This window comes from Sciurus carolinensis, chromosome 6 (genome assembly GCF_902686445.1).
Source record: "Sciurus carolinensis chromosome 6, mSciCar1.2, whole genome shotgun sequence".
NCBI classification, from domain to species: Eukaryota; Metazoa; Chordata; class Mammalia; order Rodentia; family Sciuridae; genus Sciurus; species Sciurus carolinensis.
This window is the reverse complement of record NC_062218.1, coordinates 111,159,239-111,447,596: the sequence shown is the minus strand read 5'-3', so window position 1 is coordinate 111,447,596 and position 288,358 is coordinate 111,159,239. Positions and strand designations below refer to the sequence as shown.

The following is a 288,358-nucleotide window of genomic DNA, read 5'->3' as shown; positions in this document are numbered from 1 at the left end:
TTTCACTCCAAAAGAGGGAAACCTGATTCCTTCCTCCTCTGCCCTTCCTTTCTCCCTCCCTCTTTCCTTCTTGCGCCCCCTCTAAGTTTGCATAACTCTAGTTCTGACTTAGTTCATTCCCTCTGTCTTCTGTTTGACATTTCTAAAGTTTCACGTTTTAGGGAGTCGGGTGGGTGTTTTGAAGACAAGTGCGTGACTTGAAAATAATTTCAGTTACAGAAAATATTTCTTCCTTATTTTGATTTCAGTTTTATTGTGTGTAACTCGCAGAGCAAGGACTCGAAGACACGGCCTTGAAGCGCTATTGGGGGCCGGGGGCGGGGGACGCGGATGTCGCCGGCACCTGAAGCGACTCAGCAGGGCAGGTGTGCTCCGCCGACCCCTCGGCGGCGATCGTGTTCGCCCTGCCAGGAGCGCCCCCTTGTGGCTCAAGTGGACATTAACTCCGTGCTCCGTGTCTCAATGGAAGAAGGCCAGGGGCAACCCCTCAGGATCAGGGATTTTTTTCTTTAGCGCATTTGTGTTTTCCTCAGAGTAGAAAAAGTTTCTATTTGTTCCCAGGCCGACGTGGATCCTGGCAGAAGAATTTAGTGACGCCCAGTTTCCAGGAACCATACTGCGAACTGGAAGACAGTTTTCAGTAGAATTATTGCAGTATGCAGCAGGCTATTCTTGCCGTACAAATGAGGGGTGGAGGGGAAGATATGCTACATATGTTAGATAATCTTACATTCTGCTCCAATATAAGGAGGATTTGCCATCCCCTTTTTACAGAACAGGAGACAGATTTTCAGAAGCCCAAGGTCTCAAAAGGATGTCCCCAGAGTTCAAACTGCTGTCTGACTGACTCCAGAGCTCATAAGTTTGGCACAAGAGAAATCACCCTCTGGGGGAGGGGAGCATCTCCAACTTAGTTTCCCTCTCTCCCTAGAGAGGTCACACTGCAGAGAGAGTTGTCAAGTGTCAGGTCCAGGAACCTCCTGCCTGGTGAGTTGTATCAATGTGGCACGCTCATGTCTGCCTGGTGAAGTATACTGCATTTTACCACTTAATTTAAAGAACCCACCGATTATTATTTTCACAGATAATTCATAAAATAGGATGAGGGACATGAAGTTGCATGCTTAAAATTATAACAACTAACAAAGGAATCTTTCCCAGGTCTAGTGATGTAATATCCATTTTCATTCTTACATCACATTGTCTTAATTCTATCTTTATAAACCGGTTTTTAAAGTCTGTCAAGTAAAGGAACAGGTGATCCCAATGTCCTCTTCTTGCAGCTGAGTTCTGTCAGTTCTGGTCCTGAAGTGTTTTCACAGCCCTGTCTCCCCCTTGTCTTCCCAGTGCTTGGTCAGGAGGCGCCAGGGTCACATAAAGGTTTGAAGACTGACTCTTGATCACACAGGCACCTCCGCCCCACCCAAGCCTGGGGTTCAATTTCACTGTGGGTTCAGTATTTCCTGTTATGCCTCACCCTGTTCCTTTTCTTGATGAGATTCTTAATTTCCCTTTGGAACAAAGTTGTTCCTCTCAGGTTAGGGTAGGGCTGACCTACCCCAAGCTTTGCAAGTGGTTACATGACTCACCTGACTAGTCAAAGTGATTGGTCCAAAATAAGATCATGGTCTAAACTGAGCCAATGACAGGGCTATAGGTTTTGCAGTCCCTTTGGGAGAGAAATGTGCTTTCAACTGCATTTTCTAGGGTTTCTGTGGACTGAATATTTGTGACCCTCTCCATCGTATTTTGAAGCCCCAGTCTCCCAGGCAATTATATTTGGAGATGGGGGCCTGCTGTGGTTTGGATAATTTGAGTGCCTTCCAAGGCTTCATGTGTTGGAGTGCAATCTCCATTGTGAGGTATTAAGAAGGTAAAAATCATACTAATATTTTAGTGGTAGGACTTTTAGGAAGTGATTAGGATTAGATAACATCATTAGGTTAAAGCCCCTATGATTGAATCCTGGTAGTATTATAAGTGAGATAGAGACCAGACAGATACACAGACACATATGTGTTCCCTGTCTCTTGCCATGTGATCCCCTGCCTCACCTCAGGACTTGCCAGGTGAGGTATCTAGACCTTTTACTTATAGAACCATAGCCAAAATAAACCTCTTTTCTTTATAAAGTAGCCTGCCTCGGTATTTCATCATAGGAATGAGAAATGAAGTAATACAGGACTTTTACAGAATTAAGATTCAATAAGTTCATAAGGATAGGACCTAGATCCCATAGGATTAGTGTCCTTAAAGAGAAGACAAATCAGAGATCTCTCTTTCCCTCCATTTGAATGCATTGAGGGAAGACCATGTGGTGACACAGGTGGCTATCTGCAACTAAGGAAGAGGATCCTCACCAGGAACCAAACACTGTTAGAGCCTTGATCTCGGATATTTTAGACTCTGGAACTTTGAGGAATCAATTTCTGTGGCTTAAGCCACCCAGTCTATGGTGTTTTGTTATAGCAACCTGAACTGACTAATAAGTTGTAAAAGGTCAACTGTGAGCTACAAGTCACCATCTCTGCTACCAAGTGAGAAAGTCAACAGAGGGAGGGAGAACTGGATCCCAGTATTTTTAAAAACAGCTTTATTATGATGTGATCCATTCAAGTCCTATGTATAATTCGATGGAGTTTAGTATATTCACAGATTCTGTCCAAATGTCACCAGGGTCAATCTTAGAATATTCTTATCACTTCAGAAAGAAGCCACCCACATCTTAGAATCTTTAACAGTCATATGGTTTTAAAGCTACTCAAGATAAAATGTAACCAGGATGGGGAAGAAATACAAAACATGTTTTTATGTGCTTTCTCTAAAAAGAAATCAGATATAAGGTGAATACAGCAAAAAGAGATCATTGAACATGAAGATTATAAGAACTTTTAGGCAAAAGGTTTAAACTTTTTAATCTAGTTAAAGGTCAAAGATTTTTTGATTCTAGAAGTCTTAATGTTCCGTTTATCTCTAAAATTCTAAAAAGCATAAATTGTTTAAATCCTTAAAATTGAGGAAGAAATAATTATACATTGTTATAATTTAAAATAATATAGCCCATTGACTTTTAAATTTTTTATTAGTTCATTATAGATAGACATAATATTGGGGTTCATTTTGTCATAATTATACAAGTATGGAATGTAATTTGCTCCAATTCAACCCCCAGTACTGCCCCAGCACATCATATACAAATGGAATATAATTTCTCATTCTTCTGGTTGTACATGATGTAGAATCACACCTGTCTTGCAGTCATCTATGCACATAGGGTAATAACGCCTGATTCATTCTGCTATCCTTCCTACTCTTAATACCCTTCCTCTCCCTTCACTCTCCTTTGCCTAATTCAAAGTAACTCCATTCTTCCCAATGCCCCCGCCCCCTTTTGTGAATTAGCATCTGCATGTCAGAGAAAAGTTTTGGCCTTTGGTTTTTTGGAATTGATTTATTTCACTTAGCATGATATTCTTCAGCTCCATTCATTTACCTGCAAATGCCGTAATTCCATTCTTCTTTAAAGCTGAATAATATTCCATTGTGTATATATACCACATTTTTTTATCCATTCATCTGTTGAAGGGCACCTAGGTTGGTTCCATAGTTTAACTCTTGTGAGTTGAGCTGTTATAATCATTGATGTGGCTGTGTCACTGTAGTAAGCTGATTTTAAGTCCTTTGGGTATAAACTGACAAGTGGGATAACTGGAGTCAAATGGTGGTTCCGTTCTAAGTTTTCTTAGGAATCTCTATACCACTTTCCATAATGGTCCTAGCACATTGACTTTTAAAGGAGAAATATGCATAAAACATGGAATATAATATCATACCCTTTGCTCCAAATGCCCTAGTACAGTGATTTCTACCAAGTTACTTTAAGCCCCTCTTTTTAAATAATGAATGGATCTCTTTTTTTTTTTCAAATAGGGCATTACACTGTACCCCTTAAATACATGCAATTATTGTGATTAATTAAAAATAATATAAAATTTCTGGGTGTGGTGATATGTGCCTGTAATCCCATTTACTCTGGAGGATCACAAGTTCAAGGCCAGCCTCAGCAATTTGGTGAGAGCCTATCTCAAAAAATAAAAAAGAATGGTAATATACCTCAGGGGTAAAGCAACCCAGTGTTCAATTCCCAGTACCAAAAATAATTAATAAATAGTAAAAAATAAAAAGATGGTGGGCACTGTGGCACATGATTTTAATCGTAGTTACTCAGAAGGCTGAAGCAGGAGGATCCCAAATTCAAGGCCAGCCTGGCCAACTTAGACCCTGTCTCACAATTTAATAGCGGGGAGGGGGTGACAGGCTAGGGATATAGATCAATGGTTGAGCATCATTGGGTTTAATCCCTATACCAGAAAAGAAAATAAAGAAACCCCATCCCTTCTACTTATTACTCCCTTAACAACATGAATATACTTGTCTTTATAAATTTTCCTATTCTGGATATTTCGTATAAATGAAATCATATCATTCTTGGTCTCTTGTGTCTATCTACTTCACTTAACATGTTTTCAAGGTTTATTCGTGCCATGGCCTCTATCAGCACTTCATTCCTTTCTCTGGTTAAAAAATATTCCATTGCAGGGATATATCCTGGTTTATTAGCCATTCTCCAGTTGATGGGCATTTGAGTTATTTCCATCTTTTGCCTATTATGAATAATGCTGCTATAAATATTTGTGCTCAAGTTTTGGTGTAGGCATGTTTTTATTTCTCTTGAATATGTTCCTAGGAATAGACTTGCTGGGTCATATGATAACTTTGTTTAATTGTTGGAGAAACAGTCCGGTTGTTTTCCAAGTGGCTGTACCATTTTACATTCTCACCAGCAGTGTATGACAGGTTCTGATTTTGCCACATCTTTTTTACTCTCACCATCCTAGTTGGTGTGGTGGTATGCCACTGTGGTTTTGATTTGCATTTCCTCCATGAATAATGATGTTAAGCATCTTCTCATGAATTGATTGACTGTTGAATATCTTCCTTGGAGAAATATATATTCAGATCTCTGCCTGTTTAAAAATTTGGATTGTCTTTTTATCATTGCATTGTAAGAGTGCTTTATATAGTAGATATAAGTCCTTTATTGGATATATGATTTCAAATATTCTTCCCCCCATTCTTTGGCTTCTTTTCACTTTCTTCATAGTGTTCTTTGATATACAGAATTTTTAATTTTGATAAGTCCAATTTATCTTTTGTTGTTGTTTTCATTGCTTCTACTTTTAATGTCAAATCTAAGAGTCTATTGCCAAATCTGAGGTCATGAAGATTTATCCCTGTTTTCTTTGAATAATTTTATAGTTTTAGATTTTATATTTAGGTTTTATATTTGACTATTTTGAGTTACTTTTTGAACATAGTGTAAGACAAGAATCAATATTCATTCATTTGCATGTGTCTTTCCCGTTCTCACCATTTATTGAAAATACAATCCTTTCCGCATATGACATTGTGAAATACTTATTTGATCTTCTTCCTTCCAGGCAGAAATTCTTGGAATCTCTGAACTGATAAGTATCTTTTTGTATGCTAATGGGTTAATTCATAGTTGTCTTTCAGGTCTGGTCACCAGAAAGACAAAAGCAGGACAAGAGGGCGAGGACTTTCAGCCCCACCTTCCACCCACTGGAGAGGGTAGAGTTACTGAAGGCTAATCAAACCTGCCTTCACAATGAATTCTCCACAAAAACCCCAAAAGACAGAGTTCAGAGAGCTTTTGGATAGCTAAACACTTGGAGATTCCTGGGAGGTGATGCACCCAGGCAAATCATGGAAGCTCCTCATCCTTTCTTTCATATCTTACCTGATGCATCTCTTCATCTGTGTCCTGTGTAATATCCTGTGCAACACATTGGTAAATATATTGAGTTCTGTGAGTCACCTTAATGAATTAATCAAAACCAAGGAGGGAAGGGGTTTGTGAACCCTAATTTATAGTCTGTCAGTCATAGCACCAGTAAAATAAACTGGGATTTGCTATTGGCATGCAAAATGGGGGCAGGTAGTCTTGGGAACTGAACCCTCAACCTGTGGGATTTGGTGCTATCTGCCAAATGTGTCCAAATGAATTAAATTAGAGAATGACTACCTAGCACCTGCTGCAGAATTGATTGCTTGCTCACAGGTACCTTTTGAGGTTACAGAAGTCTTTGTGTGTGTGTGTGTGTGTGTGTGTGTGTTGTGTGGGAGTTGAGGAAAGACTGTTTTTTCCACCTATCATTGAATAGTCTTGGCACCCTTGTTGTAAAGGAAAACGAGTTGACCATAAACACATGGGTTTATTTCTGGACTCTCAATCTATTCCACTGATCTGTATATTTATCATTGTGTCAGTATCATAATGTTTTGATTACCGTTGCTCTGTATAAGTTTTGAAATCAGTGTGAGTGTTCCTTGTTAGGTCGGAATTTGGGCAACTATACGGGGGCAGAGCTGAGCAGCTGAGACAAAGACCAGCCTGCCAAATGGTGACCGATCAAGTGGGCTGGAAAATTCCACTGACCCTTAACATCCACCTGTCACTCAGCAGGACCCCCTCCCATTCCGGCCTATAAAGACCCTGGATGAGTCTCGTGCAATTTTCTCCTGGTCCCTACTTGATCTGTACCCCAGGGGTCTGGGAATTTAGCCAGAGAGCCAAATTCCAATAAAGCTTGCTTCTCGCTTTCTGTCCGATTTTATGTGGCTGCTAACTGTGCCCCCGAGCTTACATTCCTACTCTGTTCTTTTCCAGAATCATTTTGGCCATTCCAAGTGATTTGCAATTTCATGAGTCATGGAATTGAGAAAGGGGTAAAGGACAAGTAGTGTAGATAATAAGTGATTGGGTTGAAAAGATGAGGGCTGATTATCAAAGAAAAGGAAATGGGTAGCTAACACCTGGTGGGCGGGAAGGGAGAGTGTGTGTGGGGGAATCACACTTCCTGCTCCATGGGTTGCTATCACCTCCAGGCACTGACACACACACACACACACACACACACACACACACACACACACACACGGGATTACCCTCTGTGCTTCTTTCTGCCCTTAGGCACATACATGGAGAAGAAAGGGAGGCAGGGATGAAAAGGGGGATTCTTCTGAGATCTGTAAAATACCACCCCTTCCCACAGACACACAGCTCTGGTTCCCCTTCTCTTTGGAGAAGTTGGCTATCTCTGTCCTCCATCTCTTTTTAAATAAAACTTGCTTTCTATGCTTGCCTACATGTTTCTCGTCTGTTTAGTCTTCAACACTGGGGGAACAAGAACCCAGTCCTGATCTCTAAGACCAGTATCAGAATCACTCTGTCAATTTCTACAAAGAAGTCCTCTAGGATTCTGATTGTGTTTATCTATAGACCAGTTTGGGGAGTATTGCCATCTTAATCATATTAATTTTTTCTCATCCATGGACATGGTTTGCCTTTCCATTTATACAGCTCCTTTTTTAATTTTTTAAATAGTGTGTTCTGATTTTCAGATATGTTTGGCATTTTTTGTTGTTGTTAAACTTTTTCCTAAGTATTTGTTCATGTTGAATGAAATTGTTTTCTTAATTTCATTTCTGGTAGCTCACTACCAGTGAATAGAAATAAAATTTTTGTATATTGACTCAATATAATTTTGCTCATATGAATTCTGCTTGAATTGTATTTTTTGTATTAGGAATCAAAAGAATGCTAACTAATGCTAGACTATGCCACAACTGGCTCCCTCAAGGGTTGGGTTGTCAAATAGCGTAAACCAAGAGTTTTCATGTGATCTTATGTGACACTTTTTATTTGAAAGTGGTATATTCATTGAAAAGTGGTATTTTTGCCAGCATTTTGAAGATAAGGAAACTGGGACTTAGGAAACTAAATGGCTAACTCAGGCCTTAACAAGTGGTTCTTCGTAAGCTGGAACAAGATCTTCTGACCCCTAGTCCTAAGCTTTTTATATGGTCTTTTCCCGCAGGGCCTGCCAGGCATGGCAGAGGTACTGTTCTGATGTGCCCACCAGGGAGCAAGTGCAGGGCAGGAAAATGTCACCCCAAATAATGATAAAGAATCGAGGTCTCAGGGAATGAGTTATGACATAGGAGAAACCCTACAGGTTAAATTCTAAGGTCCTTCCTAAAGAAAAATGAATATTTATCAACTGGAGAAACTTTTTTAAAAAAAATCCTTATTCTAAATAGTATGAAAATTGAGACCTCATTCACCTCAGCCCCAAAAGCAGTATTTATAGTGGATAATTTATGCTATCTTAGGAACTTTATAAACTCTATATAGAGCAAAGCTAACAGCTAGGAGCCCAATTTGGCACTGCATTTTTTAATAAACTTAATTATAATGAAAACTGAGTCAAAGGAAATTCAGTACAATATGTGCTGTACTTGGCATAGTTCTAAACACAGGAGTTAAAGCCAGGGAGGGAGGTCCATTACTTGGCTTGAGTGTTGAAATACGTCTTTGTAATTACTCTCTGCTGTAGGTCATCATTTTTTAAAAATTTAAAACTGTTTCAGCCATGTTTTCACACTTCAGTAGGGCCACAACAAATGTAATTGTATGTATTAATAGTGTCTGTTAACTTAAAAGGAAGAATGGTTATAAAATTCTCCATCTTGTGCTTAATGGAAGAAAATTCAAATAGTCAGCCCCACTTCAAAGTGGAAAATAAATGCATTTTCTTTTTAGTTATTTGCTAGTGGGTGACCAGGGATGGAAAGCAAGTAGGCAGAATCAATAGAACTGGTCTTTTGTTGTCAGGTCTCCTGTGAAGGGCAGGGTTTACCACTGGAACTCCCAGTCTCCTGTGGTTCACCCAAAGGAAGAGAGGTACTGAGGAAGGTGGGGGGTTGTCTGCTGTTTATAGTGACTTGTACTAAGCAGGGTGTAGGGAATTCTTCACTCATTTTGTTAGAGGCCTCTCATAACTACAACTACAATTAACAACACTTTATAATGATTCGGTGTTTATTTGAGTACTAGAAATCCTGTTCATAGTTATGGATTGTTGCACATAAAGATGAAAAAGAAGAAAGTTGTTTTTTTTTTTTTTGAGCGAAGTTTTTTTGTATAGTTAGGAACATGAACCTATACATTCACCTCTTTGTGGTGACTTTCCATTTAAATGTCTGCATCTGTTTTTCTTTCTGAAGATGAGGAAAAACTTTTTTGTCTGCTCATGCTGAAGCTCTCAATTCTCATTAGGAGTTTATTTGGCTATGGGAAATGTTCATTGCAAGTAAGAATGATTCTTTTCTTGAAAAATTACCAAAGGCTGAGTCAATTTAGAGATCCCTTTAAAAATTTATATGCAAGTTTATATAAATAAGCAAATACAAATATATTTATCCTAGAAAAAAGTGTATCCCCTGCACAAATTCAAAGAAATGCAAATTAAAACAAATTTAAAGTGCTATTTACAACCAAACTTGGAAATAACATGAAAATGATATATGCTAATGTGTTTGTAGTGAACATGGTTTGTTTTTACAGGTGTCTTGGGAGGAAACATTACAATACTAATCATTATCTACCGAAAGAGTCTTAGTGGGAACAATCCCACAATGTAAATATTGATTCTCTGAATGACAGTGTTATTGTTTTATAATTTTTGTTTCTGAGATTTTTTTCCTGAAGGACAGAATGCAAAATAAGTTAAAAAATGTTCATGAAGGTGTTTAGGAGTTCTATTGCTGGTGATATTACAGACTTGCTTATCTGAAAACCTTCCTACTATGAACAGATAAAATATAATAAACAAAAATGACTATAAATAAATTAAAGTCAGAGGTGTCAACAGTACTAAATTTTTAAAAATATATAATATTAACAAAAAGTCATACATATGATCAGATGACATCTAGGAAACAATGCTAGCTAATAGTGCATTATTATTTATTGATGCAGACATCTATATAAAAAGTATAAAGTCAACTCAACTGCAGCTTTGGTTTCTAGAGCAACAAAGAGAACATGGGACAGCAGACACAGACCATGGCACACTCGGGGTGAGTCTGCACAAGACCTTCTTAGAAAATTCTGAGACCTCAGAGGGATACACTTCAGTTAAGAGCAATGCAGAAGTTAACCTGTCCACACTAACAACTCCTAGGGGATGAAATGAAGGAAATCAATAAATAAAACAACTAACTATCAAGAAATCCATCTTCATAAGAATTTCCAGCTCAAATTTGCATTATCTATGTGGTGCAAAAAAATCTTATCTATGAGTGCTGGAGTTGTGACATAGTGGTTGAACGCTTGCCTAGCATGCATGAGGCACTGGGTTCGACCTCAGCACCACATAAAAATAAATAAATAAAATAAAAAGATCCATTGACAACTAAAAAAATATTTTAAAAAAACTATGAACTTAATTTGCAGTTATCACAGAACAGTGACACCTGGGTGATAGAGGAAGAAATACTGATCGCCTGATCTTTGGAGGTATGTGCCTTCTCCTATGCCTTACTGAATTCTCACAAGTGACTTGCCCAAGAAAACTAAGAAACACCTAAATTCACCATAAGCAAGAACTTGGTAGAAACCAAAGACAGGATCAGAGAGGCTAACTTCCCACTTGTTTTCACCCACAGAATATGAACAACTTTGCTTATGTTATTGAAAAAAGAAAAGATAAGCTAGGAAATATCTTCAGGGAACATAAGACTATAGGAAATAAACTTAGGTGAGAAAAGAACTAAACCAGGCTTCTTGAATTAAAAATACCCTCAAAATTTTAGAAAATTGGATAGACAAAACAGATTCAACAGAACTGAAGAGAGGATTGGTAAACTGGAGGGCAGTTGAAAACAACATTCAGAATAGATAGCAGAGGTGAAGGTATGGAAAGAATTAAAGAAATTACATAAGATATGGAGGATACAGTGAGCAAATACATTTGCTAGGTGTTCTGAAAAAGAAACAGAAAGGTAATAACTGAGAATACAGCACAGATTCTAATGTTTAAAAATGAAGAACCAAATAAATAAAAAGAAATTCAATCCTACGTACTTCATAGTGAAACTCTAGAAAATCAAAGACAAAGAGGATTTTCAACACAGCAAGGAAGAGAAGGAGGAAGAAGAAGAGAAGAGATTACATGGAAAGGAATGATAGCTTGAGAGCCAGCTTCTCAACAGCAGCATTAAAAGTCAAAAGATAATGGAATATATTAAATGTATTAAGAGAAATATAAGTGCTGATCTAGTATTTTACACATAAACATTCTTTAAGGATGAGCATGAAATAAAAATATTTGCAGATAAACAAAGACTGAGTTCTCCATCATCAATCTCACAAAAGAAATTCTAAAGATCGTTTTCAAGATAGAAATAAAATGAATCCAAAAAGAATGATTCAGATATAAGGAAAATCAAAGAGGAAAGAAAATGCTCAATATAGGGTTAAAGCTTAACAAGCATTGACCCTATAAAACAATGATATTTTGCATGTTTTTTTTAAAAAAGGAATACAGAATTTAAATAAACAACAAAAATAAAAATATGATGACTTCCAATTTGAAAGAACAGACAAAATAAATGAGAAAAATGCTCAAGCAATCTCCACAGAGTCAAGAAGGAAGACAAACACACAAATAGTAGAAACAAGAAAGTTGTCATTACAGTAGACCTAAATGGGTAGAATCCTTCAGTTAAAAGAAAGAAATATGCTTGCCAGGATAACAAAAACTCAGTCACATGTTGTTTAGCAAGATAAAAACTTAAGTCATGAAGATAAAAAAAAAGTTGAAGGTAAAGAACGAAAGAGAATACCTGTTTTCATCTAAGGAAAGGGAAACCAGTTGCACTAACATTAGATGGAAGAAATATTCAGACATTAAACATTACTAAAAAATAAGTAATTGGCTCTTGAATACTAGATGGCTCAATTTATGAAATGGATTCAAAAATGTAAGTGTATATTTACATATATCCCCAAAGGGGAACCAAATCAGCTTAACAAGAGAGGTGTCTGCACCCCATCTTCAATGCAGCATCATGCACGATAACCACAGAAACAATCTATGTGTCCACTGGTGGTGAAACAGTAGCATTTACAACAGAATATTATTCAGTCACAAAAAGAAGGAAGTCCTGGGCTGGGTTGTAGCTCAGTGGTAGAGCACTTGCCTAGCATGTGTGAGGCAGTGGGTTCCATCCCTCAGTGCCACATAAAAATAGATAAATGAAATAAAGGCATTGTGTCCATCTACAACTAAAAAAATTAAAAAGAAAAGGAAGTCTTGCCATTTGTGACAACATGGATGAAACGAGAGCATTATGCTAAGTAAAATAAAATAGAGGAAGACAAATTATGTATGATCTCTCTTATATGTGGAGTATAAAAACAAGTCAAACTCAGAAACCAAGTAGAATGGAGGCTTCAAGAAGCTGGGGAGGGGGGAATACATGTTCAGCAAAAGGTACAAATCTTTGTTTACACAATAATAAATGCTGGCAATCTACTGTATACAGTGCAGACTACAGTTAAAGAACTGTATTATAATGCTTGACATTTGCTATGAGAGTGAATCTTGAATGTTCTCACCACATGCACACACAACAATGACCGAGAGGTAAGGTGACAGAAATGTTAGCTAACTCGATTGTGGTAATCATTTCCAATAGGTACATATATTCCATTCATCACATTGTGCACCTTAAATTACATGGTTTCCTCCATTATACCTCATTAAACCTGGAAAATAAATAATTCACCTCCCAATAAATTAGGAAGTAAATAGAATTTACATGCATTTAATAACATAGCCTTAGAATAAAGTACAAGTTTACAGACCTAAAACTAGGAGAAAGCAACAGATCCAAAATCATAGTAGTAGATCTTAACAGACCTCTTTGTTATTGGTAGGAAGAGCAGAAAATTACTAAGAAACATGCAAAGAAGAAAATACTGGTGGGGCTCTGTTTGAATTTAATTCTTAAATTGTTTCCCCAAATTTAAATGCATAATTACAGCTGAATAAGAAGCAGGACTGAGTCGAGGCTTCTGTGGCTTTGTGTCTAGGGGGACTCTGCAAATGGAAGCTGCCTATCTGTTCCCACACACCCTGGCGTCTGTGAGTGATTATGACCAGCAAAGAAGGGGAAAAAATGTGTGTATCAGGTGTTAACAGCATTTTTTCCAAACATTCTCCTTCCTGCTTTTCCTAATAACTTTGGTTTTGGAAAGTCCCTTGTGCTGGTCTAAAATAAACTAAGCCGTGTCTCCGGAGAAATGTACCCAAGCCTGGTCCTGGTCTCTATCCACTTTGATCCTGATTCCAGGAGGGAAATGACCCCAAAAGGAGCTGGAATCTAAGGACTGGCATCCGGTCCTGTGGTGGAGACAAGCACACTTTTAAAGATGTGAAAAATCCCACTTGTTCTAAGTCACTTTGCTCCCTACCTGGGACATGAAAAAGGGGCCTTGTTCTTTTTGTGGGGTGCTGCATTTTTTTCTGGTATGAGGTAAAGGCACTTTATATTATTTTATTCTCTGTGCAGAATGAACTGTCACCTCCCAGATGATTACACAGGAGTCACAGCTTTGCTTTGCATCTGAGGAACACACCCAGGGGCCAGAACAGTCCACCAGAGACCAAGCTAACACTGAAGTGTGGAAGGAAGCCATACAGAGATGAAAGATGTTTTCCTGTGCCGAGTGAGGTGATGGAAAAATAAAACGCCAGACAAGCATGTACACACAAATGAAGTAGAAAGGGTGCCTCTTCTCCAACTCGGTGCACTGCTTGGGGCTTGCTTTTCCAAAGTGCCTTTCATACAAACTGCTTCCAAAACCACTTTACAGTTAATAAAAAGCTCAGTATTCGCCATTGTTAGCATGCAGTAATAAATCACCATAAGGGTGGAGGAAAACATTAAATTCAGGAGAAGATACTGATGTCAACTATATGTGGCAGGGGGTTGTGGGTTTCAGATCTGGTGCTGGCCTCCAGTGGAGCTGATCCAACCAAGTGACTCCATTCTCCTAGGTTTCCATGTGCTTGTGTCAAGCAAAGGTGATCACTTTTTGAACATCAACAGCAAATCTTGGTTTCTCAAAATTTCTCCTCCCCCGACCTCTATGATCCCCTGTCTTATTTGCAGGGTGGAGAGACCAAACCTCACAGAAATTGCCACTCATTAGGTCCTTTTTAGGTATAACTAAGTTGAGGCTAAAAACTTGATGTCAGATACTGATATAGAAAGTTTGGGAGAAGAAAATTGACTTAACGTAGCCAGGGCCCACACTCAGTCTGGAGCCAACTTAGGACCCCAACAAAAGTTTTCACACAGTGAATCTTCACAAAACAAGGATAATTCTGGAAGCTGAAACAGAAATTGAGTTAATAGTTTTATAAAGTAAAACAGAAGTTTCCCGAGTTTCTTTACTTGGTTGAGAGCCGTTTTCTCTGTTGATTGTGAAATGGCAACAGTAGATGGCGATGTTGATCCTGTCTTTGGGAAAACAGCTGTCAGCAGCTGGAGCATTGAGGCAAGCACACTCAGCATTTGGATTAAAATGTTGATTGAGTTGTGTTGGAAACGTAGGCATTGTATCCCAGCAGAAGCAGAAGCGTTTCCCTCAACTTTCCATGAGCTTTTTGTTCTTCCTAACTTTCTAGAGTGTTGAGCTGTTTGTTGTGCTCGATTTGGGCAAGGAATTTCTGCTTACCTAAGGCCATTTACTTGGCCTCCTCTTAAACTGATCAGAGGAGGAAGGCAGGAACGGGCAGAAATCTATCAAGTTATTGATTTTGAAAAAAATGCTCCAGGTATTTTTATTTGAAAGAAATGTTACATCAATTGCAGAGTTGATATATTCCTGAAATAGCAAATTTGGGAACGAATAATAATAAAAAAGCAATAGTAATAATACCACAGCTACATCTACCACTTAGGAGTGCTTGTTGTGAGCCAGGCACTGTGCCCAGTATTTTACATTCATGTGAGGAAGATATCTTCACCCCATTTTACAGATGAGATCATTGATTTTCTGAAAGTTTTAGTACTTATCTTGAGATATTTATTAGTCATTGGTTTGGCCAAAATTCAACTTCGAGCCTGCTTGCTTAACTTTCTACTGTCTCCGTCAAACAATAAAAAGAAATTATCTTACTTTCCTGAAGTCAGTCAGGATAAAGGCAAGTTCACTGTTTAGAGAATGAACTTCAAAATCTAGGTATGAGGTACACAAATCTCAGACATGAGGAAGAAGAAGGCCTTCTAGAATCAGAGGAAATAGTAGGTTTTTTGGTTTGTTTAGAGTGAGCTTCCTATACTTATTATGTAGGATCAAATCTGTATGTATCAGAATGTGTGTATATAATTTAAAACACAAAAATTGTGAAGGTCTGTCTGCCTATCTTTTAATGAATTTATTACACATTCAAAGGAGTTTTGTAGCAGGAAAACTAGTTTCATAAACTTCTTTCTTATAAATCAATGGAATTTTTCTTAACCATTCTACTTTTAAATGTAAATTTGTGTCACAGAAATACTTTTCCCATAGTGATTCTTAGCAAATCTTTTTTCTTATTTGCAAATTGTTATTTATGGTGAGTCTATAATAATGGATGGCATTAGAAACTACCAGGTTTCCCTTCGACAGGGAAAGGAAGGATCAAAATAGGTTAACTCACAGCTCATACAAGCAAACTCACCCAGAGTCTGTGGTACAGAAACTGGAAATTTCTTTGAAAGGTAAAGGAAAACTCAGGAAGCCAATTCAATCCTTCCAAATTGTCAGCAGGCTAAGAGTTCCTTAAGTATGTACTTGTACTTGTGAACTCAGTTCACTTCAGATAAGCACACTGATCAAAGCATAAAGAAGGCCTTTAAAAGTCGCTTTTGGAATATCTTGACTTTGAGAATGCAGGTTTGATGAATTAGAGATACAGAAAAAGTTCACAAACATCTTGATTTTGAGAACTTAAGTTTGATAAATAGAGGCAGAAAAAAAATCTGCAAGTTTAATTTTCAGTTAAGGTTTGCTTATGCCTTTTAATCTCAAGTCCAAACCAACCAAACCACTCTACATCTCCTTTAATTTATTTCAGGATGTTTCATAAGTCTTTATGGGAAAAGGGAGGACAAATCTAGGTGAATTAAACCCAAACCTGATTCTTGACTCCAGGCCCACCCTGTCATATTTATAGAGTCTGGGACAAGAATTACAAATGGAGTCCCTGTACTATATTTCCTCATTTTAAAATTATAAATCAAGCTAAAAACTGTTGAATGAAATATACTCTATCCTCCTAGGTTGATAAATATGCATTCCGAATGGCCTGGAAGGAATCTGAATTCTCAGAGCCTCAAGGTTCACCCCAGAACACAGGCACACAGAAAAAACAGTCCTGGCTGCTCAGGAGGTCTTATGTGCATGTGCTTGGACGCCCAGGTTCACATGCCCATGTCTGTCCAACACCTCACAAACATCTGCCCTTTACTTCACCCCCGGGCTTTGGGGTGCATACACCAGCCCTGCAAGCTGTCCCTGAAGGACCTGATGAAGAAGTCAGTGCTGGCCCTAGAAGTTGGTCTGCGGCCACTGGTGTGAGGAATAGCAGGGTCATGTTTGAGGTATGTGTAGGGGAGGTGAGGGTTCTGGGTGGAAACATTCTTTTGACCCAAAGACTTTCTACTGAAATGGAGAGGGATACAGTAGAGAAAGGCCAGGGCGGAGCACACAAAACAGGACCTGGTTAGGGTCCTCTTTGCAGGATCAAAATGTCTATAGAATTACAAAAGTGTCTATAAATGTTTAGCTTCTCTGAGGAAAAGGAGATCACATCAGTGGGTAGATAGAACGGGAAAGGAAGGCAGAGGGAGGGGTTAAGAGAGCATTTTTGAGCAGAAGTGTGATGGGGGTGGGGGACATAAAGGCCCAAGCAGCCTGGATAGTGTCACCCTCTGAACTGTGGCCCTAGCACTTTAGAAGTTAGAAAAGTGTGTGTTTTCTTATTTTTCAGTAAGATTATCATTAACATAAAGTCCAGTGCTATGAGAGTTAACATATTGGGTTACTGGAAGCACTGATTACAATCCTGCTGTTGTTGAAGTTGTGAGGGGTGGGGACATTCTGTGCTGGTGGTGGGATCTCTCAGTTATGTGTGGCAGGAAGAAAGTCGGGAACCACCTAGGAACCACACAGGGAGGCCTCCTGGTCTCAGCCAGTCAGCTGGACCCAAGACACCTGCAGTCTTTCCTCTACTCCTAATCAGATGCCTATTGCCTCTTCACTCTCAGGACTCAGCCTCTTTCTTCCACCGTGTTCTACTTCCACTGCCAATGTCACTCAAAGCAAATCTTTCTGAACAAGGATCTAGTGGAACTGTCATTATCTAATATGAAACCCATTATTGGGACACATAATCTTGTCAGGCCCCTCCCAGCCACCTGCTTCAGAGATGGCTATGAGTGGCACTTCAAAGCCACTGCGGCTGGGATGACTGGCCACTTCATGCATGCCTGACCTGATCCATGGTGCGGCTCCTTTTCTGAGGTCGGCTGCACAAGGGAATATCTAGACCTGGGACCAGTGGGTCATGAAGGCCAGTGCTGTACTGATTTTCTAAGCGAAGACAAATCTTGCCCATGGTATCTTTACAGCTGATTAAACACACAAAGGGATGATCGAACACAGGGGTGGCATCCCCGTGGCTGATGGTTTGACAGTGCCATGCTTTGGTTTCCTGCCCTGTGAAATGGGGGGGTTTGGATTAGATGGCTCTCAGGTCCTTCTGGGGATTGCATTTCCATGGCGTGACTTCACGCCGCTGGCTGTGGAGTTGTCTTATGAGGTGAAGGCTCAGTGTTTGCAGATGGCAACCTAGGTCCATTCCCAGGAGTAACAGCCTGCCCCGTTTTCATAACCCCCTTGCAGAGAGGCGTCAGCTTCCCATCCTCTCTCCTCTAAGAACCCAGCTCTGTGCCAGACCTCAGGAGGTCATTTTCAAAACCCACATCTCGGAAAAACACAGGCCCTTGGTGACCACAGCGTTGAGGGAACCAGGAAAGGGCTTTGCCAGGAGCCACGCTGTTGATCCTGGCAGGGTTTCTGCCCTGATGTGGACAAGGCATGGGGAGATCAGCCTCCTCTTGCTCTCACTCCCTGTTCCTGCTCCCCTGCTGTGCAGGAAGGCCTGGGTTTCTGAGACTCCCCGTGGGGAGCCAAGCAGCTTGCCTCAGGCCAGGGGTTTGTGGCCTGTGCCCATTGCCTCCTGAGCCAGTTTTAATGTGCTCAGATGAGTTTGTGCCCACAAATCCATGACTGGAAGATGATTCAGGGCCAGACGTAATCAGACTGTGGGCCAGTCAAGTTTTAATGGAAACTGGAATATTGCAGGTCACACCTAGAGTGTACATCATATAAAGCTAATGTGGCAGGAGGACATGCGAAATATTAACTGGGATTTCCCACCTCTCTCCACTGCCATGTCCTTGCCAGTTGGGCTGAGACCAGAGTCTGGCATTTTTCCTCAGAAGAGGGAGGGGTGTCAAGAAGGAGTGGAGGAGCAAAGACAGGGAAGTCTGAGTTTAAATATCAAAGCCTTATGATCTTTCAAATATAGTTAGGTATTTTAAGAGATTGGGGCAATCAGCTCTAACTAGTATACTCTCCACCTCGAACTCCTGTCAGATAAAGGTGCTCCATGCTGAGGTTGAGGAATGGGTGGAGAAAGGAAGGAGAGAAAAGAAATGAGTTAGAATTGAGTGTGCATAATCGAAAGTACATTGAGATTCCATCTCACCCCAGTCAAAATGACTATCATAACAAATACAAATAACAAATGCTGCAAGGATGTGGAGAAAAAGGAACTCCTATATACTGATGATACGAATGAAAATTAGTACGGCTAATTTTCCATATCAAGGAAATCAGTATGGAGGTTCCTCAAAAAACTGAAAATGAATCTACCACATGATCCAAATATTCCATTCCATGGTATATGCCCAAAAGAATTAAAGTTAGCATAGTACAGGGATACTTGTGTACCCATGTTTATTGGTGACACAATCACAATAACCAAGTTCTGGAATCAGCCTAGGTACCTAACAGCAGATGAATGAATATATACCACACTTTTGTGGTATTTACACAATGGAGTATTATTAAATTATGAAGAAGAATGGAATCATACCATTTGCGGGAAATGGATGGAACTGGAGATCATGTGACCTGAAGTAAGGCAGACTCAGAAAGACAAGTATCACATGTTTTCCCTCACGTGTGGAATCTAGCAGGGAAAAGACACCATGAAAATAGTAGGGAGAATAATAGAGAAGAGAAAGGGGAGTGGGGGAGAAGAGAGGGGAACATAAAGGAAAGTAATGGAGGGCTGCATATGATCAAAGTATGTTACATGCTATATGATATGCCACAAGGAAACCCATTATTTGGTATAACTAAAATACACTAATAAAAAATGAGGGCTGTATGCATGTGATTGGTGGTGTTTTGAAGGGAAAGGAGGACTCTAAGCCCTGAGCCTGTCCTTGTATTTTCTGGGCCAGATCTAAGGAGGGAATAGTAATGTTCCCAATGGGTTTGGTGGTCCAAGAGCAAAGTAACCCTATGACTTATTTCCTGAGTGCAGCCTTGGGAAGAAAATGAATGTGCACTCTGCGAGGTGAATAGGCCTAGGGAAGTTCTTGGATGCTCCAGCAGACCCAGCCCCATCCCCCAAGGTGCTGTGAGAAAACAAAGTTTTGGCAGGCCCTTTGATTAGGGCATAGAAAGTATCAGAAAGGGAGCGCCTACAACTCCCTGGGGCTTGGTTGGCAGATAGGGAGGACACACCCATGTAACACGGAGATGCTCACGTGGCCCTGTGGGGGAAGGATGGCAGCCATGGGTAAGGGTAGGAGGATTGAAGGTGTTTGTGGAAACCAGCCAACGGCTCAAAGTAGAGAAGTGGGGCTCTTTTCCATCCTGCCATAACCATGGGCACGCTCCTGAGCACTTCTCTCTCAGACAGGGGTGCTGGTGGCAAGTTTGTGTGTGTAATCTTGTATTTGATCACAATTATTTATTTATTTATTTATGTACTAAAATTTTAACCCAGGGGTGCTATACCACTGAGCTACATCGCCAGCCTTGTGTGTTTGTGTGTGTGAGAGAGAAAGAGAGAGAGAGAGAAACAGGGTCTCATTAAGTTGCTTAGGGTCTTGTTAAGTTGCTGAGGCTGATCTTGAACTTGCAATCCTCCTGTCTTAATGTCTTAGCCTCCTGACTCACTGGGATTACAGGTTTGCAACATCATGCCCAGTTATTTGATCAAATTTAAACCTGAAATTTAAAAAGTCATAAAAGTGATTGACTATTCCTGGAAGTACTAGATGGAGTTTTTTTTTAAATTTTTTTTTTGAACATCTCACAGAACAATATTTCTAGAAGGAAATCAAATTTGAAGAAAAATAAATATTTTTTTTGCCTACCTGAGTATATTTTAGCTATACTCTCAACCATAGAAAATACCCCTCTCTTGTTTCTCTTAAACTGGTTTGTTTTTCTTCTCCTCCTTGTCAGAAAAATTATCTGAAACTTTGAAACAGGAAAAAAACATGAAAGGATATTCTTTCAGTGTAATCCTGGGTTTGCAACTTTGATTTTCCACTGATGAGTAACACACAGATTTTTGTCTGGTATAGATGCAAATAGTTATTGTCTGGTGGAAAAAGTAATGAGAAAGTTCTCGGTTTGAGGAGCTGTAGTGCTGAATAGTTTTGTGTTGAAAGAATTGTCTTACCCTGATGTTCCTTTTCTAAGTTACCTGTAAATATCTATGTTCTCATGTGCACTTTGAACCATTGGTAATGTCTTACTGGTTCTCTCATTAATTACTGAGTTGAATAAGGTCTTTGACACATGTTTATTTTATAACGTTTATTTCATAAATTTTTGAAAATTATACTTTAGCATCATTATAATCCCTCTCCCATGCCGAATAACTCATTTGGCCTGCATGTATGCAGACCCACATAAATAAATAATTTGGATTGAGTAACTATTTTTATTAGAATGTGTGTGTTCTTGTCACCCTTTGTCCTTGGTTGAAATCCCATGAGAGGAAAAGTACAACTTAATAACCTGTTTTAAGTAGCTGTTATTATTACTATTTTGCCAACCAAAAAAACTGACGGATAGAAAAGAAAAAAGTACCTTGCCCAACATACAGCTGACGCGTAGCAGAGGTAGAATCCACACTCCCGGCCTTTGAGTTTCTGGAGCCGTTGCTTTTCCATTGCACCACAGAAACTTTAGTTCTAGTTTGAGTATTTGAAAAAATATCCTATCATAAAGTGAACTTTCCCCAAGCAAACCTAGATACTACATCAATAAAACCCAATGACAGCACAGCAGAAGAAATGTCAGAAAGGGAGTTCAGAATGTACATAATTAAAACGATCAGGGAAGCTAATGAGGAGATGAAAGAGCAAATGCAGGCATTGAAGGAGGAGATGAAAGAGCAAATGCAGGCATTAAATGATCGCACCAATCAACAGTTAAAAGAGCAAATACGGGAAGCAAGAGATCATTTCAATAAAGAGTTAGAGATACTGAAAAAAAAACAAACTGAAATACTTGAAATGAAGGAAACAATAAACCAAGTTAAAAACTCCATAGAAAGCATAACCAATAGGATAGAACACCTGGAAGACAGAACCTCAGACATTGAAGACAAATTATTTAACCTTGAAAGTAAAGTTGGCCAAACAGAAAAGATGGTAAGAAATCATGAACAGAACCTACAAGAATTATGGGATATCATGAAAAGGCCAAATTTAAGAATTATTGGGATTGAGGAAGGCTTAGAGAAACAAACCAAAGGAATGAACAATCTATTCAATGAAATAATAACAGAAAATTTCCAAAATCTGAAGAATGAAATGGAAAACCAAGTACAAGAGGCTTATAGAACTCCAAACATACAAAATTACAACAGACTCACACCAAGGCACATTATTATGAAAATACCTAACATACAAAATAAAGACAGAATTTTAAAGGCTGCGAGAGAAAAGAATCAAATTACATTCAGAGGGAAACCAATAAGAATATCAGCAGATTTTTCAATCCAGACCCTAAAAGCTAGAAGGGCCTGGAACAACATATACCAAGCCCTGAAAGAAAATGGATGCCAACCAAGAATCTTATACCCAGCAAAACTTACCTTCAAATTTGACGATAAAATAAGATCCTTCCATGATAAACAAAAGCTAAAGAAATTTACAAAAAGAAAGCCAGCATTACAGAACATTCTCAGCAAAATATTCCATGAGGAAGAGATGAAAACAACGATGCAAATCAGCAACAGGAGGCGCTAGCCTAAAGGAATAGCCAAATAAAGGAGAAACCAAATCATGTCAAAAACAAATATGAGTCAATTGACTGGGAATACAAATCATATCACAATAATAACCCTGAATGTCAATGGCCTGAATTCATCAATCAAAAGACACAGACTGGCAGATTGGATTAAAAAGAAAAATCCAACAATATGCTGCCTGCAAGAGACTCATCTCATAGAAAGAGACACCCATAGACTAAAGGTGAAAGAATGGGGAAAAACATACCATGCACATGGACACAGCAAAAAAGCTGGAGTATCCATCCTCATTTCAGATAATGTGGACTTCAAACCAAAACTAGTCAGAAGGGATAAAGAAGGACATTACATGCTGCTTAAGGGAAGCATAAATCAGCAAGACTTAACAATCATAAATATCTATGCCCCGAACATTGGCTCATCCACGTACGTCAAACAAATCCTTCTCAATTCCAGAAATCAAATAGACCACAACACAATAATACTAGGCGATTTTAACACACCTCTCTCACCACTGGATAGATCGTCCAAACAAAAACTGAATAAAGAAACTATAGATCTCAACAACACAAGCAACAATTTAGACTTAACGGACATATATAGAATATACCATCCAACAAAGAACGAATACACTTTCTTCTCAGCAGCACATGGATCCTTCTCTAAAATAGACCATATTTTATGCCACAAAGCTACTGTTAGCAAATACAAGAAGATAGAGATACTACTTTGTACTCTATCAGATCATAATGGATTGAAATTAGAAATAAATGACAGAATAAAAAACAGAAACTTCTCCAATACCTGGAGATTAAATAATACACTATTAAATGATGAATGGATAACAGAAGACATCAGGAGGGAAATAAAAAAATTCTTAGAAGTAAACGAGAACAAAGACACATCATATCAAAATCTCTGGGACACTATGAAAGCAGTACTTAGAGGAAGATTTATTTCATGGGGTGCATTCAAAAAAAGAAGTAGAAATCAACAAATAAACGACTTAACACTTCAGCTCAAAGCACTAGAAAAAGAAGAGCAGACCAATACCAAAAGTAGTAGAAGACAGGAAATAGTTAAAATCAGAGCCGAAATCAACGAAATCGAAACAAAAGAAACAATTGGAAAAATTAACAAAATAAATAGTTGGTTCTTTGAAAAAATAAACAAAATTGATAAACCCTTAGCCACACTAACAAAGAGAAAGAGGGAGAAAACTCAAATTACTAAAATTCGGAATGAACAAGGAAACATCACAACAGACACGAGTGAAATACAAAACATAATTAGAAGCTATTTCGAAAATCTATACTCCAACAAAACAGAAAACCTCGAAGACATCAACAAATTTCTAGAGACATATGAATTACCTAAACTGAACGAGGAGGACATACACAACTTAAATAAACCAATTTCAAGCAATGAAATAGAAGAGGTCATCAAAAGCCTACCAACAAAGATCAGATGGGTTCTCAGCCGAGTTCTACAAAACCTTTAAAGAAGAGCTCATTCCAATACTCCTCAAACTATTCCATGAAATAGAAGAGGAGGGAACCCTACCAAACTCGTTCTATGAAGCCAATATCACCCTGATACCTAAACCAGACAGAGACACATCGAGAAAAGAAAATTTCAGACCAATATCCTTAATGAACATCGACGCAAAAATTCTGAACAAAATTTTAGCAAATCGCATACAAATATATATTAAAAAGATAGTGCACGATCAAGTGGGTTTTATCCCAGGGATGCAAGGTTGGTTCAACATTCGGAAATCAATAAATGTCATTCACCATATCAACAGACTTAAAGTTAAGAATCACATGATTATTTCAATAGATGCAGAAAAAAGCATTCGATAAAATACAGCATCCCTTCATGCTCAAAACACTAGAAAAAATTGGGGTAGTGGGAACATTCCTTAACATTATAAAGGCAATCTACGCTAAGCCCATGGCTAATATCATTCTAAATGGTGAAAAACTGAAAGCGTTCCCCCTAAAAACTGGAACAAGGCAGGGATGCCCTCTTTCACCGCTTCTATTCAACATCGTCCTTGAGACTCTAGCCAGAGCAATCAGACAAACCAAAGAAATTAAAGGGATACGAATAGGAAAAGAAGAACTCAAACTATCCCTGTTCGCTGATGACATGATTATATATTTAGAGGAACCTGGAAATTCCACCAGAAAACTTTTAGAACTCATAAGTGAATTCAGTAAAGTAGCAGGTTACAAGATCAATGCTCATAAATCCAATGTATTTTATACATAAGTGATGAATCTTCAGAAAGAGAAATTAGGAAAACTACCCCATTCACAATAGCATCAAAAAAAATAAAATACTTGGGAATCAATCTCACAAAAGAGGTGAAAGACCTCTACAATGAGAACTACAGAACACTAAAGAAAGAAATTCAAGAAAACCTTAGAAAATGGAGAGATCTCCCATGTTCCTGGATAGGCAGAATTAATATTGTCAAAATGGCTATACTACCTAAAGTGCTATACAGATTCAATGCAATTCCAATTAAAATCCCAATGATGTACCTTGCAGAAATAGAGCAAGCAATTATGAAATTCATCTGGAAGAATAAAAAACCTAGAATAGCTAAAGCAATCCTCAGTAGCAAGAGCGAAGCAGGGAGTATTGCAATACCAGATCTTCAACTCTACTACAAAGCAATAGTAACAAAAATGGCATGGTATTGGTACCAAAATAGACAGGTAGATCAGTGGTACAGAATAGAGGACATGGACACAAACCCAAATAAATACAATTTTCTCATACTGGACAAAGGTTCCAAAAATATGCAATGGAGGAAAGATAGCCTCTTCAACAAATGGTGCTGGGAAAACTGGAAATCCATATGCAATAGAATGAAATTAAACCCCTATCTCTCACCCTACACAAAACTCAACTCAAAATGGATCAAGGACCTCGGAATCAGACCAATGACCCTGCATCTTATAGAAGAAAAAGTAGGTCCAAATCTTCAACTTGTTGGCTTAGGATCAGATTTCCTTAACAGGACTCCCATAGCACAAGAAATAAAAGCAAGAATCAACAACTGGGATAGATTCAAACTAAAAGCTTTCTCTCAGCAAAGGAAACTATCAGAAATGTGAAGAGAGAGCCTACGGAGTGGGAGAATATCTTTGCCAACCATACCTCAGATAGAGCGCTAATTTCCAGAATCTATAAAGAACTCAAAAAACTCTACACGAAGAATACAAATAATCCAATCAACAAATGGTCTAAGGAAATGAACAGACACTTCACAGAAGAAGATGTACAAGTAATCAACAGATATATGAAGAAATGTTCAACATCCCTAGTAATAAGGGAAATGCAAATCAAAACTACCCTAAGATTTCACCTCACCCCAATTAGAATGGCGATTATCAAGAATACAAGCAACAATAGGTGTTGACGAGGATGTGGTGAAAAAGGAACACTCATACATTGCTGGTGGGGTTGCAAATTAGTGCAGCCACTCTGGAAAGCAGTGTGGAGATTCCTCAGAAAGCTTGGAATGGAAACACCATTTGACCCAGCTATCCCACTCCTTGGCCTATACCCAAAGGACTTAAAATCAGCATACTACAGAGATACAGCCACATCAATGTTCATTGCTGCTCAATTCACCATAGCCAGATTGTGGAACCAACCTAGATGCCCATCAGTTGATGAATGGATAAAGAAACTGTGGCACATTTATACAATGGAATATTACTCCGCAATAAAGAATGATAAAATTATGGCATTTGTAGGCAAATGGACGAAATTGGAGAATATCATGCTAAGTGAGATAAGCCAATCTCAAAAAACTAAAGGACGAATGATCTCGCTGATAAGCGGATGAGGACATATAATGGGGGGTGGGAGGGGTTAGCATTAGGTTTAAGGTTAGGTTTAGGTTTAGGGATAAGGAGAGCGGTAAGAATGAAGGAAAGAAGGACTGTATAGAGGGAAAAGAGGGGTGGGAGGGGGGGGGGGGAAGGGAAAAAAAATAAACATCATTGCCCTATGTAAACATATGATTACACAAATGGTATGCCTTGACTCTATGTACAAATAGAGAAACAACATGTATCCCATTTGTATACAATTAAAAAAAATAAATATATATAAAAAAAAATAAAATAAAGTGAACTTTCAGCACACACACACACACACACAAACAAGAAAGAACAGAATGGAAAAAAAAAAAAACTCCCACCAATTACAAACAAAACAAAACTCAAAACCTATAAAATCACAAATACTTTTTTCCATGTTTTATCACTGATGCCCAATTACAACATGTCCCACACTTAGCATGTTTTCTCCCCAACCCCACTCTGCTCTTTCCCCTGTTCCTGAACTGGCTTGGTGGTCACACCACCCAATGTCCCCCAAATTAGAAACTACAGAGTCACCTTTTTTTTTTTTTTTTCTTACTTTCTAACCCTATTCTCTTCTAGTGCCCAACTATTAACCTTAGGGCTGGAACTACTGCTCAATAAATCCTTGTCTTTTTATCTGTTTCTTCTGGTGGTCTTCAGATTTTTATTTTTTGCTTAAATATCCCCTAAAATACTTATGAAAAATATTGTAACCCTCACCCACACATTACCAAACTTTCCTCTAAAGTGTTCCATCATAATTCAAGAGTTTGCAAAGGATACAATTTTCAGGGTGTTATGAAAACTGACATTTAAAAAGAAGAGCATTTTAATACTCATTATGCTCTAAAATTAATCCAATGAAATTAAAATACTAGTGTTGGTATTCATCACTGTTGATTTAAAAGAAAATAAAAGTTAAAATTTAAAAAAAATCCGTGTTTCTACTGATGATGTTGGTACAAATTGGACGTCCTTGAGAAAACATTTGAAACTCAACCCCTAGCATTTTTTCACACAAGAATCAACTCAAAAGTATAACAGACCTCAATTTAAAATGTGAACCATAAAATTTGTAGGACAATCTTTGTAATCTTGGGTTAGGTCAAGACGATTTAAAGTTGACACTAAAAATATAATTCATTTGAGAAAAAAGTTGATATATTAAACTGTATCAAAATTAAGAATTCTGCCTTCTGAAAGAAATGGGTAAAAGGATAAAAAGGCAAGACATTGCCTTAGAGAAAATATTTGTAAATTTTTTTTCTGACCAGGGACTTACATCTTCCAGAACTCATAATAAGAAAACAAACAGCCCTACAGGATTTTGATCAAATATTTGAATGCTTCGCCAAAACGAAAATAAAAAACTTCCCAAAATGATAACAAATAAGCACACAAAAAGATGTTCAATGCAAGTTAAAACCATAATGAGAGACAATCTTACAGCTACAAGAATGGCTAAAATTAAAAACAAAACCGAAAAAAATCTGACAATACTCAGTGCCAGTGAGGATGTGAAACAACTGGAACTTTCATGTATAGCTGGTAGGATCAAAAACCATATGGCCCATGAAATGGTTCAATCAAGAGTTTGGCAGATTCTTTTACAGTTAAACACGTACTTGTCCAGTAACTCAGCGATCCTGTTCCTGGGCATTTACCTAAGTGAAATGAAAATGTCTTTTCCCACAAAGAGCTATATGCAAATCTTTTTAGCAGCTTTATTCATAATGGCCCCAAAATGGAGATAACTCAATTGTCCTTCAACTGTTGAATGAATAAACAAACTGATAACATTCATATAAGGGAGTGCTATTCGCCAAGAAAAAATAATGAATTATCGACAAGCACAATAACAAGGTCGAAACCTGACCCCAAAATTGTCTCATTTCATTTCAATGACATTTTGGAAAAAAGTTGGAAAAACACAAGGATTTAGAACATACCTGTGGTTTTCGGTGGATGGGGCTAGAGGAAGTTGGACTCCACAGGGGCAGCAGGTGGGAATTTGGGGGCAGGATGGAACACCTCTGCATCTTGATGGTGAGGTGGATACATTTTCTAAATGCCATAAAACTGGAAGCCATAATGAGGAAAATTTACTGTATGCAAATTAAAAATATATATACAATATGTAAAAATATATATTGTATATACACATCATCTCCTTTAATACCTGAAGATACTAACATCATTCCTTTTACTCTTTAAGTTTACACTTCCATTTTACTCCATCCCAGATTTTTAATCTTAATATATTTTATACTTGAATTCATCTATTGACCCATTTTATTTCTCTTTCACAAAGTAATATGTATATTGAAATTTAAACACTTTAAAAATTTTCATAAGTCTATATGTAATTTTAACACAGGATAGTTTTGTTTTTCTTTTTCTTTCTTGCATCTTCCTCTCCCCAGGTATTTTTCACTTGGCGGAGGCATCACAGGAAGACTTGGGGGACTATGCCTTTCTCTTGCAAAGTGGGGGGAGGGTGCTTGTGTAAGGAGAGTGAGCCAGCAGTTGACCAGTTTGAGGAAGGAGAACCTATAGAGGCTGAAGACTGCAAGGATCAGACTCCTGCTGTCTTGGAGTCCAACCTTACCCATCCCAACCTGGGCCATTCCAACATCTTCCACTCATGGGCTCCTTGCTTCTCCTTTTAGCCCCTCAAGTCCATCTTCTCCCTAACCATCAAGCCTCTCTCTCTGAATATCAAACTGGCCCATTTTCCTCCTTGGCTTCCAAAGACCACTGCCCCAATCCTCCCCTCCCCTGTCATCCCCATCCGGAAACACCTTTATTTATAGCATCAAAACTCTTGCTTCTCCCTTTCTGTATGATGCATGGACATCCCACCTCGGCCCTCGTTCCTCATCTCTCCTTCTGGTCTGAGCATTTTCAGAGTTCGTTTCATAGATTTCTCAGTCCCGTATTCCTGGCCCTAGCAGAGTACCTGTCATGAAACAGGATTTTGAGTTGAGTGTCAGAGACACAGAAAGAAGAATAGTGTTATTTCTTTCCATATTTCCATTAAAAGTCTTTTGAAGTAGAGTAGAAAGAGACAGAGAGAGTTTACACCTATCAAACACTAAGGTTTATAGGACCCTAAAATGATTGGTCCGTGCCTGTGTGGCATTTTTATGGTCCTATGGAAAAGATATGCCAGATGTGGACCTTGCCTTTTTGGGCTGTGACGTCCAGTTGGGAAGGGGCCTCGTGTGTGTTCTCTCCATTTCTTCACACAGGGTGGGCTCTAAATATATATGAAAGGACAGTGAGTTGCCAGAGGGTTAGGCTGGTTTGTTAGTCTTGGCACTTGGGTTAACCATGGTGATGTTAATAATGAAATTCCCTTTTTGAACACAGCCCCCTTTCATGAACATTATGACATAATGTGGCTTCAAAGCCTCATTTTATGAAAGAGAGAACAAAAACAATGTTAGTGTTATAAAGTTCTAAGACCGCGTTCCACCTGAATGCATCTTTTAATTGTGTGTTCATTAGAAAAACGCTCCATTGCAGCAGATAAGAACCTCTGTGGCTCTGTCCAAGAATGAAAAGGAACTACAGGAACAGTCGCCAAGTGACTCACACTGTGTGGGTTTGTACAACAGCTTCGGTCTGCCTGGGAAGCTTCATGTTGTACCCTGAACTCAGAATCAAGTTCATGCCACCAGAAGGGCTCTGTGAGTCTCCAAGGGAGGGAAATGTCATGAAGTCGAGTGACAGCATCTGTTACCAGCCCCACTTCAGGGTAAAGGCCAAACTCCTGCAAGTGTTTGGACTGATGGCTCTGGTCCCTCTGAGAAGCTGATTGGCATCCTTACAAGATTTTATTTTGGGTTTTTGTAAAAATCCACAAGTCTTATTCAGTTTTGGCGTCTTCATGGACTTTCCAGATACTATGTCATAAAGACATCTGAGACTCTTGAAAATTTGGGGCTCCCTGGCAAGGGGAGTAAAGGAAGTCCTGGGAAGAGGCAGCCCCAGGCCTGGGCATTAGTTACCATCCATTGTCAGCCTGGCCTTTCCTCTAACCCCAGGTTCAAAACTGCTTTGACAGTGCTCTAAAACTACTGAGATTCTCAACAACTTTAAAGAACTCTGTATAGCAAAACAGTATGAATTGTGTAGATGGGGTGAGTCTGGAAATTCAGATAGGAAAACATGTTGACTTTTTTTTTTTTTTTTTTAGTATTAGAGATTGAACCCAGGGGTATTCTATCACTGAACGACATCCCCAGCTCTTTTTAGTATTATTACTACTACTATTAGTATTTATTCTTTCCTATTTTGAGACAGAGTTTCACTCAGTTGCTTGGGGTCTCACAAAGTTGCTGAGGCTGGCCTCCAGTTTGAGATTTCCTGCCTCAGCCTCACGAGTCGCTGGGATTACAGGCACATGCCCTCGTTCATGGCTGGTTTTTTTTTTTTTTTTTTTTTTTTTTGCAGTACTGGGGATCTCATGGCTGGTTTTTAAACCGAAAGAAGACAATGTCACGGATGGTGGAATCCAGAGGAGGCAGCAGGAAGGTCACAAAGAGAAGTTGGATGTTCAACCATGAGAAGGAAAAGAAAGACTTTGCTTTTCTCTCTTCAGTAGCCCTTTGGGTATCATACTAGCCCCTATTATTAAAAGTCCTCAGAGGAAAGAGAAGGGAACAGAGACATCCTAGTGTCCTGCTCTGGCCTGTTGGTAGGAAGAGGTAGTTTGGAGAGTGGAGCTGGGCCAGGCAAGGGGACAGGTTCTAAGCAGGTGGTGGTGCCCGATGTCATAGCCTTTCAGGAAGCAGGGAAGACACTGGTTTTAGAAAAATGGTGAATGCACTAGAAGGGGCAGGCAGGCTTACTGAAAGGAAGGAGAGAAGTAGTCTAGGGAGCTGGACCAAGACTGAATGGTTGCCCGGAGCCTGCCTGTGCCTACTCTGTGATTTCTACCTCCAGGCAAGTGTTCCTGGAGAAGAGTTGCAGCCCCTTCAAGAATCGTACCCCACGCACATTTCTTCAGCCTTTCTCCTGTGCTCACTCTGAATGTCAGAGTTTATATCCACCTGTGTGAAGGGAGGTCTAAGAGGTTGTCAGTTTCTCAGTTAAGGAGTTTAAGGTTAAAAGATGAGTTGGACAAGAAGTAGACTTAAGCTCAGCTCACGTTAGAAGGGATCACAGGAATGATCTGCATATAGGCTTTTATTTTACATTCGAGGAAACAAAACATCAACAGTTTCATGCCTGGGTCACACCGTCAGACTAGTAGAAAAACAACAAGAATCCATCCTTAGCAATTGCTCATGCTTAGCGGTTGCCAATTCTGTTCAATTCTGCTTTCATTAGCTGTTTTAGCACTGGGGCCATACAACTGTGTGAGAGTGCACTGTGTGTGTGCCAGAGGTGGTATTCTTGGGCCCACGCTCACCCACATACATATTTCTGGGCTGACCTACACTAATTGTTAGCATGACATATTTGGTGCACTTGGTGACTTCACAATATACACATACCCTTAGCCTGGCTGTGGTGATGGACAAGCACCTATGCCTACGCTCTCAGTTGCTTGGGGCAGCTGACTCACTGATTCCTAAGCTGTTGGCTAGCCCAGGGGATGGTTCACTTCCACTGGCTTCTTGGTTGTTAATAGGAGGGACCCAGTCTTGTCCTGACTTTGAGCCTGTGTGATACATAGTCTTGAGGGTGGGCAGCAATGCAAATCCCTGCTCTGAGTAGGGCTGTATCTTTCTGAAACCCTCTAGTCCATCCATGTCCAGACAGCACGGGGAAAGACGTGGGATTAGCTTCCTAGTTAACACCAATTACCTATACTCTTTACATAATTTTAAAAAATCTCCTATGAACATTTATTAGGGCTATTAATGCCAACGCTGGGACAATTAATATGTGCAGGACCTCTCTGTGCTGTCTTAATTATGCTTTGTTTCCACCAAGGAATTGGCATTTGATTCTTTCCAAATTGTGCTATTGGCTGACCCTACCAGGATTAGGTCATTGAACACCACTAATTCTTACCCAGATTCTCCGCAGACACTACACATTCAAGCCATCATTTGTTTGACTGTCCCTCTTTGATAAAGCATCTGTTATAGATGGCATTGCTCCAATCCCTCTTAATCAACAAATTAAACTTTCCCAGGAACAAATAATAGTCCCTAAAATTTTTCGAACTGTCTTGGCTTCCTCTGGGCCTGCTTTCAAATGCAGCCTGGTAAAAGTTGAAGGATGACTAATGCTACCAAAAATGGGTATTCTTAGTCTTGCATGGTGGTCTCCCAGCGTACACCGAGGGCAGCAACCTACATACCACAAAGAATGTGATGGGGACACAAGCATCTCATAGCCGGGGCCAACTTGTGGGTACTTGTAGATAATGCACAAAATGCTTAGAAATTCTAACTATTTAAATCTCATGTTATCCCACAGTTTATTGCTAGAAACCCACACTAAATACTTTCTGTACTCCCCAAAGAGTACATTATCATAGTTCTCAATATTGATGATTGAGCCACATTATCTTTTAAAGATGTACTTGTAAAAGTTAATCTCACTTAAGCAAAGTATTTCCCTACTCTTTTTATTTTGTTCTCAACCAAGGAGGTTTTCTGACTTTAGTTCATGTGTACATACCAAGATTCTTTTTACTGGCTGGCTTCATCCAAATATGCCCCACACTCCAAGCCAATTATGCTGCTCAGGTATTATACTTTGGTTTCATATTGCATATTCATTTTTTTCTATACCAAGAATTTCAAGAGAAAAAAATAGTTCATATTTTTGAAGAGTTACCCAGAAGACAGTCTAAACCCACTCTTGATCAGAGCAGAGCCTTCCAGTTTCACAGACTCACACTTTGGTTGTCTTCAAGGTATAATTTGGGTGAATCCCTAAAAGTTTTTCTTCTGGAGGGCTCATGAAGGGTTCACTGGTACGACTCAAGAAGGGAGCTGACATTTCTGGGTTGATGAGATTAAGTGCTATTTGGCAGTCACCTGATAACTGAGATGTGGGAAAAAAATCAGCCAAATCATTGAATAAATTCATCCTGACATATAACACTGAAGACGGCTGAAGGTCACACCTAAAGAATCTGTTCTGCATCCCCTAGCCTAGACTTACTCCATGTGGAGAGAAGTGAGGGAGACAACCAGTCATTCGAATGCCCTGAGCATGGGCGAAGGTGCAGGAAACCAGAGGTGAGCGAGCAGGGAATGGAGGTGAACATATGCCCAGCACCTTCTCTATGCCTGATTCTGTGCCAGGAGTTCTGAATGCCTTACTTCATTTAAGCCCACAGCAGTTTGGGGGAGGTATATAGTGTGTGTATATAGTGCGATCCCTACTTTGCCACTGAAATGAAATAATTCACTAAAGTCACAGAGACTGTACATGTTAGAGCTAGACCTCCACCTTCATTTAATTCTGAATCCTACTTTCTTACACTGTCCTTTTTTACCTCTGAGATTTCTTACACCACTAGGCTAACTCTGACGTGGAATAGGAAAGGTTTCTTCATGTGCAGGGCAGAGACATTTCTTTACTTAGTGTGTTAACCAGCTTTTAATTGCTGTGACTGACAAGAACAACTAAGAAGAGGAAAGATTTATTTTGATTCATGATTTTAGAGGATTCAGCCCATGGTCAGCTTGCTCTACTACTTTGGGCCAGAGGTGAAGCAGAGTGTCATGGCGGAGGGTGTGGAGGAGGAAAGCTGCTCAGTCCTTGGCAGTTGGCAAGGGCAAGAGGGAAAAGAGAGAGAGAGAGAACTTGAGAGAAGATAAACCCTTCCAGGTCAAGCCCCAGTGTCATACTTTTCCCCATTGGGTCCTGTCTCCCAGTAGTCCATTCAACCATCAGAGGTCAGAACCCTCACTGATCCAATCATAGCCTAAATGCCCCAACTCTATATAATGAGACTTTTGGGAACATTCTGGATGAAAGATAAAAACCATAGCACTAAGTGATAAAGGCCATCTGGAACTCAGTTTCTTTTTCTTTTACTTTTTTTTTTTTTTTTTTTAGAATGCCTGGAATTTACCCACACGAAACCCACACATCCAAATCATTTTTCCCCAGAATTTAAATAGACTATTTCATAAACAGTTTTCACCCTTAGAAATGATGAGAAAAAAATCTCCCTCTTCCCAAACCACAAAAAATAAATTTTATCTTCCTCTGCCAACCAGAAGAGAACACTCCATTAGATCTTGTGATGGGCCACAGGGCAGTTACATTTAGGTCTTAACAGTGACTTCTTGAAGCTGGTAAGGAGTTAACCTCTTTGTGCACCAGTTTTAAAATTTGAGAGAAGAAAGAAGACCATAAAACCATTCAGAGGTTCTGTGGCAGGTGTCCACTATTTCATTTAAGAACTATAATTGCCAAAGCGTTGTTGTTGGCAAAGGGCCTCCCTCTGGCCCTTCCCCAAAGTGCCTTCCCATACTTTTGGAGAATCTATCATTGATGAGCTCCTAATGATGTCAGATGGTCTGATTCTTCTATAACATATAAGCCAGTGTTTCTCTCAGTTTCATAAATGATTTCTGTCTTCTTTTGCAGAGGCAGAACATAGAGGGAAGTGTCCAGAAACCCCCCATGTAAAAATCTTTTCAGATCACAAAAACTCAAAACCTAAAAAAAAAAACAGGAAAAAAGGAAAAAGGGCAACACTGCAACGGAAAATACCTTTGTCATCTGTTTCTGGTTATTTTCTTATCTGTTTCTCATCCTTCATGTTGATAGGTACAGTTTTATTTTTAGAGTCTGGTCTTTATGACTGCAGGGTTCTTGCTGTGGTTTTCCATACGTTTTCACCCACGTTCGCATCAGTGTGTTTTGAATGGGGGTTGTTTGCGTTATTAACCCTACTGCTGGCGTTTAAGTGTTGCTTGGCATGGTGCTGGGTCTGGGCTTGGAGCACGAGTCCGGAGGGTGTTAGATTTTCCAGCAGAGATTCCGAGATGCATTTGTTCCACTCAGCATTTCGGCTGGGAGAGTTTTTGAATAGCTTTGTTTTTCTGAACCATCCTTGTGTGATAGTTCATGAGTATCAAAAAAGGAGCAGATTTCTTACCACCTATTTTTGGAAGAAATGCCTCTTTGGTTGGGAGCAAGTTGGAGGAGGGCTCCATTTGCTACTGGTTTAAGAGCTAAGATTGGGGACAGTGATATACAGTGGGAACTATACGGTATTGAGATGGTGCTAATTGCTGAATTATTAACTTGCTTCCCAATGCACATCTTTTGCTTCTTCCTTAAGTCCTCTAGCTTATTTTGCATATTGCCATATCTTCCTATTTGCTTTTTTTCCCTTTTCTTTGTGAAGGGACAAACACATGATGTTGATGTTTAACTGACCACATTTCTTAAATATTCTTTTTTCTCCTTGTATATATTCACAGGATATGAGGTGAGATCTGGCACTTTGTTTCCAAGAGCCTAATTTATGTTCTGTATGTGCAGTGGGCATGTGGAGCAGAGACAGATTCTGAGAGCACAGGGTTAGGATAAATTTTTTTTTTTTTTTTTGCTTGATATAACATATCACATAACTTCTAAATATTACAAATTGTCATTGGGGATGGAAGTTTGGAGAAAATATTTTTATCCTATCCAGTTATCAGATAATTTTATTGCTACCCTATGCTGTGCTGTAGTGGAACCCTTGGTGGGCAAATATATGCTAATGCAATTCATAGCAATCTGAGAAAGGGGCACTTTAGGTTTCCAGCTTGGAATAAATGCACAGAGGTTCAGAACTTTCATTCCAAGACTCTTTACCATTTGTGGAGCTCATAGCAGGGCAACAAAAAGGGGACACTCTGAAATTCACAATGTCATTCATTACATGACAGCAAGGGCTCTCCCCACAGGGAAAGTCAGTCCTGCTCCTGGCAGAGGATGACTGTGGTAGTCTTTGGCAGGCTCAGTCACCATTCAGGAAAGCTCATTATCCCAATATCCTACGTTACTCCTTCATGTTTCCTTTTACATCCAGACCTATTCATCAATAAAATAGGTGGGCTGTCCCTCAGATACACCTAGAGGCAACTCCTTCCCCCACCTCCACCCTGTCTCTCCTGGATTGCTGAGGTGACTTCCTCCTGGTTCTCAAACTTGCCCTTGACTCTCCATGGGCACTTCTCACAGAGCCAGCAGGAGGGCTCCTTAGATAACTAGATCAGATCATTCCATTTCCTGCTTCTGGCCCTGTAATGGCTTCCCTTTTTACTCAAAATAAGAGTTAACTCTAATAAAATTCCATCTCTTTATCAAAGTCCCTTCATGGACTTTGGTCCTTGCTCTGCTATTCCTGGTACTCCAGCCCCCTGCTTTCTCCCTATATTAACCTTTTGTTCCCACGAGCATTCCAAATTCAGTCTTACTTTGAGTCCTTTGCTCTTGTCCTTTGCCCAGATTTTTGCAAGGCTGACATTTTGTCATTCAGGTCTCATCTGGAATGTGAACTTGGGTATTTGCAAGTTAGCCCTGCCCCAAAGGATCCTCTAGGACCATCACTGCATTTCCTGTCTGTGTATTTCTTGTCACTAGCAGATATTTTCTCATTTACTCTTGTTATTTTCTTCCTCCCTTCTGGTATGTACATTATTCAACATTGGGACCTTGATTTTTCTTTTTTACTACTGGACACTAAGGATTTACATTATGACTGCCACTTATAGATCCTTAATACAGTAAATTATTATTATTATTATTATTATTTTGGTACTGGGAATTGAACCCAGGGCACTTAACCACTGAGCCACATCCACATCCCTTTTTTGTATTTCACTTAGAGACAGGGTCTCCTTAAGTTGCTTAGGGCCTTGCTAAGTTGCTGAGGCTGAATTTGATCTTGCAATCCTACAGCCTCAGTCTCCCGAGCTGCTGGGATTACAGGTGTGTGCCACTGCACCTAGCTCTTAATAGAGTAAATGAAGTAAGTTTTTGAGTTCAATGAAGAAAGTGAGAAAGAGCTCATATTTAACAGCACATACTGAAAGTGACAAACTGAAGAGGAAAGTCTTACTGCCTAGTCATGCTGCATTTCATCTTCAATCTTCATGAATATATCCATTTAAGAAATATTTAGGGGCTTATTGTGTGCTAGACAATGTTCTAGGTGATATTAGTAGAGCACAAATCAAGAAGGCCTCTGTCCTCAAGGACATTTTCACAGTGAGGATTCAGATAAGAAATGTCAGATGGTTATAGGTTCTACGAAAAGGAAGAAAATAGGAAGTATGAGGTCAGGTTGAGGATTTTCTATTTTAAAATAAAGGACCATCAGGAAAAGCTTCTCACAAGACAACATTTTTTCCACATTATTTTATTGGCTCAGTATAGTTGTACATAATGGTGGGATTTGTTGTTATGTATGCATACATGCACACATGCAAGGTAATCTTTGAATGGAATAAGACCCGGGGCTTTCATGGGAAGACGGTGCCAGGCAGGGCATATCCATTGGCCCTAGGGGCAGAAGTCAGCCTGGTATATTCTGGAAACAGCAAGAAGAACAGCAAGAGCAGTAGTGGAGTAAAGAGTAGAGTAACAGAAGGGAAGTTAGAGAACTGGGCATGTGGGTGGATCATGTCCTAAGGGCCATCATAAGGACTTTAGTTCTCACTCTGTAACCTGGGAAGCTGCTGGAAGGTTTGGAGCAGAGGAGTGATAATACGTTTTAAATGGATCATTTTGGTGACTGCAAGATGAACAGCATGGGGTGGTGTGGCAAGGGTAGAAACAGGAAAACCAATTGTAAGGCTATTGTAATAGTTTGAGTGGCAGTGGTCTGAGTCACAACACTGGCAGTGGAAGGGGTGGGAAGTGGCTCCATGCGCAGGTATAATGAAGGCAGTGTCCACAGGATTTGATGTAGAGTATGAGAAGAGAGGAGTCCGGATGAGCCCTTGAGTTTTAGACTGGATGGTTTTAGAGGCTTCCATCTAGCATGAAGTTTTCATTTGTATATGGTATGCAATAGAACTAAGTAGCAGACTGTTGTTCTATATTTGAGATGTAGACATAGCAAAGACTCATGAAAAATGAAGTAGGCACCAGAATTGGTAAGCAAGTTTACTCATCTGGACCACAGGCTTGAGAAACCCAAGATGTCACACCCACTGTGGTTCTCTCCAACAATTGCTTTTGAGTTGTGTGAATGACTGGAATTTCTTTTTTGTGTTGGTTGCTGAACAGTCTAATGCTATATTTAGTTAGTCTTTGCTATATGATAATCCTCCTAAAACTTACTGTCTTAAACAACAAACATTTTAATAACAATTTACTGGGTTGGCAATTTGTACTTGGCTCAGTCAAGTGGTTTTTCTTGTCTGGTTTACTTACGTGGCCACAGTCATCTGGTGGCTCAGTTGGCAATGGTAACAACCTCACCCGAGATTCATGACATGAAGGTTGAGATTCAGTTGAGAGCGAGAAGAAACTGCAAGATATCTTGAGGTCTACCTTCAGAAATTGCACAGTCACACTTGTGATTTTGTGTTGTTCAAAATCAATCTTAAGTTAGTCCATTAAGCTTGCTTTGATAGGAAGAACTACAAAAAATTTGTGACCGTTTTTTATCTGCTGTTGGCCAAATTTGTGGTCCAGAGAAAGTATCTAGAGATTGATGACAAATTCTGTATTAGCTTCAGTCCTGGCCTCTTCAGCCCCCCCCCATGCTTGTTTGTATTGTCCCTTCTACACATCACAAAACTATCTTTAATATTGTTTGTTTATCTATTACACTATAATGTAATTTTCAATAGTTTTTTTTTTTGTTTGTTTGTTTTTTACTCTACTATCAGGGATTCCTTTCTTGAAAGCTTTGGGTGAATTTCTGTAGGGTCTGATATCTTCATATGAACTCAAAGTTAGTTATCAGATGTTTGAAGGAGGTAATTAATATTCCCCATTTATACCAGGCAAGACCTCTCTCCAGAAACTTCCTTTATTTTCATTCAATGTGAAGAAGACTCTCTAGCATGTTAAGAGTGAAAAGCTAAAAGAATGGCCCCAGGGTACATACTCTTTTGTACCTTCATCTCTGTGAGTTGGTGAACTTGAGACCAATCCACTGGGGAGAAATGAAAACCCCACAGCTAGAGGATTTTGGAAGAAATTGTATCTTTTCTTGTGGTTTGTTTCTTCTCCCAAGTAACTGGAGATTGAAACAGATCCAATTCTAAAAATGAGCATTGATGTCCTCCCTAGTTACAAGATGATCTATCAAGACTGGGTGTCTCCAAGGGCTTCTTAGTATCTTTCCTTATGTCCAGCTATCAAGTTAAATCCAAGGAGAGCTGTTGTGTTACTGAAGACCACTTGCCCAGTATTCAATGACTTCTCTGGACATGGGAACTCTGAATAGAGCTCTTCCTCTAAATACTTAGAGAAAATTGATTTTTAGTTTTTAAAATCTACTATATTAAAAATGACAGAATTTGAAGTTAGGAAACCAGTCCAGGTACCCAGCAACAGACAGATAGATAAAATAATGTGGTATATATGCACAATGGAATTTTATTCAGTCATAGGGGAGAATAAAATTATGTCATTTGCTGGTAAGTGGATGGAACTGGAGAACATCATGTTAAGTGAAATAAGTCAGGGGTTCAGTGATGTCTTTCATATGCAGAAGCAAAGAGAGAGAGAGAGAGAGACAGAGAGAGAGAGAGAGAGAGAGAGAGAGAGAGAGAGAGAGAGAGAGAGAGAAGGAATAAAAAATGGGATCTCACAAAAATAGAGGCGAGACCAGACCAAGGGGAGGGAGGAGACAGTGTCATGGAGAAGTACCAGGGGACAAAAATCTATCAAAATATGCTATATTCATATATGAATACCCTGCAATGAATTCTGCATATATATATGTGCATATATATTTATATAAAACTACAATGCACTAAATTATAATGATAATAATAGGAGGGAGATCAGTAGAGTAGAGCAAGCAGATCAGGGGAAGGGAGGAGGAAAGGGAAAGAGACATGGAGGAGTGAGATTGATTAAATTATGTTATGCACATGACATAAGATTCTCACTATGATGTATAATTATAATGCGCCAATAAATAAATAACAGAATATGGAAAAGAGCAGAGTAAGTCAAGTCATGGGCACAAAAAAGGAGTTTGGAGATTGAGGATAAAACTATGTCCCTTGCCTCCCACTGACCCCAGAGAGGACCTTTCTTTGGAGTAGCTCACAGAGAGCTCCTGGAAAGTTGAGAAGGGTTATTTGGTTTGAAAACTCAAGGGCACAAGGTAAATGATGGTGAACTCAATTTGAGTGAGAAGTGGCGGTGGCTTTATCCAAGGCCCTGGCAATGGAAGGGACGGGAAGGGCTCATATGCTCACATAGAATGAAGGCAGTGCCTGTAGGACTTTATGTAGACTGGAGTATGAGAGGAGTTCAGTGACTCCATTAATCCTTATAAGTAGGAGCCATGATTTGGGAGGTGTCTGTCTGTCTACAAGGCTAATGATGGTGCTTAGTGGCCACATAATGCATAACACATTGCTACTAAGAACAAAAATGCTACATTCACTTTATGAGCTATGTTATAGGAAAAAATAAAGGATATAAATCAAAATAGTGATTATGGATTTATCCGCATGACTGGCATTATGGGGGTGTCTCTCAAAATTTTATAATGAAAAATTTTAAACATATAGAAAATTTAAAATAATTTTACAGTAAGCAACTCTATAACCAATACTTGCTTTATCACATATCTATCAATCTATTCATCACTATATTTACCCATTGAACCAGCTTATGTCAAAAAACACTTCAGTGAAAGTATATAAAATAATTTACAGTTACTAGAAAGAAGGTTAGGTCTGGAAGATAATCAGGAAGAAAGGATAGCCAGAAAACAAGAATTTTAGGCCAAATCATGCCGCAGAATAACTGTAGAGGAGCCCCATCATCCTTGATCAAGACATTATAGTTTGCACAAGAGGCTCTGTAGCTCTGGGAACCAGGACATGTAGTCACTCCCAGAATGAGTTCTCCACCGAGTGGTGGGTACATCTGCTTGACTGAGCTTATTGTGGGTGAACATCAACCCTTTTCAGTAGAAGGTGATACTCTTTGCCTCCTGCTAGGACACATATCTGGGGGGAATGGTCAACCAAGAAAAGCATTCAGATATTCAGATGCTGAGTAACTAAAACCACCCTTCAAATAAATAACCACTAAAAATGAAGGAAGGAAGGAAAGAAGGAAGGAATGACCGAGGGAGGGATGGAGTAGCTTAGGCTTAGAGATGCTCTGTGACTGGTCCAAATCCACATAGCTGAGAAGTAGCAGAGCTCCCCAGACTCTGTTCTTTTCTCTGCCCTACATTGATGCCCTTTGGATCCCTAGTGTTTGGTTTTCATTCTCTACATTGTCTTTGGAGATACTATCGTTGCTCAGGTATATTATAAGATGTGGTATTAAAATATACCTAAAATTCCTATGATGCTCCTATCAAAAGATCTAGTTTGTCTCCTCCTCTTGAGCCTGGGTACAACTTTGTGACAGCCACCGTAAATAGAATGCAGTTTGAGTGATGCTACAAAATTTTCAAAGTTAGGTTAGAAAAGAACTTAGGACATTTTTGAAGCATCTCAAGGTATATTGCAGTCTTCATTACATTCCCTCCTAAATACTTAAAAATGTATTTACAGTTTTAATGTAAAGTTGACATAAAATGACATGCCTAAAGCTTAAGTGTACATTTACTGAATTTTGTCAAATTTACATACCTGTTTAAACTCTATCAAGACATTGAACTTTGGTATTAAAAAGAGTCAAAAGACCCTTCTGAGTCCACCCTATACTAACTCCAAAATAACCAGTGTTCTGATTTCTTTCCTCACTGTAGATAAGTTTTGTTTATTCTAGAAATGGAATCATACCATTTTCCATAAGTTTCTTTCATTGAGCATATTACTTTTGAGATTTTTTCATGTTGTTTTGTTTATCAATTGTTCTTTTTTTAATTGCTGAGTAATATTTCATTGTATGACTATATACCAGTTTATTCATTTATTCTCGTATAGGTGAACATATTGGATTTTTCCAATTTGGAGCTATTATGAATAAAGCTGCAATAAACATTCTTGTAAAAGTTTTTTTTTTATATGCACATTCGTTTTTCTTGGGTCAATGCCTATAAGTAAAATTACTTTACTGTCAGATACACGTTTTGTGGATATTTTCTTCCAGGTTGTGGAGTACCTATTTACTTTCCTAATGGTATCTCTTTTTCCTCCACCTTTGTCTTTTGTATTTATTTGTTCATTATAGTCTAATCATATATTTTGGTGAACAAAAAGTTATAAACTTTGGCAAGGTCTAATTTATTCTGAATTTTTCTTTACTAATCTTGTTTTATTAATGTAGCTTTTACATTTAGACCTATGATTCTAGGATTGATTATATGATTAACTATGATTATAGTTAATTTTTGTGTATATTACGAATAGGAGTAAAATTTCTGTTATATTTTTTAAAAAATTTTTGCTTATTTACTCACAGGTATAAAGCAGGAAGCACTGTTGTATATCTTTATTTATTTATTTGCAGTGCTACGGATGGAACCCAGAGCTTCATGCCTGCCGGGCAGACATTTTACCACTGAGCCACATCCCCAGTCCCAAGTTTATATTTTAATATGGATAGCCAGTTTTCACAGTGCTATCTGCTAAAGACATTGTCTTTATCTCATAAAGATTACTTACAAAAATTTTATGAGTACTTATGTATTGCTTTTCTATTGCTGCTATAACAAATCATGACAAACCTAGAGGAGTAAACAATGGAAATTATTATCTTTAAGTTCTGTAGGTCAGAAGTCTGCCATGACCTCCAGTAGCAAAATCAAGGTGTTGCCAGGGCTGTATTCTTTTCTGAAGGTTGTTTTTCAGCTTTTGGGGACCTCCTATGTTCCTTAGTTCATGTTCCCTTTTGTGGTTTGAATTGTGTTCTCCCAAAAGATGTTTCAAACTCCTAAATCCTAATGCCTGTGAACATGACCTTATTGAAAATAAAATCTTGGCGAAGGTAATTAAGGTGTAAGTTGAAATGAAGTTGTGCTGGACTGGAGTGGATTCTTCATGCAATGTGACTGGTGTCCTTATAAAAAGATAAGAGGTACAGACATAAACTCATGAAGAAAGGACAACATGTGACCATGGAGTCAGAGACTGCAGTGCTGAACTGCAAGCCCAGGAATGCCAAGGACAGCAGGAGGGCAGGGTGGGGATTCTCCCCTATGGCCACCACCTTGATTTTGGACTATGGACGGGTGAGACAGTGAACTTCTGTTATTTTATGCCACCCCATTTGAGAGACTTTGTTACAGCTGCTCTGGGAAACTACTATAGCTTCCTTTCTCCATCTTCATAAAAAGCAATGGTAGGTTGAGTCCTTTTCCCATCGCAATTCTGCATCTCTCTGATCCTCCTGTACTTGCATTTCTCTCTGACCACAAGCAGGAAATGTTTTCTTTTTAAAGGACTCCTGTGACTCCATTGGGCCCACCTAGATAATTCAAGATAATAAACCCCTTTTTAGGTCCTTAACCTAAATCACAGCTGCAAAGTTCCTTTTGCCTTGCAAAGTAACATACACGCAGGTTCTAAGGATTGTGGTGTGGACATCTATCTCAACTTACATTTTCCAAAGTTTATGATAAATATTTTTATCATTTTATATTTAGAAATTAATAATACATGCTATTTTTTAAAAATAAAAGATTCACAGATTGAGTTCAAAAGGAAATTCCAAAAAACTGTCTTCCCATAACTTATAATACAGGAAAATAGCAGAAAGATCAGTAAAGTAGAGGAAATGGAACAGGGGGAGGGAGGAGGAGGGGAAGGGGATGTACTGGGGACTGAATTATATAGCAAATTATATTCCATGCTTTTATCATCTTGTGAAAATAAATTCTGTTGTTATGTGTAACTAAAAAGAACCAAATAAAAAATAAAGAGAAAAAAATAATACAGGTCTATCCATGAAACTGTTGTTTTTTTGCTGACTTGTTGGTATATATGAACATTAAGCTTAATTGCTGTTCTTGAGTTTACTTGTTAATGCATATAAATACTAAGTTTATGATACTTAATTGTATTTAACTGAGCATGTACTGCAGGTTGTGACTTTATGTGTTGATTTTATAAAGTTCTGTCTTTTATGAGATGCTAAAGTATAACAAGCTTTATCCTGAAGTGACTTCAATCAGTTTAACTTTGGATTTTTATAAAAGTCAACTTGATAGATCTGTTTTTTATTGCAAAGCAAGTAAATTTACCAGAGTTAGGAATTATTCCCACAGTAGGATACAAAAATTCCAAGCCTCAGATAGTCTTTCAAAGAAGCATTTTGGTGATCATCTTAGAAAGTAATATCTTGAGTAGTTTCTTTGTGAAGATTTTGAATACAAATCTAGAAGATGAATGAAAATAATTAACCATCTTAATGCCATGCTAATGAGCTCTTTTGTCTTTGGGGAAAATTTTGCAGTCTGGCTTCACTTGAAAAGTGTTATATCCACTGGGCATAGTGGTGAAGGCCTGTAATCCCAGTCACTCAGGAGTTTGAGGCAGGAGGATGGCAAATTTGAGGCCAGCCTTGGCAACTAAGTGAGACTGTGTCTCAAAAACAAAAAAGTAAAAAGGGCTGAGGATGGAGGTCAGTGGTAGAACATTCCTGCATTCATTCCCCAGTACCACCAAATTAGGTCACAGTAGAGAAGCATGTTTAGAAATCTGTGTTAAATGATTTAAAAAGTGCAGAACATATAGAAGTCTGAGATGCATGCAAAGAATTTAAACATAGTTGGTTTATTAAATAAGTGTGAAAAAATAAATGAAAACCAGTATTTTAGAGATGATATCATTTTGAAATAGGTGTGTAACTACATTAGTCAGGTGAATGTTATTATTTAATACAGTTTCTAAAATTTGTAGTTTCCATTTGACTCTCTTCCTTTCAGTCTCTGCTGGATAACGAGAGCTTCTCTTGGGCTTGGGGATGTCTCCTATTCAGGCAGATAGGAGACGAAGAGGCATGATTTGTTTGAGGACTTGTGAGGCAGCAGCTATAGGATGGAGTCAGGACCAGGGAGTAGAAAACACAACTCCTCATCCTCACTCTCTCCCATTCCAGTGCAGTTTCCATTTCCTCTTTTCAAAGGGTGAGTGGGTAACTAGATTCCTCACAGTCTCTGTGGTCCACAGATAGACTGTATAGAAACCGCAGCTGTGGAAGGACCCTGGAGGGACACCTACATGTCGCCCACTAACCCTTCATCAGCTCTCAAAAGAGACTTGAAGAAAGTGTGGGAAGTAGATGTTTGTAGTTTTTGGACAAGATCTATGCCATAAAACAGGATCACTTTTATTATCAACAACAAAAAGGAACTTAAGTAAACTTTTAGGGACAGGGTTGATATCGCTCCTCTGTTTTGTTTTTGTTGTAAAACAAATTTTAGAGGAGGATAAAGTTAGACACATAATGTAGATAAAACCGAATTTAAAACAGACTCCAGAAAGCATTTGCCTTTTTCCTACTCTGAAACCATTTGTGTGTAGTGTGACCAAGGAAACAAGGGGGAAGAATTAAACTGCCAGTTTGCTGGATAAACAGTTAACTGACAAAACTGGCATTTAGAGGAGCTGCCTCTTTAAGATGTGAATTGGTTTTGTTGGGCCAAATGCGTTCATTCTTTCAAAAATGTCTTGTGTAATTATTTATCCTATACGAAGCTCCACAGGCATATACTCCATCAGCCCATGGAACAGTTAGTTTACCAGACTATTACGGGAAAAGCAAAGGATGACAGCATGGAAAGAAAATTAATTAAAGCATTAACATATGGGCACAGCTTTTGGTTTTTTCTCTCCTACCTCGTTGGATTATTTCAGCCTTCATGGGGTTGTTGGGCATATCTATCAGGGCTTGCGAAATGTTCCTGTCTTGGTCCTTTGTGAAATGCAAAGGACCTGCTCCGGTTGGAGCAGACTTCTCTGCTCCAGAAACAGAGAGGCCTGGCTGAGGTTTACCTGTCCTGGGACTGAGCCTTGTGCAGTCCTGCCCAACTCTATCCTGCCCAACTAGAAATGGGAAGGAGGCAAGAAATAGGGAATTGAAGTAGCAAAACTCTTGCGGATGTGGTCCTATCTCAGTTTAGTTATTCGTGGTAACAGAGGGCACAGGAAACGAGACTGGGGACAACTTGGTTTGTTCTCCTTGACATTATTGAAGCAGTTTTTGGTCAAATGCCATTTAGTCTAGGCGCTGTGCTTAGAGCATTTCACACCTCTAACCCTAGTAACAGTCTTCAAGTGGGAAAGATATTGGTTATAGTTCTTTGGGTGTAAGCAACAACATATTCTGACAATAACAGTTGATTAGTAGGATGTGGGGTAGCTCAGAGAGTTTTTGGACAATGGAAGGGCCAGTTTAGAAAGAAGAGAGGATGGGATAGGTCCTGAGATCTAGATTGCAGGAGCTGACTCTGTTTGAGTGGGGTGCTACTTGGATGAAGGCAAGAGTTGTTATCTATTCTTGGATTATTCTGCTGAAAATTCAAATTCCCAGGAGAGAGAATCCAACGTGGTTAAGTAGAAATCCTTGAAGTCCTGTAATGACTATATGTAATGGTGGTTGGTAGTTACCCAAAGTAAAAACAAAATTGGCTTGTTACAAAAAAGAACTGGGGGAAAGGAAAGGATACGCAAATACTGAAAAACAAAAATGACAACCCCAAATCCAAAAACAAAATGCAAAACAAAACAAACAGATGTGCCCCAAAGAGACACTTAGAAAGTATACCATTACTTGAGAAACTTCACATAGCATATGAATGCTGACAGTCAGGATTCAAACACATCCCTTTTTATAATGTCTCAAAGGTCCTTTTCCTACTCTGCCATGCTATCTCTCAGCTCTCAGATTTATGGGTCAGGATCACACAAACTATTCTCTCACTGCTTGCAATAAAGTGACTAAAATCCAGAAAGAGATGAAAATTAGAAGGTGTGGGAATAGATACAGTTGGGAAAGGAGATTTGATGTTACTAGCAAAAAAAAAAATCTCATGATAGTTTTCTCGAATACCTTTCTAACTAGGCATCCTTCCCCTTCTTTCAATTGTTCTGGTTTTACTACTTCTCCACATACTCTTCCTCTCACATACTCTTACAGATCCTCCCTTTCTCTTTCTAGATGTGGGAACATCCCAGGATTTGATCCTTCTTTTCTTCATCAACTTTCAACTATATACCAATGATCAACACAGGGTGAAGTCCAGATGGCTCAGTATGACCTTCAGGACTCCTTATACTTGGGTTCCACCCCCTAATAATTTTGCCTTTTAAAAAGGTTATTTATATGTGAGTACTGTAAGTCTTTTAAAATTTAAAACCTTTTTAATTGACATGTAATAATTTACATATTTACCAAAGTCAGTGTGACATTTTGATACACATACATAATGTATAATTATCAATTTTGAAAAATTAACATGTTCATCACCTCAAACACTTATTTCTTTGTGGTGAGCAAAGAACTTCTCTTTTGTTTTTCATGGCACCATATGCAGGTCCTCTTTGGCTTATCTCTTCTTTGTGTTCCAATATGCCATCCACATGTTTCTAGAGGCATTCCATGGAATGTTCCAGGATGTTCCATTCTACTCTCCACCATGTATCAACATCTGCCAGTTTCTCCAAGATCCAGTTTAATTTCCATAATTTCCAGGAGGCCTTGTCCAGTAGCTGTACACTTCACTGACCACTCCCTTTTCCAAGAGTCTAGGCCATTTGTTAGAGAATCTACTGTGGCCCTTAAGTATGAATCACTTTACAACCTTATGTGATTATCTTGTTTCTCTAAATTTTGTAGATTTTTGGAGGGGAAATTTCTTTAGGTCTAGATAAAATATATCCAGCAAATATTTATATAATCTATTTGTTTAAAAAATAATAAACATGTAATGTCTCTGTTGAGAAAGAGATTATTGTCTCTTCCTGTGGTTTGGCTCAGGAGTACCCTCATGGAACAAATTCAAATTGCAGCCAGCCTACCCCAGTTGCCTCTTCAATCAATTTTCATTCTTGGTGAGACACAAGGAGTCCCTAGGAAGACACAGAAAAGCAGCAAAAATCAAGAAAGTTCTCCTAAAAAAGGGAAGATACCTACAGGGTGATCTCTAGAAATCTGTTTAGAGGGTGTCCAGTAAAATACTCACAATGAAACTACCCACTTCTTGGATGAGGTTCAACTCCCCACAGTGGGCCATGTGTCTTGTTCTGTGCAGTGAGAATCTTCTCCCTCCCTTCATTCACTCACTCCCTGAGCATTTTCCTGTGCTGGCTCTGTGAAGTTTACTAGAATGACTAATACAGGTTCACTGTAGGTTGAGCTCCCAGGTGCTAGTACTGGTCCTGAGGACCCTGCCCTGGGCCTGATGTTCACAGACACACAGGCCTGAGACTCAAATCCAGTTCTAAAGGAGCAAATTCCTTCAGGGCAGGGACTGGGGTCAGGTACAGCAGGAAGCAGGAAGAAGCCTTATCAGGGGAACCTGGGCAGCGTACAAAGGCCAAGAGCCTGCTTTTTGGACACAATTTTAAGAATTGGCTTTTCACAGCTTCTACTGTTATTTCATTAATGGAACTCACACATGAAGCGATAGTTGTCTGGGGAAGGCGATTAATGTTAACTTTCCCTATAGTTAGCTCTAAAAGTCATGTGAAATGTTTTCCTGTTTTCCTTTGGAAAATGTCTACACTACATCCTGACATTTAATCTGCAACCATAATGGGAGTGACTAATATGAGCTGTAGGTTCTTGGCTATTTCGAAAGAAAGCCGACTTAATCTAGTAATATCTTTTTTAGACTCACAGGAAAAGGGGGGAAAAAGACAATTAAGCAACACAAGCAACTAGTGTATTTTCCTACAGCATTCTTAGTAAAACAAGTGTGTGTGTGTGTGTGTGTGTGTGTGTGTGTGTGTGTGTGTGTTTAAAGTTTTGAAGGTCTGGTTTAAATAAAAGTTTAACCCTTTAAAGGCAGGACTCTAGTGTGTAGTTAAAAGAGTGCAGGATTTGGGTGGGGTCTACTCTAGCAGCCAATATCTTGGCATTTTAGTTCATACACAGATCTCTGGTTTATGAGAGGTTGGGAGCAGTTACACAGAGGGTGGGGTAGACAAAACAAAAAGCAGTGCTTAAATTGTGCTTGGAAAATGTTTTTGGATTCAGTAGAAGCCAAAACCATGGGAACTGGCCTATATCCTTAGGGCTTAAAAGAGATCCAAATAGGCTTACCATGTACTGGAAGTATGAATAGCTCCAGACTGCAACCAGACAATCTGGGTTCTGGTCTCACTTGCATAGAAACTAGCACTGCATTCAACTTTTATAAATATGGGACTCAGTTTTCTCACTTGCAATTATGAGTAGATTTCTAAAGGCCTTTCTAACTCTGACTTCCCTTCATACTAAATCATCTTGAAAGGGATTAGTAGACATTCACTTTTTCCTTTTTGTTCTGTTTACTGGAGGCTCTGTAGATGTGAGTGCTCTGACTGGGTTTGTGGCTTGAACTTCCAGGGTGTTAGCCTGCAATTTTAGTTAAATGAGGAGCATGGTGGAGATTGTCAACACTGGTAATAACAGTAGGTCTTCTAGGGCTGGGGTTATGGCTTAGTGGTAAAGCACTTGCCTAGCACAGGTGAGGCACTGGCTTCAATTCTCAGTACCACATAAAAAATAAGTAAATAAAATAAAGGTATTGTGTTCATCTACAACTAAAAATTAAATAAATAAAGAGTAGCAAGACTTCTAAAGGTCTCCTAGAGGTACAAACTACTTAGGAGACTCCTCCTGATGCTGTTTATCTGGGTGTGATCCTACAATTCAGGGAGAGGGCAGGGGCTTCAGAGTCATGCTTAGGAAGGAGCCTTGTGTAATATGTGGCCTCACACTCCTAGAGGTGTTTAAACTACTTGTGGGAGGAGGAGGAAGAAAAGCAGCTGACTGTTACTGAGTGTTCCCCATCTGCAAGCTGGGCCCTCTGCTAGCAGCGCTGCCTGTCCTCTCAGTCAGTACTTTCGGCCACACTGTAAGGGGAGATCATCTAGGAAAGAAATCAAGGCCTAGAGAGATTATGTAGCTTGTTCAAGCAGATGGAATTGAAGTTCTGGTTGCCTGATTTGACAGTCTGTTTTTTTTGACCACGAGATCAAACTGCCTCAGTGGTTGACTTGCTGAACATAATGAACTCTACCTTGTGTTTCAGGACTCCATTGCTCTGTATACTGAAAGAATTTTCAAGGAAGACTAGGGGCATAAATATACTTCTTATTAAGCAAAGAAACCATAGATTTATCATTGAGAAAGCAAGTATACTCTAAAAAGGAATCAGTAGTCAGATATCAAATGTAGGATGGGCTGAGATGGCAAACATGGCTAACATCCTCACTTCCTGTGGCTTGACCCTGAATCACCATCTTTCCCTCTGTCTCCTTAAAGTAAAGGTTCCTGAACTTCTTTTTACTTTTTTTTTTAAGTGCTATATCCTAATCCCCCCCCACTCTTGTGGATTTGTCTTTAAACAGTTTCTAATAATCTATCAAGGTCCCAAAGATGTATGATTTAGATTCTTTCCAATGACACTGGAGCATGAAAGAAGGTGGTTATTTGAGCTGGTGTGATGGCACATGCCTGTAATCTCAGTGGATGGGGAAACTGAGGCAGGAGGATCGCAAGTTCAAAGCCAGTCTCAGCAATTTAGTGAGGCCCTAAGCAACTTGGCAAGAACCTGTCTCAAAATAAAAAATAAAAAAGGGATGGGGATGTGGTTCAGTGGTTATATGTCCCTGGGTTCAATCCCTGGTGCCAAAATAAATAAACAAGTAAAAATAAAAAGTGTTTACTTGAATAAATTATGTAATTTTCTTGTGGACAATTAGGAGTACAAATGAGCCATCAGCAGCTTGGAAAGGAATGAATGTAACTTATAGTCTTTTGAAGAGAAGGGGGATTTTTAGATTTTTAGCCTTTCATTGAGGAACATGAATATTGCTGAACTGTTAAGTTAAACCATATGAAATTGTCATTTTTTTTAGATTATACTTAGTCAAATATTGACATATTCACCAATATACCAAATACCAATATACCAGATTAACTTGTTCCCTAAAGTTCTGAAGGACTAAATAGACCAATGCTCTATACTTTTCAGTGGTATTCTTTACTCTCAGGCCCAAGCAGTTATTCTGAGAACTAAGAAGACAATTAATGCAAAGTAAAACCTTAGTTTGAAGGGAAAGACTATGAATAATCCTGTTTGATATTCCTAGATAATGAAAGAGGCAGATGTTAAATTCAGTACACTTTTCGTGTATGTTATCCTAAATGATTTCCAATGTTCATATAAAAACATGACTAATGTTTATCTACAAGCAAAATTAAAAGATATTAAGTAGGATTAAAGTTTTAAAAGCTCGATATCTAAATGTGAGTGGAAAGAGGATTCTTGTCATCTGAAGACCATTATTATTAATGCATATAGTCAATGGATTTGGTTTGTGTATCTGGGCTTACATTACACTTTAATTTTCTGTAAGATTGTCCATAACTTAACTAAGGTAATTTCTGAGACACGTGAAGTTAATGGAAAAGACAAAGTGGTACAGAAAATATTGTTAGCAGTTAGTTACCAGAGAGGTGCACATTGTGACTGTCGGTGTTCACAATGAGAGAATCATAGTAAAGCTACCAGAAGTGCCTCCAAAGGGTACTCCTGGAAAGTTTTTTTTTTTTTTTTTCCTTTAAAAATTTGTTCTTTTTAGATATATGTGACAATAGTGTATAATTTGACCTATTATACATACATGGAGTATATCTTATTCTAATTAGGACTCCATTCTTTTGGTTTGGAAAAAACTTCTTGAAGTGGCATGTTCTTCTGTGGAATACCCCTAAGGGTTTTTTTTTTTTTTTTTTTTATCTTCTGTGTAAAGCACCTAATGGTGTGGATTCTCAAACTTCCTCATGGGCAGGTCAAAGCTAAACTAAGAATGTTGTTGCTCAATATTCAAAGCTAGAGTCAAATGTGGTTCCAGGTAATTTCACATTACAATGCTCATGCTGTACCAATAATAGATGCCAGATGAAACTGAATATGCACGTTAAGTTTTAAAGGATGCCCCGAGGCAAATACTTTTCTTATTCCATGCAGCTAATTTCTGATTGGCAAAGAACATTAAGATCAGTCATAATATTTCCTTGTTTTCTCATTCCTTGGATGAAAAATTTAAGCACACAAATTTTTAAACCATGTATTGAATTAACTTGTCAGACTTTTGTGCTCATTTCAGCAATGAATCAAAAGAGAACTCACATTAAAAAACAAAAAACAAAAACTTGTTACATCTACTTGCTTCTCCATGGAGTAAAATGTAGAGTATTACAAGAGATAAACAGCTTTGGATGATTTCTAGTGAAGATGCCCTTTGGCCTGAGCTATGCCTGCTGTTGCTTTTGCTTAAAAATTGGGGTTCAGGAAAATTTCTACCTTAAAGAACACTACACTTCCTCATGGATGCCTGCAGAGGAAGTGAAAGATTTTTTGAGGTGGCTAGGAAAATGGGTTCCAGGAAGCTTAGAACAACTCACTGCCTTGATCGTGTCCTTCAGTTTGAACGTAAGTTTAAATTCCAATCTTCAGTTGATGACAATCCTTTGCCTTCCTGTTGGTGTGACTGCTTCTCCATCTGGAACTTTATAAGGTCCTCACAAGCAAAGCCCTGGCCCCTCCCACAAGTGCAACAAGGGTGGTAGTTCCATAAAACTCTCAGCCAGAAAACTACCCCAAAATAAGCTTTATTGCAAGAAAAGTGTCATATTTGATACATAGACCTACAAAAACAAACAAAACCCAAAACCATAAGTTTTTCCTCACAAACACTTGATTACAAATTTACAGTTTCTCTTTTTTTTTTAGTTATTAAAAACAAAACAAAACAAAAACCCCCAAACACTGGATATAACTGCTTACTAATCTTTGGTCAACACAGGTGTGAGAGGAACAGCTGGAAGTCTGCATGTGCTTTGGCCATTTCACATATGAGGTTTGGTCACTGGTCCAGGGACAGGTTCTTGGGTAGAGAATACGGAGACGTACTCTTATTAGCACCTCCTGGTACAAAATCTTTTTAAATGACTAAAGCAAACTAAACATCAATTCATTGTACAAACATCTTTCATACACAATAAGCTATGATAAAACGAGGCATATGGTGTATAACTACAGTATTAATGAAAAATCTAAAAAAAAATGGACTTAGAAAAAAAACAACAACATATATTCCTTGGCTGCACTGCATGATTTGTTTGCACATATGGCAATCCTGAAACAACTTGAACATAATAAATGCACCATTAATCTAAGACAGCACCAAACACTACAGAACGCCAGGTGTTCCTATTCAAAGGAACAGCGGTTCTTCAGCTGCCTACGGGACCACAAGTACGCAGCGCACCCTGGGTAGGAATGAGGTGTTGTGGGTAGCACGTGTGGTTCCTTGAGGTTATGAGAAGGAAATACAGTACGGTTTGGCCTGCAACGCTAACGGTCTCACAAGCAGTCAAGGTATTTTGCTACAGTGGTTGCGCTTCAACTTCCATTGCCTGGTCTATCTGTTGATGTGAAATATTGTCACAATGAGCTGCTCTGGTTTTGATCTCCTTTATAAAGAATCAAATGACATTCACGTCTTCTAAATTATTGAATGCACTGCCCATTGAGCTCTCTGAGGCTTTCTTTAAAATAATCAGGTGTGTACCAGTTGGATGACTGGCAGAAAACCAAAGGAAACATCTCTTGAATCTATTGAATTTTTTAAAAGCACCTCTAAAAGAAATAGCTCAAATTTATAAATCTAAAGAAAAACAAGCGAGTTTCCCTTTTTGTTTACATAGTTTGTTCATTTCTCCATATATTACTGCATTAAAAATAAATAAACATCTATATTTTTTTAATTAGCAACTATAGCAAAATACCCAAAGTGTTACAGACTGCTAACAGGAAAAAAAAAAAAGCTCACATTATTTTTGTGCATTTAGTGCCATATGCTGATCTCTTGAACATTTAGCTTTTTTTAATATATTTTAAAATGAAGTTATATAAAAAATACAGTAACCACGGTTGCCTTTGTACTCAAATCTTTGGCCACACCAGAGTCTAAATGATCCCTTCCTGTAGAGGGTCAACATTCCAAAAGTCTGAGACAGGGAGGAAAGAAACAAAAGTCATTTTTTTTTTCCTCTTTAAAATTAGTCATTGACTTTTCAAATGTTTCTGAAGGCTGGCTGTGCTGGGATTTGAGCCTGGAACCAAGTCTGTGAAGTGTTAATAGAGTTGAATCTGCAGCCTCATTCTGAGAGCCTCCCCAAGCTCCCCTAGGAGGTAGTCATCCTCATTGCTCTCTTCCAGTTTCTTAAGCTCCTTCTTCCTGTAGAGAGGGATGCTAGTGATTTCCAGTGTGTATGTGCCGGGAGTGAGCTTCTTCTTGGCTGTGTGCAAGTAGCTGAGCCCATTCCTTTGGTGGATGCGGAAGATGCCATCATCATTCCCTTGGGAGATGACATAGCGGATATGGTTGTTGAGGGGCTCGATGGCGGGCATGAGTTCCAGGATGTGCTCCTTAGAGCCAAAGCCAGAGAGGTTGAACTTCATGTTGATGGGGCTGTCAATGTCGACACTCTCCAGGCTGATGTGTTCAACCTGGGGAAAGAGCAGAAAACCATTTGGGACAAGTTTCAACCACACTAGCAGCAGTCTCAAAAGGGATCTGTGGCCTCAGGGGCTACAGCCACAGTGACAGGTTGTGGCTTCTCACTCTCCCTTTCTGCACTAATAGTGGCTATGAAAGAGGCTATTGTAAATTCCTGACAGCTGGGAGGAAAGGTCTATTCCACAGAGGATGCTCTGTAAATCTTTACGACTTCTCACTCAGCCTTAACGAGGCCATTAAAGTTACAGAACTGAGACTACAAAGAACATTCACATTTCAAGGTTTTTGATGAGTTTATGGAATATCATGCTTATTAATAATTTTTTAAAAAGGCAATTTAGGAAATGAGTATAATTTTTTTTCTTCAGGAGTCAAAATGAGAAGTGCTGCTATTTGTTCATTAGCAGGGCTTGTACCCAGAGAAATCCTCATGCTGAAGGCTCAAGGCTCAGCTCTGATTTGTACGAGATGAATGATGAGTAAGTTTACTGGGAGCCATCTGTACCATGCAGAGTGAATGATCTGCAGCATCCCCAGGGCTACAGCTTTAGTAAAATCCAGAAGGGCAGGGCATGACTTGGTCAGAGGGATGTAAGGTGCAAGAATGCTGCTTTTGATTTGGTATGCATTAAGCAAGCAGGTTACTATGGTAGCTCAGAAGTGTGCATCAGTAATCAGGCAGAAAGATGTTCCAAGTCTCACAATGGGAAGGTCTTAATAAATGGAACATCTGCATTTATAATTTTTGGAACTTGATGAATAACTCACTTGTCATATTTGAACATCAACTGAATACCTTAGTTTACTTAAGGTAAATGTAACATTGGCTTATTTTTATAAAATACAAAGCTAGGGCTTTTTGGCTAAAGAAATCTCATCATATAAGTAAGAAAAGTTCCTTAGGCCCTAAAAACCGACACAAGTTACCAGTTCACACTGCCATTTAGTTGTTGACTAGGATTTTTGGTTGAGTAATTTCTCTGTAATAATAACTGAAAAGAGTGGTAAGTAGTGACCTCATATTTTCTCTGATCTTTAGGGAAATCATCAAAATCCCTAGATATGGGATATTAATTACTGTCAAGGATAAAACATGTGTGACGTTATGTGCTAGGCACTGTTCCAGGCACTTCATGTGTTTAAACTCAACTAACCCTACATCAACCTTCAAAGGTTGTGTATTTTAATTTTTATTTTACAGGTGAAAAAACTGAAGTAGACAGTTTAAATAAATATGGTAAATGTAACACAGGTAATCACTGGGGAGGGCCAAGGAATATATTAAAAACCAGGCTGTCTGTGGCCCCTTAACCATGCTCCTAATGTGCCGTTAATGGAGAAGACACACCAGAGGCAGAAAATTCAGATCCTGTTATAAAAAACCAAAAAATTTTTATGGCAGGAACAACTGTCTTATCAATAAATCACAGAATATGAGATCTAGTTGGCTGACCTACTGAAAATTAAAATCAGCCTAGAATGTTATACGAGTGTTACATATGTACAAAATGGAATTGGAAAAATTCATAATAACTTCATTTTTGGGAATCAGTTCAAAGCAATTTTGTTCCTAAATGTAAATCTTACATTGTCTGGCACAAATCAAAAACTAAAACAAAAGAAAATAATCTGAAGTTATGAAACTTAAGATCTTTTCTCCAAATCTTTGTGTTTTGAGGTATGAATTCAACTTATTTTAATTTACTTGTCTTTATTATAGTGGATCTATTAATTTATCCATTGTTTCCAGATAGGTTTAACTACACTGAGGCTAAACTCCATAAATGCATTATATGCAAGATTCTGTGTGGATGAAATTCTGTGGGAAAACAGGAAGATTCACTCACAGTGCTGGGCATGGGGTCCTGGATACTCCTCTTTTGCCTGCCATCTTTCTTGGAGTAGCCATTGATTTTGCACTCATAGCATGTTTCTGGGGACAGAGCATTTTCTTCATCCACCTCTGTGTCCAGAGTCAGGTACTGCCCTTTGTTGAATCCCATTCCTGAGACACAGTGGCTATTTACAAGAGATAAAGCATTGTTAGAATTTACTGTTTACTTGGACAACGGTTTTCCAAGGGAAGAGCAGACTTTTCAAGAACAGGAAACCAACAAAGCAAACTCTAAGCTCCAACAAAAATGTCCCCCAAATTCTTCCGAGTTCTTTTCTTCACACTCAACACCATGAGATTTCCCCTTGTTTTTAAACAGCAAATTCCTCTGAGGGTGGGCCTTAGGCTTCTTCAATTCCCATTTCTAATTAGACTGAAGCACGTGGAGGGTAGTTTACTCAAGGAGGTAGAAGCAGGTGTGAATTCCCAAAGAGAATGCCAAGAGAAGTTCCCTTGTTTCATAAACCTGAAGCCTGTGTCTGCTGCTCAAAGAAAGTTCCCTGCAGAATCTCACAGAAATCTGTGAGATTTCTGAATTTTTATTTTGTTTAATAAAAGAACCAATGAAATGACCCTCGTCTAGACCAAGTCTTCTGTTTTAAGTACTATCACATACCAGTGTTAGACACACTGGTCCACACCCGCTCAGGGCCTGCTTCACTCACCCCTCCCTCCCAGGAAGATGACCCTGACTGACTTCTAAATTCCCAGCTTGTGTGCTAATGAGCACTGCTGTCTTGAGGGAAGGATGCACCGGGCCAATCAATCAATCTAATCAGCTACAGATGACAAGTCTTGAGCAAGTGCAATTAGCCAAAGGGAAGCCAGCCTGGTGGAGATGGTGTTTGCCAAGCAGAGCCACATCCAGTAGGATCCAGCCTCTCTCCGTGCAATAGGAAAGCCAGATGAGCAAATAAAGACTCCTTCCTCAGGGATTACCAGACTAGCACCTGCCAAAGTTTGTAGAAGAATTGGAGTCAAGGTCATTTCCACATTTATCTCTTAGCCCATCTCCTTCTCTCTGGACTTGGGGTCTGACTGAACCAATTCAGGCCATTATAAGGAGCAAAAAGTGATAACTACATTAAAGTTCAAGTCTTCAGCTCACCCCAAAGTGAGCAATCCTGTGCCACAAACAGTTTGGGTGCCTTCTTGGTGCTTGTTGCTCTGCCTGAGGAGCCTGAGCAACGTTTCTACCTCTTGGGCTTTTCAAAGCTGTACCCTTCCCTGAAGTGGTAGGCAGCCAGGTGGCCTGCACTCAATGAGGGGAGGCGCAGAAGCTCTGCCAGGCCACTCTGCTGTTTGGGGAGGTTGATGGGCGTCTTACCCCTGTCCCACTCTGTAGTAGCCAGGTGGGCAGCCACAGAGGTAGCCCCCTTCCGTGTTGGAGCAGCCGTAATTGCAGGGGTTCTTGGAGGATGAGCACTCATTCACATCATGGCAGGCACTGGAGAACTGGTCAAAGGAGAACCCTGAGGGGCAGGCGCACTTGTAGCTCCCCAGAGTATTGTAGCAGGAAGCAGAGCCACAGGCATTGGGGTTGGAGCATTCATTCTCATCTGTGAAAACAAAGTAAGAAACTCTCACACATACACAGAAGGGGACAATTAACATGGAGACGAGCAGGAGTCTCAAAGTACCTATGACTATGGGAGAGATAACTCTAGAACTGTATTACTTTTTTTTTTTTAACTCTGATAGTTGATTTGCAAAGCATATGAAATGAAAAAAATGCCCCTTAAATTATGTCTTTTTAAAAAAACTTTGCTTTGCTCTTTTATTTTCTGTTTGCACTGTTTCTGAATACATTAGCAGTCCTTGGGGGACAGATATTCACAGTTTGCTTAAATAATCAAAAGGCGATATGTCAGACAAATCCAGAGAGAGTAGATTAGTAGTTGCCAGAGACTGGAGAATGACTACTCTTAAGTATGGGCTTTCTTTTTGGGGGCAGTGAGAATGTTCTTGAATTAGTAGTACTGATGGTTTGCATACTTTGTGAGAGCTACACTAAAAACCATTTAACTATATACTTTAAAAGGGTAAGTATTATGGTATGTGAATTATATCTCAATTTTTAAAAAGGCTATCTATGTGCATTTATACTATTCCCCCGGCAATTCCCCAAATCTCCTTTGTATATGGGAGTAAAGTATGAAAAAATTTAAATGGAAACACACTATTTAGATCTGCTGAACAAACAACCTTTGGAGTGCCTGAGAACCCACATGGTGCAGACGGTGCCTCCGGAGGTAGGTTTGCATCCTGCCCCCAAACGAGGGGCAGCGTTTAATGACTAGCATTGTACTATACATGCCTGACAGGATAATTATAGGTTATACTTTTCAGTTGCTATTATCACAAATTCAAAGCCTGATTGTGCTTTTAACTTTGGAGATTGTAATTTTGCTCTTAACTGTCTGGTTGATATACAGCATGTGGTTTGACTCCTTAGGCTTTATTATAATCCAAATTTCACCCTGGGCACAAATCACATCTGCTCTGTGGAATTCTTTCAATTCTTGTGACTACATATGGAACACAGAGTGTCTGTTTACCTAATATATGACAAGTGTATATTTCGGTCCATGTGGGGAAACAGGCCCATTGCAAGTAGGTGTGCCCGGGAGCTCCACAGCTAGGAGGGAGGAGCAGATCTGCAGCAGCTCAGTGAGGTTATGACCATGCAGATGGGGGCTCAGTGCAGAGGTCTCTCAGACAGGAAGTTAGGCTTCATTAAGGACAGGATAGAGGTTATTGACAATGTAAAAGTTACTAGGTACATTTTCGTATCATGAGTATAGTTTCGGAATTAACTAAGACCACTAAATGTAGAACTCTCAGTCACTGAGTATAAAATATGCTTGATTACCTAATATGTGAAAATTCTTAACTTTTATTACGTAGGGAGAAAGTCTATAAATTCTCAATAACTTGGCTACATGTGACACTAATATAATGGCTATTTTATTTCTATATATGAAAGACCTGGAATTTTGCCACAAAGGCTTATCTACTTTTATAAAAAGGTCTGACATTCACATGTAGTATTTCTCTCCTAACAGGGATTCTAAATTAGACTATAATTTAATGATATGATCTCAACATTAATACTTTCAGACACAGGTAGAAAAAGAACCAGGAAAAACCAATTAAACTGAATAAATTGCATTTAAACATACCATTCACAAGAATATTTTAAAATACATTAATATTTTTGGAAACACCATGATATACCTCATATTTATATGCCATAAATGTATAGCATGGTAAAATTTTATAGTCTCACAAAAATATGATCTTGTTTGAAACATACTTTGAATTTACTTAAACCTTGCTAAGCTATGCTTGAATTATTTTGGAAAGGCTATGAAAGCAATTGGAAATTACTGGCACGAAATAATGAAGGCTTCACATACTAATATAATATTTTTTCATGTGCAATTATTATTAATATTTGCACATCTTCAATTTTGAATAATCATAGTACTTATAAGTAGTTGAGAATGTTACCTACATCAGTATAATCTAGATCCTGGAATGTTTTAAATTCTGTATGGTAACTGCTTAGAAACATTAAAGTGTTAGTTTTAATTGAAAGCTTTTTTTTAATATTAACACTTTCAAAGAATTTGATTTTCTTGAATTGGTGGTGGTATTAATAACATCATACATTTAAAATTTTATCCATTTAGAATGTCTGGTGCATTGACTGACAGTTTTGACCATTTAAGAGACCCAGATAAATCTGTCTGAGATACTTCTTTTCTATATTCTCCCATCAATCATACAAATGACTGAAGACATTCATACTACAGTCACAGATAAACAATGTGTGTGGCCTTTCAATTTGCATTTTGTCACAATTTTTGTTCTGCTAACTTATTGCTTTTATTAGTTTTCTGATAGGTGATTTCATTCTATTTCTGCCATATATTTGAATTAAAATTCCAACTATGTTGTGTGGATTTAAGGAAAGAAAGGCAGCGTTTTCTTAAGACTTTTTAAGAGACCAGCTGGATTCCTTAATCCTGCATGGAAGAACTAGACCCTTCTGAAATAAAATCCTTGCTGTGTGTTAGAGACAGAGGGGCCTGTTGATTACACATGGCCATTTTAGAATAGTGAGCTCACAAATTAATATTTCCAACTGGGGATATCTGCTCATGTACTTTTAGTTTCAGTCTCATCTTTGAAACCACTATTCCTCTGACCACAGGGTCTCTTCTGATTAGAAGGCACACAGGCTTCTGGCTGAACTCGTGTAAGCTGTTCTGGGTTGACTGCCTTGTAGAAGTGCCCACTCTGAGGATCTCATAAGGGGAAATTGGGATATACCACACCACCCTGATTTTAAGTCAGGTCATTTCTAACAGTGTTTCTAAATTCATAAAAACTTGTGCAGGTATTTTTGCTCTAAATATTTACAGACAGGGACTTAAAAAAACAATGAGATTGAATGAGATTGAAATGATACTTCATTCATGATCTTCTCAATTCACTAAATTGTCATTAGAAATTTCTTTGGAGAAGATCAGAAAGGGTAAAATGAGATTAATTTCTTTAGTGGATCACTACAGTGCTATATTTGAATAGTGCACTGAGTAATTTAAATCATTACAAACAGGAAGCATCCTGCCGTTCTCTGCAGGACCACTGTTTCTCTTCAGTTCAGCAACATCAGCTTCTAACGTCAAAACTTGTTGGATGGTGTGTCTATGAAGTGCACTCAAATGGAGCCAAGAAATAAGGCACATGCTAAGTCAGTCAACTGGTTATCCAAATAGAATAATGTTCTCCTTGATCACTTGCTCCTTAAACAAAGAATTTCTGTGATTATCAATGCAAGGAACACTTTTGTCTGGAATTGTCAAGAGTATTTGCTGTAACCAGTTATTTTTTCTACTTTTAAGTACTTTGCATCCTTCATTAAATTTCTGTGACAGTACAGTACAGATGGATTTCCCTCATTAAACTGATTTGAATTCTTTTAGATTTAAAGAGGGGAATGGATGGGTAATCTTTTAAGTCCAAAATCTAAAGCTATCAAATTCCTGATAAAAAGCAGCTAACTAAGGCAAATGATGATGATGATTCTCGACGCTATCTTCACAAACTTAAAATTACTTCTAGTGGCAATTTAAAATAAGGTCACTCTTGAGTTACCATTAGGTACTTAAAAACATGATTATCAAGAATATTTTCAAAACATACACAGGTATAGACATGGATAGAATGAATGAATTCCCATACACTGATCTTAAGTACTGGTTTATAAGTTCTTGGATTCAAAGGCTATATTGAGACTTTAACCTTTATTATTTATTCATTTTATGTAGATACAATAAAGCAAGAAAAACAGGTGCTATGTAATAAACGAGTGCTCACCGACACACTGGTTCCACTGGTAATGCTGAATATATCCTTGAGGGCAGCCACACCTGTAGCCTCCCAGGATGTTCTGGCAGCCATGTTGGCACCTGTGGTTTCCATCACATTCATCAACATCTGCAAAAACAATCCCAGCAAAATTGTTATGTCCCTCTTTCCTCTACTATTCTTAAATGCATTCCAAACACAAGCTTCAGGGGAACAAATAAACAAGACATGGTGCCTAGAGAGGCTGTGATTTCTTTCCAAGTCACATGGTTATTAGTCAGTGGTGGCACAAAGAACAGTTCAGAGATAAGAAACCACCTCAGTTTTATGCGCTCCACCAGACCATGGCACATCAGTACTCTGAATAACAGCTTAATTTCAGCAAATCAACCATAGCAACCACAAATGTTGTGCATTTTGGATTGATTAACTACATATGGTATGATTTATTTGGCAAATTATATGTATCTATATATAGATAGAGATATACACATTACATGTTCTAGTAGATCCCAATGTGATTCACATGTAATTCTCATTTTGTGGTAGAGGCACTACAGAGATACCTAAAAAGTATAATGGTTTTGGAAGCAAACATTTTTATTACCACTCAAGATTAATTAGATGCAAATCCCTTTTAAGTATTTGACTGTTATTTTTAGACAAGATGTAATATTATTATACATATGGAATAATTTCTTTGTTCATATATGCATACTCTTCTGGAATGACAACTTAGGCTTTGAAATCTACCCAGAAAGAGTGAAATAAAATCGGCATGTCTGATGTATGTGTAACAAATTTACATGGATAATTAATAAGTGGTGTCTTATGTGCCTGGTCATGCACTGGACTCACACATGGCAAGCAGCTGTAACTTCAGAACACTTTCAATGTGTCAGTGACTTCAAATATAAAATTGAAAAACAAATTTTTTTTGGTACAAGGGATTGAACCCAGGAGTGCTTAACCACTGAGCCACATCTCTAACCCTTTTTATATTTTATTTTGAGATAGGTTCTCACTAAGTTGCTTAGCACCTTGCTGAGGCTGGCTTTGACCTTGTGACCTTCTAGTCTCAGCTTCCTGAGATTATAGGTGTGTGCCACCATGCTTGGCTAAAATTGAAAAATTTTTAAATAATTTTTTGACTGAGATGCACATAAAAGTTCTATAATTCTTATAAAGAGCACCTTAAATACTTTGAACATATTTATAGAGTTCAAAATCATATATCTAGGAAAAATTTTAAAAGAATAATTAAATCAATAAAAATATAAATTATAAGGCTACATAAGAATGTAGAAGGGAATGTATGCAGTCTCATAATCTTGGTCATGGATATTCTATAAAAGAGACCAATCCTAATACATTTGTCCTATCACATACTAGCACTTGCAATATAAATATTGAAGACCTGGATGGTATTTTATTGATTGCAGGTAGATTTGCATTTTGTCACCATTGAAATGTTCCTTTGGGCTTTATTAGGGGAAATACCTATTGCTGGGGAAGCTTTATAGGGAAAGCTCACTGTAGAAAATGAGAATGGGGTAGGAGTCTCAGTCCACGTAAGATAGAAGAAATAGTCATCAGTTTTCCCCAGTGCTTTCAATACATTTCTCTAAAATTCTGTGTGGTAACAGGTTCTCTTTTTACATTTAACTTTTTGCACATTTAACTATCATGGAACAGAAGTCCAATTATTATTATTTTAAGGTATACTTGTATATCATTGTAAAACGTTAAGCACAGATTTTTTCTTCAAATCAATTATTTCTCAGATCAGTGATTAGGTAAGCAGGTTATTTTTTTAATTTGTTAGTTATACATGACAGTATAATGTATTTTGACATACATACATGGAGTATAACTTCTTATTCTTGTGGTTGTACGTGATATGGAGTTACACTGGTGGTGTATTCATATATGAGCACAGGAAAATAACGTCTGATTCATTCTACTGTCTTTCCTATTTCCATCCCCACTCCCTTCTCTTCATTCCCCTTTGTCTAATTCAATGAACTTCTATTCTCCCCTCAACCACTGTGTGTTAGCAACCACATATCAGAGAGAACATTTGACCTTTAAACAGCTTATTTTTAAAAGTTAATTTGTAATCCCAGAATTTTTGTTTTATCACATTCAAGTTGATACATGAAAACTTATGAACAAAACTCAATTGCCAGATTCTATTTTATTAAATAACCATTTTATTTTTTGAGGTGATTGTGATTTATCATTTAATGGTTTAGAGGTTGAGCCAAGTATGTATTTGCTGTTACAAGACACAGGATTTTTGAGCAAATAAACTCACCTTCGCAGTTCAGTCCAGTGGCATCAAGAGAGAATCCTCTCTGGCATTCACAGTTGAAACTTCCAGGGGTGTTCTGACAGATTCCCTTTGCCCCACAGAGTGAAGGCTGAGACCCACACTCATTGTTATCTAGCAAAGCACCAAGAAGGAGGTGTCAGGCATCCCAGTTATTCACACGACTTAAATTTTACTACATGAAGTAAATACGATGGATAAAAGCTTAAGTTTTCACTATGTAAAATGTTTTAGAGAAATCTAAGCCAGCATTCATGGTCATATTAAAGGCAAACATGGTAAGAAAAATTGTATTTCTAAGAGGTTTGAACCTAGAATGTATTTTAGGGCCATGGCAGAATGATTTTAGATGATACAGACTGAACATCTCCTAGCAAGGGCTTTCTAAAATAAAATGTACAAAAAATGCTATGTGTTCCTCAGCATGCTCTAAATTACCATGAGCCTTTAATCACATTTTTATCTGGATACTATAGCTATATTTAGATTGTGATATAGAGGCATTGCCTGGGATATGCCTACTGTGCATGTGCTTGGGCTGTTTAGGCTTTTTTTTCTTTGGCTATTGTTCTTGTTAAAAAACGTCCATATCATTAGCAACTTATTTAGACCACTAATTACAAGGTACTCATTTTAAATATAAGCATGAAGCCATGATTTAGTTATCATTTTAAATACAACTTTCATGCACCAACCAAAAGTGTATAAAAATTTCCAACTGTAATTTTGCCTTACCAATGCAAGCAGTGTGGTGCTGGGTAAAACCAGGTGGACATTTACAGGTAAAACCCCCCAGGGTGTTGACACAGAGGAACTGGCAGTTGTGCTGTTTGGTCTGACATTCATCGAGGTCTGAAATTAAAGAGAGTCCCATGGAAATCAGAGCAGTGATCTGGCTGTGCCTCCTTTCTCATGAAACCACAAGGAAGTATGCATGTTTCATTGAGAGTATTTTGTGCAAGTTTTTTTTTTTTTTTTTGCTGGAATCTTTGTGGGCTTCCATATGCATATGACAAACAGTTTCTTTCCCTGTACTTAACAAGCATAAAATATTATGTGCTACTCTGATAGGATAGCAAAAGTGATGCTAACACAATTTTTAAAAATAAACTAAATGGTCAGATCACAGTAGGTTCCATGAACTATTCTCAAAACTAATATTCAAAGTTATAATTCTTGCATTTAATGCACTTTAGTACTTTCAGATTGTTCCTATTAAAGAAGGGATTAAATAAAAATAAAACAGAATCCAGAAATTGATGAAGGTCCTAACACAAACATCAAGCTGGATTCTCCAGATCAAATGAAAACACCATCAACACCAGAAAGCAAAAACAGCTTCTGTAATTTTAGTCACAAATAGTATTCATAGCTGGGTGTAGGGGTGCCCATCCATAATCCCAGTGGCTTCAGAGGCTAAGGTAGGAGGATCGCAAGTTCAAAGCCAGCCTTGACGATTTAGTGAGGCTCAAAGCAACTTAGGGAGATCATGCCTCTAAATAAAATATAAAAAGGGCTTGGGATGTGGCTAAGTGGTTAAGTATTCCTGGGTTCAATCCCTACACCCCTCCAAAAAATGATATTAATATTTGGACTCATCTAAAAGAAAACTCATAATTTGTTAGTGGTTAGTCTGAAAAATCAGAAAAATATATTTAAAATACATTCACAGGGCTGGGGAGATAGCTCAGTCCATAGAGTGCTTGCCTTGCAAGCACAAGGCCCTGGGTTCGATCCCCAGCACCGCAAAAAAAAAAAAAAAAAAAAAAAAAATACATTCACTACATAATATAAGATGTAGACAACTGATTCATTATTTTATGGTTTAAAAACATTTAAGTTGCACTCATAAACACTACAAAATTAAATTCGTCCATACTGGCTCTTCAAATATATTCAAGATAATATTAGTTCTTGCTATTAGTTTGTTTTTTTGATCTGCCTTGGAAATAAATCTCATTTTACTGAGGATAATCTATATTTAAAATTTTTCTCAGTCCATTTATTCCATACTGGTGAAGTTTCCTATAAAATCAAGTGTGAGTATAATACTGAAGCTATTTTAATGATTTAATTTAGCTTGAAAAATAATTACTTTTAATACTACTTCAGCAAACATTTAAATTTACTCATTAATTTCACCTTTCTGTGACAGATGTGTAATAAAGATAGCTTAGAGAAATGAAACCTTAGTAAGTAACAATAGAAAATCTTATTTAGTGATTTGTTTCAACTCGTCCCTCACCAACATTTCATTTTGCTTCTTTTAGTTTTTAAAAAAATGTATGTGGTTTGCTCTTAGGAGCAAATTATTGTGACTTGGAATTTAAAACATTTTCTCTGTCTCCTACAATGGCCCTTCAATAGAGTTTTCTATGACTAGTAAAATAGCCGCTGGAAGATGCATTTTTATGAAGATGATGTACATGGTATAATTCTTGCTTACCTAATATCAGAATCTGAAAGGAGAGAGAGAAATAAGGTCCAAAATTTCCGGAGACTCTTTGCTCACCTTTGCACGTCTTCCCATCCTCTTGCAGGACGTAACCCCGTGGGCAGGAGCACTGATAACTCCCTTCAGCATTCTTGCAGATGAAGTTGCATGGTTTCGGGGACTGGGAACATTCATCAAGGTCTAAGTAATGTGAAAATTAAAGTCCTGGTTAAAAGAAGCAACCAGCTTCTCTCCTCCCTCCATATTCTCATGTCACTCTTTTTGCTTTTCCTCTGGAGCTTAAAATGGAATACAGCCAGAGAGAAATGTTACACAGGACCATCTTCTCTAAAGTAACATACTGGTTTACTTTGTGATCAGTTTACAGAAAAATATTATGATGTCTAGACAACTATCTGAATTAAAAAAAAAAATCCATGAAGTTCCTCAGATTAATGTAGTTTGGTATACAAACCAAATCATAAATTTGGAAATCATGAACTTAAAAGAGTTTCTCTCTTTTTTTGACACAAGCATGTGGTAGAAGTTCTTTTAATCTCTCCTAGCTAAAGCTCCAGATCCCGCCCTCCCCTGGTCCACCCTGCCCTCAGGCCTGGGAAGCTGACATCTGTGGACTTCATTGGTGGTTCTCTTGCCCTCTGTCTTCTGGTTGGTCCTTATTTAAACTACCTTCCTGAAGGATGGGGCTTTGGCTGGCTGAGCCAATGGGTCAGAGGTCATGCTCCTTTCAACGCAACTCTAAGGACAATTTTCTCCCTCCAGGTTCCCATAACCTCTCTTTTCTTTTGTCTCAGCTTTAGTCCAGTCACCATGCACAGCACTATCCCTTGTGGCCACTACACACTCTGCCCACATGTTTATTTACTGTCCCTTTGTTAGGTCTTTGAACTGTACTCACAAAAATGCTACCTCTTCCTACTGGTACTCTAACATCAGTTTCTCCATCTCCTCCATAGAACAAGCTGGGTTGATGTCCAAAGCATGCTGCAAGCTCATGATTCATAGCCTACTGCCTATTATTCTCATGACCTACTATTTTTACCAAGTGTATCATACACTTATGAAGAGTCAGTGTGGTTTTTCTAAACCTTTTTATGCGGATATACTTGTCACTGAAATGGATGATTTTTTGGGATATCACATAAGCTGATAAAATTTGCAGGAAATTTTTTTCTTTAGTGAAAATGAAATTGACTATTTTGTAAAGACTAAATAAAGGGTGGTCCCTCCCCTCCAAATGTCACTGAATGATGTGGGTGAGACAATAAAAAAAACAAGAAAAAAACAATAAAACAGTCAAAAGATTCTCTACTAAGACTGCTTTGCAAGTAGAAATTTTAGACAATGCTTAATTTTATGCAAAAAATAGTAAAAAAGGCATTTTTTAACATACATACACATGCAAACTCACAATAAAAGCATTTTCCTCTAGTCCGCCATCTTGAAACCCCAAAAGCATTTTCCTTTCATCAAAAGAATGACAAATGGGCATTTGTAAATTAAAATGTAAAATATTGAAAGTTTCATAATTTTTATGTTTCCCTGATTGAATAGACATTTTTTTTGATGAATTGAACAATTCTGCATCCCACATGGTTAAACAAAGGGTTGGAATGGTGCTGTTAGGAAGCACATTATTGAAAGGAGTAGCATCATTTTCATAAAATATGTATTCTGAAGTTCCTTGACAAATTTACTTACTGACAGTAAGAAATTTGTAGGACACAGTAGTAGACAAGCCCCAGAAACAAAGGCGCCCAGCCTCACCTACACAAGATGTCCCACTGATGTCAGTGGTATAGCCAACCTTGCAGAAGCATCGGAAGGAGCCCATGGTGTTGATGCACTGGCCATTGGTGCAGAGGTTTGGCATTACCTTACATTCATCAATATCTGTGGGTCATGAAAGCCAAAAGTAAATAGAGGTCAGTATGTATGAAAAGTGAAAATTATTAAAGTGAAGAGAAACTAAGGAACTGAAATGAGAAAACTGACAGCAAATACCCATAGTGCTTTAGGAGAATCTTTCATAATTCAAAGAATGGAAACATGGAAGGAAAAGAAAGGCTTTTCTTTTCTTCTGAAGTGATACAAAGACATAAACAAAAGAGGACTATGTTGAAATTCCTTTCTAGGAATACTAATTTTGTGATCTAGTATCAATTTTTTTCCCCCCATCTCTGGAGAGCTACCTCTTTGAAGTCCAACTAATTTGAAAGTTGAGATAATCTCCCATAGTGTTGGCCTCAAATTCACATTTGTGTTAAGACTCGAAGTAAATAGCTTTTGGTATCAAAGTAGTCATGCAAAGGATTGGGAATCTGAATAAAGAGGTCAATGGCCATTTTCAGAACATTGGTATCTTAATTGGTTGTACAAAAAAATGGAAACCACTAATCAATCAGGAGACTTTGCTAGTTTGTGACTATGCTACAAATAGAAGAAATTCCTGCATACAAATAAACAATATTTGTTTAAATAAGGCAAGTGGAGTTTGGAGGTTACAAGCATGCTCTTTGGGGCCAGAGACATTTGTTACCTTCCTGGGATCACTATCCCTTAAAACAGCATGATCTTGGAAACATTATTTATTGTTATCTTAGCTTTGTGTTTCAGTTTCTCATTTGTTAAAATTGGAATAATAAATTCTACCTCCTAGATTTGATATGAAGAAAAATAGTTTAAAATTTCTCAAACATTAGACAAGAACATCCTATTTATATACACAAACACAAAGAAATACAAATATTTAAGCTACTATTATTACATCAATTTTCACTCTTCCTTCAAATTAATCCAAATTAGTGATATTTACTATATTGATAAAACACGCGATGTTTTTCAACTCCTCACCTCTTCCGTCTGTAGTGTATCCTGGGCCATGAGGACAAATCTTTTTGTACTGGGCAGTTCCAGGAAGTGGGCAAAGCTCACACTGGTGGCCCCAGCCTCGCCCACCATCACAGCAGCATTCTGACTTTGTGACAAGATTGCGGCTGCTGGATGCCATCTGACACATTGTCTGCAATACCTCTGCAAAGCAGAGTCCCTGTCGATTGTCTGAAATGGCAGAGTAATAAGAGTCAAGGCAAATGAACTCACACTTCATTATCTTGGGTTTCAAATTAAATAGGACAATCAATGCTTTCCTTCTTAGAAAAAATTTTTTTAAAAGATAAGTGTTCTTTTATGTGAACAATCTACACTGCATAAGACAGCTTAATTGTAAAGTTTTGTTGATGGTTAAGTTCACAAGGTTTTCTTCAATACAGACAACTCATTAAATTTGACAAAAAGTGATACTTATACAAATAGATTTATTTTTTTTCATTCAATCCATGAGCAACTGAATGATAGTGAATAACTATTCCTGTAGAATCCAAATGAAAGGAAAATTAAATTTTTCTCTTTCAATAAACAAAGGAGCACCAGGATTTTATTTTTGAAAAGCAAATTCTAGACTATGTTATGAGCTTGGGACATATGCAATTGAACCTCTGGTGTTCTCTTCATCTAAAAGACTGCTCAACAAATTTTTTTTTTTAGTATAAATAAAGGGATCTCTTTGAGGGAAATCTCTATGGTTTTATAAACCATCCTTATAAAACTGTTTGTAATATGAGCAGAAAATTACAAATTTCTTGTAGGTTATCTTTTCTATTTCCTAAAAGATTGATTTTAAAGGTCTAGACTAGAGACAGTAATAGACAAAAAATTTTCCCGACTTAAAAATATCCTGGGATTTGAAGTAGGTGAACTCAATCTGAAAAGAACTGCACATAGTTGAAACATGGTTTTTTTATACCACATCAAATGATAAGTCCATTTACTGATCTATGTTTGCCTTAAATCTTAATATACTGTACTTTTACAGTTGCCATAATTAGCTGTGATGGTTATAAAATATGCACTTTTTTGCATTAAGATACAACACAATGTCACAGGAAAATATTTTGTAAAACATTTTCTGTACCACTAATATAAAAATTAACCTTCATTGCATTTTTGAAATGTGGAATTTACTTCGCATTAATATCAGCAGAGCTTACCTCACATTGCAAATATTTTCTTTTGGAATTAAATCATCTCCTGATGTAAGTTTTACTAAGGTCACATTTTCCATAGAGCTTAATTAATCTTAATTTTGGAAAGTCTATTTAAGATTGCTATTTACATTACACATAGATGTGCACCACAAGACACACGTGTACAAACAGGTCATTTTAATAGATGTGTATTTTGAGGAAGAGGTTTGTGGATTACTCAGATTGGAAGACTGGTTTAGCAGACAAGAATATATATATATATGCAGAGCTCTTCTGTGATGACATCATAAAACAGATGTTTTATTTACTAAGTAAAACATAATTCCGATGTCAACTTACCAAGACATTCAGTGCCTGAGGAACTTGACTGAAATCCTTCATTACACTCACACCTATAGCTTCCAATTATGTTAACACAACGCCCATTTTCACAGATTCCTGGTTTGGTCCTGCATTCATTTTCGTCTTTAGAAAAATAATATGAAAAATGAGCAGCTTGTAACATTATAATTTACTCGTCTTCTAGTGAGTTAGATCTTTTTTTTTTTTTTTTGAACTTTTCTTTTACCAAAATACTAAGATGGGATTAAACAGTAATGTGTGAATATTAATTACTCTTTGTCTCATTCTTCCAGGTGGTTTGTTCTTAAGGGAGCATTCCCCCACCACCTCCCCGGGGGGAGATGGATGGGCTTCTATTCAGAATGGGAAAACTGGCCTCTGACTGGGACAGACTTGCCCCAAGACACCCGAAGGGGAAGAACTCTGGATGAGAGGATGTCAGTTTATGTAACTGGAGAAAAAGGCTCACGGCAGCAGGGTGGGAGGAGGGAAAGGCCTCCCAGGCAGGCCAGGAAGGCTTTGGGGAACACCACAGAAGCTGTGGTCTGTGAGGACAGTCAGCAGAAGAGGGAGTTGGGGGAGTGCTGCCCTTTTGACTGTTGATAAATAAACAAATCTATTGGAACAAGATTATTCTATCAAAGTTTCCCATATCTGTACTTACTGTATTTATTTAATATTTCTTAAATTTTATTTATTTATTTATTTATTTTTAAAGCTACAGTGTTAGAAGTATAAGTAATACTCATGGTAATTTTGTATTTTTGATAAGTTGCTCCTTTATCTTTACACATTTTAATTTTTAGTCTTCAATTTGCAGGTTGTTCCCCTCCCCAGTGTGTTTCTCTTTCTCTTGCCTTGAATATCTTGCTCCATTGCTTTTTTTCCCACCTATCTCACATTTGATGAAGGTACATTTCTTGCAAAAAGTGCCTGGCTGCATTTAAAACAATTTTTAAAACTTACATTTATCTTTAAACCAGCAATTGAACCTACGTCTATCGTGACTGCTGCCGTGTCTCGATTCTCACCTGCCATTTGATGTGTTTTACCTGTGTTGCGTGCGCTATTGCCCCTTTTCCGCAGCTGTTTGGTCAGTCTAATTTGCTACACCTTCCTCTTGCCCCCAACTCATATTTAGGAATAACAATGTACTTTTTATTTCTCTAGTGCTAACTATTAAACAATCTCAACAAATGCTTTAAAATTACCCATGATGTTTTAGCAATAATTGAGCAGTCCAAATTAAAACTTTGTTGCTCAATTTATAGGTGTCCTATATATGGAACATTGGAACATAATGGGTTTTAATGCATATATTTTCTACCAGGGACAAGAAGTATCTGTTTCAAAAGTTTCTGTAACAAGCACCTTTGTGAGTATTTACTTCTTTTTGCTCTCTGCCAGTGCCAATCGCCATGCTAATGTGATCTAGAAAATTTGACTTGTTACATTTGCAATGTACTACCATCAGCATCTACTTAAATAATGAAATTTACTGGCTTACTGACTCACCATCGCTTCACATATACAATTACCTCCTTTTAGGTTAATTAAAAAAAATATATTAGAGCATACAGTTTGGGAATTATTTCAGAGAGGGTATGTGAGTGGTAAATAAATTCCATAACAGATTTCTGACAAGGTCTTATTTTGATTGTTGCTATACTTGATTTTAGAATTTTAGTTCAAAATTATTTTATTTTATACAGCATTACTATTCACTTGTAGAAACTCTAGCTTTTCTTTCTGGAAGCTCTAAGGAGTTTTACTTTGTTCTTAGTGTTTTGAAATTCATGTTGTGTCTTGATGTAAATATCTTTTCCCTTTTAGGAAAAAAATTATGGATATTTAAAAGTATATAAAGTAATGCGCTAATCTATGAATTTTAAAAATTGTCTATTGTTTCTAGAATCTGAGGGTGCAGGGTCGGCCACCTTGATCTAACCGTTTCCCTAATGCCATCCCACCTTTGTTCTGATTAATATTTTAGTTGTCTGAATTGTGTTTTTCAAAAAGGGTTCTTGCTGGATATACTGCCTGAGCTCAGATGTATAATATAGCATTTATGCTTGAAAAAATAACAATGTTTCTCAAATTATTACATTACTTTTGCTTTACTGCCACTGGCCTTGAGAATTACCCAAAAAGAAGCTGTCGCTGTTGTTGACATTTGTAACTTTAGAAGGTAAATTTTGGTTTGATGTGCCACTTAAGAAATTTTCATCTCCAGCATCTACTTTATATCCTTTGCCAATTTCTGTACCACATCTGGATTGCTAGTATTGACATTTTCATTATCCATCATTACTGTCCATTCTCACCTGCCTAATCCAGTGCAGCACAACAGGCTTGAGGAAAATGGTCCCAGACATGCCTCATTTTAATTCATATTCAAGTTGCAAATGGCTATTTAGTTCTCCTAATGAATGATCCTTCTGTTTCTCAGTATGATCATGCTCCCATTTTCTAAAATGACTACCTCAACATTGAAATGTGTAAGGCCTCACCCCACCATGAGCTACCTGGATGGGGCCTTATCCTTTGCCTACTACTGAAGTGTCTTTGGTTTTCCTAAGGCCAGTCCTGCATTGGCACTCTGGGATTGCCCTCCAACATTTCAAGGACTGAGCCCCTCAGCATGCATTCTCTAGAAATTATATCCTAACAAACACTCTCTCAATCACATTTTACCTCTCAAGTTTGCTGCCACATTTCTTTATTTCCCTTCAAGATAAAACCTCCTGAAAGAAGAGTGATCCTGTCTATTCCTCATATGATTCTTTCCTTAACTCACATGCTCTATCTGTCCACTGAAGTTTCCAAAACAGGTCACCAGAGCTTCTTACTCTTCCTCTTAGTAGTGTTATATGAAGGTTACTATTCCCTAACACTTGTATTTTAGTTCCTCAGACACCACACCAACCTGGAGAACCTCCTATCTTGCTGGCTAGTCATTAGTCTCCCACAGATTTTTAGTTACTTCAAATATCACAGTGCCCAGAGTTCCATCAAGTTTCTTCTACTTTCTATATTCCTCTCTTGGTGTTTTTATCACTCCCACATTTTTTTAAGCACTATGTATTTGCCAGCAATTTATATCTCTGGTTCATAAATACCTCTGCCCATTTCATAGTACACAAAACTTTTATTCTTTTGTGTTCTCGCAAATCCTGGTTCTTTGTCTTTTCCATACCTATTAATGGTAGCATCATCCAAACAGTTATTCAAGTAAAAACCCCAGGACTCATCTTTTATGCCTCTTTTCCTTTGTCCACCATATCCAACCAATCCATCAGCAAAACCATCTGTTGCTGAACTCCAGTGTATGTTACGAATCTGTCCACTTCACTCCCTTTTCAGATTCTTATGGTCCTAATCTTTATCCTTTCACCTGGATGGTTTTTAAAACCACATAAATGAAATAACCCCTCTGCTCTTACCTCCTTAAAATGCATTGCCTAACACAGCCAGAAATCTCTAAAAATGCAAATTAGACAATAACAGCAACAAACAATTTAATTGAAATTTTGCTATTTGCCAAGCACTGTTCTAAGGGTTCTATAATTCTTTAATCAAGTCAACAGTCCTCTGAGGTAAGTGCTCTCACTATTCCCATTTGTTTTTACAGGAGGAATTTGAGGCACACAGGTAAGCCAAGTTGCCCAAGGTCCCTGAGCTGGTAGAAATGAAACCGTATTTCTCAATTTCACCATCTATCCCCAGGGCCCACAAACCACTCCCCCCACCCCCATGCTCTTTGCATAAAGCCAAGCTCTTCATGGTGGCCACAGTGCTCTTACAGTCTCCTACACAAACTCAGCTCTGCTGGGCTTCACTTCCACCACAGGTGCTTTGCTCTTGATATTTCTTCATTTTTCCTTTCTTGGCTGCAGCTTCATCAGAGAAACTGTCCTCCAAATGACTCTACAGGAGCTCTGATTCTGTCATGGAATATTTTCTTAAAAAGATCACTCTAGGGAATGGTAATGTTGATGTCTTTATTTATTCCATGCTTGTCTCTCCTATATCATGATGCACATAAACTCCTGGAGAGTAGGGGAACTGTCCTTTAGTTCCTTACTGTATCCTCAGCACCACAAACATCCTAAGTGTTCAATAAATACACCAGAAGCAATGAACAACTGCTCTGCACCAGTTTTTCATGAGGCAGTATCCTTTTTGATGTACAAGAATCTCTCCCCCAAATACTCAAACATATTTGAATATTTTTTCCTGTTTCATTGGTTGTTTTCTTTTTTCAAGGACTTCTATGATACATGTATTATGGATTGATTTGTCTTTCACCTGTTTCATTCTTCTATTGATCCCTTGTAAATCCACATTCCTGACTGCATTTTCAAACTTTTTGTGTTTTATAACTTCTAATGTGACTTTAATTTCTGTGGCAGGTTTATTTCTTCCTATGGCTTTACTAGATCCTCATTTCTTAATGCTGTCTTATCTTCTTTTTCCCAATCTTTTACCTATTTGAATTTTTATTTAATAATATCTCTTACAGAGCATTAGAGTGTTTTTTCTAACTTCTTCTGTTTTCCTGAGGTTCTTGAGTCTGTTTATTTTCCTTTCTTCTCTTTTTTTTTCCCCAATATGTAAGCATTAGTTGTAGATTTGTGCAGTTAATTCATCCTTGAACCATTTTCTCCCGTTGAGCTACTTGCTCAAACAATAGCAGAGCAGGTCACAACCAGGCATACTCCACCATGTCAATTTGCAGTTTTTGTAGGAACATTTCCTCACCAATCTATCGTGCTTTCTATCCTGGCATTACACTCAGGCTTTCAGATAATTTAGGAGGTCAATGTGCTTGTGAGTACAGTTCTTTTAAGTCTTAAGAGTCTTAAGTGACTGCTGCTTTTCCTCTTTTTCCTGCCTTACCTCTAGAAGCCTCCACGTCTAGATGAGTTTGTGGATAATTAAACAGCATGCCACCAGCTTCTCCTTCATTTCGACTTCTCTTGATACTGTGGTGTAGAGCTGGGTCTCTACAAAAACACCTCCACTGCTCTCTTCTACCTTTGTCCCTAACCTTCTAATCACATTGCTGGATGAACTTTTTAAAAAATTGGGGCAGTCCACCAACGTCTAAAGAAGATTATGCCATAAGCCAATCCCAGAAAACCAAAGGCTGAATGTTTTCTCTGATTAAGTGGATGACGATATATAAGGTGGTTAGAGGGTGCGGGGGGGTGAGAGAAGAATGGAGGAACTTTAGATTACATAGAGGGAAATGAGGGGGGGTATTAAAAATGGTGGAATGAGACAGACATCATTACTCTATGTACATGTATGATTACACAAATGGTATGAATCTACATCATGCACAACCATAGAAATGAAAAGTTGTACCCCATTTGTGTACAATGAATAAAAATGCAGTCTGTAAAAAAATAATAAAAAAGATTATGCCACTGAACATCTTCCTTTTTGTTTGAAATTTTACATTGTTAGAAGATCTTGGAAGCCTGCCGTGGTGACTTTCTCTGTTGAATCAAGATAGTCCTGTATTCTTCCTCGCTTGTCGTGTTTCTAATATCTTCCAGGTTTGAAAGTGAGATAAAAAAAAAAAAAAAGCCCTCTATTCTATCAACTTTAAAATAAAACCTTCCTTCCCCTAGATTACATTTTGAAATGTTAAAGAATTCAGAAGGTATTCTGTTGTCATTTTCATTAAAATTTAATGATCTTGGTACATTTTTTCTATTTATATGAGTTCTCTATTCATTTATTTGTTTAAGAAATAATTACTGGGTTATAATACATTGCATAGTCAAGTTTCTATCTCTGATTAAGTTCATAGTTTTCTTTACAAAGGTTTTAGGTTTCCTGTATAATTTCCCTAGCTTGCAATATTTTAAGTTGTTATTGTAGTTGACCTTTCTGAGTAATTTTGTTGGATTTCAATTTCATGTACTTAATATTTTTGAAAATTGTTGTAGGGACTCTATCTTTCATCCTGAGTTTTGTAAGCACTTATAATATTTTGGCTATTTTTATGAAATTTCTAGTCACAAAAACGTATTATCTGCATAAAATGAAAAATTTCCCCATGGTCAAAAATAAGACATTTGTGGACATTTCAGTTATCAGTGTGGTATAATGAAGAGCTTGAGGATCAGAAAAGTTCCAGAACCTACATATTTTGTATTGTCATTTAACAAGGAAAAATACACATGTAAAATGTGGCCCTGGATCTTTTCTTTGAAAAAGAAAGTTCATATAATTATGGAATATTAGGGGCAGAGTAAACACCCCTCTACTCCACCCCTTCCACCAATTCTATACACAGTGAGGAAACTGAGAATTCAATCACTCTGAAGGCACACAGTTTATTTAGGGCAGTTCCAGGACCAGATACCTGGGTTCTTAACCTGATCACGAGGCAGGCACTCTTTTCCAGAAATATACATATAAATGTAATGATATTGTAATGAAAAAATTCAGGTGGTTACAGAAATCAGAAATTTTCCATGTATAAAAAGCAAAACACATTTCTAAGTATTTGAACAAGTAAAATGAGAAGACATTCACTCAAATAAAATTAAGAAGGAAGAGAAATAAATGAAAATGGGTCTTACGTGCAAAAAGAGGACAGGATGTAAAGTTAACAATGTCTATTTCCTCCCTTCCATACAGGTTAGCATTTTTCCCAGTGCTAGATTTTAAGGAACATATATTATGACATAGGAGTGTAGGTTAATCTTCTGAGTTTACACATCTTAGAAAACTAGTGTTTTTGAAAAACAACTAAACCACTGACTTCATTAAGTAATGCATTGAAATGAAGTATCTAATAAGTTAGAAGAAATTATATGCTATGGTTTGAATGTTGAAATGTCCCCCAAGGCCCATATGCTAAAGACTTGATTCCTAGGGTAGTGCTACTGAGGGGAGGTAGAACCTTTAAGGAGGAGAAGCCTAGAAAGATGTCCTTAAGTGTCATGGCTTGGCTCTGGAGTGTTACCCAAGGATCATGAGTTGAAAGCTTGGTCCCCAAAGCAGCAATGATCATAGGTAGAGCTTTTGGGAAGTGACTTCATCATGAAGACTCTGATTGCATCAGTTGGTTAATCCATTGATTGGTTCATAACTGAATGGATGACTACGAGGTGGCGTAAAAGTAGGAGGTGGGACCATGATGAATGACAGAGGTCTTGTCCCCAGTCCTGTCTCTCTCTTTCTGCTTTCAGGCCTCCATGAGGTACGCAGCTCTGATCCACTGCATGCTCTCAGTCATGATGCTCTGCCTCACCACAGGCCCACAGCAAGGAAGCCCACGGACCATGGACTGAACCTCTGAAACTTGGGCCAAAATAAATCTCTCCTCCTGTAAGTTGTTTTCCTCAGGTATTTTTTTCACAGAGATAGAAAACTAACAAATAAATGAGGTCACCAGGAGCATGTCCCAAAGGGGATTACAGAGCCCCAGCCCTTCCTCTCATCCTTTTGCTTCCTTACTGAGGAGGTGAGCAGTTTTGCCATGCCATGTGTTCTTGCCAGGATGTACTGCCTCACCACAGAACCAAAACCATGGGACCACCAACCATGGACTGGAACCTCCAAAACTATGAACCAAAATAAGCCTTTTCTAAGTTAATTATCTCAGGTGTTTCACTATAATGACTGGAAGCAAAGACACTATGAAATCCACTCATAATCTGATGGGTTGTTTCATACATTTAAAAATTAATTTTATATTACACATGTCATTCAAGAATTAACTCTTTTGTAAAAGATTAAAACTGACAGAGTTAAGATCACTCTAGAATAGTAATCTCTAATCTCACTGTCTTCCCTGGAGGTTAATTCATCCTATGAATTGGTGTTTTCCTTTTCAAATCTTTTACTATGTATTTCCTTACTTGCATATGTACCTACAGAAATCATACAGTATCTACAATTTTCTTCAAAATATGACACATTGCTTTACACTGATCTATAACCATGTGCTCAGAGTTCTCTATTAGTACAAACACATATTCATCTTACTCCTTGTAACTGCTCTGTATTTCCTAGCATGAATATGCCACAGTTCATTTACCTATTCCTCTCTAGTGGACAATTATGTGGTTTCTTTCTTTTCTTTTTTGTTTTGTTGCTAGAAACAGCGTTGTAGTGTACTTTCTTGTATTTCTTTTCTGTGGTAGATTCATTTGTTAAAATGAGGTATAATATGCATGCCATAAGATCTGGATATTTGATGTGCACAATTCAATGATTTTCAATAAATTACATGTATGTACAACCATTGCCATGGCGCAGTTTCAGAACATTTCCAAAGGGATCCTCATGTCTACTTACAGTGACTCTCTAGTCTGACTCCTAGCCCTAGGCAATCACTCAGAGATTCGTTTTGGTATTTTTTCAAAAATAGGGAATTCCTAATGAACTTCAGATGTCCCTTTAAAAATACCTACATTTTTCTAGGTATGGGAAATTAGGAAAGGAATAGCAGGTTGTCAATTAAAGGAGGGGGGGGCATTACATGAGGAGGAGGAAGGCAGTGCAGTGGGCTGCAGTGGCCCAGGTGACAACACTCTTGGAAAGCAGTGCTGAGGCAATGCACATGGTGACCCAGGCCAGCTTACAGGGTACTGGACCTGGCATGCATCATAAAATAATAGCCCTACCTCCTCCCTTTATTCTTGAATTAACTGAGGACCAAATATGTTGAAAAGTATGGTAAAAATTATATCAGTGTCTGTAACAGAAGTCTGTAATAGACTACCTGCCTCTTTAAATACTCTCCTTACTCACGTGAGAACAGAAAAATGAGGCACTTAATGTTTCTATTTTGTAATATGAACAGAGTCATTTCAAGAAGTTTTCCAACACTTCTAAATCTAGTGTTTCAGAGTTTCAGGACACATAGGATCATGAAAAGCCAAAGGGCACATGTTCTCAAGCCACATGTTCACCACTGCATCATCCCTCAAAACTTACCTACACAGCCTTCTCCGTCAGGCCTGCGGGCCATTCCAGGGGGGCAGATGCACATGAAGGTGCCAATCAGATTCTTGCACATCATGCCTCTGGATTCACAGTCATGCAGCCCTTCTGCACACTCATCCAGATCTGTACAGCATTTTTAACAGGAAAAAACAAAAATAGGAAATGGTCTGCAGCAGGCTATACTTCAATAATTTTAAGTCACATTTTTGGTCTTTGGCTCTTAACATGTTACTTTATGGTGTGAAAGAGAAAGGTGGATCCTGGTCTCTTCAATTGTAAGCTATATTCCAGATTTGCAACCATTTTAGAATTTAGTCTTAACAACAAGTTCAGGGAAGGGCAATATTTGCTTTAATAAGAATCCAAGATTGTGACATGGTGGCTACTTAACCCCTCCTACCTTCTTGAACTTAATTGCACAAACCATCAGATGTCTCACTATGTAGGTATGAAAATCTATCAGTAATATGCTGTCATATTTATTTTTGTAAAGCTCTAGAAGAAGTCAGCTGAGAACTATAAAATTATTAAAATATACTCCAGCAAGGCAAATAAAGTTCCAATGACTCCCTTGTCTGCAGCTTTACCTTTACACATCTTTTGGTCCTCCCTGAGGGCATAGCCAACTGGGCACGTGCATTCATAGGATCCAAAGGTGTTCATGCAGCGGAAAGCACAAAGCAGTGGGTTCTGGGCACATTCATTGATATCTGACCAAAGAAACAGACAGTCATGTGCTTAGCCTTGAGCTCTAATTGTTTGTTTTTAAAAAATAAATGCATTTACTTGAAGGTTATATAAAAAGCAATATGATAATAAGATTTCCACTTCTGGTATGAAGAAATTAGTACAGGGTAAACTCATCCTCCAATAAATAACTGCTATAAACTTTGGAAAAACAATATAAAAACTACCCGAAATTCTTAGTGGCGAGTAAGAGCAAATAATCAGCAAGAAGTAATTTCCACATTCTTCCCTCTGAAATTACCCTGCAGATGACCACTGTCCTGGTAGTGGCTGTACTTGGTAGCTCAATCTCCAATAAAAACTTTTTGAGATTCTGTCCAGAAGAACCAGGAGAGGAAACCTGGGGTTAACTAATGCTGCTAAAGGGTAAGGGAAGCTCTGGAGAGAAACAAAACTGTTTTCCACATGCTTAGACTAAGTTGCTGACTGTACCATGCACGTGTGGGGCAAAAGCAAGGAAGCTGGCCAGGAAGGCTTACAGAGCAGAACTGAAATCTGAGCCTTCACCCTCCCCAGGCCTGCCAGACAATAGCAGACTAGAGCGTTCACCCACATTAACTGCCTGAGACAAAAGCATCAACATCCTTCAGAGCAAGAGAACTTATTTCAGAATATACCATTCACAACATCTCGAGTATAAATTCAAATTTAACAATATACGAAAGAGCCAGGGAAATGTGACCCAATCTCAAGAGAAAAGAAAATCAGCAGAGGCCAACCCCAGATGATCTAGATGCTAGAATTATAAGGGTTTAGAGCAGCTCTTGAAAGAGTGCTCACTGAGGTAAAGGAAAATATACTTGTAATGAATATGAACTTCAGCAGAGGAGCATAACAATATGAAGATTAAAATATTAAAATACACTTTATATATCAAGATGAACAGACAAGGATCACTTGCCTTCACAATTCATCATGGGTCCTGGCTCAAAGCCTTCATTGCAATTGCATTCAAAACTCCCAATAACATTGGTACATGTACCGTTTCCACATGGGTTGCCGATTGAACACTCATCAGTATCTGAAAGAAAAGAGCAAGAAAGTGCTACAAGGCTTGGAGAACTTTTTAGTTTAAAGAAGCTTGCCCATGAAGACCCCACTGGCCCTCACACATTTCCTGGATCTCTGAAGTGCATAATGACCCTCACACCCCCTGGTCTAAGCTAGCTGGTCTTTATGCCAATACTTATGAAGTAATGTTGTATAAGGCTCTGACCCCTAGATTGCAATGCTTTCTCTAAAGATTACAAATCCAGAAAAGAGATGTGGTCCTCAGTTTTAAGAGTAGGTGTGAAAAGACAAAGTAAGTGGAATTCTTTCCCATTTAGAAGTTTTGGCAACTCTAAATCTCTGGAGAGATCAGAGTTTATATACTTGATTGAAGATGGGAGGTTAGGAAACTTTCTCCATCTTCACGTAAACCAAATCAGACTGGAAAAGATAGGGTAGGTGAAGAAAGAACTGTTACTGGTTACTTATCCTGGCTTTGTAAATCCCACCACCACGTAGGGTACCTGAGATACCCTTTGTTGAATTTGAGAAATAAAACAGAAACTTCAAATTGTGTGGAGCCAACACTCACCCACACAGCGCACTCCAGTGTAATCAAGATTGTAGCCCATTGGACATTCACAGCGAAAAGATCCGTCAGTGTTGATACACTGACCATTTGAACAAATGCCTGGGCTCTCAAGACACTCATTGACATCTGAAACATACAACTGCCCATGAACTTCCTCATACAGAAACAACATGCCATTATTGTTTATATCTATCCAACACAGATTAAAATTAATAAAACATGATATTTCTTTTGTCAGAGAAACACGTATTTCATATATCATGGTAAGCTCATGTACAATGCATATGATACAAAATATTATATATGTGCATTAAATAAAATATACTAAGTGTTACATAGTACAATTAGCATGGTTTATAAAGTAAATGAAAGATAATATATTTGTATAAAATGTGAATATAGGAATAAAATATATATGAAAGCACACCTTCACGTGTGTCATGAAGACTGGGGACAGTTCCATGGCCATATGGACACAAGTCCTGGAATGCAACTATGGAGAAATACACAAATTTTCCATCATTCCAGAGCATCAACCATCAGAGAACTTAACCAATGAACAATATACATGAAATTGTACTTATTTGTTTTATACTCAGATGTCCTTAACAAGAGTCTTCTATTTTCACAATTTATTTCAAAAGCAACACTGAGTGTATTTACAGAAGGCCACCTGAACTTGACCTACCAGGGTGCCACCCACCTAGGTCTCCTTGTTCTTTCTGTTTCTGGTTCACTTAACAATGAGCCACAAAAAAGAACTCCCTGCCCTTTACTCACAGAAGCCACCTCTAACCTGAAGACCAGGCCTTTTTGATCCTGTCAGGAATTATTCTACAATTCACTGATGCTCACAAAACGTAGGAGGTTGCTTGTTTCTTTATGTGAATAGCTATTGCATGATTCGCCTCTCAGAATTTACATAATGTTCTGAGAACCACAGCTTGTGATGATGCCCACGTGGGACTTTTTGTGTGTGTGAGGTGCTGGGGAGGGGACCCAAGGCCTTCTATGTGCTACACACAGACTCCCACACCAGACTACTGCAACCATCTGGAATAAAATTTCCATTCTCTTCTTACATCTCCTTCCCTGAATCTCTCAAATTCATTCTTCTGAAAGCAAGTAATACCAACTAGGGGAGGAAAAATGAGATACATGGGCAAGTCTCCCTGCACTTACACATGTTGTATACAAATGTTGAAAGAAGTTTCCCAGAGGAGGATGCTCACTGAACCATCAAAATCCATCTATGAGGGGATCATATCACCCTCAAAAAATTCATAAATTACATGTCACACTGATTCAACAGACATTAAAACCCTGGTGCAAATGTGTTTATGCTGTCACTCTTACCTTCATCATCTTTGGGGCACAGCTCACAGGGGTCACCCCAGCCCTCTCCGGGCATCTTACTGCAGCAGCATTTTGCTTTGGTGGTGTTGAAAGCTTTGGGTACTGAACACTTCCCATTCTCAAAATTTGTGAAGCAGAAACTCTGGCGAGTATCTTAATCAAAAAATCAAACATAACAGAGCTCGTTACTGGTCATTTAAACAGATGGAATAATTTGTATATAATTCTTTTTGTCAGAATATTTCTGATGGGCAGAACACATAGGGCCTCAAAAATTGTCTGTTGCATATACTTTTAAGACTTACATTTTTAAATTACATATATTTTTACCACACATGTACTTTGTTAGGAGAAAACACTAGCCATGATGGTTTGCCATCTAGCTCTGAAGTTTCTAAGGGTGAATTATGACTGAAAATTCATTCCGAAGCTTACCAAAGCATCTCCGTCCATTATCAGACAGTACAAAGCCAGGGGGGCAGATGCACTGGAAGCTCCCTGGGGTGTTGGTACAGGAACCAAAAAGACAGATGTTGGGATCTTCGTCACACTCATTTATATCTGCAGAGCAGAGGGAGAATTTGTTAGTTTATTCAAACCAATACACTGTTCAATATCTGAAAAATATGTATTTGTCCACACGACAATAGTATACTACCAGCCAATAGAGAATAAGTATGAAATAAGAGATTAAATTATGTATGTGCTTAAATTTGTTCTTTTAGAATAAACTATTATATGCTTCAAGAGTTAAATAGCACATCCAATTCCAACCAACCATATGTGGGAAGTCCTAAGTCATCACTAGCTCCTTGCATTTGATCTTCAAGGTGTGTATTCTTCCACATGCCTACTTAGGTGACAAAATCAACATCTCATGCATCACAGACTCAACGTGGCTACTGGCTGATCCACTTCCTGATGCTTCTCTCAATAATCCTAATGGGGAGCATGGAGCCAACCTTATTTATCCCTCTGATCTTTTAACCCCCATGTGCAAACAGCACATGGGCTTCAACTCTACCTCCTCAGTATTCTTCAACCCATCTTTAGTTGTCACCTGTATCACTGTAAGCCTCAGACTTCTGCATCTTTCCTCTCTTCTCTCACTGCCACCAAGGCTGGGTGCTTTTCTAAAGCATCCATCTGATCACTTTGAAAACTTGTGCCTATGGAAGTAGGAGGACTCAGCTACATTGAGAATGTTGTCATTTCCCCCTGACCCCAGAATGGTTCCTTAAAATAAATAAGGATATCCCACCAATGGTGTTTGTACATTTTTTCATGGAAAGTGCGTGTTTTATGGGTTACTTTAACTGAGTGAAACAATATCACATAACTTCAGACACATCAGAACACAAGTTCCATGAGGACGTGCCATGTCACTTTAGCTTACATTGCATCCCCAACCCCTAGGGTGTGGTGTCTGGTTCATACTAAGATCTCAATTCGTATCTGCAGAATTTTAGTGAACAAGTCATATCACAGCCCTTCCAAAAAACAAAAAAACCAAACATCCTTGCAATGCCTCCACACTGCCTGGAAGATTAAGTTCAATCTTCTGAGCTGGCCCCATGATATTCTTGACCATGCTTGTATTGCCTATTTTCAAATAGCTTCTTCTGTTCTCTTTTCTTCTTTCATTAGCAAATTCCCAACCAACCAGAGTGTTATGGGTCCTTTGTGAAGGTTTCCTTGATGCTCCAACCTCTCACCACTACCAAGATTATTCACAAGCTCATGCTGTGCTCCCACACCCAGACATGCCTCCAGAGCAGTGTTTGTTGTGATGACTACACAAAATAGGGTTACTCACAAAACACATCTCTCCCATTAGGCAGCAAGTTCCCTGAAGGCAATTTTTGTGTATTTTTGTTTTTAACCACCTAGAACATGGATTTATATGTGTGTACACACAGTTATGCACATGTGTATAAGCATGTGTGCTCATGTTAGGAAGAATGAAAAACTGGCAGAAGAGACCCTAGACTAAAGGAAATGTTAATATAGTGAAGAAAGATTAAAAGCCAAATTTTCAGAGATGAAAAACAGTGGTATAACTAAGAATGTTTATGAAAAGGAAAATAGTTCTGAAGTTCAATAAACTGTTAACTAAGTCATAGATACCTATATTTTCACTAAGAGAAAAGGCAGCCAAAATTAACTATAAAAGGCAGCCAAGATTATCTGAAATAAAGAAGCCTATGAATATGTATGTATATGGTGGCTATAGCTGCTATTATTGTTCTATGAAAAGATGGATCATGGACACGTGAAGAATCAAGATTAAATATGAGAAGCTGGGGTTGTGGCTCAGTGGTAGAGCACTCGCCTAGCATGCGTGAGGCCCTGGGTTCAATCCTCACCACAACATAAAAATAAAATAAAGGTATCATGTCCACCTACAACTAAATACATACATATATATATATATATATGTATATATATATATATATATTAAAAAAAGAGATTCCAACTGACTTATTAAAAAAGATTAAGTGTGAAAAAATAAAAGAAGCTTCTTATTAAAATGATTCCAGTATAACTATCTATTATTTTAGCTGGACAATCTTATAAGATTTTTTTTATAAACTATAAAAATCAGAAAATCAGCACAAGTAGGGATACTCATATTGTCTAATTAAATGGTCTGAAACATAATTAAATTCTATGCAGTAAATAAATGGCTTCTTTCAGCTTCACAACCCTCTTACTGTAAATAGTAGTGCTACATATCTTTAGATGGAATCTTGCCAAAAGCGATAGAATTTGAAAAGTAGCATAACTCAAAGGCAGTAGAAATCTTTAGCAATTTTTTCACGTTAGAAAAACCACACTAAGATGCTGGTGCTTCTGAATTTCAACAAGGCTGTAAAAAATAATTTGTATAAAAGTGAAATAAAGTGAACTGTATAAAGGTCAACCTTCATCATGTCCACTAGGCAATCCTGGGACCCACTTTTGATGTGGTTATGCTGTTCTCGTGTGCTGGAGGAGTTTCCACAGAAAAACATCTGTTATGACAAGTGGATTAATATTTTCTGTTTTGACATGAGGCCTTCCCAAGAAAAAAAAGTCTCAGCAGAACTGTCAAGATTTTCTACTTCATATTTCTAGGACCCTAGACACCTTTAATAACTTTTTTAAAGTTGGGTGCCAAAGATTACAATTTTTGTAGACACTCTTTAAATTCAGTAGAAAGTCTCTGTTGACATTTGGAAAAAAGATTAGAGTATGATGAAAATTCCTTGACTAGCATAAGATTTCTGTTAATGAAAAATCCCACATCCCTAAGTTTTTTATTCCTAGTATCAAATTATTTCTGATGGTTTAATAAAACAGATGTAGGCAGCTCTATATTTAATTCCATACGTTCGCATGCTTGTGGTGACTGAGATTCGATCTATTTCTGCCAGCTCTGTACCAAGTCTTATTAATACTTCACAAATTGTCAACTTCAGAATGAATTCTAATCTTACCAATGCAGTTCTCGCTTTTTACTTCATACCCTGGGGGACAGATGCATCTGAAGGATCCCTCCAAATTCTGACAGGTCCCAGGAGAACAAGAGCCAGGAAGGGCAACACACTCATTAGTATCTTTAGAGAGAAAGAAAAGAAAAAAAATAATTAAAACATTAGATGACTGTTACATAAATTGATCCATCTGCTGAATGATATTAACATGAATTCAGGGCTGGGAATGTAGCTCAGTGATAGGGCACCTGCCTACCTGGGACACCACAGACAGATATGCTTGTGATACTTTTCTGACATGCTAGGTAGTTCTGTTTTGTTAAGTTAATTTTCTTGATTTATTTCCTTTGCTCACTTTTATTGAGCCATTGACAGCCTCCAGCTCTGTTCCCAATGAAAACAATGTCTAGGACACATTCCCAACTGTTGGCTAACATCTTAGACCAAAACTTCCCTATCATAGCTTATCTCGTTCATGTGATCTAATGATCAAATGAAATGTGAATGAGATTCCCTAAGTATGTGTGTGTGTGGTGGCTGGGGCGGGGCAGGGGGATTCACATTATTGCACAAAATCAAATGCCATCAAATACCATGAAGGTCATATGCTGTTTAGATACTTACCTATACAGTTTTTGCCATCTGGAGTAAGTTCATAACCTTCATTACATAAACACTTGAAGGAGCCAATTTCATTGAAACACCGTCCATTCCTGCACACTTGACCGAAAAAGGAACTGCACTCATCTATGTCTATAAGCAAACAGGAGTTAGCTTTTCAGAGACAGCTCCTGCATGCATGGGATTTCACTAGCAGAATCTTAAAAACACATTCATTGTTCTACATCTGCAAAAACCCTACATTACAATTCCCAATCAGCACAGAAAAAAATGGCACACGAGAATCATGTAACTAATAAAGTCACATATACTCCTATTGTATTTCAGCCACAAAGGTGCATTTTTGGTACTAATACAACTCATGAATTTATAACCAGATAAAAGTCGAAGGTTTAAGGTGAAGCCTTCTATTTTTGTCCAACTGAAAAGTATTTCTTTTTCTGGATGCAAGGGGTTATACGGGATTTAACTTAATAGTTTAATTTGTAGATCCATTACCTGGAGATTAAGTATGTTAACCACAAAATATACATAAATAATTGAGCATGCTAAATACAGAAAAACCGGTTAATATAAAAACACCTCAAAATTGCAGACATAATACAGAATTTAAAAAACAAAAAGGACATTAAAAGGTAGGCGTTTAGTGAAATTTCGAGGTGATTACACGTGAGTGATTTCCTGGGTTGCTGGAAGACTGTGCCTTTGTCAGAGTCATGCCTGGGTCTTCTAGTTTTCCCTGCCTATATAGTGCTTAAGAAACTACAGAGAGGTAGAAGTTGAAAAAAAGTCCAATTGGCTGTAAAACTTTATCACAATTGCAGAATTTTGAAAAATAAAGCCAACAGGAACGTGAGTCTGGTTAGCTGAGGAAGTGGGTGGGGTTAAGTTGTGAAGGTCTCATGCTCTAGAAATCCTAAGTTATTTCCACACACCTTGCAGGGTCATGTAATTTAAACATATTAGGCTGCAAAGTACTGACACAGAGCCTGGCACATGGGATACGCATGTGTTGTCATTTTTCTTATTGCTTCCTCTACTCACTTCAGAAACCTCTCCCACTCATTGTTAATTCCCAGGTCCCATTTGTTATGTAAGTATGCACAGGCTACACACCTATACTATGCATGGGAGAAGTTTCTGGAAACCTAGTCACCATGCACTATTTTTGTAGGGAAAGGCGTTTAGTCTTCAAAAGCTGAGGGAAAATAAAATTTTAAGATACTACATGTTTATAAGGACATTTGAATTGCAAATCAAGAATAGACTTGTATGAAATACTTATAGTAACATTGAAATAAAAAAATGTCCACTTTCAATCTCATCTAAGAGGTGAAAGCAATCTAAAACATAAATCAGTTCCAAAATGTTTACTATCATCTGAATGGCCTTTTCTCCTAAATTGATTAGTCAATTGACAAAAGGGTTAAAAGTAGTGTATTGTCTTGTGATTATTTAGGTCAAAAAATGATTTTAGTTAACTAGAAATTGGTCAATGATACTGCATATCTTTTGACATATTTTCCATTTTAATAATAGGAGCTATTTTTGGTCTCTGGTTTTATGATTTGTTTCAGAATAGTCCGTGGAAAAGAAACAGAAGCAATAAAGGACTGACCAATGGACTTACCTAGGCAGTCATTATTGTGAGTGAGTTCAAAGCCTGGGTAGCACAGACAATTATAGGATCCAACAGTGTTTTTGCAAGTTCCGTTTCCACATGGGTGCCGCTCACACTCATCAACATCTGCAAAGAAACAAAAGCTTAAAGGAATTCAACTTTTTTTTTTTTTGCAGTACTGGGGATCAAACTCAGGGCCTTGTGCTTGCAAGGCAAGCACTCTACCAGCTGAGCTATCTCCCCAGTCCAGAATTCAACTTTTAATTAGAGAAAAAATGGTATTCACTTTTTGTATATTTTTCTCAGTATAGTACTAGGGGCCCATATTTATTTGAGAAAAATAAGTATGAGGTAGAAAAAAGTCAAAATCACAAAATTATAAAAAACATACAGTTTAATGACATATTAGGCACATACAGCACTAAGATCTCACCTAATCAAGCATTTCCTCAGCAGAAATTTTTTAAATAAATAGGTCTGCTTGTCAATTGTAAGGAAATGGATCTTTCGAAATATTAAAATAATTTGTTCTATTAAATACCATAAACACTTGCCCAGAAGTTTATAGACCTTAATTTGAGAAAACAAAGATAAACTTTAGTTTCTTTCATTTTAAACTTTAATTTAAACTCCAAATTAGGGTTTATTTAGAACTCACTATCATTAGCCTTCCAAAAGACTAAAGTCAAAATACTTAGGCCATCCATCATAAGAGAGTGTACTCCTGGGACTGTGAATTCCAGGCTGCTGAAAGTCTACCATGCAAAAATGGGGCGCTCCTCCTTAGGAAGGAAGCTCTGACTGAGGGGACTGATGAACTTTAATCATGGAAGAACTGCTAAGAGTCGGAGCAGATGTCCCCCATGTGAATTTCTGAACCGTAAATCTCACATATTTTTTGGCAAATCATACTCTCTGGGCGTACAGGAGAAGTACAAAAAGTCCATGCAAATAGGACCAGAGCCTCTTTTCCTTTGTACGAGCAACAGTTAAAAGAATTTTTCCTGTCACAGCAGCAGAGGTTGGGAAGCGGAGGCCTTAGGAGGTCACAGATGAGTGGGGAAGTTCTCCAGGTGTTCCTTGTTGCATAGATATGCCATGAAGGAAATGAATTCAGGAATTCCAAAACCTGATTTTAATACTCACCTAGACAGTATCTGGAATACCAAAAGAGTAGATGCATAACCCTTGCTTTTTCCACACTGAGAACATGCTAATTATAAATAGCCAAGTTTTTAATTTCATTTTCCTCTTTCAAGGGCAAAGCATAGAGAGAAAGTTCAGGCAGAGGCAGAGCCAATCGCTGACATCAGATTTAAGGAGTTATGCTCAGTCCCAGCCTCAAGGCAACAAGCCCATCTGCCTTTGAAAGCTTATTAATCATCAGCTCAGCAAGTGCTTAACTGAACACTATTATCACTTAACTAATCGTTATATTAGCTACTGGGAATTTTTAAAGAGCTTGGCTGTATTTGCTTCTACAACTATTTTAAGTGATAAAATACACAAGATGCAGATAAATCCTGAATTATTCAATAATTTGTGTAAAAAGAGTGTGCACGCTGTGCTCTATAACCAGTTAATACTGTCACTCTTACTACTCCCTTGCATTCTGAAAGGCTCTTTTGAGGGGGAAGCCAGTGGGGTAAAGAGGAGCTGGTATTGTGAACTTTATACAACCCTCAGTGTCTCAGAGTGCGTGTCAAGCACATGAGTGTCTTCAGAGGAGAAAAGTTGAGAATCACTGAACCGAGGAACACTGTTTTATGTCCCTGCCTGCAAACTGCGCTCTGCATAAAAGGCTTAAACAGTTTAACATGGCAGCAACATGGCAGTTACTGATGGCACGTGACAACCGTAATCTATCTTGGAGTCTCAGCCCCATTTCACTCCTTGGAACTAAATGTTCTTACCCATGCACATGGTCTGGTCTTGAGAAGCCTTAAAGCCATTGTGGCAGATGCACTGGTAACTTCCTTGCAAATCAACACACAGGCCATGACTGCAAACATTAGGAATTTCTAAACATTCATTGCGATCTATAATAAACAAAAAAAAAAAAAAAACCCACATGTTTCACATATCTGATTTTTATTAAGATTCCTTCATTTTTCACAGATGCATTTTTTTCTAACCTGCTATTAATTATTACAGACAGGCTGAAAATGAACCATAACAATAGCTGAATCAAAATAAGCAGGGCTTTCAAAGTATCCAAGTCTCTTTTTTAATCATGAATTTTTTTAGGTTGATTGGTATCAAGGATACTATTTTATTCCAGGGAAATCTATTAAAGGAACCTCTCTTCTTAACAAAATAATCTAAAATATATGGTGAAACAGGTTCATTGTAAATAAACAGACTGAATTAGAAAATCTTTTCAAAATTATCCTTGAAGTTATAGTTTGGTAGAAAAATTTGGACTCTCCTCCCCCCACCTTTTTTTTTTTTCAGTACTGGGAATTGAACTGAGGGGTGCTCTATCACTGAACTACATCCAAAAATTGCCCAGTTGGCCTTGAATTTCAGATCCTTCTGTCTCAGCCTCCCAAGCCACTGGGATTCCAAGAGTGCACCACTGAGCCCGGGTACACCCTCTTTTAGTGTAGAAAACTCAAAGGCTCTTGTGTGTGGTGCCTGTCACCCTCTTTCTTACCTACACAGGCCCCATTGGGTGAGAGTTTGAAGCCTGCAGCACATTCGCAGCGGTAGCTGCCGGGACTGTTGATGCAGTCTGCATTTCGCTGGCAGAGATTGTCACCATTACTGCACTCATCAATGTCTGAAAGAGCAACAGTTCCAAGATAAAGAGGGATTCATCATTGCCTTAGGGTTACAGGCACGCCACCACTTTGATGATCAAGTCTTAAAGGACTTCAGAAGAAATAATGAAAGTCAGACTATAGCTTAAACACCATTTATGTACACCAAAACTCTTTTTGGTGAAGGACATATATTATTCAGAATTACCTTCACAGACCAAGAGCAGGTCATTGTAACTGAATCCTGTAGGGCATTCACAGCGGAAACTGCCAATCTGGTTAATGCACACACCATTTGCACAAATTCCTGGAATCTCTTTACATTCATCAATGTCTGAAATTGAAGAGATTTGGTAAAGTGTATGTGGTTCTGCTTAATGTATTTGCCATATAACCTCAAATAATGCTATGCATACCTGCAATGAGAATGTACATTCAGTGTCACAAACATCAAAGGTATATAATAGCAGGAATGATTTTGTGGCTTATGAAAACACAGAAACCATAAAATAGATGAATTCCTCTAAACAGCAATGGAAAAATTTAAGTGACTGATAAAATATACAACATGATTTTAGGGTTGATTGGGAAAATGAACTTCTTGGGGAATGAAGCCCCCTCTTCAAGTTGTGAATCAGGTCACCCTAATAGTCACTACTGTATAACTATTAAATAACTAACATAACTCAGTCACCAGACTTGGTTGATGGAATAATACAACTACTAACACTTGGTTAGAATCAGTAAGCATGTTTTTTCCTCTCTGAAATTCAGATTATTATATTTTTTAGTACCCTTAAAAAAAATCCTGAGCATATTTTAATAGATTATGTATATATATATGTGTATGTGTGTGTGTGTGTGTGTACACACATAATATGCATAAACATGATCTGCAAAAACTTACCAACAGCTTTTCCTGTGTGAATGTCAAAGGTGAATCCAGGAATATTTCCACATATGGTTTTAAAGTCAGCTTTAAAATATAAATAAAACAATGTACCCTTAACATGCTCAAGTTCATTCATTCAAAATAACATTTTAATAGTATTACTTTTATAAATACATTTTATCTTATTCACAACCAGACATTTTAATTTCAATTATATTTATTTGATAAACAATGGCAGCTTCTGTAAATAGTAGATCTAGGCATTCTCTAACATTATTGCTATTTCTCTCATTAACTTTCTACTACTCTGAAATTAGATGATAAGTATATCATTATGAAATTTAAAACATCTTTTTAGGACATTCAAACTTTTTTCTTATGATATACAGAGCTTTAAAAATTATCCAATATACATAAATTAAAAAAAAGATTATGGCATGACTTTAAGAAGGGATTATGATCACACAAGGACAGACAGGAAAAATGGTTTTGTAGGTTAACAACCAATAATGAGAGATGTGAATTTTATCTTTTAAACCAAAGGCAACTATTGGTTGGAATGTGAAAATTGAGGAGTAAAAAATGATTATGAAATTGAACAGAGACTGTGAGAGTTTTTTCCTAAATGTAATTCACCAAAGCAAAGGAAATTTAAGAGTATTAATTTTTATGAAGCAAAATGCTTCTGATGACCACTGTTGCATGTCAGTAAAATTCCTGAAAAGAGTACTAGGTAAAACTTGTAATTCACACTTTTACTCCAAGCACTATGAGGGCAAGGGTTTTATAGATTTCATCCACCAATATACACCGAGCATCCCGATGTTCAGTTTAATGGTTTTCAATTGCCTGGCTGGCAAATATGCAAATTAGAATTTATATTCATCACCTAATTAATCATTATTACAACCATATGAATTACTCCTTGTCACTATTTATTAGTTATCTCTATTTTATATATGAGGAATTGGTTCCAGAAAGGATAAATTCTCTCCAAGGTCACACAGTAAGTGGCAGCTCCTGGATATTTTCGGAACTGAGCTTCTCTGGTTGTAGTACATGCTAATTTTTACTACAGTGTTATGCATATGTGTGTACACGTAACATATCATAACTCCAGTGCAAGTGTGGGCTGCGTGCTTACCTGTTCCTGGTGTTGGGCAAGGTTCGCACGGTTTGTTCCAGGCTTTGCCAACATTGTATGTGCAGCAGCACATCCTCTTTGTCACATTAAAAGGCAACTCATTTTCACAAGTGGTTCCATTGTAGCTTCGGTAGCAAAAGCTTTTTCTCATGTCTACACAGAAAAGAATAAACTAGCTATTCATATCAGCTAGCACTTAAGGAAGTCCCCACACCCGTAACATCATCCTTTATTGATTAACAGAACTCTAAAAATTTTTTTCTCTATCATTTTAGGTACCTTAAAATAATCTTAAATTATAAATCATTTCTATATTAACAGCTCCCATTTTTAGATAAGGGATTTCATTTACAAGTTTCTTGGGATACAATGTTAATATATGTTTATTTCTCCACTCAAAAACATGTACTTAATTTAAAAAGAATTAAGTATTAAATTTTACATATTCTTTTATTGTACAATACTATTGTTTATATAAATGGAGAATTAAATTTATTTTAGGATACACAGCAGCAACATTCAATAAACACTTTTACTTCAGATTTTTAAAAATGTAACTATATAGCTAAAAGACAAAAACTTGATGCAGAGTCAATAATTTATAAGACTCTTAAATATTTCAATATTTATGAAAATTTAATATCCAAACTTTCTGAACAATAATTCTGAGACAGATGTGCCTTACATGTGCAGTCAACAACTATGGCCTACTTAATTAATCTCAGCAGCCTGTACTTACCCATGCAATTGTGGCCTCCATTGACCTGCATGTACTCAGGTGGGCAAATGCAGGTGTAATTTCCCAGGGTGTTGTAGCAGGTCCCAGGCCCACACACACCAGGATGTGCAAAACACTCATCAATATCTTAAACAGTCAAAATATCCACAAATTAATAAAGACACACACATATATATATAATTATACATAAAATTATTTTTTCCTTACTGAGGATTGAACCGAGGTGCTTTATACTACTGAGTCATAACCATAGTTCTTTTATTTTATTTTTTTTAATGTTGAGACAGGATATTAGTAAGTCACTGAGGGTCTTACTAAGCTGCTGAGATTGGCCTCAAATTTTCAGTTCTCCTGCTTTAGCTTCCCAAGTTGCTGGGATTATGGGTGTGCATCATAGCACTTGACTAATAAATATACTTTTGATGAGTTTATATTATTTAGATTACTGAACAGATGCATAGATGATTCTCTAATTGTATATTTATACAAAATTCAGAAAGAAAGAAAATACCCAAGATATGCATTTAGATGACACAGGTATAGCTTTCTTCAAAAGAAAAAAATACTACCCAGTACTAAAACAAATACAAATCTTATAAAGAAATTATTCTAAGGTGGCAAAAATAAATTTACTTGGCACCTAAATATTTTTAATTGAAATTCATTTTTCAAATAGGATTTCTTTAAAGCCTACTTTTTACTTCAACTTTCAACTGAATACAGGTTATGAGAAACTTTGTCTTTTTAGCTCCTTTTAAATTAATACCTGTTCAGAGATTCTAGAAGCAGAATAGCTGCATATTGTTTTTCATATTAAATCACATTTAATATGTGATTTAATATGAAATTATATGCATTAATATGATTTTATATGCATTTACCTAACTGTTTCAAAAGAAAGACTATGACCAAAAGAATTATGTTACAGTTTAATGTTCATTCTTAGAAGCATTCATTCATTCAACAAATAAATATTGAGAGTCTACTGTAAGCTAGAACTTGTAGCGAAAAGATGAATAAGGCGTGGACCTCTGTTAAAGAAACCCCCAGTCTAGTGACAAGAAAGGTACCTAAAAAGTTATTATAATAATACCATGTGATAAGTGAGGGGACAAAAGTCAGGAAGGGACAGAAGCAAGAAGGGATCCACACAACCTCTGAACTTCTTTGCACCATATCCAATGTTTAAAAATGACTGAATAGCCAGGTTCACAGAACTGGGAGGCTGAGGTAGGAAGACGAGAAGTTCCACGCCTCACTAACTTAGCAAGACCTGGTCTCAAAATGAAAAATAAAAAGGACTGGGGGTGTGGCTCAGCACTAGAATGCCCCTGAGTTCAATCCCTGGTGAAACAAACAAATGAACAAACAACCAAAAAAAAAAGAACAAAACTGAACAGTATTAGCTTAATAGTCACATTACATTTAAGCTTACCTATTTTCCCTACGTAAAATATAACAATTATCAATATTTTCATTAATAATGCCCTTAATATTATACGTTTCACACTCTATTTTCCCCATTTATATTTAAATAGTCCTCTTACTCAGAAAAAAATAGTATAATTATAGCAAATGAGTGGTAGACTAAACTTATCTATCCTCATACAATTTAACAGCATTGATCTGAAAAGAAAAACACTATGAATCAGTCTCAACAGATCCTCTGGTTGGACTTGGGCTCGGCCCTTCCCTGGTCCTGAGTGGTGAGTTTTGTTGTGAACAGGTACCCTCTCTCACCTTCACAGATGCGGGTTTCCTCGCTCAGGTAGTAGCCTTGTGGACACTCGCACTGAAAGCTCCCAAAAGTGTTGATGCAGTTTCCACCCTGGCAAAGACCTGGCAACTCTTGGCATTCGTCAATGTCTACAAAAGGAGCAACAGTTCACTAGCAACGAGCCGCATGGTGAAAGATCAGTGTTAACGTCAAGGCTTTCCATGTGTCATTTTGGAAGACCCACAGACTTGCATGCATCTGAGCACTTGGGTGGGGGTTTTATTCTGGCCATGGACTTTCTTGGCCTTGGGGCAGAGCTTTCCCATTCTGTGAAGAATGATACAACCGAGTGGGTAATGGTTCAAGTCGGGGGATAATGGTAATTTCTATGCAGAACAATCAGGCATCAGATCCCTGCAATGGATTGTTACTTATTGACAGAAGTACTTTTTTATATTCTTGTAACTGAATGCCCATCTGTAATTTTGCTAAATAATCTTGTTGTGTTTGTTCCTCACAAACTCCTGTATTGGCTTTTCTCTAAACTCTGCAGCTTATTTGAATCTAGGTGACAACTATCCATGAACTCACCTTCCAAGATGATTGTGATGGGGTTAGGTCTAAAGCCTTCACCTCCAGGACACAGGGTATAATATTCAGCTACAAAAAAAAAAGGAAAACAGGAGATTTGATACCTGTGTCCAAGTGGCTGAGATGATGAGCAAGAAAAGCATTCAGCAACTGCCAGGGGGTGGGTGTTCCACATTTTTCTTAGTGGTCTATCAAATACATTTAAAGTTATATTTTACATGAAAAAAGATCACTACTTCATAAATGCTATACACAGTGGAATAACAAAAAAACATTTGCTTTTGAAGCAAAAAATTCCTTTGCTGACAATTTATATCACAACTTTTTTGGCTGGTAGGTAAAACTAGATTCTATAGGACAAAAGTTTGAGTTCAATTTGCCCATCAGAACACATGTTTCAATTTAAGGTATTCTATGACTGACTTCAAGAATACAAAAACCCTCCTATGAACCTGAACTAATCACCTCTGAGAAGAACCAGGAATGGCCTTCATCTGTGATACCATGGAGAACTGATATTATCATTCATATTGGATTGTGGTTAAAAACTGTTGTTTTTATTTTTTTAAACATATCATGAAAAAAAAGCAGGAAGAGAGGAATTAAAATTCCTTTTATATAAAACACTCGTTGCTGGTTTCAGCATTATCAAAGTAGTACAAATCCTTTCTTTTTTAAAACATCTTTTCTGATTTTTATTGTAAATAATATATATTTTACAATAAAATATGTAATATGTATTATTGTAAATAATATATATTTTACAATAAAATATGTAATATGTATTATTGTAAATAATATATATTTTACAATAAAATATGTAATATGTATTGTAAATAATATGTACTTTTAAATTTATTGGTACTAAATTATACTGGATATTTGAGGTTACAGTAATGTACTGAGATTTGATTTAGTAGTTTTTTTTTTTTTTTTTTTGTTAAGCTCTAAGCAATTTATCAAGACCCTGTCCTTTTTTTTTTTTTTTTAATAAAGTGGGACCAGAGTTTGGTCCCTTCTTCTCCAGTCCTGTACTTACTGCTATTGACAGGCGGGCACGTCTCACAGGGGTTTCCCCAGGCCTTTCCCAGAGAGCAGCAGCAGGAGGAGCGGCTGACGCCCACTCCAATCTCTGTGTTGCAGGACAGACTCCCGTCTCCTCGAGGACCAAACTTCAGGTAGCAATTGCCCACACGGTTGTCTGCAGATTAACAAAAGAGCTTAAAATTGCCCTTGCTAGGATGAGGACTCCTTAGCAAAAAGACACTCAAAGGATGAAAATCAATTTTTTTACATTAATAATGCAAGGTTTGTTTTAATCTTTGGCACAAAACAATCTCTTCCCTTAAACCTTTTCAAGATTGAATCATACATAGCAAATTATGACACAGTCTCCAATGTTTATAAACTCATGTGGATCACATTTACAGAGACTTATGGAATTAAAAAAGATAGGCATTTCTCATTTGAGACATTCTGGACATTTCAATAATGTGAATGCAAGAAAATTCTGGCAAAATCAATCTCTATCAGGTTTTTATGAATAATGGAAAACAACAGGATAAGTTAATTTAAAGTTATGTATCAAATCAAGGAAATTCTGAAAATCTCATCTTGTTCTCCTCCTCCTCCTCATCTGCATCGCTCACAGATTAGTATCAATCTGCATAGCAAACCTTGCAGATATTGAGAAGGGCAGTCTGTTACAAATTTAGACCTCTTAATGTAAAGGATCAATGAATCTCAGATGTGTCTCAATTTATTACCATTTTGATTCTATGGCTCTAAATACTACTTTTGTGCTGGGAATTCTCAAATTTAGAGTTCTTTCTCATCTCTCCCCTGACCCTTCTATGCAAAATGCTGTATTTCTCCTCTTAGATGTCTAATGGTTATTTCATAGTTAACATTTCTAAAAATAAGACTCTTGATATTCATACTCCACGTAGAAAATATGCTCCAGTCTTACACATTTTCAGTAACCATGGTGTCACCTTTGACTTCCTCTCTCAATCCTTATTCAGTCTGGTATTAAGGCCTTTGAAATATATCTGGAATCGGAATAATCATACTGTCTGTACCACTGAAGTCCAGCCTCTTCCTTGGATTACTGCAATGGTTTCCTAACTCATCTGCCAATTTCCATCCTTAACTCAACCACAGTCTATTTTTTCCCTCTGTAGCTAGGCTGAACTCTCAGAAACACTACTGTAAGTCACCTCTAATAGCTTCTCTTCTCAACCAAAGTGAAACACAAAGTTCTTACCAGTCTAAAGTAATTTTCATGTCTGGCTGCACTTTGGAATCATCTGGGCCATTTCTTATTGTTTAATTTATTTCTCCCTTTCTCATTTTGCTTTTGGTGCTGAGTCTTAAATACACAGAGACAAGTTAACTCATGGTCCCTCTCCTATTAAGTTTGAAATTATTCATTCTTTCTTCTCTCCCTTCCTTTCTCTTTTATCCCTATTCTCCATTTCTACATCTCATCTCTTACTCAATCATCCATATGCATTTAATGTTGGTAGTTTTTTACATGTATTTTTACAAGATAAAAATAGTTTTAAATATGGTCACTTACAATTTATAGTTTTTTATCACATATTTCATTTAATTTTTTAACTTTTAATGGGACATCATAATTACACATAATAGTGGCATTCACTATGACATATTAATATATTTATATATTCATATTCATATTCATATATTTATATTACAAAATTTGGTCCATTTCATTTGCCAGTACCTCCCTTTCTTTCCCCCCTTCCTCCCTCTGGATCACTTTTTCTACTGGTCTCCTTTCTATTTTCATCTCATTTGAATAAATTTTTCCCAACATGCTTGCTTTATGAACATTTAGTCTGTGAACTTCATGGCATACAATTGCCTGTTTGTTTGTTTGTTTTAATCTATGTACTTGCCCAAACCAGTACCTAAATTTCTATCTCTGCAAATAATACTGCACTGAATGTCTTATGCATGTCTGTGTATAGTTTCAGAGTTAATATCTTTTTTTAGATTTTTTTTTTTAGTTGTTGTAGGACACAATATCTTTATTTATTTTTATGTGGTGTTGAGGATCGAACCCAGTGCCTCAGGCATGAGGCAAGCACTCTACCACTGAGCTATAGTCCCAACTGAGAGTTAATATCTTTGACATATAAAACCAAGAAAGGAACTGCTGGCTCATAGTTTTCATATACTTAGTCTTTCAGTAAAAATACTCATCATCATTTACTATATGCATTCAATGGACCCTTTAAAAATGTTTTAAAGGAATTTAAAAAATAATTTACAGAATGAATAAGAAATAGTGACACAACTTTATCAGTATTTTGAATAAGAATTTAACCATATCTAACTCAAATTTCTATTGCACATAGTCTTGGTTTTGAAGATATTGTGCCCAAAATTATCATCTAAATGTAACTAATTGCTAATAAACTGTCATTCAAAAACCTGGAATAAACTTTTTTAAGGGGAGGGATTACTCTGTTTTTAAAATAATTGTAGCAAACATGCATCACAATTCCTTGCCAAGAGAACTTAGATGTTCTCCTCTATATGATCTACTTGCTCATTTCATTTCTATAACTTTTACTTACCAACACAACCCACACCAGTGGGATTTAGTTGAAAATCTGGCGGACAGTTACACTCATAGCGACCGGGTGTGTTAACACACAGGCCATTGACACAATTTATGGGATCTGCACACTCATCAATATCTAGAAACATTAAAAATGCCCATGTTAATTAACATCCTTACTTTCTCCATGTATATTGTTATTCCTAAGAATCTGGTGGAATTTTATTTATTTTTTTTTTTTTTGGCAAATAAGTAGATTAAAGATCATTAGGAAGGATTCAGCACAATGAAATAAAGATCTTAAATAACTGGATATACCTAAAATGGGTTCTATAGATGAAGCCCTTGGTATTTATGAGGATACCATTTAATATCCTTGAGAGTTAAATTGAGTTAAGAATTGTAGTTCTGAGGAAGAAAAAATTATGCCTCTATTTGCTCAACTAAAATTGTATGTATGTATATATTTATGTACAAACACATTCATATACATCTATACAGAGATATTTTACTAGCTTCATGTTACATATTTATGCTGTTTCTATAAAAATAACTAACCATAGTTAAAAATATAATTTTCTTTTTCAGAAAACTGCATAACACAATGCACAAATTAGCTTAGCAGAAATTTGAAAAAACTTTTCTATGTAGCACAGAATATTTATTCCAACTAACTGGAACACAAAGGAGCCCTTAACTGGCCATACCTGTGCAGTTCCCTCCGGTTCTGTCCAGTTCATAGCCATCATCACAGATGCAGTGGAACATTCCAGGCAAATTATTACATGTTCCAAAGACACAAATATTTTGGAAGGAGCATTCATCAATATCTGAAGATTAAAAAATATCTCTTATTTACAAACACATTTAAAATTTTGACTTAAAGTATAACATTAATGCGTTTTTCTAATTCTACAGATGTTTGGATGCAGTAAAAATATTTCCTTTTTCTTTGTCTAGATAGTTTGTGTAAATGGCAAGCAACTAAATTTTATCTATAGAAGTAAGATATAAAAGAAACATTGTTTTCTCAGGGAAAAATGTATCAAATATTTTTATTGTCTTGGACTGTGAAATACCTAAACCAGGAGACGTTGGCTTGAGGCATAAACAAAGAACACAGAAATGAGATGTAAACATGTCAAAAGGAATAAAATTGTAAAACATCAAAAATAAAAACAAATTCAAAGAGTCTAATAATTAGTGCAAATAGATGTTTTATAACTGGTAAATTAGAATAAAAACAATTTAAAATATTAAAGAAAATGAAATTTATCTTTTAAATTGTACTTCTTTTTTATTCTGTAATCTGATGTTATCAAAAAACCAGTTATAAACAGGGAGTTTTTTGTTCTTAATAACATGTAAGAAGATGATCCACTGCCCACACACTCTTGCAAATTTCATTAAAATATCTATGAAAATCAGAAATTCAATTTATAAAACTCTTCCATGAAGGTTTAACCCAAGGTCAATCAATGTGTCATTATTGCTTGCTATTCATGAAAATGATGGCATCCAGGTGTACGTAATGGCTACAGGAATAATCTATACATCTACTCATAAAAAAGATAGACATTTTAATACATAAATTGCCTGATATTCCAAGAATGCAGACCACACATGTCATTTTAGGCTAGACTTGACAAGTCATTCTCCACTGCTGTCTTGAAATAATATATCTTAAGTCTAAAATGGTCTTCTGTTCATTCATAATAGTTAAAAATTGTTTCAACTATCTTAAAGTAAGATTCAAATACTGTTTAAAAGTTCAACTGATGTGCAAAGGTGTTTTTTATTTGGGGGGGTATAAGTTATTCTCTAAAGAGAATAAACAAAGATTCATTTAGCAGATTACAACCAAATTGTATTAATCTATTAGTGAAAATGAATAGTATTATGACTGCAAGTATGCATTTTACTTTTAAATGATCTTGATTACAATTACCTTTATTCAAATAATGTAATAGTTGTATAAAACAGGCATTTTAAAAGACTACTGTATTGCTTTTATAAAATTGATACTCAAAAATTCAAATGATACAGGAAAGTATTGATAACAAAACAGAAAAGAGAGCAAACAATACAGAAAATAAAACAGCAAAACTAAAAATCACTCAAAAAATTTCCACTCATAAACACTGATGAACATCATTCCAGAAATTTCTATATGCATATTCATAGTAAAGCTGAAACAGTTTCTATGCATCAGATCAATTTTTCATCATCTCAATAGTTTTTAGAATACTTTTCTAAATTCAAGGATGAAAAATACTAAAAACTTATAATGTTTTAGTTTGATGCCAAAGTTCAAATGCAACTTTTAGCACCAGATTCTATGTAATGAATAATAAGAAAATTATCACTCATCTGTCCTTTCAACTCTTTATTTTTGTTATTTATATTATTTTCACTTTTTCAATGCTTATGGCCTTTTTTCCATTATTTGACCGTGTTCAGTGTTAATTATTTACTTTCAGGGATCAACAGCCATTTTACTTCACCTTCTATTTGTTTCCTTTTTTCTGATCATGATAATCAGCATTTTATTTTTCTCTAAATTTTTTTTTTTTAAATTAGAGCTTTATGTTTACACACAGTTGTTGGGTTCCCCCTGACAAACTCACACATTTATTTCTTGATAGACCATGACCATGTTTTACTGTGGGTTGGTTTTTCACCTTTTTTTTTTTTTTTTTTGTATATTCTTTTGTTTCCATAGGATGCCTGCAAATTCCTATTGTTTATTTTTAGCTTCTTTACACACTACTTAGTCCACTCGTTGAAGAGTTTTTATCCACTTTGATGCAGTTCTTGACATTTGTCCTTCTTGTCAGGGCTAAATGGTGTGTCTAATGAGTCCTACCTAGCTTGTTCCATGGTGATTCCTCTGGGTTTTGTATTCCCTCATTTTGGTGGAGAATACTAAGAAATGGTCAATTCCAGTAATTTGGGGAGCTCCCCAGAAATTCTGAGTATTTGCGGTGAGATGTAGATGTTGAGTGGAAATTTTTGATCAGAAGGTCAATTCAGAGAGGCATATATTTATAATAAGATGGGAAATCATTTTATTACTAAGAAACAAAATTAGTAAATTCAGCAGAAACTGTCCAGGTGACCACACCTTGTGGAAGAGAGAAGACAAAAGCAAAGAAAAATAGGAAGAGCCATGGGATTATATTTTCGAGACTGGAAAGGCTGGTGTTTGGCCAAATGGTGCAGAGGGTCTAAGTGAGGGTGAACTACACCTGTGCCACCCTCAGTTGCCTTGTTAATTTGGGATTTCTCACCATGGTAGTGACATATGGGGAAACTCAAGTGAAGGAAGTAAACTGTTAACTAGTTAGCCCCACCTTGGGGGAGGGTCTGGGGAGAAGCTGTGGAAGGGCTTATGCCACAGATAGAGGAACAAATTTATGGAGGGGAAATTCCGTCTAGGTATAAAGAATTCATGTTGGCAGCAGTGTTTGGCTACTGCTGACTCGCTCCTTTTCCAGCTCCTCGTCAAACTGAGGCTAATGATAAATCATGTAATTCCCTACCCACATAGACTCACATTTTCTACTAATTGGCTTCAGTGCTAAGAAGAAACCAGGACTGGGGCAAAAAAATGAAGCTCACTCTAGTTCAGCAGGAAGGCTTTCAGTGCCCTGTGCCCTCCTCCATAGAGGTTACTATTCATGCACTCATTAAGAGGCAACCCATATTGGTGGATGTTCACAGAAACCTCATGATCTTTTAGGCACTTGTTTTCTTTAGGTGCCACTATCAGTGATGGAGCAGACTCAGGATCCACACTGAACTTCCCCAGAATGTACCATTTCTGCTTGGCTGACACTGCTGTGTGTGTGTGCCCATGCTGCACACAGTGGGGAGGAGCGTGGGGGTTGGGAAGACCCTGGTACTTAACATTTCTATTCATTTGATGAGACAATAGATAAGGGGGCTGTACTCAGTTTTCATTTTATCATCTTTCCCTAGCATTTGGCATGAGTTTCCTTTTTTTAAGGTTTTCTGTGAATCGCAAATTTTTTGAAGCCCTATGGTACGTGAATCATTTTCAATCCCTTTTCTCAATTCATTTTTTTTGCACTCCCTATAACATACTGACAACCTAAACTATGTGTAATGTGAATTAAGTCTCTAATTTAAAAGAAAATACAAATTCTTTTCTTGGAAAGCTATCATATTAGACATAAAGTCCCATTTCTATGAAAGGGGGATGACGTTGTAACTTTGAGGAAGGAGGCATTACTATTAAGGAAAAAAAAAAAGTCCCTAATGAATCCCTGAAGCAGGCTTCTAGTCCCAGACATGCAGATGGCAGATTCAAACAGGAAGGTCAATGTCAAAAATGAGTCCTTTAGGTTTTGATAAACACAAGAAGTAGTGGTGACTTAGGTAGGTAATAGATTGTATTTTAAAAGTTGGATAGTTTTGCCACATGTCATTCATTTAGTGATTGAAAAAAAAAAAAGAAAAAAGACAAAAAAAAGTGGTTAAAAAAAGAGTGAGCCAAACTTCCAACTATTGGCCCTTGGCCAGGAAAACTTCATAAGAGATGAAAGCTGCCCTCATCATTATTCATTCTGCAAAATAATCCACGCTTAAACGAATGACTTTTATATGTGCAGCATGTGCTATGTATTTTGCTTCCAGGTGGAGCCTGTTCCAGCCCTTTTTGTGGTTTCATTTGCTGTAGTTGATCCAACTTAAAAATGAGTTGGAATCCTGGTGACCCACCTTGGCAGGATCTGCTGTCTGAGGCTGGAGTGAAGCCCATCTCACACTCGCAGCGATACGCGCCCGGGACGTTGAGGCACTGTCCATTTTCACAGAGATTTATGTTTTCTGCACACTCATCGACATCTGTGGAAGAAGTAAATTACAACATCTCTATTAAGCTTCCAAATTTCTTGACACGTTTTTCCTTGCTCTATAACTAAATCAATTTTCCTGGTTTGACTTGGTGTTCATTAACATGAAACAGCAATTAATCACATTCACACAAATAAGGGTGTACAACTTGACAGCAGAGCTATTTAACCTACCCATGATATCCAATGTGATTAACACAGATGCCTTTAGCACATATTTGTCTTACATTTCTTTAATGCCAATCTGATGTATAAGTGTTTTAATAACATTATTAGATATGACCAAAAATGTTGGAAGCAATCTTAAAAAGATGTTCACTCATTTGAAAACATTACAGTATTATTAGAATAAGCAATGGTACCTTCTCTGGTCCAAGTACTTTATAGCCAATTAGAGACATTATGGGAATGGGGAAAGTTTCTTTCATGTCATTACCATCTTATAAAACACTCTCATCTTAATTATGTAAACAGGCATGCATTACTCATTGATCTTAAAGATGATTTATTTAATTCTATGAAGCAGAAAAGAGGAGAAGGGCAGAAACAAATATTTAGTGAGGGTCAAGTAGTGTTCCAGGGCCTGATGTGCGTTTTTCGTTGAGTTTAGCAGTCCTGTGAGGTGAGGAGGAGGAAGAAGCCAAGGTTCGGAGCAGTGAGGGAGCTGTGAGAATGGCACTGAGCCAGTGTGTTGACTGAGCCCGGCTCTGACTGCAGATATCAAACACCAAAGCCAGTATGCTCTTCCTTTGATACCACCGTGCAAAAAATCCCCCGAACCAAAAATCAGCCCAAACCCAAAAACAACAACAAAAAACTAGGAAAGCTGTACTAGCCAAGGTTTAAAAACAAGAAAGCTTTAAGACTGAATAAATGTTTTCTTAAAGAGTCCTTCGACGGTGATGAGTCTGCATTTTTACTATCAATGATGAGAAAAAAATGAGAATCTTTTAATTATGAGTTTAAAGTGTGCACTGAATACCACGTGAGAAACACCTACCTTACAATGAAAATTGTTTGTTTATTTGGTATGAGAGATTGAACCCAGAGGTGTTTCACTGAGCCACATCCGTAGCCCTTTTTATTTTTTGAGAGGGGACCTCACTAAGTTGCTGAGGCTGGCTTTCAACTTGCAATCTTTCTGCCTCAGCCTCCTGAGCTGCTGAGATTACAGATGTGTGCCACAGTGCCTGGCAAACTTTATTTATTCGACTTTTGTCCAGCAAGATGATCTAGTCTTATATATGCATGTGAGACAATGTTTTATTCTCAAGGAGTGTGAAATAAATAAAAGTTAAATGGCATAGAAATTAAAATGTCAGTTTGGAAACCTTTTATTGGGCTCTTAAGAAGCTGCTTCTCTAAGTTCCCTACATGTATTATTCCACTTAGTACACATGTGAAAAGCAATTGAGACTTTGATAAAGACATTAAATAGTAGTGACTGGGCAGGACAAATATCTTATCTTTAAAAAAAAGCTGAACAGTAATTCTGTATCATTCATTTAGTGATAAAAAAAAAAAAAGAAAAAAGGAAAAGGAATTATTATTACTATGCCATTTTAAAACAGGAAAACCAAGGCCAGACAGGTTAAGTGATGACTGAGGGTTATACTGGTAGTAAGAGGCACAGCAAAGATTTCAATCCAGGTGGTGAATCTAGACAGAGTCTGTACTTCCTCACCACTGTATTAGAAATAAGAGAGAATGACCATCATTGATAGTACATTGTAGTCATAAATGTCACTATTTCAACACTTTCACCAATATGCTGGAAGATCATTTGGGCTTTTGTGTTTAATGAAGAGAAATAAACATATCCATTTGTAGGTCAAGTATAAAAACAGAGGTAGCTATTTTAGCCCTCTTTAACTGTAGTTTTCTTCATAGGAGGAAAGCATTTATAGTATTCCATGATAGCCTCATCCAAGCATTCTGAGGCCTGTCACTCACCTGAGCAGGTAAAGCCATCTCCAGTGAACCCTTCGGAGCAGGCACATCGGTATGAGCCTGGGGTGTTTACACACTGAGCATTTATGCTGCACTGGTGGGTTCCATTAGAACATTCGTCTAGATCTGTATGCCAAGAGAAGGTAACAAACAAAACCTTTAGCAACAAAGATCAGAAATGAAAACAGAACATTTAAATTCCTAGAAGGGTTCTAATTTAAATAGGAACAGGCCAAATGGTGTTTTAGTGTATCCGTGGGGTCACAGCTCCAATTCTCTAAAATCTTCACACCTATAACACAAAACACCCATACCACAAGTGTAGGCCAAAACTACCTATTCAAGGATTTTGTGAGATAGTTAATCAACTAACAGTTAAAAGGAAACCAGTTTCAGACTTCATTCTGACTTCAACTGAGAGTGGACTTTATTGCTATTTCCTTTATTACTTAAAAAAAAAAAAAAAAAAAAAGGACTATTTTGAAGATACTACTGAGCAGGAAAACTTGCATTGAGTTTTCAAGTTGATTTTATAGATGAGGAAACAAAACTATGATTCTTGACCCTATGGAGTACACAGTCAGTGCAAACCACAGATGTTAAGCATAGAAAAACTTAAATATTTTTTCATGCATCATAAAGAGCCTTAAAAGGTGCAATAAGAAAATAAAAAGGGCATCTAATTTGGACTGCAGGAACAATGAAGGTCCCACTGAGGAAGTAACTTTTAATTAACTTCAGCTCTAAAGGATAAGGAAAAGTTAGCCCACTGAATAGAAGGAGTAGTATTTTTTGCAGAGAATAGCACATACAAAGAAATTAGAGAGTAAGTGTTTGGTGTGTCCAAGAAATTCAAGGAGGTCAGAGTGGCACAACACAGTGCAGGGGACAGAGGGCAGGGAAATATTAAGCTACAGACAGTGGAGGCATGCTACAGGGTCTTATAAGCCATGGGAAGGAAGCTACGGTTTATCCTAAGTTCAGTGGGTTGAAATGATGATTGTGAAAAGATCAGATCTGAGGTTTAATTTTCTGCTGCTGTTGTGTGAAGAATAGATTTCAGGAGGACCAGAGAGAGAATAAGCACACATATTGGCGGTGAGGGGTGGGAGGCAAGAAAGACACAGATGGAGACAGAGAGACTCAGATTAGATGTTGGAATGAACATGGAAAGGAGGTGTCTAGATGACATTTGGGCACACAGGTGGCGGGACACTCGAATCTCTTGTATTGGAGGCAGACTGACTTATGATAGTTGGCCAGACTGATAGACAAGAAGCACATAAATGGGAGGCTAAAAGACAGAAAGCCATGAGACACATGGGACCAGAAAAATGGGATGAGGATATGGCTGAAAAGTTGTGAGAGATGGCTAGACTAGAAGTAGGTTGCTTGTAAACTTAATGAAGCTATCATAGGATGTTATGCAGCAAAGTTATCTGGAAACTATGATAATTTACCTTCTATAGTTGGCTCATAAACATTTGACACATATAAAACATTTGGATGGATAGAAAGCATACTCAAATCAACTTCTATTATTGGTGAGAGATGTTAGGGCTATTCTTTAATTCTTACTGCAGGCCTATACGCTTTTAATGAGAAATCGTCATGGGGAGGTCAGTTCAGCTTACTTTCTTTTCTATTTTAAATTGACCTGGATAATTCTTACCAGCTGGAAAAATGCTTTATTGTTAAGGCATGTAAAACACTGAGCATATTAAAACAGCACTGTGAATGACACCAAGGGTATAATCCAGTCCCTTGCCTCACAGCTATAAAAGACTTATTATTAGATTCCAGCTCAGGAGCTATAAAACTTGGGAAAACGGCCTTCCCCATTCTCCTTTCTTTGATTCAGTCCTTTTGGAATCCAACAAAACACTTAGATTTGCCTGGAAGAAGAATTCTATTTTCTAGTAAGGAGCTGGTATTGACTACTTACTACGGACTTAAGGTTCTCTAAAAAGCCCTTTTCATTTCCTCCATTTATTTCACTGGGTTTTAAATCTTGCTGATTACTCTATGAAAGGATGGGAAAAACATATTAGTTGTTTTTCATCATACAGCTATTTGGATCACCGGCTGCACATCAAGTAATTTTTGCTGAACAACATGCGTGAAAAAGCAGATGCCAAGGCATCCTGTTGTAATTTGACCATTTATGTTAAGGCTGAAGGAAACTCTTAGGCAGGAATTATCCCTGCAACAAAAGACAGACTTTGATTTACAAGAGAATAAATTAAAAGTGAAGAACATGTTCCTATTCAAGTATGTGGGTTAACAACTGTACAAAGGACTTTAAAAACATTGAGATTTAGCAAAGATATTTACATTTGTAAACTCACCAATACATTTGATGCCATTCCCCACCCAGCCTTCTCTGCAGCTGCATTTGAAGCTTCCTGGGACATTCAGACAGGAGGCATGCATGTCACAGTTGTGGGCACCAATTTCACACTCGTCCACATCTGAGAAACCATAATTAGTAAGAAAAAAAATATAAAGCTAAGCATTTCTACTTCCAAGTGTGTTTCTGCATAGGTACAATTTTAAAGTAAAGATACAACTAAACAAAGAAAACATTATATCACTTTAAGTTGTTTAAGACTCCAATAAGATTTGAGGTTCCTGGTACAAATGAAACAAGCCTGTCCCTAGAAGAAACTGCCAACTTCCTAGCAGGAGTGACATGCAGCAGCGGCTTCCCCGGTGGGCATGAGGGTCATCTCCCACAGCCTGCAAAGGCCCAGACAACACTTTGTGGAGGACAGATTACATCAGATTACAATGTCAGCACAAACCATATTTCCCAAAAAACACTCTGCCATTCTTTTCTATGTATATTTATACATATTTTTCATGAAGAACAAGACTGACATTTTTCTAAAGGAACAATCAATTCTTTTTTTAAAAAGTCCATAATAACTTGTTATTTACTGATTTGAGGTTTTGAAAACTATCATTTGGTATATATTTTTATTTCTTGTATTTATTTGAGAATACAGAAAAATGTTCCCTGGAAATGCTATCTGGAAAGTGACCAGATGCTTTTATCAGTGTGTGTTTGTGTGCATGTGTGTGTATGTGTATGTACATATGTCACATATATACATACATGTACACAGACATATATCAGTCATGTGCCACATAACAACAGAAATATCTATGAAAATGGTTCCATAAGATTATGCTGCCTAGTGAGATAGTTATCTTAGTTTGTGTAATTATACTCTATGATGTTCTCATAATGATGAAATTGCAAACAAATAAATAAATAAATAAAACACATAAATAAATAAAACACACGTGTCTGTGTATATACATACACACGTGTGTGATGTGTATATGTGTGTATATATGTGTGTATGAACTACATAGATTTGGTTTCCTAAAGCTTTCTAGAATAAAAGAAATGGTTGGTTCTATCCAGTTCACTGATTACATATTGCAACTGCTGAAATCACATATGCATGTGTGCATACACAAGCACACACACACACTGTTGGCTTGTATCAACTCAGCTAGTGGAGAGCATGTACAGTACTCTTGCTTTCATTTTGTGTCCCTTCCTGGAGTGGTCAGCCTAAGGGCTTGGTTGCAGCCTAAGCCCTTCACCACCTGCCTTGAGCAAAATACCATACAGGGCCTTAAATCAAGTACTGAGAGACATGTGGTCCAAAATCTTGACCTTGGCACTTCCCAGTCTGACCTCTATGCAAAGGTCTAACACTAATTAATGAAGAAAACAAACAGAAGATAAAATGAATAGGGAGAATAAAGAAGATGTACAGAGAAAAAAAGAAGCAATTTCAGCAAAGAGAGAAGACAAAATGAATGTTAAGAAAAGAGAAATGAAAGGAAGAAAATGTGAGGTAAGAGAGAAAGGGAAACTGTTTAAACAGAACTCAATTTTTAAGTAGTTCAGAACTGTAAAAACAATGAAAACTGGGATCCCTGCAGGTCTTTTTGTGCCCCTTCTTATGTGTCTTCCACCAGGGAGCAGTCATGCCAAGAAAGCAAATGCTACCCTGAGGGTCACCGGAAGCATGGCAGACTCTGACTCCCTCTGCTCTCCCACCCTGTGTCAGGACACACAGACAGCTCCCAGGGGCATGGCTCGGGCAGTGTACTGCCAGACATGAGCCCATGCCCCCACGTGCCCGGGCTTGGCCACACATCACACATGCAGTCGCAGTCTGACTACGGGAAACCGGTCTAAGAATGTGGGGTAACAACAGTGTTGAAGGTTGGCCTTTGAAACCCAGGAAGTTTGGGACCCACCTGTGCATCCTGTGGTTCCCTTCTTCACTGAATAACCCAGCTGACAGTGGCAAATAAAGGATCCCTTGGTGTTCTCACACTCCCCAAACATGCAGATGTTCGAATTTAAGTCACATTCATTCACATCTGGAAAATGTGTTTTTCAATACCTTGGTTAGCATAATTATTCATCAGCATAATTTAAAAGCTATGTTTTAAACTGAACAGCATAATAGTAAAACACAGACAAAATTTAAAGAGTAACCCTTTAATACTGCAAGACACAGTATTGCAGACATATGCTCTGTCTTTGAAGGATTTTTCTTCTGAGTAATTTTTCCTTTTCAGACCCTATAGTTCTAAAAACATAGTTTGATTTTTTAAAGTAACAATCAAAGAACCCTTCCTCTTCTTGTGTGTACAGGTGCATATACATGTGTGCTTATGTGTCCATAAACCCTTGTCCTTTGCTGACGACACCCACCAATGCAGGTTTTCATGTCCATGGAAGCCATGAAGCCATCATAGCAGAGACAGCGATACTCTCCAGGAATGTTGGTACACTGACCGCCGTCACAGATGTCAGGGTTGTTTTCGCATTCATCAATATCTGAAGACACAAAGGAAACGTCAAATGAAACCAAGGATGGCTGGCATCAATCTGAGTCTTTCATTGTGGTCCTTCGACAATATCTGGAGCCACATTCTCTACCTGCACAGGATCTCCCGTCTGGCATCAGGGCATAGCCCTCGCTGCAGCTGCACTCATAGCTTCCTTCTGAATTAGTGCACTGGGTGTCGCAGCCCCCGTTCATTATCATGCACTCGTCAATGTCTGTGAAATAACATGGAACCACATTACTTGTGAGCTCTGCTTCCTTGAATAAAAAAAGACAGGTTTTTCTCCTTTATAAACAGAAAAATGATGAAACAGCTTTGGATCCCCTCACCCCGCCCCACGTTTGTGTTGATCTAGCACTATGCCATCGGTCTTTCTCAGTTCTTTTACTTCCTTTTAGATGGCGCTCCACTCAATTTCAGTGTGTGAAGAATAAAGAACTCAGAAACACAGAATCCATGGAGTTTTGAGCATTTTCTATAAGATCAGCATGACCTCTGCAATGCTGCCTTTGGAAGCCGCCCCAGACTCACTTTTAGGACCAAGGACTCCCACAGGCTTCAATATATAATCACTGCCAAAAGTTTTCCTAGGAAATAGGAGTTTCAGGCCTGCGTGGTCTTGCCTTACCTGTACAGCCCTGGCGGTCTGGGGTGGCCTGATATCCAGGATTGCAAGAGCACTGATAGGTTCCAATCATGTTCACACATTTTCCATTTCTGCAGAGATTGTCACTCAAGGAGCACTCATTGATATCTACAAAAGATGAACAGAATTAATGTTTTGTGTAAAAGCCAAATCACTTAAAATATCAATGTGCATGATTGAAGCTGTGGTCTCAGAGGGGGTGTGTACTTCAGAAAGAAGTGATATGATCTGGGCTGTTTCCAGAAAATACTAGAATCTCTACTTCTATGTATTCCTAACTACAATAGTAGTTAGTCTTTGCACAATGATGGATGATGCCCTGGCTATGCTGTATGATACATAGCTGAATATGCTGCTGAGCACTTGAAATGTGGATAGTATGACTAAAGAATATTTAATGTTATTTAATTTTAATTAAAATTACATAGACACATAGATTACCACATTAGACCAAACAGATTTAGCACATGCCAGAAATGAAGCTTACTACTATTTATGAATCTACATTGGCATATTCATCTGGTCCTCATTAGCTAATCAAGTATTGCCTACATAACTACTATCCTAAGTCACTAGTTCCACAAAACACAAGCATGACACTAAGCCCTCATGTGTTTCTTTACATCACATTATTGATAGATTTATAAGATTATATTGTCTATTTTAAAATAAACTAACCCATATAAGATAGGCAAGTGCCTAAAACTAACTCATACAAAGGTCTGTGGAATAAAGTAGTACTAATTCTGTATTCACAAGAGAATAGCAAGAAAACTTCCTTATCCAAGATTTGTCAGGCACAATGTTCATTAAAAACAGTGAAAAGGTATGGTAATCAGATGTAACAAAAAATGCATCCCAAGTTCTGAAATGTGACATGAATTTAGGCTTATGATCATTAAGTGTATATTTTATATTTTAAAGAAATACATATTTTATACAGTGCACTATGATTTTAAGAGGTATATTTTTAAGCTATGAGATTCATGAAAACTAAGTAATAAAATAAACTGAACTTAGATTCTGAATCTCTATATCACAAGATGTTCAGTCATGAATAAATATCTTATAATTGCCAGTGAAAAAAATCTTTTTGTACTTTTATTTAAATCAAAATATTTAAAACTTTTAAATTCACCCTTTAAAAATAGTTTGTTTAGTCCATGACTTAAGAGTCATCCTGTTTATTAGCATAGCAATTTAGATGGCTTACAAATAAATAAATGTACTTGGAGGAGATGTACACAAATTATTTTTAAAATGTGATATGTAAACTGCTCTATTTTAATCTTTTATTTGCTTACAGTTTCAAAAAAGAGTTCCTGACAAGAAAATACTTCCTGGTTAAGTCCAAGTATGAAAGCCAGTACATAAGATCACAGTAAGGCCAGAGGCCATGCTGTTTATGAAAACAACAGTTGGAATATTCCAAGACGATTGATTAGTGTTCTCTATCCCCTCTGTCCTCCCTGCTGATCTCTGGGCTGTGAAGAGACCAAGGTGTTCCTGTAGTGGAGTAAATGAAACTCACATGGACATACATTAGTGACCCCTGAGTAGACACAGGGATGCTGAGTGACTCTTGGTTTCAAGATGTGGGGTAGAGGGTACACAGTGCAGGTGTGTGTGCACGGGTGAACAATCAGGGAGCATCCCAGGCCATTACCCATTCCATCCTGCATGGAGGATGGGCCTTGCACAGGGTCTCTCATACCAGCCCATTGAGTTTGTATGAAAAAGAGGAAAACCAGAACAATGCCAGCCTACTGAGCATATCACTGAAGCATCCTATAAAGACACAGCCTGAATCCAGAGGTAAGGAATCTGGTTTTCAACTTGTAATACACTAGATGTCATGTGCCCTAGAACAAGTTTGTCAGAAGTGGTTCCTGCTCATTGCCCTTTGTGCTGGATGTGTTTATGAGCTGAGGGAACACACTTACCTACACAGTCCTCGCGTGATGGTGACAGCTCGTGTCCCAGGGGACAGTCACACTGAAAGCTGCCCTCAGTGTTCACACAGGTGCCACCCCTACAAAGGAGAGGGTTACGTTCACATTCGTCAATGTCTGAAAGGTAAAAACGTGAGATCCATTAAAGAACTCTGAGGAAAAAATGTTCACGAATTAAGCACGGGAGGAAGGATATTATCTGAGGTAAGCGTTGGCTCCAATGTACAAGTCATGCTTAAATGGAAGCAGGAAACTCTTCTTGCTTTTTCTGCCATCAGTATAAAAGCTGAAAATTCTGTTCTTAAAGACAGTAAGTTATCAAGAAATTTACTTGTATGAAATGAGATTTCTAAGAGTTAAAAATAAACAATATTTGATTCACATCACCACAGATTCAGATATCATCTGATGTCAGTTTTTTCCTGGTGTACGTGCTTTTCATCAAAGTGAAAAGAAAAATCTAAAATTTGTAACTGACCGTATCTTCTAAGTCCTGTATGTCACTGAAAATGAAATTGTGGCTTCAAAAGGCTGGGAATTCCACGTGGGTTTACAGCATTGCACACAAAAGGGAAATAGGATGGGATCAGCATGACAGAATACAACTTTTGGGGTTATCACTCATCCATTTCATTTTATTATTTTGAAACCACAGAGGAACTTTAATGAAATCTGCCAACGTTTTATTTTATTTTATTTGTTATAGGTACATTACTATTCTACACAACAGTGGGATTCATTGTGCTGTATCTGCACATGCACACAATTGGATCAGTCTCCTCCTCCCTCTCTAAATATGCTTGCTCTACTCTACAGATTCCCTTCTATTATGATTACTTTAATCAGTGACGGTGACATCCATTTTAAAGGAATCTCTCCTGAGCAATCATTCCCCGTGCTGATTCTATGAACAAACAGAATCCGGTCGGTCTCAACATCTCACTGCCCTGAAGGTGCCAAAGGTTGGGGCTCCCAAGAGCTACACAGGGCAGATTTTCTGCCTGACACTGAAATCTCCTCTCTCCCCCATCAGAGCTCCTTGTCAAGCATGCTGCCTGCAGCTCTGAGATAAGCCGGAGTACAGCAAGTGAGCTGTGCTAGACTGCTTTCCAGACTGGCCAGGAGGAGAGGCCATGCTTACCCATGCAGTTCTTCATCATCATGAAGCCGCTTTCGTAGCCTTCGAAGCACTCGCACTCAAAGCTGCCCGGCGTATTGACGCAGATCCCACTGCCACAGAGGTCAGGAGAGATCCTGCACTCGTCGATGTCTAATCCACATGGTTTAAAACAAATAAAAAACCAGAATGAGATGAGATGGTGTTAAAGGCCAACGAATGGGAATTGCCTTTCCACAGGAAGGTACCGCACACTGGACATGCTGGGGAAATCAATGGCCAAGAGGAGGAAATGTTTCCAGGAGATCAGAGGTAGACAGGGCCTGAGGCACATTCCTTTTCCCAACTGCCAAAACTGTCACAGCCAACGGGCAAGTGGTGGTGGTGCCTTTTTGCCTTTAAGAGTTCTGGAGTCACGGGTTTCTCTTTGTGGCTTAGACATAGTAATAGAAGAGTGAGCCAAGCAACTGTGCTAAGGGTCAAAGGAGGCATGTGGTAAATGAGGAGAGACACATCACACGTGCAAGGAAGCCCCATGTGTGACTTGAAGGCACTGCTGGTTCCACTGCATTAGCCCACAAGGACCATGTAAAGACAGAGCCACTGCCTCTGAGCAGGGGTGGCCATGGAACAGACAGGCAGCGACGAGAGAAGAGATGAAGCATGCTAACCTCAAGTCAGACTGCACATGCACAGATACAGCATGGCCTTGGAGTATGGCCCACTTTGACTTTGTGTTTTTCTGTGTCACATTCAGATGTGAACAGCTTACCAATCCAGTTTTCAAAAAATTCAGAAAAATGATATTTGTGCATTTGCCACTTTTTACATATTGTACAGTAAATAAGAAATCTTTAATAGCCACAACTGTACTTTAAAAAAATAAAATGAAAAATCTCCCAGATCCATAACTAAAATTTTTCCAAGAGAAGTTAGGTCTCTATAAAATATGGTAAGAAAATGTGACATGTTTTTTAAAAAATTTGTCACAATAGGAAAAAATGCTTTTGCTACTATTGATTTGAGCAAATTTAATTTTGAAGTTTTTCTGTCATAGGATTTAAGGATTAAGTTAGTGGATAACTTGTAACTTGTGTCCGTCCTTTGGGGGGCTGTCTCAGCCTCTCCTTTCTTCCAGGTTTTATTTAAATCTCCAATCATATTGAAAAAATATAAGTACTTTCTTTTAAACAAAAGTTGCACTGATAAGATGAAGCAGCTAACAGTATGCCAATTAATTCTCCTACTTTTATCTCCTACAGTATCCAGTGACTGGTGCTGAGCCATAACAGAGGCATACAATACATCCTTTGGTGGAGAAGAGGCATTTTTTGACTAATGTGCTGTGGTGGGAGCTTCACCGTATGCTATTTTGTCTGAGGCCTTGAGAAAACCATTTCACTTCTCCAGGCCTCAATTTGTTTTATCTGTAGCAGAACCCACCTGCAGATTCATATTTGTTAAGCGCTAAGAGCACTGCATTTCTCACAGGCAGTGCTGCACAAGTGCAACCTACTCTCTGCTCACAGTTGGCATTTTGGAGGTGACCTTTGAACTGGTCCTTGAAGATGTATAGAAATCCTAACTTTAAAGATGTGGAATAAGAGGCGAGATAAAGTGCACCTGTAAATGACATTAATGCACCTTGGGGAACAGGAAGTCACAGAGTAGCTGTCTACATGGGTGACCGTGAGTGTGAGTACAGGAAGCACAGGTGGCATCACTCAGGATGCCAAACACAGGGAGGGAGATAACCATCCTTACATGCTGTGAAGAATGGGACAGTAATTTTCTATGTAATTTTACATTATATCCAAAAACAATGCAGTGTTATTAGCAAAAATCTCTGTCTTCTACTGAAGAAGGAAAATGTTTGAGACATTCATTCACTTGGGTAATGTCCCAGAAAAAACAAGAGGTGAGGATCAGAACGGGAAGAACTTGAAGCTTCTTTACCCAGGGTCCAAGATTGCCTGAGTCAATGGAAGTTGTTTGGCCAGAAGTTATGCAATCTAAGCCCTGTTTGAGGATGATACACACAGTAGTTGTGAAAATGAAGGTTTCAACTACGGAAACTCAATGGGTAGAACTTGGAGGGAGTGTGCACTGTAGTAGATAATGTGATTTGTCACCCAGTTCTCCCTTCTAGAAAGAAGGACCTACTTCCCCTCCCTTTCAGTTGTGGGGAATGTGTTGGTAGAAGGCTCTCCCCTAGGACAGGTAATGCCTCAGCTAAGACTTGTTCCCCAGTCACACCTTCTCTGGGCAGCTCCAACTAGAGGCCAAGGAGAATATGCACCAAGGGAAAGCTTTTTTAAAAAATTACTACAAAGACATTTTGCAAGATATGTATGTGGTTCTAAATGAGGGAGAGCAGAAGTCAAAACTGCAAAAGGAATGGCTTGATAAAAGAGGAGTGAGAGGTAAAAGTAGGAAAGCAGGTTGACACCAGGAGGGAAAAGAAAGGCTAAAGAAAAGTTAAGCAAAAGGGACCAGCGAAGAGGAGATGCAAGAGCCAGAGGAGTGGAACCTGGAGCAGGAGCAGGCAGGAGAGTGAGGGTGGAAGAGCATCTCATTCTCTGAAACTGGAGGAGGAAAGGTGAAAGGAAAAGGAAGTTTTATCAGGAGGCTGAATGAGTACAGAACTGGCAATCAGTCTTGAAGGGCTATGAGAGGCACGTAGGTCAGGTGACGTTTTAGAAGTGCTGAGAGATACAGGAAGCAGCCTTAGGAGGTGTACGGCCATGCTGCTAAGCGCCTATGAGGACTTGGGTGAAGGCGAACACAGGAATCTCAGGCAGCTCTCCTCACATTCTCCCATCAAAGCTCAGCAGCCCAGAGTGAACAAACCCACAGTGAGGGGATTAAGGGCTGGGGTTGAAGCATGGGAGGTAGAGCAGCAAGACAAGCAGCAGAACTTGAGAGGACCTGATGGTCAGCTGTGAAAGACTCAGGAATCACCTAGCCTGAGTGGGTACAGGAAGAAGCCAAGGGAGAAATGGACATCAGGAGGGAAGGTGGGAGAGAAGGGAAAATTCCAGAGATTATGAATGAAGAGACTTCTGAAAATAAGTAATCTTGGGGATAAAGGAACAATGTGTTATATTATCTAATATAAAAATTTAGAACTTCATATCTTTCAAACTGAAGGAAATGGGAGTGGATGATTATGAATAGTGACTGAAGACTGGTTACTAAGAGTACTGTTCACAGATGAGTAAAGTAAGTCATAATTTCTCCATCATCAACTTTAAAATTTTTAATAGTATGCCAATCGAGATTATATAATTATTGTGGATTTCATGGCTATATTCTTTAGTCTTCATGTATTTTGAAAATTGTTTTCCTGCCTATAATACAACAGCATTTTGGTGCTGGTTTGCAGATGTCTCACAAGTTTATTTGGAGAATTGGCTTAAGTGTAGAGAAAAGAAAAATAAAAAGTTACAAGTTCTCAGTGAGGGAATGGGCTTTTGAAGGCAGTATTTTCAAACATGGCAAAGGAAAGAATGCCAGGGGTTGCCAGAGAACACAATAGAACAGTCTCACCTGTGCAGTTCCTTTCCTCCATGTCCAGAGCGAAGCCACTATTGCAACGGCACTTGAAACTTCCAATTGTATTTCTGCACTTTCCATAGGTGCACATCCCAGGAAAGGCTTTACATTCATTGATATCTAAAAGCAGAAGAAGGCCAAATTTGGAGCTGGTTGATATACATGAGGAGGTCCACCATTTAAGTTTAAAAATTCAGCATGATGGAAAATAAGAATGTACCTCAGTAAAAACGAGGGCCATCAAGCTTTGAAATGATCACACTGATAACCACATGAAAAGTTTCCAATAGGAAAACAATCTATTCTTAATAGAATTCTGATCCCTTTACCTCTGTTTGTTTTATGTAGTAACGGGGGATACAGATCTTTCTGCTACTGAAGTAGCTGTCAGAAACACCTCCCCCCAGCTCATGTGAAGGAAGGCAGAGGGACAGCAGAAGGAATGAGAAGAGTGTGATTACAAGTCTATTCTAGTTATTCTTCAGGGCCATCTTACACAGGTAATTGACACTCGTGGGCCATTGGGTGCTCAGAAGTCATGTGTTTAAAGCAAAACCAATTCTCAGGGGATATAGAGGGTGCTCTGCTAGTACAGAGGGACCAGGTGCCGCTGGCAGTTACCTTTGTAAAATGGCCTCCCGGTGAGAACATCCCCTCTGTTAGCAAAGCCAGGCCCCCGGGGGCACAGGGCCTCATACTCCTTGGTGCCAGGTTTGGGGCACTCTTCACACTCAGTGCCCCAAGCTGCCCCCACAGCACAGCAGCAGGCGTCCATGCGGAACTTTCCAGGAACTGGGTGGATGCATTCATCTTCATCCCACTTCAGGTAGCACTGCTCCATACGGATATCTACACAGAGAGACCAGAGCCTGAGAGTGCTGACACACTCCCCAAACACACACTCCGAGAGTCTCCTGAGCACCAGGCATGAGCTGGGCCCTTGGTGGGCGAGACCTGCAGTCCTTGACCTCTTGCAAAGGACTCTGTAATGGGCGCCATTTAGGAGAGCAAAAATGGGTTCCCCTCCAGCTTTCTCACAAGAAACCTTGCAGCAGAAAGGTCTCCTAGTGAGTGATATGACTCTTTCTGTTGTCTCCTATAAACCCTTTTTGTCTTGCTCACAGCAGAAAGAGTAATTTTAACGCTAGATTCCTCTTGTTTAGGGAATTGCTCAAAGTGGTTTTTGAGCAGTCCTGGCTGATCCTAGTCATAAACAGAAAATGATCAGCTGTAATCTATTTGCTAACTTCATACAACTATTAAAACTGCTTTACAAAAGAAAAAATATTATTAATTTACAGTTTTTTTTTTTTTTTAACCTGCCAAATTTACTTTGTGCAGCATGGTTTTTGCCCTAGATTATGTAAATCTTCTGTACTAAGGGACCAAATAATTTGCTTCAATGTCACATTTTCCCATCAATTTCAAAATACACCAATGTTTCAGTGTTTAGTCTGTGCTAGCCAGGAGAGAGGACTTCAGTAAATAGTTATAAAACAGGGCCAGTATGGTCTGTTGACAGTTTATCTGTTAGCCAACAGAATTGGTGGTAAAGCTACAAACAAACATTCAGCTGTTTAATTACAAACACAGATAATGAGTTCAGAAAAGGTCCTCTTAATTAAATAGCACTATAAGAGTATTTCTAGATATTAAATCCTTTTCTGAACCTGAAAATTATTTAGCAGAGGAAAAGAGGTTCCTCTTGGAAGTGTAAACAAACAATTGTTTACTATTTTACTTAATGTCAATAATTCTTTTAAGTTCTCAACCAAAGGTAATTTCACTTGAGCAACTGTCTTTGACCTAGAGTTATATACATTTTTAAGAATTGTAAATATAAAGTCCCATTTTAAAGAGAAGACTGTGATAAATTTTCATTTTGGTTCTGTAGACTAGATATAAGCATTCACAGCAGGTAATTCTGACTTACATATCTACATTAAACTAACCAAGAGTCACATTCTCTGCCAGTGTTAAGAGTGACAGTAACCCAGTAAATCATATCCCACAAGGCTCCCAGGGCTGGTCTCAGTTACAGCTAGCTCTATCCAACACTGTCACTAGGGAAGTTAGGATCTTCACAAGATGAGAAAGTGTTATATAAGTACAGGTATCCTGAGAACTCCACCCTGAGACTTACTGTTTCTAAGGTCATGAAAGTAATCTTCTCAAGAAGCCATTCTGGAATAAATTGGGGAGGGATAGATATTTGAATTAAGTATCAAAAAAGTTATGAGAGCCTGGAAGAGCAATCCTGTGTCTTTACTACAAAAATTCATATCGATATTTACATCAGGAATCAAAATAGCCAGAACATGGGCCACATAAGCTCTGGCTTGTACAAAAATTAAAACGTCAGCTTGGAAACCTTTGGATGGTACATATGCAGTACAACCTGCTTCAGTCTCCACTGTTCCTTTAAATTAGCACTTCAGTCATTTCTGTTGCCTGCCTGGCTGCCCTAAGCATCTGAGTTTGGGATCACTGATTTTAAAAGATGCTCAATCAGAGTATTTTATCACTAACTTTTGCACTTAGAATATATGACATTTTCATATGCCAATATCTTTTTGAAACTTCCTCACATCTACAGACAGAATGAATAAATGTAGCTTAATTCTAGTAGTGACAAGAAGTTAAGCACAAGGATAAAGAATCCTATATATTGATTTAAAATATTACAAAGGCTTTGATTTTGAGTGATGTCATTGGAATTGATTTTGCTGAGTGATAGTTTACAATCAAAATATCTTCATAAACTCTAATCCTGGGTTCCTAAATGCAATTTGATTTCATTAGTCATTTTATCACGCTGATACATGGTATTGTTATTTTCAAAAGATACTTTTTTTTTCTAAACATGGAATCTAATTTAAAATGTCTAAAAATTAAAAAAAAAATTATTCTTATACTTTGGAAACTATGCTTTCTAAATAATTCCACATGAATTCATACCATGTTTTCTACCCAAATTTAAATATGCTGTCAAAAATTATCTAAAAGTAAAATGTGTGCTAATTATGGTAACCAGATGGTATGGTACTAAAAACTTGCTTTTCTTACTACTGATTAAAAAAATCACTGATATGAAATTGTTGAATGTAACACTACCACTGCTCATACTCTGCCTATGCTCTTAAATGTCAAATATAAACCCATGTAAAGATGTTTTTGAAACTGAACATTTATTATTCCACAGCTCATGGGAAAAAAATCTCCTGAAATAAAAAATTGTTGCTTACATACAATATGAAATTAATAGGTTTCTTCTTCCCTCATGAAGTTCAAGTTTAGTAATGACACTGATAAAGAATAAAGCCAAACTGCCATCCTTATAGAGTTGAAGAAAGATTCCTCAGTTTAGATCTATAGAATATAAAGCATTAAGAAAACTCTGAAGGTGGGAAAGGAAGGATCAGGATCTGTCATTGTTTTCAAACAGAAACATAACAAATTTCCCCATTGTCCAAAGGGTGGAGCTGCCGTGAGCTGGTAAATGCTCTTTTCAGTGCTTGCCTTCATTTATTCTTCTGTGTTCCAAACATACATAGTTTTCTTATTCTATTAACTCAGCGTGAAAGACTGAACTTGCCTGAAGTATCTGATTATGGAAACAAACTTACAAGATAAAATTTTAAGTAGTATCAACTTTAGATATTAAGCAGAAAATATTTAAATACATTTATTTAAAAAATATCCTGGGGTGATTTTTTCCCCCCAATATCTTATTCGAAGTAACTTTCACCATGTATAGACTCCATGTTTTTGGATGGGCTTCTAACCAAAGAACAAGAAAATTCATGGCTGGTTTCATGCATAAAATACATGAGGGCATGAGTCTTACCCAAACACACACGACCAGTTCCATCCAACGTAAGGCCTTCAGGGCACTCACAGTGAAAAGACCCTTTGCTATTGACACAGCGTCCATTTGGACAAACGCCAGGAAACACCTCACACTCATTAACGTCTGCAGGGAAATGGAGTGAGCAGAGGGGTAAAGACGTTACAAATAGGAAAAACAGGTGTAGTCGCACTTCCTGTATAACATATCCAATCTGCAATACAATGTGGATTATTACTTGAGTTAAGCAAAAATATTCCACAACCCAGCCACCAGCTCTTCTAGGCACCAGCTGTGAAAACGACCACAGCCTTGCCCGTCCATAAAACAGCCCAGACATGCTCCTCTGCCAGCTGTGCCTTGGAGGCTGGCGATGTCCTCAGAAAACTTACCAACTGCATAAAGAGGAGAAATGGGAAACCCCAAGCTACTTCCCCCTGAGTATTATGTTTAAGCATTTGTTGATTACACTGGATCTTTGAACTGAATTTTTAAGGTTTCTGAAAATGAAAAATTCCAAAGCATGAGAGTGAATATCAATTTTATGTTATTGCTCTGAAGATTTGCATCATCTAAGAATACACTCACCTTCACAAGTGACACCTTTAATCCTGGCAAAGCCTCTTGCACAAGCTGCATCTGTAAGAATAATAGAATAGGTTTCACTTCATTATAAAAGAAAAAACAACAGTTTTAAGCTAAAAAAACAATAAGACAGAATTATAAATTGAAGATGGGGCTTTAAAGACTGAGGACTCCAGCTCTCTCTTTCTTCGATTCAGTGGCACATGACGAGTGGTAACTCCACCGGCATCCACTTATATCAAGATGTTCCCTACAATTCCTTTTTTCTCATACTGACAACTAAATTACAAGTAAATAAAAGACTCAGGGGATCCAGAGTCGTCATATCCTACTGGGATACCTGCAGAAAGGATGGTGGAGGATTCAGGCAGCTACTTAGCACCTGGTTTGAAGCCAATTCCCTTCCTTGTCTAAAACAATCAGAAAATCTGCTTCTACTATGAGGAAAAACCAATTGCACGTTTCAGGAGGTGAATATATTTAGCCAGGAAAGACAACAATTTAGCGGGCCGATAATCTCTTGGTCTGCCCCAGTAAGAAGTGCACACTTACAAAGGTGGCCTCCTCAAGGGAGAAGCTTTGCAGTCAGAAGCCCGGAAGCCCCTGGTCTGCCACCTACCTAGTTCACAGCGCTCGCAGGGGCTCCCCCAGGCAGCTCCCAGGGTAGCACAGCATTCGGATTTCAGAGTGGCTCCGTTAATATTCACTTCGCAGCGGTTGTCCTGGATGTTGAGCCAACACGTCCCTTTCAGGCTGTCTGAAAAGGAGTAGGAAAGGTCAGAGAGCTCATACCTCTGAAGGAAACAGAATTCTACCATATACACCAAAGGCATTCGTTACAGTGTTAAAAGACACAAGAAAATTAATTTTTAAACCTTGATTAACATGTCCCTTAACACGCTTACATGAACAAGTATTTAAATATGGCATTTCGGGTTGGGGTTGTGGCTCAGTGGGAGAGCGCTTGCCTTGCAAGTGTGAGGCACTGGGTTTGATCCTTAGCACCACATATAAATAAATAAAGTCCATTGACAACTTGAAAACAAAGGCATTTTACATACATGTAAATGACTATATGCCAGACATCTCTAATACAGCAACAATACAATTGTGTCTTCTGACAGCCTATGGAGGAGTCACTGCCACCCAAGATCTTATGCTGGTGTTTAGAAACACAGTGCATCACCATGAAAACACCTTCGCTTGAGTGAAAAATATTCATAAGACTTATCCTTTGTGATAAAGGCTTTGATATTTAAGATTTTATTAAATAAAATCCCTCAAATAATCTCCTCTCCTAATTTCTCACCAAATTAACTACAAATTATGTTTTGTAATAGAGAAGCAAGTATTTCTCCAACTGAAGGTAAATACTTGAAAGTAAAAAACCCTAAGAAATAAAAGAAGGAAATAAGTAAACATCACCTATAAATGTACCACTAAGACATCCTCAGGACTAATACCTGATGTATTTTCTTTTAGGCATTTTCCTATGCATATGTGTATATAGCCTTTAGTTCAAAAAGTAATACATGGCTGAGTGTGGTGGCACATGCCTGTAATGCCAGCAGCTTGGGAGGCTGAGGCAGGAGGATCGTGAGGTCAAAGCCAGCCTCAGCCACAGCGAGGTGCTAAGCGACTCTGTGAGACCCTGTCTCTAAATAAAATACAAAATAGGGCCAGGGATGTGGCTCAGTGGTTGAGTGCCCCTGAGTTCAATTCCTGGTACAAAGAGAAAACAAACAAACGAACAAAAGTAATACTTTGTAAATCTTTTGAGGAAAGAGAAGCATAAAGAAGATAAAAAACAAAAATCACCTGCCATCCAACCATTCTAGACATAACCTCCCCTAACTTAGGGGTGTCTTCATATGAAGTGTAAGTTTGTGCTTTTGAATAGTACAATATCTAGTAAAATACTACGTACTTTGAAATTTACTCCATGTGAATTATAAGGAATAATGAGCACTTAGTAAACTTTCAGGTGTCGTAATAGTCTTTCAAACAAATATTAAAATACTGTTAAATAACTGATTTTGAAGCAATGATAAAGTAACCCAATCAAAGCTGACATGGCAAAATACCAACTGGATACACAAACATGAAGCTTTCTTTGTAGAATTGTGGTTCTCCATTAAGTGTGCATATCACCAAGGCTCTTGTTAAAATACAGATCTATATGTCTCCAGGTGTGTAGCCCAGACACCTGCATTTTGACAAGCTTCTCAGGTGATTCTTATGCAGGTGATGCAGAAAACAATTTCAGGTTTTGACGTTAATAGCATACTGTGGCACACAGACTAGGAACACAACAAGGTGTATATTTCTGTAGCATTCATTCTAAAACTCATTTAATAATAGGTGCAGATAAAGTTTTACTTCCACATTCAATAACAAAAACAAACAACAATAACCCTCGCAAACCCAGAAGGGGAGTTGTGATGAAAGTGGCGGGTCTTGCTGAGAGGAGAGGGGTGACCCACAGGAGGAAGTTGCCGTAGCTCAAACTCTCTGGAGCAGAGGTTGAAATGGAACAACTCTTGACTGGATACAAGAAGTTATGGCGCAAGGCAGGTGCAAAGAGTTGGACAGTCACTTTTCATTTGTTCTCTCTGGCTGAAACATTCACTTTGGGGTAAAACTGTACACAAGTGAAAAAGGTTTGCTTGCCAATGCTTGTATCAAGTCACAGGGACAGGCTCTTTATAGGCTCACACCTGTATATTCTGTAGCACACAGGAAGCAGAAACTTGTGGAAGACTACTGTGAATTTAAAAGATCTTTCATTGATCCAAACTAGTTATTGAATTATCACCTTGGTTGTGGTCATTTTAAGTAAGATACTCGGCAATAGGAACTGTTAATACTGGCTGAGGAAGGGACAGGCACTATTCTAAAGGCTTATCCATCTATTTGCTTACTAAAGCAGCCATATGAAGTATGTGCAATTTGCAGATGAGGAAACAGAGGCACAGAGAAGTCAACTCATTTACTCAAGGTCACTGAGCTAGTATAGGATCAGAATCAAGATTCTAACCTGCAAACTCTGTTCCAGTCCTTCATCCTGTAGCACCATACTTGTTGGAACAGCACCAACACTTAAAAGTTACAATCCACTGGCAGTCCCTCTCCCATTTCTCTCTCTCTCTCTCTCTCTCTCTCTCTCTCTCTCTCTCTCTCTCCCCATATCTCTATCTGCCTCCTTCTCTTTTACACACATACACAGGATAGTCACAGATGTCTGCTCAGGAGTTGGTTAAAAACTCTGAAAAAAAGAGCTGGGCACAGTGGCACAGGCACACCTGTAATCACAGTGGCTTCAGAGGCAGAGGCAGGAGGATCGGGAGTTCAAAGCCAGCTTCAGCAAAAGCGAGGTGCTAATAAGCTACTCAGTGAGACCCTGACTCTAAATAAAATAAAAAATAGGGCTGGGGATGTGGCCCAGTGGTCGAGTCCCCCTAAGTTCAAACCCCGGAACCAAAATAAACACAAAACAAAACAAAAACTGAAAAAAATAAACCAGGGTGAGTAGTTGGAGAGAGACTTACTTTAACTGAAATGGTCAGAGAAGTCCCAACTTACAATGTGACATAGGAATAGAAACATAAAAGAGAACAAAGCCGTGGCAACTAGCCACAGAGATCAACACAGAGATGGGCTCATGCTGGACTGGTATGAGCAAGAAGCAGGCTGGGTGGCTCAGGTGGAGGGGTTGGGGGAGAGCAGAGGGAGACAGAGACAGCAGAGTGAGATCACAAGGGTAACACAGACTTTGGCAAGAACCCGAGCTTTTGCTTCAAGTGAGTGGAGAAGCCAAGGTTTTTATAGTCAGGGTTTCCAGACAAGGAATGACATGTGCTGACTTATGTTTTAAAAGGATTACCCAGTGGCTATTTGGAAAATAGACTCTAGGGTAGCAAGTATGGGCGGGGGAAGAGGGGTATAATACAGAGATTACAGTAATAATCAAGAGAAGAGAAATAATGGTGACTTGGATTGGGGTTGCTGGTGGCAAGTAGTTGGAATATTGATCAACTTCAAGTATAATCAATAGGTTTTGCTGACCAAGTTTATGTGCAGTTGGAGAAGAAAGAATTAAGGATGATGCCAAGGATTTGGGGTGTGGAAGCTGGAAGAATGGAGTTGCTGTTTGCCAACATAGAACTGTTTCTAGGAAACAGGTTCAAGCCAAAAGATAGGAATTTGGGTTTGGATGTTATGTTTGAGATGTCTAAGCAGTTGTCTCCACTTAGATGTCTCACACAGTTGGAATGAGTGGAGAGGTTGAATATGGGGTGATAAATTTGAGAGTCAAGGTAGAGGCCATCTAAGGATGAGTATACACAAAGAAGCAAAGATCACAAACTGACCAGTGGAACATGTCAGGTTGGAGGGCAGGCTCACCAAAGGAAATGCAAAAAATGAGCCAGAAGAGTGAAAGGATAAGAAGAAGGCTGTGCTTGGGAGGCCAAAAATGAAGCACTTCCTGAGAAAGAGCAAATGCTGGATGGCCAAGCATGGCTAATAGTCTAACATGGAGAACAAGAATAAACAGCAGGGAGGTCTGTCCATACAAGGTGAGGACAGAGTGCAGGCCCCAAAGATGAGGGAGTGTGGATTACACAGAGCCATCAAACCAGAGCAGTGTAATGTATGAAGGATTAGTCAAGTTTATTGTTCTGTATTTAATGATAACAACTGTAATACAATAGTCTTTAAAGTACTTCACAGAATAGGATTAATTTTTAATTGGGAAGTTTGAAGAATAGATTCTAAATCCTTACATGTTTCTCATATTCAAGTACCTCATGTATGACCTAATTTAACTCTAGTTTAGTAACCATATCATGGGATTTTTGTTACTTTTAAAGTTTAGAGACCTGAACCCTTTGAAAGAGAAAGTTCTAGGTTAATGGTCAACTGAAGTCACTGATGGGTCTATAAAAAACACATACATAACTTTCCTGCATATATTTGACTATTTACTATTTCAGTTTTTCCTACTAGAATGAGCTTTGTAAAAATAAAGTTGATAAATTATGCCTAAAATTTAAAAATGCTAGGTAGATTTCTCTCTGAATAGCTCTAGACTGGATATTAAAATTTGACCATAATGAATGAAAGAATGGCTGGGAAGAAAATATGGTGATGTTTAGTTGTTGGCAAGGGGAGAATGACATAATGACTTGGGAATTAAAAGTCTTTGTTTCATTAACAACTCTAAGGCCAAAAGGCCAAACAGACAGAAGTCTACAGATGAAGCAAAAACCAAGATAGCTTTGACGCTCAAGTGGCATACAGATTTAGATTTCTGACACACTAATCTATTAATGCTGAGTTCATTTCCTTTGCATAATAAAGTGACTCTGACTCAGTTGGAAATTGTGCCTTAGCTAAAATATTTCTGCCTTACCAAGCCAACCTGTGCCCCACCCCCCACCAGGAATTCTATAACAAAATAGTGCCTCAGGCACTAATAATATGGAGACCTGAGCTAGGCTCAGATTTCAGCAGCTGTACCTCATGGGGAGATGTAGAAATAGGCACTTCCAAAGAGAAGGTTTCACAGATAATTTTGGATTTGGTCATTTCTAGTCATGTAACAAACAGGTACTCTGGCATCCAACGAGAGATGATCAACATCAGACATAATGCTGAAATGCCATTGTCTTTAGCAATTACTAAATTGAAAATTCATTTTGGCTAAAGCAAAACAGAATATTATCAAATCATTGGGCACTATGTAAAACTAAAATAGCTTCCTATTTGGAATATATATTTAGTTCACTTTAAAGGTGGATGGTAGCCAATAATATGAATTGTGGCATGACTAGTGAATGGAGACACTGCTCCTAGTAGCAGGGAAAAATCACAGACAGTCATTTCCTTTAAACATGCTGTATTTTTTCATAAAGTAATATATCAGACTATCTTGTTCTACAAACATCTCATGTTCTTATCCAGAAATGACTTTAAATGCTTTGAGACATATTGAAAGATGCTAGTTTAGGAGTTTGGAAATCTTTCTCCTTATAGATTTCCAAAAGTAAAAAACACTTATCTTTTCTTCATTGGAATTCACAGATTTATGATTGATGAAAAAAAGGAAAAAATAATAAATTCCCTGTCTATGTTTCAAGTTTAAAATCTTCAAATTCTTGTCCTGTTAACAAAATCCAAATTCCACCACATTTTTGTTCATGATAGAAGGTTGTTTACAGAAAGTATGCAGTAGGGATTTGATTGTACTGATGCCTAAGGCAGTTTTAGGGTAATGAATATACACATGTCTGTGGTATGGAAATGCTTAAAACTTATAGCATATCTACTTATATGAAAGGAATACTTTGTAAAATCTAACAAAATTTTAAAGGCTGCCCACTTTATACTATTATGTTGTGTTCTTGCCAGAGGTGTGTGATTATCTTTGCAGTGAAACTAAACCATCAGTACCATGTATGAATCTTACCAATACAGATCAAGCCTGTGGAGCTAAGTTTGCTGCCAGGTGAACATTCACAATTGAAAGATCCAAGGTTGTTCCTGCAGGCCCCATTGACACATGGGTTGCTTTCACATTCATTTATATCTGCAATCCAGAAGGAAAAGATTCTGTTAGAACTGCCATGTGTTTCTGGAAAATATTATTCCAACAAGTCATGCTATGCCAGAATGTCTGCTAAACTTGGCTCTTGTAATTTTAATATGGATCTACAAGGCACAAAGTGAATGGGGAATGGAGACATGCATTTTAGAGTGTAAATACACATCTACATGACTGGGGACTCAGTAGGACCACAGGGAACAGCCTATTTGGAAAGGGTTCAGTATGTGCTCTTTCAACACATTACTCCAACTATATAAATTAGATTAGTTTCCCCTGTAAGAGAATGTAATTCCAGGTGCAACATGCTATGCACAAACAAAGGTTGATCATTTCTGTCATTTAGGGTTCTGTGAGGCTTTGAAGACAAAATGTAACAATGGTGGCTTTGATTTCAAACCCCTGGATATGAAGCAGGAAATAAGGGCCGAAACTTTCATACAGCGTACAGAATGCTCCTTTAATTCCTATCCACCTTTCTCTTCTTTGATCTTTCACACTTACAAGTTTAATCTGGTGAGTTTTTCAAACAATTAATTTTGGCAAAATAAAAATTAGAAAAACTACAGCTGGGGATGGGTGGTGCACACCTGAAATCCCAGCAGCTTGGGAGGCTGAGGCAGGAGGATTGTAGATTCGAAGCCAGCTTCAGCAACTTTGTGAGGCCCTTAGCAACTTAGTGAGATCCACTCAGGACAAAAAAATAAAAAGGGCTGAGAGTATGGATGAGTGGTTAAGCACCATTGGGTTCAATCCCCAGTTACCCGCCTTCTCTCAACCAAAAAAAAAAAAAAAGAAGGAAAAAAGAAAAACTATGACTGGGGGTATAGTGCTTAGCATGTGCAAGGCCAAGTTCAAACCCCAGGAACAAAAAATACAAAATAGAGAAGCATAAAAATTTGATAAAGTATAAGTAATTGTATTCAATAGGACTCTATAATCTGATTTAAGCTCTAAATCAAATAATATATCCCTATCTAATTCCTATTGATGATTCAAAGCAATGACAGTACGCCTGTATTCTCAAGAGGTGACTAAAGAAAATTTCAAGCCTGTAAAGTAAAATAGTTTAACACGAGTCATTAACTCGTTAATTGTTAATGACAAATAAATACAAGCTTCAGTTCAATACTAGGGACAATATCAAAGACACTTCCAGCATAAATTCAGTCATTCACATTTGAAGAAGTGGCTCAGAGATTTCTTTCTTTACTTGGTGAATTATCTGAAACAGGTTGAAGTACCTCAAGCCATTTTATGGTGAATAGTAGGGTTTCTGAGTTCACCAGAATACTTTTTTCCCCCCAATCATTACTTTGACTTTAATACAAAGCACTTTCCTATACTGAAGAAAATGTAAACAAATAACTGGAAGAGGCAAATGCTTATTATTCTTGAATGTCTAGAGTCGAATATAAACTAATAAGGCATGGCTCTTAGTTGATTTTCAAGTCAGTGAACTTGAAATGCAAATATTAAAAATTGATGTAGAAAACAAGTAGTGTTACTTCAAAATTACCAAAGAAGTACCCAGATACAAATTTAATTACTAAAATATAAATTGAGGAAATGCAAAATACAAATTTTGCTTTCAGATTGTAGTCAAAACACCACTTAATACAAAATATAAGAGCAGGTTTTATTATTATAGAACAGATTTGAAGTGAAAACATATTCAAGAGTACTGAAATTCTTTTATACAAATACAACCTATAAAAGGTAACAAAAATGGAAGAAGATAACTAATCTGAGGATATATCATACATAATTTTATTAATTTCACTTGTGAGAAGTCCCCTCCTCAAAGAAATAGATAAATGTCACAGTTTTTAAAAATTTCTATTTTAAATTCAGCAATGATGAACTCAGAAACTACAAACACATGCAATGACAACTACAAATATCAACCATTTAGTTTTCCTTTAAATACAATGTTTTTATGTTATAAATGTCATGGAACCAGGAATTGAAACAGTTCACTGTACATTCCTGGAAATAAACTTCAAAGCACATCTGGTTTACATTTAACTAGTTATGTCACTGGAAACACAATCTTAACCACAGTACTTGCTGTAAAAATTTTAACTTTCACAGACTCTCAAAGCTCAAACAAAAAAGGAAAATAAAGATTTTGTAACTTTAGTCTGAAATATAGAGGACCTTTCCTCTCTTTCTTATTACTGCTATTTATATTTAAAATAGCCTGTTGAAAACATGAATGACAAAGTTCATGAAGAAAGCAAATATATACAGAAAAAGCTAGAATCTACAAGGAATCTACAAGGAATAATTCCCCGTCTAGTCCTTGGAAATTAGTTAAAGAGGAGTAGAATGAAGAAAACTGCTTCAGGCAGACAAATTCACTGTTTGCATGCAATAGTGGAAATCAGGAGACCCCAGGGAAAAAGAGATTAGTGGCTCGAAGGTCTATTTTATTTTTTTGCAAAACACTTAATACAATGAAAATGCAAATAACTTAGTGGGTAAAAAGTATAGAAATAAGTGATTCGGATAGGTTCCCATGATAAATCATTTTTATTGCCACCAATGTCAGAAGGCTGCAGCAAAATATTTCTCTGTCATTTCTTCTTTATTTATGTAACATGACAGATAAAATTATTTTTATATTAAATAAAAGGCTCAGATTATCAAGAGCAAGTATGTTTTGAACAGAATAAGCACAGGTTACTCTTCCTAACCCTCCCTGTTACCTTGTTTGCTCCTGAAGGGTTAACAATAATGTAAATGCCCAATATTACACTATTAAACACCACTGGCTCCTACTCTTCTTAATGGTTCATGTAAGCAGACAAGTCTCTGACTTTTACTTCTTTGGTATTCAGCTCTCATCATACTTGTTATAGTGTAAGGAATATATTACGTGTGATCCTTGACAGTTCAGTGTGAACACCAATCAGAATCAGACATGGTCCATTTAGTACTCCCCTGTGTCTCTCTCCCAAGTGTACCAGAAGGCAAAGTCACTACGGATCCAGTGGTAATAATCAACAGCCTCCTAGTTGAGATGCTATCCTCAGGTGCTCTTATTCTTAAAATTTCCTGAGATTTAACAGAAGCTTACCCTCGAGCAGACAATGGATAAAACAAATTAAGGGCAGTGGGCAGGATGGGTAAGAAGTCAGGAAAAACAAGAACTTTAGAGGTCTCTTCTCTCACCCCTTCATAAAAATGTGTAGAGGTGATATGTCTTCACAAAGTCCCTTTCTCAGAGCAATTCTGAAGGATAACCGATATTAGAAGAGGAAGAGAGCCTGTAGTTAAATATATTTAAGAAGCCCACGCTGGTTTAAAAAGAGACCCTAGTAACCTTCAGATACTTCCAACTCTCAAGGAGACCCCTGCTCATCTAGAATAGAGACCAGGGAAGTTCAAGTCCTTCAACTGGGAACAGATGACTGGTCCTCTTTGAGCAGTTTTCACAAAGCTGTCAGAAAGTGGGGAAACAATTACCATTGCTAAGTTTAGAGATATGAGACTTTATGCCGAGTTTCGTCTTTTTTTTTTTTTTTCTTTCTTCCGGCTAATTACTGTTTTTCAGTGGCCCTTCCAATTCAATCCAAACATAGAATTGCACTTTGTAATTGCATTTTGTTGACTTGAGCGGAGTCATTTGGTTTTGGCATCTCACTCCATAGTCCTAATCTGCTTCTGTTCACAAGAATGCTTTGAAGTTAAACGGGAAGAAGAAGAGAGAATGCTAGCATCTTTTTTGCATAGTATGGCTATTGCAGTTTTCTTGGCTGTGGTGTCAGTAAAAAACACATGGTTTAACAGATAAGAAGAGGGCTATTCCACAATAATTAAAGATGAAATCTTTAAAAACAAGTAACTGTTCTGAAGCAGTAATTGGATAGGAGAAGAAGCCTTCTGTAGGCCCACGCATTGAGACTTAAATAAGGACGATGACTAGCAGTCATGCCACAGGGGACTCTGAAATATACAGAATTTTGATCAAGACACAAAAACATAAATGAATGCACTCATCACTTAGCCAGTGTTTCAGTGAAAATGAGGACTTCCCTAAATGTCGAACTTCCATGGCAGAAATGTGGTTCAAAGGAAAGGGGTTTTTAAACATTGGTTTATGATCTATAAGCTCAAGTGGTATCTTTTTAATTATTAATTGGAAATGACAATTTTCTTAGACTATAAATTTCATTACACTGATCAATTTTCCTCAGGCCTCAAATATTCTCTGCAATCTCTTGGGTAAATCTCCTATTTCACAAATAAAATGTGCAAGAACAAACTTGACCATTGCAATCCAGTTTAACATATGACAGTGTTTTTTAAAAAAGGGAAAACAAAATAAACAAACAAAAATCTGACTTTTTATTTCAGCAAGTTAAACAATACAGTTCCTTCCACTCTTTTTTTTTCCCACTTCAAAATGTTTGTTCCAAGTGTTGTTGATATTTTATATGAAAGGAATAAAACTGACAGTTATAACCTGGGTTAGATGCATGCTATTTCTGAAACTACCAGATTAGCTGAAAGAGATTATTATTTTTAAAAATTCATACAAGGCTCTTTTGAGTACACTGCTTCATCACCATCAGTGTGATTGACATGTGTCCAACTCTAGTCACAGCTATGGCAAGGAGATAGCTCATACCTTCACAGGTCTCTGTCTCTGTCCGGAACACATAGCCAGGGGGGCACGTGCAGCTGTAACTTCCTGGCGTGTTTCGGCATAGTCCATTATCACAAAGCAGCCTGTTCACCAAGCACTCATCAATGTCTGAAAGCAACCATTGGAAGACATAAATGTGTATCACAGTGACAACAATGTTTTATATTTGTTTTTTCCTTCATTCCTTTCTCTCAGTCTCCTTGTACCATAGCACATGCTTTAATTATACACAAAATATAGTTTTAGTTTTATTCAAGTGGGACATTCTGATCCTAGAGGAAACTTTAGGTATACTGGATGCCCTGAAAAATATATGGTAGTTGAAAAGGGTTAGTTGAAAAGTGTTCATCAATATTGCTTTCTTCTCCATTTGCTTTTTGTACTGCAACAGGATTATAATAGATTTATTTATTTATTTCACTTATTAATATTATTCTTACATTTATTTTATAGTTCTGGGGATTGAACCCAGGAGTACTCTACCACTGAGCTACATTCCTAGTCCTTTTTTACTTTTTATTTTGAGACAGGGTCTCACTGAGTTCCCCAGTTTGGCTTCAAACTTGTGATCCTCCTGCCTCAGCCTCTGGGTAGCTATGATTGCAATGTATGTGCCACCGTGCTGGGCTTCTTTAGATATTTTAAAGCACTAATGAAATATACAGAAAGGTTAACTCATTTTCCTATATGCTTATAGATATATAATTAAAATGACAGAAGGCATTTTTTCTAATTAAAATTCTAAAAAGAGTGCATTTAACAGCAGTTTTTGAAAGATATTCATTAACTTCCCACTGTTTTTACCTCAGAAACAACTGGTTATTAATGAAATATTAATGATGTATTTTATAGTTTCCTTCAATATTCTATAACAGCCTAGCAAAGATTATCTAAATTAAAGAAACTCATATTAACCTTTATCTTTATAACCTTGCTCTCATTTTTTGCAAGTGTAATTAATGGTAGAAATAAAAACTGTGCTTGGGGTAAAGACTTCCTTTTACTTAAAGTTATATTTTTCGTCTTGCAAATAATAGTTGTCTTCTTACAAACCATATGCTGACACTGTGAAGATATGGAAAACAGATCAGAAAAGGGTCTCCTATAATTCCATCACCACGGTAAATTTCGGTTTTATATTTTATTAGATCTGTTTCTTTTTGAACACTATGTTTTTACTTCACTTCTGAATCTTGATTTGAACTTTAAAAATTAACTTTTTATTTTAAAGATTTCTATAAGTTTTCCCATTGTTGTATGATGATTTATCAAGCGACTGCATCACGATTTTTTACGCATTTCTCCACACTCCGGGACTGAACTGAGTCCCTCACAGAGCCACGTTGAAATCCTAACACCCAGCATCTCAGACTGTGACCTCATTTGGAATTAGGAATTTTATAGATGTAATCAAGTTAAAACGAATTAGGGTAGGTTGCAATCCGTCATGACGGAGTCCTTATAACAAAGGGGAAGTGTGGACGGAGAGAGCAACACAGAGGGAAGACGAGGGAAGGGCACAGGGAGAGGACCGCCATGACTGACGTGATGCATCTACAAACCAAGAAACTCCAAGGATTGCTGGCAAACAGCAGAAGCTAGAGGAGGCGAGCAAGGATCCCGCCTATGGCTGTCAGGGAGCATGACCCTACTAACACCTTTATTTCATTTTGGACTTCTAGCCTCTCACACCATTAGGAATACATTTTTAAAAGCAACCTTGTTTTGGGTAGTTTGGTACTGTAATCCTAGCAAACTAAAACACTCGATTGCTGGGTTTTGGCTTCATTTTATTTTCAAATCCTAATTTTCCATTTTTCCAAAATTTTATATATACCAACTTTAAAGAGTTTAGTATGTTTAGTATGTGAATCTCACTGAACTTCCTGTGTTTAGCAGTATGCCCATGTTCTCAACTGCACTTGGAAGTTGACCAGGGAGTGACTTTGCTTCTGGTTTATAAAAGCTAGCTTGGTTTACACACTTTTAGCAAAACTCAATAATTTTTGGTTGACACTCTTCCCTGAATATATCAGGTACAGTTTTATAAACCCATCTGTATGTATGTCTTCAACTCAAAATCAAGTGGATATGTTCAATAATAAAAATGATTATCAGAAACAGAAAAAACATATTTCTTTTTAATACATAACTTGGCTGTATCGAGGACTAGTTATAAAAATTATCATTCATAATGATGGATCAAGTAACATTCATTTGCAAAAATGGATTTAAGTGCTATATGGGAAAATATAGAATCTTTGCAAATTCTTGAATATCTGAACTAAAAGAAAACAATGAAATATCTTCAACCTCCTTTCCCATTCCTTTGTCAAACAGAAATTACAAACTTCAGCTTTTTCAACTGTTCTCTTCAAATTAAAAAGGGAAACATCTTTATGTCAGCTATCATGTCTAGCTATGTTGTTGGAACTGGTTATTTCTTTATAAAGTTCTCTTAGTCTGTGATACTTTATTTTCTTATCATTACCCATATTGCCTATTAATTTTTGAAGTACTTACCTTAGTGAAAATTTATGGGATTAAGACACATGCAGAAAAACAACAGGCCAATACTTATGCATTTATTCATTCATTAATTTGGGAAAAGAATATTTTAAATACTATGTACCACTAAAATGTTCATTACTAGGTAACAAAACTTGTTCGATTCTGATATTTTTACATCAATTTATACCATATTGGAAACAAGAGAAACTGTAATATGTCTAGTTTTAAACACCTGTTACTCATATTTTCATTTCTCCTCTCATCCATGGGATCAAACTATATGAAAGGCTCATGTACATATATAATAAAACCTTACCAATGCAGTTTCTTCCGGAGGCATCTGGTTCATAGCCACTGTTGCAATTACAACGGTAACTACCACGTAAGTTTTCACAAATTCCATTGGCACATATATCAGGATCCAAGGCACACTCATTGATATCTGCATTAAATGTAGAAAGTATAATATTTATAGACATTTTATTATTGGTTGATGAATGCAGGTCTAATGATGGCCCTTCAACAGATAAAGTGTTTAACTGCAAACCCACAAATTACCTGACTTTCAGAAAGGAAAAGGAAATAAAATAACAGGTAAGAAAATAAATTTCAGGGAGACAGGGCACTTTATTAGTAAATCAGAAGAAAAATGAAAGGAACTGGCAGAAATTCAAAGACTTAAACCATGTAATGTGCCCATATTTATGATAAAATTAATAAAGGAAATTCATAGGTTGTTGGCTCAAAATCCAAAGGAAAACTCAGATTGATAACCATCCAATTAAAAGATAGAGATTTATTAGGGTGGCCTTTATCATTTAATGATCTCCAAAGACAGGATATTTTTGTTTTATTATCTTTTTTTGCAGTTTACTAAGTGACATGATACTTAATAAATTTTTCTCACTTTTGATAAACTGAAACCAATGGACACTTTAAACATAGGTGCTTTAGAATATGATGCTTTATAATAAGCCAAGACCGTGACCACTGCTCAAATAATTCCCAACAGGAAGATGGCTCTGTTGGTGAGGTCATACTGATAGGGAATTAAAAAATAAACAAACAAACAAGCAAAACCAAAAGGATATACCCCAAATCAAATTTTGTTCATTGTGCTTAAATTTTGGTGATTATTGTTTCCAAGAACCTGGAAGACCTTCTTATATACCCTTTTCTTTTTATATTTGGAAAAATATCCTCATGAAAATTTGCTTCTTTACTCTGGTTTTGGATATTCATTTAAAGATTCAACATTACTGTCAATTGATCTATGTTTTATCTAAAGTTTTTTCAAATGAAAGAAGAATATTTATGTAAAGTGAATATAAACAGAACTCTAGTTTTACTTAAAATCCAAATGAATCTATATGTATCTAAAATGTAAAAAAAACTTTAAAGTCATAAACATATATATACTTAAATACTCAAGATTTCATACTGGAATTCTGTTAGCTATAATATTAAATTTAAAATAAGAAAACATCAATAAATTTTATTTGTTTTTGAATAAACATTTTAGTATTCTTAGGTGTAAACAGTCTTAAATTGTTTTGACTGTATATCCTAAACTTGATTCATAGCAAATACTTCTTAACTGTATCTGTGTCATTACTTAAGATTTCTCTTGGAGTTGACTCACTATAGCTCCCTCCTAAGTGATTATATCCATAAAATTATGAGTGTGGTTTATTAGTAACATTGCTAACAAAGTTTATTTAATAGGTAAATACTTATCCAAGATGAAAGGTAGTCAAGTGAAAAATACCACTTAATTACATTAACCATTTCTCTAGAAGATAATTTACCTTATTATTTTATTTTAGTTTTTGTTTTATTTGGCCCAAGGTATTGAACCCAGGAATGCTTTACTACTGAGCTATATCCTCAGCCCTTTTTATTTTTTAGTTTGAGACAGGGTCTCCTTAAGTTGTTTGTGTTAGGGGCAGTTGTGGCTCCTCGATAACTCCCAGAAAAACGATCCGCAGACACGAGGTCTCACACAAGGGACTTTATTTTATGTGGACGATTCACGTCCGCTTGGGGGAAAAGGAAAGAAAAAAAGAGCAAGATGGCGCGGGGCCTCTCCCAGATATTGGAATCTCGCGGGCTCCGAGGAACCAATAGCATGTTAGGACATAACGTGGGAGGCAGGAAGATTACGACAGCGTAAGCCGGAAATTCCTGTAACATAGGAGGTGGGAAGAATCAGACTGACAGGTGATGGGGAGGCCAGAAATTCCTGTAATGGGAGAGGTGGGGGGAACGCAGATTGACAGGTGGTTGGGAGGCCGGATTCCTTACAGTTTGGCTGATCTTAAACTTTCAACCTTCTTGTCTTGGGTTTCTGAGTCACTGGAATTATTTTTATTTAGAGATAGAGTCTTACTGGGTGTGCCACTATACCAGTTCCTTACCTTATTATTCTAAGATAGTGTATTTTCATAGTAAATACAATCATATTCATACTATAATTAAAATATATATGTAATTACATTAATAACAAGATTGAAAATGAGTATTGAAATGAGAATTACCTCTTCCATCCACAGTGATTCCTACTCCGCTACTACAAAGGCCATGGAATTCAGCTATATGATAAAAACAAATAGAAAAATTAAAAACTCTAAATGATAACTGTTACATGTACAAGTCATTTACCATTTGGAAGAATTATGTGGATCATGTTTTAAAATGAAATAAATCTGACCATTTTTTTAGCACATCATTATTGTAAGAATCCTCAAATCATAGGTAAGTATAAAAAAGCAAATAAAAATCACTTGTAATCATCCTGAGTAAATCATTAATATATTGATAAATGTTACCAATAAGTTCTACATATGGAATTTTTTTAAAAAATGTAAAACAATATAAAGTATAGAGATTGCTTTGTTTTCTTCTCACAATAAAATAATAAATCAAAACTTATGCAATAATATTTACCAAGTACATGATATTTTTCTAACGTTTCACATCTAAAATTTAGCGAATCTTCCCAATACTACAAACTAGATGTTATTGTTTTCTCTGTCTTACAATGGCGAGAACTGGGATGCAGACACAAGCAGTAACTTGCCCAGGGTCATAGAGGTTCTGCGTGGGCCAGCAGGCTTGGCTCCTGGCATCCTATCACAGAGAGGTCATATCAATGTCCCATTGAAAAACCCATTTAATATTTTATTCTCAGATTTGTGGTGGTGCCAATCTCCTTCAATCTCTTCCTGAGGAAATTAGGTTTCTCCAGCCTTGAGAAAGTATAGTAAATAATAGGAAGTTCAATAACACTAGGATAATCCCTTGAAAATAAAACTCGGAGTCTGGGCCTCTTTTGAGGATTTCAACAGCTCTTGCTTCCATCCTCAGACTACTTTTCCCTCAGTGGTATGAGAGAGTATCCCTTTCTGGACACCTTTCCTATCAGAGAATACACCAATTAATTATAACGTCACTACTCTGGTTAAAAACAAAAAAAAAGAAAGAAATGCACTTTGTCTTATCTATTTATTTGTTTATTTTAGAGAGAGTGGGCATCTTTTTATATAGAAATCTACCATTTGTATTTGTGTTTTGGGAAATCCTGTTTGCATATCTTGTACTTTTTATCACAGAGGACTTCAATATTCCTTATTGTTTAGTATAAATTCCTTAAAGATTAAGAAATGATACATGAAAATATTTTTCCAGTTTGCATATATATTTTAGTCTTTGGTCTCTGTTTTGAAAGAACCCCACAATTACAAAATAATAAAAAAATCAAATATTCCATATGAAAATTATTTTTTAAAGTTTATTGTAGGGAATTAATTTCTTATTTTATTCAAATGTTTTCAACAATATTCATCCTTAGCTCATTTTCCCCTCACTGATCTAAAATGCTTTCTTTATTATATCCCATTTTACCAATTATATCCAGGTCTGTGTCTAGATTTATTTTATTAGTTCACTTATTTTTTTATCCAGTCTTATACCAATACATTTTCTTGTATCATAATATGCATTGTTCAGTTTAGTTTATTTTACAGTAACATCCTCTTCATTACCTTTCTTTTTATTAAAAAAATCATATTAACTAATTCTTCTAGATGCATCAAATAATTTTTTTGAGGTTTGAACAAAGAGTTGGGACTTTTAATGGAATTACAAACCATCCATGTTGTGGGAATGCTTTTCTCCCATCCTCCACTTTTATTTATTTTTCAAGACCAAACTAAGTCCCCTCTGTGAAGCCTTTCCCAGTTGCCTCAGGCATCCAATTGCTCCTTCCTTTGTGCTCTTCCAGTTCTTTGTTTATATCCCTTTAGGGCGCTAATCGTACTAAATTGTAATTCATATGTTTGCCTGCCTATATTCTCAACAGTCCTTTACTTTAAGGAAAAACAGAGATGAAGTCTGTTTTTGAACCCCCATTGAGCATACAGATATTCAACAGAGGTTTAGTGAAAGTATGCATGAACAAGAGTCAACCTTATCTACTTGGGAGGCTGGAAAAAACTAATAAATGATGGTCTGAGACCTATGGTGTCAAGATTTAAAAAAATAAAATTGAATTTTATGCATTAATAACCTTGAAAGAGGTAAGTAAACTGTATGCTATTGATCTTCATAATATTATCATGGATCAAAGAAACAGAAGTTAACATACTCAAAAAAGAATCTATGTAATAATCACAACATCAGCAAATAGATCTTTCTATCACCATGCTCTCTGCCTAAAAATCATATGTAAACACAAGACAAATCTCCTTATGATATGCCTCACATATCAGAAAAGAATTGGATTTCTCTTCTTCAATTCAAAATGATGACAAAATACTTCAAAATTAATGTACTCTTCTGTACTCTTCAGTCAAATGTCTAATGTTGCATTTCTTGATTCTTTTGCGGTGTAAAATGGGTACATGTAACCACCTGAATTTTTGGCAGGGCATGGCTGGCAGGGCTCTCCAAAACCATAGTCAGGATTGGCACAGCAGCATTCAGACTTGGTCACGGCTCCGGGGAAAGGACGCACACACACTCCCTTCTTGATTCCACCATAGCAGGTACTGCGCATGTGAGTATCTAGAAGAGATAAAAGGAGGACAGTAGCTTGAGAGAGTGAGAGACTTCTTTAGGCTAAGAGGTCCCTAGGCTAGGAAATTTCTAGAGGGCATCCACCATTTTCTCCTCCCTTGCATCTTTAGCATTTAATCATGTTAGAAAACTAACAAATGTTTGTTGAGTAAGAGACTGAATGCATATCAACTACTTTTTTTCTCAACAGTTCTCTGTGCTACACAAGTAGTCATTATCCCATTTATGATCACAGGCCTGTCATTGAATCAAGGTTATGTTATAAACAACACTGCGCTCTAATCACTGGCTACCCTATACTCAAGTTGGCATTACTGTTCTTTCCATTTGAGAAGCTCTCCAGAATAATGAAGTGCAGTGAAGTTCAACTACCTTGAGGTGATATTCCTTGGCCATGAGAGTTTTTGCTTCAACTTTCTGAGTTTTCAACCCTGATATTGCTTGTAACTATATTTTAACATATGACACTCAATAAATTCAGTTATAAAAATAACTACTACTCTGTGTCCTTGGCATTGTGATGGCTACTTTTGCAGATATAACCTCACGGAATGACCAGGTCATCAACTATAAGATAGGGGTTACTGCCCACATTCTATAGATGAGGAAGATGAGGTTCTGAGGAATTATGTAAGTAACTTGATGACTTAGAATATCCAGGCTGGGATTCAGACTAGGCTGTATAGCTTCTAGAGTGCTTCCTCTTTCCAGTAGGTCATGCTACATCCCAAAGAAGCACTCACTCTCAATTATTATAAAATATGCCAGAACAATATGAAGCAACAAATGGTAAACTATTAAAAAAAATCATCACAAATGCCAGAGAAGCAGCATAGTTTCTAACAGTATATTGACACGGTAATTTCATCAAAGAGATAACCCCTGTTATTTACATTTATTTACAACTTGTTGAAATAATTATATTTACTTGTTATGAAAAATGAGTTGTCTAATGATTTCTTATAATCGGAGGTGCTTCTTATGAAAAGAATGAGATTTATGGCTGTGTTAAACAATGAGATATGTGTAAGTTCAAACGGAAGAGGGTTGTGAGATCTATCACCACCAACTTGAAGCAGTCAACTCTTAGAGCTTTTCTGTTTCTGCTGTGACTGAGTTGGGAGAGTCTTCTCCAAGTTACACACAAATGCACAGCCCAACAAAAAGAAAAATCAACACAGTACAACACAATTGATGATTTCCAATATGGTCTTTGTGAATGCTTTGGCCCTTACCAATTATCTTGGAAGGCATCGAGGGATGATTAGGTTATTTCTGTTTCTATTTAAGAAAATGTGTCATGCTATTTTTAAGTCTTTTGGGTATAAACCAAGGAGCTGGATAACTGGGATAACTGGTTCCATTCCAAGTTTTTGAGGAATTTCCATACTGCTTTACAGAGTGCTTACATCAATTTTGCAGCCCCACCAGCAATGTATGAGTGTATCCTTTCCCCTATACTCTCGCCAACATTTTTTTTTTTTTTTTTTTTTTTTTTTGTGGTGCTGGGGATTGAACCCAGGGCCTTGTGCTTGCAAGGCAGGCACTCTACCAACTGAGCTATATCCCCAGCCCCTCACCAACATTTATTGTTACTTGTATTCTTGATTGTTGCCATTCTGACTGGAGTGAGATGAAGTCTCAGTGTACATTATGCTAAGAAAAATAAACCAATCCCAATTAAACCAAAGGTCAAACGTTTTCTCTGATATGTGAATAATAACACGCAACAAGGGGTGGGAGGAGAAGAACAGAAGTTCAATAGATTTGACAAAGGGGAATGAAGGGAAGGGAGGGGGGACAGGAGTAGGAAAGAGGACTGAATCTGACATGACTTTCCTATGTACACGTATGAATACACCACAGTGAATCTCAGCATAGTGTACAACCACAAGACTGGGATCCTAATTAGAATAAGATGTGCTCCATGTTTGTATAAATAAGTCAAATTATACTCTTCTGTCATGTATAACTAAAAAGAATGAAAAAAAATGCCATGCACAAGATTTAGAAGCAAGAAGATAAGAAGCCTATGGAGCTTATTGGAGGAGTAAGTCCTTCACATACTGGTTTGTGTTATGGTCAACTAAGCTGTTTAGAGAACCCAACACCAGTTTCCACAAAAGAGAAAGTAAGTATAATTCGTGTGAAGGATTGAGGATGTAAATTGTCCTAAGTTCTGATCTCCATGGGATGATCTTACATAAATTACTAGACACTGTCCTTACCCATTAAATAAAGATATAGTTCATATAATAAATGAGAGTATATTTCTTAAGCATCAATGCCTGGAACACACACACACAAAAATGGTAGCTACCTTATTTCCATTCTTTATCTTTAATGAGAACTGTTGTTCTTTCCCTGTTCAAGGACTCTGGAATGGAAAACTTGGTTCCTATTATACTATCAAATGTAATGAGGCCACTGTCTACAGGTGGATAGGATAAGACCATAGCACCACCAGAATGTATTCATAGGAGCACTTTGATGAGAGGTTGAACTGAAGTGCTAAGCTATATCTTTTATATATATTATCAAATTTCTGCATGGTTTTTCTTTTTTAAAAAAATGAGGATTTTTTTTTGAGAAATTTTGCAGGTGATTAGCAAATTCTATATATCATTAATAAAATATGGGCAGATGTAAATGTTGATTTTTATTTTTTTTTCTGTAGTACCAACTTTTCTCTATTACTGAAAGCAGTACTCTTAAGACTACGTCCTATACAGAATGTCACTATTTTAATATAAGACAATAATAGTAGTAACAGTTACTTACTGGGCATTTGCTATATGTACAATACCATTCAAAGATTTACACAGATAAAGTATTTAATATTAACATATTTAATCCTCAAAGCAACTAATGAAGGAAGCACAGAAAAGTAATGTTTCTTACCCAAGGTCACACAGTAAGTAGCAATAAAGAAAAATTAACCTTTTAGTTGGCAATAAATGCCAGTGTTCATAAAAATGTTGAAATGTTCTTGTTAATAAAGTAGTATGTTAAAAAAGAGAACTTAAACTAAAAGCCTATGACACTAAATATCAGATAACAAGGAGAATGCTGACACTCCATCCTAAAGGAAATAGATGTCAGAAAGGCAGTTACCTGATCTTTAAACTCCCCCAACATTGGGTGAACAAACGGCTCGAGGGTGGTGATTAAGAGAGGATTTTTTGGGGGGGTGTGGGACATGAGGGTGAAGCTGGGTTATGAATTGCTTCCTTCTTAAAAAGCCCCACAGGAACACCTGAAGAGCTTCACATGGGCTCCTGCCTGGGAGGCTTAACAAGCAAGCCAACAACTATTCCCACTGCAGGGACAAGGCAGAGGTGGCAGGTGACATTGGCTTCAATTTGAAGTTCTCAAGCAAGGGGTGGGTGTGTCCTACGGATTGGGTTGGAATTGGAATTGGGGAGCAATAAGAGGAGGTCCCCTACGGAGGGTGCTGAGACAGCATCTGAGAAGGTCTGAGCAAGTGGCCCGCTGCAGGAGTGGATGCTGGGTGGGGACTGGCCACCGGGAGGAAAATGTGCCTCCACTGCAGGACACCAGCCGAACGCCTCTGAAGAACCCACAGCATCCACACAAGGAAGAAGCCGGTTTTAACTATCTGTCAAGATGGGACATCTCCAAGCTGTCCCGGGGCAGTGTCAATAACATAAACCTTTCCCTATCCCACTGAAAACCTCTCCTCCCCACCCCTGCCCTTCAGAGAGTCACCAACATTCTCCCTGAAGATCTGAGAGAGGAACTGGAATTGTAACTTACAGCCCAGTTTAGAGTACTAATTATTATATGGTAGTGGGCATTCTAATATCCAAACTCAGATTATCTTTATTATCTAAGGTCATCAAAGAATTTTCTTGTTATCTAAAAATATTCACTAAGTTATGAAGTGACCTTTTTCCTTCTTACTCATTGGACCAACTGCCCCCCTGAATTATTTTTCAAATAAAATTTAAAAGGATGGGAGACATAAAAATACAGTTGTCTTTTGTTTATACTTGGCTTGTGCACCATACTTCTTTAACGTACTAGTTAGAATCACAGCTTGATTTTCTGAAAAAAAAGTACAAACAAATGAACAAACAAAAAAAATCTAAAACTTACAAACTAATCCTAAAAATTCATAAGTAATTCATTTCTAACTTAATCAGTGGGTCTCAAAAATGATGCCAAAGGCAAAAAACATGAAAAACATCACATCTAGCATGTTATAGGAATAGCAATATAAAATTTTACATATGTAACAAATAGCAGCTTTATGTAAAAAAGTTTAAGTAACCACTATGACAGAAAACTGGAAAGAGCTTTCCAAGAGTTTCAGAGGTGTTTCCTGTATGTGGACAAGAGAATGAATTTTTGTGTTTAAACACTGAATTCCTAAGCTACTCACAATTTGGTTTCTTGAGCCAAATTACTTTCTCCCTCCCAAATTGACTTTGTATGCACTGTAGATTTCAAGAGAATCATTTGGATGAAGGAAAAAGCAACCAAGTATATTAAAGCAATTGAAAGGCTTAAGCTCTCCAAGTAGGAAGGGTCTATAGTCCTCTAGCTGCTGCATTTGAAATGTCCTAAAAACTTTGTAGGCTGAACTAAAATACTGTAGGAGAGAGAGTGGGTGAATCTGAGTGAATGAAATAGTTCCATCTATTGATTCTTCCTTGTCCTCCACCATCTTTGGGATCCAAATGTCTTGATGCACATAGGTAAAAGTCAAGTATTAACAACTATGGCTAAAAATTCCCTTTCTCTCTAACATACTCTCAAATCAATAAGTATTTCTAGGTTTTACTATACAACCTGAGAAACAGTGAGCACAATGACTAATTCATGCTTTAAGTGTCCTGAAACACTTCAGAGAGCAAACTTTATTAACGTATTTTTTTTACGACTCACTCTGCTATCATTACAACATATTGTTTGGGTTTTGAAATGCCAATGACACTTCCGTTTTATGCCTGCTTCTTCACAGTTGATGTCTGATAATTCTGATTCATTTTTATGGAATCCATTTATCAAACACTTCCAATGGAGTCCCAAATGACTTAGATCCCTTAATCTCTTCCTTTGGTTCTATAATAGTTGCAAAGGGGTGAGGAATAACTGAAAACATTTTAGCTTTTGATATAAATCCAAGTTCTGTGGCATTTACATTTCAAATTTTTTTGAGTAAATGTTATGGTTTGGATCTGGAATTTCCCCTCCAAAGTTCATGTATTAAAAATATGGTCCCCAATGCAACAAGGTACGAAGGTAGGGATTTTAGGAAACAATTGGATCATGAGGGCTGTAACCTCATCTGTGGATTAATCCTTGATGGTTTAATAATTTGAATGAACTACTGGATGGTAACCGTGGGCAGGAAGGGTGTTGCTAGAGGAGGTAGATCACTGGGAGTGTGGCCTTGGGGACTGACTATATCTGTCTCTAGCTCCTTTCTATCTCTGCCTCTGTCTCTCTGCTCCAGCTGCCATGTGCTAAGCAGGTTTCCTCTGCCATACCCTTCCACCATGATGCTTTTTTCATAGAGCCATCTAAGCATGGACTGAATTCTCTGAAATCATGAATCAGAATAAATCTCATTTCTTCTTCCTCTTACTTATTCATGTCAGGTATTTTGGTCATGGAGACAAAAAAGTAGACCAACACAATAAAACTAAGAATTTACTTAAATAATCTGTTTTATGTTTTGTTATTAATTATAAAACTAAAATCCATTGTATTTAGAGTTTGGTTATTTAATATTATCAGAGATACTGACATAAGGACAGATTTTTTTTTTCTTCTCCAGTATTCTTGACTTGCATCTCACCAGAACCTTTTGAAGGAGGCTATCAAGAAATGGCAGAAAGTGTCCATTAAAAAAAGAAAAGAAAAAAGAAAAAAATTATTGACATTAGCTTGTTCTGGTCATTTCACACAAATGGAATCATACACTATACAGTCTTTTGTGACTGACCTTTTCTCACTTGGCATAATGTTTTCAGGGATTTTCCATATTTCTTTATATAGCTGAATATTATTTCACTGTGTAGTTTGGATCTAACTGTGTCCATGTTTTCAAAGATCGTTTTGGGCAGGGGCCATCATGAAAGGTTTAACTTACCGACACATACACGTCCATCCACACCCACAGCCAGGCCTGGGGGACAGTCACAGCGAAAGGATCCTTCGTTGTTGATGCAGTGCCCATTCATGCAGATTCCTGGGGTCTGGCATTCATCAACGTCTGCCCAGGGGGTGACAGAAGCCCAGCCATTACTGAGTACCAGAGTTTACATGTTGCCATTGCTCTGTCACATCAACCTTTAAACTTTATAACTTGTGGAAGAACACATTAACATGACAACAGATCCTATACATAAATACAACACTTTCAAGCACATTTTTAGAAAGACTGATACAGTAAAAGTTGCTTTACTTCAGCCATTTAGAAAAACAAGAGGGCTGAGGAGAAGGGGAGGGAAAGAAGAAATACTGGGAGTTGAAATGGAACAAGTTCTACTCTACGCATGTACGATTATGTCAAAGTGACCCCCGTTGTTATGTGTAACTATAAAGCACTAATAAAACATTTAAAAAAGAAAAAAAACCCTCCTTTTTATTATTTATTTGACAACCCTATTTCAAGGTTAAATAACATTTAATTCAAATTAGGTAAGTGAAATAAATTCTTTAAAAAACTAAGATAAACTTCAAAAAATTTTTCACACCAAATTCTTTAGAGGTACAAGTTGTTTTGATAGTTACTTGATCATTTCATAATAAAATATGTGAGTTATCTTTTGTAATTTTTCAATTCACTTGACTCTTTCAAATGTAACCCAATATTAAATGGCTTCCCCAAAAGATGAACACAACACAGAGATACCAAATCATTAACATTTACAGACTGCAACGTTTATAATAAGAAAATTAATAAAATTTCCAGAAGGTAGAAACTGGTGAGATCTAAGTCTAAGTGAGAGCTTTGTATATGCATTTAGGTATCTTGAGAAATGTTGGAATGAAGTTCCTTACTGTCACATAATGTTACACACTAAAGCATAATGCCAAGCTCACATCTGTGTTAAGTCCAAGGCAGCTAACCTTGAGATGACATTCATTCCAAAGCTCCAGTATTTTCATTTAGTCTTATACTATCCTTTCCTGAATTCAGAAACATAAGAATCAGTCTCAATTTTCTCTCTACTGTCCCTGAAATTTCATTAAAATTACAGGGATTGGTTATATGTCTTTTTTTGTATTCAGATAAGTTTGTTCAAGGTACGGTAGAAAGTGTTCACTGAGTGAATTTTTTTTCTGAAAGGAGCAAACTGAAAGAAAAAGTAGGAACTACAAAATGTATTCAATCTTACTGAGGTTCAACTGGTGTATAAATATAATATAGTCTTATTTATTTCCAAGAGGTGTATCTCTTGCTTATAAAGGTTATCATTGTTTACAAAATGACTTTGTAAACAAAACAACAATTAAAATATTCAAATTATGTCTTCACTAAATCAATGTGGAATTTTCAAGACAATGATATGATTGCAAATGATCTGTAGATCACCTTTATGAAAAAGATGCAATGGTATACCAATAATGATTGATAGTGGAAAATCTTGTTCTAAGAACACATAAAAATGAAAACCTTGCAAGATTTTTTCTTCTTTTTAATTCAGCCAAGGAGTAGGGAGAAATTATTTCTACAATGTCTCTTCCAGACTTGCTAAAACCAACCAGTCATGCCTGTAATTGTTCCTATGCCATTATTATTTTTGTAAAGATGTTACTGTTTTCTAGACCACAGCATGTTTTTCTGGGAAGATTTAGGCACCTGCCTTACTGAATTAGCAAGAGATGTGAATGATATGAAATGCACATAGAGAAATTAAAGTAATTCTTGCATGTTTCATTCATATAAAAAGGTGGTTTCAATCATGCTTTCTTTCTTATCTCAAAGCCATACATACCAGTACAGTAACGTCCGTTTGGAGCTAAGACAAATCCTGGTTTGCAGATGCACTTGAAGCTGCCATCTTCATTGATGCACATCCCATTCAAACACATGTTGGTAGTTGTACATTCATCGTGATCTGCAGAAGAAGAGAGAGTAACTTCAACTACTGGCCTTAAGGGAACTAATTTCCTCTTCTTCCATAATCTCTAGTCAAATTCCACTGCAAAATGAGCCATATGCTCATGAAGTTTATTTTAAGGAAGAATGTCAACTGAGCAAATAGTATGGAAAATGGGAAGGGTCTTTAGCATAAGGAACAAAGGAAAAAAAATAAATCTTGTGCTTAGCTGCTGTTAAAACCACACACACCATAACCATGAGCAGTATTTTTTGTTGCGTCCCCAAAAGGTAACATGATTCCAGTGGGTATTTCTTTTATAAGAAAGCATAAAGCAATGGTAAACCTTACTGTAAATAAAATGATCTGGGCTTTCATTAGTGAATGAAGCATAACATATTTCTTTGAGAACAGAGTATTTCTGTGGATTGGCATCTACTGACCTGCTGATCAGCATGGACACAAATTTAGAGATTTGATTACCACATATGCCGTATGTTTCTACATTCTCCCAGACTGGGGAAGAGGGGAAAATCTCTGTCTTAAAATCCCAACATCTAAAATACAGTAGGTGATAATGATTATTTGTATTAAAGAGGAATAGCTGCTACTTATAATTAAATGTGTTCTGTGCCAGAAATTTTCAGAAGCAGCAAACTATTCATGATTATAACATCACCTTAAAAACCTGCCACTTTCCTTTAATAGTCATGTTAAACGCATTTATATTTTGCCTATCTATGCGAAGAATTCAAATATGAGGCATGGAAGCTTTCATAAAACAGTATATATGATTCTAAGTAAAATGTATATCCTTTAAAAATCTTTTTCAAGGGAGCAAATATTTCCATACCAACACAGTTTTTTCCATCTGTAGTTAATTCAAAGCCGGCATTGCAAATGCACTGGAAACTTCCATCTGTGTTCACACATCGACCGTTTTTACAAAGAACCCCATTCTGGATGCACTCATCAATATCTGGCAAGAATAAGGATGGTCAAACATTATTCTTTTACAATACTCACAGATGAAAACAGTAAGACAGTCAATATTATTCTAAATATCTGACTTTTCTATACATGTACCATCCAGATCATATTGCTTCTTCAGCAACACTTCCATCTCTCACCAGCTTTTTCTTCTTGGATAGGTAGACATAAGCAATTTTACAGCCAATATAGTGGCTGAAGAGGGAAAAAAGAGAAAAGGAAATGGGGTGTGTGCTGAGCCTGAAAGAGGGTGGGCAGTGCAGCTGGAATTACGGTCACAGCTGTTTTTGACATAGTGGTTGGAGATCTTAAAAGTAAGAATGAGATGTTGGGTAAGTGAAAAGTAACTGTAGAATTTCTGGATTAAAAGCAATATGATGAAAACTGCTGGGAAAAGTTGATTCAAGCAACTTCTCATGGATGAATAGGAAATGAAAAAGAAGACCAGCAGAGTCATCTGGTAAAAGAATTCTGGGATGAATCAGCAGTGAGGTAGAGAGCTTGGACGGTAGTTGTGGGTGTAGCAATGAGACTGAATACAGACCAGGCATGATTTGGTGTGGGACTATGTGTGGGGTTCAAAGAAAACAGTAGTTGAAAATGGTTATAAATCTTAAGCTCAGTTCATCAGAGAAGAGTAATGCTGACCTTACTCAGAGAAAGGAAGCTGTGATGCAGGGAAGGAGGAAAAAGGCAAGTTTTTTGAAGCCAGATGCCACGCTGCCTGGATTATACAGGCGTACAGTATTTATGTTTAAAGGGAGCACCTCTGTGGATAGGTAAGAATAAATCTATAATAATGCAATAGTGCTCATCCTATGTCTTATTTTAATAAATATGCTTTTCACCTCAGCAGTCTCGGTCACGATATTTCATGGAACGTTTTCACATGTGACGGCAGGCTTCCTTACCAATACATGCTTGCTTCGTAGGAGTCCTCTGGAATCCAGCGTGACATTTACAGTAATAGGATCCAGGTGTGTTAACACAATCTCCATTAGTGCAGGGATTTGATGTGCATTCATCAACATCTGTGAGCAGCAAAAGAAACCATTATAGACTTCACTCCATCTGTAGAAATGTTTGTTTAAAGTACATTTAGCTCTCCCAAATTTGAGAGAAGGCCAGTCAGTGGTAACAGTCTAAATAGCCAAGTATTTATAAATGAATGAAAATTCCTTTCTTCAAATACATACAGAGGCCAGTCTGAAGGTTTACAAAAATATTGCCTATTGGAGAACACCAGGGAATTTGCTTTAATCAAGAAGTAATGATTTTTCAATTGGAATAATGCCCAGTGATTAAAAACACGGGCTCTGAGAAGAGAAAAGCTTGAGTTCCAATAAGCTGTGACATTTATGTCTACAGCAATCTGGGCAAGGGAAAGTCTCTCTAGGGCTTAGCACAGTGTCAGAAGAACAATGAAATGATGAAAGGTTTTTAAAATACATATTTACATTGCATGGTACACGTTGTCATTGTGATGTTCTTGGTTTTAAAGAAAGGGATTGATGGATTACGGAACTTCCTTGTTTTTGCTTTTTGTGGACTCATCCATATATACAACTTTGCATTCACTGAGGTTTTATTTTGTAGTCAAACACATGGGGGGCAGAAAATGAAAATTAAAATGAAGCCAGTTTTTTCATTAGTTTTGTTTTTTTTTTTAGGGTCTTAAAATTGACTTAGGGAACCTTTTAAACATAAAATGAAGCTTTATGCGTGGTTCTGATGTGAAAAGCAAGAAAGTCTTTTCACTCAAGGTCTCCGAAGGCTGGATGAAATGCAAACCGATTATAGAATCCAGGGGCCACAAAACCCAATGGCAGACAAAGCCCAGAGAAAACACTAGTGCCAATATAAGTTTAATTTGTTTTCTTTCAGCAATGCCCACTAAATATTATTTTTGAATACTGGAAAATTAAAAACCTGGTCAGCTAGTGAGAGCAATAATCTGCCATTTCATATACATGTAGAAGTCATTAACAGATACAATTTGAGCTAAACTGAAGAGCACAATAAAATCAACTCACAGGTTTACCACTTTAATAAACAGATTACTCCTTTCACAGATGTTCTTAAAAGAGGAACTGTGCTCTATCAAACTCACCAACCTCATTTATATAAACACTCACACTGAGTGCAATTAAGCTCTCTCTGGTAAAGGGGAAGAAAAAAAGAAAACAAAACCTCATGGCAAATAAAATAAAAACAACAAAGAATAATAGGATTAAATGCTTTTTCAATTCATCCAAAGACCCTTTCAACCCATTTAGACTCACTTACATTTAAACTTTTTGTTGATAACATCAATTCTATGGAGCCAAAGGAATGAGGCAAAATGAGAAGAGAGAGAGAGAGAGAGAGAGAGAGTTTAGAGCAAGCACATTGGCACCACATAATGTATAATTAATGGGACTTTTCAATAGGAAGAGCACCTTCAGTTTGCATGGCTAAAGATCACTTAAATTTTCTGTGTATACTTAATTGAAAAGCAATAATTACAAATGTGCTATAGGTGTTCCTGATGGGCATCCACTGCAGAGCTCTGTTCTGGTGAAGAACATGAGAGGCCATGTGTCCAACCCACTCTTTTCAGGGGAACCATCCAGGAAACTGTGTCATTCTGCAGAACCGTTTTCTCCCCCTGAGAACTGCTCCCCAGGCTCCTTGTTGCCACGACAGCTCTGCTCCTCATTTTGCCATTACAGCTACGATTCATTTCTGTCTCTGTAGCCCCTTAGGGACCCAATCAAGGGTCCAGTCCTCATAGAAGATGGTGAGAGTTCACTTACTTATTTCTACACTGTTAGTGACTTACAATGCCAGACGATGTTAAAACCAATTATTATTGTTTTTTCCCTCCCAGGACTAAGCTTTAGACTAATCACAAACGGCCACGGCCACCTTCTGAAACAGACATTTCATGCCTTCTCTTCTGTTGAGTGTACATTCCAGTTCCCAAGCAATCCTGTTTGTTTTCCCTTATTTACAGGAACAGAAGTACATACCTACTATGATCAGAACACTTTGACTTCTGTGTTCTCATCAGGGACTAAGTATTTTTAAACAAAATTCATAGTATTTTAAACTTCTGAAGAAATGAAGGAATTATGTAAAATAGTTAAATTGCCAAATATCTTGGGGTAAAGGAATATTTGCCCTTGGAAAACATACTGAGTTAGAAGACGTTTCGTGATTTGCAAGGGCTCTAAGAATACCTGTAGCCTAAGAGAAACAGACAAGCTTTCCCACTATTCCAAAATAAAATGATTTGAATTGAGTTAAAACCCTTGTTAAGAACAGATTAACCTATATAGACACTAAAAAAGGCAGAGAATTTCATTTTGGAAGTAGAATTCACAGGAACAGGAGAGAAAAATGTGATGAGTAAATCTAATTGTTTTCAGGCTTTAGGAGTAATTCTCGTAATAGCAAAATGTACCTAAGCCCATCTTCCTGGTTGTTGGTGGTTTTACACAGTCATTGTCTTTCAAATGATACTGTCTCAACAGGTGTCTAACAACGTTTCCAAACAGGAGTGGAAGTTTATTAAGCCTGGGAACCTGGCACAAATGAATAGTTAGGATCCTTATCCTGTGCTACTATAATGTAAAACACTCACTACCCTCGTGTCTTTTTCTGATATCTTAATTTGTTCCTTATAAACTCAAATGATTAAAAGTTGACAAGAGAATGGAAGTAAAAAAATTAAGAACTCATGTTCTAAAAATGGGCTCCAATACTGTTCGAATTACAGAAGTTAGAAAGGCATCACTGAGCTTTAACTCTCCTCCGAGAATGCTCGAACGACCGGGGTCCATCTAGAACGGGAGCATCTGTGACAATGTCGGGGTCGAGCAGAAGTTTGAGATTTATGTTGACATATCAGTTGTGCAGACACACAATCCCAATATGACATCAGACAGGGCTGATAAACACAGTGGCAGCAGCTGTACCCCAATGGTTTCTGAGGAAAATCAGGTCCTGGAACCTTAAGACATCCACTAAGTGTAACCGATTCCCCTCCTCTAGACTCGCTGTGCATCCCCTTGGGGTGAATTAGAAAACAGTCATTCAAATAATGGTCTGCAGGGTTTAATTCTCTAGCAGAATCCTGGGCTGAAGCAGCAACCTGACTACAATAAGGAGCTTCTGCTCCTTTAAAGACATCATCTTTATTCCAAACGTTCACCAATACCCTCCTCAGGGCACAAGTGTTTCGGGAGTCAGAATAAGGTTTGCCTGGATGCAAACGTGAAATAAATGATCTTTGGCTTATTTACAGAGAATATTAAATTTTGAACTTATATTTTCTTGTTAGTGTATCATAGTGACACATGTGATTTTTCTGCTGCATTTAACACCAATCACTATTTTTGAAAGTGTACTCACAGATAACTTCAGTGACAGAACCTTTCTAGGCTATTTTGCTATTTCTCCAACAGTATTACCAAGTTTTCTTTATAGGCCTTAAGGCTGCCTCACAGGATTCCAGTTGCAGTACTACTGATATAGTTTCCCTTTTCCTGTGGTTCAGCCTGTAGGACAATGACTGTCCTCATGGTTCTAACAGCCTGACTCCTAAATCTATAACTCCCACCATGAACATTGCTCTAAGTGTTAAACCTCTATAATCAAATATCCTGGATGCTTAAAACTCAACTGTCCAAAAGAGACTCTCGGACCATTTCCTCCTGACCTGCACCTTCTTCTGCATGGCAGAGACACCACCACGCACTCAGTTTTGCTCAGTTAGAAACTTGGGTGTTGCTGTAGTTTCTTACTCTCTGATTCCTCATGATTAATCTGTCATCAGATTCACCGATTAACCTCATAAATATGTTGAATCAATCTGTTGTCCTGCAGGCTGTCCTAATCACTGTCATCATAATTTCTTGCCTGAGATTATAACAAAAATTTCCTAACTAGTCTCTTTATTTCCTCCTCTTTCACTATTAAAATCTTTATACTGAAAAAATGGGAAGGACTTTTGCTCTAGTTAAGATGGACTTACCTTTCTTCCTGAAATATACACATGGACAATGTCTATGAAGCAAGGGTTTCAAGAAACTTGATATCAGGAAACAAAGAACACAGATCCCTGAGAGATAGGAAACACACAGGGGACACCTTGACTCTTCAAATACAGCTTAGACAGTGTTCAGACACAGCACAGGAAGAGGGAACCCAGACAGAGTGCAGTAAGCTCCTAAGGCAGAGGAGACGGAGCTGAGTCAAACACAAGTCACCTGCTGTTTACAAAATCATACTGGAGAGGGGGAATTACATAGAAAAGGACTTGGAGGAGGCAGGGAGTCCTCCTCATGCATTCAGCAGAATGCAGATGAACACGTGCACGGGAAGAAGCCACTGAAAGCCAAAGGAAGAATTATGGAAAGGATCAGAGGTGAGGGTGCCTGGCCACCACAGAGGGCGAGCAGTAGGGGTTCTTTCCCACGGCCAGCCATAGAACCCTGTGGTTGCCAGGGAGCAAGGACACAAAGAGATCACACCTCCCGGGAACTGGTGGGCACTGGACTATGCGCTGCTTCAAGCTCACCTAAAATCTTGCAAACAAGACCAGAAAGGATCAGATTGTTTCTAAGTAACATCATATCCCAGAATAAAGCTCCAGAATGTGGATGGGAAAACAAAGATATCAAGGATTCAGCAAAATAAAATTCACAATAGTGTCCATTCAAAGTTAAAAGGCATGTTAAAAAACACACACACACACACACACACACACAGGAAAAGGATCTATATGGAGGAGATGAATCAAACAATTGTAAACCATACCAGAACTGCCACAGATGTTAGGATTAGCAGAAAAAGATAGGAAATGATTCTTATAACTGCATTCCATACATTCAAAAGCTAGAGCAAGATTAAAAATAGCAGAGACATGGAATATATTTAAAAACTCAACTGAACTCTTGAAATGAAAAGAAAAAAAAAAAACATTAGATGGCATTAATACCAGAGGAGTTATCAATAAGGACAGATTAAGAGGACCTCAAAACACTAATTCAACAATTCGAAATTAAACATTTATCAAGATAGACCACAATTAGGGTATAAAACAATCCCTCTGTTCTTCAACACCTGGATACATGAGCTGAGAAAATATTCAAAGTAGGGACATTTGGGGACCCAAACTCCACCTGGAGAAACCAAGACTCTTGGTGAAGTTATAGAGGGCATGAGTCCAAAGATGGGAGTATCAGAGACAGCTTTGACTGGAGTCTGCAACATGGGCTTCCTGCAGGGATCATGACCAGCTTCTTCAAGACTTCAAACTAAGTGGGTCAAACTGGGAGCCTAAGTAGAGCTACAGTGGTAGCTTTCATAGGCTTTAGAACTTCATTTGGAATGAACTTTGTCCTTTTCTCAACTCGTTCATAGCTCAGGGAGGGAAAAAGAGACGTACTATATATGGATTTTTTTTTTTTTTTAAACTCTTCTGGGGTGGACTTATTCTACCCAGTTACTAATGTAACCCCTGACTACTGCAGACCTTCTCACTGCCTCCTTCTTGCCAGGCTGCTATTATCTGGGTCAGTTTATAAATGCACTGATGGTGCAAAGGCAATGGTGTTGCCCCAACACAAATTAAGGCAGCAGCATCAGCCTGTCCCCATAATCACCATCAAGAACTCAGAATGAATTAGAAAAAATATTTTCACTTACGAATATAATGGAGGAAGCAGGGAAAACCAGTTACATTAAATCTTGACACAGGAATACACTTTCAAAAATATCTTGTATTAAAACAAACACGAACTTAAAAAAAGCCTAGCAATGTTTAGCCCATTTTAGCAGAGCAAGTCAAATATATCTAGTAACCTTAGGGCATTATTGTTTAATAAATAGTATTTATAATAACAATCAAGTCCCCGAGAAGTATTCAAGTTTTATACAGTATACCCTTCTAAGAACACATAGAATATAAACTATATATTTATGAAGATTTCTAATAAATTTTTGCATGTGTTTTAACTTTTGTCATTTAAATTGTCAAGCACTGCTTGTTTAGAAATTCACTTATTTGATACGTCTAATTCATGTTACACAATTGAAGCTGTCTTGGTGTGAAATGTACTCAAGTATTGCTGGGTTACAAACACTGTGCTGTTCAATGGTTTTGCCTGTTCATGCTGTTTCCTCCGGCTGGACTGTCCTTACTGTCCCTCCACCCCTTCCTCATCTCTTTGCGTCTTCCTGTCTGTCTTCTCCATAATGTAAGCCCTTGAAGGCGGAGACTATCTCATCCATCCTGTGCTAGTGTTACCTTGCACATAGTTGATGCTCAATAAATGCTGTTATTGTGCAGAAAAAAATTTCCGTGATAAAATCGATATTACACTTTACACATTGTTGCTGACTGAAGTATCATAAGATTCTTAAGGAAAAACATTTGTGCAACTGTTTGCATTATGTGCTAAATTAGAAGGGTTTGCCACAAAATACTATTTTTACTTGAGGAATAACTGACACACAAATTACAGTTATTCGGACTTGTGAATTTGGCATTTTCTTTTAAATCATGAAATGAGCCTGTCACTTCTTGGAAAAGAGCATTCTACTTGATGCTAAAGTTAAAATTTAACTTTAAAAGTGACAAAATTAGATTATTTACTTACTATGTGTTCTTGGAAGTTTCTCAACATATAAAAGCATTTCTAATGAGTCTGTGATATTATCTCATGTGTTTTTTCAATATTAAATAGTGAAATACATCATTTTTGGAAAGATCTCTATAACACAGTGAATCAATATATTTCCAATGACCACTGCATGTTACGAAATCCATTACAAGTACACGTTACACCAATGGACTTAATATAACATTTATAGATATGGTTTCAGATTACAAATTGCAAAATAAGATTTAAGAACAACTGCTTTTACATTTTTAGTGTATTATCACAGAATGCTCGCAGTTATCTGAAAAACCTAGGAGATATTCTTCTTGTTTTCCAAATACATATGTGAAGATGGATTTCAGTGTATTTTTCAACCAAAACGACATTTCAATAGATTAAATACAGATGCAGATATTCAAATTCAGTTCGGTCTATGAACACAGTCACTGAACAGATTTTCAGAAACATAAACAATGATGTTCACTTCAATTCTTTTTGTTGTAGAAAATCTAGTTTTTCATAAAAATGTTACTTATTTTAACATGCAATGGGTATATCATTGCTATTTTTAAGTGAATAAATAAATGTTTAAAATTTTCATCTTCTGTTGCTAACAAGGTAATTATCAATAGATTATAAACAATAATTTTTTTGTTGGGGGAGTGACTGGAGATTGAACTCAGGGGCACTCAATCACTGAGCCACATCCCCAGTCCTATTTTGTATTTTATTTAGAGACAGGTCTCACTGAGTTGCTTAGCACCTCACTTTTGCTGTGGTTGACTTTGAACTCATGATCCTCCTGCCTTAGCCTCATGAGTTGATGGGATTAAAGGCATGTGCCACTGCACCTGGCATAAACAATAATTTTTAAGAGTTTAATGGGCTTGATATCAAAATACTTGAGCATCAGATTTTAGTAGCCCATTATCTTGTGTCTTAAGAATGGATTCTGTTTTCAAAATATATTCACTCTTATGTAGATACCTTGTTGTTTTCAGTTTGTATTAAACATAAGCAACTCTAAAAAGGAAGGAAGAGAGAATCAGAGACAGAAATCATATTTGGGAGCCAAAGCGGGGGGAAATTCTTAAAGTGACCTAGCTCAGGAAGCAGATTAAGGGTGGTGGACGCATGAAAGAGTCAGCATTTAGGAGACACAGCTTGGAAATGAGGTTGGATTTTTTTTTTTTTTTTAAACTCATATTCGGTTCAGCTTATTACAGTCCAACAACTATTGAAAACTAAAAAAGACTGAAGAATCATAAACTTACCTATACAGTCTCCATTTGCATCCTGCTTATAGCCCATGTTGCATTCACACCGGTAGCTAGAAACAGTAGGTATGCAGCGTCCATTTAAACAAAGATTAGCATGGTGCTTACAGATATCTATTGTCTGGTTCAGAATTGCTATGGAAAATTGAAGCACAAGTAATATTTAATCATTATGACATGGAGTATTTAGAGTTGACTTCTGAAAAGTTATTTAATAGTAAATTAGTGAAATATATATGAAAAGCCCACATTAGTCTATGTTTTATTAAATTTTAATGTGGAGAATCTAAAAAAAAAACATTCTTGAGACACATGACTGCAACTTGGATTTGTTACGTTACACATCTGGAAACTCTGCCCATAATGATGTCTTTTTAAAATTTCAGGAATGTTCTACCATACATTTGAATGCTTTCCATTTCTTTCTGTAACTCTGCTGAATATTTAGATATAGTAAACAGGCAATATGCCAAAAAGAATAAACACAACACTGTGGGATATCATTAAATATTATTAGCAAGAGCAGTGCTTTTAAAGAGAGTGATCTTAAATGTCAAGTGCATGAATGCCAATTCTGGTCTGACACTCACGTTCTCCATTTCTCATGCAATTTAACAATAAAAGGGTGAGGGAAAGACAAATATGTGCATTACAATATTTGGATAGGCACAGAGCAGGACTTAGTTTATCTCAGTTGAGAAATGGTTTTGAAAAATAATTCAAGGGGTGCAAGAATAGGGCAGCTGAAACAGGCCAAACGAAATACAATGGAACCAAAAACATAGTTTCTGGTGGTATCATTTAGATCTGAGAATTACAGTGCTCCGGTTTGTATTTTCAGGGAGTCTAGAGCACACATATTTTTGCCAATTAAACTGAAAGTTTATGTACAGAATTATATTTTCTTACTACAGTTTACTAAATGTAGTATTACAGTATTTTAGACCCTGAAGTGGGTTTACACACCCACACACACACACACACACACACCACTTTTGAAAAATGAAATATGTATTAGACATTATAATAATACCACAAGGCAGAAAACTAAAGAATCCACAGGGAACATGACCACTTACTTAGTCCAGTGATGATGGGACCCTGTCCTCCGGCCCCCACACCAGCTCCCCCAACGCCAGGAGAAAAGCCATTGCCTCCAGGGATGGGAAGGAAGCCTGTCCCTCCTGGGCCATAGCCATTGCCATTGCCATTTGGGACAAAGCCATTCCCTGCAGTGCCTCCAGGTCTGGACCCAGCACTCCCTGGAATCCCTCCCATTGGAAGTCCATCCATGCAAAGTCTGCGAAATTCCTCTAGAAGAAAAGGAAGTTCAGTGAAACACAGATGGATGTCTTTCTGCATAATAAAAGCAGTTGGCATGTTGTAATAGACCATTTTAGTTTACTATTCTATACAATATGAAGCAGGAGGTTATTATCTTAATAAACGTTTTTAGCACTATCTGTAACAGGGAAAAGGTATAGATGTTTTGGAAAGTATTCAAAACCTCTATGCCACATCATTTTAACTAAGTAGGCTGCACCAAGAATCATTTATATGTGTATTTTTATTTTATGCCTCTTAGAACAACTCATAAAATTCCAGACACAACTATGAAGGCAAGAAATCTACTTGGACAGGTGAAAATTAAAGCTTTAAGTATCTGGTTTTACTTGAATACTCATCAATATTACACTTATACTTTTTTCCTGATCCTTCTTTTCTTTAAGGGATTAGGTTTTAATATGGCTCTAGAACATATTTTTTTCTAATGCAGATCTTAACTATAGACAATATTCAATAAGTTTTAATATCTGCTCCTTAGTGTACCAGTATCAATGTTGAGTGAAGAGAGGCCAGGAATATAGCAACTGTCTTATTTCCATAAGTATTCAGAGAATCAAGGCACTATATTAGAATAAATAAGAATTATTAATTATGTATTACTAGAGGAACTATAAAATTCCAAAATTTATTACTAGACATTAACTTTGCTTTTCCCCCTTTTAAGGAATAGATTTGGGTATTTATGGCTTCGTGATTTTGAAAAGAATGAAGAAGATGTCATGATTTTTTTTCCATGATAGCATATATGCTTTATATTTCAAAAAATTTTATTTTTCATGATTTTATAATTCAATATGAAAAAGATAACATATCAATGTATCTTTTTGTGATAAACATTAACTGCAAATCTCATGTTATATACAACAAGAGGAACTACTTCTCATTCATCCTAAGGTTATTTTCCAATATAGACTTATTTATAAGACTGTTAATACATCCAAGTGAAGGGGAGGTATTATTTTCAAGGTCATGAGAAGCAAAAGAAAATATCTTCAAGAATGGGGACACTACAGGCTGAGGGTATTCCTGAAATAAAATATAAAAGAAGGTAGAATCTTGTTATTCTAAGACCTTGAAGATCTGAAACTAAAGATCAGGGGATTTAAAACCAAATTGAACTACTGACATTCAAAATAACTTTTAAAACACCTGCACAAAACAAATCAGTTTTCAGTTTATCTGATGTTATTAAATTGGGAATTATCAAAACTGATCCCATGAAAACATCCAAATCACTAAAGATGTGACTATAAATAAGAATTGACCTCCAGGAGAAGAGCCCAGTCCATTACTCTTCCTTAGGACACCATCTGTCCTAAGGAGACCAGTGGCCCACCACTCACCAGAACCTCTGACGGGACAGGCTTCAGGGATGGTTCCCATGCCCCAGCAGCGTCCTGGCTCACAGCAGCACTGGGTTTTTGTCATTCTGCCTGGGAGTTCTTGTGCACAGCGACCATTCACCAGGCCCGAGAAACACGTGCCTGTTCTCTGATCTGAACATACAAAGTGGGAAATAGAAAGTGGAAGAATTACCTCAGATTCTTATCATTTCACATGTTATGACAGTGTAAGTGAAGTGAACTATTCATTATTATTATTTTACTTAATTTCTCTTAATCTCTATTGTATCTACTCATGCCTTCCTTCTCCAAATTTTTCTATTTTTGTTCACTGATTTACTCATTATTCAGTCAACATTCGCTGAGTACCTATATCATGTCTTATTTCAGGAATACAAAAACGAAAGACATTGAGCATATCTGAAGGCAAACTGCAATGAGGAGTCAAACTGAGACAGACCTGGAGCTTGAAGGGAAGCAATCACCCAGTCCCAATCCCAAACCCCAGATGACCTGCGCATCAGTCTGCTGCATGCCACTGAGATTTTGTAGCCATTTGTTTTGCAGCAACATCTGACTGATCCATGTGTTGATTTAGAAAGGCAGGTCAGAAGCAGCTGAAGACAGAACATCTGAGCAGACACTTACTCAAATGATGTGAAAAGTCATGGAGGTAGGTGAAGGAAAAGAAGTTCAGAAAGAAGAGGCTGAGCTTGATGTGTGTGAAGAACAAGAGACTAGAGAAGAACATGCAGAAAGGAAAGTGGAAGGAACTGAGCTCAGAGAGGTTCTCACATAAAGCTCTACAGCCATTAGGGAAGGACTTAGGGATTTTAAGGGAGTGTTATGGGAGTTTTTGAAAGGTTTCAATAGAGAAAAGATACTGGATGATATTTTTAAGGAGATCTCTGAATGCTATGAGAACTGGCTATGGTGAGAGCAGGAAGACCAATGCAGAGGACACTGCAGACATTCGGGTGAGAGACGACGGTGGTGCTGATGAGGGTGGTAACAGTGAACGTGCTGACGTGAGCAGATGGCAGACCCCACTGAAGTCAGAGTCAAGGGAAACTAGCTTGGCTGTGGGGTCTGAGAGAAAGAGGATCTTGGAGACTTCCCCAGTTTCTGACCCTCAGGCAGTGAAGATCAGGAGAAATAAGATTGGGGGACAGAAGACCAGGCTCTTCTTTAAAACATGTTACTTTGGGGATGTCAAATAATTGAGTGTGGAACCCAGAGGAAAAGTCAGATGGAAAAGACAGATATATAACGCACAGTTACATATCTGTGCGTTGTCAGTATATATGTTATTTTAAGCTATGAGGCTGGATGAGACATTTTCGAGAACTAGGGTTCCAGTAGGTCAAATGCTGATGAGGTAAAGCAGGGTGAAAACTCAGAAGGAACAGTGAGTTTGACAGTGAGTTTTGCTAGAGTCAAGAATTTGTGCATTACCCTGCAGGATTTGGGGTAGAGAAACAACATGATCAAATATGACTGTAATAAAGGTCATAATATCAGAAAAAGGCTTGACGACAAATTATGATGCTTATAGAAGACCATAAAAGGTAAAGTTGCATGAGTATATGATATCAACACAAACTGCATGTGTTTATAACTGAAATTGCCTTTATTCTAACCAGTGTAAAAAATTGTGAGGCTAGTTAACTAAATACTATTCAATCTTTGTCAAGATGCTTTCAGAGACATTTTGTCTGTGATCACAAGAAGATGTAGCACAACAATCAGAAGCTATAGAGCAATGACGCAGATGAAAATGATATTGCAAACAATCCCATTAATAGGTAAAGGCAAAACTTCTAGCACTATACACAGAACTTGAAATAAATACACTATTTTCTTGAATGGGCTGTAGTATATCTCAGGTAACAAATGAGTTGGTTTTAAGATATTCCATGTAAGAACCAACACCACTTTTCATTTCCCCAAAGAAACCCAGTATAGTCGAAAGCAAAGCACTGAGTTCCATGCATGCACACATACTTAAAGGTGCCGAGGACATTTTAAAACACTTCAGAGTTGGGCTTGGGCAGTTTGTCACTGGGAATAATTGCAAAGGTGAGTTTTTATTCTTAAGAATGATCCCATGAAATAAACGTTAAAATATTCATTCTAGGAACCCAAAGTATCATATTCCTAGATTGACTTGACTGTTACACTCATCAAGAACAGGATGTAAATTAAAAAGAAAAAGTCCCAACTTTTAATAATAATCACTAATCTCAGGACACAACTAACCCAACAAGGTAGGATAGAAATACTCACCTCCTCAAGAATTCTCCAAGGAGGATGTTGTAGCATAAATTTTGAAAAACAAAACTAGAAACAAAACCATAGCCTTGAGCTAGGAGTCCTAGGCTTATATACAAATATTATTTGGCAGTAAGTTTTGCTATGATCAGGTACCACCACAATTCACACTGACAGATATACTACTGTGACTAATAAAATGTTATATACAAATGTTGTTTGTATATAAGCATAGATTACATACAAATACAGTTGCTTGATTTTGCAATTACATTTAATTCTTCCTGGTGGAACAGAGTTGGTAGAAAAGGAAATAAAAAAAATATATGTTCTGTTTTTAGCAGAGTGGTATATTAGCTACCTTGGATGTCATCTCAATCAAAATATACTGGACAAAATATGAAAAAAAAAGTAAAAGCTGGCCCAAGAAGAAGAATAAAATAGAGCTCTCAAATGAGGTGAAAACAGGATTCTTAGTGTGCCATCAGATTTCATCTTCAGGCCTCTAAGTTGGATATGATGGACATTCTAGAATCTATCATCCACCAGTCAAGAGAAATTCATCCTTTTCAAGTCTGTGTGGAAGATTTACAGAAATTATTTGTTAAGCCATAAGCAAATATCAGAATATTTCTCTGACCACAGTGGATATAATGAAGTTGAAAATCAATTTGGAACTAAGAAAATTCTGTACACTTCTAAACACCTTATCGGTTAAATATAAATTGGAAATAAGGGATACATATATCAAAATACCCATCAGAACATAGTCAGTGCTCTTCAGGACTCCATTCTGTACCATCCTCAGACTTTGGGAGTCTGCTCCCATATGGGGAGGAGCTCACAAATCTGTATTTACACTGGATACTGCAGTACAAGTGGATAATGCTTCACAACATGTAGGCAACACCGGAATTCACACTGACAGATACCCTCCTGTGACTTATAAAACACAACTTCACTTAAAACCACTACCAAATGCCAATTAGTTTTATCATTATGTATTTTCTTGAGGATATAAAATTACCATCATGTGGGGATCTGAAAAACATTTTTTGATGTTGAATTAAAAAAATGCATAATAGTCACTGTTCTACAGTTTGGAAACTTCAGGTCAGTTCTATAATATATATTCCAGGAAACTAAGTCATAGGTGACAGGGTAGAGCCAGCAAGGGAGGATTAGAAAGAAAATCATAAATGTTTTCCCTAAATTCCATGATGAGAATCATCCAATAACAGCAGAGGCAGGCAACCCGTCTTTAATCCTTTGAGATGAAGTATACAGGATGAGATTCAATTGGTGTAGTATCTCATGGTGAAGGCCCCCCAAAGCTATATTCAAAGCAAAGCAGCACAGTGCAGGTACTACTTTTTCCTATGTCACTGTTCTTTCCTCTGTGTGTCTGAATTTTCATGGTCCTTAGAAAAAAAATACTGGGTTAAAAAATGTTGTCATCTGGAAGAATATTTGGGATAAAAAATGGGCACGTGATAGACATAAAAGTTGTCCATGAGCATTATCCCTTGACACAAGAAGTTATTAGGGAAAAAGAAGATGAAAAGCTATAGAAAAGTCATTCTAACACCGGGTGTATGTTTATTGGTAGGATTGACAAGTCCCAAGTGAGGAAACAAGTCTATTCCTCTCATCTTCTCTCACGCTCACTACACTTCCTGAACAAGGCTTACAAGAGCCTTACTTATAGCCACCCTGAAAAAGAGGAAGCAATTCATCTCCTCTGATTAAAATATAACTCTACTTTGAAACAAAATCATGGTTCACTTATCAGAGCGTGTTTCCTCACTTGACATTTCATCTAAACTTGATTGAAGAGAACTAGTGTTTAATTATACAATACGATGGAACCTTGGTAAAAGTCAGGGACTGTATCCTGAAATAAATGTAAATATTCTATAAATTTTTGCTCATTAAACAAAAATAAAGGATTCAGTCAGAAAACACAGAGGAGCTTAGTCCAGGTCAGAACACTGGTGGTGGAAGATGTTCCATGGATAGCAGCCATTGACTCTGGACACTGAATACCTGCACCTTCTCTCTGATGGGTTCCAGCCTGGGTTTCCCCTGATTATTTCTGCAGATTTTTATTAATCTAAAATCGTGAACTAGGGGCAATGAAAGAAACAGAACCATGGTGGCACCCAGACTGACTTCTTCCTTCGAAGCAGTAAAGTGTTTCTTCCTCATCATCTCAAGTTCTCTTTCTAGGAAACTTTGTCTTTCTTTCTTTTATATCTTTTCATTTTTCTTTTTTTGGTACCAGGGATTGAACTCAGGGGCACTCAACCACTGAGTCACATCCCCAGCCCTATTTTGTATTTTATTTAGAGACAGGGTCTCACTGAGTTGCTTAGCACCTCACCATTGCTGAAGCTGGCTTTGAACTCTTGATCCTCCTGCCTCAGCATCCAGAGCCACAGGGATTACAGGTGTGTGCCATAGTGCCCTGCTGAAACTCTGTCTTTTGTAATTAAAACTCATATTCCTGTTCCACCAGTCATCTTTTATATGATTCTCATTAAAACCAAAATACAGTTCAGTACATTGTTTCACCTTTGTCTGCCTCTTCAGCTGTTAGTTAAGACATTTTTTGGTATTTTGGATCCTCCTTCAAGTGCAAATGTGCACATGAATATGTAATCAATGCCCCGGGTTACAGAGTGCTGCTCACTATACAAACTTTCCTTGGTTTATATAATCTTACAAATTTGACTTAAAAATCATATCCTGGCCTTCATGCTTTGACCCAATATGACAATCATTCTCTTTTTATCTTGAAAATAGTCCCCCTGCCACTGTGCCTCCAAATGTACATCAGGGCCCCATTGATTTTCACCTGTTCTCAAAATTCATCATGAGCTCTCAACACCCCAGAATCAACCTAGACCCCTTCACATGCCAGGCATGTGCCACGGTGCCTGGGTTTTATATTGACTGATGGCATACATTGCTTAAAATCATTCAGCAATTAATCACCCACTGCCTCAGATATGTACATGTTTTTTCACATTGTTATTATTTAGATGTGAGGTGTCCCCCAAAAGTTCATGTGGGGGAACGAAAGAAGGTTTAGAGGTGAAATAATTGGGTTATGAGACCCTTAACCCAATCAATGAATTAATCCCCTATTAGGAATTAACTGAGTGGTAACTGAAAGCAGATACGGTGTGGTTAGAGGAGGTGGGTCACTGGGAGCATGCCTTTGGGGCATGTATTTTGTTACTAGTGAGGGGAGTCTCTCTCTCTCTCTCTCTGCTTCTTGGTGGCCATGTCCACCTGGTTTCCTCTGCCACATACTTCCACTCTGATGTTCTACCTCACCTTGACCTCCAAGGATAGAGCTGACTGTCTATTGACTGAGATCTCTGAAACTGTGAGGTCCCTAGATAAACTTTTTCTCCTCTAAAATTGTTCTTGTCAGGTCATTTTGTCACAGCAGCAAAACATTGACTAAACCACAAATGATGTGTTTAGATTTTGTTTTCTCAAGAAGACTCCAAGGTGATGCTGTGCTCTGAAACTTTGTAAAACTCAAAGAAACACCTTACACTATTGTGGCAACATCATGTAAGAATTTCTAAATGCTTGATCTCGTTTTCGGAACTTGCTGTTGCCTGGCACTTGGTGGTCCCCTTGCTGAGGGTCAGTGCCAGCTCTGTGTGCACGAGAGCAGCAGGGACATTATCCTGCATGTCAGTTTGCTCACTGCTTCTTGTCAATTCATTATTCACTTACTGCCGGCTGTCAGTCATTCTCCTGCGCCTATATTACAATGTGAAAATTAGGTATTAATAAAGTCAACTAAAGTAAATATAAAATGACATAAGGTTCACTAAGTAATGTTATTAAAATGCTTTTAAGGAAAAGATTATTAGTTATGCTTCAAGTCCTTTTAGAACTGCCATGTTAATCATATTTACAAACTTGATTAACGCATTTGATAAAATTAAATCAAGAATTTGTCATCTGTACTTAGCATATAATAAAATAGGAAATTTTATCCTACTTTAAAATTAAAATGTCTAAAATGCTCTTACCATGTGGGGCTGGGGTTGCTCAGTAGTAGAACACTTGCCTAGCACATGTGAGGCACTGGGTTCAATACTCAGCACCACATAAATAAATAAAATAAAGGTATGGTGTTCATCTACAACTAAAAATTTTTTTAAAAAACTTTCTTACCATGTAAAACTTTCTTACCATGTAAAACTGTGAAAGAAAGAGGATCGACTTATAGATGCTTTATAATGCACTATGCACTCAGGATATTTGTGCTAAATAGAATAGGGAATTAGGGCAATATTCAGCATTCACTAATCTCAGAATAAAGCTGCAGATAGTAGGCAGTTTCATAATAAAAAAAACAAACTACCTCATTATCTGTAACATGTATAGTATATAGTTACAAAAATAAATCCTCTGAAAACATTCATGACATATAATTCAATCATAAATAATTCAATGTAAGAAAAAAGACTCAAAATTTCTGAAAAATCAAAGACAAAAATCTTTCACACATTAAAACCTGGTATTTATCTTTTTCCTTACACATGGAAAACATACTTATTCCAAATGTAACATAGTCATTCCAAAAATTTTCATCTTCTTAATTTCAACATTGGCTTTATAGGTTTTTAGTCTCAGAGCTTAACTCCGTTCCTAAAGTATGATGCTGTCACAAGATGAATGGGTCTCTGGTTAGTTCAGGACTCAGTTTCTGGCCCTCCAGTCAGGTGTTGCCTTCTGAGCAACCAGGACCACACCATGGTGTCCAACTGGATGCCAAATGACACAAGCAGTTATTACCAAGCAGGGAGTTCCTGAATTCAATATCATCTCATTCATTCCTTTGTTGATTTTCCTATTCATCCAGAAAAAAATGTACTGAGCACCAAATTCACTCCAAGATGTGACATGAGTCCCAGAGTTCATGAAGCTGCATGAGGCCGGGCACAATGGGCTCAGTGTGACCAGTGAGGAAAATACAATTGTGTGTGAAAGTGCAAAATGTCCTGAAATGAGGGGAGGAGGGGCACTGTGGGCAAAGGCGTGGCAGTGTGGGCCTGTGCAGCATGAGAGATAAGAGTGTGAGCTCCCAGGGGCAGAGATGAGTCCTGAGGGCAGGCTGGCCTTGGTTCTCAAGGGTTTTGAATGTCTAGGTGAACTCAGGACTTTACAGAGGCAAGAGACAAAAGGAGTTTATCATAACTGACAAGTCAATGATCTTATATGTAAAAACAATTTCAGAATATCTTGGATAAAATGCAGACATATTCTTCCTGTTCTCCTCCTCTTAATGTGGAATATTTTATTGAACATTCAATTAGAGGGAACTCAAGGAGAAAGAGATCAGTAGCTTTCCTGAGAATGAAGATATCCAGTGCCTAACACACAGTATTTGCTTTATAAATGAGATAGGTGCTATTTTTACTGTTAGTGCCACTGTTTCCTCACTATTACTTATGATGATGGTATTCTGAAGGCAGCACTTACATGTCTCATATTCTCTGTTGGATGGTCACACCCAGCATACTGCCTGGCATATCAGTGTAATTTATCAAACAAATTCAGATCACAGTCCTTGTACTGGTGGCACAGGTCTTCTAGTGTACCAAGCAAGTCAATTCTTTGGGTACTGAATAAATTTCTCCAATTCCTACACTAAGTGAATCTTCAGGGACTCTAAAGAGAACTGTGCATTTGTCTCCTCTTTCTAACTATTGTCAGCTTAAAATTGAAATTGACTAGACTTAATGCTCAAGAAGAGAAATGGGAGAGTAGCAGCTCACTGTGCCAGGATTATCAAAGGACTTTCACAGTCCCTGTGCTCACAGCAAGACAAAAGTTTAGCAGGGTGCCATGGCTCATGCCTGTAATCCCAGAGACTCAAGAGGCTGAAGCCGAAGAATCACAAGTTTAAAGCCAGCATCAGCAATTTAGCAAGGCCCTAAGCAACTTAGTGAGACTCTGTCTCAAAATTGAAAAAAAAAAAAAAAAAAAAAAAAATGGCTGGGGATGTGGCTCAGTGGTTAAGCCCCTTTCAGATAAATTCACCAGTACAAAAAGAAAAACCGTCTAAGGCTTGCTCAGTGATGAACGGACCACACCATGACTAAGAAGCACTGTTTGGTTTTTCTGAACAAAGGAGAGCATTCAAGAATATTTTGCTTTAATCCGAATATGCTTAAAACACAAAATTAGAGGTGTCAATTTCTTTTTCATAATCACTATTTTTACTAGAATAAACAAGCTCTAAGTAAATAGATGTTGACTACATTCATGATTCATACCAACAAAAGAACCTTTAATTACTACATTCTGTCTCCTAAAGCAGATTTTAAAAATCTTTCTCATGCTTTTGTGTCTGTAATGCTGGGCAAGAGCAATGTCTCAAGGAAGTCTTTCTTTATTTCCCAAATGATTTTAACAACATAAACCCTTCTAAAACTGAAGTCTTTGCAAAGAGTACCTGGTCTACCAGCCCCTGAGTAGTGGTACCGTTCGTTTTAACAGCTCTTTCAGTCACTTCCTCAATGGGTTGATAACTTGCCATCGGCACACCTGTTTGGGCTGTTCTGTCATTATAAAGGAGCAGTGTATTGTGCCTTCCAAATACCAGGCTTACCGATACACCGAGAACCATCTGTTGAGGTTACATATCCACGTGGACAAACACAAAAGTAGCTTCCCACGGTGTTGGAACATTCACCAGTCTCACATATCCCAGGAACGATGCTGCACTCATCGATGTCTAATCAAGGGAAGGAGGAGAAGATAAATGAGAAAGGACTTCATGAAATAAGGGGATTTTTTTTTTTTTTTAAAAGAAAGAGTAGGAGAGCACTCATGGGTGATTAGGTCAGATCACATAACCCTGAAGATACTCTTATTTCAGGCACTAAAGAATTTCTCACAGATATCTATGGGAACTCAGATGAAAGTAAACTCCCATGGCAGTAAAACAAGGCCAACTAAAGCAAAACTCTATATCCTTTTTCTCCGCCCCCCCCATGCAATTTAAATTGGAAATAAGTAAAGATGTCAATGTTTTCATTTCCATTCTAAGTCAACTAGGGAATTATCCTTCAAGAGCCCTTTGAAAAACATGTACACAATTACATCTTAAAATATGGAATAATTACATTTGAAAACTTCTAGCTAATGTTCACACTCATTATTTGGACCAACAGAGAGTAACTGATGTTTTTTTCCTATTTGGTTTTGGGATATGTACTTATATTTGAATATGGGGATATCTGACATTCTGGGAATAACTTCAGTCTAAAGTAATACAGGAACATGGCAAGGAGAAACTTGGGAGGGTCTGGGAAGGGTCCAGTTTTCCTATTGTACCTCCCTGCACTTATCCATTTAGCTTACTCAATGTTGGGAATAGTCTATTTCCTTTCACATTAATGAAAGGTCTGCTTTCTTTTAAATTTTCCCTAAAGGAGAAAATCTGGCCATTTATATAAGCTTTAATGTACTTCTCTTCTAATCCAGTGAGCAGAGAGAGGTGGAAAGTCAAACAAAGCTGCAATTAGGAACACTGGGAGCTAATTGCTAATACATTTTAAGAGGAAATGAGCCATTGTGAGGAAAATCCAGCCAGGGCTGCTGGATTGTTAGTAGTCTTTTTTAAGAAACAGAGGTAGCAAAGACCAATGAATAGAAGGAACAATTATAAAAGCCATAAACATAGATAATTACTTAAAACTCCAAGTTTCTTTTCAGTTTTTTTCCTTTCAGTTGTATATTCATTCAGAATGTGTAAACTTAAAGGTCAAGAAAAAAATAAACACATTCTTATTGTAAATGCAAGGAAAAAAAATTAAACTCCATGATTAAACAACTAAAAAAGTGGGGGTGTTGGTAATGCCATTCTTGCATTCCTCTGTCGGCCTATTCATTTTTTCTCCATTTATTCTCACAAGTCACTCTTGTCTACAAGCTGTGAACTAACTACATGCATGTGTCTTCTTGGCATATTCTTTAAAAAATGTTACTAGATTCAGACATTCTCTGAAATAATATCTTCATTTGAGGCTTAACAGTTAGCTGCTGAAGGCAGAGAGGTACAAATCAAAATCTACCAAAGCCTCAAGAGAGATCAGAATTCTAACATGAAATGACTACATGAGAAGCAAATATATAATGTGGTGAAAAAGTTACCATTAGACTTAATCCAACAAAATGAAACCATGTGTGCAAAATTAGGACCTGTTGCATCCTGTGCTGCTGTCTCAGTGCAGTGGAGTTTAATGCAACTGAACATGGATCCAACAGAGATGAAACTAGAATAACTTACTGTACCCACCAAATAAACTCATCAATCACCTGGGGATAAGGAAGGCCAAAAAAGGAAAAGAGCACAAAACAGCAAGTCCCACAAAAGTGAAGGACCAAAACTTGCCTTTTTAGTTTTCTAATTTCTGATGCTATACCAACAATCCAGGAGCATGTAGAGCCTAGGATTGATGTAAAAAAAAAAAAAAAATTTTTTTAAACCAGGGATTGGACCTAGGGTCATGCAACCATTGAGCCACATCCCCATCCCTTTTAAAAAATATTTTATTTAGAGACAGGGTCTCACTGAATTGCTTAGGGAACTGCTTAGTTGCTGAGGCTGGCTGTGAACTTACGATCCTCCTGCCTCAGTCTCCCAAGCTGCGGGATTACCGTTGTGCATCAGGTATGGCTGATTGAGGCAAATTCTTAAAAATTAGGAGAATGTGATTCCTTTCCAGGCATTTCTTTCCATAATAAAGAATTTCTTTGTGCACTAGTCTTAAATACCCTCCTTGACAACAAGAAATGGAGAAAACTGAAAGACATCTGACATTTTCCTTTTCTGGGAAAAATATCTGGGACACAGAAAAACATGGGGAGTGATATTACATTTGTAGTTTTTCCATTAAATATTTTATTGTACAAAATCTCTATGTTTTTCACAATTCTCCTAAGAATTAAATAGGAACCTTAAAAGGTTTACTTTAAAATAACTGGATATTAAAGACTCTCAGGAAAGTATGTAAGAATTCTATATTAAAAAAATAAGAATGCTTTTCAATTATTTTTGGGCCAGATGCCCCCCAAATTTTAAGAATTAAAAAAGTAGGTGCTCTAAAAAACTGACTAATGTAGTCATGCCCAATATTTATCCATTAATTTAAGTTTAGCATGAATGCTTCTGTTCTGAAGGGTATGAGCAGTTAGCTCTTTTGTATATTAGTTCTTCAAGAGCACATGTCATAATCAGATTTGGAACTACTATCTTCAAAAATAGGAAGCACATATTGCCTAGGCATAAACAAGTGTGCCTAATGATAAGAGTATTCGTGGGAAAAGGCGAAGTCTTAACACTGGAATTGGTTTGTATCTATGTTCTGTACACTTAATGTGCTTCCACTCACTTCCTCTGGAACTTGTTTGAAATTTTACTGGTTTGGAGCGTTAGTCTACAAATATCAGAAAAACCAATCCAAGTTGACATAAACCAGAAATTTAAATAGTTTTCATATCTGGAAGTACAGAAGCAGCATGGACTTCAGGATTGGTTTAAGTCAATGCATCCTGCTCATTTTTCTCCGAGAAATACTGAGCAGGACGCTACTGTGTTTGACTTTATCCTAGGCTGCTTTTTCCAATAGGGGTAAAATGGCCATAGCAGGTTAGGCTAGACCTTTGACTGGGACATTTAGCAGAGGAGAGGCTGTCTCTCTAGTGGTTCTCTCCTAAGAGGAAGAAAACTTTTCTCCAGAAGTCCCTAGCAAATCTTCCTATTTGTCCCAATGTCTTGAATTGGGACACATGCCAATTTCTGAATGATTCCTCAGCCAGGAAAATGTACTTCTCTACAGGGGTCCAGAGACCTGGACCAAGCCTTGTGACAAGTGGAAAGTAGTTAGCTTTAGATTAGCAAATAACAATAAAATAACAGCGTGGGGCCAGTGATTCTTAAAATATGGCAGAACTGAAGAATGGGAAGTGTTTTAGAAAGGCTGGGAAACTGATGGACAATAAGCATAGCTCGTTAAGCATATGCCAAATCCCGAAGAGCCATTCCAAGGACTTTGGCTTATATTCTGAAGGAGATGAATGATGTCTTGGAAGGAATTTAAATGAACAAGAGTATTACATAAGCAAATTGATACCATAGGAAGACAGTCCCGATGTTTAGTGTGGATAGAATAATGGTAGTCCGATGATAAACGTTGAGACTTGAAGTTAAGCTTTACAATAAGGAAGAGAACACATTGAAGAGATAATTAGGAGAAATCAACAGGACTTTGTCACTGGACTCAGACCTCTAGCATTATCAATAAGGTCCATTAATGGAGAATGGGACACAGAGGAAAAATCCCATTTTGAGGTTAAATTGAGTTTGGGACATTTTGGAACTTGAGATGTTTGAGAGAAACAGACAAAAATCTAATCCGTACAGCCAAAAACCTGGGTATGAAACTCAGCAGAGAGGTAAGTTCTGAAGATGTACTTATGTGGTTTATTATCAAGTACAGGGATCACATCTGATGTTACAGTCATAGATGAGATTTCCAAAGTAGACAGCTAAATTTAAGACGAGGCCATGAGAACCATCAATACCTTTCACAGGAAGAAAACAGGGCACTGGAGACTAGGAAGGAAAGAAGGATTTAGGGAAGGGTATAAGGATGGAAACAAAGGAAGAGCTCTGCAAAAAGGAGAGGGTCACCAAGTGTGCCATGGAAGGGTACAGGCACCGAGGGACTGGGAAGTCTCTGGAGATTTGAAAAAGCTGAACTAAAGAAGCTATATCTAAACAAAACCATCTGACAGATTTCTGACTGCCAAACCACATAACCTCCTATTTGTCAACCAACATTTACAACGATTGCAAATCTTACTCTAAGCAGGATAGAATGAATGATGTGGTAGTAGCGTGATATCGGATATCATTGAATTCTAACAACCCTCGTCTAGAGATGCTATCAATACTAACAGGTTCATGGCACAGGCAGAAGCAGTCCATGGGACACTTATGTTACAGAGGACTCAGTACAAATAAAACAAGAAATTTTGTTTTATAAAGTGTTCTCAGAATATTTTCCTTCCATCAATGACAAGGAACCATGCATACCTGGCCTAATTTGTACTTTTGTGTGTGTGTGTAGTAAGAAGTATATATAATTTTGTTATACACTGAATTTATATTTAGTAGCCTATTTGCTGTTTTGACATTAGGAAAATTCGTGACTGAAGCCTTGAATGCAATAAATTGCTATTTTAAGCTTTTCTATGGACGATAAGCAATATTGGTATGATAAAGTAAGTTGTAATGGAAAAGTGAGGTTTGCTTTTCCCTTTACAGATTTAAAAGTACTATCTATATTCAGAATTTTGTTGTATATTTGGAAAGAACTTTATTGAGATAAAATGTGTCTACTATACGATTTACCAACTTAAAGTGCACAATTTGTTTTTTTAATATGCTCATGGGGTTGTACGATCATCACTACAACATGACTAGAACATTTTCTTTCCTCCAAAAGAAATTCAATCCCATTAGTAATCACTCTTCTTATCTTTCACCAGCCCTGATGCTGTACATTTGCCAATTCTGTACATTTCATATCCATGATATCATAATCCATGTGGTCTTTTGTGACTGGATGCTTCCATTTAGCATGATGTTTGCAAGGTTTATCCATGTTATGCTGTGATCAGTACTTCCATCTTTTTTACTAATGTCCTGCTGTATGGACTTTAAAAAAATTTTTTTTAGTTGTAGATGGATACAATACCTTTATATTATTTATTCATTTTTATGTGGTGCTGAGAACTGAACCCTGTGCCTCACACATACTAGGTAGCACTCTAACACTGAGCCACAACCCTGCCCCTGCTGTGTAAGTTTACTTCAGTTTATTTATCCATTGTCAGTTGACATGTATTTGGGTTATTTCCATTTATTAGCTATTATAAATAGTCACTATGAACATTCAAGTACTAGTTCTGTGTGGACTTCTGTTGATCTGTCTCAGGTTATACATCTACAGTGGAATTTTTGAGTCTAACTTGTTGAGGAACTGACAAACTGTTTTCAAATTAGCTGTACTATTTTACATTCCCACTAACAATGTATGAGGGACCAAAAGAACATTCATTATTATATTTGTTCACTTTTCTTCCTTTTGGTTGAGTGTGAAAGTGGTACCACATTGTACTTCCGTTTACATATTCCTAATGACAGTGATGTGCAGCACACTTTCGTGTGCTTATTAGCCTTCTGTATATTGTCTTTGGAAAGAAGTATCTATTCATTTCCTTTACCCAATTCATTGTTTAGTTATTTGTCTTTTTAAAATAAGTTGTAAGAGCTCTTTATTCATGTCCCTCAAATGATGTTTTATTTGTATATGAACTGTAGAACCTTTTTTCAATTTTTGCAAAAGTGAAATCTGGGAGTTTGACAGAAACTTACATCTGGAGATCAACATGGGCAAAATTGCCATCTTAACGCTATCACATCTTCCAATCCATAAAGATGGGCTATTTTTCCATTTATTTATATCTTCTTTAATTTCCTTTAGCAATATTCTGCAGCTTTCAGTGTACCAGTCTTTTAATTACTCTGTTAAAGTTTATTTTATGCACTTATTTCTTTAAAGTGCTTATTCTTTATTCTTACAAGTGAAATTCTTTTCTTATTTTCACTTTCTGAATGTTCACTCAGTGCACAGAAATAAAATTCATCTTGTACACTCACTGATCTTGAAGTATAGCCTTGTTAAACTCATTTATTGGCTCTAATAGCATTTTGCAGTCTACCATGCCCATGTTAGTGGGTACCTATTCACTTCAGTTGATATCTTATCCACTAACTGAAGGATGCTTTCTATCAACCCCTGTTATGTGGGTTCCTGCTTTCTGTGGTTTTAGAAACCCATGCTCAAAAAATGATCCCAAAAATGTTAAATGGAAAATTCCAGAAATAAATCATTCAGAAGTTTTAAAGTGTGTGCCATTCTTAGTAAATCAAGGAAATCTTGAATACTGCTCAGGATGTAAATCATACCTTTTATCAGCATATCGATGCTATATATACTACCCATCTGTTAACTGTTTATTATCCCTGTGTTCAGGAAGCCCCCTGTTTTACTTACTGGCCCCAAAGTGATTGAGTAGTGCACCTAATTGCTACCCCTAATTTATAAATTGAATTTTATCACAGTTATTAACATGGTTTCAGGCATCCACTCCAGGCTTGGAATGTATGTTGTGAAGATAAGGGGAGACTATTTAATTTAACTTCTTCCTTTCCAGTCTGAACACACTGTACTTCCTTCTCTTACCTAACCAGAACCTCTAGCACAATGTCAAATAGTAGAGAGTGGACATCGTGTCTTGTTCCTGATCTTAGGGACACTATTAACTCTTCTGCCATTAAGTATGATGTTGGCTATAGTTTTTATTAGATGCTCTTTATCAAGTTGAGGAAATTCCTTTCTATTCCTAATTAGTAGATCATTTTAATCATGAAATGATGGCATTTGTTTCATGATTTTCTGCATTTATTGAGATGATCCTGGCTTTTGTTCTTTTTTACATATTTACATATAATATTTACATATATATTCTTATTTACATATTATATTGATTTAGTTACAGATGCTGAGCCAAGTTTGCATTCCTGGCATAGATTTCAACTGATAATGATGTGTAGTCCTTTTTTATATGGGGCTGGATTTCTTTTAATTTCCAGAGACATTAAATAATGTATTTTTAAAACTTCTTAAAAATGTATTTTACCAGTTAATTCTAGTTTGGCTAGGTGAAGCTCTAATGAGATTTTTAAATTTACATTCAGGAAGCCCTGCCCTCCCAAGCCATGACTTTTTAACTGAATTCAGGTTTTCTAAACCATATTACTGATTACATTGTTATTGTATTCAAGAAAGCTGATATATTCACTTCCTTAGTCTAGCTGGCCAGTTAGCATACAATTATTTTTCTCTTTTATACAAGTTATTTGTGGGAAGGGGGACAAATACAATTCTTAGAATCTTCCTGTGCATTTTTTTCAGTAGTATATACATATGCAACAAAGCTGGAAAGGACACTGTTTTACCTTCAGTTCTAATTGGTAAGTATGAGCTTTATTTGTAATTCTATCATATGTATTTTTAAGAAAAAAGGTTGAATCAGACAAAATTTAGATAAACATAGAATATTTAGCTTATTGATGATAACTAATTACCTTTTAAGGGCATAATTTCTCAAAAAATTTGGTTTAAATAAAGAGGAATAATAATTTTACTTCTGGCAAAGACATCTTTTGATGCTGATAAAGCAGAACAGAGCTGAGTTAAGAATGGGGGACAGGAGAGGTAATGCCATCATGTAAGCTCTGGTTAATGAGGATAGGACAAGTACAAAAATGGTCGAAACAAGAATATCCCAAAAGTAAAAGCAAGAGTAAGAGAAAGGGACAGTGGGGCTCCATTATTGAGCAAATATTGATAAAATTAGAAGAGTTAAAAATTTTTGCAGAAAATCGATAGTTTTATCATGAATATCTTGAGTAACTAATATTTAAAAACAGCTGAAAGTCCAGGGTGGATCTCTGAAAAGACATCTATGGATACAAACAGTTGAAACTATGATAGTGGATAAAATCAGTAGGTTGAGAATATAAACTGATGAGAAGCAGAGACCCCAATAGAAGAGAAAATGTTATAAATGGTTACTATGAAGATATATTCATTTGAAAAAAAGAGAAGTGAAGATAAAGAGAAGATTAAGAGAGGTCACCATGATGGTTAAAAGCTATTCAAGTTTCAAGAAAGTCAAAGAATGCTAGGCAGAATAATGGCCTCCCAGTGATGTCTTCTGGAAACCTGGGGATCTATTAGTTTATATGATCAAAGGGGGATTACAGTTGCTAATCAGCTGATCTCCAGATGGGGAGATGACCCTGGTACCAACTCCAATGTAATCACAAGTGCCAGATTCAGAGGGAAATTTGGAGATGCTGTATTGCTGGCTTCAAAGATGGAAGGGGCCACAAGTCAAGAAATGAGAGCTGCCTCTAGAAGCTGGAAGGGCAAAAAAATTGTTTATTCCCTAAGTTTAGAAGGTACATAGACCTGCAGATGCCTTGATTTCAGCCCAGTGAGACCCATGTCCGACTTCAGATTTCTGGAACTATAAGATCACAAATCTGTGTCATTTTAAGTCATTAAATTTGTGGAAGCAAGTTCTGGCGGCAATAGGAAACTAGTAACTAAGGAAGCATATTTAAGAGGAAATAGGATAATCTCTAAGAGAAAATGCCATCAGGGATTCTAGAGAACAAAGGCAACGTTAAGAAAGAAAAATCAGTAGGTGGTGAGGAACTTGAGATGACTGGTGCAGAATAAGATTTTAGGAAACTTTACAGTAAAAAAAAGTCAGAGAGGAATAATATAATGAGAGGTGGCTAAAGAGACGGAGGAGAAGATTTGTGCTAATGTGTCCTAGGATGATCTTGGCTACAGGTAAAGAGGAAGAGACACAGCTAGGAAATGAACTAATAATGGCAAGAGTTCAAAGTTGCACAGAAAGATGATGGAATTAAAAGCTGGAGCATGTATCTCTGAAAAAAACTGTAAGACATTCATCAAATACAGGAAAAAGGGAAAATGAAAACATAGCAATAGAGGAAATGAGGTTGCATAAGTTCACATCCGATATCTTCAGTTTTCTCAATAGAGTCAAATATATAGTAGATGTTACAAAACCTTAATGTGTTTAAGAATCACCTGGGCAGTTTATTAAACATACAGATTTTGAGTTCCAATCAAGATGCTTTACTATTCCCCTTCTGTTCCAAACACATAGCACTGAGAGGTTACATGTAAGAAGATGAGAGATAGAGAGAGCTGGGGATGCAGCTCAGTGGTAGAGTGCTTGCCTCACATGTACAAGGTCCTGGGTTCAATTACTAGCATCATAAAGAAAAAAACAAAACAAAACAGAGGTTCATCAACTGAATCAAAATTTTTTTTAGAAATGGAGGCGGGGAGAGAAGGAGGGTGCCAACTGATTTCAAAATACAAGAAACACATATTCTTGGTCCAGAAATAAGATTGCAAGGCAGTGAGCTATCCTTCATTCCTTCCCCAGAAGTTGGCAGTGGTGGCTAGTGTCCAGAACTGTACCTGATAACAGTATAGCGTGACAGTGCCAAAGTAGGAACTGTGCAGGGTGCAAGGGGAAGCAAGGGGAAGAGGGCCAGGAAGGACTTCCAAGGCAAAGTGACAGTTAAACTGAAACAGATAAACAGGCTTACAACAAACCAGGAAAATGAAATGTAATACTGATTTCCAGGCAGAAGAAAGAGGCTGCACAAAGACCAGGCAAAGAATTCACTGCACTGTAAAGCATGAGAAAAGATGGTAAGGCACTCATGGAGTGAGTGTAGTAGAACCAGGAACTCAGCCTGTGTATGCATGCTGAGATAATCATGGGTGTTTACAGTGTAATTGCCAGGCAAGCGGCTGTATACAAAGGCAGGAGACTCGGGGGAGAGATGTCTTCCATTTTGGGGAGCCAACTGCACAGGGACGATGATAGACTGCAGGGATGTTAGGCAAGATTAGGAATAAGAAAGGTCCTTTTTATGGTTTTGGTATGAGGTGACCCCCAAAAGCTCATGAGTGAGACAATTGAGAAAGTTCAGAGGTGAAATGATTTGAGTTATGAGTCTTACCCTAATTAGTGCATTAACCCACTGATGGGGATTAACTGGATGGTAACTATAGGCTGGTACAGGCAGGGTGGTGCTGGAGGAGGTGGGTCATTGGGGGTGTGCCTTTGGGGTATATTTTTTGTTGGGTTCACAGTCTCTCTGTTTCCTGGTGCAATGCTCTGAGCTGTGTTCCTCTGTCATACCCTTCTGTTGCTATGTTTTGCCTCATCTCAGGCACAGAGCAATAAAATCGGCTCTCTATGAACTGAGAACTCTGAAACCATGAGCCCCAAATAAACTTTTTCTGTTCTAAAATTTTTCTTGTCAGGTCTTTGGTCACAGCATTGAAAAAGCTGATGACACAGTCTTCCTAGTGATTTGAATGAAATTAGTTTCACTTCACTGTGAAGATATTCCCTAGATTACAGTGGGCTCTGAAGTAAATCAGAAGAAAGAAGTAAAAGACTATCGTCAATGTCACAGTTTGATATGAAGAGGAAGAGTGAGATTAGTCACTCAAAGAGATGATGGAAAGGGAAGAATGTATTTTAGGAAGCTGTACGGAGGATGGGAGCCTGGATTCTGTCATGTTATATCAAGATTTTGGTGTCATTTCAGGGTTTTACTATAGTATGATTGTATGTTCTTTCTTGGTCCCTCTTTTCTATTGTTATCTGTCTAGGGAAGTAACATTTAAAATAGTCTCTGTATGTTAACATTAGTGGGCACTGAAGGAACCTTTTAATTAAGGCTTTTGTCTAGTTAGGCTGAATAATTCCATTTTTTAAAGGGTTACTACTGTAGCAATATAATGAATGGTTCCCTTTTGGCCTGAAATCAATACCGCATCTTTCTAAACACTAATTTGGAGTAACTCAGGCATGAAGTAATGGCGGCAAGAGGCAGTTCCATCACGGTGCTTTTAAACATTACAACAGTTGAAAAACTATTTCCACTTCAAAATACATAAAAGTCACTGATAACATGGTCAAATAACATGGGCTGCCATTTTAGGTCCGCATCCCAAAATGATATTTTTTGGGAAGCATAGCCAATAACCAGCAGTAGTTTTTCTTTCTGTTCCCCTTCCTGTACCCTAGCGCCATCTATGTGTTTTACTCAGGGTGCGAACATTTTGGTATCCTTTGTTAATCCAAATTTAGGACATGTGAAGACAAACTTTAAACTTAGAACACAGACTGTCAAGACAAGCAAGACTAAATTATTTACAAATTCTAAAATACTGAAGACAACATGGTTGATGCTAAGCTTTTGTAGGAGGATACTTCTAATAACTGAGTGAAGCTGTTAAAACCACGTCTTTCAGAATCTTTTCTCCACTGCTTCCTGCCTGTCATAATTGCCTTAAAAATTTTAAATAAATATAGAAAAAGTAAATTGAAAGTCTCCCTTAATGTTGGGTAAAATGTAAAGTTTCAGCAACATGAAAGTCAGGAAATTTCAAAGTTAAACTTACTATAACCATTTGAAGTTGGCAAAGTTGCAAAAATTTCGTACTTTTTGTTCCATTTTTCTCATTAAGCATCAGTACATTAAAGTATAAACATAAAACCTTGAGGATTTTTAAATGCATTTTAGCATAATTCAGTAAGAAAATTAATTTAAGAGGCCTTGATATTTTATCAATATTTGAATGTTGCATTAAAAAGTCATTTATTTTGTATCTTCTAAATAAATGGCTTCAAGTGAAAAAGAAATCTGTCCCATATTCCATTAAACACTTGGATATTCTCAAGGAGGTGATGGACCCACATCAACCCAAGAGCCATTTACTAGCATTCTCTACAATAAATAAATAAATAAACTCAGAATGGCTGATGGGATAGACTACTCATTCTGTGAGTGAAGCTCATCAAGATAACCTTCATTAGGACTTGAAATGGGCTACTATAGACATATTTGCCCTACATAATGAATAGTTGCTTTAGGGTATAGCACGGTTGTTGCTTATCTGTAACTAAGTCCTCTACACAGGTCTCATGAGCACTAACACACCTCAGGGATCTTCACTGAAACTGAAGACCTGTCATATTTGGAATTCTCTGCTCTTTTTTTTTTTTTCTTATTTTTTCTTATTTTTTTAAATGTCTTGTTCTTTAAATTACTCAGACCTCCTATTTGATGTTTTATGCAAAAGTGAAACTTTTGCCTGTGGACTTAGCACTATAAATCATGAGGTAGAAATGTTCTCAATCATTTCAGATTAACCAAGGGACTGTATGGTGATAGGTAGCTGAAACTGCCAGGGTGCAAACAGAAAGCAACTTTATTATTCTCCCACTGCTCTTTCACACGTTCTCTCTTGACCAGTTCTTTCCTGAGCCTAGGAAATCTTAGAAAATTCCCATAGATTTTCCCATCGCTTTCAGATGAAGAGAAGACCCACTCAAATCCAACAATCCCAAAGCTGCCATTCAGCAGGGCCTCCTTCAGGCATGGATGGCTCCAGTGAAGGAGGGGAATGGCTGACTTCTTTCCTCTTTCTTCCTCCCTAGCTAGCAGATACTATGAGCACCTCTACGGTTGCAGTGGGGAGGGGAGAGCACAGGACTAATAACAAAGATTTTACTAGGTTGGTTGAGTTGTAATGCCATGGACTTTTTCTTTTTCTCCTTTGCTGGTTCTTTTTCATCTCCTGGACCTCTAAATGATATGTTCTAAGGCTGAACATTCGAACTTCTCTGTCAAATGGCTCCCTTAGTTGATCTTATCTAGCCTCAAGGCTTTAAATATCAACTATAAGCTGTAGACTCCTAAATATTTATTGCTATCCTTGACCTTGTTCTTGAACTTGAGTCAAACATACAACTACAAATGTCTACCTGATTGCTTAATAGGTGTTGCAAATTAACTACCTGTAAGTGGGCTCCTGATTACTCTCCTCAGGTATGTTCTGCCTGCAGATGTTCTCTATCTCAGCTAATTGCAACTTCAATCTTCTGGTTCCAAAAACTTTGAAATCACTATTTCTTTTCCTCTCTTCCCCACAACTGATCTGTCAACAAATTCTGCTGGTTCAACCTTCAAAATTCAACCACTTCTCATCACTTTTATGGAAAACTCTGTGGTCCCAGATCTCTGTGGTTCCATCAGATCTCATGTGGATCACTGTAGCATCCTGCTAATTGGTCTCCATGCTTCCACATATGACCACTGGTTATCTTTATACCACTCAACAGCTAGAGAAAATCTTTTACAAGGAAGATAAGAATACTTCACTCCACTGTTCAAAACCTCCAATGGCTCCCACCCTGAGAGCTCAAATTAAAGCCCAAAGTACTTACATGTCCTGCAAAACCCACAAGACCTGCCCCCAGGCCACATCTCCAAATCCATCTCTTAGTCTCCTCACCACTCTGCTCCAGTCCCATAGACACCCTAATGTCTCCTCAATGCCTCAGGCATGTCTCTGCCTAAGGATGATTGCACTTGCTGGCCCAGGTCTGGAATTCTCTCCCCAGAGAGTTTATTCTTTCACCTCCTTCAGTTCTTCATTTGAATAGCACCATATCAATGACTTTCCTTGGTGGCCAATTTATAATTTCACACCCCTATCAGCCTTTTATAGGCTCTCACCCTGATTTGTTTTTCCGATAGTTTTATCACTTCTGACATAGCATAAATTTTACCAGTTCATTTTCCCTTGTCTCTATAAAGTAGTCTTCACGAGAGCAAGGATTTTGTTTTGTTTTGTTCATTGCTCTATCCTGATGGTCTAGAAGCATGTCAGGAACTCAATAAGTATATTTCTGAATGATTCTGGCATCAGTGGTATCTTGTGTGGCAGGACCCAAATCTGTATTATTTATAATTTTAGGAAACCTCCCATTGCTGAGAGTGCTCACCTCTCACCAATGATCCTAGGAGTATCTCCTCTACCTGATCTATAATGTAATTCTTTGAGGATCATCTTTCTACACAGCCTGGCAGTAATAGGTCACTGAAGACAGAACAATCTTCTCCTTCCTTCTCCCCTTCTTCTCTTCTCTTCTCTTCTCTTCTCTTCTTCTTCTCTTCTATACCTATTCCTCATTGGTTACGCAGATGATAAAGATAGCAGTACAAACAGTATAGAAACATTCCTAAATGAACAACACAATCACAAATTATCTTCTTAAAGAGGAATAGATTCTGGAATATGACCTATCCATAAGAACCACATACTTTCTTGATTTCAGGTAGAAATACTAACGATTAGCTAGCTGCGACCAAATAAAGTGTCTATATGCACTAGTACACAGGATTTATATGATACAATATTATACTCTGAAAGAAGTTTGATTAAAAGTAGCTATATTCCATTCTGAAGACAAGAAAAACAAATATTTTAAATCAAATTTTAAGTACACATAAAAATGTTACACTTCCTATTTTTCTTTACTGGTTAATTATAAAAAAATTTTTTTTCCTATAACCATAAATTAAGAAAAGGATTCCATATGGGAAGAAAACTTATGATAATCTAATTTGCAAATAGCTGTATCCTGTGAGTTTATTACATTGAATTAATTTACTAAGCCTCCAACTAAATTTTCACAGTATGGTTTTACTAAAGTATTGGACAAGAATATATATTTTTTTAGCAAGCTTCAAATGTTTTCTATTGCCAAACATCTTTAAGGACTTCCAATCTGCCATGCTTAAAATGCAACAAAACAAGAAAGCAACTATGGCATTTCTTCCCAAATATCATTTAAAACATTTTTCTTCAAATTCCTTCTTTGAACTATCTACTAAAACATTTCCACTGTTTTTCTCCTGTTAGCCTTTTTAAAAAATTAATTTCTAAGGGTTCCTTATTTTATCCTTTGCTTTAATATGCACGGCAAATATTTTTTGCTTTTTCACATTTTTCTTTTGATATTGTTTTTGATATCTTTGCCATGTAGAACATATTTAGAAGTTTTCCTTTTTTTTCTTTTCATTTTTGTCTTCCAAAGACTTTTTTCTTTCCTCCTCCTCCTCCCCCGTCTCCTCCTCCTCCCCTATCTTTTCCTCCCACTCCCCTTCCCTTCCTCCTCCTTTTTTTTTTGGTACTAGGTATTAAACCCAGGGGCACATTACCACAGATCCATATCCTCATCCCCCCTTCATTTTTCATTTTTTATTTTGAGGTAGGGTTTTGCTAGATTGTTTAGGGCCTTGCTATGTTGCTGAGACTGGCCTTAAACTTGTGATCTTCCTGCCTCAGCCTCGTAAGTTGCTGGGATCACAGGAGTGCATCATCATACCGACATTTTCAAACTGACTTTTATGTAGTTAAACATATCAATTATTTTCTTTATGAATTCTGGGTTTTTAATACAAAAGAATTCTCTTATGTTTTATCAGAGTACATTTACTATTTCATTTTTAAAGTGAGTCTTATTCGTTATACTCAGTTTACTTCTTTATCATGTGTTATATTCACCTTTTAAGCATCATGTTGAATTCAAAGCTCTTTCCTTTTTGTCTTTATGTTGAAAACAGAATTTGTTTACGTCTAAGCCTAGAGTGGTAGTTTCGAAAAGAATTTGTTATACTTTTGTTTCACTTGCAAAATTATATTTTAAGAATACAGTATTAATTGTGATAGCATGAGTATCTTTTCTTTTCAAGTGCCATGTTGACTCATGCCCCAAACAGTATACAGATAGGCAGCCTGGAACAATATTAATGTTGTTTAGAGTGTTTCCTGTCTTTGAAATTCGGGAATAACCAGGGTTCAAATGGCAGTCTAGATAATGATAGAGAAGATTAAGAAGAGCAATAATATGAGTAGAAAGAATAGGAAGTAATAAGTGGAGATAAGAAAGGAGACCTAGAAAGAATAATAGAGCTTAATTTTTTATGATCTTCATAGGCCATTCCCTTCCCTTTGGAGATTTCTATCAAACATAACAGGAATCCTGAGGTCCTGTCTGGCAACACTTATATTTAGAAGCTGAGTAGCTATCTAAAAATAATAATGACTATAGTAATAGTAAATTTTACAATGTCATTTCCTAAAATCCAGTCATTTAAGAACTATGCCTTCCTCCTTGCTGATAAATTTTTGAATCATCTATATTACTTTTTACGATACACTTCTATACATGTATTCATTGCTTTATTTTAATATAAATTTTGTTCTAATCAATAGTTTCAGGAATACCATACACACACAGTTTTGATACACTAGTTAAGTGTTTTGCCTTAAAACACTTGAATGGGTTATAAATTATTGAAAGTTGTTTGCTCATGGATCTCTAGCCAGTCACTAAGAAAACTGCAGTAGGATTAGACTGAGGTGACGCAACTGAAAATATAGGGTAAGAATAATGGAAACCATGAGCAAGGATTAGCAAACTATAGCCCATTGATCAATTCTTAGACGTTTTACTGGAACACGTCCTCACTCATTTGTTCACATATTGTCTATGGTGGGTTCTGCACTACAGTGGGCAGAACCTGTCTGTGATAAAGACAATGTAGAAAGCCCAAATTATTTACTACCTTGTTCTGACCTAGAGGGGCCTGCACTTAAAGTGCTCACAAGGATCTCGAGAGTTCATTTCACTTCCAAGACATGAATCCTAAAGATCAGCACTTAAGTGAAAATTTTCACAAGGAAGATTCAGACTTCACTCAGGAAACCACCTTCTAAAAGGAAGCCAACAGACGACTGTAAAAAGGAGATCCTTGTGCAAATCTTAGGTGAAACTGAAGCACTAAAGGATATATCAGTTTTATGATCCTTTCTTTCATAAGATTTCTTGTAATTACCACATAATAATGATTTGGATACAAAATAGATTTTACTGCAATTTTTAATACAGATGAGAATAAAATGAAAAGTTGTTTCACTTCTGTGTCATAGAACTTTCAAGGTATTTATGCACTAGTGGAAGAGGGGAATTATCTTAACATTTGTAATGCTACAATGTTGGTAGCATTTCCAAGAATTCATAAGATGAGACTATAGCTGAAAAATACGTTTATGCTTCAGATTAGATCAGCTATAGGTAGTTAAATTAAGCCCTACTAAACTTAATATGACAGCATACAGCTGTGGGTAAATAGTGCCCAAATTCTTCTTTGCCACTCACCAGAATTTCAGTCACCATAAACATTGCTGCAGCCTGGCCTTTCATTTGTCCTATATGTGCTACTGCTAGATTGGGAAAAAATAAGCCTTGGACAGTTTTCATAATTAAACCAAAAAAGACATGTTAACATGTGAAATATGAAACCACAGCCCTGTAGGATAACTGAAGCTTATATAAAAACACAGTAACTCATTTAATTGATATCTATATGACGTTTAAAAAACTTTCTCCCACTATAATGGAACTTATTTGTTTATCTTAACTTTGTATCATCTGCAATTAGGGCTATTTAAAATTGGTGTCTTCTAGACTTAAGTAGACAACCACAGAGGCCCCTAGCACACTCCTAAGACTGCGTCAGAGTAAATCAGTAGCCCACACAACTCCCCACAGACCTTCACAGAGTTCTCAATGCCTGGTGGTGAATGAAGCACATTTAAGGCCAGTAAGTGACCATACGTGCAAGAAATGTGATCCTAGATCGAGGTATTATATTTCCAGTTTCGTTGCATTTTTACTTGACTACAACAGGATATTTCTTTAGTGCAGACTAATTTCCTTCAGGCACTGAGCGATGGTAATTTGTGAGACAGCCCCTCCCATCTCTCTTTTTTCTCTTTTCCCTCTCTTTCTTTCTTTTCTTTTGTTGTCAAGAGAAGCTAAAGATATATCTATATATCTTTATATATATGTAGATATTAGATATATAATATATTATATAATATATCATATATTATAATATATATCATATATGTAGATATTATATATTACATATATTAGGTATATATATATCTAATATATATGTAGATATTTAAGTATATATCTACATATATATTTGTCTATATATATGTGTATATATATTTATTTATATATTTAAACATCAATACTATAAAAACTATATATATAAACTCTACACACAGATATTAGCAATTTATTTTGTTATTTTATTTGGCCTGTACTAGTTTTTTGTTCACTATGAAACTGCAATTATTTAGCAAACAAAATTAAAATTTAGTGAATAATTACATAGGAAGCAAAATGAAGCCATTATTCAGGAAGCAGAGGAGACACATTTCAGTTCATATCTTTTCTTTACCTCCTTGAAGCAAAGTTCAAAATGTTCATCTGATCCTTTCATTCCAGGATGGAATACGTTTTTCTATCATTAACACCACCTAGTTTTATTTCTCTGAGAAAGGTGTTTTGGAGGCTCTCAATTTTTCCAGTGATCTTCAGCAGAAACTGAATTGCAAGAATCATGTGAATTACTTTACCATGCTTTTTTTTTTTTCGTATTTTTTAAAAAAGGATTTAAACATACAATGGCACTGGGGAAACAGCACTGCTTCCCAACATTTGGGAAAATTTTCCTGAATCCAGTAAAGTGCAATTTCCTGACCACTGTCTTATGCTAAATAAATCAAGTCCTCTGTGTCTCAAATGTCCCTTGCTGTAATTTGTGTGGAACTGGGGCAGGAGGAGTAAAAACAGGCTGAGACCAGTCAGGAATTAATGGATAATCTTAAATCCCTAGTTCTACTTTCCCTCAACAATGACAGATAATTTGTCATTACCTGTTAATACTTTTTATCAGAAAAGGCAAATATATTCTCCTACAGGTGAATCTTGTTATGCAATTTTTTTGTTAGTTTTTTAAAAAATTATTAATTGGAAACTACTAAGTTTCCTCATTGAAATGATATGTAAGGACTCTCATTTTTTTCTATGGCATCCTTGCCTCTCTAACAAATATCTAGTGTCAAATGCTTTATCTTATATAATGTGCATGAAAACCTCAGTCAAAAAACACACCACTCTTGTGCCTACTCTGAAGGTGCACAAGACATCTTCAATGAGTCGCTGACAAAGACATAACCTTTAGGGTTGAGCTGAGTAACTGTCCTGATGAGGTCCCATCAGGGGCTGTGGGCACCCTGCTCTCTTCCCTTCCATCCCTACTTTCTGAACTGTACAAACTTAAATTGTCATTTCTCTCTACAATTTTCTTCTTGTTTAGGAAGTTAAAACTTTAAAAATTAAATTTGTATAAAAGAAAGTTAAAATGTGATCTGGATGCTTCAAATTTTGATTCATGACATAGATCAAAGCCTTCCTTTTTGTTGAATGATCTTTTTGAATATGTATTTTTTCAAAGTCTTCATGTTCATATTGGTGATATTACCCACTGTGCCTCAAATAAAGAACTCTTTCTCCTCTAGGCTTCCACAGGAAACTGTGTGTGCAACTTTCCATTTTGTTTAGGTTGAAATTAAAGGAATGATGTTATTTTAGAACTCCCCATGAAATATTGCTGTCAGTTGACTAGTACTGACCAGGTGGTGTCTAAGTTACTTAACACATGTGTTTTAATAGTGGAAGTCATTTGTGGGAAGAAATGAAAAATGTTTAGATTGGAAATTTCTGATAAGTATGCTAGGAAGTGATAAATGCTAACTTTGTCTTTGTGTCAGCTCCGGCTGCTGCTGGCTATTCCTCTGGAGTCTCCATCACTCTACCCTGCTGGTCTATCCTTAGATGCAACATTTCCATTTAGGAGACACAGAAGGGGCATCTATAAAAGTCAGCTTGAGGACACAACTGCTAGTTAGCCCTGTCCAAGTGGTTTATAGAGGTAGAAATGCTTCCAATTTCTTTTTTTTTAATTAATTAATTAAATAATTTATTTTTATTTGTTCTTTTTAGATACACATGACAGTAGAGTGTATTTTGACAAATTATCCAATTTATATTTTGGATTCTACTCAATACACACTTCCCAAATGAATTTGCACTAAATTTCAATGCCGCTCAATTCTCAGCTGCCCATTATAAAAATAAGTCTTTACATCATAAAAATTACATTTTTTAATGTGAAGAATTTTTACTATCAGCTCATCTGACTAAGTGATGGTCTTTAATTTTTTGCTTTTGGTAATGTATTTGTATGATACAAAGTAAGAAACTTAGGCTGGGGCTTTCAGTGAGACTCCTTCTCTCCCTTTCCCCATCAACCATTTTCCACTTTCTATGATATTTAGACAGATTTTCTAGTATTTTTACGGGAACATTTTACGAATAAATGAGCAAACATAAACAAGAAAACACACATGCTTTTATCATTTTATGAATGTGTTACAACTTACTTTTGTCAAGTTACAATATATCTCAAACATGTTTTTACATAAATACATAATGTCCACAATCTTTTTTAAAGGATGAACAGTTTCCCACTGTATGCATGTTTTGTAATTTAATCACAGTAAGTCTATTATCCTATATATGTTGTTTACTATATTTGGTTATTACAAAAAAGGACCAAAAGAATAACTTTATTAAGTTTGTCATTTATTCATTGAGTGTGGACAGGACACATTCCCAGATTTAAAACTAAGAAATTAAATGGCAGGTACATTTGTAATTTTGATAGACAAGATAATATTCCTGACCCAGTTTTATATTGTCTATTGTTCAAAACCCTCCCCAATAGTTTGCCATTGGAATTTCTATTTTATCAAAGGTAAAGAAAGATACCTCAATTTTGTTTTTATACTTCTTACTCTAAGTAGGATAAATATGTTTTAGTATATTTAGTAGTCCCCGGTATTTCCCTTGTTGTCAATAATCAGTCATTTACATCCTTGATTATTTTTATTAGATATTTTCCTATTGATTTGTAGAATTTTTTCACATATGATATATCTGTTCTGATTTGTATTATGGGCTGTAAATATTTATCCTAGTTTATCAGGTTTTGTTTCTCCTAGTAGTGTTTTATTTCTCTTATTGCCATAGAATTTATTTTATATAGTTGAATTTACAAATTCATTCCTCTCCATATCTTTTAGGTTGGAAAACATTTGAGATACGCTTTCTCAGATCTAGGACTATATAAATATTTCCATGATTACTTTTAACATCACTTTTTAAATTGATGTTTATATCTTTGATTCATTTAAGACTTACCTTGATATAACATGTGAAGTATACATCCAAGTTTAGATTTTTAAAAACTATGTCTAGAGTTAGGTGTGGTGGTGCATGACTGTAATCCCAGTGACACGGGAGGCTGAGGCAGGAGGATCAAAAGTTCAAGGACAGCTTTAGTAGCTTAGGGAGGTCCTAAGCAACTTAGTGAGACCCTGTCTCAAAAATAAAAAGGGCTGGGGATGTGGCTCAGTGGTTGAGCACACTGGGTTCAATTCCCAGTACCAAATTAAAAAAAAAAAAAAAAAAAAGACATCGGTCATCTCAACATCACTCACTGCATACTCTGTCTTTTCCCTTTTTGATTTAAATACCACATATTTACACATTTGCATTCTTTTACTGGAATTTCTACTGTGTGCCTTTGTGCTGTCTATTTACATGTTAGTACCATAGTAATTTAAATATTTTGCTTTTAAAGATGTTTTAGTGTCAAGAAGGGCTAATTTTCTATTCTTTTTAAAAAAAACTGTTGTCCTATTATTTTGAAACTATTTCTTTAGATTATTGCTATTGACTCCCTACAGCAAAGGAAGATGGGATTGAGTCAGTTTCCACTTCCTTACCCTTACTCTTGTTTTTTATTATTATTATTTTTTTGTGGTGCTGGGGATCGAACCCAGGGCCCTGTGCTTACAAGGCAAGCACTTTACCAACTGAGCTATCTCCCCAGCCCCCCTTACTCTTGTTTTTTAAAACCTGCAACTAAATTCTAAAGTTACAGAGACTGGATTAGTTTAGCACAGAGGTACAGAATAAATTTTCACTGTAATGAACAGAAAATATGACAAAAAGCTATTAAGTGAATATTCAATACATTTGCCAGAGCGGCAGCAGAGCACTCTTCAGAAAGGTTTAACTTTTTAAAGAACTGGCTCTTGTGGGCTAATCTCCCAAAGGCTCCCTGGAAACCAGTTAAGTAGGACACTTAAAACAGCTAGGCAAAATGACTTAAACCAGTTATGTAGGAGGCTTGAACCAGCTAGGTAGGAGTGCCTCAATCAGGTAGAGGGCAGAGGTGGTAGATTTGTCTGTAAACTGCTAGTCCATGCACCTGTCATGCCATCCAGGACGACCCAGCGGAAAGATTTACCCAAAAATGAAGGCTCAGGAGAAGAAACAGAACTGAAGATTAAGGTTCCATATTTTTTTCAGTCGATAATATCAGGGAAGAGAGATAATACCTTTTCCAACCAGGCAGTTTAGAAACACCACAGCCAGTGCCATGACCATCAAACTGGATTTATTCTGGCTGTGTGGCTATCCCAAGGTCTGACCACTACACACAATGGGCAAGGACAAAACTGCATCCTATTGCTGCTGCTATAGCCACGAGGTCCCCTCTCCATGCAATCCTCGGCTGGGGTGTGAGTTTCCTGGTTATTCACGGTTTGCTCAATAGCACTGCCTAAGAGCAAGAGCTCTGGAGTGAAATCCAGCAGACCAGAATTCTGGCTGTGTCGTTTCTTATCAATGTAATTTTGAGAAAGTTACTTGGCATCTCCATGTCTCAGTTTTTCCATCTGTAAGATGGGTTAATGATAGTAACTGACCTTACATCTTCTGTTGTGAAGATTGTAAGAGAAGAATATACTAAGTGTTTGATGAATGTTAGCTTTTATATCTGGTGCATATAATATGCTGGCTGAGTCAGGCAAGAAAAACAGTCAAAAGCAATGTAGTAAGAGACAGGAATAATTTGTTATAAGGACAGAATATAGTTTATGGTAGGTAGCACTGGTTTTCTTATTCAAGAGATAGCGAATACATATATTCAAACTAGTGTTATAAAGTTCCTTTTAAAGGATTTGCAAGATAGTTTTTAAATGGGTAACTTCACAAGTCTTACCTATTTTCAATGTTAACAATCCCCTTACTTTACTCTCCCTTTCTACAGGTGATTTTCCCTTTGAGATACAATGTATTTATTATTTATTTTAAAAGTAATATGTTTGATAATATGAGCAAAAGTGGTAGTATGAGCAAATACTTCTCACTTTAGTATAGAAAGTTTATTTTCCCTGGTTTACCAAAACAGAGTTGGAACTGTAGCAAAAGAGACTGCCAAAAAGTTTTATGAGCTTCATGAGCATAAATAAATAAATACACTTCTTGTCACAAATCACAAACAACAAAATGCTGCCTTGGGAGAACAAAGCTTAAGACTCTTCAGAATAAATTTAAAACAATTATCTGACAGATTAAGAGCCACTGATGGGAAATTTTCCAATACCATGAGGCTCTCTTCCTGTCTCCCATATAAGCCAGGAAAGAATAATTAGCTCAAGGAATTTCAAAGAAGGTACAGTCTGGAAGAGGGGATTGTGAAGGACATCTGGCACATACCTGTGCTTTATTCATGTGGACCAAACTTCAAAATAACATCTTTTCAAAGAGAAAAATGCTGGACAGTCTTCAGAAGTATTGTTTCATATTGTTTTGATGTTTTTTTTTCCTCTTCTTCATTTAGATTAAATGAATATATAGCCTAAGTCTAAGTCTAAGTACAGTAATCTTCTCTTTGGATGTGAAGACAAGGTTGATTCTACTAAGAATCATTTTGCCAACTGTTATGACACAATTAGGAAATGAGAATTTTGGAACCAAACCAGTCTAGGAGAAATGAGATAGGATTTTGGTGGGTATCATTAAGAGGTTTTATGGAATTTGGCCCCTAAGTGAAGGGGCAGCCCCCAGATTTTCCTACACACACACACACACACACACACACACGCACACACACACACAGACAGACAGATGTGGGGGGTGTATACTACTTTCAGCTTTGGTCTCAGATTTACAGCTTGCACAGTAGTCTACACCTGACCATGGAGGGAAATGGTCTTATAGGAGAATCTACCAGACAAATGACACAGAATACAGTAAGCCCTCAGGACAGGTATCAATTAGAAGATGAATGCCACCCGCGTCATTTCTTAAAAATTTAAAATAAACAATATATGCTCAAACAAATTTTCAGCAGACCAAGCCTTTCACCGTAATATTTCAGTTAAAAAGACACCCCGATCAATGAGCAGGGGACAGTTATTCTTTTAGAAAGAGTATCTACAGGTCACCAAAAGGGATACTGACAAGAAGATCTAAAAACGCCAAACTGCATTTCACATTTATGCTCTTGGGTTTCTCAATGGCAGCCAGAGCAAAACAAAATTCTTAAGAAAATGAAAAAATGGCCAGATGAAGGAAAAATTCCTTTGCTGAAGCCCATTATCCTCTTTGCAAATACAATTTTATTCCTTGGCCCACATTTGCCTTCCTTGTGGATATTCTACCCAAGACAAATAAATTAACTTATTTACATGCTATTCCCAATTAATCACCATGTATTTGTAAAGAGTCTACTGCGTACTGTATGCTGTTCTAGGCACTGGAATACAACACTAAACGAGACAGTCTCTTTCCTCAAGGATCTTATTCAAGGATTGGAGTGGAACAGTCAACAAGAACACATGAGATATCAATAACATAACTCTTAAAAAACTATAAATACAGAGAAGAAAGACCAGTAGAACAGAGGAAGGGGAACAGGAGTGGGAGGAAGGAGTGGGGGAAATGGTAAGTGCTGGGGACTGAATTGAAGAAAATTATATTCCATGATTGTATAATTATGTCAAAATGAACCCAAATATTATGTATAACTATCATGCACTAGTAGAAAATAAATCAATAAGCTAACTTGCAATTTCTTATTAAGAATACCATTTCCAAAAAAAAAAAAAAAAAAAGAATACCTTCTTCCTAGTCACTCAGATCCCAAATGCTACAGTGATCTTTTTTAGTTTTGAACAGATGTACTAATTTAAAGATGAAAAACATTTTTTTTAGAGATGTTCATTTCTGTATGAACAACATATGAAATGTACCATAGTAAAAGTAGGAAAGGCATCATTTTAAAATGGCTCTTCCAATAATAGTATATTTTGTATTCACATCATAATTCACAAAAGAAATTAAAATGCCTTATACTTTGTCAGTCAAAAGTCATTGCTACAGTTATATTTTATTCAGAGCAAGCATTACATTTTAAATTTATTTATTTTGGTACTGGTGACTCATCATAGGCTGCTTTACTACTGATTTACATTCTTAGTCCTTTGTATTTTTTGAGACAGACTCTAAATTGCTGAGGGTCTCATTAAGGGACCCGGGCTGGCCTTGTTGTAATCCTACCTCAGCCTCCTGAATTCCTGGGATTACAGGTGTGCACTGCTGCACCCTGCAGTAACTTTAAATTTATGGCAATAGTTTTTCAGTCACCAAACTGCATAAACTGACTACCATTTAAAAGCTGTCACCAAGTATAGCAACAGATACAATATACTAAAATTATATTAATTTCATACATAAACATAATTTATTCTTTTATAGAAAAAAATAAAAGCACCAAAATAAAGTTGATAATAACCACTTTTAAGGTATATCTAAATAAATAGATATGGCATATATAAGTATGACATATATAAATGAAGCCTTCATAAAACCTTTTGATTTCAAATTCTAATCTCTAATTGTTCCAATTCTGCTATTCCCCACAAATTCCAACTATTAAATCACATAATTCTTTCTGGGCAATGGTTAAATGGACTTGGCTGCCTGGGCAGGAAGTAAGGAAAGACATGACTGAATCCAGGGCTCTGGGTGGTGCCTACATTACATCAATAGCCCCTATTCCTAAAGAATATAGACAAGTACGAATAAAGAGTTGCACTGTCTTTCTACAAACTCTGGCTTGGCTCCGGATGTTGTTTTGATGAAATGTGATGTAGAAAAGGCTTATTCCATTTTCAACTAAGAAGAAATCCATTGTTGGATGTGTAATGGAAATGTCACAACCACTACTCAGTCAGTGGCTATGCCTTCTCGCCTATGATCAAATACTGTTTTTGGTCCTAAATACACCAACCTTGGATCTAGTTTGGAGATTATGGAGAAATAAAAAGGGAAGGGAAGTAATAAAAGTTGAGCAATAAAATCAACCCCCAAAAAGGCAGGAGATGAAGAAAACATAGCAAGAAAAAGCAAGGAAATGGCAGCACATTTTCTGCAGATCCCTGAATTTCTGGTTCAATTCTTGTGTGTTAATTCAGGTAATTCCCATCATTTCCCCCATCTTCCAAATATTTTTCTTAACCTTTCAATTATAGGTAGACCTTAATGATCAACATTGTACTGGGGTAGAACAAACAATTTAGGCATTCTTGCAAGGAGTTTCAGAGATGATTTATTTGATCAACTACATTAATATCACCCTTTTTTTGTAATGTGGAACATGAAATTAACCTGTAATGATATAAAATATATACAACTATAAATATCAATTTGGAAATGACAATAAATGAACTGGAGCATTTGGAATATATAGGATAATACATATCCCATGGGTCCACAGGATTATAACTCCTAGTACTGAAGCAATAGAATGTATATGATGCCCCTCAAACCCTCCCTCTAATGATATAGTTCACACTCCGGTTTATCTTGCATAATAAACTCTGGATTTTTGCCTTTCCCATTTTTTTTACGGAGATGGGATGGGAAGAACTCTATAGCTAAGCAATAAAAAATAACTCCAAACACTTGCCTTTTAGAAAGGGGGAAAAAATTAAGTTCACAAGAGTACTTATGTCATAAGAAAATAAGGATATACTTCAGTTTGTTTTCAGAAAACTAACTTGAAAGAAGTAAATTGATTTAGGTAGTATAATAACTGAAAAGTACTCAATGCTGCTAGAAGCATCAAAACTATTCTAAATATCCAAATATAACAAGTGAATTTATTTTACTTGAAGAATGCTGGCAGAACTTACCTTTTGATATCTTAATCCATATTTGCATTCCAGAAAATTACTAATTTATATCTATTTGAACAAGCTATTCTCTCATGCATAGTAATTTCCAAGTCCTTCCTAAGTTAATTATGCTTTTTAATTTGATGGACAGTCAAGCAACCATATCAATATTGGACATTATAAGATTTTATTTTGTAATACATGATACAGTGCCAACTACTAAAATCACTTTACACATGATGCTATATTTCACTTGGACCAAGTTTTACCCAATTTTAATTTCTGGCAAAATTTTCTAAGTGAAAGTTAAACATCTTCATTAAGGAAAACTACAAATGGAGGAATTACTCCCATTCCCACTACAGTACAGCAGCTGAGATAACAACCTAGATGCAAAACATTCATTGGCTCTTTCCAAATCAAACCCTTTAAGGCTATGGTACACACACCAAAACCAAAATACTGTACATCATACCCATATATCCATACTAAAATAAAGAATATGATTGAGATCATCAGTCTTCAAAATTCCAATTCATATTTTTCTTGCATTAGAATTCAACAACAAGGCTTATTCCCTGAAGGGGAGACACTCACCTTCACATTTCTGAGTTGTTTCACTCTGCTTGTGACCAGCAGGGCATCTGCATTCGAAAGAGCCCACTGTATTGATGCAATTTCCTCCCTGGCATATTCCTGGAATGGCCTGGCATTCATCAACATCTGCAGGAAGAAAATATTTTGAACATAGACACCACTGGTTTTCAGAATATCTATACATAGTTCTTTGGTGTATAAAAGAAACTCAGTTGTTCTTAAGAGAATGGGGTAAAGGGATAGGTATGTAAAGAGATAATGTATGTATGTTTAATTTATGTAAGAGGTATTATGTTATAGGTCTTATTTTGTTTATTTTTCTTTGGAGATTTTAAGGTCCATCTGTGTTGTTATGTGGACAATCTGTTGCTTGTTTTTTACAGAACACTTCTTAATGTTTTCATTCTCCTGTGAGGGGCACTTTTAACTTCTCAGCACCTCAGCACATTATACAACAAATGTCCTCACTGTTTGCTTTGTTTTGTTTTGGTTTTGGTTTCTTGTGATGGAGTCTCACTGTGTTTTCCAGCCTGACCTCAAACTTGGTGTTCCTCTTGCTTCAGCCTCCCTTGTAATCCTCCTGGGCTACCAGTGAGCACCATCATGGCTGGCTCCTCACTGTTTCATTATGGAGTTGAACTGACCACAGACTTTGAAGACCCAGAGACTATCTCTTTGCTGTAGATGTAGAGCAGAATTACTGGATCATCGGGTATATGTGTACCAACTAAGAATAGTGTCCATAAGAATGGTTCTTCAGAATGCAGAAGCAGTCTATGCCCCTCTTCTGTTTGTGACTATTCCTCGGTTTCCTTTTTGCTGTCAGCAAATGATATTAGTATCCAGTATAATAATTTTTTTTAGCTAACAATTGTAAAGGGATGATATTATCATTATTTTTAGTAGTTTCTCTGTTTACTAGTTTTTGTTAGTGGCTTATTAGATTTTTTATGTCCTCATCTGAAAGTTGAATGTTTATATCCCTTAAACATTGTTATAGTATGATTACATGACTGGTATGAATCTACATCATGTACAACCATAGAAATGAAATGATGTACCCCATTTGTGTACAATGAATCAAAATGCAGTCTGTAAAAAACAAAAAAAAGGAGATCCAAGATGGCGGACTAGAGGGAGACTGCGTTCCTTGTCACTCCGTAACTCCAGTTTCAAGCAGAGTATATCTGTTTCTCGGTGAGGCAGTTTTTGCTGCTTATTGATCCCCTGGTGTTTACCCCATTTGTCTGCTGTGATGACCTGCAGTCTGCCAGCATATCGACGCCTTTTTTGAGTGCAGATTGCTCACTGTCAGGCGTCTATCATCCGCCATCTGCCTGCCTCTCTCCTGTCCATCGCCTGCCTTACACCTATCTATCACCCAGTGCACGAGGTTCACCTCCCAATCGTCCGACAATAGTCAGCAAACTGATCGCCGACCGCCAGTGGAGCACCAGCTGCCTGCTGTTGCCTGGAAGTTCACTGTTACAGTACCTGCAGGTTTGATTACATGTGGCTGCCGCCATTTTGAGACAACAGCCAGGCCCCGTAGGACCCCTGGTCGGACTGACTGAGACCCACCTCCAGGATACCTCCGCCCGACTGATCACTCCCTGCCTCTGGGGCCCTCACATCGACTGACTGTTCCCTGCCGCCAGGACCCCCACACCAACTGACTGAACCCTATCACCAGGACCCTGGGCAGACTGATCAGACCCGGCATCCAGGATCCCACAAACACACCAAACACACCGGACCTCCAGGACCCCTGCTGGACCGGCCGCATCCCGCCTCCAGGACCTCCAGCTGACCACGTCCACCCCTGAGCTGCAGCTCCCCATTTGCCAACATATTTCAAAGCCAGAGTGGCCATCTTGGATAATCCTGGAAGCCGTAGCTCCGATCTTTAGGTGGGGCAAAACCCATCCTGAGACGCCTGCTGGAGGCTTGAAGCTCACTGTCAGGTACCTCTCATGCATCAGGCTACTGAACACTGGGAGGTTTCATTAGTATATGACTGTTATACTGTAGATTTTCTTTTTTCTCCTTTTTAAAAAATTTAAGTTTTTATTTCTTTACTTTTCTTGCTCTTTTTTCCTTTTGTTTACCTGTTCCCTCAGAGTCTCTTTCTCCCTTTTTTGCATGCTAACATCTGATGGTGCTGGGAAAACTGGAAATCCATATGCAACAGAATGAAACTAAACCCCTATCTCTCACCCTGCACAAAAATCAACTCACAATGGATCAAGGACCTTGAAATCAAACCAGAGACCCTGCATCTTTTAGAAGAAAAAGTAGGTCCAAATCTTCAACTTGTTGGCTTAGGATCAGACTTCCTTAACAGGACTCCCATAGCACAAGAAATAAAAACAAGAATCAATAACTGGGATAGATTCAAACTAAATAGCTTTCTCTCAGCAAAAGAAACTATCAGCAATGCGAAGAGAGAGCCTACTGAGTGGGAGAATATCTTTGCCACTCATACTTCAGAAAGAGCACTAATTTCCAGAATATATAAAGAACTCAAAAAACTCTACACCAAGAATACAAATAACCCAATCAACAAATGGGCTAAGGACATGAACAGACACTTCACAGAAGAAGATCTACAAGCAATCAACAAACATATGAAAAAATGTTCACCATCTTTAGTAATAAGAGAAATGCAAATCAAAACTACACTAAGATTCCATCTCACCCCAATTAGAATGGCAATTATCAAGAATACAAGTGACAATAGGTGTTGGAGAGGATGTGGGGGAAAAGGTACACTCATACATTGCTGGTGGGGCTGCAAATTAGTGTAGCCACTCTGGAAAGCAGTGTGGAGATTCCTTAGAAAACTTGGAATGGACCTACCATTGGACCCAGCTATCCCACTCCTCGGCCTATACCCAAAGGACTTAAAATCAGCATACTACAGAGATACAGCCACATCAATCTTCATAGCTGCTCAATTTCACAATAGCCAGACTGTGGAACCAACCTAGATGTTCTTCAATGGATGAATGGATAAAGAAACTGTGGTATATATATACAATGGAATATTACTCAGCCATAAAGAATGATAAAATTATGGCATTTGCAGGCAAATGGATGAAATTGGAGAATATCATGTTAAGTGAGATAAGCCAATCTCAAAAAACCAAAAGACGAATGATCTCACTGATAAGCGGATGATGACACATAATGGGGAGTGGGAGGGGGGCAAGAATTGAGGAAGGAGGGACTGTATAGAGGGAAAAGAGAAGTGGGAGGGGTGGGGGGGAGGAAAAAATTACCAAATGAATCAAACATCATTACCCTATGTAAATGTATGATCATGCAAATGGTATGCTGTTACTCCATGTACAAACAGAAACAACATGTATCTCATTTGTTTACAATAAAAATAAATTAAAAAATAAATAAATTTTTAAAAGAAGTATTTGGAGATGGGACTCTTAGGAGGTGATTAAATCCTGAGTTCTTTGCCTTCATTAAATGGATAATTCATTCATGGATTAGTGGGTTACGGGCATGAGTGGCTTTGTTATAAAATTGGGCTGACACACTTGTGCTGTCTTGCCATGTTTTGATGCAGCCAGAAGGCCTTCACCAGAGGACAAAATATTTATATTGAACTTCCTAGACTCCAGAATCAAGAACTAAATAAACTTTTATTCTGTTAAAAGAAAAAAAAAAAAAAAGAAAGAAAAGAAAAAGAAAAAAACATTGTTATATTGGGATTGTTGTCCTCTAACTTTAAATTTTAACAATTTAGAATGTTAAATATTTGTCAGTTTCATACATTGCAATTATTTTTCTCATCCTTTATACTGCTTTTTAATTTCATCTATTTAGCTGCAAAAATCATTAGTGAAATTAATGGAGTTGTAATAAAGATTATTTAGACACATGAAAGCTAAAAGTACTCAAGTTGAAGGAGATTCAAATTCATTAAATGGAGCACATTCAAGAAAAGAATGAAAAGTCAACAACTAAATGACCTAACATTACAGCTCAAAGCTCTAGAAAAAGAAGAACAGAATAACAGCAAAAGTAGTAGAAGACAGGAAATAATTAAAATCAGAGCTGATATCAATGAAATTGAAACAAAAGAAACAATTTAAAAAACTGACAAAAAAAAAGTTGAAGGAGATACTTCAGGTCAGATATAAGTAAGATGGAAATTACCATCTATACTAAAAGTAAAAAATACTGGAAATAGTAAATATGTTGAAAAATATAAAATATGTATTTTTTTATTTTTAATGAACTTATAGATAACTGCTACAAATGATGCCACTAATAAGGTATTTTGGAGGTTATAAAGCATACAAAAATAAAAACAAAGGTAACAGTAAGGAGAGAGACGGGGGCATACTATTGTGAAATTATTATAAATAAAATGTCATAAAAACATTTGAGGTGGGGGTGGGGAATGAGAGAATAATGGGGGAACTTTAGAATATGTAGAAGAAAATGAGAGGGAGGGGTGTATGAAAAATGGTGGAATGAGACAGACATCATTGCTCTATGTACATGTATGATTACACCAATGGTATGAATCTGCATTGTGTACAACCATAGAAACGAAATTATGTACCCCATTTGTGTACAATGAATCAAAATGCAGTCTCTAAAAAATTAAAAGCTAAATAAAAATAAAAATAAAAGAAATTTAAATAGACTGTAGTAAGTTAGATATGTGTAGACAAACACTAAAAGAAATTAGATATAACTAATAATATAATTGAGGAGATAAAATTCAACACAAACATATATACAATTAATCTAAATAGAAGCAAAAAGAACAAAATGTGGAACAGACAAGAAATAGCAAAATACAAATTAAACTTAATAATATTAATAATTATATGAAGTGTAAATGGAATAAATACAACAAAAAAGGCTGAGATTGTCAAATTTTATTTTAAAACATCAAAACCCAAATCTATATTTCTTACCAGAAACCTACTTTGGTTGATTAAAAAGCAAAAGGATGAAAAGGATATATTAAATAGTAATTAAAAGAAAGCTAAAGTGGTTATCTTAATATTTTACTTATCAGGACAAGATACGTTACCTTTGATAAATGTTGACACTTCATAATGAACACAGGCTTGATGTTAAATGTGTATGCATTGATTAGGAAATGTTAAATACTTAGAGAAAATGAAACTTTTGCAGATAGAACTAAAAAGGAATAGACAAATCCACAATTACAGTGTAAATTTCTACCTTCCACTTAGTGACTAACAGAACAAATAAACTGAAAATCAGCAAAAACATAAGGCTTGACCTGTACTTTCAACCAACTTGTAAAAATTGACATTTATACAACACTCCATGCTTGAGCAAAACCTATTCTTATGAGGTATACAAGAGTATCTCCCCAGGCAGAGTACATTCTGAGATCATATTAAAAACTTGTTACAATAAAAAAAGAGGATTAAAATCATCTAAAATATGTTCTCTAGACACAACAGAGTTACATTAGAAGTTAATAAAGGAAAATATCTGAAACAGCCTCAAATATTTGGAACTTTAGCAATATATTTTGATATAAGTCATGGGGTCAAAGAAAAAGAACATATTTTGAATTAAACAAAAATTAAAATACACCATATCGAAATTCATGAGATACAGCTAAAGTGGTGTTGAAAGGTAAATGCATAGCATTAAATGCTTATATTACAAAAACAAAAGTCTAAAATCAATGATCAAAGTTTTCATATTAATAAATTTAAAAAGAAGTGCAAATTAAAGTAAATAGAAGCAAGAAAATAATGATAAAACACAAAACAAACAATAGAAATCATCAATGATGACAAAGTGTGGCTTTCTGGAAATATAAGTAAATCTGACAGATCTCTATAAAGACTGATCAAAGAATAAAAGAAAGAATATTATGAACTACCAATAGTTCATAATAGTTTTACTCTTATTCTCTAATAAGAGTAAAAATTCTATAAAGATTAGAAAGAGCAAAGGAAATAGGATGAATTAATTCATCCTACTGAAGGCACTAAATTCAATAACTAATATAAAATTTATAAATTCCTTGAACAGCACAAATACCAGGGTTCACTCAAGAACAAATGAATATTCTGAATGTAAGTATATCTATTAAAGTATTTAACTCACACTTTAAAATCTTTACACAAAGAAAAATTCCTGGGTAAGTGGTTTCACTGGTGAATTCTTTCAAACATTTACAGAACAAATAATGCCAGTTGTACAAGATTCTTCAGAAAAAAAGAAGAAAAGACCTTGCCTGACCCATTTTATTGGGCTCACATTACTCTGACACCAAAGCAAAAGACATTATGAGAAAAAACAATAAAAATCATCTCTCCCTGGGAGAGAGAGTTAAAAATCCTTGTAAAATTTAAATAAGTCAACTTTAGCATCATCACGAGAGGTTTATTCTAGAAATTTAAGATTTTGCTAACCACTGAAATATTGATCAATATAGGTCATTAACAGATGCAAAAAGCATATAATTATTGCATAGATGTAGCAAAATCAAGTAACAAGATTCAACTCTCATTCATGATTTCTAAAATCTCAGTAAACTATGACTATAAGGGAACTTCTTCAGGCTGATAAAGGGCATGCACAAAATTACTACAGCTAACATTTTATAAATATTTGTGAGCCTTTTGTTTTAAAGCATTTTTACTATGTAAATTTGCCTTAATTTCTTTGTCAGAGGTAATAATATAATTCAGCAGATTTTTATGATAAACATTGTCCATAAAAACAAATAAAATATGGAAGGTTATGCAAACAATCTATTCAAATTGACAGGTTAATATGACAGATTTCCTAATGTTGTATTTTTACTTACAAAATAATCCATTTTGTATCAAATGTTAAAGTACAGAAAAACAGAAAATAAAGAAATGACCATTGATGTCACTTAGTAGTTGGTCCTTTAAACTTTTATTCACACTCCCAATGAGAGTTATGGTCTGTTTATGCAACAAGAATAAGATCCTACTATATGTGCTGTTCTGCATCTTGCCGTTTTTCATTAAAAAACATGTTGTGGATTTGTCTCTGTGTCAGTATCTATTTATTTACCCTATTATTTTTGGTAAGCCCACAAGCTTGGTGAATTTTAGTGTATAAATTAAAGAATTCAAGATTATGAAAGAACTTAGCATCCTTATTATTTTTTCCTAGTCTTAGCTCTGTCTATAAAGTTAATTACAATAGTCCAAACTATTTTGGTACTAAAATTAAAGTAAATTTCAGTGTCTTATTAAAGGATATCTGATCCACACAAAAATCCACTGGAATGAAATATATGGCAGGAAGTTTATATACTGGACAGTTTAATTCAGAACATTTTAAACCTTATTATTTTAAAATGTACTACATTCCCACCCTCATTACAGTGTGGTATAAAATGTCCCTAGAAACTTCCTGGCAGATAAATCAGAGAAAGAATATTATGATATAAGCTGAAAAATGAGGCCAAACTTATAAATCCCTTAATACTACTCATAAAATCTTAGACTACATACTTAGTAGACTCAGTAATTTTTCAAAGGAAAAAGTAATCTGACATTACAGGGTTTATTTTGTAATTGCCTAAAAAGTATTTTCCTAGAAGGAAAAAAAAATCCTCTATTTCTGAAGTCTCCTAGACTATGCAGCTATACAGAACTAGTTTCTTTTATGTAGATCAAGTTAGTATTGGAAAGAAAAAAGGAAATTTTAAGGAAATCATATAGGAGTAATGAACTTAGGCCTAAGAGCATACTCAGTGCTCTCTATAAAAACAACAACAAAAAGAAAGACTCTGACCCCCAGACCATGCAAGTTTACACATCTTCAAAGTCCTTGGCATAAGCAACTACTAATTAATTTTCCACTGCTCAGATTGTGCTGATATATTTCTGTCCATCTCTTTAATTCAGGAACAATTTTCTTATTTCTTTAAATGCTGAATTATTTCAAATCACATGGAAGGATTTTATAGAATGAAATTAATTCCTTTGAAACTTAAACCTTATATAATCACTTTAGAAAATGTCTATTAAGGTTATAAATAATGTTGTGAAACAATAATAAGTCTGGTTTATGAACTCATTTATTTTCCAACTTCTCCAAGTAACCTTGCCTTAAATGATTAAACTTATTTTTACTATTAATTAATATTAGATAATATATTATTTTTAGTTCATGTCCAAACATGGAAAAATATGTGCAGTGGCACAGACACATAAAAATGGTTCATTTAATTTTTATGCGTGGGAACCAAGGACTATAGAAATAATTAACATATTTAATAGTATGTGTTTTTTAAAATTTTTCTTATCGCCAAGTTAAAGGCATTTTTTTGAATGGAAGTTCTTATTTTTATGCTCTATAGCTGTTCATGCATACTTTTACTTCCATAAAAACAAATGTCGGGAAGTACAACTGAGGAATAAGTAAATCTCTAGCTGGATTCTGAGAACTATGGGGTATCCTGCAACCACTCACGATGGATCAATTCAGTCAGAACACCCAAAGTGTGATACACAAAATTCAACACTGAGTAAACCATCATCACAACAAAGAAATGTAGGTAACTTAGTACCTGATGGATTCTAAATCATAAAGGGAACAGAGTCTGTTTCTGACTCAATGTTCCTTATCTTAACAAATGCCACCATCACCTTCCAGCTACTAAAGTCAGAAAACTAGGAGACAAAGCTGCCACTTCCCTGTCATTTCTCTTTTATTATTTTGTCAACAAACCACACATTTCTCAGATCTTCCCTCTGGTACTACACTTGTCTTAGCCTCTGTCCTATATCCCCTTCACTACTGCAGGAACCTTGCACCTGGTTTCTGGGCTTCCTCTCCTCACCCCCATACTGAGTTCTCTGCAGAGAACCTGCAGCACCTATTTATCCTTTAATCAAATCAAGCATATGTTGTGACTTCAGCAGTTTACAGACACTGGCAGCTGTTTTCTCTTCTGAGTTGTTCTGGAGAAGTCTGAGACTGGTTGGGATACCTCCTTATTAAAAACACTCGAACCAAAACACCTTGCTCATTGTACCTTAATATATCCACGGTGTTCTCATTATCTTCTGGTTTTAGTGAAGGTTTGTGTTTTCCAGTGAGTAAAGTCGTTATCTACTTTAGACAGTTTTTTGTCATTTGTAATTTTTTTTTTAAAAGTCCTGCTCATGTCTTTAGTCTGGCTTCAATGTGTGGCAGTTTTTCTATAATCACTATTTATTGTCCTCTGACATTTTGATTTGTGTGATTTCCTGTGTCACTAATATTTTTCATTTGTATGTATGCATGTATTTATTCTTGGCTTTTCAATGGGTATAGTTTTAAATTCTTCAATGTCTTGCTTGAGTACTACCAGCTCACTTTTTGTCTCATTTAATTGTCTTCAACAATTAAACTCTTACAACTCTCCTTTGAACATCTTTTAAAAGAAAGAACTTACTATTTTTAATTTTCTTGAAATAAGAGAGAAGTATATGAACTTTGCATTTATTTAGGGTAGTGATTTTTTTTTTTTTTTTTTTTCCCAGAGACACAGAGATTTACTTAAGGAAGCAGAGGCACATTCCAGGGAGAATACTGGCCATCTCTGGTGGGAGCTGTACTTAGAAGCCTGTTCTTTGCCTGTATTTTCCTTATGCTCATTTTCTTTCCTTTTTACTCCCAATTTTCCTATGTAGTCCTTTTTAATTTTTGTCCCTTATCTTTCAGTGGGACATTGCTTGCTGAGCACAGTGGCACGAACCAAGAAGAAATAAATTGGTTTGAAAACCAATAGGGCATACAGCCTGAAACACTTTCTCACCAAACTCCTGGCCTCCTACATTTTCTTTTCTTGCTCTGGAATCAATTTTCAACTTTCAGTAGGTGATGAGGCTCCCCACCTTCCACCCTTTTGGGTTATTGCGTGCTTGCTGGTGGTTCCTACTTCTCCCCTTGCCCCTTTTATTCCAGGAATCTCCAGGATGGAAGGAGAATATGTAAAGTGTATTGCCTCCCCCTCCCCAGGTTCTCCTTCTGCAATCCTACTGCTACGGTGAAGATCTAAAGTCCACCCTCCTCTTCAGGAACATTCTCCTCCTCTCCAACAGAACACCAACAACCCTAGCTCTCTCTGTTAGTAGGAAAAAACAAACACCCACTGAACAGCCTTTCTGAGTGATGATACTAAATAAATGTTTAGAAAATTCTCCCACCCATTACCTGTGATCATCACTGATTTTAACTGGGCATTACAGATGATATTTGAGAATACTAGATTGTTCTTTGTTTCTCACTTTCATGGCAGTTTTTGTTCAGTTAAAACTGCTGCCTTTAATACAGTATGTTTTAAGTAACATTTCTGGATCTTACAAGTAGTGACTTGTGTTGACACAGCATTATATAAAGTGGGACTTTCCAATGATTTGGTTAACTTGGTCCCTGAAGACAGTCAAGATAAATATGCTTGGGCTATACCTACTTTTAATAAATTATACTGCTTGAACAAATAGGATAAAGGACAAATCTCCTTTTCACTTTGTGTGATTCAGAAGATCAGGACAACTTTCTACTCGGGGGCATCCTCCTCTCATTCTAAAACAGAGGAGGCAAGCCAATGCTGCTGGGTTTCAGTTGAGATTAAACACTGCTCTTTTCATATGCAATTAGATTAAGGAGTCACATAGTTCTGTGTCCAAATGCCACATCAAAGACGAACACACTTCTTTGTTCTAGTCTGTGTCCTGGGTCCTACCTACAACCTGACTGTGTGGATCCTGTGAATCCTGCATCTGTCGTGTTACCTGGAGTAAGCAAGTGTTCTGTGTCAATCTGTTACTACTGTCAATGATAAAGCAAGAGATGGATTTTAACAAGCGAATTCCTTCTGCTACAGTCTCAGTTTTGAAACATAGAGAATAGTTTAAAAGCCTAATCCCTAAATAGCAAATAGCACAAAAATCATTATGTGAATTTTATATTGAAGTTTTTAAAGATATCAAGAGCAATATGTTTATTTGGAAACATCAAATACATAAAGCCAAGTACTAATCTTAAATAAAATATCATTTCTAATTACAGTAGACTGAGGCAACTAAAGATAGAAGAACTAGGTGTAAGAAAATAATACATCATATGCACATGACAGTTATGACATATTTAAGGCTTATAAATATTCCTGGAAGGATGTATGACACATTTTAAAAAACCTTTCATTCACTCATTTTATGATCGCTTAAAATTTTAAGGCCTATATAAGATGACTCTGGTCCTTTCTAAGGTAAAATAGAGGAGAGTATAAGGCCAAATGTGGATGAAGGACGAGGGCTACAACTCATGAGATTCTGAAAATTACAGTATTCAGGAGCCATGTGGCTGACCTCACAGCACCCCAGGAAGTACGCCTTCATTTCCCACAGTTAGCCTGCTTATTACAAATTGTGTTTCAATCCTTCTTAAGTCATGAAGTCATTATGACTGCATCAGAGACAGTATCATTATGTTCAAAACTTCGGAAATGTCTTCTCTGCTAAAATGAACCATGTTTGAGAGCAACTTACAGTTATAGTCCACATAGCTGAGATTTAGTTTTAACTTTATAAAACTTCTCAGCCTATAAAATGATCATTATTATAAGAAAAGCACACTAACTGTGTTAGTATGTTATTTTTTCATGCCCTATCTCTTCCCAATTAATTTGGCATAAGTATTTGGGAAGCAGTCTAGGAATTTAAAGAGAAAAATGAAATCACAGTAAGATGTAGTCTAAAAATAGTCTGAATTAAAGATTAATATTTAATTGAGAACTTTCCAATGATGCCATGATTTTGAAATAAAGCAGAACTTTTCCAGACATTTTAACCATATGGTAAATTTCACTTTATTCTCATTACTGTTAATCCATTAGATTTTAAGGCAAAGAGAGTCCAAAAGTTATCTTTGCTGTATAAACAAAATCAAATAAGTAAGCCTTCAGACGTTACTAAATCTGGAAGAACATTCACAAAATTTGAGATCAGAAGACAAAACTTATTTTTTTTTAATAACACTGTTCTGAAAAACCAAGGCTCTCTGACAAAATATCCGAGTAAAAGAGTTTAAGTATAAATACAAATGAGGAAAGTCATTAATCTGGTGATTTTTTTGTTGCAGTTAAGGTCTTTTCTCAATCTGAACTGAACTATTTCCTTTTTTGAAATAGAGGAGTTTGGAAGTATTCAGTACTAATACCATTTATTAATCCAAAAGGCATTTTCTAAGTATTTACTACATGCCAGGTACTGTTTTAGATGACTCAAAGACACAAATGTATAAAAAGATTTCTGCCCTCAGGAAGCCTACATCTAGCTAGGGAAAATAAAAACAATGAAGAAATAAATAGGTATCTTAGAAGGTGAGAAATACTATAGAATAAAAAAACTTTATTCTAGTAAATCCCATCAATATTAATCTAGAAATCTAAACAGTATTTTATGATATTTTAATTAGCAATCTATATAAATTACATGGTATTCTATATGTTAATCTGGGAAATCTATACAGAGTAGAATACACTATTCAGAATATATTGTAGTGCTTCTTCATATTGGAGAAATTATTGCATTCTTTAGACTAGCTGCATAATCAGACTAGTATTTGTATAACAAATACAGAATTTTACTGTGTGCATACATTGCCATTTAACCCAACCTCCTTTACCAAGGTCTTACTTGAGATAGTTACCAAAAAAATATTACAAGTTCACAGATGACATGACTTTTATATGTGATGAAATACATAATTTCTAATCTACTGAGTTATATGATCATCCCCTGGATATCCCTTGTAGTTCTGATCTGAAAAGAATTTACACATAAACCACTATTTAAATGCAGGTTGAACATCCTTTAACTAAAAGACATGAAACTAACCAGAAGAGTTCAGATTTCAGATTTATTTCAGATTTGGGAATACTTGCATATACATGATGAGATCTGTCTTAGTGGATAGGACCCATGCCTAAACATGAAATTCATAGTGTTGTCCACACATCTTATATCAGAGCCTAAAGGTAATTTTATACAATATTTTAGAGAATTTTGTGCATTTTGACCATGAACTGACACATGAGGTCAGGTGTGGAATTTTCTACTAGTGATGTCATGTCCATTCTCAGAAAGTTTTGGATTTTGGATTATTTTGGATATTAGATTTTCAGATTAGGGATGCTAAACCTACACTACCTTTTATAAAACTAAAGTTAACACTGGCGGCTACCATGCTACTGAATTATGCAGAGTACTCACACTTTATTTTTGAGCTTCCCAAACTGCAATTCTTATTTGGGGTTTAGAAAGCTGGGTTGCTTTCTTCAAAATGCCATTTACATGAATGGGATTGACATCATTTTTGCTTCTGACATTGCTTATTAGCATCAACTTGAAAGATGTCAGGTCTTAATTTGTATGTAATTTAATAATAACAAATAAATCCATGTCTCAAATATGAGTAATATTATTTCTTGGAATAATACAAAAAAGTCATTTCCATTATTCGGTCATCCTGCTATATGATGTGAAGGCAACTGCCATTTGAAAGCTCACTAAAGAAAATGGTCCCAAGCTCTGAAAACTGATTTAGTACATAGGTAATCAGAGAAGTAGCCCCAAACTGCTAAGTACTGTATTGGATTAAAATTAATTAAAATAATTAACTAGAAAAAAGGTAGCAATTTCTGGTCACTTGGATTGGAGTTAACTCCTATAACATCATCAGGTCCCTGATCTGGGCTTGATATAGACATTGGCTCGTGGATTTGGCTGGGGAGTTCCAGATGACCTGGAAAGAAGATTGTAACCAAACCACCACGAGACCTGAAATGGCTGCAATCCTGGAATGAGTTCACTTTTTTTTTTTCTTTTTTTTAAAGACACTGTTAATAACAATATGGGGCCAATTTACCGTGGTTTTTCTCTCCTCCTATCTGGGTTCAGGTTCTCATAACTTGAATGAGATTAAGAGAGGGAAAGAAAATGTGCTCTTCCTGGGCATTTGCATATCTTAAGTTGTGGGGTAGGAGTCAAGCCATCTGGATGAAGACACAGAGTGGCTCATCCTCTGATTGTATGAACGATTTTAAATTGTAGTTTTTAATTTCCCTCATGTCTCCCTTTTGTCTCCATTCATGTCAAGACTTGAAATGGTGGCAAAAAGATAAACCATCTTGAGTAGGCTTGCTAAGGAGGCCTCTTTTGGAAATGGGTATTGTGTTAAGGATTACCACCCGTAGTGCCAAGTTCTTCAACCCAGTCAAAGGAGAGGTGACACGTGGGCAACTCACCTTGGCAAGCTCCAGTGCGGATGTTGGGGATGAAACCCCGCCGACAGGGCTGCGGCTGAGCTGGACACATCTCACAAGGATGGCCCCAGGCCCGCCCAATGGTGGCACAGCACAGAGTCTTCGTGCAGACTATACCAGTCAGCTGCCCTTGGCACATCTGGTTGTTGACCTGAGTGAAACAGGGGCCAGTCCTATAATCTGGAATACAAAAGAAGATGGAAAGACAGGTTTTATGAGCATACACCAATTTTATAAGAGTGTCTCTAAATGCATTGAATAGACGATTTCTTCTGACCAAATTTAATGAGAAAAGATCAGAGAGTTGCATTTTGAAAATTCATAATTTTTCAATCACAAGACGTGCATTAAGAGACTTCAATGTATGCTACACTGGACAATGTAAACAGGTGCTCTCAGGTTGAATCTGGCATACAAATGTGTCTTCACAACTCGAATAATGTTTTTAAAGAATATAAATTAGTAGCCAACACTGTAAAACTGAGAAATGCCACACAATTTTTTTATTTCTGACTTTTCTTGTAAAATTGGAAGTTCTAGCCACACTGGGTCCACCATGTTGTGTGTTTTTCCAGTAAGTTCCTCCCTACAATTCCTTACTGCCAAACCTTTTTACCCTTTGAGATGCCCCACCAGGACCCTGAGGGCAAATGCATGAATGACTCCTCTTTACCTAGCAAAGACTATTTTCAGATTAGGGGGATAAGAGTTTAGAAAACCAAAATGAACCAGTACAAATAGGCATTTTCATATCACAAATGTATTTTGGCAGTCTAAATTGTCTAAAAATATTGAGTTCTAACAAGTCGATGTCTGCTTGGGTGTCGGTCTGTTTAGTTCTATAAGTTGGCTCAATCAGGAAGACAGTGCTCATAAGACTCATGCTCATGCTCATGGATTCTCCCCCTCCTCCTCCTCCTTCTTCCTACTGGGAATTGAACCCAGGGGCACTTAACCACTGAGCAACACTCCCAGCCCTTTTTTTATTTAAAGAAAGGGTCTCACTGAGTTGTTTAGGACCTTGCTAAGTTGCTGAGGCAGGGTTTGAATTCTCGATCCTCCAGTCTCAGTCTTCCAAGCCTCTGGGATTACAGGCATGTGTCACCATGCCTGGCTCAATTTCTCATAATCTTTATAAATAAAAATATATAAAAATCATATGATTTTTATATAATCTCTCCAGTAGATGACAATGTTTGGCTCTGTTATGATAACGATCAAAACCTTAGTAGATGTCATGTATGATACATAGGTAGACTCTTCTATGAATAGTAAAGATGATCCATTTAGTTCTTGAATCTCCAAGTGTGGTCACTGGACCAGAAGCCTCTGTATCTCTGTAAAGCTGGCTACAAATGCAGACTAGGGCCTGGCTCCAGGTCCCATAAACCGGAATGTCATTTTTAACAAGATTTTCAGAAAATCCACATGCATCTTAAAGTTTAAGGATTGATTTAGAATGAGAGCAATTCAAGACTGGTGCTGACATTTTTACTCTCTCCTTCCTGTTATCATTTACTCCAATGCATGTTTGGGATGATCAGCAAACATTCATTTAAACAAACCTGACTCATGAACTAAATTGTTTTTAATTTGCATTCTGCTGCTGTTGTTTTGAAAGACACAAGAAATCATAGGAAGGTCAGTTTCCTGAGGACTGACCTTAACATTTGCTACATTTGCTTGAAAAGTACAATGGAAATGTGTGGATAAGTTCCCCTACTTTTTTATAAAGACTGTAGGCATGGCTTATGATCTAGGGATACCTGAGACATTATTCCATTTGAAGAGAAAAGGTAGAACAAGTTTAACCCAGAATTTTATAAGAACAAAACAAGCTCATATTCAAAAGAAGAGTCAAAAATATTTGTATGATTTTTCTGAAAACTGTTACTGGGAAAACCAATCTTGGGTAATAATTTAACATTTAAAATCTTAAGTTAAAAAGGTGTAGATAGCATACAAAATGCTGCTGTATGACAAAAACACAATTTAAAGCAGTGAAAAACATATTTTGATGGATAACAAAGCTTTTTCTTACAGGAAAAAATATTTTCAAAGTTCAATACAAAGAAACAAAATCTAGAATAGATAACTTTTTTGGCAAATTCGTTTAGTATTCTTTTACTCTGCTGCTGAACTTCAACAAAAATAGCTCATTTTAATACCCTGCATAAGAACAGCAGATGTGCTGGCTGCAAATCATATTTTTGAAAAAGACAATCTCTGGCATATACGTGAAGTTATGTCAACTTATAAATAAGTACGCTTCCCATACCACAAATTTCCGGGTCATACATTTTTAATAATCTATTGTCTTTTAGGCAATAACTGTTTGGCCATTTAAAATAAATATTAATTTTTTACATATTGTATTAAATTCTGAACATGTGGAAAAAAGTCTATATTTTCACAAAAATATTTTTAAAAAATTTTTTAGATTCATGCATAAATACCTAGGCTCATATTCTATACACTTCTAGGATTCCCAGAGAGAAGCCTCCACAGCCTCTCTCTAACCCCACTCTTCAGGAAATCAACTTTCTGGGAGACTCATTCCTTCCTCTAACTACTGTACCTTGTTCAAATTATATCCTCTTAGCATGGTCTCTGTGGAGAAGGGAAATATGTGGACACAGACAGTTGTTTGTCCTCTGCAAATGACCTCTGGTGAAGACAATTAAGGCAGCACCAGATTCCCATCCCAGGAATAGAGTTTACCACTTCTTAATTCTTTTGCTTACATTTGCTTCCTCAAAGACTGTGATGAGTCTATTTTCTTAAATGATGACATTATGCTTTCTGTTTAGTAATTAGTTAATTTATTTTTGATTTTTTTAGGTACTAGGGATGGAATCCAGGGGTACTTTACCACTGAACTATATCCCCAGTTCTTTTTATTTTTGAGTTTGAGACAGTCTCTCTAAGTTGCTAAATTGCTGAGGCTGGCCTCAAACTTGAGATCCTCCTGCCTCAGCCCCCCTAGTCACTGGGGTTATAGGTATGCACCAGTATGCCTGAAAAGTACAATAGAAATGTGTGAAGAAACTCTGAAGTTTAAATTTATGATCTTACCTGATTTTTCAAGAATTACTAACAAGTAAGAACAAATGCTAAATACAGAAAAGGAATTTAAATTTCCTGATCAGATGAAAACATCCCATTCCAAACTCTACTTGTATTTCAATGATGAACAAAAAAAATTCCTAAAAATACCTTAATTAACTGTTATTGGTCATGCACTGTCTTCCTCAAAGTTTCACCATGCACAAACTATTATTGTATACCAAGCTAGCCCTTCGTAGTCAGTGTGCTAGCAAAGAATGAAAGGGGAGAACTGCTCATGTACTTGGTATCTTGGAACCAGTAAATCAAAAATAGATAAATCCTTCTTTACACGACCAAAATAAGTTATTAAAAATTGGGCCATGTATCATAAATATGGATATTTTTATTTTCTAACATCTAAGTGAAATACAGCATTTTAACTTGTTTTATATCATTTCACTTTTTTAATATATATTTTTAGTTGTAGATGGAAACAACATCTTTATTTTTATTTTTATTTATGAGGTCCTGAGAATCAAACCCAGTGCCTCACACATGCTAGGTGAGTGCTCTACCACTGAGCCACAACCCCAGCCCTCATTTCACTTTTTATTTACATTAAAAACTGATCAGTCAGCAAGTTCATAAAAAACTTTGGTTACTCATTGCTTCCCCCCCACAAGAGCTTAATTAAAGTGACTTAAGTCATATGACCTAAGTACACCAGTAATATTCAATAATTTTTGGTAAATATTTTTAAATGTTCAACCACTACCACAATTCAATTTCAGACCATTTTTATTACCCCCAAAAGATTCCTTGTGCCCACTCTTATCCCCAGTCTCAGTCAAGTATTAATCTAGATTCTCTCACTAAAAATTTGCCTTTTCTTGACAATTCATATAAAAGAAATCATATACTATGTCAGGCTGAGTGTGAAGCCAGCATTTGTGAGGAGTTACCCTTAGAAAGGAGAAGAAAACCACTTCTTTTGCAACCTTCAGGAAGGAGGGCAGGAAGCACAGGGATGTAGGCATGTTTACATGGTAGAGGGAAATGAACCACATTCTGATACCCTCTATATTTTTCTATGAAATAGGAGATGGCACCAGGTCTTTGGTGGGGCTGGGTGGGGTGTCATGTCTTGGAGTTGTTAACTGAGATGGCACTGAAGATACCAGAAAAGTGAGCTGACCCAAAAATCCAGTCAATTCTCAGGTGACATCCAGCACTTTGCTAGGTGGATAACCAAGATGAATTTATCACCAGACCAGTTGGTTCATTTTGTGTCTTTTTCTAGGCAACTGAACTCACTCAGATAAGGGAGTGAAGGTAATGTTAACATATTTTGAAAATGTTATAACCATGGATCTACAATGAATGAGACAGAAAGTGAGAAAAAGAAAGAAATGATACATGGAAGTGGAAGAAAGCAGTGAGACCGATGACTTAGGTGTTCCCAGTGAGGTCCTACATGAGATGGGAAAACAGAGACAGCAATACATCAGTTGCCCATGAGGCTGTAATATCAATTATATATCTAAGAGGAATGCACTCATGGCATGCAACAACTTAGGTTGTGCTGTATAACTTAGCACATATACCATAATGTAAATGTCATTTGTTACAAGCTGTGCAATGGGATGACCCTGACAGAGATCTTATAAGCTTAACTGCAAGTCAGATAATGCTCTAAGATATCCATTATCATTTTAATAAAGAATTGGCTAATCTTAAAAAGTATATGAAAAAATATGAGATTTCTCATCAACTTACATGACCTTTATACTTAAGCAATTAGTAGTTGCCATTCTGGGAAACCAAAGAAATGCAATACACAATGAACAAGTTGTCATTTGATATAGGAGCTGCAGGCACATACATGAAGAATTGTGTAATGTATATGACTTGAGTCTAAGGATTCTGGCCACTTCCATGTCTCCTATGAGTAATGGAGTTTTTGACAAAGCAATTATAAATAAGGTCCCTTGAATCCCATTATGGTTATAATTAAGAATCTAGTCAGTGAGCCAGCTGAAATCTCTGGGTACAGATATAAACAGATCATGCAGAGAAGGAAAGACCCAAAAATATATGGGATGACATAAGAATTTCCTTAGTTTCAGTACGATTTGCCCTGGATGTCTCTATTGACAGGTTTCATGCTGGGTATAAATCAAGCATAGTGTTAAATAAATTCAAATGACTGATACATTAATTGCCTTCCTTGATGGATAAGAATCTTTTGAATTCATGAAATTGTAGAATTAAGTAAAGAAATGTTTAAAAGAATTAAGATCATTGAATTAATATCTATGCTTTAAGTAATCTGCAGAAATTATGTACCTATAAGACTTTTAACAGCATTTGGTCCATTCTATAAGACTTCCTTTTAACCACAAGTTAAATTCAGTAAGTAACTTAATGTAGTGATTTTTAAGCTAACATGTCACTATGTTTATACACAGAATTGCATCACTTCAGAGAACTTCAGGTTTTTATATTTGAGTATTTATATATGTATAAATACTTATAAGAATATAAGTATAGCTTATAAGTATAGCTTATAAGAAATATTTGAGTACTTACAAGATTTTTAAGGTGCATTGTGACATACTTAAGAAAGGCATCAGATATATTCAATGTATAAAACAGTTCAAAAGGTATAGAAGGTGTTTCCTGAACTATGTATGAAAACAGAACCAAATACTATCTAAAAGTTTCTTAAGTAAGTACTAAAATTTGTTAGACTTTAGAAACTCAGGGATATCCTGTATGTTCATGTTCAGGCAGCACTATTTGCAAAAACTCAATGTTGGAAGCAATGCAAGTATCCATCAACAGATGAATAAATAAGATGTAGTAAATATACATAATGGAATAATATGCAGGCTCAAAAAGGAAGGAAATGGAAGGAAATTCAGATGCATGATGCAATATGGGTGAACCTTGCAGACCTCATGCTGAATAAAATCAGTCAGTCATAAAAGAACATGTACTATATGATTCTACTTATACAAGGTACCAGAGTAGTCAAATTCAGTGACAGAAAGAATTGTGCCTGCTAAGAGATGGAAGAAGAGAGAATGTGGAGTTAACTGTTTAGTGGTAAGGAAATGACAGTTTTAAAAGATAAAAGGTTCTGTGGAGGGATGGTGGTCATGGATGCACAACAATGTGAATGTACTTTATGCCCTTGAACTTAAAAATGGTTAAGATGTCAAGTTTAATGTTATCTATGATTTTATCATCACAATCTAAAGTTTTACTAATAAAAACAAAATGCTCAAGGAATAAATAGAGTTTTGAAGTGACATATGAATTAAGCAAGACTGCATTTTCAACAGCACAATAAACTGTGAGTCCTTTCCTTATACAGTCACCATCCAGGGCACTGAAACACCCACACACAGCACGGAGCAGTCCCTTGTGATGGATACGTATGCTGTTTTGCATTTATTACAAGTGCCCACAGTGCTGCATGGGCATTCCTGAGCACACTCTAAGTTCTTTTGTATGCTCACCTCCCAGGACTGGAATTGCTACATCAAGTTTTCATTTGGTCAAATTCTGCAGAATCACTCTCTAACTAGGTGGCACCAATTCACACTCTCATCAATAGTGCAGAAGGCATTTGGGTTCCTTATATCCTCTCCAACAATGAACAAACACAAGCAGCTTAACTTTTATTCTTTTAATGGGAGGAAAATGATATATTCATTGCTGAATTGACAGTAAGTCACTGTGTGAATTTCTTGAAAATTAACAGAAAAAAAATTAACTCAACTGCTAGGTACTTTGTAGTGTTCCTTTCTATTAATTATACCATTTTTCCTAAGTGCTAAAAATATTCTTGCCATTTGTACAAATGAGAAATTAAAGGTCAGAGATTCAGTAAGGTGGGAACATAAAACAGCTAGAAAAAGGTGAATCAGGGATTCAAATAAGAGATTCATTTTACTCTAAAGCAATTGAGTGCATTTACTCCTACAACCAACTCATACTATGTTCATTCAGCTCCATGCACAGGTTTTCTGTACTCCCAGGTCTGGGTAACTTTGCCTTCTCCTAACAGACCAAAGCCCTGTACCATTCTATGAGCATAGTCACAACCCCACTGATGCCTCCTCCTGACTCCAAGTATAACTTCCTAACTCCCAACTGGCAAACCCAGGTTTGCTTTTCTTCTGGTTTCTCCCAAAGATGATTCTCCATCTAGCTGGTTCTATCAGGAGAAATGATCTCTCTGTATAGCAAGAGAAATATTAAAGACTTGCTTCTGCAAATAGATGAGTAATTACTTTAATGACCACAGTTGCATTACATTTTATTTCTAACATAATACCATTATTTAATACTTCAGTGGAATGTGCACTTGGCAAAGAAGAACTGCTTTCACCTTTCTCTACAGTCTTTCAAAGGACAAGGCTACAGCTGACATCAAAGGGCACTTAAAGAATGAAGAGGTAGGAGTCATAATTAGGTGCTGGCCAATGGTGCAAGCAAAATTGCTATCTTTGATGTCATGTTTCATAAGGATGAAGGCCATCAAAGATGTAGTCCTAAAATTCATGACCCGCTTGAAGTGCACTCTCCCAAGAGCAATACCAATTAACTTTCTTTAAGGACAACAAAAAATGCTGAAGATTAAAAACTAAATAAGATTATTTAAGCAGAGAGATATTGTCACTTTCGAAAAAGAAAGTTAAAGAGACAAAAATATTTTGACATGAGTTATTAAGGGGGGTCAGAGATATAAATGATTAACACAAAAAATGGATCATAAGTCATTCAGGTCAAATCAATGGAGTACCAAATTTTATAGTATCTAAGAAAAATCAACGATATAGATAAGTAGTCCTCAATGTATTTCAGAGAAAGGGGATAATGGACTTACCATCCAATCCAGAAACAACAATTGGAAGCAAAGTGCTTGAAAAGATTTTATGTATCACTTGATTAGACATGAAAGATTATGAAACTGGATTAGGGTGGTTATGAATAAAATATCATGTGCAATTTGCTGATGGAGATGTTTTATAATAATGTACTACGTTCTTTCTGAAATGTTCTGCCCAAATCAGTGAGCGACATAGGTATCCAGGTACATGCTACACTGTCAGTCAGACCTAAAATATCACACCTGTCCCAGGGAAACCCCTCTCCATGATTCTGTCCCAACACTGAAATCTAAGACAAGAGCAAATGCCCTGTGATTCATTGGGATTTTCATTATTAGGGAGTTTCAGGAAATGCTGAAGAACAAGTAAGATCGTGAGAAACCCTGCTCCTGTTACTTACTGCAAGAGGAACAGCAGAGGGTCAACTGATCCTGTTGACACTGCTGCCATCTATACTGGTGAAATCAATCATTCCTGGCTCGTGATTGGAACCTTATAACCATTCTATATACACCAGCACCAGGAAGGTCAAGAACAAAGAGACCCCCCTTGCAACATCTTAGCAAAAAGGTCACAGTATTGCAATACCAGCTCAGTATTTAAAAAATGATCATATCTTACACAGCCCTGCAAATCTGCAATTGACAGGCAAACCCATATAGCCTGACAAATACTGGTAGTGAGTAAATTCACTTTGTGAAGAAATAAATGCAAAATGAAAGATTAAAAGTCTCTCTGAGGTTCAGGAATGTGAACCCTTTTAATATTCAGTCTCAAAAATAAAAAGCACAGAAAAAAGGATAGTCATTATTTCTAGTTAAATTAATTGTCTGGAAGATCAGATGTAAGGAAAAGCTCACAAGGGGGCAAAATTTCTAAGAGATGAACACTATGAGAAACAGATGATAGTATGCAGCCTAGAAAGCAGATGTGAATAATATGAACTACGAAATAAAATTTAAAAATAAAAACACAAATAGAAAAATAATAAGAACATAATAAACATCCCGGGCTTAAATAAAAAAAAAAAAAAAGAACTTTAAATCTTCAGGTTACTAGGGTTCATGGTGGCTAGACAGAAATAATAAAAAGAAATACACCTAAGGAAAGAACCTCATGAAATCTCTGAAACTTAGAACTCTGAGACTAAAAGAAAACAAGAAAAAACAAATCTTTCCATTTCCACAAAGAACAGGCTCACTTCAAAGGAGATGAAATAGAATAGAATTATTCTCATTGGTAGCATGGACAATCAAAATACAGTGAAACATCATCAAGGTTATAAATTTATAAATTGTGAGAAAGAAAAAAAGAGTCATAGGATAACATAAAATTAAAGATTAGCCTGAATAAAGACATCAGGAATTGGAAGGCAGGAGAGGCATTTTCTACAACGAGGACTTGGAAATAAACACTTTTTCACTCGGTTTTGGACCAGGAGGACTGAATAGGTAAAATGTTCTGAGGTGAGAGGAATAACGTTACTTAATTAAGGTATTATATAAAAGTCCTAAGAGAGGAACAGAGGTTTCAATATAATGGTGAAAAATAGGAATGTACTCAATAGTTTAATAAAGAACAGAGCAGAATTTCTCAGTTAAGGAAGAAAGGAAGTGGAAGTAGAGGAATAAAAATAGAAGAGAATAAACTAAAAAATGCCAACAAAGATGAAAAGAGAAAAATCATAAGAGGTAATGACTTAAGTGTATAAAACAAGATGGTGGGAATTACAAATTCCCACTGAAATCATAATACACTGAAATCATAATAAATATGAATAAGTTTAGTTTTTAATCAAACAAGTAAGTTCTGAATAGATCTCATCAAAGTAATAAAATTTAACTACAGTCTGTATGAAAATCATCAAGATGAAATGACAAGAGTGAAAAAATAAAAGAGCAAAGAAAAATCAGGGAAAATAATAAGGAAGCAGAAGTAGCAACAATCAATAAAAGAAAGTGAAATTCAGAGACAAGCACATTAACTGAGTCAAAAACAATATAATATGAGGATAAAAATTAAAATTCCTTAAGAGTGAGTAAGATCTATACACTAAAAAGTACAGTAAGTACCAACAGCAAAAAACTTCTCAAAATATAAGGAAAACTTTTTTTCAAATTTGACAAAGCAAATCAGTAACAACAGAAATAAGAACACAATCAAAATACTGCCTTAATTAACAAAGATGGATTTACAATTCTGTGCCAGGTAAACAGAGTATGCATGCTCTTCTTTTGCTTTCATGGAACATTTATCAAGGTGATCAAATACATGGACCTAAGCACACCATTATTTCAACGAGGTTCAACAGATCTAGAGGTTTCTGATGCATGTTTTGTCTTCCACCATGTGCAAATCTGAAATCTCTGGAGTCCTAGCATACACAGAAAGCCTTTAGGTAATGTGGCTCATGACTGATGACCAGAAAACTATATGTTGTGTTATTTATACAAAAGGATCACAGTTATTTAGCTGTAGAATCTATGAAATGAAATTGACTATTTTAGGTAAAGAAATATGAAGTTTATAAAATTTCACACTAGTGTGGTTTGTTATCATGTAGAGCTGTGTGATCAAATGGTAGCCACTAAGCCACATGTGGCTTTCTCAATTTAAACTTAAATTTTAAATTACATGAAATAAACATTCAGTTCCTCAGTCATGCGAGCCACACGTTAAGTGCTCAGAAGCCACACGGTGGTTAGTGGCTACTGTATTGGACAGCATGAAGATTATTTCCATCATTCCAGAAAGTTCTATTGATGTACATTGAAGTAGTCACCTTCCAAGATCACAGAGAAATGGAGAGCAAAATAGCATTCTGCAATTTTAATGCTTTAAGTTTGAAACTAGGTGGACTTAGGGAAACTGCAATAAAATTCAAAGACATTCTGGAATTACAAGGTAGTCGGTATCAAAAAATACATAAAGAAAAAAGTTTCGCAAGCAAGAAACTGCTATAATGACAAATTTTTATTGATACTATTATTGTGTGTGTGTGTGTGTGTGCGCGTGCACGCATGCAAAATAACCATGAAATTTGAGTGGTGCTTCACACCCATCATTTGCACAATAGTCTTATTTAATCTGCACAACAGTCTTATTTCACAGGCATGAATAACTTCTCTTTACAGAGGATGGAGTACACTTAGGTTAATAAAATTGCCCTTCACCACACAGATGTTGCATACGTGAAGCAAAATTTAAAAGACAATTACATCTGACATCAAAATTCATATTTTTATTCATCATCCTTTACTCTCTCTTAATAGCATTGATCACCATAGAAAGGTAACTCTGTGTTCGATCAATAGTTCTTGCTCTGGTTGAGGATGGTGGTGCACACTTGTAATCCCAGCAACTCAGGAGGCCAAGACAGGAGGATTGAAAGTTTGAGGCCAACCTCAGCAGCTTAGTCAGGCCATAAGCAACTTACAGAGACCCTATTTCAAATTTAAAAATAAAAAGGATTGGGATGTAGCTCAGTGATAGTGTGCCTCTGTTAATTCCCTAGTACCAAAAAAGAAAAAATTAATTAATTAAATTAAAAATTTTTATAAAATTAAAAATGACTGGAGTGTACTTCAATGATAAGCCATCCTGGGTTCAATCCTCAGTATCCAAAAAAAAATTCTTGTTCTGAATTAAATGTACTTCCCTTGTTTTAAGACTAAATGTTTCATTCTGTTAATAGATTAACCTGATTTAATAAAATGTTTCACTGGCCCCTTTGACACATCTCCAGAGAGCCACCATGTCTGAATTTAGATTTTCCACTACTGTTCATGTCACATCCTTCTCAGTTATGTAAATTCTCTTTCAGAAGGTGGTTCCATGGTGTTACAGCCCAATCCACTTCAAATCACATCAGCATTTCAGATTCTGTTCTCTGCGAGGATAAGATACAAATAAGGTTGCCAAATAAGGTTGATAAAATTGGTTGCTAACCAATTGTCTAAGAAGCCAGGAACACTATTTATAAAAGGTAAATTTGCATGGCTCAGTGAAGTTCCAGTTTAGCCTGCAGTGTGAGGTAGGGGCTGGGCCTTGCTGCCTGCTTCCCAAAAGATATTTAACTCATTCTAGAAAAAACAAGAGAATTTTGAGAATTGTAAAGGCTTATTTAAATTTTAATTATTTTCAATAATAACAATAATTATGAGACCTGATCATGGAATTGGCAGATAAGGTAATAAAAGTCCAGAAAGTTTCAGTAACTGGTCCTAAGTCAAAATGATGCAACATAACAGCTTAGACCTCCTGACTTGTTTTCCCACAGTCCAGCACTGCCTGGAAATTGGAAGTCTATAACTGACACACTCTAGGGTGTCAAGAGCCTCTCACTACAAATACACCTGCTGCATTGAGATCCAGGAATATGGTCTAACTCAGTATTTCCTAAAATATGGCTAGTGAAAGACCACAGAATATTAAGAGTGTTATATTAAAAAGGATTCTGTGGTCAAATATTTTATAAAATAGAGTAAAATAAAGAATTTTTGGGGGGAAGTATGTGTGAAACTATAAGACTTTCAGGGACCCTTAACATACACGTGTGCATTACTAACCACCAAGAGGAGACTACAGTAAAGTATTCAAATTTTATTTGATCATAAAATATCTTTATTCAATAGCATTCCTGAAGACCAGTGTGGGATGAAACATACTTTGGCAAACACTTATCTGACTTATATATTTATCGGTGTATGAGTCCCTTGTATCCTCAAACATGGCTGCCCGAATGAGATTTGATGCAACAATACCTTTTGTACAATTTGCTTTCTTCCAGATGAACCACCATCAACATGACGGTGGACTTCAGAACCTTGTGACATGACTGCCACATTCAAGTTTCCGAGCAGTTCCCAAGCTATTGCCTAAACTACTCATAACACTGAAAAGTGGTCATGTTTTAGAAGCTTTTCTGTTTCTTTACATCAATCTCTATATGTTCTTTTAGGGTCTAAAATCTGATGTCCACAATTGGCAATGGAATGCATGTGGCTTCATATTCCTCAATAGAATTTTGTCAACAATGCCGGTCACATGTGCCGGTGATATGTGTATAAACAAATCAATCAATCTATAGTGATATTATATCATGATTGTGAATACATTACATTTTTTTTTTTTACTTTTCCAAGCATCAAAACATACTATGAAATAGATACTAGTATTATGCCCATTTCACAGATGAGGAAATTAAAACATGGTGAGATAAGATAACTCGCCCAAGGTTACAAATATAAAAGGTTATGAAATGTAAAAGTGGTGAGATTAGCCAAAAATGGCTAACTCATATAATGAGCATTCTCAAAATTCTTCTTAAAGCTATTAAAGATAAAAAGATGAGAAAGCTGCTAAGATAATAAGGAGAGGCATCTACATTTACTCCACATGACACTGAGATTTTCCAGCAGTTTTTCTGCTGTGGGGAACCTCATCAGGTCAGGAGTCATCTTCTGTGCCTGTGTATGGAAGCACAGTGACTGAGTATAGAGGGTGGGAGCCAGACAGCTCTGGGCTCAAACCAAACCCTAGCTTCCCCAACTACTTTCCTGTGATCTTGAGTACGTTTCCTTCATTCAATTTGCTCATTTGTAAGCAGAGTACTAAATAGGACACACTTTATGGCATATGATGTGGACGTGTGCATGTGAAGAGATAAAACCTCGAGTGCTCAGCACCAAGTCTGGCTCTTAATAAATGATCAGCACCTGGTAACTGTGCTTCTTATTATGGCCATTAATGAACTAACTTAAAGTTTACAAAACACTTCCTGTGCTTTATTTCAGTATGCTGTTACAGGAACAGCATGAAGGATGAGGGAGGCAAGAAAGTCTACGTAAATGTCACTGTGGCTTTGATCCTACTCATTATATATGGATAAAACTTTCTTGGACGTGAAAGCTGGAAGAAACCACTTAAATGGATAGTAGGATCCTTCCAAGAAATAATATACTTCCTTATGGAGTTATTTTCTCTATTATTCAGGCTCCCTCTTTCCCAAAGATCTGTTTGGAATCAAAGCCAGGTTTCACAGCCTGAAAATTAATACTGTGCAGCCAGAAATAAATTATTTTGCAAAGAGAAATACCAGACCCACATAATTTTTACTCAAGGAAAAAAAAATCTCCCTTTTTACCTTGCCAGAAAGTACAATGAACAAATATAAAAGCACAGCATTTATCCATTTCTGTGGTCTGTAAAAGAGAGCACCTCTTTTGATTCATGACTTAAGTCTCCCTTCCAGCAGTACTGCACTGACCTGACAAAAAAAGTACTGCCTTTGGTTTCTGATTGGCCACAATATTATCTGGTTTTCAGATTATCTACCTGCAACTTCCATCTCCTTGCCAATAGACTACACCTCATGCCACTGAGAGCAGGCCGCACGTAGGAAGGAATTCAGGGTGCAGAAGACAGCGACTCTCAGTGTCTGAGCTTATGGGTGAGGCTCTCTTTGCCTAAAGGTGAGTATGAGAGGAAACCCGGCTGTGTGTCCACGTTTCCATACTTCCCTAACATTCTCATCCACCAAAACAACCTGAGAGTGAACCAAAATTTTAAAATTTCTAACCAGATGTTTACCAGGTTGAGTACATGTCTCTGCTTGACCACAAAAATTGGAGGAATGTGATTCTTATTATTTTATATTATCTCCCTATATATTCTCTGCCCTTAATTAGTAAAAGAAAACAAACTTAAAAATTTCTACTGAAAAAAATAAACACTTTCCTTGAATTTCTCTTAAGTATACTTACATGTTCAATACTGTCATTTTTTAAATCTAAGGGTGGTCCCCAATGTGTTTTTACTCAATAAGTAAATTGTTCCAATTCCCAGATAACTACAGACAGGTTATCTCAATATATAGACAGGAAATAGTAAATCCTATGGGTGGATTTCCTTCATACATTTTAGGGGTAAACTCAAAAGTTAGGTACCAAAAAGGCTCTATTTTAATTGCTGGAAAGTTTGAATAGTTGAGCCCCAAAAGATTATTCTAACTATTTTTTTTCCAATATAGTGTCATTCTAAAGCTGGACTCCCCATAAAAATGGATTTATAAAACTCATGAAATATATCATGTAGAGAAAATGTAGATACACTTGATCTGTCCTGCATCCAATCCTCCTTCCCATTTGAGGGAAATTTCCATTGTGTGAGTCTCAGTGGGAGGAATTCATACAAAGACACACACTGGCAATTTTCCCCAGCAGCAAAGACAATGGAGGTAGCAAAGGATGAACAGGGAACTAACCAGCAGGAACTTCAGCATAATTTCTGTTGGCAGCGTCTCTCACCTATTCTGAAAGTTTGTCTGTCTGTAGACTGCTTATAGAGTCTACAATCTACTCATTACCTTTCCATTGCATTCCTTTTGTTATTATTTTTAATTCAATGAGCCAGCTTTGGTTTCTGCTTGCTTGGCAACACAGTCCCCTAACTGAAGCAGGGAGTACCCTACTCACAATGGATATTTTTTAAAGTTTTAAATGTTAGTTATAACTTAAGGACTGTATATATTTTTTTCTGTTTGCATGCTTTGCAAGTAGGGAATAAGTACTTGGGCAGGAATTACTGTTTGCATGTGTGTCTAAGTTTAGATTAAAATTTTACAGCACTGATATATGAATAGTTTTCTATACTACAGTCTCAATTTTTTAATCATCCTCTTGCCACCTGCTACATTAAGGTGTTGAAATGAGGCTTAACCCTTACAATGGTATGCATCCTTGCTTGAGTTAAGATTCTTTGTAATAATTATAAGGTGAAACATTGTCCTTATCCCCTTCAAACTAACTTGCCATGATGAGACCAGCTATCACATTTCCAAAAGATAAGAACAAAGAATTAGATGAGCTATACTGATTTCGGGTTACGAATAAAAAGTACTTCATGAAAGGTGACATCCAAAAAGTCAGAGAGAGAATGCATACTAGCTGAAAAGGAGAGACAGCCCTTTGGAAAACCACCTGAGGTTGGCTGACTTTCTCACTTATCTTGGAACAGGTTCACAGTCCGAAAGTAATCTGTTACATTTGGGGTAGCAGACTCAAGAAAGCTTACAGTCTGCCCATTTTCAAATTCCGAATTTTCACTAAGTCTATGTTGAACCTTTAATGAAATATTCAGGACAGGTAAGTCTGGGACACATAAAATGTAATAATGTTGAATCCATAAATGTACCCCAAACATTAAAAAAAAGGGTTGTCTTGGGGGGAAATGTCAGGGAACTTTAATATTTCATACGAACTGATGGTTCTTAAAACATTTTAAGTGATAATAGCTGGAAAAATTTTAAAGTATGTAGTAATTCTTTTCAAAAACATAATCTTCTTTTATAGAGTAGACAAATCTGGTTGCCAGTACAGGCTACTTAACAGCATTTCAATTCTGCAATCATGTCTGACTTGAGAGCTATGATGTAACATTTTCCACCACATATGTGATGGAAGCTTATGATTGATTGGGCTGTCTAACATACTTCCAGAAATGGGATTCCATATGGAATGGGCAAAGGGCAAGGACAACAGAAAAAAGCAATTGTTTAGTGTAGAAGTCCATTCAACTTTTAAAATTTTTATTTTTTCTTTTTTTTCCACACTGTTGTATTATTCATACTTGAGTACATTTATTCTCACTCATCTTCTTTTTTTTAATGTCTCTTTCTGTCTTAACATTGAGGGGCTGGGGCTACAGTCCAGCATATGAGTGCTGCCTAGTATGCGTGAGGCCCTGGGGTGGACAGCCAACACTGCACAAACGAAAATGGAGCAAATTAAATACACTACAAATTCTTAATAGTGGCTACTTCTGGTAAAGGAGGGGAAAGGAGGAATGAAAGGAGTGTGAGGATTTCTATTTTATCTGGAAAGTTTTATTCCTTCTAAAAGGAGAAAGAAGACCAGAGGTGATCAGAAACTTTCTTTTTTAAAGTCAGCTCTCATTTGGGTGGGGTGCTCATGAAAGATTTCTTGAAATGTCCTTTGCTGTATGCCAGATTTTAAAAATTATCCTAAAGCATTATCCTTAAGACTACTTTCTTAATCAAGAACAAAACCTTTCTTAAACTGATTGGGGAGAATTCAGCCTTATTTTCCAGGACCAAATCAAGCTTATCATTTAAGTTTGGGATTTATTTGGAGGCATTTCTCAGAGTTTAACTGCAAGAGATCAGACATATCTCACTCATGTCCATATACAAAAGGAACTTGAGTCAGGTATGGCGATGCATGCCTGTAATCCCAGTGGCTCAGGAGGCTGAGGCAGGAGGATCACAAGTTCAAGATCAGTTTAAGAAATTTAACTTAGCAAGATCCTGTCTCAGTGAAAATTAAAAAGGGGATGGGGATGTGGCTCAGTGTTTAAGTGTCCCTGGGTTCAATCCCTGGTACCACACACACACACACACATCAAAAAAAAAAAAAAAAAAAAAAAAAAGAACATGATGTGTTAATGTTATGTTATCTGCTCTATATTCTTTTTAAATATACATGACAACAGAGTGTATTTTGACATATTATACATACATGGAGCATAACTTCCCATTCTTGTGATTGTACATGATGTGGAGTTACACTGGTTGTATGTTCATATATGAACATAGGAAAGTTATGTTCAATTCATTCTACTGTCTTTACTATTTCCATTCTCCCTCCCTTCCCTTCATTCCCCTTTGTTTAATCTGCTGAACTTCTATTCTTCCCTCCCGTAACCCCTTGCTGTCTGTTAGCATTGCATATTAGAGAGAACATTTGACCTTTGGTTTTGGGGGATTAGCTTAATTCAATTAGCATGATAGTCTCCAGATCCATCCATTTACCAGTAAAAGTTATGCTATTCTTTTTATGGCTGAGTAATAGTCCATTGTGTACATATACCACAATTTCTTTATCCATTCATGCACTGAAGGACACTTAGGTTGGTGCCATACCTTAGCTATTGTGAATTGAGCTGGTATAAATATTGATGTGTCTGCCCTATATTCTCTAACCACATAATTTTAATCTTTCTCTTCTAGAAGATATTACAAAAAGTCACAGAAGAAACAAAACACTGTTGTTTTTATAAACCCAGTAGACTTAACATTTAAAAAAAAAAACCCTCTAAAAAGTAGTATACCATAACTTATTCCACACTACCACAAATCCATATATGAAATACAATATGAAAAAAACTTTCATAATCTAAAGATATTCCCATTGACAACTAATAAAAAATTAAGGTGAATGATAAAAAAATTAGAAAAATATTTCTATGTTGGTCACTCTGTCACATTAATATTTTAATGAAAGACTGATAGAAAAATATTCATAATTATTCACCTAACCAATAATTAATCATGTAAAAAATTACTGTTCACAACATTCCAGCTCCATTATTGTTTTTTCACAGCTTTAAAACAGAGTCACCTCTTTCCTAACTCACAGCCCTTTCCCGGGCAGTTTAAGAAGAATTCGATGACTCCAACTCCTAAGATAGCTAGTTCCTTCTTATTCTTTAGGCTTGCATAAGTTGCTAGTGCTACCCATCAGTATCCTACTTGTCTCTCTTCAGGTACACACACAAAAAATAATAATATAAAAACATAAAGAGTCATGCCAGCCTCTAAGGGCCAGTGTCTTTCACCACATCCTGCTTCTTGGCTTCATGAGCCACGGAGGCACCTGCTGAAATTGAGTTTTCTTTCTTCCAAGTCCCTGAGTAACTTATGATGTCCAATGTTCCCTTTCCAATGCATTTTGGATATTTCTTACATAAGATAAACTGCTATTAACCTTTGTTAGTAATGAACGAACCATAGAGATTTTGTGGCTGGTTGTTACAGCAGTGTAACTCAAACCATGCTGACTAATACAAAATTTTAGATTAAACAGAATCTTCAGAATAGAATTCCCTATACACTCATTTGAAATACCTTTAAGTCACTATCTCAGAAACCCTTTTTTTCTTTCAGAGCACTTATCAGAGTAAAAAGTTTTAAATGAGCTTATTTTAAATTTCTCCAAATGTACTGCAAGTACCATACAGCAAGTACTGTAAATGTCTTGGTTACAGTGGTTTCTCTAATATCTAGCACAGTAACTAGCAGATGACAGATTCTTAGTAAATATTTGCCAAATGAATGAATGCTTCACTTTAATTTTATGTTAGATGCCTTATAAATTTTTACACATAGTCAAATATAGTTAGGCAAAGAAATTCCAATGACAACAAAGTGTAAAAATGAACAATAACTTCACACAACGCATGTAAACGTTTCTCAAATTTGAACATCCATATGACATAAATTATGGGTTTTCACACCAGGGATATAACCACTTCAATTTAAAAAACACTGTTAGAGAACATTTCTTGATGTATCATAAAAATTAATTTTAGATAAACTCAGTTCATGCAAAGAGTGTAGACTTTAAGTTACCTAACATTAAAAAAACAAAACAAAACAGGAATTGTACAAATGATATTTTATTGAAGTTGTAAAGAATGGATATACTAAGTGAGGATCCTTACCGTCTTGCTGGTGATTTAGTAAATGTTTCAGTCACATTTACAACTATTTCACTGCCCACATTTCTTTTGTTGCCAAGATAAAACCTTAGGAGTTCATGCTTCAGTAAGTCCAGACTCAAGAATTTTTTACAGAAATGAGTTTTAAGCTGGCATTCACTGAAGCCCTAAATTTTCTGGCCCAGCCATCAGGGTGTAGAAGCTTGCTATATACTACGAGTCCTTGTCAGCAGCCACACCTTTGCCAATGAACATATATCAGCCATGGACTGGTTGTGAGTTTTCTTCTGTTATGTGCTTTTAGTGTTGTATTTTCATGTCCTTTCATTTAAGACATTATTTTCTTTCTATTTTATTTAGAAATTCTTACATATTCAAGCAATGCATGGTTGTATCTTAATAAAGTTAAAAACTCTGGTTTTCTGGTTAATATGATTATATATATGTCATAAATTTGTGAAGAAAGAATAACAAAAATATAAAAGAGAAAAATTATTTTACTTTTTAAGAGCAAAATATTAACAAACAATTACAAAGTACTTACATATATTGGGCACTGTTCTATCTGCTTTGTGAAAAAATAACTTATTTACTCTAATGGTGAGGAAGGTAAAATTATGCTCAGTGGACACAGGAGGAAATGGTGTAAAATGAATCAAGATAATAATAATAGTCTCCAATCTGTCTCTGAAAATTCCACAACTTTTCCTCTTAAGTGAAGACTGCAGGGTGCCAGGAAGTTGAAACATCAATGTTAACGTCCACATGTAACATCAAGTACAAATAATTATGCATGTGTGATCACATGGGTCTGTGTTCCCAGCGCATACACTTCGTATCTCAATGCACTCACTGATATCCAGGTATATGATTATTTTAAAATTTTTAATTTTTGAATGAGGAAAATATTGAGAATAGCACTGTGTCTAGCACACATCAAGTTCAATAAATTCTTAATAAATGCTGAAAATAAGTGCAAAATAAATCAAACTTTATTTTTGCTAGTGGTAATAAATACATGGACAATAAATAGCAAAATTTCTACTTTACTGATTAGTGGTTTCTATGAACACTACACAGGCTACTCATTAATTTCTTAACCACCAGTGATGCAAAAATCTTGAAATGCATTTTTTTCTTTCAAGTACAGAAGGTTCCTGAGTTTGTTCTGATCTGATTTCACAATTGTTATCTGAGCCAAATCTCATAAAAATCTTCATCACATGTAATTTCTTCAAACGCCTATGATGCTAACACCTCAGGTTCAGAGAAAATGAAAACACGAGGTGAGCAAAGATAATTTTGTATTACGGATCTTGAAAACACAAGGAAAAAAATTTTTCAGAGTCATAAACTTCTTTTATGAATCAAGATAGAGTACAAACAAACTGTACAAGTTTTAAAACTGTCCTTTAAAACTTTGAATAACCTTTGAAAAGGACAGTTAGTCATTTACTTTCCAAAGTGTAACTGAAATTTTCTTGATAAAACATTTAATTTTTCTGCAATGCAATCAAGAGTTCTTAGAACCCTGCAAACCATTCTCCAGACAGTGAGAGACCTTGAGATTCCACAATTTACTGAGAACTAAAGCAGGTTATTGGCAAAAGCACTGCTGGCATGTTTCCTTGCAGGATGGGGTGGTTACAGAGCATAGGGAGTAATTGCATTTCATCTGCACAGGAACTAGAGCAACCAAAGACCGCCAGGACTACCCCGTCATTAATGCTACCACAGCCCAGTACAAGCCAGAAGCCTGATGGCTTTGGCACAATGCTATCATTTACTGGATAGACAATCTTTCTTACTCTTTAATAACATTAAGTTTATTTCTTCCATAACTGTTCCAAAATCGCAAGAGGGCATTCTCTAATGTAAAGCATAGGAGAAAAGTATAACAACAAAAGCAAGCACAGTGACTAAGAAAAAGCCCACCCTCATGAACAAAGGGAAAATACCACCAAATTTAAAAGGGAAAAACCAGTCACATGCATTTTTTAACCAGAACCAAGAAAATTTAAATATTTATATTATATAAAGGAAATTAATGAGAGGTTTTTAAAAGATACTTTTTTGAACTATTTTCTCTTTCACAACTCTCCCTAATAGTCATTTTTGTGATTTTGATTGATGACCTACATGTTCTCTTCAATTTATTATACTACAATTCAAACAGCTTCTCTTCTCCTAGAATCAAAAGATATTCAGATTCATGCCTAAATAACAGTTATGTTTTCCCTCCATCTCACTAAGTCAGAAATGCTCAGATTCAAATACTGCATTTAGTGAAAACAATGTTACTGTATAAAGTTCATTCTGTTTGCTTTCTCCTCAAAAAGTACTTTTATGGCTTCCTCTCATTCTTCTTCCTCATTGCTTCCCAGTTATAGAAGACCCTTCTTGAGTGATTCTAGCCCATGTGTCTCTGACCTTAGATCCTAAGTGTGGACAATGAGCAGTAGAGGAGTTGTGGAGTTTAAGAGGCGTGATGCCTGCCGAGTGCTTACCCAGCACCCATAATACATAGCTCGCACAATGGCTGCTGTGAAAAGACACGTGAAGAAAAAGGAAAGTGTGACCACAGCACACGGGAGAAAAAGCAAGCAACAGAAACGGCCTGTGTGGCAACCCAGAGTACCAGATTTAACAGACACAGACTTTTTTGTTGCAGTTGTTCTTATTAGTTATATATGACAATGGAATGTATTTTGACTTATTATATATACAAGGAGTAGAAATTCTCATTCTTCTGGTTGCACATGATGTAGAATTACATTGGTCTTGTAATCGTATATGCACACAGGAAAGTAATATCTGATTCATTCTGCTATCTTTCTTATTCCCATTCTCCCTCCCTTCTTTTCATTTCCCTTTGACAGACACAGACTTCACAGCAGCCTCGTGAATATGTTCCAAACTAAAGGAAATCTGCTGAAAAAGCAAGTATGTGACAATGTTTCCTCAGAGTGAGGATACTATCAATAATTATACAGAAAATATAAAAAGAAAACTAAGTGGAAATTCTGGAGTTACAAAATGCAATAACAAAAAAGTTCACTAAAAGGGACTAAGTAGATTTGGCAAAAAAGAGAATCATTGAACTTCTCTGTGATAGATTAATAGAGATTATGACATTCGGGGAGCAGAGCAAAAAAGTAAGGAAAAAATGAGTAAAAATGAACAAAGTATCAGAGAAATGTGGGCTGTCATTAAGTACACCAAAATATGTATACTGGAAGTACATGAAGGAAAGGAGGGAAGAGAGCAGAAAAACATACTCAAAGAAATAACAGCAGAAAACTTTCCAAACTAACTTGATGAAGCACATTATTAATCTATACCTCCAAGAAGTTCAACAAACTCCAAGCAGTATAAATGTAAAGAGATCCAAGCATAGACATATCCTAGTAAGAATGTCAAAAAACAAGCGAGAACCTTTAGAGCAGAGAGAAGAAAATAATTCCTCACAGACAAAAGAATCCCAATATGGTTAGCAGTTGACTTACCAGAAAATCTGAGGACAGAAGATCTTAAGACACAAATATATACAGAGAGAGAGAGAGAGAGAGAGAGAGAGAGAGAGAGAGAGAGAGAGAGAGAGAGAGCGCTAAACCCAAAGCAAGTAGAAAGAAGAAAATAAAGATTGGAGCAGAAATTAAAAATAACGAATCTATGAATAGAAATAAGAAAAGGCAATGAAACCAAATTTTGTTCTTTGACAGATAAAACTGGCAAAACTTTAGGTAAACTGACCAAGATACAGAGAATGCTCAAATTGCCAACATCAGAAGTGAAAGAGGGGACATAATTACTGATTTTACTGAAATAAAAATGATCATAAGTAACTATGAACATGAACAACAGCACAGCAATAAGTTAGAGGAAAAGGTCAAACTCTAAAAAGATTCAAACTAACCAAAGTGACTCTATAATAATTAGAAAACCAGATGGAAGTAAGTAAAGATATTAATTTAAGAATCCAAAACTACTACCCACAAAGACAAACCCAAGCCAAGATGGCTTCCTTGGTAATTTTACCAAACATTTAAATAAGAATCAATACCAATTTTCCACAAACTTTTTAAAAATTATATGAGTAAGAAACATTTCTTTTCTGAGACCTCAGTTACACTAATGTCGATAGTAGACAAAGATATTACAAGAAAACTACAGATGGACATTTCTTGTAAATATATATGTAAAAATTCTCAACAAAATATGACAAACCAAATCCAGTAACATTTACAAAAGATTATATGTCATGACCAAATGGAATTAATGTAAGGAATCCAAGACTGGCCCAGCATATGGAAATCAATCACAATAATACACCCTATCAATAGAATAACAGACAGAAAATAATATGACCATCTCAATAGGCAAAGAAAAGCATTTAACAAAATCCAACACCTTTCATGGTAAAAATACTTTAGGAATAGAAGGGAATTTCTTCAACTTGATAAAGGACATTTACAAAAAATAATCACACATAAAATATCATATGTAATGGTGAAAGACTGCATCCTTTCTCCCTAATATCAGGAATAAGAGAACATATCTTCTCTGGTCACTTTTATTTAACATTATCCTGGCGGCTTTAGGTAGGGGATTTAAGCAAGAAAAGGAAATAAAAGACAATCATACTAGAATTAAAGAAATAAAACTAGGTAGATGACCTGATTTTCTATGCATAGATAGATATCCCTGTATTATCCAATAAAAACCTATTTGAACTAATTAACAAGTTCTGCAAGGTTACATGATATATGTCTATACCCTAGTAATGAAGGACTAAAAATGAAATTCATAAAACAATTCCATTTACCACAGCATCAAAAAGAGTAAAACACTTAGGAATAACTTTGATAAAAGAAGTAAAATATTTATTTTTTGAACTGTACAAATCACTGGTAAAAAAAATTTAAACGTAAATAAATGAGAAGACAGCCACTGAAAGAAAGAAGCAGAAAAAGCACAAATTAAATAATCACTTAAGGCCATGGAATATTCTTTCCTAAATGTCTTCAACAAATGGGAGTGAGTGGGGAAGGAGGACTCTTGCTCTAAGGTATGCTGATTGTCAGCTGGACGCTCAGGAGTTCCAGAGATGCTTAATGACTCGTCAACACCTGGAATGCCAAGCACTGGTACTCCACATGCGACATATGTGCACCACAGATGACTTTACATATGATAATGAGGACCATGGATGAGTGCACTCAAGAATCCAGATCCTCAGAAATTTGTGGACCACATTTTCTTGGAACACTATGAACAGCGAGTGCAGTGTCTTAGAACTGGTCTGGTAATCTCCATAAACTTAATTCCAAATGAATGAGGAACAAAGTGGCAGGGGCAAACAGTCCGCTCTGCACTTCTACATAGCACTTAGGTAAGTATGATGTTGAAGGTTTTACTTTAGTGTCATTCTAACAGAAAACAGTGCAGAGTAACCCATCCAAAACAAATTGATAAAACCAAAAGGGCACTGCTGTTGCTGGGCAGGGGTGAATTGTAATGCAGTCATTTCAGTTTCTGTTCATTATGATAAATTTCTGACAGGAAAGTGTCCAAAAAAAAAAAAAAAATTCTTTTAGTTCAGAGAGGTGTCTTTGGGCCAAAGAGAGGGTCGGAGCTATATTTCAAAATTCTTTGCAGTGTGACTTTTAAAGTAATTCACAGACAATTTCCAAATAGTATTTAATTGAATGATGGGATAAATCTGCTTCATAATTTTAGTAATTAAATGACAAATCATTTATTAGGTATTGGTATCATGAAAGGCACCAAATTCTTTATAAATGTTATAGAATACATTGTGAAATAACTTCCAAATTAGAACCCCTTATCCCTAGACTGATCTTTCCTTCTCTGGCACCAATCTGGCACTAAGAAGAGGAAAAGAAGAAAAGGAAAGGGAGAGGGAGAGGGAGAAAGAGAGAGAGAGAGAAGGGAGGGAGGGGACAGCCTGCCTGGCCCTCTGTGTTGAGGGGTACTGTGGGAAGTGAGAGGAAGCAGGAGAGTCCTGGCACAGACACCTTAGGGTGGGTGCAGAGGATAGGGCACATTTGCCTCCCTCCGGGACTCTGGGAAGAGTCACCTCATGAACTCAAACCAATATGGAACAGACTCCATCAGAGGGATTCCTGCATACCGTGCAGGGACCTGAAAGTTACTGGAAAGTCTGCTTAGGGCTGGTATCAAATCCTATATATTCTCTTCATCATTCCTAATAGAAAAAGAAGTAAACAATCCCTCAAATATCTTAAAGAGTTGCAGTTTTAACTAAGGAAGAGAAGACTTTCTGCTGGGTTTCCCCCAAGTACTGCCCTTACTCTTTCAGCACTGTGAACTCAGCTGTTCTGTCTTACCTGGTTCTGGCTCTAGGATGTTTCCTCAAATGCTATGTGTCTGAAAAATGATGCTTGGTGTTCCCCAGCACCAGATGTGCCCTCCAAACTGTCCTGTTATCCAACAATTCTGCAGACACCATCTCTTTTACCTGACCCAACTATAGGAAAGATCGAGATCTTCTGCCTCCACTCAAATGACACTTATTTAATTTTCCAAAGTCAAAAACAAGAAATACATAATTATGTAATGAGAAATAAATAGTGATACCAATAATCATCCTAAAAAAGAGAAACTATGGCCAGACATGGTGGCATATGTCTGTAATCCCAGCAGCTCCAGAGGCTGAGGCAGGAGGACTGAAGTTTTAAAGTCAGCCTCAGCAATTTATCGAGGCCCTCAGCAACTTAGTGAGATCCTGTCTCAAAATAAAAAGATTGAACCCAACCCTGGGTTATCTTACTGCAATCTACATGCTACAATGTTACACTGCTCTACAAATCTATAATGAGATTATTGAATAAAGATATGGGGTTTAACTTTTGGAAGATATGATGTTGTAAATTTGCTTCAAACAAGCAGGATTTTCCTTTTTAAAAACTAGATAATTTTTTCCACTTTCTACATATGATTTGTAAAGCACATTTGGATGATGTCTTATTTTATCACCACATAGTAACCAAGTCAGAATTGGAAGATATGATAAACATTGTTGACTCAATTTTGCCCCCTGCAGGAAGTATGCACTTCTGACTGAGGTCATTAAAATTCAAAAGTAGGAGATAGGGAGAAAACTTCAAGACAAAGGAGACTATTTCCAAATCCAACTTTGTCATATCAGAGGGAAGCAAAAGTTTATTCTAATAGCAGAATTTTAAGCTATTATAAATCTACTCAAGATAATCCAGGAGTAAATTTTATCCAGAGCATCTCCATTTTGGACTCCAAAGAGAAAACTGATTCTTGGATAAAGTCTTGGAGATATTTTAATAAATTATTTCTTAAACTTGCCTAATTATAAGAACATCCTGGGATATTTTGGGAGGACCTCATGTTAGACCAGTATTTCACAAACTTCACTTTACAATGGAATTACTTTGAAGACTTTAAAAAGGGCAGATTGGGTGTTCCCAGTGCTCCAGAAATTCTTATATGATTGATCTGGAATATAGCCTAAGCATCGGGATTTTTAAAAGTTCCCTGGTGATTTTCCAAGCAAGCTGAGCACTAGATTTGAATTTCTAGGACTCAGAGATAGAAATCAATAATTTTTATTAACCCAAAAGAAAGAAAGATAGAAAGAAATACCCATGTGATTCTTATGACCAATAAAGATGGAGCCCAAGTGCCTTATTTTTCAAGCAAGAAATTATTTAAAAGTTGACTTGCGAAGATGGCGGACTAGAGGGGGACTGCATCCCCAGTCGCTCCAGAACCCAGGAGTTAAGAAGGGGAGGCATTGAGAGACTCGGACCAAAATAGAGCCACGGGTGAGTCTGCCCACTGGGTAAAGCTCGGCCCGGGTGGCAGGCCCAGATAGAGGTGGCTTATCGGAGCCGGGCAGGGCAGCTAGAGTCTTCCACAGGCAGTCCTGCGCACTCCGGCGCTGGGCCCCTCCCACACAGCCAGCTTCTCCAGGTTCTGGAGCAGGCCCCCTACTGAGAGCCTTTCTGATCAGAACAAGCTCCAAGTCCCGGAGCCAGCGCGGCATACTCTGGCCCGCAAGAGGCTTCAGAGACCAGGACAGGGCAGCCAGCGACCTCCCCAAGCAGCCTGGACCCCTGTGGTGGGAGGTACCTTTCAAGGCTGGCTTCTCAGAACAGACCGCCCAGTGAGAGCTTTTCTACATAGAGACAGCCACAAGTCCCCGAGCCAACGGAGAGCTTCGATCCGCAAGCAGACTCTGGGATCAGGGCAGGGCAGCCAGAGACTTCTTCAGGCGGCTCTGCCCACTCGGGCCGCAGGCTCTTTCCACGGGGCGATCCAAGATGGCGACCTAGAGGGTGACTGCATCTCCAGTCGCTCCAGATCCCAGGACTCACGAAGGGGAGTCATCGAGAGACTTGGACAAAAATAGAGTCACGGGGTGAGTCTCCCCCACTGGGCGAAACTTGGCCTGGGCGCCAGGCACAGATAGGGGTGGCTTATCATAGCAGGGTAGGGCAGCTAGAGTCTTCCCAAGGTAGCCTTCCACACTCCGGCGGTGAGCTCCCCCCACACGGCCAGCTGCACGGTGCAGGCCCCCAGTGAGAGCCTTTCCACACAGAGCCAGCTCCAAGCCCTGGAACCAGTAGGGGCTAGGGGCAGCTTTCTTCGGAAGCACTGCATTATCAAGTTCCTCCAAGACTTCAGGCTACTGAAGGCTGGGAGGTGATACACTGGAAGTCTACCGGGACACTATAAGCCAATAGAGGAAATCTGCAATATCTCAGATTCCCACTGACATCTGACCAATATTAGAAACCAAGGGAAGAAAATGTCCTAAACAAACCTAGATACTACATCAATAAAACCCAATGACAGCACAGCAGAAGAAATGTCAGAAAGGGAGTTCAGAATGTACATAATTAAAACAATCAGAGAAGCAAATGAGGAGATGAAAGAGCAAATGCAGGCATTGAAGGAGGAGATGAAAGAGCAAATGCAGGCAATAAATGATCGCCCCAATCAACAGTTAAAAGACCAAATACGGGAAGCAAGAGATCATTTCAATAAAGAGTTAGAGATACTGAAAAAAAAACAAACTGAAATACTTGAAATGAAGGAAACAATAAACCAAGTTAAAAACTCCATAGAAAGCATAACCAATAGGGTAGAACACCTGGAAGACAGAACCTCAGACACTGAAGACAAAATATTTAATCTTGAAAACAAAGTTGGCCAAACAGAGAAGATGGTAAGAAATCATGAACAGAATCTACAAGAATTATGGGATATCATGAAAAGGCCAAATTTGAGAATTATTGGGATTGAGGAAGGCTTAGAGAAACAAACCAAAGGAATGAACAATCTATTCAATGAAATAATATCAGAAATTTCCCAAATCTGAAGAATGAAATGGAAAACCAAGTACAAGAGGCTTATAGAACTCCAAATATACAAAATTACAACAGACCCACACCAAGGCACATTATTATGAAGATACCTAATATACAAAATAAAGACAGAATTTTAAAGGCCGCGAGAGAAAAGAATCAAATTACATTCAGAGGGAAACCAATAAGAATATCAGCAGATTTTTCAATCCAGACCCTAAAAGCTAGAAGGGCCTGGAACAACATATACCAAGCCCTGAAAGAAAACGGATGCCAACCAAGAATCTTATGGCCCAAACAGTGGCTCATCCATGTACATCAAACAAATCCTTCTCAATTCCAGAAATCAAATAGACCACAACACAATAATACTAGGCGATTTTAACACACCTCTCTGACCACTGGATAGATCGTCCAAACAAAAATTGAATAAAGAAACCATAGATCTCAATAACACAATCAACAATTTAGACTTAACGGACATATATAGAATAGATGAAAAACTACGATGCAAATCAGCAACAGGAGGCGCTAGCCTAAAGGAATAGCCAAATAAAGGAGAAACCAAATCATGTCAAAAAACAAATATGAGTCAAATGACTGGGAATACAAATCATATCACAATAATAACCCTGAATGTTAATGGCCTGAACTCATCAATCAAAAGACATAGACTGGCAGATTGGATTAAAAAGAAAAATCCAACAATATGCTGCCTGCAAGAGACTCATCTTATAGAAAGAGATACCCATAGACTAAAGGTGAAAGGATGGGGAAAAACATACCATGCACACGGACACAGCAAAAAAGCTGGAGTATCCATCCTCATTTCAGATAATGTGGACTTCAAACCAAAACTAGTCAGAAGGGATAAAGAAGGACATTACATGCTGCTTAAGGGAACCATAAATCAGCAAGACATAACAATCATAAATATCTATGCCCCAAACAGTGGCTCATCCATGTACATCAAACAAATCCTTCTCAATTCCAGAAATCAAATAGACCACAACACAATAATACTAGGCGATTTTAACACACCTCTCTCACCACTGGATAGATCGTCCAAACAAAAATTGAATAAAGAAACCATAGATCTCAATAACACAATCAACAATTTAGACTTAATGGACATATATAGAATATACCATCCAACAAAGAACGAATACACTTTCTTCTCAGCAGCACATGGATCCTTCTCTAAAATAGACCATATTTTATGCCACAAAGCTACTGTTAGCAAATACAAGAAGATAGAGATACTACCTTGTACTCTATCAGATCATAATGGATTGAAATTAGAAATAAATGACAGAATAAAAAACAGAAACTTCTCCAATACCTGGAGATTAAATAATACACTATTATATGATGAATGGATAACAGAAGACATCAGGAGGGAAATAAAAAAATTCTTAGAAGTAAACGAGAACAAAGACACATCATATCAAAATCTCTGGGACACTATGAAAGCAGTACTTAGAGGAAGATTTATTTCATGGGGCGCATTCAACAAAAGAAGTAGAAATCAACAAATAAACAACTTAACACTACAGCTCAAATCCCTAGAAAAAGAAGAGCAGACTAATACCAAAAGTAGTAGAAGACAGGAAATAGCTAAAATCAGAGCCGAAATCAACGAAATTGAAACAAAAGAAACAATTGGAAAAATTAACAAAATAAGCAGTTGGTTCTTTGAAAAAATAAACAAAATTGATAAACCCTTAGCCACACTAACAAAGAGAAAGAGGGAGAAAACTCAAATTACTAAAATTTGGAAAGAACAAGGAAACATCACAACAGACACGAGTGAAATACAAAACATAATTAGAAGCTATTTTGAAAATCTATACTCCAACAAAACAGAAAATCTCAAAGACATCAACAAATTTCTAGAGACATATGAATTACCTAAACTGAACAGGGAGGACATACACAACTTAAATAAACCAATTTCAAGCAATGAAATAGAAGAGGTCATCAAAAGCCTACCAACAAAGAAAAGTCTGGGACCAGATGGGTTCTCTGCTGATTTCTACAAAACCTTTAAAGAAGAGGTCATTCCAATACTCCTCAAAGTATTTCATGAAATACAAGAGGAGGGAACCCTCCCAAACTTGTTCTATGAAGCCAATATCACCCTGATACCTAAACCAGACAGAGACACATCGAGGAAAGAACATTTCAGACCAATATCCTTAATGAACATCGATGCAAAAATTCTCAACAAAATTTTAGCAAATCGCATACAAATATATATTAAAAAGATAGTGCACCACGATCAAGTGGGTTTTATCCCAGGAATGCAAGGTTGGTTCAACATTCGGAAATCAATAAATGTCATTCACCATATCAACAGACTTAAAGTTAAGAATCACATGATTATTTCAATAGATGCAGAAAAAGCATTCGATAAAATATAGCACCCCTTCATGCTCAAAACACTAGAAAAAATTGGGGTAGTGGGAACATTCCTTAACATTATAAAGGCAATCTACGCTAAGCCCATGGCCAATATCATTCTAAATGGTGAAAAACTGAAAGCGTTCCCCCTAAAAACTGGAACAAGGCAGGGATGCCCTCTTTCACCACTTCTATTCAACATAGTCCTTGAGACTCTAGCCAGAGCAATTAGACAAACCAAAGAAATTAAAGGGATACGAATTGGAAAAGAAGAACTCAAACTATCGCTGTTCGCTGATGACATGATTATATATTTAGAGGAACCTGGAAATTCCACCAGAAAACTTTTAGAACTCATAAGTGAATTCAGTAAAGTAGCAGGTTACAAGATCAATGCTCATAAATCCAATGCATTTTTGTACATAAGTGATGAATCCTCAGAAAGAGAAATTAGGAAAACTACCCCATTCACAATAGCATCGAAAAAAATAAAATACTTGGGAATCAATCTCACAAAAGAGGTGAAAGACCTCTACAATGAGAACTACAGAACACTAAAGAAAGAAATTCAAGAAAACCTTAGAAGATGGAAAGATCTCCCATGTTCCTGGATAGGCAGAATTAATATTGTCAAAATGGCCATACTACCTAAAGTGGTATACAGATTCAATGCAATTCCAATTAAAATCCCAATGATGTACCTTGCAGAAATAGAGCAAGCAATTATGAAATTCATCTGGAAGAATAAAAAACCTAGAATAGCTAAAGCAATCCTAAGTAGCAAGAACGAAGCAGGGGGTATTGCAATACCAGATCTTCAACTCTACTACAAAGCAATAGTAAAAAAAATGGCATGGTATTGGTACCAAAATAGACAGGTAGATCAATGGTACAGAATAGAGGACATGGACACAAACCCAAATAAATACAATTTTCTCATACTAGACAAAGGTTCCAAAAATATGCAATGGAGGAAAGATAGCCTCTTCAACAAATGGTGCTGGGAAAACTGGAAAACCATATGCAACAGAATGAAATTAAACCCCTATCTCTCACCCTACACAAAACTCAACTCAAAATGGATCAAGGACTTTGGAATCAGACCAGAGACCCTGCATCTTATAGAAGAAAAAGTAGGTCCAAATCTTCAACTTGTTGGCTTAGGATCAGACTTCCTTGACAGGACTCCTATAGCACAAGAAATAAAAGCAAGAATCAACAACTGGGATAGATTCAAACTAAAAAGTTTTCTCTCAGCAAAGGAAACTATCAGCAATGTGAAGAGAGAGCCTACAGAGTGGGAGAATATCTTTGCCAACCATACTTCAGATAGAGCGCTAATTTCCAGAATCTATAAAGAACTCAAAAAATTCTACACCAAGAATACAAATAATCCAATCAACAAATGGGCTAAGGAAATGAACAGACACTTCACAGAAGAAGATGTACAAGCAATCAACAGATATATGAAAAAATGTTCAACATCCCTAGTAATAAGGGAAATGCAAATCAAAACTACCCTAAGATTTCATCTCACCCCAATTAGAATGGCGATTATCAAGAACACAAGGAACAATAGGTGTTGGTGAGGATGTGGTGAAAAAGGACACTCATACATTGCTGGTGGGGTTGCAAATTAGTGAAGCCACTCTGGAAAGCAGTATGGAGATTCCTCAGAAAGCTTGGAATGGAAACGCCATTTGACCCAGCTATCCCACTCCTTGGCCTATACCCAAAGGACTTAAAATCAGCATACTACAGAGATACAGCCCCATCAATGTTCATTGCTGCTCAATTCACCATAGCCAGATTGTGGAACCAACCTAGATGCCCATCAGTTGATGAATGGATAAAGAAACTGTGGCATATATATACAATGGAATATTACTCCGCAATGAAGAATGATAAAATTATGGCATTTGCAGGCAAATGGATGAAATTGGAGAATATCATGCTAAGTGAGATAAGCCAATCTCAAAAAACTAAAGGATGAATGATCTTGCTGATAAGCGGATGAGGACATATATTGGGGGGTGGGAAGTGTTAGCATTAGGTTTAGGGTTAGGTTTAGGGTTAGGGATAAGGAGTGTGGTAAGAATGAAGGAAAGAAGGACTGTATAGAGGGAAAAGAGGGGTGGGAGGGATGGGGGGAAAGGGAAAAAAATAATGAATCAAACATCATTGCCCTATGTAAATGTATGATTACACAAATGGTATGCCTTGACTCCATGTACAAATAGAGAAACAACATGTATCCCATTTGTATACAATAATAATAAAAAAAAAGTTGACTTGCTCAAGAACACAGTAATCTGTTAAATTCTAATTGAAGTCTCTATTGTGACATTCAGAACTTAATTCTTTTTTTAAAGATGAATAAAATATTGTTCAAGATGGAATGTGCCTTGCATGCTATTTCTAAATCAGATGAAGATATTCACAAACATGCAGCTTTGCCCATATGGAAGAAGTTTGCATGCATTAAACCGTGACATTAAGTATGGTCATGGGAAACATAGTTTTTAATTCACAGAAGATGGGGTACCCATAGAATTAGTGTTTCTTGGTTCAATAATGTGCACTTAATAAACTGCCATAATCTTATTTGTAAATATCAGCTATAGAATCGCAAATGATATCATATTCTATTAGAAGTACCATCACCTGGATTTCTGTGTGACTTTATAGATAAATTTCCAACGAAGTCAAAAATTTCAAATGTGATATCAACTTCCTGAAGAACACAGTGAATAGAAACTTTACCACAGAATCTTCCATTCTCACAGCTAACATGAACAACAGGGGCAACAACACAACAAATTCAAAGCTAAAAATGACAAAAAATTTACTGTCAGCAACTGCAGAAGGTAACATAGTACCTTCAAAATAGTTAAAAACAGTAGCCAAGGAATGAACAGAAGGTAGTATCACAGCCCCTCAAATTATACAGGGAATGAGGGCAATTACTCAGAATCCTAAGAAATCTCATTAATCCTATTGAAATCAGGAAAATCTTGTGGAGTGCAAGTTCCTGTCTACCAACACAGCATCTCATCAGAAGCAAAACCCCAGAAAGTCCCAGCCATTGTGATCTCTACCAGATGGAGGAAGTCAGACAGCGAAGACAGAATGATCATGAACACAGAGGGTCAATTATCTCCAGCATTAAATAGGAGAAGATGACAAACAAGGAACATAAGGAAAAAATATTCTCACGGAGCTAGAAGCTGGGCTGAAGTCCCTTAAAACCACAACAGGGGAGAGGGACTCATGTTGGGGAATGATGGGGCAAGTGGGAGAGAAAACAGGCACAATTTTCTGACAACAGAGTTGTTACCATTGCACTTGAAATGGAAGGAATTATCAAAATTCAGGAGTATCTCCATGACAATATGGAGTGATCCTCCTATAAGGAATGCAAAATACAGAAAGTTCACAGTTCAGATACTATCATCAAAGTTTCCCAAACCAGAGTTGAGGTCTGTCATTCCTCTTGCGAATTCAGAAAATGAAGTATCTGAAAAAGCTGGGTCTCAAACAGGAGCTAGGAAGGAAAATGATACTTAGGCAATATTTGAATGGAAAAAGGGGAGATTCAACTACACCTCACTAATGCAAATAAAGCTTTGGACAGGGTTGCCTATTCAAAGCAAGCTGAAGTCAAAAAGGACTGAAATAGGAACGATGTAACATTATAATTTGCTTTATCCTAAAGCACGAAGCAGATTAGAAAATAAGACTATTCCACCATAAAGTAGAAAACCATCATCAGGAAACATAGGAAATGCATGATTTTTTTACATGACAAAAGTGCCTACTAAGAACTACATAAGAAAATGCATTTATAACAAAGGACTCAGTAAGACCTCAGTGAAAAAAACAAAGAAGTGAAATAAAAGAGAAACTTTAAGGCTAAGGAAACAAACTGAAAATAAAACGAAAACACCTCTCATAAGTATAAAACCATTACATGAATTAGAAAAAGTGATACAGATACACCTAAAAAAGAATTACTGACAAATACAAAAACAATTATAGAGCAGATTATCAGATATGTCTAATAAAAAAATTAATATACTTGATGTGGAGAACCTACATATGAAGCAGAAAAACTACTCAATAATATAATAGAAAAAAATCTGTAAGTTTAAAAAAGAAAACTATCATTTTAGATAAAATGATGACATCATTTTCAATAGGACATGTGTAACAAACAAATGATACACATAATTATCAAGTTAACATTTTTCAGGCACCCAGGGAAAAAAGACATGACTTAGGAGGAAAAAAAAAAACCAGTGTAGATTCAGACTGCATAGAATAAAACATCAGGAAATGACTGGATTATACCAATCATTGAAATATGAAGAGAAAAAAATATAAATTCCCTAAATTAAACCTATCCAACTTGGAATTCATATATTTCAAAATTCTCCACAAAAAGAAAGCACTCATAAGCAAATCCTAGAAAAACTACTTGATGATAAAATCTAATCAACCAACAGGTATAGGTGGAGAAAAAAGCAATAATAACGGACAGAATATTTAACTCCCCTCATGGTGCTGAGGTAACAGAAACTGTATATTTGTGTTGATAAATCAAGAAGTAGTGGCCTAAGTATATTAATTAGATCTTACAGTTTTAAACAAAAATAACAATGAGTTTAGAAAAAGGTTTGTGTAATATTGAAAGTGAGTCTAAAATATAATATTTCTACAAAATTTGCACTAATTTTATAAGGACAAAAGCTCCCAAAAAAGAAAAATATTCAGGCAGAAAATTTCAGTTTCTATCTGCTGTGACACTTTGTCCACCATATATTTAATTTTTCACTCATCAAGAGAACTATGATTTTTCTAGTCATCTTTCCTGGGGCCCTGGCTATCCATCCTTTGAGAAACATACATTGAATATGTAGACAATGAACAGCGTCATTGTTTTTCTCAAGTCCTCAAAAGAGTGGGCACACAGAATCAGGAAATTGCCCTCATTGTGTTTTCCTAGTTGCAACTAAATACAGATCAAACTTGAGTGGATCAAGAAAGCATAAAGGAGTGTTGTATTTTTCTAGGGAAGAACGGATTGTATTATATTTATTATAATATTAATATCTTCTTGAGAGACTTACAGTTTCCATTCCCCTAAGACTTTCTACTTCACCCACCACACACAAATTATTTCTTTCAGGGAGTTAAGCACTGGAATTATTTCACATCAGTGTGAAGCCATCAACTTTTATATAGATGTTAGATTCAGATAACACATTTATTATTATTATTATTATTATTATTGTACTGGGGATTGAATCGAGGGGCACTTTACCACCAAGCCACATCCCCAGTCCTTTTTATTTTTTATTTTGAAAAGCTGTCTTGCTAAGTTACTTAGGGTTTCACTAAATTGCTGAGATTGGCATCCAGTTTGCCATCCTCCTGCCTCAGCCTTTGAGTCTCTGGGTTTAGTGTGCACTATCCTGCCCAGCATGTGTTGTTTTTATTTTCTTTGTTTGTTTGTTTGTTTTTGAGCAGATAAAAACATATGATAAGGGTCATTAACCTGAAAACCTAAATCGACTTGCATAAAAAAAGTGAAAATTTCATTATTCACTTTTTAAGAGCTCTTATTGAGGAATAACTGTCATACAATAAGCTGCACATAATTCAAGTGTACAACATTTTTACATATTTATAAACCCATTAAATCATCACTAAAACCTAAATAAAGAACATTCATCTCCCCCAAAAGTATCCTCTTGCCACTTTGTAACTGCTCCATGTTGCCTGTCCACACTTCTCCATCTCTAGACAACCACTGATTCACCTGTCATCATAACATAGTAGTTTGAATTATTTAGAATTTTACAAAAGTGAAATAATAATATATGTACTCTTTATCTAATTCGTTCATTTAGTACAAATATTTTAAAGGTCATTCATACTGCATGCAATTATTATGACATCAATATTCCATTACTTTTTTATGAACAAGAAGTATTCCATTTGTACGAATATCTGATGTATTTCTCCATCTGCCTTCTGATAGACATTTGGGTTGACAGTTTGAGGTTTACAAATATGATGCTAAGAACTCTTGAGCACAAGCTTTTGAATGAATATATGCTTTCATATAGCAATAGCTAGACAAATAATTAGCAGTGGAATAGTGAAATCATCTAGTTAGCCTTCTAAGAAACTGATAAAACTATTTTCTGAAGTGGTTATACCATTTACATTCTAACCAGGAATGCTTGATATCATTGTGGTGGTATCACATGGTGATTTTAATTTGCATTTTTGTAATGACTAAGGTTGTCGAACACATTTTTATGCACTTATTTTCCATTCATCTATCTTCCTTGGCGAAGTGTTTGTACAAATCTGTGCCTGTTTCTAACTGGGTAGAGTGTTTATTATTGATTTTTAATATTTCTTTATATATTCTAGATACAAATCCTTAATCTGATGTATAATTTGCAAATTTTTCACAAGTTCATTAATTGACTTTTTTTTTTTCCAGTGCTGGGAACAAAACCCAAGTTTTCATGCACACAAGGCAAGCACTCTACCATTAAGGAACATGATCAGGCTTTTATTCTCTCAGTGATATCTTTAAAAGACCACAGATTTTTCATTTGGTAAAATCTAATTTATAAATATTTTAATGTGATCATGTTTTTGATGTAATATGTATTGATCTATGCTTAAATCAAGGTCATAAATATCTTCTGAGTTAGGCACAGATCATTACATAACTCATTGAATTACCTTTGCACATGGATTGATAATCGGTAGTTCATGTATATATGGGGTTGCTTTCTGGGTTCTCTATTTACTTGTCTATCTTCATGCCAAACTCTCTTGGTTACTATAGTTTGATAATAACTCTTTATATCAGGTAGTGTAAATCCTTCAACTATGTTCTCTTTCAAATCTACTTTGGTTACTGTACATCCTCTAAATTTTCATTTACATCAATTTCCCGAACACTTTGCTGTGATTTTGTTCAGAACTACGCTGAATCAATTTCGGAAGAACAGGCATCCCACAATATTGAGTCTTCCAACCATTGCACAAAATATATATATCTCCATTTATTAGGTCTTAATTTTGCTCAGCAAAATTGTGTAGTTTTCAGTACACAGGCCTTGCTCTTCTTTTTTTAGAATGACCCCCAAGAATTTCATAATACTTAGGATTCTGTAAGTTGTCTTTTTTTTCAATTTAGATTCTCATGTGATCCCTGCTATACAGAAACACAACAGGTTTCCTGAATTGAACTTGGGTCTTACCACTTAGTCAAATCTACTTATTAGTTCTAGTTATTTTATAAAGACCCTCAGACAAAAATGTCATCTGCAAGTAAGACAGTTTCACTTCTTCCTTCCCAATATGTTTTTACTCTTATTTCTTTTTGTCATCTTATTGCCCTAATTAGATGCAGAATGCAGTGTTCAAATCAGTGGTGAATGATTACCCTTGCTTTGTTACTGATATCAAGGGGAAAGCAATGGGCTTTTCATCATCAAGTGTGATGCTGATTACAGGTCTTTCAGAAATACTCTTTCAACATGTTAAGGAAGTTTTCTTTTATTCTCTAGTTTGTTGACTAAAGAATAGATTTTGTATTTTGTCAAATGCTTTTTCTGTATCTATGTGACCACAAGATTATTTTAATTTGATATCATTCTAAATTACATTGATTTTTTTAATGTCATGTGATAAACCGCAATGTTACAACGTATGATGATTTTAATATGGTTCGTTGGTTGTGATAAAATTTTGTTGAAAAATGTTGCATTTTGAGCAATATTTGTATTTTTTCTTGAAATGCTTTTTTTCTGGTTTTGGTATCAAGGTCATTTGGCCTTACAGAATGACTTTGTAAGTTTTAACTTCTTTCCAATTTTCTAGAAAAGTTCTCAAAGAATTGGTTAAATAGGTCAAGTAGATTTGTTTCTACAACAACTTTACTGACTGTCTATTTCTATCAATTCTTAAGGATAGGGTCTTGAAATATCCATAATTGTGATAGGTCTTTTTCTCCTTACAGCTCAATGTTTACTATGTGCCTTTTGAAGCTGTTTTTAGGTATATGAACATTTAGAATTATTGTATCCTCCTATCAACCACTTTATCATAATGAAATGACCTTCTTTTGCCAGATCTTATTCTCTACTCTGAAGTCTACTCTGTTATTAATCTGGCCATTCTAGCCTCCTTTTAATTAGTATTAGACAGTTAAATTTCTTTTCTCATCCTTTTAATTTTAATCTAACAGTGCCTTTCACTTACAATAGATATCTTACAGGCAGCACATAATTGGATATTGTTTTTTTATTCTATTTAACAACCTGTGCCTTTTAATCAGTGTTGAGATCATTACTTTTGATGTCATTATCAGTAGAGCTAGGCTAAAATCTATAATTTTGATTTGTATGGCTAGGCTGAAATGTATAATTTCTATTTGTTTTCTAATTATATATTACTAATTCTCTTTATCTTCCTTTGCTGCTTCTTTCAATTTATTATTTCATTTTATCACATTTTGTTGGCTTATTAGCTATAATTCTATATTTTTTAGGGGTTGCTCTAGGATTTAGCATATACCTCTTCCACTTACCAATCAGGTAAGATTATACTATTTGACAAACAATGTAAGAATCTTCAGCATTTGTGCTATTTTAAATATCTATTTTATCAACATATATTTTACACACCCCATATGACACAGTATTTTCTATTTCAGTAGTCAACTGTATCTTAAGGGGATTCAAATATGAAGACCTACATGTTTACCCACAGAGTGATATTTTTGATGATCTTAATTTTTTTGTATATATCAATATTTGTATCTGAGATTTTTTTTCTCCCTGAAATACATTTCTTACACTTCCTGCTGTTGGTGGTGAATCTTTTCTTCTTTTATATAGTGGAAGATGGGTTTATTTTGCCTTCATTTTAAAAAGACATTTTCTTGGATATAACAGTCTGTATAGTTTTCTTATTTTAATTTGTATTTGTACTCTTTCCAACCAGAAATCTACAATGTCTAATTTGCTATTAATCTCATCCAGAGAATTTTCATGTCACCTCAGACATTGTAATTTTCAAGTCTAGATGTTAAATTTGGTTTCTGCTTCTCTACTTAAGATCTGAATCTTTCCCTTATCTTCATAGACATATATAACACCCTTATAACAATGTTTTTTTTCTTCTTGTCTGCTAATTCTAACATTGTATCAATTCTGGGTTTTGATTAATTTGATCATACTCTCCTGCTTCCTTATAGGAAAATTTTGGTTGTTTTAATAAATTAGATGCCACATATTATAAGTTTTATCTTCCTGGATACTTAGAATTTTTGTAGTCTTATAAATAATCTTCAACTTTGTTTTTGAATGATTGATTCTTTTGAATACTATGTTTAAGATTTATTAACTCGAACCAGAACAGCATTCAATCTATGGCTCATTATTCCCTGTAATTGAAGTAGGACTTTTCTGAGGACTCAAACCAATGCCCCACAAATTATGTGGTTCTTTAGTTTGGTCTGAGGGAAAAATAGTGTCCAGACGTGTGTACACTAAGAGTGCTGCTCCTTCTAGTTCTTTTGGATAGTTCGCATGAGGTTGATTCCTCATGCAAGTGCTGATCAGAGTTCTACAGAAAACTTGAGACCCTTGGTATATACCTGGTTCTCTATGAATCCTTGACTGCTCCCTAGAATTCTACCATGAAATATTTAGTCACCATGTCCTTCCAAGGAGCCTCAACTCCAGCTTCTCAACCTAGGAGAGTTGCTAAGTTGTGCCTAGATTCTCATGATGGAGCAGCCTGGAAAACTCTCCAGCAGCAAGCCAGAAAAGTAAAATAGTTCATGTTTTTTGGTTTCCTTCCTCTCACGGATTACTCTCCTTTGTTGCTTGGTGTCTAATATTTTAAAAACTATTCTCTGGTGGCTTGGGAGGCTGAGGCAGGGGAGGATCCTAAGTTCAAAGAGTCTCAGTGAATTAGTGAGGCTATAAGCAATATAATGAGATCTTGTCTCAAAATAAAAATAAGTGAAAAGGACTAGAGATGTGGTTCAGTGTGGTTCACAGCCACAACAACAACAAAAACATGTTGCTTCGTATAGTTTGTCCTGTTTTTCTGTCTTTTCAGATAAGAGAGTTAATCTGTTTTTTGTTAGTCCATCTTAACTGGAAAGGAAAATCACAATTTTGTTTCAAATATTATGAGTTTTAGATAAACATTTTAGATTATATATAAAAACAAACTCTAGTTGTATGAATTTGGGGGTATAATCTGAAATTTATATAACAAAAAAGATCTGTCTATGCCACATAATAACAGAATTCAAAACTAGCAAGTCAGTCCTTTCATTCAGTTGACATCACATACTGTTGTCCTTATTTATACTGAACAACTGACACAATATAGTTCTAAACAGAGGAAACACATTAATTTTGCAATATTGTTTCATTTAAAATTGTAGTTAAGTTTATGGTTCTGAGGGTATACCTCCTGTGTTCAAATCCTACTTTCTTCATTTGTTAGCTGAATAAAGTTGAGCTAACTGCTGAACTTCCTTATTCCCCACATTTCTTATTCGCAATGTGCCATTTTAAAAAATGCTGCCTTTGGGTTGTTGTAAGAATTCCTCTAAAGCATTCAACACAGTAATATTCAGTGTTACTTCTCCTTGATATTGCATAATTTTCCATTTTTTTGCATTTATGCTAATAATCTAATTTACTTGCACATAAATCATAGTCTCAGTGAATATATCATACAAACTTAATACGCACTGCTGTGCTCCAGCTGACATAAATAAGTTCTCATAAGTGGCCTCTCTGCCTTCAATCCTCCATTCAGTCTTGTCAATCCCAATTAACACCTGTAGACAACTATTTTCAAGTCCAGAAGACATTCACAGCACTTCTCCCCAATGCAGACTGAAGAGACATTCTAGACTTTTGCACATGAAGGTCCAAGTTTATTCTTTAAGCCTTGTCCACTCTTCCTCTCAGTAACTGTGCATTATGGCCACACCCAATGAACAGCCTGCACGAACACTCATTGACCTTTACTATTACTACACCATTTTTCACCTTGCCTCTTTTCCTTGGAGTCTTTCTGTGCACCTTCTGCATGTATGGTGTGCCTCCTGTGACACCGCACCACGTGGAGTACAGGATGCACAAAGGCAATTAGCATAAAACCACTCTCTCACAGCTTCCCAGCCAAATAAATAAGCAGACATATCACAAAAATGAAGAGAGATGTTCTACAGGAAAGGAATATATGATGGAGAAAATAAAAGGGAGTACGCCTAATTTTTGCCACTGAATAAGGTGGGGATGGTGAGGGCTTCACAGAAAAATTTGTCTCTGAATTGTTCAAAGACCCCTCTGACTACTTCTTCTATTAGGTTTAGCAATATGCAAACCTTGTGTGAAATTTACTCTACAAATCCAGGTACATGGTGAAATGCTAAGAACCACACCTTGTGCATCAAGGAAGGATCTAAGACACTTTAGAGAGGCCAGTTAAATGGGAACTACTGATAGGGTAAAAAATGTCAGACAGGATGAGCAGATTCTAGTAATTTAACCCCATAACAAGATATTGAAAATGATAAATGATATTTTTTAATCAATCCACATTGTTCCCAAAAACCCCACAAAAGTGGAGACAATAAAACTGACATTGTTTACAACTCATGCATCCTGAACTGAAATAGTCCCAGTGATCCTAAGAGAATCTCTCCCTCACCAGCAAAGATAATTTTATCTAACCCACCACATTATTTCCTGAATTTATTTTTTTATGACTTTAGCTTACCATTTACTGAGTACTTCACCCTGTTCCAGATGATGAGTAGGCACTTTATTTTTCATTTAATTCTCATATCAGGAATGGAAGCGTCTCTTAAAATATCCTATTTAGTCTAAGTCCCTCAAGTCTTAATAAAAACAGCTTTAAGGGAAAAGACACAAGGTCTGAAAAATGGCAGATGATGTGGAACAACAACAAACTACTAATACCATAGAGGAGCCCCTGGATCACATCAGGCTCAGCCTGGATAAGCAAATCTATGTGAAGATGAGAAATGAACAAGAGATTTGAGGCAGATCACTGCTTATGAACAGCATTTAAATATAATATTAAGAGATGTGGAAGAAATTGTGCTACTACAGAAACTGAAGAAGAGATGAAAAGATACATAAATCAACAAAATGGAATATTCCCGTGCTCTTCGTCCCGGATGATGATGTTGTACTAGCTGCCCATCCACTGACAGTTGGCCAAAACAAAGAATTCATTCTGTGTAGAAAATAAAGAGACTGTATAATTTACTTTTTAAATGACCAAGACATTCAAAAGAGAAGCCTGCATCCATTTTGATATTAAGAAATGACCTAAGGATTCTTCCACTTCTGAAATGAGGTGATTTATAAATAATTTACAACTTCTTATGCTAAGTGTATTTTATTTTTCTCCATCCCTTCCAATAAATATGATCATGAAGAAAAAAATATATATAACAGCTTTAAACTTTGCTTCTATGACTCAGTTCACAAAATCCTTTGTTTCTCACATTTTCAGATATTTGATTTTGAACAGTTGGCCATCACATCTATCCTTGTGATAAATATCAGTATCGACAATCTTCACTTACTGGGTTCAACATATTTTGTAGTATTAATATTTAATTCTCACTAAAAATAATTCAAGTTTTGACATAACACATATATATTATCTGTGTACAAATGAGTGTTAGAGAGGTTCCAGGGTCACACAGATCTTAATATTAAGCTCCGATTTTGACTATACCTCATGTTTCTAAAACACAACAAATAACAGTTAGTGGAAGCCTACCCTGCAGCAGGCACACTGCTTATTATGTGTTGGGTGCTAAACACATTATTGCTTGTGACCCTCTCAGTGACCTATGAGGTGATTACAGGGCCACAATTCTTTACTTGATATTCCTGGAAACAGGTGTTCTTGAGGAATTTATAATGTTTGGGATTTTTGAAATAACACACACATTTATTGAATTACTTTAAACTAAATAGTATATAACATTTCATCACACTTAATTTGTTTATGTGTGTATGTGTGTTAGTTTTGCCTAGTTTCCATACAAGCTAACCTCTAATATCTTCTTATTTGACAATGAAATAGATAAATAGGAAAATATTTGTGGAGTTACATGAACATAAAATATTTGAATATTTTTATTTTATATTGCATGTTTTTCTACCTCTAGGTAAATAAACCAAAAACAAAGACATATGTACACACACATGCATACACACACACATATACATATAATGGGATAAATGAAAATACTCATAGCTTTTGTTCAAAGGAAGATAAAACATCAGACTCTAAAGGGCTGCCAAAAATATTCAGTCTTACCCTGAAGATCTAAACAGAGTGGTTTAAACCAAGGACCAAGAAGTGGAAGCCCTGGATCAATTAAGGAACTGATTTCCTCGTAAAGTTAAGCACTTTGCTCATATAACAAAACCTTCCTGTTCCTACTCTAGTTTAGCACATGCTCTTTCTCTCCCCACCCCCTTATCAACCTTTGTTTTCTTCTCTTTTTCTTCCACTTCACTGTCTGCTTTTCCTTTTTTCGTTTTCTTTCCCTTGACTTCTTAAAGGCATTCAAGATAAGGATGTCATCTGAGCTAGTGCCAACAAGTTAAGTTCCCACAGATCTTCTGGTGCTTCTCTGATGCCCATTTAAGGCTAAGTTTAGCTTAGAGAGTGCAAGGTTATAAAATGTTCTTAATGGCCTCACAAGTGCAGAAATGTGTGTGTGCACTTGTGGGCACATGTGAGCTTGACATTTGTAGTTGGTAATGTCTCTCACTGTTCCTTGTAACTTTCATTCTCCTAAATCTTCAGAGCGCAGAGTAAAGGGAGACATTTTATTTCTATTAAACAAATACTACTAGCTTCATTACTATGGTAATTGGTAATTAATTATGTACTTTAAATAATGTTAGCTCAAGATTCAGTCATAATACATCTTACAATATCAATACAGGAATTAGTCTGACACTGTTTCTCTACGCTAATGAGCTACAGCTTTTATTTCATTCTACATCATTTAACTGACAAGAAGACTGTTGTACTTCATCCTAAGGAAGCATCTCTAAGCTCACTGTTCCTGTTCCTATTATGGTATTTACTGTGTCAGATTGCAACTTCATGTTTAAAGTAGATGATGAGTTCTGGTCTTTAAATTTGCCCTCATCAACAAAGACTATATATTATTTTTCTTTATGACTCAAGTTTCAAGTACTTAACAATATTTAATAAGTATTTAACAAATATTGGATGAATAAATATTAAATATCTATAAATAAGTTTAGTTTAGTTACCCTTCTATATATTCGAATTCATGGTTATAAAGGTAAAAAGAAATAAAATAGTAAAAGCACTAGGAAAAACTACAGATATTTATAATATGTGGGAATGGAGAAGGACTTTCTAAGAATGACACCAAAGGAAAAATCATAAAAAGTCTTTCTGAAGGGAAATGAACAGAACATATGTAAGGCTCTAAATTTCCATATATCCAATGACTCAGAAGTCACATTTCTACAGTATATTCTGAGAATCCAACCCAGTATACAGATTTATATACAGAGAATTTGATCACATGTAGCCAAACAAAAAACAAAACAAAAAAGAAAACCTAAGAATAACTGTAAATGTCAAATCATAGGAAATTTAATTATGTCAGCAATGGCACAGAGTAAGTAAGATCCTGAATCAGATTGCTTAATATTGTACTATGCTTTTCATATCCTCAATGCTAGAAGTTTGACCTGGGCAAATCCTCCTTATCTGTGAGATTGAGAAAATATCTTTATAACCCTCATACGATTGTTGTAAAGAATGCAGATTCCTCATCATTACAATATGAAGCACACCATTACAATCGACACATATTTAACAACACAAAAGGAGAAGCAAGATGTAACTTCATATTACAGAAGAGTAGATTCTAATAAGAATGGAAAGGTCTCATTCTTAGTAAACACTATACATGCTGCAGTAAGATAAACAGAATATTCTCTAAAAAGTCCATAATGATCCTGAGTGGAGGAATTATGAATAACTGCACTTTATCCTTTTATTTTCTAAATCATTTTATAACAAATGTGTACTACTTTCAAATAAGGAAATCACAATGAAAGTTTTAAAATATTGCTTATATATTTCTTAAAAGTATTAAAATCCACTGAACAGAATTCTTTATTAGGCCAGCTTATTCTCTTCACCATACTTCCCTGTGTTCCTGATCATACTACTGATTTGCTGTTACTGGAATATCCCCAGGCTGTATAAACCTACCCTGCATACTCTATAATAAATTCCAAGTTCACAGAATAAATGTAACAAGTTATTTATGAAAAAATCTGAATCAGTTTATTTCTGAACATAATTCCCATCATGGTCTACGTGATTCACATTATTTGGGAAAATCCCAATTTGCCCATGTCCACTTCTGTTCTGAGAGAATATGGATTCCATCTGACTAGGTTTAGTGGTAAGTTTACCTCCTGAAATGTGGGTGAATGAGCAAGAATGTGATGAATAATTCAAACTTTATAATGAGAGTTCCAGCTGCACCTCGAGTGGCAGACTGTGAATGACTCCTTTTGGAGAGGTTGCTATCATCATGTTGCTACTGAATTAAGACGAGGAGGCAGGTGTTACGTGCATCTGTTAAATGCCCACACTGGACAGCAGCATAAAGATGCAGAGCTCCAACAAACAGGGCTCTGACAGTGAACCTGCTGCATGATGGAGTGAGTGAGCACCCAGTGACTGGAGGTCTCTCCAGACCCTAGTGTTCCCTTCTCAGGACACTTTTAGACACTGAGCTCACCCATTGTTCTCCATATCTGGATGATTTTATGAAAATCATAAAACTGTCCCAAAGTGAAATCAATCCATTATCACTTTACCTAAAGGTCTGAACTTTAGATTTTATAAACGCTAACTTTTGCAATTTGATCTTATATTTTCTTTTGTTGCAGACGCAGATTAACAAAAGAGAAATCAAAATGTCAAGAGATAAAATGTAATTCTTTAGTCCTCCTTTTTAAAGGTTCTTTTCACTGAAAGATGTACATTTTAAAGGAAATGGCACTCAGTATCAGTCTAAATGTTACAGAATTTCCACACTAAGGAAGATACATTTACATGATAAAAACAACTTGTAATAGTAATTTGTGTGTAACTAATAAAAGAGTCTAGGACATGCTTATAACAGGAGGTTCCATAAAAGTTTCAAGGAAAATTCAATTATGAAATAAAAGTTCAATAATCAGTTATGTCAGAGAGGTTGAAAAGGGATTCCTGGAAGGCCACATCAGTAATCAAAGAGTCAATTTATTTTGTCCAGAAACCCCTTCCATAAACTCACTTATTGCCTGCCTGCCCCTCCAAGTTTTTGCTGATAGAATACTGAGGTATACGTTAAGTATTAGGGGAAAAATTAAACCTTGCTATATAATTATGATTCTATTTCTTATTATTCTCAGGTCTATATTAAATGCATTTTTCCCAAAACACCGTAAGTTTGGAGAAAGAAGAACTGAATATTTTCATGTGCTTTGGATGTAGTTGAGTTGTTTGCATTTCATAATCAGCATGTGGCCACAAGAACTCTTTTTTTTTTTTTTTTTTTTAGTATAAAAGGTCATTGTGCACATCAGCAAGAGTGAGAAGGGAACTCCAAAGAGTCTCAGCTTACCCAGCTCCAAGACTTGAGTTAAATACCATAATCATGCCAGTCATTAGTTACTACTCAGTCTCTGTCTCCAGCCCGGAAACCAGTCTGCCAGAACCCAGATAGCAGGAAAAGCAGTCATGCTTTATCATACAACTGATCCCAAGAGGCCAGTTTAAAGGAAAACTACATGCACTCTACATTACTGAGGGAAGACAGCCCTAGTTTATAAGCTCTTTTTCTTAGACAATAAAGAATATGTATTTGAAATTCAGTAATTTAAAAAAGGAATGCTAAATGTTAACATGGCAAATGAGCCTATTTAGTAACCTCAACATAAATGAGTATTTCTTTTGTATTTATGTAAATAGAATAGTTCTTAAGAATAATTATGAACTTTGGTGGAATTAGCTTGAAGACATTAAAAACATTCAACTGAATTTGATATTAAGGTTTATCACTGTGATCTAAGTGTAGAAGTTACAACTGCATCTTTTGGAAGAAATGAAGTTTTAGAACTTTTATCTGAAGGGCAGCACTTAAAGAGACTTAAGAAACAAACCCACATTTAAAAAAAAATCCTTAAGGTCGATTCATTATCTAATTAGCTTTATAATTTCTTCTGAAAACATGCTACTGTGCATGTAAAATGTATGTAAGCCTTTACTGGATTCCCATAAATTTGGTAAGAACTAACAAAACTAATGAATGAATAACTGTTGAAGAATAATGATGTAATGCCTGGAAGCCTCAGAGTTGAAACTAGCCACCCAATTTTTCTGCCAATTAGGAACTGACCTTGAAATCTGCTTCAGGATGAAAGCACTGCAAAGTTTACATTTTCAGAAACATGAACATCATCTCCACCAGTTTTAAATATGTTTGAAATTTTAAATATGACTACTCTTCAGCCTACGGCATTTAAATAAATAACATCATCTAAGAAATTTGTTATTCCATTCTGAACAATTTATCTTTTTATGCTAACATTTCATAATTAATTTTTCTTTCCAAAATAAAAGCATCTGGTAAAGACTTTAAAATTCATCCTAAGCATTAACTATGAACTTTGTCATTTGTGGAATGCACTTCAGTCCCAAGAAACCTCAATTAAGTTAGGAATAACATAAATATCTTGATGTGTATATGTGTACAAATGTATGTAAAAGGTTGTACACATCTCACTTTTCACATTTACCATAAAATTCTAATTTATCATTTTCTTCTTGAGATTTAACCTGAATACCAAGAAGAAGTTTTCGTCCGAATAATGAGTAGAATTTTAAAAAATAAGGTTTCTTTGCAATTCAAAGTCTCTTTTCATTTGTAAACCATTGTTACTATTTACTGTCCTAGATCAGACATAACTCCATATACTGTAGTTTCACAATGAAGCACTACATAACTTTAGATGCTATGAAAAGCTCTGGGGAAAACAAATTTGAGGATGTTATGTAATAATGAATGATTATATGTCCATTTTAGTTTAAGCTCATTTTTACTGTGATTCAATGCTGAGCAGTTGTTTATTACATTTTATGAAGTCTAACTTCTTTGGTGTGACATGGCAACAAATGCATCAGGACATAATCATTAGGTCGCTGAGTGCATCAAAGCTGGAAATTTCCAGCAGCCTATAGGTCATTAGATGAACTGATATTCAAATCACAGTAAGCTGGTTTCCACTGGCTTGACTAAAGGTCTTCGTGGACAATGCTGGGTGCATACCTAGAGCATCCCCTCCTCCAACCATCCATTCCTTTGCCCAGAGGAAGCTCAACTGTGTTCATATACTCAGCCTTTTTCTCCCAGATGGCTTTGGGAAGCTTATATCATCCTCTGCTGCAAGGACAGGTCCTGAAAAGTCTACATCAAGCATACAGACACCATTGCTTGCCTTCGACCATTGAAGCTTAAGGCAGTTAGCATGAAATACCTCTCAAGGCTATTACTGGCTCATGGTTAGAGGAGTTTTTTCTTTGTATAGATGGTTACTGAGCAAACTTGCCTCAGTTAACTGCTAAAGGCCATCTTACAAAGACAAAAAACTCCAAGCTAGGGCAAAGCTGAAACACAAAGGAGAGCAGAATCAAGAGAACCAGAGTAACACAGTGACAACCTTGATCATATTAACCTGAAGCCCAGGAGCTTTGAACTTTAAGTTATGAAATGTGATACATTTCCTTATTGATGAGGGCAACTTGTGTCAGATTTTACAGGTTTCTTAGCCACGGACTTCCTGGAGTTTTTCTTTTTTAAAAACAGGGGCAATACTCTCAATAGCTACTCTAATATGAATTAAAGACACTAGTAGAATTTGCCATAAGTCACTCACTTGAAAGCATCCTACAGCTACTGCCCTTGAGCTGGTCTGATTGAGGTCACTCTGGCTGAAATAACTGAAATGTTTCTGCTGTTATTAGTAATGTCCCACAATCAAACCATTCAAATTATGGACACAATCAAAGAAGACTAATCATATCATTTTACTGGAAGAATTTTCATGGAGTAACAAAACATACACACTTTCCAATAACTATTTTACAATAACTTCTTCAAAGGAAGCCTCTCACTGTTCTTGTCTCTTCTTACCTCTTTCACACTGTGGACCGGTGAATCCATAAACACAAGCACAACGGTTGGGTCCGATACAGCGCCCACCATTCTGGCATCCATTTTCACAGACAGCTGCACATGAAAACACAAAGCAGCAGCTTGTTAGCAAATTTCCAGGCTCACTACAGCCATGTGGCGATGGTGCCAGCAAGGGTTGCACCTTAAATCATGCCTCTAAAACCCAAGTCACAACTGGCATCGTACAGTCACGTAAATCCATGTAACTGCATATTACAGCAAAAGCCTGCACAATTCACGTAAATCTCATTGCTAAGCAAGCAGTTAGCAAAAAGGTTTTTGTTTTTTAATCATAATCACAAGGATTTGCTAGTTCTAATGCTCGCAGTAAGAATATCACTATTTGACCTGATTTTCTTTTTCTTACTACCTCTGTAATCAATCTTTTCAGAGGTAAGAAGGTACATAAAGTATGGGAAAAAGAAGGAAAAAAGAGGCAGTCTCCAGGGAGCAGGGAGAGGGAAAAGGAGGGCAAAATGTGATGTAGAAAAGTAAAGAGGATGCAGCAAGAACAGGGAAAAGCAACAGAATCAGAGAAAGGAGCGAGGGAAAAGGCGTAAAGGAGGAAAGACAAAACTATCAAGAAAAGTGGGGAAATTATAACCAATTTAGCTATAAAATGTCAAGAGAAGTAACTAGTCTATAGGAACTATGCGCAGGTCATAGAATAAAAGAAAGGAGAAACCTGTTAACATGATAAGTTACTTCATACAAAGTTACATCACAGTACCAAATATTTCAGGTACAGTTGTCCCTTGGTGTCTACAGGGGTTTGGTTCCAGGACCCCCACGGATTCCAAAATTCAAGGATTCTCAAGACCCTTAGATAAAATGGTGTAGTATTTGCATATAACCTACACATATCCCATACACTTTAAATCATCTCTAGATTATTTATACTACTAATATAAAGTACAAGTAATACAAATAGCTTTATATACTGTATTGTTTAGGGAATAAGAAAAACTAAATCCATACCTAGTACAAGCACAATTAAAAAAAATAATTTAACTTGGGGTTGGTTGAATCTGTGGATCCACAACCTAGGGATACAGAGGGCCAACTGTATTGATGGCAGACGTGCAGCATACTCCCTTTCACTCCTATATAGTCGTGATCTTGGAGACCAGGATTTGAGATTCAGTGGGCCCAGGGGAAGCCAACCAGCTTGCCTTCTGCTCACGACAGGGCCCTGCTCAGTAGCCTGGACTCAGGATAAGAAAGTCTCCTCAAAGCCCACAACCTGGCAGTCTTGAAGACAAACAGTCCTGCCTCCATACTGAGGAAGGACAGCTGAATTCAAGAACTACATCTACTGAGACCGGGTGCTTATCTCCCAGCCCACCTGCCCCGCTGAACAGAAGTTCTGTCCTCAGAGAGGAAGAAAGGAATATATTTTATGACCTGGGCCCAAACAATGGTGCCTAAGGACACTAAAGGTTTTAAAGGAAATGAGGGGTGAGACATGTTTATCCAGCACTGCAAGTGAAGTACACATCAAAAATGGGAAGTCCAGCAAGTACCAAGACACCCAAAGTGCAGCACGATGCTGTTGCTTCTTCCTCTGCGCTGGTGAACTGGATTGCCTACACCACACAAAGTGTACGGAGAGCATTCTATTCTGCTGATGGAAGCGAGACCAAAACACACCTGGAAACACAGGTATCTTCATCCTAAGGCATCTTGTGCCAGTGGCCTCAAGACTGCTTGTCATGCTTTGATCATAGGCAGGTGTCTGCCTGCACAAGTTCATCTCCCCAAGAACACATCTTCTGCTTCTCTGCCTGTTCCAAGCTGGGTGCTATGTGGCACTTCTGATTCATCACTGCTTTGGTATATGGGGCAGGCAGAAAATTAAAGGAATAAATATAAAAGACAGGAAAAATGGATTAAAGGCCCCAAGGAGCATAAGAAAGATGGGGGTGGATAGGAATGTGAAAGAGAACAAAAAGCTACAGGAGTACTCTATATAGTGTGGTTCCACAGAAATAACTGCTAAGATTTGAAGATTCCAATTGTTCAACAAAAATACTATAAAGTGGTAACTCTAACCTAATGAGATTAATGAAAATGTGAGGAATTTTTTTTGAAAGTTATGAACTTGCAGGTCATTTATCCAGGCATATTTTCTCATTGCTATAGTAACCTTTAAAACAGACACAGGGGGAAAGGCAGGTGCCTGCCCCTGATGGAGACACTCACATGGGGAATTGGAAGAAGGGATGGCTTCCCTCAGAGCTTTCCAAGACAGAGCTTCCAAACTCCACGAAGGAGGGCAGGGCTGGTAAATCTTGGGCTTCTCCCAGAAAAATCTGGCCCATTACAGGTTACACCTAATCTAACCTGTCTGAGTTAGGTTAACCTAGGTTCTCAGTAAATTTGTTTTTTGGAATTTGGAAAACAAGCTATTATTCATAAAAATATTTATGTTAACATGTTACATGGGTTTACTATCACTTTTAAATGAATTAATACATACCTATTTCTTAAATTTCCCCTTTTTAATTTTGAATACTATAAATATTGATAGGGGCTTGTGAACAAAAAGGTTGAGACCTACTAATGCAGTCATGCTTATATTCCCATTGCTCATGTGAGAGTAGGCTCTCCAGGACAGAAATCAGAGTTTGCTCTGAATCCCCCATTAATGTACTCAATATGCTGCAGGAACTCAATGAAATACTGCACTGTGACAAAATTTCACACTTTGCTCATTATTTTACAAGGTGGATCAGTGTAGTGGATAGAAAAGTTCTGCTCTGCTATTCCTAGAACGCCTATCACCACATGATTCTCAGCTTCCCTGTTGTAAAACATAGTTAATCACTCCTACCCCACAAAAGGTGTAAGAATTAAATAAAATGGTACAAGTGGCTACCTACTGTAGGTGTTCTGCATGGTCAATTAATTCCTCCCTTTTTTAAAACTACAGAACAATTATTTCTATGAAAAAGGAGGCTTGTTTTCCAGCAGCTACACAAAAGAGCAACAGCACAAGAAGAAAAGCAGGAAATACAGTTATAAGTAGTGGCAAAAAACAAGATGTGAACTTCCTTCTTTCAAAGGAGTTAGGATGAAAGTTATTTTATAAAACAGTATTTTTTTAAACAAAACATAATGGAAATAGTAATTCACATTTTGATTGGAGTTGGAAAGAGACTGAACATGCCATAGTTTCCACAAGGAAAGGAATGCTGGCCACCCACAAAGGAAAAAAAAGCTTACACCTAGCAGCATGGCAGTAAAGAGAAAGGCCAGGGAGCAGAAGACACTGAGATGGAAATGTGAGCTCAGGGTCTCTTCACTGCAGCCCCAATCTCAGTGAGGGGGAAACTGTGTTGTTTTAGCATCATCAGCTTATGAAACAGAACACTGCTCAAGTACTGTACAAGCTGGGTATTCAAAGAAGACTCTATCAACAAGATGCTTACTGAGCACCTACCCCGTGCTGGGTAGTGTGACAGGCACACGTATTTATTAGACAGACTCCTGTGCCACTCTGCAGAGGACAAACACTTAGGCACAAGTCAAATTTGAAATTATGGTTGTGACCTCAACACAAACACATAAGGTAAGAACAGCATTCCAAAACAGGTTCAAACGTTCAAAAGAAGAAACAAACAAAAGCCCATTGCTTGGATACAGGACAGTGTGACTGTTCACGACAGGTACCACCTTCTTCCTCCCTTCCCAGGAAGAGGCACTCCCAGTTTTCCACCTTTCCCATTGTTCCCTTTTTTGGTCCTCTTTGCTGGCTTGGCTTTCTCCTCCAGGACTCAAAATGCTGGGCTAATTCAAGGAATCCGGCTTCCACCTTCTGCTCCTGTCTGTCTACAACAACTTTCTAGTGATCCTCATCTAGGCACAAGATTGAAATATCATCTATATAAAAATCAGTCTATTCCTGATTTGTGTCTCTACCTCTCTGACCTCTGTCCCTAAATCTGAGTTCACAGATATAGCCATTTACTTGGAATTCTAACAACCTTCTCCAACCAACGAAGCCAAACTCTAGTCTTCAGCCCCACCAGCCCTTACCCAATCCACTCTCCATTCACTTATTCCCAAATCAGGAAGTGACATTACCATAACACGTGACTACTCAAAATGCTCCAATGGGCGTCTCATCATATTCAGGGTATAATCCTCATTGGTCACTAAGGCCCTACACCTCTCTCTCTAAACTTCTGTCTTAACATTATCCCTTGTCCCCACTTTACTCCAGCCGTAAGGGGTTTCTTATTGCTTCCAAAATGTCTAGAGTCTGCTTTCTGTTGCATGCCCTTTGAATTTGCTTTTCCCTATGCCTAGAATACTTTTCTCATAAAACCAAAAAAGCGCAGACTCGGGTCTGTGTGCAAATGTCATCTTTTCAGAGACCCACAATGTAAAATAGCAGAGAACTGCCAATCCTGAGTCACATTCTCTCTCCTCTACCCTGTTTTCTTCTTATCCTAGACCCTCTCATTGCCCTGAATTTGCACTGGCTGTTTACCTTTTCATTTACTTGTCAATCATCTTCCCTACTTAGGGCATCATTGTGCTTGTTCACTATCATGCTCCCAGCGCCAGGCACAGGGCAGGGCAAACAGCAGTTACTCAACCTTGCTGAATAAACTGAAAGAACGCTTTCTAAAGAGTGCTGTCTACATTTCTGGGAAAGCAGCTAAGCAGTTTAAATGTTTTTGTAATCCTCATTTTAGCAAACATCATATTTTCAGGGATTTTCTGGATTCACAAACTGAAAACTGGTGTCTCTTCACTTTAAATATTGTATCACCTTTTCTGTATTAGATGACTTACAAAGTGTCACCCTTCAGCCATTTCTTGAGCTGTTATCTACTAGTTATCACACTTTCACCTTATTTGCTGACTAATAAATTTTCATAAGTACATATTTTGCTTGCACCCTATGTTTTATTGACCCAAGATGAAATTAGATTTTGGGAGCTTCATCCCATGAGACATTCGGAGAACACTGGAGAATGTGGCAGCATTGACATGGTTTGGGGCAAAAGCTCATCAAAGTGCTCTTCCTAAAGGGAAAGAACTTTCCATCTGGCTTCCAGCTTCTGTGTGACAAGCAGAGAAGGGACACACCTACCAGAGTTTGTTCTGCAAAACCTTCAGGGAATACACTCCGTGTATGCCCAGGATCCATGAATTCAGCAGCTGAATTCAGGCTGAACATATCCAGCTTCAGGATAGATCTGAAACTCCTTTGAAGTATCAGTTGAGACCAGGCTCTCCCCCTTGTGATTCCCAAGTAATTATCATTTTCTTCCAACAGAGTTAAAGGTTGAATTTTGAGCAGGATAACTCTGCCTTTTCCATGGCTACTGAACTCTCTACAAGTGATGACTAACTAAATTTTGCCAATAGGCATTAAAAATTACAAATCTGCTTCCTTATCAGTATTGTGTTCTTAAAACAATTTTACTTTTTTTCTGGTTATAAACTGGAAATCATTGTAGAAAACTGATGAAGTATCTTAATGTACAAATAAAATATAGAAAAAGAATCACATGTGGAAATAAAAAGAAATTTCATTGTAATTTTCTGGTCCACTGTTGTCCAAATCTGTCTTGCTTTCCCCTGGCTAGTAACACTAGCCTAGAGAAACCATTAGGTCGGCCCCTCCTATTCTTACTAGAAAACTGGCTCAATGCACTGTATTTTCTTAAATACTTTAACACTCCATTTTCCAAACTTCAGTCAATCTCAGATTACCCTGACAGATTTTGTCACACCTGAGCATCACTCACACAAGGGTCTACAGACTATGGCCTAAAGACCAGATCTAGCTGACTGCCTGCTTTTGTGCTTCCCAAGAGTTAAGATGAGGTTTTACATTTTGAAATGGTTAAAAACGAAAAGAATACTATACCATCACAAGACAAAACTGTCTGAGTTAAGTGTCTACAAAGTGTTTCAACAATAAAGTTTTGCTGAAATACACCAAGCTCTTTCAATTAAATACTGTCTGTGGTCACTTGCACTACAATGATAGAGTACAGTATTTGCATCAGAAAAAGCAAAGTCTTAATCGTATACTACCTGGACTTCACAGAAGAAGTTGGCCTATTCTTGACCTTAATGGAATATTTTTCTTTAAATTGATCCACCTATTTACTTCAAACTGCTCAATTTATTTTTATTGTGGTGGGGCTGGAGATAGAACTTAGCATGTGCAAAATAAGTATCCTTTCACTGAATTAAAATTATTTTGAAAGAAAACTTCCTAACACCTATAAATGGAGCACTATAATCCTAATCAGAATATAATCATAAAAATAACAACAGTAACAAAGAAATACCACTTCATGCCTTAGGATGATTATTATAAAATAAAAACCAGAAAGAAAAGTGTTTATAAGTATAATATAGACAAATTGGACCCCTTGTGCACTACTGATGAGAATGGAAAATGATACAGCTGATCTAGAAAACGGTATAGTTGTCCCTCAAAAAATTCAAAATTAGAATTACCATACAAGCCAGTGACTCCACTTCTGGGTACACCTACAAAAAGCACTGAAAGCAGGTATTTTCAAAGCTTTGTTTGTCACAGCATTACTCATAAGAGCCAAAAGGTGGAAGCAGCTAGAATAGCCATCAACAGACACATGGATAAACAAAGTGTTGTATATACTGATAGTGGAATATTATTCAGCCTTTAAAAGGAAGAAAATTCTGGTACTGGCTACAACAAGGATGAACCTTGAACACATTGTAGTAAGTTAAATAACCCAGTCACAAAAGGACAAATACAATAAAATTATACTTCTATGAAGTACATAGAGTAGTCAAATTCATAACACATAGAAAGCAGAAAGGTGGTTGCCAGGAGCTGGGATGAGAGGGTAATGAGGGGTCATTCAGTGGGCACAGAATTTCAGTTTCACAACATGAAAAAAGGTTCTGGAGATGGTTAATGGTGTGCTGCCCAAAATGGCGAATGTACTTAATGCACTGACCGTACGCTTAAAATGGTTAAAATGGTCCATTATTATGTTATGTATCTTTATCACAACTAATAAAAATTTAAAATTGCAACAAAGATAAAATAATATTAATTAAAAACAAGCCAGGACTGGGGAGATAGCTCAGCTGGTAGAGTGCTTGCCTTGCAAGCACAAGACCCTGAGTTCGATCCCAGTACCGCAAAAAAAAAAAAAAAAAAAAAAAAAAAAAAAAAAAAAAAAAAACAAGCCAGATGTTCCTGCACACCTAGACTTGGTTTTTCTGTGTTGAAGGAGATCAATATTTCTTAGGGAAGCCGTGTATTGCATCAGATGCTGCATCTGATGAAATACAAATAAAGTAAAAAGAGATCATCATACTACATGTGATTCGACTATCTTTAATGGCATCTATTTCTTCTCATCCATACTTAAAAATATGTGAATTCCCATAAAGTCTCATTTGGGAAGCATTAATTAAAAGCATTCCCCAGTGGTAGGTCATAATCCAGGAACCACAGTCTTTCCATCCTTGTTATAAAGTTTTCTGTACTGTGGGATAGTGTTTCACAAAGATAGGAGCTTTGCTGGATTAAAGCTCCCTTTTTCATAAGGACACCTAATTTTTAAAAATCACTTCTCTATTGTGGTATTAAATACATTTAAACGAAGGACAACTTATGAGATTGGCTCTCCTGGGGCTAATTTTGGAATAGTTTTAAAAAATCATAGATATGGGGGAGGGGGAAGTTGGAGAGTTTTCCAGCAAACTTCACCATTTTTTGTTAAAGTATGTGTTTTATGCAGCTAGCTAAAAGAAAACAAGAAATAATCTGATAAAGTACTAGTGGTATTCAATAACATCAGGACTCTAACAGAAAAATTCTAAGAGTCAAAAAACTCTTATAGACTAAAAATTACAAATTGTAAAGTATGCATAAAAGGATCCTTTCTCAAAGGATCATCGGCCTTATAAGACCTTAAATTATAGCTCAATATGAAATACCCGCTAAATCAAATAATTTGCAGTAAAGTCTATGCCAAGGTTCCTTACGTTGTCCACAGTAAGTTCCAATAAATCCTTCTGGCACTGGCAGTGGTCATCTGCACAGGTCCCGCCATTCATGCACCTCACGCTGCACTGCTGACTGCAGATGAAAGCAGCAAACACATGCAAATATTAGTCACCAAAATTATAGTACCACAAGTTTATAAAACTATACATACCTGTCCAATTCAATGACAAATATATTCTTCAGAACTAAAAGTTACAACCCAACAAGTCTTTATGGATTATTTGTTGTAAGTGCACACATGGGCATATGTGTTATAACATATTATTTGGTATGCAATTAAAATACATTACACTTTCAGCATTAAAGAAAATCACTAGAAAGGGACCAGTAGTATAGCCACTAGTATGCAGGAGGCACTTGCATTCATTCAGACTACAGTGGTTACGTGTCTGCTACCATGATGGACCTGCAGTTGGTCCTCATAGAGTCTTCCTTGCAGTAGGGAGACAGACAAGACCCAAGTAAACAAAACCACAAAGTCATTACAGACTGTGATAAACTGTCTGAAAGAAACTATATGAAGGGGAATAGCCTAGAGTTGAGGAGATACTAATGTACAGGAACCAGATAAGACCATTCTGATGGGACATTTATGCTGAGTTTCAAAGGATGAGAATGAGCCAGGCACAGGAAGTACCAAGAAGAAATTTCAGAGGGAAAAGAATCAGCAAACTAACAGACCTTAAGATGATGAAGGGTTTCCTCTGAAGGACTGAAATTTTGTGTGGATTAAAAAAGGCAAATGGAGAGAGATCTTGGAGAGCCAGGCAGATGTTGCACAGTCCCCTCAGCCACAGAGGGTTTTAACTATATCCCAAATGCAAATAGGAGTCATTGGAAAGATTTCATAATAGACAGAAGTGATGTGTTTTATGTTTTTAAAGATAACTTTAGCTGCTTTGGCAGAGAATGAATTTGAAGAGGGCAGGTTTTGTGTGAGTCCAGGTGAGAATTGAGGATGGTTTGAATTATGTGATAGAGTGGAAATGGTAAGAAAAGAACGAGTAGAAATGTATTTCTAGTAGAACTTCATAGGTCTTGTTGAAAAAGTTGAATGGAGAAGAAAAGAAGCTGCTGCCAAGCACTGGGTGGATGGCATTGCCAGTGGCTCAGCCAGGAGGAACTGGGCAAGTAGACTGGGGTCCACAGTGAACAAAGAGCTCATTTTAGACTTGCTACTGAGTTTCAGATGCCTTCTATGCATTTAAGCAGAGACATCAAACAGGAAATAGAACCTGATTGTGAAGCTCAGTGAAAGGATCTACTTTGGGATAATTATTCAGAGTTGAACATTCTAGGAGTTGAAGACGCCTATGTTAATGAATTCATGTATGGAGGACATAACTCTTGGAAATACCTAACTTTAAATGGAAGGCTGATGAAGACAGAGTAGGAAGACTAAACAAATAAAAATAAAGAGGTATTATGCAGATTAGAAGTATTACAGAAATTAGGGAGACTACAAAGAAAAAGCATTTCAAGAAGGTAGTGATGAGTGGTGTTTAAAAGCTTTAGCAAAGTCAAGAAGGTTGAGAACTGAGATGTCAGAAAAGCTCTCGTGGAAAGGAATTGAGTATTTACCAAAGCCAGATGAATGCATGGATTCCCTGCTAAAGCATGTACTATGAACTGAGAGTGGACCAGAGAGTGTGGTAGCTGTCCAAGTAGGGTGAATTAAGAAATTAAACTTTCTCCAGACTTGTGTTTTTCCTACTGAATTATGGCTATTATCCACAAAGAATCACTGAATCCTGGCTTTTCTACAGCTGAGACATACAACTCCTAGGCCAGAATGAAAACATTTTTCTTACTGAAAACTATTATCCATTTGAGGTAATAACCAAATCACTAAAGATTCTTACTCCAAAATTAATATCAATCTAGTTTGTAAGTGAAATAATCACAGATTTATAACTTCTTGTAAAGGACATATAGCATTTACTCAAGAACTTAAGGAAAATACAGTAAAGAAGGTCACATATGAGGAACGTACTTGATTTTGCTCCACAAGTTGGTGATATTTGGCCACTGGAACAAGTACACATGTTAGGACGGGAACAAAATCCATCTCCACAACTATTTCTACAAATTGCTATAGAAAACACAAAAGGAAAGCAAATAAACAACTATACAACAAAGATAAAATAAATACACAAAATGCAAAATAAAATAAGATAAAATAAAAATGCAAAATAAAAATGTATTTTTAAAACATAAAAAAGTAAGACACAAAACTTGTGATGAAAAATGCCTAACATTAGGTATGTAACCAAATTACTCATTGTAGATATGGGAATAAGTTTTACGAGCATCTTACAAAAATGTGCAAACGAAGTTGTTTTAAATTGAATAATATGAATTACTTAACTTTCCTATCAGAACAAGTTGCTTTTTTTATTCAAGATTGAGTTTAAATGCAGAGTTCAAAAAAATAAATAAATACACAAATACATATATAAGTACACAAATGAAGAGTTCACTGAAAAGTAGTCTTGATCCTAGGGAGCTGTAAGTACTGAGGAAACCCAGAGATCCTGAACAGCCTTAGAGAATACAGTCCTCTGTTCAAAGAACCTTCCCAGGAGACAGAGAATGTGAAAATGGCTGAGCCCCAGACTCCAGGTCCTAATGATTTGGCCAAACCTCAGGGGTTCCATGCACATTCCTTCCCGGCTGGTATCTGACCTGCCCCATCATCAATCTTTGTTCCCCTTAATAATTCCCTCTCTCCTTCCTCTTGCTTTTCTTCCCCCATATTATCTCCACAACCCAGCTTATCCCTGCTGCTCAGAAAAGTCACTGAGACATTTAGATGGGGAGAGAATCAAAGCCTCCTGCAGCTGTGACCTCAAAAACACAAAGGTATGAAGGTCATCACAGCCAAGAATGTTAGGCTCACTGACGCCGCACATACCACAGACACTCAAAATCTGTAGTCCAGTGCCTTCAAGTGGGAAGTCTCTCCCAAATTTAGAGTCAGTTCATTGAGGAGCTGAAAGATTTATCTCTATACCCACAATTGAATTCCCTCTTTGAGCACAAAGGCTGTGTGCATTCATGTTGCATGCCTGGATCCATGAAGACAAAAAGAGCAGAGCCTGAGAATGCCCTGAAACTCGCTGTAAATATTTATAGTAATGTACACATGTATCTTTTGCTAGGGAGGGGTCATACAACATTCAAAGAGATCTGGGACTCTCCATAACTTAAGGGACATGTTCTACAGAAGCAAACTAATTCAATAAATGCTTTCTTTCTCCAAATTGCCTTTTGACAGTCATACAATATGGTCAGCATCTCCACTAGAACTCCTTGTAAATGAAAACAGTGTCAAATATCATGGAGTGAAGATAAAAAATATTCAGCAAGAATATGATCCCCTCCATAGAGTTTACTAATACTTCTTACAATGTACTAGAATTTCAGCTCACCAATAATTTTCCAATGAAAAATGCTCATTAAAATAATTCTAAGCTCCCCTACTCCCCAACAGTTAGACAGCCTAGATTTAGGGGAGATCCAAAGTGTCCTCATCCAGAACTTAAACCCAGTGAAGGTTTGAAGAGCTGGAGATCTTCAGAAAGTACGTATAGTGAGCCAGTGAAAAATAAGAACGCTCAGACCCGTTCCCCCTACACCTGCCTCAGACTATGATTTGCCTCACCTAAATATGAGTTCCTCCCACACACACACTAAAACCATGAGATGTATACATTTTGGATGGAGGACAGAGGATCTAGGTGCTGGGACTTCAGTGATTTAGGAGAAATGGCAGGGCCAGGTTAAGAATACGTGGTACATAAGAGGTCAAGATACCAAATAAGGGATTATATTGGAGTGCATTGTTGTGTCTTCAGATCCCAAATGCTATGAATCTGGCCCAATCTCATTCCACTATTTCTCCTCTGATCAAACTACTGTTCACAGTCTAATTTCACAATTCAAATTCTTGACTTAAGTTTATAATAGTTTTAACTTTGTTATTTTCCCTACATGTTATCTTTTTATATGTCAAAATAATTGAATTACTGAATTTAATGAAGTCTACTAAAAGTTAAAAGTTAGGTGAGATCCATGCATCAGGCTATAAAGTCATTATATTCTCCTTTTATTTTGTGTACTATCTTATACTCTCAGGAACTTAAATTATGTTTTTAAAATATTTTTAGTTGTAGATGGACATGATACCTCTTTATTGATTTGTTTATTTTTATGTGGTTCTGAGGAATGAACCCAGTGCCTCACATGTACAAGGCAAGCACTCTACCACTGAGCTACAGCCCCAGCTCTTAAATTATGTTTTTAATGTGCTAATAATAACTATTTCCATAGATATTTTCTTGACACAAATGTAACTATTTCTTGGAGATACTATTTCAAGGTGTATGCTTTTGTCTACATTACTGATGCAGGCAAATCCCAGTGTTTCTCACAAGCACATACTTATTTCAAGTAGAAGAAGCATAGGCTACAGTAGTTAGTCTTAGATTTTCAAAACTGATCTTCTACACAAGTAAAGGGCACAATGTTACTTAAAGGCCAAAAGTATTTAAAGCTGACACTCAAAGGGTCATGTATATATTTCTACTGCAAATATTCTGGAAGGCTCTGCTCTCTGGAATTCCCATTCCACACTGATCCAATAAAACCTGACTTTACAGATTTTCAACACGTACCATAAACCGATCCCTTCTCCTCGGCTGCTCTCCAACTCAATAATGGCATTCACATTCATTACATTTAGTGAGTCAGACTTTCCGCAGTGCCTAAGTCACTCACGGCTAGTATGGCAGGTGTGCAGTGAGTGACGTTAGCTGTTTCAGGATTCTAGGAAACCGTGGAAGTGTAAAGCAGCCCTGGTAATGCCCTACTGGCCTGAAAGAGTAAATGCACCTTCCTTCAATGCCTCACATCTGACTTTCTGTGCTAGGGAGAAAAGAAAGCAATACCCCTTCTCTTTTTAATAAAAGTAAAAGCTTATAAGCAGAGGGTTTATTTAAAATACTTATGAATACAGTTGCTGTTTCCTGTTTTGCATCATTACTAGAGATTGTGGGATTTTTAGGGTAGGAAAAAATAAGAAGAAACTAGTCTTCATGAGACATAAGATTTTGTTACTTTAAAAAACTGCCTAGAAATAGCATTAAGGGTCTATCTTGGACCACAAAACCAATAAATACAGAGTTAGAGATGCCACTACATTCATATTATCCCCATCTAGTGTGGCTTGCCCTTTTTCTTTTGTTCATAGTTGTATAATCATGGAGAACACTGAGGTCAATCCAAAGTCAAGATTGGCTCTAAATTAATGTGCTATCTATGTGTGATACCTGGTTCTCCTCTGGACTAGACAAATGTGATTGTGCTACATAAACACACAGGAGAAAGCCTGCCACACTTCAAGTCACAAATTCACAGGCGTGTGAAATAAGACATTGCAGAATCCAGGACTGGGAGGCTGGCGACTAACAAGTTCTCCAATTAGAACTTGGAGACCTGCATACACACTTTGGAAAGTGAAAAAAATAACCAAATGTCTTAGGTCAGAAACACAGAATTTTCAAGTTCTAAGATTTAGACTGTGGAAAACTGCACACTATGAGATTTGGGATCTGGAAATGCTAAATTCAAATGTCCTTCCCATTGCATCCCCCAAAAGGGTCAAGCCACTTGGAGGAGTTTCCCTCTACAATTTTGCTAACCTGGGTCCATTCAAAATACCGTGAGAGTGCTCCTTCGCATCTCTGTTATGAGGTTGTTGAGATGAAACCAGAGATAATAACAGTGGTTTTGTATAAAGGCCTAAGAAAAGCTTGATCTTCATAAGGCCTTAAATTTCAGCAGGGGTCTAAAGCCATATAATTTACATAATAACACTGTGGTCTTATCTGGACTTTAAAGGAAAAAGTGGTTTTGAGTTATCTAGGGAATTGCTCTAACACAACCCCTCTTCAGTTTGTATTGACACAAAAAGATAAAACTTCCAAGCGCCTTTAAAACCTTTGTCATGAATGCCCTTCAACAGACTCCATAGTGAAATCTGAACTGAAAAACTGACTGCTTCTTTGCCACCAGTCTGATGGGGGCTGCATCCCATTATCACTGCTCTGTGACAACGAACTTTTACATGTAACCATGTCCGAAGAGAAGGCAAGGTTGACCCTGAGATAGGTCTGAGGGTGCTGCCCAAGCTGTGGGCCCAAACACTCACGGACAATGCACTGTTTCCCTCCAGGGAGCGTCTTCCATCCTGGCAGCAATAGGAGTGGAACCTGGAGCCGCACACGTTAGGCCTGCAAGGGACAAGCACCTTGTCAGAAGCGCAGGTATTGGTGTAGGAACACACAAGCAGTTTTCTTAAGCAAATCCTTCAGCGAATAGGTTTCAGGACAACAAATAAATCAAAACTACACTTTAAATTTCTGAAATTTAGGGATGGAGAGCAGACATGAAAGATAAATGCGCTAGACGTTGGAATGGGGAGGTCCGAAATATCTAAACCATCCCTTTCATCTGCTCTCTTTTGCTTGCCTTTTTAAAGGGCGAAAGGAGACAGGGAAACCATATAATTTGCTACTATTCTAGCCTCCGGATGTAGAGAACAAAAGGGGCATTCCATTTCTAAAATCCTTGCCTGGTTCCCAAATCCATTCTTCCTTGATCTACTGTTACTTGGCCCGGACGTGTCAAGGAAGGCGCGGTCAGAAGGTGGAGCGCTCGGGTTGATGATTAGAGAATGAGTTGTAAACCCCGCACATCGTCCTCAAACAAAAGGCTCAGGAGCGGCGCCCCCGACGGTGGGAGCAAGCAGGCTCCACGGGGCCCCAGCACAGGGCGGACCCAAGCCCGCCTTCGGCTAGACATTCGGAACCTGTTCCAGCACCACGGGCCTGGCACGCTCTGCGATCCGCACCTGGGGGACCCCAACTCACCCCTCGCCCAACCCCAGAGGGAGGTCTTTCCGCTGGCTGAGCTTTGGGGCTGGGAAAGAAAAGGGGGAGGCGCTCCTGGGGGTCTTCAAGTCTTCTGGCAAAGGAGACTGGAGCGCAAGCCGCAGGCACAAGATCCATTCAGGGAGTGGGGTAGGATGGAAAGCCGCCAAGCTGAGGTTTCCCAACAAACCCGCCACCCCAGGCACAAGGCCCGCCTGCCCACCTACCCTCGGAGGACGTCCTGCTGTCCTCAGCCTGCGGACGCGGCTCGCCGCTGAGGTGCCCTCTTCCCGGTACTCGGGCGCCACGAACCCGCCTTCGGAACCCGCTGTTTGCCGGCCGAACCTGTTGCGGCTGTGGCTGTGGCCGGAGTGGCTTAGGCGGGTGGAGGCTGGGGCTGGCCGGCTGTGCCCTGCGCCCAGAGCGCCACGCAGCCCAGCCACACCAAGATAGGGCTGGAGACACAGCCGCCTCCGTCTCCCCATCGCCGGCGCCAAGAGCGCGCGGACTAAGGCCCGCGAAGAGCGAGCGATCAAAGACAAAATCGGCGCGGCCCGTAAAAAGTCAGAGTTTAACTAAGCCCTTCGTCGGCTGCCGGGACTCCCTTGGGCTCGGGCTCCCTGCTCTTAGCGGGAGCCCGGGACAGAGCGCTGGCTCCTTGGCTGCCGGTGGCGCGGGGCACAGGACGCGGGCTCTAGCGCAGTGGGCGGCGAGGCGCGGCGGCAATGCAGCCCGCAGCCCCGCGCGGTCCACGTTGCATCCCCCGGGCCACGGCCCCGAGCGACTCCAGGACCGCCAGCGGGTGGGGGCGGGAATTTACAAAAGTAACTCGAGCAGCCGCGGGGTAAAGTTACAAAGAAAGCGGACCTCACAAGGAAAAAAAAAGGGGCCTGCACGTAGCGGCTCAGCGGATTCCCGTGCGCTCCGGGCACAGATCTTGGAAAGCTGCAGAAGTCACCAGAAAGAAGCAGGCAAGCAAACAAAAGTCGCCCCCAAAGAAGAGGAAGGTCTCCTCGGGGATCTCTTGGAGTCCCACGGGGCCGCGACTTAGGGGCGGCGGCTGTGGAGCCCGGCGGAGGTGCGCGGGGCCGAAGCGAGCGGCCGCGAGAGAGAGAGGGCAGGAGGCTGGACGCCGGAGAAGATGCAGCGGAGGAGGGCGAGGCGCGAGGGTTTTAGGAGGCCCGGCGGGGCGCGGGGCGGGCCTGCGGGCGGCGGCTGTCAGTGGGGGCCGGGGCGCAGCGTCCACACGTGGAGAGCAGCCCGAACCTAGGGGCCGGCGGCGCAGAGTGGGCGGGGACTGAGTAAAGGGGCGATCGGTTGGGGAGGAACGAGGGAACGAAGGGTTGGGGGAGGGGAAAAGGAAGGAAGGGGGGCAGGCGAAGGCAGGGGAGAGGATAGAGATTGGGGAGAAGGAGGGGGCGAGCCTGAGTGGAAAGCTGAGGTTGGAAGAGGGACTTGGAAAGCGGGGTTGGCGAGCCCGGGTGCGAGAGGAAATGAGCGGGGGATGGGGGAGAGGTTAGGGCGAGGAGAGAAGTGGGAGAGGGGAGGGGGGCTCGAAGGAGGGGGCCGGGGGCCGGCTGGAAGGGGGCGAGGCGCTAGGCGCTTTGCTTCCCGTCCCCCTCAATTGGCCGCTAGCTCTGTTTTGACTGCCTGTACAAAGCGACCAGACGGCGGGGGAGGGGGCGGTTAGGGACCGGATTTGGGAGAAGAGGCAGCAGCCCCTTCCCCTCTCCGCTTTCGCGGGTCCCGCGCACCCGGGACGAGGTCTCTAAGCGCTCCAGACTCCACTGGACTCACTGCCGACCTTCCTGCAGGACACGGCCGCAAGGTTTAGATGAGAAACGGGTCCTCCTGCAAAAGACCCGGACCCTGACCCGAGGTGGGGGAATTCGCAACCAGCTGGGAAAAGAGGCTCGCGCTGAGTGGATTGTAGCTTTAATCTGAGAAGGCCGGGCCCTCCCCATCTCTCCTACCCACATCACCTCACGGGGAACGGCGTCAGTCTGCAGGACCCTCAGAGGGGCTGGGAGTTTCCAAATTGAAATGCGTCCTCAGCCGCCAAGAGGGAGCTAACGCGGCCGCGGGGGACCTTGGCAGCGCGCCGGCGCGGGTCCAGGGATTTGGTGCACGGATGTGCTCCTCTGCGACCTCTGGCAGGCAAGACTCTGCGGGGGTTTGCATCCAGGGAGTAGTTAGAGATCCTAAAGTTTTGTTTGGGGGGATTGGTGTGGGTGCACAGCAGGTAATTGGAGCTTAGGGCCCTGTCCTTAGTTCCTGGTTTGGACACCATCTGATTAATGATTAATCCTGGCAATTGATGCAACCACTTTACCCTTAGGGTGCCTCTGTGCCGGCTTGACTCTGGGGTCGTCTTTTGTCCTTGCTTTCTTCGGGTCTTTATGAAGACCTTGTCATCTCTAAATCAATGGAATTTCATAACTGGAAAAAGCCACACACCTTGAAGACTAGGGATGACCATCTAATCACAGTTTGGGAAATGGTGCAGAACGATGTCCAGATTATTCTACCCTAGAGAACCTTACTCTAAAAGAAAAAAAATTATATATATGCATATATATTCTTTCTAAATTCTCCCAAATTGCCCAGATGTGCTCTTTGACAGCCAAATTCTCTGAGAATTGGCACTACTCCTTTCTTTATTACCCCAATGTAGTCAGCAAAGACTCTTAAAGTAGTAGCCTTTCTTGCAAGTCTCCAAAAGCAAAAAAAAAAAAAAAAAAAAAGTTACATAATTCCAGGTGGGGGCAGCTATTTGTTAAAATCAAATAAAATTAGAGCAGTAGAGGTATTTTTCCGTACTTTTCCTTCAAACATTTTGACAATAAAGTAACCATCTCTTGGGTTAAAGCAGCTAAAATGCTTTAACAATAATGGTTTTAAAACATCCTGTCCATTAATTTTTCTTTTAATACTTCAGTAACGTCATGGATCATTTCTGCCTATCACATTAAATTCAAATGTTCTAAAAGTAAATATGCCTTAACCCTTTGACCTATCAATACCAGTTTTAGGAATCCACATAAAAATAGGTTGGAAAACCATGAAATGATGGATGCATTAGGGTGAGTGTTGCAGCATTGTATACAGTAGGAGACTAGAAACAAACATCCCATCAATAAGGAAACGCTTGAATATGGTTAAGTCCATTCTATGGAACACCATACAACTATAAAAAAAATGAATGAGGGGGAACTCTGTTTGCTCTTATGAAGTGATATCTAGCATAGACAATTAAAAAAATAGGTGCTGATGGAACAGGCAGTTCATTGAGACTGAGTAGAAAAAAGGCTATGGGAAAAGAAAGGTGAGTTATTTCAGGGGCAGAGTTTCTCTTTAGGATGATGAAAAAGTTCTGGAAATGAATAGTGGTGGTGGTTGCACGATAATATGAATATGTTTACTGCTGCTGAAGTGTACACTTAAAATGGTAAAAATGGTACATTTTCTGTTGAGTGGTTGTTTTTTCAACTTTTAAAATGTAAAAGATGTGGAATTTTGTATATATTGTACTACCTTGTGTGTGTGTGTGTGTGTGTGTGTGTGTGTATTAGCATTTAAAAAAAATAGAAGTATAACCAAATCTAGTAAAAATGGTTAATCTGTAGGGAAAGAAGAGTATATGGGAAGAGACAATAATGGAAGTTAGATGCCCTGTAGTATTATAGTTGTTTCTTAAACTTTTTTATTTATTTTTAAAATTGTTCTAATTAGTTGTACAGAATGCTTTATACATTTAATAAATCATACACAAATGAAGTGTAATTTCTCATTTTTCTGATTGCACATAGGATCACACTGGTCATGCAAATCATGTGTCTATTTTATGTAATTAAAAAGAATATTAGTGTTAAAAGAACAGTACTAAACTGAAATCAAAATATAATAAACTGTCACATTGATAGCATAGCAATAGAGTAAATGATTACTCAAAAAATGACATTTAAACATATTATTTGCAATAGACATCTTTGGTGAGATATACCTTAAGAATGAAAGAACACACAAAAAAAATCTGAAATTGCTTTTAGTGGCAGTAATGTACATGGGAAAGAGAAAAAGCAATGTGTAACTATGTTGATGTTATAATGATCTCAGAATTAGATTAAATGTGAAGCAAAATTAAAATTTAAAATTTAAATTGAATTAAAATGTCAACTTAACCTTTATCTCTTTCTATTTTTTAAAAATACATTTCTTAGCTCTATCACAAAGATCCAGAAGTACTGACAACACAACGGCCCTAAACACCAGCTGTGATCAGATTATGGCTCCTAAGGACCATTTACAAGTAAAAGGAATCAGAGCACCTTGGGTAAGTGATTGATTCCAGGTCTGGAACAGAAATATTTAACCGAGTCTGGACTATTTTGTCAGTCTTGAAAGGAAGAAAATTATGAGATTGTTAGGGTCACACTTAAAGGAAATCATAGCTAACTTGAAAGAGATCACTTTGTCTAAAGAGGAGAAAACTTGAACATCAAAACAGAAAATGACTGCCAATGATTGAAACTGAAATATGTGATTTGTGTAAACATTCAAGATTTCCAAATGATACTTCAGTTAGTTGGTCTCCTGTGGAGGTTGTTGGTGTACAGCTCATCATATTAAAACACTGACAAATAAAATAATCAATTATTCTTGCTTCACTGGACAGACTCAAAGAAAGTATTTTTTGAAAAAAAAAATCAGTTTTTAAATTCAGGAAAGATAAAATTAGGGGGAAAAAAAAACTCTACTTGACATAATGAACCAAGGCAACAGTTTCCAGTGACCGTGAAACCATTAGGTCAGAGATTTCAGTGGTGGTGAGTTTCTCCCCGTGGACATTTGGCACTGTCCATCCAGAGGCATTCTTTTTAATTGTCAACAATAGAGTGTTGAGAGTATGACAGATGCTTATAAACATGTTATAGGCAGTCTCCTATAACAAAGTACTACTAATATCAGTTCCAAAATAGCCATTTCTTTAAGAAGACCTTAATTATAGGAAAGGTCTTTGGGGAACATTTTAGTGAATATTGAAACTCTTACCACCAGAATCTATTGATAAATTAGTAACTTCTGAAAAGGAACACAACCAAATTCAGCATCCATTCATACCTCAACATTGTAAAAACTATATAAGCTAAACCCAAGGCCAACATCATTCTAAATGGAGAAAAACTCAAAGCATTCAATAAGACAGGGATGCCCTCTTTCACCACTCCTATTCAATATAGTCCTCAAAACCCCAGCCAGAGCATTAAACAGATAAAGAAATTAAAGGGATACAAATAAGACAAGAACTCAAACTATAACTGTATGCCGATGACATGATTCTATATTTAGAAAACCCAAAAAATTCTACTAGAAAGTTCCTAGAACTCATAAATTCAGCAAGTAGTAGGTTTTAAAAATCACTACCAATAAATGAATTGCATGTCTATACACCAGGATATATCAGTGGAAAGAGAAATCAGGAAAACTACCCGCTTTACAGTAGTCTCAAAAAAAAATTGGGGTATAAAACTAACAAAGAGGTGAAAGACTTTATAATGAAAACTACAGAACACTAAAGAAAGAAATTGAAGACCTCAGAAAAAAGGAAAGATCTCCCATGTCCCTGGATAGGCAGAATTAATATTATCAAAATGGCCATACTACCAAAAGTGCTATCTAGATTTAATGCAATTCCTATGAAGATCCCACTGACATTATTCATAGAAATAGAAAAAGCAATCATGAAATTCATTTGGAGAAATGAGAGACCCAGAATAGTTAAAGCAATCCTTAGCAAGTAAAGTGAATCAGGAGGCATCAGAATACCAGACCTTAAATTATACTACAGTGGTATAGTAACAAAAACAGAATGGTATTGTCACCAAAACAGACATTAAGACCAATGGAACAGAATAGAAGACACAGAGACACACATACTTAAATTCAGTTATCTCATCCTAGACAAAGGTGCCATAAACATTGGAGGAAAGCCTATTCAACAAATGATCCTGGGAAAACCAGAAGTTTGTATGTAATAGAATGAAATTGAACCCTTATATGTCAACCTGCACAAAACTCAACTGTAAGTGGTCTCTAGACCTTAGACCAGAGACCCTGCACTTACTAGAGGAAAAAGTAGGCCCAACTCTCTAATGTGTCAGCTTGGGAACTAATTCCTCAACAAGACTCCTAAACCCAAGGAGTAAAATCAAGAATCAACAAATGGGATGGATTAAAATTAAACAGCTTCTTCTCAGCAAAGGAAACAATCAATAATGTGAATAGAAAGCCTACAGAATGGGAGAAAATCTTTACCACATGCATCTCAGATAGAGCATTAATCGTCAGGATATATAATAATTGAAAAAACTTGGCACCAAAAAAACCAAATAACCTGATCAACAAATGTGCAAAGGAACTGACCAGACACTTCACAGTTGATCAACAACTATCAACAACAATACAGTTGATCAACAAATATATGAAAAAAATGTTCATCATGTCTAACAATTAGAGAAGTGCAAATCAAAACTAAGATTTCATCTCACCCCAGTCAGAATAGCAATTATCAAGAATACAAACCACAATAAATGTTGGCGAGGATGTGGGGAGACAGGTACTCTCATACATTGTTAGTGGGACTGCAAACTGATGTAACCACTAGGAAAGCAATATGGAGATTCCTTAGAAAGCTTGAATGGAACCACCATTTGACCCAGTTATCCCACTCCTCAGTTTATACCCAAAGGACTTAAAAATAGCATACTGCAGTGAAACAGCCACATCAATGTTTATAGCAGCTTAACTCACAATAGTCAGTTATGGAAACAACCTGGGTGTCCTTCAACAGATAAATGGATAAAGAAAATGTGGTATATATACACAATGGAATATTACTTAACCTTAAAGAAGAATGAAATTATGGCATTTGTTGGTAAATGGATGGAGTTGGAGAATATCATGCTAAGCGAAATAACCCAGTACCAAAAAACCTAAGGCCAGATGTTTTTTCTGATTTGTGGATGCTAACTCAAAACAAGGGAGGTTGGGGAGGGGAATAAGAGAAATCCATTAGTCTAGACAAAGGGAAATGAAGGGAAGGGAGGGGACAGGAATAAGAAAGACAGTAGAATTAATTGGACATAACTTTCCTAGCTTCATATTTGTATATATACCAGGGTAACTCCACATCATGTACAACCACAAGAGTGGAAACCTGAGCTGGGTGTGGTGGTGCCCGCCTATAATTCCTTTGGGAGGCTGAGGCCTCATCTAAGCAACTCAATGAGACCCTGTCTCTAAATAAAATACAAAACAGGGCAGAGGATGTGACTCAGTGGTCAAGTGTCGCTGAGTCAATCCCTGGTACCAAAAAAAAAAAAAAAAAAAAAAAAAGGTGGGAACCTAAATAGAATGAGTTATATGTATGTATATTCTGCCAAATACATTCAAACTGTCATGTATAACTAAAAATAAAAGTAAAATATTTTTAAAAAATTAAATGTCTGGTTTAACATTAAAAAAAAAAAGGAACACAGACATTATGTATCTGTTTATGTGATCAATAGGAGGGATATGGAACCATCTATGATTATCTCTATCAAAACAGTTGAACCTAAAAGTAATAATACTCCTACATTTTGCTTCCAGTTTAGGAGCTATGGTGGGAAAGGATCATAGAT

At 37.1% G+C, this 288,358-nt stretch overlaps 1 protein-coding gene and 1 pseudogene across 1 annotated transcript; one reads left to right on the top strand and one right to left on the bottom strand.

Moving 5' to 3' along the window:
• Positions 1-53,143: 53,143 nt before the first annotated feature.
• On the bottom strand, positions 53,144-281,161 carry Fbn2 (fibrillin 2). The gene is given in 71 exon segments (XM_047555526.1): positions 53,144-55,034; positions 56,892-57,063; positions 58,266-58,497; positions 62,327-62,446; positions 64,635-64,763; positions 65,385-65,501; positions 67,162-67,284; positions 68,872-68,997; positions 69,958-70,164; positions 71,490-71,615; positions 80,457-80,588; positions 81,053-81,175; positions 82,114-82,233; positions 82,795-82,920; positions 83,222-83,287; positions 84,151-84,303; positions 84,586-84,711; positions 87,630-87,749; positions 88,251-88,379; positions 89,878-89,994; positions 91,782-91,907; positions 92,525-92,650; positions 92,839-92,964; positions 93,538-93,606; positions 94,667-94,819; positions 95,406-95,531; positions 97,146-97,271; positions 97,714-97,782; positions 98,753-98,914; positions 101,322-101,444; positions 102,013-102,135; positions 106,049-106,174; positions 108,136-108,258; positions 110,481-110,603; positions 112,417-112,542; positions 112,880-113,005; positions 113,108-113,230; positions 113,645-113,770; positions 115,606-115,731; positions 116,756-116,884; positions 120,281-120,406; positions 120,908-121,135; positions 124,134-124,259; positions 124,722-124,772; positions 125,338-125,475; positions 131,188-131,307; positions 135,959-136,084; positions 138,804-138,929; positions 141,025-141,078; positions 143,399-143,551; positions 149,685-149,807; positions 151,537-151,659; positions 152,495-152,620; positions 153,543-153,662; positions 161,555-161,692; positions 162,637-162,870; positions 164,248-164,400; positions 173,165-173,290; positions 200,730-200,855; positions 215,035-215,232; positions 265,665-265,760; positions 273,723-273,752; positions 273,755-273,816; positions 275,734-275,836; positions 279,956-279,997; positions 280,000-280,037; positions 280,904-280,926; positions 280,928-281,008; positions 281,010-281,060; positions 281,062-281,124; positions 281,126-281,161. Coding segments are annotated over 71 exon segments (8,736 nt in total). The 3' UTR covers positions 53,144-54,659.
• LOC124986913 (U6 snRNA-associated Sm-like protein LSm3) lies at positions 258,317-258,649 on the top strand (annotated as a pseudogene).
• Positions 281,162-288,358: the final 7,197 nt, after the last annotated feature.